This window comes from Tachypleus tridentatus, chromosome 11 (assembly GCF_004210375.1).
Source record: "Tachypleus tridentatus isolate NWPU-2018 chromosome 11, ASM421037v1, whole genome shotgun sequence".
Lineage (NCBI taxonomy): Eukaryota > Metazoa > Arthropoda > Merostomata > Xiphosura > Limulidae > Tachypleus > Tachypleus tridentatus.
Window position 1 is genome coordinate 17,907,690 of NC_134835.1, and position 274,651 is coordinate 18,182,340.

The 274,651-nt window shown below is 33.2% G+C and overlaps 2 protein-coding genes across 3 annotated transcripts; one reads left to right on the plus strand and one right to left on the minus strand.

Moving 5' to 3' along the window:
* The first annotated feature begins 64,892 nt into the window (after positions 1-64,892).
* LOC143231724 (uncharacterized) lies at positions 64,893-208,215 on the plus strand. 2 transcript variants are annotated; one of them, XM_076466340.1, is made up of 6 exons: positions 64,893-65,065; positions 67,872-67,970; positions 179,056-179,270; positions 182,340-182,693; positions 204,574-204,774; positions 205,314-208,215. In XM_076466340.1, exons 1-6 carry the CDS (start codon positions 65,026-65,028, stop codon positions 207,684-207,686), a joined length of 3,282 nt encoding a protein of 1,093 aa, XP_076322455.1. In that variant the 5' UTR covers positions 64,893-65,025; the 3' UTR covers positions 207,687-208,215. The 2 variants fall into 2 exon arrangements, with proteins under 2 accessions (XP_076322455.1, XP_076322456.1); XM_076466341.1 differs by lacking the exons at positions 64,893-65,065; positions 67,872-67,970 and adding an exon at positions 178,325-178,452.
* Positions 208,216-224,954: 16,739 nt separating this feature from the next.
* LOC143231298 (protein FAM200C-like) lies at positions 224,955-226,115 on the minus strand. The gene has a single exon (XM_076465848.1). It carries the CDS (start codon positions 226,113-226,115, stop codon positions 224,955-224,957), a length of 1,161 nt encoding a protein of 386 aa, XP_076321963.1.
* Between the last annotated feature and the right edge of the window lie 48,536 nt (positions 226,116-274,651).

A 274,651-nucleotide genomic window follows, 5' to 3' on the forward strand; every position in this document is an offset into this window, starting at 1 on the left:
TCACAAATGTTAATAAATTCAAGAAAACATATTGAAAGCAAGAATATTTTTAGAATAACGATAAAAAATGACTTAGCGATCTCTACTTCCTTTTTAAAATTCTTTGCTGAGGGGCTTGGCTTTGCAGTAACAACCGAACTCTGATACAAATTGTACTTGAATAAAATACCGCCCTTTAAAAAACTGTTTATTCTATTCAATAGAACAGTTTTTATGAAAACAAAGAAACAACTAAATGCCGTATTCACAATAGTATTATTAATTTAACCCTGTCTTTAAAGTCAACTTTGAAACCAACAATATGAAATTAGATAATAATTCCATTCCTGAACATTCTACACCTATTGGTGCGACAGATCATTCAGTCTTTGACATGAGGGTCTTTTTACAGTGCTATTGCAACTGAGTAATTGGATTAAAATTCGTATGTCTTGCCTAAGCATCTTCCAGTTGGGTGTTGGGCCATGTCAGTGTTCCATAACCACTGGTTTATGTCACATTTTGGATTATGCCTTGCTGCACTTAGTAGTTTTTTTTCTATTATTCACTTACCACTTTTCACAGTGTTTAAACTCCTTTTTATCATACACTTTTCTGGATAATATGTCAGCATTTCTATGGTTCCGTCCAGGGTAATGTACAGTATTAATGTTGTAATCCTAGAGGTTTTGGATCCATCTTACTATTTAAACTTCTAGATCATAAAAATTCATCAGCCACTTTAGTGTTGCATGGCCTGTTTAAAGTGCAAGCCTTCCTCCATACAGATAATAACGGAAGTGACGTGTTGTTCACATAAAACATATTGTTTTTTTGTCTAATACTTCTTTTTTGTGGCATTCGTTTCTTAGCTATAATAGAAAAACACGTGCTCTTTTCTGTGTTGTACTTTTTATAAGACTGTTCCCATTGTAAAATCACTGGTATCTATATCAAACAATTAATCTTCTAGAGTTAAATAAGAGTAGTGGTGAATTCATTTGTTATTTGTTCACTGCTTGTTCACAACCACCAGTCCACCAAATCTTTTTTACTTCTCGAGTAATTTGTGTAGAGAGTTAATTGCATCAAAAAAGATTTCACACAGTCCAACAGTCCAATAAATCCGCTTAGCTCACCATAGTTCTATGGTGTTATCTCAAAAAAGTCAATCTCCGAGGGATCTTTAGACTCTTTGTAAATTGTGTCCCTTAAAATTCACCTGTTGATGAAACAGTTCACACTTTTTAGGATTCAAATTAAGGTTCTCTTTCTTCAACCATTTCATCCCTTGGTAAACATTATTAAATGTTTTCCTATTTGCAGTTATACTATCTAAGTAGATGAGTATCGCATTCCAATGTGATTCAGACAGAGAACACTCTAGTAATTGAAATATAGCAAGAGAAATGCTTAATCCAAATGGCAACATATAAAGTTGTCGTAATTCATGTTCAGTGGTAGAGGCTATCCTCTCTGTACTTGCTTTGGCAGCTTAACATTGCTAATATTCAATCTTCAGATCCCTTATAAAAATATTTCGATTCAATACAGTAACCAAGAAAGAGTGTAGTTGGTAGGCATCTTTCTTTGTAACTTCACTCATCTTCAAGTAGTCGATGCAGAATTGTTTAAGTTCATTCTTTTATATCATGAGTTCATTAAATAATACCAAGAACTACTAATATTTTAAATACTGACTGTCTGTCACGAAGCGGACAAACACAGGTGGTTTCTAGGTTCATAAAACTAGCGATAGACAGTTATTTGTGATAATACATGATAAAATGTAAATCTTAGAGACAGTGCTGTCACAAAACACACACACTCAAATTATCAAAGCTACTATTTAAGACATCAGAACTTTCAGTTTTCTAAAGTTAATACACTAATAGTAAACCGCATGCATACAGTCTGGAAACAGAAGGTCAGACATAAGCATTGTGGATACTGACGTCAAGGCAAGATTGTTTGGAGGTGAAAAGTGGTCACACATACAGTGTAGAGCTGTGAGATATTTCACTCAATGATTTTGCTCATTATTAATATTGAAAAGAAGACTATATGTTCATTTACACATCTTTGAAAACGTTATGTACATTTCAACTTAGCTAGGCCAATACAATGTCAAGACTGTGTTGCAATCTAGAGGTATATCAGAGTTATAACATAGATAGGCCAATACAATGTCAAGACTGTGTTGCAATCTAGAAGTGTATCAGAGTTATAACTTAGATAGGCCAATACAATGTCAAGATTGTGTTGCAATCTAGAAGTATATCAGAGTTATAACTTAGATAGGCCAATACAATGTCAAGATTGTGTTGCAATCTAGAAGTATATCAGAGTTATAACTTAGATGGGCCAATACAATGTCAAGATTGTGTTGCAATCTAGAAGTATATCAGAGTTATAACTTAGATAGGCCAATACAATGTCAAGATTGTGTTGCAATCTAGAAGTATATCAGAATTATAACTTAGATAGGCCAATACAATGTCAACACTCATTTGTGAACCTGACGATGACCGAAGAAGGTCGAAACGTTGTTCGCTCTTCTATGTAAAATATTTTCTCAACCCAAACGAGCCGTTTTTGCATATAAATGTCAAGACTGTGTTGCAATCTAGAAGTATATCAGAGTTATAACTTAGATAGGTCAATACAATGTCAAGACTGTGTTGCAATCTAGAAGTATATCAGAATTATAACTTAGATAGGCCAATACAATGTCAAGACTGTGTTGTAATCTAGAAGTATATCAGAGTTATAACTTAGATAGGTCAATACAATGTCAAGACTGTGTTGCAATCTAGAAGTATATCAGAATTATAACTTAGATAGGCCAATACAATGTCAAGACTGTGTTGCAATCTAGAAATATATCAGAGTTATAACTTAGATAGGCCAATACAATGTCAAGACTCATTTGTGAACCTGACGATGACCGAAGAAGGTCGAAACGTTGTTCGCTCTTCTATGTAAAATATTTTCTCAGCCCAAACGAGCCGTTTTTGCATATAAATGTCAAGACTGTGTTGCAATCTAGAAGTATATCAGAGTTATAACTTAGCTAGGCCAATACAATGTCAAGACTGTGTTGCAATCTAGAAGTATATCAGAGTTATAACTTAGCTAGGCCAATACAATGTCAAGACTGTGTTGCAATCTAGAAGTATATCAGAGTTATAACTTAGATAGGCCAATACAATGTCAAGACTGTGTTGCAATCTAGAAGCATATCAGAATTATAACTTGGCTAGGTCAATACTATCTGAAGACTGTGTTGCAATCTAGAAGTATATCAGAGTTATAACTTAGATAGGCCAATACAATGTCAAGACTGTGTTGCAATCTAGAAGTATATCAGAGTTATAACTTAGCTAGGCCAATACAATGTCAAGACTGTGTTGCAATCTAGAAGTATATCAGAGTTATAACTTAGCTAGGCCAATAAAATGTCAAGACTGTGTTGCAATCTAGAAGTATATCAGAATTATAACTTAGCTAGGCCAATACAATGTCAAGACTGTGTTGCAATCTAGAAGTATATCAGAGTTATAACTTAGCTAGGCCAATACAATGTCAAGACTGTGTTGCAATCTAGAAGTATATCAGAGTTATAACTTAGATAGGCCAATACATTGTCAAGACTGTGTTGCAATCTAGAAGCATATCAGAATTATAACTTGGCTAGGTCAATACTATCTGAAGACTGTGTTGCAATCTAGAAGTATATCAGAGTTATAACTTAGATAGGCCAATACAATGTCAAGACTGTGTTGCAATCTAGAAGTATATCAGAGTTATAACTTAGCTAGGCCAATACAATGTCAAGACTGTGTTGCAATCTAGAAGTATATCAGAGTTATAACTTAGCTAGGCCAATACAATGTCAAGACTGTGTTGCAATCTAGAAGTATATCAGAGTTATAACTTAGATAGGCCAATACAATGTCAAGACTGTGTTGCAATCTAGAAGTATATCAGAGTTATAAGAAATAAAACATGACAGTATATTGATATTATATCTCACGACCGTCTTGGTTAAGGAAATATACAAAATAGATAACCATGGAATTAGGATTATCAAATCTATTTAACAATAACTGGCGAAGTAGTTCAAGGGCCAAGTGATTAAAATCATTGGTTACAGGAATTGTTCAGTTTACTGTTTGTCATACGCACGCTTAACATTAGTTAGTGTAACACTTTCATAGTAGCAATATTCACTTTTATAGATTGCTGAATGAATTAAATTAGGCTGTAATTATAATACACAAAATATTTAATAATGAACATTCTCTGTATATAGATACATGTATTATACTTTGATTACTGAAATATATTGAAAATTGATGGTTTATTCTGTAAATATGTAGTGACGTATATCAGTTAAATACAATTTTTGAGTTTAATTAAACTGTACGTTACTAAAATGCAATTATCAATGATCAAACATTGTCGCTATTTGTGTAACAAAACATTAACTGTGTATTCTCAACATATAAAACATTGTCAGACATATTGCTAATACTACCAGTCGGCTTCAAATAAAAGATCGATTCTTCTAAAATTTGTGAAATTTCGTGATTTTTAATTTTGTTTGTTTGTTTTGAATTTCGCGCAAAGCTACTCGAGGGCTATCTGCGCTAGCCGTCCTTAATTTAGCAGTATAAGACTAAAGGGAAGGCAGCTAGTCATCACCATCCACCGCCAACTTTTGGGCCACTCTTTTACCAACGAATAATGGGATTGACCTACGTTATAACGCCCCCACGGCTGAAAGGACGAGCATGTTTGGTGCGACGGGGATTCGAACCCGCGACCCTCGGATTACAAGTCGAATGTTTTAACGCACCTGGCCATGTCGGGCCCTTATTTTTAATTATCTCATGGTTGAAACATTATTGCTATATATTAGACAAAGATTTTAAATTATTGACAATAGCCAGTTTTTATTTATGTAATAGCATCGATAAGTTTATTTTTACGACACTGTTTTAAATCAAAGACAAAACGAAGGTTTTGTTTGCCTATACGAGTATAATTCCATCACTATTTGTTACAAACAGAATTAATTGTCTAAAATTATTTATTTCATTTTAGTGATATTTTACTGATCAGGAAATAATGAGTAAACAAAACGTGAAACTCACCTTAGCAGAATTGAAAACATTTGATTTTTAAAAAACTTCTAAACTTTGGAAGAAACACTCAGGTGTCACGTAAATGAAGAATAAGAGACATATACAGGAAAATTTAAGTTAGTGCAGAAAACAGAAAAGGAATCATACAGACCGATAGAGCTTTGTTCAAATAATAAGATTAGTACTTAGATTGGAAGAGAAGAAATGAAATACAAATCATATCCTCACGTACAAGAAAGATATGAAGAAATGTTAATACAGAAAGGTTAAGAAGAAGATATACAATAAGATGCTGGTTATAATCCTGAATAAGGTTACATACAACACAAAAGTGACAAATACGAATCGCAGTAGCTGATACTGAAGAGAAAAATAAGAGGTGAAGTACCTGTAGGAGATACGCATTCAGTTCACGAGAGAAACGTACTGCTGTTATAGAAACAACTAGAAAACATACTAGATAACACAGAAGAACAGGAAATATGCCAAATGGTTGCTTATAGTGGCAAATGTACAAGCTTGTTCAGGAGAGAGAACATTCAGTTGATATCGTAAAGACAAATATGAACAAACACGGAAAAGGTGTTAAAATTTTCAACCCCAACGACACTTTATGAGCAAATGAGATAAAGGGTCAGAAAACCCTAGAATTCAGTTGTTGTTATTCGTAATTTTGAACTACTGATTACGGTAAAATAACCAGCAGCAAAACACGTCATCAAAAGGACTTTGAGTAGTTCTTTGAACAAATTGATGGGATTCAATGTCAGTTTTATAACACGTCAAAATGTTCAACAAATTTAAGCTTCGAACATTGGACATTTCAAAATATGATTCACGCACATCCTTACACACGAGTTTCTTCTGTAAGAACAAGTAGGAGATGTGTAATGGAAACAAGACGTAAGCAATAGAGACAAGAAAACTGACATCAGGGACAACTAGGAAAAGCACAATCTTATGCACGTGGCGCACGAGACACTGGAAGAGGAGTATGTCACACATAATCCGAAAAAGCAGGAGGAAGTAGATGATGCACTAACTAATACAAAAATAATACTTTACGTACGGACAGGCAAGAGTTGCTACGGATGTAAGCTGATGTATAATGGACAAGCATGAGTTATAAGAGCTATTACACCAGAAGAGCACGCAGGAGATATAATAACTTATACGAAACGGTTTGGTTTGTTTTGAATTTCGCGCAAAGCTACACGAAGGCTATCTGCGCTAGCCGTCCCTAATTTAGCAGTGAAAGACGAGAGAGAAGGCAACTAGTCATCACCACCCACCGCCAACTCTTTAGCTACTATTTTACCAACCAATAGTGGGATTGACTGTAACATTATAACGCCCCCACGGCTGAAAGGGCGACATGTTTGGTGCGACGGGGATTCGAATCAATACTTGTATATATTTTTCAGCAGAACAATATTCCCTCTGGGTATCATCTTCAATCAATACTTGTATATATTTTTCAGTAGAACAATATTTCTTCTGGGTATCATCTTCAATCAATACTTGCAAAATATTTTTCAGTAGAACAATATTTCTTCTGGGTATCATCTTCAATCAATACTTGCAAAATATTTTTCAGTAGAACAATATTCCCTCTGGGTATCATCTTCAATCAATACTTGTATATATTTTTCAGTAGAACAATATTCCATCTGGGTATCATCTTCAATCAATACTTGTATATATTTTTCAGTAGAACAATATTCCATCTGGGTATCATCTTCAATCAATACTTGTATATATTTTTCAGTGGAACAATATTCCCTCTGGGTATCATCTTCAATCAATACTTGTATATATTTTTCAGTAGAACAATATTCCATCTGGGTATCATCTTCAATCAATACTTGTATATATTTTTCAGTAGAACAATATTCCATCTGGGTATCATCTTCAATCAATACTTGTATATATTTTTCAGTAGAACAATATTCCATCTGGGTATCATCTTCAATCAATACTTGTATATATTTTTCAGTAGAACAATATTCCCTCTGGGTATCACCTTCAATCAATACTTGTATATATTTTTCAGTAGAACAATATTCCATCTGGGTATCATCTTCAATCAATACTTGTATATATTTTTCAGTAGAACAATATTCCATCTGGGTATCATCTTCAATCAATACTTGTATATATTTTTCAGTAGAACAATATTCCATCTGGGTATCATCTTCAATCAATACTTGTATATATTTTTCAGTAGAACAATATTCCCTCTGGGTATCACCTTCAATCAATACTTGTATATATTTTTCAGTAGAACAATATTCCCTCTGGGTATCATCTTCAATCAATACTTGTATATATTTTTCAGTAGAACAATATTCCCTCTGGGTATCATCTTCAATCAATACTTGTACATATTTTTCAGTAGAACAATATTTCTTCTGGGTATCATCTTCAATCAATACTTGTATATATTTTTCAGTAGAACAATATTCCCTCTGGGTATCATCTTCAATCAATACTTGTATATATTTTTCAGTAGAACAATATTCCCTCTGGGTATCATCTTCAATCAATACTTGTACATATTTTTCAGTAGAACAATATTCCCTCCGGGTATCATCTTCAATCAATACTTGTATATATTTTTCAGTAGAACAATATTCCCTCTGGGTATCACCTTCAATCAATACTTGTATATATTTTTCAGTAGAACAATATTCCCTCTGGGTATCATCTTCAATCAATACTTGTTAACATTCTTTATCACGTTTTCGCACCTTTCACCGTTAGATGATACACACAGTAATTACAGGAAGTGTTCGTTTGAGAGTCGTGTTATTCTTGTAACAGTAGTGTACACTGAGATGATACCATTAAGGTAGCCACATGACTTATAATAGGTCAGTCGTGTGTTTATGCATCACATAAATCAGAGATTAATTTAAACATTACAAATGTTCTTCCAAGTGTTGTTTCTCACCAATCAGAATAACCAATATTTCTTTTTAATTTTCGCCCTAAGCTACACGAGGACTATATGTGCTAGTCGTCCCTAATTTATCAGTGTAAGACAAGATGGAAGGAAACTAGTATCACTACCCACTGCCAACTCTTGGGTTACTCTTTTACCAACGAATAGCGGGATTGACTGTCAAATTATAACGCTCTCACAGAGAAAGAGCGAGCATGTTTGGTGCGGCGGGAATTAGAACCCGCAACCCTCAGCTTATGAATAGAGCGCCTTAATCACCGGGTCATCCAGGGCAAAAAAGAAGCCTCCTGTTACTACAGCGGTGAGTATACGGATGTACAACGCTAAAATCAGAAGTTCGATTCCCCTCGGTGGGCCAGCGGATAGCCTGATGTTGAAAAACACACAAACACACACGCAAAAAAGAAAGTTCGATAGGCCTAGAAATATTATAGCTTATGAAACTTGAAACGATGGTGAATATTGTGTCTGGAATCTAATTGAAACGTTCAAAAAATTGAAACAAAATAAAAAATTAACGGCTTCGTACGATTCTTTTTTTTTTAGTTCTGTTCAGGCCCGGTAGGGCCAGGTGGGTTAAGACGTTCGACTCGTAATCTGAGGATCGCGGGTTCGAATCCCCGTGGCACTAAACATGCTCTCCATTTCAGCCGTGGGGGCTTTATAACATGACGGTGAATCCTACTATTGGTTGGTAAAAGAGTAGCCCAAGAGTTGGCGGTAGGTGGTGATGACTAGCTGCCTTTCCTAGTCTTACACTGCTAAATTAGGGACGGCTAGCGCAGATAGCCCTCGTGTAGCTTTGCGCGAAATCAAAAACCAAAAACAACAAGTTCTATTCTTCCATATTCATTTTAAAATCCATTTTTCTTTTCGTTCTCATCAGTTTCCTACACAGGCAACATGTACTTACAGTGGGTTGTTCACAACAAAGAACGCTGTATGATGTAGTTGTTCACATGACTAACTATTTGAACTTTGATTGGTGGGAAATTCTTATCAGGATTTTAGAAATATCCAGAACGTTTCTTCAGAATTAGTTGATCAATTTTATTTTATCTCAAGAAACTGTAAAAAAAAAAAGGCTTCTTTACACCCAGGTATTCCACAGTAATGCAGCGTAGGCCTTTATGGATTCCACTTTTTATTTATGCCTAAATTACAAATTTATCAACAGTGTGAAATAATTGGATACGACTAGCATCTTACATGTCAGGAACTGAAAGTCTAAGTCAAACACATATAGATCTCAGGTATAATTGTTTTTATTTACAACTACACTGACTAGAAGGAGGACAGTTAGTCAACATCAACCTTTGTCACAGCTTTTAATCGAATAACGGAATTGACTGTCACTCTTATAATATACCTACAATAAATCATGTTCAACATCGCGGCACGAGTTGTGGACTTTGAGATCTGCGTCTCGGTGCCCAGGTTTCTATACTACATTCATCCAAACTGAATGAATTAGTAAAAGAAAACATAGCTTTATTATGTTGTCTGTTTGTTTGCTTTCTGAATTTCGCGCAAAGCTACACGAGGGCTATCTGCGCTAGCCGTTCCTAATTTAGTAGTGTAAGGCTAGAGGGAAGACAGCTACTGATCACCACCCATCGCCAACACTTGGGCTACTCTTTAACCAACGAATAGTGGGATTGACCGTCACATTATAACATCTCCACGGCTGAAAGGGTGAGCATGTTTGGTGCAACCGGGATTCGAACCCGCGACCCTCAAATTACGAGTCGAACGCCTTAACACACTTGGCCATGCCGGGCTCTTATGTTCAGTCAAGACTCGGTTTGCCTGTTACTGAAGTTAAATAATTCATATTCTAAAGATTGATTCACAACAAAGTTTTTGTTCGTGACTTTACATTTCAGTGAATGTTTTCAACAAAATAATATTGTAGGTATATATATACATAAAATAAGGATATAATACATCCATGGAATTTTTTTATCGGTCGACTTGCCCAAACATAATAGATCCGGTTGGAAGCAAAGCTCAGTCATGTGCTAATCCACTCATTGCACACTCTTACCAAACATAATAGATCCGGTTGGAAGCAAAGCTGAGTCATGTGCTAATCCACTCATTGCACACTCTTACCAAACATAATAGATCCGGTTGGAAGCAAAGCTCAGTCATGTGCTAATCCACTCATTGCACACTCTTACCAAACATAATAGATCCGGTTGGAAGCAAAGCTCAGTCATGTGCTAATCCACTCATTGCACACTCTTACCAAACATAATAGATCCGGTTGGAAGCAAAGCTCAGTCATGTGCTAATCCAATCATTGCACACTCTTACCAAACATAATAGATCCGGTTGGAAGCAAAGCTCAGTCATGTGCTAATCCACTCATTGCACACTCTTACCAAACATAATAGATCCGGTTGGAAGCAAAGCTGAGTCATGTGCTAATCCACTCATTGCACACTCTTACCAAACATAATAGATCCGGTTGGAAGCAAAGCTGAGTCATGTGCTAATCCACTCATTGCACACTCTTACCAAACATAATAGATCCGGTTGGAAGCAAAGCTCAGTCATGTGCTAATCCACTCATTGCACACTCTTACCAAACATAATAGATCCGGTTGGAAGCAAAGCTGAGTCATGTGCTAATCCACTCATTGCACACTCTTACCAAACATAATAGATCCGGTTGTCAGTCATGTGCTAATCCACTCATTGCACACTCTTACCAGAATTTTCCTGTTCGTAATTGTCCTGCCAGAAGCGATAAAGCATTCGGTATAATTTATTGGGTCGTTTGTAATAAGAACGTCCTACGAGCATCTCTAAACATTTATAATTCATTATTATTTGTGATCTTTTTTTGAAGAAGATCGTTATTATTTTAATTTTTGATTTATTTAACAACTTTTTGTTTCATTAAAAAATTGTGAGTTTACTACTACTTTCTCCCTAGCTGCTTAAATTATTAGCGATTTTGAATTCGTGTCCGTCGTCTTGTCATGAACCGTTTGGAACGTTAATAACTTGGATATTTAGATCATTATTAGAACTTTTATTAACCCGGATCTCCTAATCGTGTGTATGAGGATTTCTTAGCGGAAACCTGGGCATAGTTTTAATTAAAAGTCACTTTTTATCCGAAGACAAGTTGTTCAGTTGTCAGTTCTTTTCAAGGTCGAACGTTGTCGTAATTTTTATTGTTGCACGTCCTTGAGTTAACGTCATCGATGTAACATCGCGTGTATTCAACCTGACTCAATGGTCGTATTGTTTTTCTTGGGAAGGTAAAACAAGTGATTAAAAGCACGCTTACTTTGGATACATCTTAAATACCGAACTTTTAACTTTAACCCATCCACCTTTTTTTGAGTTTTAAAGACATATTATTGGTCTCTAATATCTTCATTCAGTATTTATATAAGTGATTTTACGATTATTTTCTTTATACCTGTACCAAAACTTCATGAGTTACAATTACGTGAATTTAGTGCAAGGTTATGTCTTTTCCTACGTATACCTTAACTTCAGGACTTACAAACACGTGACTTTATTATACGATTTGTCTGTTTTGAATTTCGCGTAAAGCTACGGGGGGGCGGGGAGCATATATGCCATCCCTAATATAGAAGTAACAGACAGACATATATGCCATCCCTAATATAGAAATAGTTGACAGACAGACAAGAGGAAAAGAAATTAGTGAACAACATGTGCCGCCAACACTCAGGCTGCTCTCTCACCAAGAAATAGTTGGATTGACCTGTACTTTATAACACAGATTTCAAATTTCAAGTGATATGAAGTTCCACAACCTACAAACAATATGAACAGAACTGTAAGTAGTGTTCAAGATACAATACCACAAAGATTCACAAAAATAGGAAGCGACCAGTACACATTGATAAACAATATGTAGCAGCCAACAAATAGTGAATAAGATAAAAATAATATAAACTTTCACAAGCTATAAACAATATAGACAGGTGCATAGGCACTATTAAAGCTTCAGAAAACACTCATTACACAATGTTCACGACTCAAAGTGTACAATGTTCTACACGTCTCACACAATATGTAGAGGCAAGTAGTCAGTGTTCAGGTTTCAAAAGATAAAAGTCTGAACACACCAGAAGGAAGAGTTCATGCTTAAATTAACGTGAAACGGCAGATGAACAGTGTTAAGATTTCAGTGATGTCGAGAAACCCACTTGTTGAGAAATATACATGCAAAAACGGCTCGTTTGGGTTGAGAAAATATTTTACATAGAAGAGCGAACAACGTTTCGACCTTCTGCGGTCATCGTCAGGTGTTATTACACGTTTAAGATTTAAAAGATTTAAAATAATAAAAATCTTTATAAATCAATACAAACAAATGAGCAGTCAGACTTGGTCAAGCCAATAGCCAATGTTCAAGCTTCAAACAACATGAACACGCCATAAGAAGCGTTCAAGCATCAAATGATATGTACTGGCCAGTAGGCACTATTTAAACTTGAAGTAATACATCGTCTTACAAGTTCCAAACAATACAAACAAGCAAGTAAGAAACGTTCTAGCTTCAAATAATACAGTGTACGACGGGGTTCAAACAATATGAACGCGTCAATACGAAGAGTTCAAGCTTTAAAAGACATACAATATACAATATGATGAGGCCAATAGGCAATATTTAAACTTCAAATAACACATCGTTTCACAGTCTTGAAACAATAGGAACACGACAGAAAGAAGCGTTCAAGCTGAAAAATATATATCTCTTTCACAAGGTTTAAACAACATGAAGACCGCAATAAGAAACGTGTAAAATACTAAAGATAGAACTTGATTTGTTCTGTGAGGGATTTTTCTCCTTTAATATAACATAAACTAGAGGTTATTTAGATCTCAAGTTATATATAAACCCGCTTAATTTAGGACTGTGATTCAATATATATCATAGACCCTATTCGTTACAGGCGTTTTCACAGTACCCTATTTTCTAAGCCACTATCCAATAAAGTTTTTTGTGTGTGTGAAATTATCACCGAAAAAGCTGTCTCGTTATTAGTTTAGTTGAACTCTGATCGATTTGACCTCACTACCTGGCTCATTTTCATCGGAATTTCCCGCCACGAACACACAAGAAAAGCATGCTTATGTTATCTTTTTATGACTTATTAAATCCGTTCGATCTAAAACACGACTGCTACGTGTGCTTACACAATACTAATGACAAGTTTCACGGTAGAGGAACGTTGTCTGATACTTTGGCTGTGCTGTTTCCATAACGATTTAAAGGCAGTGTGCTCGTTTACTGAACATTGGACGTCAAGCGCCTAGTCTTTCGTTTGCTTGTTTTATTTTAATTTCGCGCAAAGCTACTCGAGGGCTATCTGCGCTAGCCGTCCCTAATTTAGCAGTGTAAGACTAGAGAGAAGGCAGCTAGTCATCATCACCTACCGCCAACTCTTGGGCTACTCTTTTACCAACGAATAGTGGGATTGACCGTCACATTATAACGCCCCCACGGCTGAAAGGGCGAACATGTTTGGTGCGACGGAAATTCGAACCCGCGACCTTCGGATTACAAGTCAAAGGCTTTAACACACCTGGCCATGCCAGGCCTCCTTGTCTTTCGTAGAACGCGCCTGTTCGTGATTTCAACGACGTATTCGTACAATTGCGTGTAAAAAAATAAAGAACACTTATGTACTTCTTGCAATATCTCATTTTCTGACTTATCCTTCAACAGTATTACCATAATACAAGAACTGAAGTGTCAACTGAATTGTGAAGCAAAAATGAAAAACTATGAACAATGCCCAATGTTAAGTTACAGCAGTCCAGACATAAGAGGTTCTGAAATAAAATATAATAATTTATTTTAATTCCAGTAAAAAAAGTATATTTTAATTCCAAATAAATTAAAAGATCTAAGAATTCTGACGTAGGACAGTGCCCCATAACTAAAGGGAGAAATGGCTTGTACGTGTATCTCCAATAATAATTTTAAAACTATTCACTTCTCCTGTGAAGCCCGACTAAGGGCGTTCACTCAAGATGTTGGTTTTATGTTTTGCGTTACTTGTATGCCACAGTGTTGTGTGGGGATGTCTAGTTAGTAATATTTGTATAAATATGATAGTAATCTATGTGGTATGATCATGTAATTACTTCGCAGGATATAGATGCCTCTTCATTATCATTTTCATGGAATCCCATTAGGTCCGGTGGCACAGCGGAATGTCTGAAGACTCAATCTGCAAGAAACAGGGTTTCGATATCCGTGGTGGGCAGAGTACAGATAGCCCATTGTGTAGCTTTGTGCTCAGTTTCAAGTAATTGATCAGTCATTAGGTCCATAAGGGGACACATTTTCAGTTTTGAAATTTTTACGGGCGTTTTTTACCGCCGTTTCGTCCATTTTTGATGCATGTTACCAAATTTGGCACAAAGATTTGTTAAGTGCAGTCGAAAACACATGGAAATTTTCAGTTCTTTCATATTTTATCAATGTTTTTGCATTTTTTTAGAATTACGTATAAGGGAAGCAACTTTTCGCGTCCTAAGATAACCTTTCATAAATCATGTACTTACATAACTTCCACCCAGAGGACTGGTACTCCGACTATTAAAAAACAATTTATATCATCACTAAGCTTGTCTTCTTTAAACACTGTAGCGGTAATTATTTCTGTTTTGTAAAAGTATGTTGTTTTGGTTTCTCCTAGCAACAAATATAGGCAAGCCTAAATTAAAAAACTGGTTTGGTAGAACATAAACACGGATTCAGTGTTTTGTTTTAAACATAAACTTGTTTTGTATGTGTTTTAGCAATCATGTGGCCATTTGTTACGAAGGAACGTGAAAAAATGGCGTAATTTATTTAAAAATACGCTATAAATAGCGTATAACACAACCTAACAGCATGCTTTTATATGGACATTTTATAATATTGGTAAGCAATAGTTTTAGGATGAAGATTTTGATCTATCTATCAAATAACAGATATTTCATTCTTAAAATATCTTTACATATACTAAGTAATACATTGTGTAGCTAAAAGCAATAACACCACCAGCAGCCACGGCTCACTTGTTAATGAATTATTTCTAGTTTCGAGGAATTCAGTTTCTCATCAGTAACCCTGGAAAATAGCCAAACTAAACATCGCGTGTTTATCTTAATGACAGTTAGGAAACTTTTATCATCACTACGTCAAACGAAATGTTATTTTTGTTCACTAATTATTATACAATATGAGGAATAAACCCATTTTTGTTCGTTTTAGAAATTCGCTCGGAGCTGTTTCAGACATCTCTAATTTTCAGCTGATAGACTAGCAGCTAGCCAATGGCACCAGCCGCCACCTCTCGGACTGCTGCAATCGTAAGTTGGGAGTTCAGCGTCACTGTTACAACACACTTACGGCCCCGGAGTTTAGCGTCACTGTTACAACACGCTTACGGCCCCGGAGTTCAACGTCACTGTTACAACTCACTTACGGCCCCGGAGTTTAGCGTCATTGTTACAACTCACTTACGGCATCGGAGTTTAGCGTCACTGTTACAACTCACTTACGGCCCCGGAGTTTAGCGTCACTGTTACAACTCACGGTCCCGGAGCTCAGCGTCACTGTTACAACACACTTACGGCCCCGGAGTTTAGCGTTACTGTTACAACTCACTTGCACCCGTTAGCGTCACTGTTACAACTCACTTACGGCCCCGTTTCAGCGTCACTGTTACAACACCTTACGGCCCCGGAATTTAGCGTCACTGTTACAACTCACTTACGGCCCCGGAGTTTAGCGTCACTGTTACAACTCACTTACGGCCCCGGAGTTTAGCGTCACTGTTACAACACACTTACGGCCCCGGAGTTTAGCGTCACTGTTACAACACACTTACGGCCCCGGAGTTTAGCGTCACTGTTACAACACACTTACGGCCCCGGAGTTTAGCGTCACTGTTACAACACACTTACGGCCCCGGAGTTTAGCGTCACTGTTACAACACACTTACGGCCCCGGAGTTTAGCGTCACTGTTACAACACACTTACGGCCCCGGAGTTTAGCGTCACTTTTACAACTCACTTACGGCCCCAAAGTTTGAATGTGATTTTTCAGAAACGTGACTCAAACCATGTATCCTCAAATTCACATTCCGGAACGGCAAGCACTTGAAACCGTGTTTGAAACTTAGTTCATTTCTTCCTTTTAGTTTCGTTGTTGATTTTCATTTTCTCGGACTAATCCAACAATTTTTATTGCATCAACTTCATCTTCCGTTAACAACGTTTAAAACAGATTTCTGAAGGAGGTCGAGTCTCAGTTCATGTCAAGATGGCAATCGTTTAGAACTATTCTTTCGTAAATAATTTGCTAACACCTCGCCAATATCATAACTATGTATTCTGTATTCTTTACTTCGCGTATCCCGATCAGATATTACTTTAATTCATGCACTCGATATTTTAAATAATACTATGTATCTGGGACTTATCATTACGTCGAGGGACATCAATAAGTCTACTAACTTATAATGCTTAAAATTCAAGGTTCTATTCACGGCTATTTTCTAGAAAAAAACAAACAAACATTTCATTACATGTTATTCCAGGGACTGTTTTTATAAAAGCCCTGTGTCTCTAACGGCTTCTTATTGTGAGAGACAGTTGGATTATGGGTATCAGGTGTTTATTTTAGTACTTTACTATGACAACTGCACCTTATTTCCAATAATCTGTAAATTAGTAGATAGTAATGGCTTTTATGAATAGATGTAAAATTAAAACTGATAAAACAATTTGTGTTAACACGTGGTAATCAAAATATAATGTTAACACGTGGTAATCAAAATAAAATGTTAACACGTGGTAATCAAAATATAATGTTACACGTGGTAATCTAATCAAAATATAATGTTAACACGTGGTTATCAAAATATAATGTTAACACGTGGTAATCAAAATAAAATGTTAACACGTCGTAATCAAAATATAATGTTAACACGTGGTAATCAAAATAAAATGTTAACACGTGGTAATCAAAATATAATGTTAACACGTGGTAATCAAAATAAAATGTTAACACGTGGTAATCAAAATATAATGTTAGCATGTGGTAATCAAAATATAATGTTAACACGTGGTAATCAAAATAAAATGTTAACACGTGGTAATCAAAATATAATGTTAACACGTGGTAATCAAAATATAATGTTACCATGTGGTAATCAAAATATAATGTTACCATGTGGTAATCAAAATAAAATATTAACACGTGGTAATCAAAATAAAATGTTAACACGTGGTAATCAAAATATAATGTTAACACGTGGTAATCAAAATATAATGTTACCATGTGGTAATCAAAATAAAATATTAACACGTGGTAATCAAAATATAGTGTTAACACGTGGTAATCAAAATAAAATGTTACCATGTGGTAATCAAAATAAAATATTAACACGTGGTAATCAAAATAAAATATTAACACGTGGAAATCAAAATATAATGTTAACACGTGGTAATCAAAATAAAATGTTAACACGTGGTAATCAAAATAAAATGTTAACACGTGGTAATCAAAATATAATGTTAACACGTGGTAATCAAAATATAATGTTAGCATGTGGTAATCAAAATATAATGTTAGCATGTGGTAATCAAAATAAAATGTTAACACGTGGTAATCAAAATATAAAGTTAACACAGGGTAATCAAAATAAAATGTTAACACGTGGTAATCAAAATATAAAGTTAACACAGGGTAATCAAAATAAAATGTTGACACGTCAAAGAATGTCTCAACCAGATGAGGCTGAACACTATTCATTATGCAGATGTTAGGACTAACTGTAATAACATATCACAACATAAGGCGTCGTATAATGTGACCGCGATTACATAGAGGTCAAAGTGATTGTTCTTGTTTGTGTGATGTCACTAATTTTAACACACGATTCACATGTCCGAATGAAAGTGGAATAATTAATATTTTAGATTCTCGTCGGAAAATTAGCCTATGAATTAAAGTGAGTCTTTGTTCAGGGAATATTCCTCTAAATGTCATTATGTCGTTGTCTCACTGCACCTGTTTTTAATGCAATTGCAAGAGAACCAACCGATCTATGTTTTGCTTTGAACTGAATACACCTTAGTGAGTATCTGACACACAGGCTATGCTTGTGAAAAAATGTTTTTACCGCAAAACTGCGGATAAGATCAACCTACTCATTTCGGAGCAGGTATACTGTTGTCGCTGGGAGAGGGGGGACATACTCAATAGATGTCATCTACCTGCTTGTGTTGAGAATTATGGTTTGCCATAAATGTGCCCTGACAATGTTTCGTTGGTGTGAAACTGATTCCAGGTTATACCAATTGCAAGTTGTACATTTCCAACCAAGCTATAACTGCTTGTTGTGACCGGCCAGATTTTGAGTGGTTTGATTCAATAATTTAATTATTTTTCGATGTGTTACAGTGATATTTGTTATGCAATAAACATTTCCAACGCAGATGTTTATCATTCTAACGCACGAGCATCTTTCAGAATAGCGCAAATTAGAAACTTTTGCAGATGACAAAAAGTGTTTTGTTACGGAGATTTAAAAGAGGGATCGAATCATGTTGAACACTCTGTAGTTATTTATGTAAAACAGTTTCCAAATAGTGTAACACTGAAACGTAATTACCTTTCACGATAGTAAAATTATCTCCCATTTGAACAAACAAGTAACATTTCCAGGAACTGTGAAAGTTTCATTAAATTATTTGAACAGTTTCCAACTATTCCTCAGGCGCCAAATGAAGATGTGAAAATGATTAGAGAGTACGTGTTTACTTCTAAAGAGTACAATATGAAGTGAAAGTTTAGGTACTTCTAAACAATACTCGTATGATACAATATGAAGTGAAAGTTTAGGTACTTCTAAACAATACCCATATGAAGTGAAAGTTTAGGTACTTCTTAACAATACCCATATGAAATAATGCTTTAGGTACTTCTAAACAATAGTCATATGAAATGAATGCCTTAGGTACTTCTAAACAATAGTCATATGAAATGAATGCTTTAGGTACTTCTAAACAATACTCATATGAAATGAATGCTTTAGGTACTTCTGAACAATACTCAATGAAATGAATGCTTTAGGTACTTCTAAACAATACTCATACGAAATGAATGCTTTAGGTACTTCTAAACAATACTCCTATGAAATGAATGCTTTAGGTACTTCTAAACAATACTCATATGAGATGAATGCTTTAGGTACTTCTAAACAATACTCGTATGAAATGAATGCCTTAGGTACTTCTAAACAATACTCGTATGAAATGAATGCCTTAGGTACTTCTAAACAATACTCCTATGAAATGAATGCTTTAGGTACTTCTAAACAATACTCATATGAAATGAATGCCTTAGGTACTTCTAAACAATACTCATATGAAATGAATGCTTTAGGTACTTCTAAACAATACTCATATAAGTATCACATCAAACATGCTCGCCCTTTCAGCCGTAGGGGCGTTAAAATGTTACGATCAATCCCAGTATGATGACTAGCTGCCTTCCCTCTAGTCTTACACTGCTAGATTAGGACGGCTAGCGCAGATAGCCCTCGAGTAGTTTTGCGCGAAATTCAAAACAAATAAATATACAACTTAAAAGCGACCTCTGCCGTTTTTGTTATCTAATTTCTACAAAACGATGGCTCCTCATGACCTCTTGGATTCTAAGTTAAATGTGATGAAATTCAATTTTGAAACTTTCTCGCAAAGTTGCGTTTTGTTTGTGAACGTTTATATATATTAAAAATGTTACATGGCCAGGTGGGCTCAGACGTTCGACTCGTTATCTGAGAGTCGCGTGTTCGAATCCCTGTCCATTTTGTGCCACTCTTTTACCGTCACATTATAACACCCCCACGGCTGAAAGGGCGAGCATGTTTATTGTGACAGGGATTTGAACCCGCGACCCTTAGATTACGAGTAGAGCGCCATGCAGGGGCACTTGGTTGTCAAATCTGCATAACAATGTATTATTTTATAACTTTTACCTAATCATTGCTATAATATTATAAATTCCGACTGTCCTTTAAATCCTATCTTTCTGTACGTTTGCAGTTTAAAGTCTGGGGTTTGATTCCCACGGTAGAGACGGCATAAGCAGCTCGTTCTGATGTTTCAACTGAAACTATATAAACAAGTGTGTAAAGTTATGAGCAGTTTATATCAAATGATGTTGAAATGTTGAAAATAAGTGGATATTATCTTGCCACATTGTTTTTACGTTGCGACAGTAATAAGTTATAAAAACCTGTGTGAGTAAAATATTGTCTTTGTGTTTTATTTTCGGCTATAGACTAGCAGATTGTTTATTATGATACTCTGTTACGACAAATCAACCACAAAGTCTTCATATTTTAAATATGCCCCTTCAGTGGTAAGTATGAAGATCCAAGGTGTACATGGCACAGATAGCCCATGGTAGCTTTATCAAAAAAAAAAAAAGAAACTGTTCAACATCACTTTATCAATAACGTTAATAGTTAATAATCATCCAAAACAAGTTCATCTTTAGCGTAGTTAAAAATACAGGTAACAAAATTACGTTCTTTAATATAAACATGAACTAGTGAATGATGTAACATTTGGTATTTTGGTGTTGAAGATTACTGTACAGTTGTTTTAGAACCGCATTGGACTATCTGCTGTGTCCATCGCTGGGAATCGAATCCCAGACTTTAGCGTTTTAAGTCCGTAAACTTACCGTTGTGGTCTGGTACTGTCTGGTGGCCACGGCCCTCGACTAGTAATATGCGGAACGCAAGTTCGAATCTCCGTACCACCAAAAACGCACGTCCATTCAATTTTGAGGACGTTATAATGTAACAGTTAATCCTTTATTCATTGGTAGAAGAGTAGCCCAAAAGTTGGCGATTGGTGAGGTTTATTATAACTGTTTTTTCTGTATTCTATCACTGCTAAATCAGTAACGACTAGTGCAGATAGTCTTCGAATAGCTTTGTCCTTTCACACCAGAGGACGATGGACAACTGATAGTTGGGTTCTTCATGATTTAAAGTTAGTGAACATGTTAGTATTTGGGTAGTTGTACTAACAATGACTTACTGAAAACCTTTAATACTTTAATGAAAACTTAACATTGAAGCATCTCATGTTGTTGTCAGTTTACTGGTATTTTTTTTACTCAAAAATCGTATATTTTTCTCTCCTACGTGAAGAATATGAGGAAAAATTTTCACAGAATCCAACGCAACTGATAAAACATTATTCATGACGGCTTCTTATGTTTGATGTCCAGTTTCTGGTAATTACGATCGTATTGGCTTCTAAGAAACAGGTCATCATCCTCTGTATATTACACTTCGTTTTCACAAATGATTTTTATGCAATAACTGATTTCACAAACTTCAGCTACTCAGATATAAAAAATATTATTTTTTTTCATCACGTAACGACGTTTAAAAATTGGGGAGAAAAGCTCTTGTTCAGATCAAATATACCACAAATATAACGGAATATGTCTGGGCTATTTACACAACCTTTTGTTTCCATAGCGACCAATAAATAACATTGAAAATAAAAAAATAATGTGAAAGTGCACGTATAAATAAAAACTATCCGTAAGTAACAGTCATGTGACCTTTTAACCCTTTATATACTAGGGGCGTGCTTCTCGTGGGTTTTAGAACGTTCGATAAGACAACTGCGTCACAGTTGGTTTATAATGATCAATAGCCACTAATTATCAACATTTTAAGTAAAACAAAATGTGACCAGATGTCAATGAAAATGATTTACTAATGTAAAACTACGTGTGACGTTTTTGAAAAGTCTGTACGCTATGGAGAAAAATGGATATCATTCGGATTTAGCGTACAGGAATTACTGTAAAACATGTAAAAATAAAGGCAATACAATCCTCGCAGGCTTGTGTAATGAATCATACCTATAATAAGACATTAGTATTAGGTCTGTATATTTTTAACACTACATTCGAATGTAGTACTATAGAGTACAATAGACCAGACATAACGTTTTATTACAATATTTGATTTCTTCACTTACTTTACAATGTCGATATTAGTAAGTCATCAAAAACCACCAGATGGACATTTTCGTCCAGTAAAGTGTTAATTAACTTTATCATATAAATTATAATAGTAATGGTTTCTTTGTTTTCACTACATTAGATTTGTGTGGGATTTTGCATTTGTTTTTAAATACTATAAATTATTTAGACTTTTATTTATTTGATACAACACTGAATGAGTTTGAAAGTAACATTATAACAACTACTAGAATCATCTCTGGAGTCGGGTTGCTTGAGAGTGCAGCCCTAAGTGGGTGGTAAACTGAACCTTCTAGAAGAAGACGAAGAGTTGAAGAAGAAATACATTGTATGTGTGAAGAATAAATTTGATATCCTTGAATACTGATGAAGAAAAATTACTCCAGAAATCCTTAATCTAATGGAGGAGAGAAGAAAAGCTAAACCTAATAAGGAAAAATACCAAAAAATAAATAGACTTGTGAAGAAAAAATGCAATGTTGCCAAGGAAGAATGGATTAACACCCAGTGTACAGAGATTGAAAATAAGAAGGTAAAAGACAGCAAATATATGGATAAGAAAATTAGTGAAGTGACAGGAAAGACTCCATCAGCAAAAACAGGATGCTTAAAATCTAAGAATGGAGAAATCTTGATGGATAAAAAAGATATACTTAACAGATGGTCAGAATCAGTGATGTCGAGAAACCCACTTGTTGAGAATTTATATGCAAAACAGCTCGTTTGGGTTGAGAAAATATTTTACATAGAATTTTCTCAACCCAAACGAGCCGTTTTTGCATATAAAAGATGGTCAGAATACATTGGGGAACTATACAACGACAACACAAACCCAACCCCACACATAGAAATAGACACAGAAGGCCTTTCAATTATGCCTGATGTAGTGGAACATGCATTGAAGAAGATACATAAAGGCAAAGCAGCTGGTCCAGACGACATACCCATTGAACTTTTATTAGCCCTTAAAGAAGTGGGAATCCAGGAAGTGACAAAACTACTGAACACTATTTATGACACGGGTGAAATACCGGAAGACTTTAAAAAATCAGTCTTTATTGCATTGCCGAAAAAGCCAGGAACAACTGACTGTGAACAGTACAGGATAATTAGTCTAATGAGTCATCTTACCAAGGTTCTTTTAAGAGTGCTCATGTCTAGAATGAGGAATAAGATAAGACCAGAAATTTCTGATACTCAGTTGATTTTATAGCCGATAAAGGCACTAGAAATGCAATTTTCCGCTCTAAACATGCTCATGGAAAGATCACTGGAAGTACAAAAGGATTTATACCTATGTTTTATCGATTATTCTAAAGCCTTTGACAAAGTGAGACATGGTGACCTATTCGACATGTTGTCAGACCTGAACATCGATGCTAAAGATCTAAGAATCCTTAGAAACCTTTACTGGCAGCAAATGGCAGCTATCAAAATTGAAAATGAATTGAGTGAATATTGAAAGAGGAGTGAGGCAGGGATGTGTATTTTCACCAGATCTTTTTAACTTATACAGCGAAATAATCCTACGAAACATCAATGAACATCAGGGAGTCAAAGTAGGCGGATGCAATATCAACAACTTGCGCTACGCTGATGACACAGTCCTCATTGTGGACTCCGAACGAAATCTACAGATTCTCCTCACAACAACAGTAGACGAGAGTGAAGAAAAAGGCTTGCAGTTAAACGTAAAGAAAACAGAGTGCATGGTTATCTCAAAACAATCAATTACACCCACATGTAGCATAACATAGCAAGAACCTGAGAATAAAACAAGTCGAAAGCTTTAAATATCTTGGATATACTATAACATCAAATGCAAAGAGTGACACAGAAATAAAGAAACGAATTGCAATGCCCAAGGATACTTTTTTATAAAATGAAGTCCATATTCACGAAAAGGAACATAACAAATGCCACTAAAATTAACACCTTGAAATCATATGTATGGTCTGTTCTCTTATATGGCTGTGAGAGCTGGACACTGAACAAAGATACAGAGAAGAGATTAGAAGCTGCTGAAATGTGGTTCTTTAGAAGGATGCTAGAAATATCATGGACTGAAAGAAAAACAAATGTGGAAGTCATGGAACTGGCAGGATACAAAAGGTCCCTCATGAAAACTATAAGAAAGAGACAAATGGAATTTCTAGGACACATCTTTAGGAAGAATGGAATAGAGAAACAGATGCTATGTGGTAAAATAGAAGTGAGGAAAAGCAGAGGGTGTCAAAGAACTAAATATATCGACAGCTTCAATAACTATGTCACCAAGAACACAATGAGCAATTAATAAGGAGGATTGACAACAGAGAAGTCTGGCATGCCATGGTCGTCGATGTCTGCCGCAGATTTGACACATGAAGAAGAAGAATCATCGTCAGTATACCTGACATGCTAGGGTGATTTTTCTAACATAGTAAGTTTCAACTGTTTGGTTACGTGAATAAACCAAGTTAACATTATTCAAGTTAACAACATTATTCTAAGCTCAAAATGTCGGCCTCGTGATCGCTCTCTCTGTTGCTTTGAGACAACAAATTCTCTTTCAGCTCAGAATTTGATCTGAACAGATCAGCTGTTAGAGAAACAGGAAGTCTTTTAGTTAATATTATTACATTTTGTTTGCCACACCTTATTGTGAATAATATTCAATATTATTACTACTTCTATTTATGGAGATATTAATTGTCTTTCATCTTCCGCATTCTTCGTGAATAATATTTAATAATTGAAGTTAATAACCTACTATGAATAACATTAGCACACATATTATCTCACTGCCACAACCTCAAGCAACAAAATTCGCATTCTTTGGAACTGGTTCTTACGTACTGACAGTATTATGGTTCCTGTTGGGCATGGTCAGGTTTTTAGGGTGCTCGACTTGTACTCTGAGGGTTGCAGGTTTGAATCCCCGTCATACTAAACATTCTCGTTCTTTCAGCCGTGGGGGCGCTATAATTTACGGTAAATCCCACTATTCGTTGGTAAAAGAGTAGCCCAAGAGTTGGCGATGGGCAGTGATGACTAGCTGCCTTCTCTCTATCTTACACTGGTAAATTAGGGACGGCTAGCGCAGATATCCCTCGTGTAGCTTGGTGCGAAAATAAAAAAAAACACACAAACAGTCCAGTTTATTCTGATTAACGAGAAACAACCCATGGAAGGACATTTGTAATGTTTAAATTAATCTCTGATTTATGTGATGTATAAACACAATAATCTAGAAGACAGCCCTTCACGACTGACCTATGTTTTTAAAGTCATGTGGCTATCTCAATGGTATCATCTCAGTGTTCACTACTGTTACAAGTAAACACGACTCTTAACTTTGGATATTTAACATTTGTTTTATCAAACGAACACTTCCTGTAATTACTGTGTGTATCATCTAACGGTGAAAGGTGCGAAAACGTGATAAAGAATGTTAACAAGTATTGATTGAAGGCGATACCCAGAAGAAATATTGTTCCACTGAAAAATATATTTTTCGTGAGACTGTTATTTCAAATAAAATTTTCTTCAAAAGTAGGAGTCACTACTATTGATACTCTGAGTGGCTCCAACAATGTCAGTGTGCCTGACTGGCAGCATAAGGAATGGTTTCTAAAGTAGCCACACTAAATAGTTTGTTTTCTCATAGCAAAGCTACATTGGGCTATCTGCTGAGTCCACCAAGGGGAATCGAATCCCTGATTTGTAAATCCGTTGACTTACAGCTGTAACCACACAAGATAAAAGGAATCTTATAACTGAAGTTACAGGTTTAATTTATAGTTACAGGTATAGCCATATGACATCAAAACAGGTAGAAACATGGAAACTGACAAGTTGATATCCGAGGGAATATATTGAGTTGGTATATGAAGAATATATGCCAAGTGTTATAACAATATTTTGAGAAGAATGTCTTAAAGGATATTAATAATATTTTGCCAACAAGTCAGACATAATCTATTACATTCTTGAAGATACTGTGTAGGCAAAAATAAACTTTCCAGATAAAGATAATTATGACAGCTAGAAGCTTGAATCAACTGCGAAAAACAGAAAACATCATTTGATAAGTGAACAAAAAAGTGACTAATAGTGATTTATTATTTAACTAATAGACAAAATAAGAAACCAAATAGTCACGAGTGACTGGCAAATTATCGACTAAAGCAGCAAAATGACTTTTAAGTTTGGCAAAGAGTCAAGAATAATTTGGCAGAGAGCTAAAACAAGTAATAAGAAGAATACAGTCCGTATTTTAGTAAATGATACATTAACAAGGCAACACTTGGGAATTCAATTGTAACACAGTATCACCAGCAATAATACTTCGATAAGACACTTCTGTGGTATTTTCAATAGTAACACAGTATCACCAGCAATAATACTTCGATAAGACACTTCTGTGGTATTTTCATTAGTAACACAGTATCACCGGTAATAATACTTCGATAAGATACTTCTGTGGTATTTTCAATAGTAACACAGCATCACCAGCAATAATACTTCGATAAGATACTTCTGTGGTATTTTGAATAGTAATACAGTATCACCAGCAATAATACTTCGATAAGATACTTCTGTGGTATTTTCAATAGTAACACAGTATCACCAGCAATAATAATTCGGTAAGACACTTCTGTGGTATTTTCAATAGTAACACAGTATTACCAGCAATAATACTTCGATAAGATACTTCTGTGGTATTTTCAATAGTTACACAGTATCACCAGCAATGATACTTCGATAAGACACTTCTTTGGTATTTTCAATAGTAATACAGTATCACCACCAATAATACTTCGGTAAGACACTTCTGTGGTATTTTCAATAGTAATACAGTATCACCACCAATAATACTTCGATAAGACACTTCTGTGGTATTTTCAATAGTAATACAGTATCACCACCAATAATACTTCGATAAGACACTTCTGTGGTATTTTCAATAGTAATACAGTATCACCACCAATAATACTTCGATAAGACACTTCTGTGGTATTTTCAATTGTAACACAGTATTACCAGCAATAATACTTCGATAAGATACTTCTGTGGTATTTTCAATAGTAACACAGTATCACCAGCAATAATAATTCGGTAAGACACTTCTGTGGTATTTTCAATAGTAACACAGTATTACCAGCAATAATACTTCGATAAGATACTTCTGTGGTATTTTCAATAGTTACACAGTATCACCAGCAATGATACTTCGATAAGACACTTCTTTGGTATTTTCAATAGTAATACAGTATCACCACCAATAATACTTCGATAAGACACTTCTGTGGTATTTTCAATAGTAATACAGTATCACCACCAATAATACTTCGATAAGACACTTCTGTGGTATTTTCAATAGTAATACAGTATCACCGGCAATAATACTTCGATAAGATACTTCTGTGGTATTTTCAGTAGTAATACAGTCTCATGAACAACGATACTTTAACGAGACTTATATTCAAAAGTAATACAATACTACAAACAATGATACTTTAGCAAAACACCACTGTAATATTTGATAATAACACAGTACCACAAGCAATGATACTTTGGCAAGACACTATTTGATACTTTATAGTAAGAGTATCACAGATAATGATACTTTGGCAAGACACCACTGTGATATTTGGTAGTAACATAGTACCACAAACAATGATACTTTGGCAAAACGCTATATGATACTTCATAGTAAAAAGGTATGTTGGTAAAATGATGTTTATTACAATTTTGTAAAGAAAACAATAACAATGAATTCGAACTCTTAAAATAGTAAAATCCTCAGTAAGTAAAGGTTTAGGAAAAGTATGAATTTAAACAACAAGTTCATACCCAATTCTTGTGGATCATAGTTAAGTTAAAATAACAGTAATAAAGATAAACAAATAAAATATTAAATAAACAACTAATTCTTTGTTTAAAAATTGATTTGAAAATAACTTAAAACTGATTTCCAATGACAGTTCATTTTGTCATTTACAACCAAATAACCGTCGTTCATGAAATTGATGATGTATATTTAGCGTTTAGACTACATTGCTTGTTATAAATAGAATCAAATCCCAAAATACGTATCATGTTTAAAGGAAAGGAAGTAATACAATATGATGTGTGAAGGAATTGTCAGAAAAGCCTAGCCGGTACTGGATAATGCACATGTGGTTGATATATTATATTTATTACTTTTCATTCCTGAGCTCTTGTTAGTAAAACGTGCAACTCATAATGAATTCTTCACTGAGACGTTAGACTGAGTTTGGAATTCTTGTATAGCAAGTGTCATAGTAAATTATTCGCATGTAAGAATTTTACGTGACTCCGTCATTAGAGCGCAAAAGAAACTGTAAAACATAACTTGAGAGGACACATAAGCGGTGTGTATGTGTGTGTTTTATTACAGCAAAGTCACATCGGGCTATCTGCTGAGCCCACAGAGGGCAATCGAACCCCTGATTTTAGCATTGTAAATCCGGAGACATACCGCTGTACTCGCGGGAGAACACAGAAGCGGTTCCACGTTGTGAGTTACATACAGGTTTATGAACAACAGCGTAACAAAAGTACTAAATCGACTGTTTATAGTTATAATATGCGTACATTCACGTTTAGTAAATGTAGCTGGAATGCAGATGTAAACTGCTGACCGTTCCCAGTAGGACAGCGGTATGTCTGCGGACTCAAACCACTAGAAACTGGGTTTCGATACCCGTGGTGGGCAGAGCAAACATTGCCTACTGTGTAACTTTAGGCTTAATTCAAAACAATCACACCCTTAACTATATATTTCAAATATTTACATTTCACGCGAATTCCGTCTTTACGAAAATCTCTGTAAAATTACCAAACTAAGTCTTAATCGCATAATGTGTTTAGGCTGAATATTATCCAATTGAATTATTTCATTCTAATTGTTCTCATGAAGTATACCAAATACTGACTCGATAACGAACAGCATTTTAAATCACTGACAGTTCAGCGTTAGGTCTCACAGCACACAAGATTAAATTTAATTTTAGACACCGACAGTAGAGGGAGCATAGATAACCTATTTTGTAACTAGGTGCTTCTAGATAATAACTGTTTGTTTTTTTCTTTTTGGTACATTGAAGTTTTACCCACTTCTACAGAGATTCTCGATTAATAATATTAAAAGTGAATTTTAGTTTTGTTGTCAGAGATCTAATTGTAAATGTAATTCCCAGCGATCTATTCGTAGAGTAAGCAATTGTTGTTTCGTCTGGTATTGTTCGTGGAAATGACTCCGTGAACAACAAATACAATAAAGTTTAATGTTCGGAACTATTCAGCTAAGAGCAAGGTGAGAGATTTGCGTGGGATTCATTGATGAATCTTATAAATGTTATTTGAGTGAATATATAAGGTGCGTAAATATATTAATCGGTTTGCAATTACTGGATTGAAAGTTTCAAAACTATATATATATGTTTATTCTTGTGTTTGGCATTAATACAAGTATCCGATTAAGTCTAAAGTGTTTATAACGTTAATTTGAGATTGAAGTTATCAGAGGACCACATTTAATGAAACGATAAGTTGATTCATGACGTATGAAGTTCCAGTTAATAAATATTTACTGCGTTACACACAAAGTAAACTATGTTTCACCACTGAGTTTGAAAAAAAAAACCCAGCAAACTCTACAAACCAGAACAGTGAGTACTTTTGAACTTACTAGCTTGGTGGCGCCAGTGTAATAAGACCTTATTGAGTAAAATTTTAATCACAAAGCTGCGTGATATGCAATCGGCTTTCTGACTACCGAGAAATGTTGAACTCCGTATTTTACCATTTCAAGTTCAGAAACTTACCACCACCCACCAGGTGGGGGGATTTCTGCGACAAATTTTGCCGTATTAATGTTCTCATGAAAGGCAGTTTCAATACGTGTTTATATGTTTTCTTTTAGCCAAGCCACATTGGGCTATCTGCTGACCCCTCCGAGGGGAATCGAATCCCTGATTTTAGCCTTGTAAATCCGTAGACTTACCGCTGTACTAGCGGGAGCATTTCAATATGAAGCACATCTGAGGACTTATAACTATAAAAACCGGGTTTAAATACCCTTCATGGCCATAAGGCATATTGCCCATTGAGTAGCTTTGCGCTTGCTTAACTACAAAAAACAATATGAAGTAAAGCTGTAAGTAAAGCTATTATATTTAATTTTGAGTTTCCTTGTTAATAAATAAGTAAATCTATGGACTTACAACACTAAGATCCGACGTTCGATTCTGCGAGGTTGATACAGCAAATAGCCCAATGTGGCTTTGCTCTGAAATAATAACAACAACAACGTTTTAACTTTAGGTAAAATATGTATCATTTATATGTAATAGATATTTGTTAAAATAATTAAGGGTTTATCTTTAAGAAAAATCAGTGACACAGCGATATGTTTACGGGTGGTAGACGCAGCACAGATAGCATTTTTACTTAAATATAAACAAACAACTGTACGAATATAGCTAGGTGGTTTGACTGACCTCGAAAACCTAAAAATATAGATATTTAGAAAACATTTATTAACCATTGTTATGGTTTGTATGCTTGTTACAATCCGGCAAAAAAATATTACAGCTTAATGTGCCTTAACGCATCAATATTAAACTATATTTAAGAATATGTGATGTTAAAAATATAATTGGCTTGATACTAATTTTGATAACATGTATTAGGCCTGGCATGTGGTTAAGGCACTCGACTCGTAACCTCAGGATCGCGGGTTCGAATCCCTGTCGTACCAAACATGCTCGCTCATTCAGCCGTGGGGGCGTCATAATGTGACGGTGAATCCCACTATTCTTTGGTAAAAGAGTAGCCCAAGAGTTAACGGGTGGATGGTGATGACTAGCTGTCTTCTGTTTAGTCTTACACTGCTAAATTAGGGAAGGCTAGCGCAGATAGCCCTCGAGTAGCTTTGCGCGAAATTCAAAAACCAACAAACAATGACAAGCATTGTTGCAATCATTTATTGCTACCTTGATTATTATTGTATCAAATGGTTTATATTATTATAAGTAGTGTTCCAACTAGCGCTGTGTTTATTGCATCCAAGCCAGCATGAAGAGTTGTGAAGTGGGCAAAACATGCCAGTAATGCTGTTTAGAATACCATTATTATAATACATGCTTCTAATTCTTGAATCTTCCTAAGAAACGAAATAATGTAATCCTTATAAATATGAGAGGCCCAATACTTATGTTTAGCATAATTTACTGAATATAACAATATGTAAAAATTTGAAACTTTATAACAGGAAAAACAATTGGAAAATAGAGTTATTCAATTGGTATCGAGACACTCCCAAAGAATGGATGATGGAAAACAGCCAAATTCCCCTTTACTTTTTATTATCAGAAATTCTTGGTAATATACGCCCAAACTTTGTATTAAGAACAAAACAAAAACACTGAAAATATTCGCAAAACATAGAACATGCGCATTGATTTACAAAACACTATCCTATCGTTTTCAATCACACGAAGTAGCGCCACCTTTTGGTAATGTATCAGTGAAAATATACACTAAAATAATCAATCAATTAGTTAAGATTTGCATTTCATTGTGATAAATTAATAAAAGCCGAAACCATTAGTTACGAGTGAAAGTTCAGAACATAATACTCAGGACATGGCTTTGACCTTCTGGTAAAAAATTAGAAAAACCTGAAGAATTTATTAACAGATTAACCATCCCCCTTTAACTTTTATTAACAGAGTAAACCTCCCCCTTTAGATTTTATTAACAGATTAAGCCTCCTCCTTTAGGTTTTATTAACAGATTTAGCCTCCCCTTTAGATTTTATTAACAGATTAATTCTCTCCCTTTAGATTTTATTAACAGATTAAGCCTCCCCCTTTAGATTTTATTAACAGATTAAGCCTCCCCTTTAGATTTTATTAACAGATTAAGTCTCCCCATTTAGATTTTATTAACAGATTAAGTCTCCCCCTTTAGATTTTATTAACAGATTAAGCCTCCCCTTTAGATTTTATTAACAGATTAAGCCTCCCCCTTTAGATTTTATTAACAGATTAAGCCTCCTCCTTTAGGTTTTATTAACAGATTAAGCCTCCCCTTTAGTTTTATTAACAGATTAAGCCTCCCCCTTTCCCAAATGAAGTTTTACGATGTTAAATTTCGGGTTTCGATGCCTGAGTTGGCCATAGCTTTGTGCCTAATAAAAACCAAATCAAATGTTAAAAGGCTAATTATGTATCATTTTTGGATTTCACAAGAACATTGTTTTTTCATATTCTATAACCTTGGCTATTTTAATTTCTACTTCTATATCTTCTGTTCAGTGTGCCGTTTTTTAAAACTTAGTATAATTGAGGTAATACAATAGTGCAAGTCGTGGTATTGAGTCAAGTGTAGGATGTGTCGTATTGGTTTTACGCACTCAAAGAAGTTGTTATACATTGTGATACTTAACTGTTTATTTATTTGAACAAAACAAGAAAACATTTTTCAATAAAAGTTTCATTGAAATATTTTCTTCAAAGTTAACATATCTAACATTATAAATTAATATAGTAAGAGTGGAGACAGATTATAACGGCACACACCGCTAACTCTTCATTTCTTGGACTATTTATTTCTGATCGAACAGTAAGGTTGGTTTGTCAGTTTCATAGGGCATCTTCCGATACACACACTTGATATCATTTTGTGGCGACTGACTGCAAACCATAAATCTTCGAGCACACAATCCCAGTGCTCTAACCACTTAACCATGTGAGGTGTTTCAGAAAAAGAAAAGACTTATTACACTTAGCGAACTACAAGTACAAATACGTTCTCTTGTTACACTTAGCGAGATACCAGTACAAATACGTTCTCTTGTTACACTTAGCGAGATACCAGTACAAATACGTTCTCTTGTTACACTTAGCGAGATACCAGTACAAATACGTTCTCTTGTTACACTTAGCGAGATACCAGTACAAATACGTTCTCTTATTACACTGAGCGAGATACCAGTACAAATACGTTCTCTTGTTACACTTAGCGAGATACCAGTACAAATACGTTCTCTATTTGTTACACTTAACGAATTACCAGCACAAATACGTTTTCTATTTGTTACACTTAGCAAACTACCAGTACAAATACGTTCTCTATTTGTTACACTTAGCGAACTACCAGTACAAATACGTTCTCTATTTGTTACACTTAGCGAACTACCAGTACAAATACGTTCTCTATTTGTTACACTTAGCGAACTACCAGTACAAATACGTTCTCTATTTGTTACACTTAGCGAGATATCAGTACAAATACGTTCTCTATTTGTTACACTTAGCGAGATACCAGTACAAATACGTTCTCTATTTGTTACACTTAGCGAGATACCAGTACAAATACGTTCTCTATTTGTTACACTTAGCGAGATACCAGTACAAATACGTTCTTTATTTGTTACACTTAGCGAACTACCAGTACAAATACGTTCTCTATTTGTTACACTTAGAGAGATATCAGTACAAATACGTTCTCTATTTGTTACACTTAGCGAACTACCACTAAAAATAGATTCTCTATTTGTTACACTTAGCGAGATACCAGTACAAATACGTTCTCTATTTGTTACACTTAGCGAGATATCAGTACAAATACGTTCTCTATTTGTTACACTTAGCGAGATACCAGTACAAATACGTTCTCTATTTGTTACACTTAGCGAGATACCAGTACAAATACGTTCTCTATTTGTTACACTTAGCGAGATACCAGTACAAATACGTTCTCTATTTGTTACACTTAGCGAGATACCAGTACAAATACGTTCTTTATTTGTTACACTTAGCGAACTACCAGTACAAATACGTTCTCTATAGTTAGATTTAGCGAGCTACCAATACAAAGATATTTTCATCTTGCTACACTTAGCCAGCTACCACTATAAATAGGTTCTCTATTTGCTACACTTAGCCAGCTACCACTATAAATAGGTTCTCTATTTGCTACACTTAGCCAGCTACCACTATAAATAAATTCTATGGTAGTTTGAAAATCGTTAACTTAAAATAATTTTTTCTTTTTTCAACTTCACAAGGAAGTTTTTTTTTCTTTTGGTTTAATTATCTGAATAGAAAGTAATTGTTATTTTACTTGTTTCTGAAATCCACCAATAAAATCTATTGCCATTTTTACGTTGAACGATTCATTTCTGAAGTAAAGTTTTACATTATCTTGCTGAAAAATCAATTGTTATAATAGAATGGTGACTTTATCACTGAAATAAAGTTCAATTGTTTTAATACGTTTAACAGTTCGGTCAGATTATTAAAACATAACAACCTTACTTAACTGAATATATCTGTCCACAAAGAGGAATTGTTAAGTCAAACAATCTACATGTCTCATCTGACACCAGATAGACAAACAATCTATGTGGTACATGCGAAATAAACAATTTACATTTTTCAACTGGCACCAGTCTGACACATTATTTACATGGTTTCACTGTCACCAGTCTGACACATAATTTACATGGTTTCACTGTCACCAGTCTGACAAATATTCTACGTGCTTCTATTGGCTCCAACCACAAATCGTCACAATTATAAAACGAATGAGATTTCAAGATTTATTATATATGTATCTATAAGAACAAACCTGTTTGTTCTGTTGTTAAATTTTAAAACCTATAAGAAACATTTGCTAAACCTGTCTTGTTTCTTTTTTCAAACCTGTTAGTGTTGAAAGACGGATTTGCTTCTAAACCAAAACATCTTCTTTTGCTAATACATTAGTACAGAATTGAAACCACAAAATATGAAATACATGAAAGTCAACAGTACCAGGGATCTTTCATCAACTTCCTTGTAATTTTGTGTTTCATGATTATAAGTTAACAACGATGAAACGTCCTTTTCATCTGATGATGACAATTTAACAACATCGAAACGTCAGTATCATATGATGACAAATTAACAACAGTGAACGTGTTCGTATCAGTAAATGACCACAGGTTAACAAATGCGAAACATTGTGTGCCATTTCTATTTTATCCGCACCACCTAGTACTGCCAAAATTAGTTTATTTAACATATTATAAGTTTTTATTTGTTACTAAGCAATATATTGAGCTGTCTTTAGTGTGCCTATCTCAAATGTCGAAACTCATTGTTACTAAGCAATATATTGAGCTGTCTTTAGTGTGCCTATCTCAAATGTCGAAACTCATATTTTAATGTTGTAAGCCTTCAAATTTATTATATCCCTAAATCACTTTAATTGTGTTTTACAAGTTATGTCATTGTCTCTCTTTAATAGTAATTTAATCACAGGTATTACTTGTAATGCTTAACATATATGATATACTTATTTTTATTATGATTATTTGTTTGCATTGTTAGCTTAGTATGTGGACTTAAGGCCAGCTTTGGAACATAAATGTACCCTAAGCTGGTTGAGCTCCGTGAGATATTCTTGGGATTACGGCCGAAAATTTCGCTAAAAGTATTTTACACTCAGTAAGTAAAACAGATCTATTAAATTAGCTATACCGGTTACTGGGATAATTCTTGTATATTGATATTTCTTGTTTTCGTCAGAAACTAATCGTAAGTGCTAAAATATGAAAAATTTCAAACAAATATTCTGATTGTTTTTAATATCTTAAGCTAATCTAATTCTCAGATATAATTACTTAGCCGGTAACTAGTTTGTTAAAAATTAGAGTAGAGCTTATTTATATACACGAAATAGCAAAAACAATTTCCAACATGGTAGTGAGATTCAGAAAATGAGCGTATTGCAATGACCATTATAACACCTTAGAAAATATCCGACAGCCAAAACAATGAGAAGTAGATGATAAAATGTAAAGGTAACCCTTGAATTGGAAGTGCGTCAATTCCTTGATATTTAATTATATATAATTAAATCAGATATATAATTACTTTTCATTCTTTTATTTCAACAAGTTGGAAAATTCTATAAAGTTATTTTCCAATTTCATGAACCTAAGACACACACACAAAAAAAAAACTTTACGTAGGTCAATCTTAAGATGAAAATAAAACATTACCTCAGAGGTGCTGAGGAAATGTGAAAGTTTGTTAATAACTGAATCACTAAGCATAAGACAATCTATAACTATATTCTTACCAAAAACATTTTATAAACTCTAACAACGACAATCAAATGTTTACAAGCATAATGTTTGTTGTTGTTTCAACGACTAAACAGCAAGTGATTTTAACACAAAACAACACGATCACGAGCTTCTTATCCATTAGAAAACTGTTTCAAATTAGGACAAAATAATATCCGTATTTAAAAAAAAACATACTAAATTTCTTATAAACAGAAATATCTGTTTGTAATACATTTGTAGACTTGTTCTGTTGAGAACGTAGCAAAAAAAGTGGAAAATCAATAATAGTGTTAAAGTGACATTCTATTGAACAATTAGAAGTAACAGTGCAGTATCACATCTAGTAATACCGTATTGTTATGTTTAATAACTAGAAGTAACAGTGCAGTATCACATCTAGTAATACCGTTTTGTTCTGTTGAACAATTAGAAGTAACAGTGCAGTATCACATCTAGTAATACCGTTTTGTTCTATTGAACAATTAGAAGTAACAGTGCAGTATCACATCTAGTAATACCGTTTTGTTCTGTTGAACAATTAGAAGTAACAGTGCAGTATCACAACTAGTAATACCGTTTTGTTCTGTAGAACAATTAGAAGTAACAGTGCAGTATCACATCTAGTAATACCGTTTTGTTCTATTGAACAATTAGAAGTAACAGTGCAGTATCACATCTAGTAATACCGTTTTGTTCTGTTGAACAATTAGAAGTAACAGTGCAGTATCACAACTAGTAATACCGTTTTGTTCTGTAGAACAATTAGAAGTAACAGTGCAGTATCACATCTAGTAATACCGTTTTGTTCTGTAGAACAATTAAAAGTAACAGTGCAGTATCACATCTAGTAATACCGTTTTGTTCTGTTGAACAATTAGAAGTAACAGTGCAGTATCACATCTAGTAATACCGTTTTGTTCTATTGAACAATTAGAAGTAACAGTGCAGTATCACATCTAGTAATACCGTATTGTTATGTTTAATAACTAGAAGTAACAGTGCAGTATCACATCTAGTAATACCGTTTTGTTCTGTAGAACAATTAGAAGTAACAGTGCAGTATCACATCTAGTAATACCGTTTTGTTCTGTTGAACAATTAGAAGTAACAGTGCAGTATCACAACTAGTAATACCGTTTTGTTCTGTAGAACAATTAGAAGTAACAGTGCAGTATCACATCTAGTAATACCGTTTTGTTCTATTGAACAATTAGAAGTAACAGTGCAGTATCACATCTAGTAATACCGTATTGTTATGTTTAATAACTAGAAGTAACAGTGCAGTATCACATCTAGTAATACCGTTTTGTTCTATTGAACAATTAGAAGTAACAGTGCAGTATCACATCTAGTAATACCGTATTGTTATGTTTAATAACTAGAAGTAACAGTGCAGTATCACATCTAGTAATACCGTTTTGTTCTATTGAACAATTAGAAGTAACAGTGCAGTATCACATCTAGTAATACCGTATTGTTATGTTTAATAACTAGAAGTAACAGTGCAGTATCACATCTAGTAATACCGTTTTGTTCTGTTGAACAATTAGAAGTAACAGTGCAGTATCACATCTAGTAATACCGTTTTGTTCTATTGAACAATTAGAAGTAACAGTGCAGTATCACATCTAGTAATACCGTTTTGTTCTGTTGAACAATTAGAAGTAACAGTGCAGTATCACAACTAGTAATACCGTTTTGTTCTGTAGAACAATTAGAAGTAACAGTGCAGTATCACATCTAGTAATACCGTTTTGTTCTGTAGAACAATTAGAAGTAACAGTGCAGTATCACATCTAGTAATACCGTTTTGTTCTATTGAACAATTAGAAGTAACAGTGCAGTATCACATCTAGTAATACCGTATTGTTATGTTTAATAACTAGAAGTAACAGTGCAGTATCACATCTAGTAATACCGTTTTGTTCTATTGAACAATTAGAAGTAACAGTGCAGTATCACATCTAGTAATACCGTATTGTTATGTTTAATAACTAGAAGTAACAGTGCAGTATCACATCTAGTAATACCGTTTTGTTCTATTGAACAATTAGAAATAACAGTGCAGTATCACATCTAGTAATACCGTATTGTTATGTTTAATAACTAGAAGTAACAGTGCAGTATCACATCTAGTAATACCGTTTTGTTCTGTTGAACAATTAGAAGTAACAGTGCAGTATCACATCTAGTAATACCGTTTTGTTCTGTAGAACAATTAGAAGTAACAGTGCAGTATCACATCTAGTAATACCGTTTTGTTCTGTTGAACAATTAGAAGTAACAGTGCAGTATCACATCTAGTAATACCGTTTTGTTCTGTAGAACAATTAGAAGTAACAGTGCAGTATCACATCTAGTAATACCGTTTTGTTCTGTTGAACAATTAGAAGTAACAGTACAGTATCACAACTAGTAATACCGTTTTGTTCTGTAGAACAATTAGAAGTAACAGTGCAGTATCACATCTAGTAATACCGTTTTGTTCTGTTGAACAATTAGAAGTAACAGTGCAGTATCACAACTAGTAATACCGTTTTGTTCTGTAGAACAATTAGAAGTAACAGTGCAGTATCACATCTAGTAATACCGTTTTGTTCTGTAGAACAATTAGAAGTAACAGTGCAGTATCACATCTAGTAATACCGTTTTGTTCTGTTGAACAATTAGAAGTAACAGTGCAGAATCACATCTAGTAATACCGTTTTGTTATGTTGAACAATTAGAAGTAACAGTGCAGTATCACATCTAGTAATACCGTTTTGTTCTGTAGAACAATTAGAAGTAACAGTGCAGTATCACATCTAGTAATACCGTTTTGTTCTGTTGAACAATTAGAAGTAACAGTGCAGTATCACATCTAGTAATACCGTTTTGTTCTGTAGAACAATTAGAAGTAACAGTGCAGTATCACGTCTAGTAATACCGTTTTATTTTTTAAACAACTTGAAGTAACAGTGCAGTATCACATCTAGTAATACCGTTTTGTTCTGTTGAACAATTAGAAGTAACAGTGCAGTATCACATCTAGTAATACCGTTTTGTTCTGTTGAACAATTAGAAGTAACAGTGCAGTATCACATCTAGTAATACCGTTTTGTTCTGTAGAACAATTAGAAGTAACAGTGCAGTATCACGTCTAGTAATACCGTTTTATTTTTTAAACAACTTGAAGTAACAATGCAGGGTCACATCTAGTAATACCGTTTTAGTTTCTTGAATAAATATAAGTAACAGTGCAGGTCCTCATCTATTAATACCGTGTTGCTCTGGTGAATTACTAGAAGTTCCAGTCAATTATTACACTAGTATGTTACGAGCTACTTTCTTATTATGTAGGGTCAATTATTACACTAGAATGGTAAGAGCTATTTTCTTATTCTGTAGGGTCAATTATTACACTAGTATGTTACGAGCTACTTTCTTATTATGTAGGGTGAACTATTACACTAGAATGGTAAGAGCTACTTTCTTATTATTCAGTGTTTATAATTATAATTGTATACTGTCGGTTTCTTTCTTATTATGAAGTGTCTATAATTATACTAGAATAGCAAAAAAATCTATTCTAAGTTGTTTGTAAATAAACATGTATGGTAACACTAATTTTCTTATTGTGTAGAGTCTATAGTTAAACTAGTACTGACAAAAATACTTTCTTATTCTGTGATTTATATATATATCAGAATAGTAACAGATACTTTCTTATTCTGTGATTTATTTATATATCAGAATAGTAACAGATACTTTCTTATTCTGTGATTTATATATATATCAGAATAGTAACAGATACTTTCTCATTCTATAGTGTATATAAATATACAAGTACAGTAACAGATACTTTCTCATTCGGTAGTGTATATAAATATACAAGTACAGTAACAGATACTTTCTCATTCTGTATTGTATATAAATATACAAGTACAGTAACAGATATTTTCTCATTCTGTAGTGTATATAAATATACAAGTACAGTAACAGATATTTTCTTATTCTGTAGTGTATATAAATATACAAGTACAGTAACAGATATTTTCTCATTCTGTAGTGTATATAAATATACAAGTACAGTAACAGATATTTTCTTATTCTGTAGTGTATATAAATATACAAGTACAGTAACAGATATTTTCTCATTCTGTAGTGTATATAAATATACAAGTACAGTAACATGTACTTTCTTATTCTGTAGTGTATATAAATATACAAGTACAGTAACATGTACTTTCTCATTCTGTAGTGTATATCAATATACAAGTACAGTAACATGTACTTTCTCATTCTGTAGTGTATATAAATATACAAGTACAGTAACATGTACTTTCTCATTCGGTAGTGTATATAAATATACAAGTACAGTAACAGATATTTTCTCATTCTGTAGTGTATATAAATATACAAGTACAGTAACAAATATTTTCTCATTCTGCAGTGTATATAAATATACAAGTAGAGTTACAGATATTTTCTCATTCTGTAGTGTATATAAATATACAAGTACAGTAACAGATATTTTCTCATATTGTATTGTATATAAATATACAAGTAGAGTTACAGATATTTTCTCATTCTGTAGTGTATATAAATATACAAGTAGAGTTACAGATATTTTCTCATTCTGTAGTGTATATAAATATACAAGTAGAGTTACAGATATTTTCTCATTCTGTAGTGTATATAAATATACAAGTACAGTAACAAATATTTTCTCATTCTGCAGTGTATATAAATATACAAGTAGAGTTACAGATATTTTCTCATTCTGTAGTGTATATAAATATAAAAGTACAGTAACAGATACTTTCTCATTCTGTAGTGTATATAAATATACAAGTACAGTAACATGTACTTTCTTATTCTGTAGTGTATATAAATATACAAGTACAGTAACATGTACTTTCTCATTCTGTAGTGTATATAAATATACAAGTACAGTAACAGATATTTTTTCATTCTGTATTGTATATAAATATACAAGTACAGTAACAGATATTTTTTCATTCTGAAGTGTCTCTAAATACACTGGTACTGTAACGCTTAGTTTTTTATTCTGTAGTGTTTATAAATATACCAGATAGTAAGGGTAATGTTCTTATTCTGTAGTGTTTCTACCTATACTGGTATTGTAACAGTTACAGTTTTATTACGTAGTGTCTGTAGATAATTTAGTATGGTAACAATTACTTTTTATTCTGTAGTGTTTAAGGCTGTACTAGTATAGTAACAATTACTTTTTATTCTGTAGTGTTTAAGGCTGTACTAGTATAGTAACAATTACTTTTTATTTTGTAGTGTCTAAGACTGTACTAGTATAGTAACAATTACTTTTTATTCTGTAGTGTTTAAGGCTACACTAGTATAGTAGCAATTAATTTTTATTCTGTAGTGTTCAAGGCTGTACTAGTATAGTAACAATTACTTTTTATTCTGTAGTGTCTAAGGCTGTACTAGTATAGCAACAATTACTTTTTATTCTGTAATGTCTAACGCTGTACTAGTATAGTAACAATTACTTTTTATTCTGTAGTGTTTAAGGCTGTACTAGTATAGTAACAATTACTTTTTATTCTGTAGTGTCTAACGCTGTACTAGTATAGTAACAATTACTTTTTATTCTGTAGTGTTTAAGGCTGTACTAGTATAGTAACAATTACTTTTTATTCTGTAGTGTCTAAACCTGTACTAGTATAGTAACAATTATTTTTTATTCTGTAGTGTTTAAGGCTATACTAGTATAGTAGCAATTACTTTTTATTCTGTAGTGTCTAAGGCTGTACTAGTATAGTAACAATTACTTTTTATTCTGTAGTGTCTAAGACTGTACTAGTATAGTAACAATTACTTTTTATTCTGTAGTGTTTAAGGCTACACTAGTATAGTAGCAATTAATTTTTATTCTGTAGTGTTCAAGGCAGTACTAGTATAGTAACAATTACTTTTCGTTCTGTAGTGTTTAAGGCTATACTAGTATAGAAGCAATTACATTTTATTCTGTAGTGTTTAAGGCTATACTAGTATAGTAGCAATTACTTTTTATTTTGTAGTGTCTAAGGCTGTACTAGAATAGTAACAATTACTTTTTATTCTGTAGTGTCTAAGGCTGTACTAGTATAGCAACAATTACTTTTTTTTCTGTGGAGTTTAAGGCTATACTAGTATAGTAGCAATTACTTTTTATTCTGTAGTGTCTAAGGCTGACTAGTATAGTAACAATTACGTTTTATTCTGTAGTGTTTAAGGCTATACTAGTATAGTAGCAATTACTTTTTATTCTGTAGTGTTTAAGGCTATACTAGTATAGTAACAATTACTTTTTATTCTGTAGTGTCTAAGGCTGTACTAGTATAGTAACAATTACTTTTTATTCTGTAGTGTCTAAGGCTGTACCAGTAGAGTAACAATTACTTTTATTCTGTAATGTCTAAGGCTGTACTAGTATAGTAACAATTTTTTTTTATTCTGTAGTGTCTAAACCTGTACTAGTATAGTAACAATTATTTTTTATTCTGTAGTATTTAAGGCTATACTAGTATAGTAGCAATTACTTTTTATTCTGTAGTGTCTAAGGCTGTACTAGTATAGTAACAATTACTTTTTATTCTGTAGTGTCTAAGACTGTACTAGTATAGTAACAATTACTTTTTATTCTGTAGTGTTTAAGGCTATACTAGTATAGTAGCAATTACATTTTATTCTGTAGTGTTTAAGGCTATACTAGTATAGTAACAATTACTTTTTATTCTGTAGTGTCTAAGGCTGTACTAGTATAGTAACAATTACTTTTTATTCTGTAGTGTCTAAGGCTGTACTAGTATAGTAACAATTACTTTTTATTCTGTGGTGTTTAAGGCTATACTAGTATAGTAGCAATTACCTTTTATTCTGTAGTGTCTAAAGCTGACTAGTATAGTAACAATTACGTTTTATTCTCTGGTGTTTAAGGCTACACTAGTATAGTAACAATTACTTTTTATTCTGTAGTGTTTAAGGCTATACTAGTATAGTAACAATTACTTTTTATTCTGTAGTGTTTAAGGCTGACTAGTATAGTAACAATTACTTTTTATTCTGTAGTGTTTAAGGCTATACTAGTATAGTAACAATTACTTTTTATTCTGTAGTGTTTAAGGCTATACTAGTATAGTAGCAATTACTTTTATTCTGTAGTGTTTAAGGCTGTACTAGTATAGTAACAATTACTTTTTATTCTGTAGTGTCTAAGGCTGTACTAGTATAGTAACAATTACTTTTTATTCTGTAGTGTTTAAGGCTATACTAGTATAGTAGCAATTACTTTTTATTCTGTAGTGTTTAAGGCTATACTAGTATAGTAACAATTACTTTTTTTTCTGTAGTGTTTAAGGCTATACTAGTATAGTAACAATTACTTTTTTATTCTGTAGTGTTTAAGGCTATACTAGTATAGTAACAATTACTTTTATTCTGTAGTGTTTAAGGCTGTACTAGTATAGTAACAATTACTTTTTTATTCTGTAGTGTTTAAACCTATACTAGTATAGTAACAATTACTTTTTTATTCTGTAGTGTTTAAGGCTATACTAGTATAGTAGCAATTACTTTTATTCTGTAGTGTTTAAGGCTGTACTAGTATAGTAACAATTACTTTTTATTCTGTAGTGTCTAAGGCTGTACTAGTATAGTAACAATTACTTTTTATTCTGTAGTGTTTAAGGCTATACTAGTATAGTAGCAATTACTTTTTATTCTGTAGTGTTTAAGGCTATACTAGTATAGTAACAATTACTTTTTATTCTGTAGTGTTTAAGGCTATACTAGTATAGTAACAATTACTTTTTATTCTGTAGTGTTTAAGGCTATACTAGTATAGTAACAATTACTTTTTTATTCTGTGGTGTTTAAGGCTATACTAGTATAGTAACAATTACTTTTTATTCTGTAGTGTTTAAGGCTATACTAGTATAGTAACAATTACTTTTTATTCTGTAGTGTTTAAGGCTATACTAGTATAGTAGCAATTACTTTTTATTCTGTAGTGTTTAAGGCTATACTAGTATAGTAGCAATTACTTTTTATTCTGTAGTGTTTAAGGCTATACTAGTATAGTAACAATTACTTTTATTCTGTAGTGTTTAAGGCTATACTAGTATAGTAACAATTACTTTTTATTCTGTAGTGTTTAAGGCTATACTAGTATAGTAGCAATTACTTTTTATTCTGTAGTGTTTAAGGCTGTACTAGTATAGTAACAATTACTTTTTATTCTGTAGTGTTTAAGGCTATACTAGTATAGTAACAATTACTTTTTATTCTGTAGTGTTTAAGGCTATACTAGTATAGTAACAATTACTTTTTATTCTGTAGTGTTTAAGGCTATACTAGTATAGTAACAATTACTTTTTTTTCTGTAGCGTTTAAGGCTATACTAGTATAGTAACAATTACTTTTTTATTCTGTAGTGTTTAAGGCTATACTAGTATAGTAACAATTACTTTTTTATTCTGTAGTGTTTAAGGCTATACTAGTATAGTAACAATTACTTTTTTATTCTGTAGTGTTTAAGGCTATACTAGTATAGTAACAATTACTTTTTTATTCTGTAGTGTTTAAGGCTATACTAGTATAGTAGCAATTACTTTTTATTCTGTAGTGTTTAAGGCTATACTAGTATAGTAACAATTACTTTTTTATTCTGTAGTGTTTAAGGCTATACTAGTATAGTAACAATTACTTTTTTATTCTGTAGTGTTTAAGGCTATACTAGTATAGTAGCAATTACTTTTTATTCTGTAGTGTTTAAGGCTATACTAGTATAGTAACAATTACTTTTTATTCTGTAGTGTTTAAGGCTATACTAGTATAGTAACAATTACTTTTTATTCTGTAGTGTTTAAGGCTGTACTAGTATAGTAGCAATTACTTTTTTATTCTGTAGTGTTTAAGGCTGTACTACTAAATTACTTTTTATTCTGTAGTGTTTAAGGCTATACTAGTATAGTAACAATTACTTTTTTATTCTGTAGTGTTTAAGGCTATACTAGTATAGTAACAATTACTTTTTATTCTGTAGTGTTTAAGGCTATACTAGTATAGTAGCAATTACTTTTTATTCTGTAGTGTTTAAGGCTATACTAGTATAGTAGCAATTACTTTTTATTCTGTAGTGTTTAAGGCTATACTAGTATAGTAACAATTACTTTTTATTCTGTAGTGTTTAAGGCTATACTAGTATAGTAACAATTACTTTTTTATTCTGTAGTGTTTAAGGCTATACTAGTATATAGTAGCAATTACTTTTTTTTATTCTGTAGTGTTTAAGGCTATACTAGTATAGTAGCAATTACTTTTTATTCTGTAGTGTTTAAGGCTATACTAGTATAGTAACAATTACTTTTTATTCTGTAGTGTTTAAGGCTATACTAGTATAGTAGCAATTACTTTTTTATTCTGTAGTGTTTAAGGCTATACTAGTATAGTAACAATTACTTTTTTATTCTGTAGTGTTTAAGGCTATACTAGTATAGTAACAAATTTTTTTTATTCTGTAGTGTTTAAGGCTATACTAGTATAGTAACAATTACTTTTTATTCTGTAGTGTTTAAGGCTATACTAGTATAGTAACAATTATTTTTTTATTCTGTAGTGTTTAAGGCTATACTAGTATAGTAACAATTACTTTTTTATTCTGTGGTGTTTAAGGCTATACTAGTATAGTAACAATTACTTTTTTATTCTGTAGTGTTTAAGGCTATACTAGTATAGTAACAATTACTTTTTTTTCTGTAGTGTTTAAGGCTATACTAGTATAGTAACAATTACTTTTTATTCTGTAGTGTTTAAGGCTATACTAGTATAGTAACAATTACTTTTTATTCTGTAGTGTTTAAGGCTATACTAGTATAGTAACAATTACTTTTTATTCTGTAGTGTTTAAGGCTATACTAGTATAGTAACAAATTTTTTTTAATTCTGTAGTGTTTAAGGCTATACTAGTATAGTAACAATTACTTTTTATTCTGTAGTGTTTAAGGCTATACTAGTATAGTAACAATTACTTTTTATTCTGTAGTGTTTAAGGCTATACTAGTATAGTAACAATTACTTTTTATTCTGTAGTGTTTAAGGCTATACTAGTTTTATTCTGTAGTGTTTAAGGCAATTACTTTTTTTATTCTGTAGTGTTTAAGGCTATACTAGTATAGTAACAATTACTTTTTTTATTCTGTAGTGTTTAAGGCTATACTAGTATAGTAACAATTACTTTTTTTTCTGTAGTGTTTAAGGCTATACTAGTATAGTAACAATTACTTTTTTATTCTGTAGTGTTTAAGGCTATACTAGTATAGTAACAATTACTTTTTTTTCTGTAGTGTTTAAGGCTATACTAGTATAGTAACAATTACTTTTTATTCTGTAGTGTTTAAGGCTATACTAGTATAGTAGCAATTACTTTTTATTCTGTAGTGTTTAAGGCTATACTAGTATAGTAACAATTACTTTTTATTCTGTAGTGTTTAAGGCTATACTAGTATAGTAGCAATTACTTTTTTATTCTGTAGTGTTTAAGGCTATACTAGTATAGTAACAATTACTTTTTTATTCTGTAGTGTTTAAGGCTATACTAGTATAGTAACAATTACTTTTTTATTCTGTAGTGTTTAAGGCTATACTAGTATAGTAACAATTACTTTTTATTCTGTAGTGTTTAAGGCTATACTAGTATAGTAACAATTACTTTTTTATTCTGTAGTGTTTAAGGCTATACTAGTATAGTAACAATTACTTTTTTATTCTGTAGTGTTTAAGGCTTATACTAGTATAGTAACAATTACTTTTTTATTCTGTAGTGTTTAAGGCTATACTAGTATAGTAACAATTACTTTTTATTCTGTAGTGTTTAAGGCTATACTAGTATAGTAACAATTACTTTTTATTCTGTAGTGTTTAAGGCTATACTAGTATAGTAACAATTACTTTTTTCTTTCTGTAGTGTTTAAGGCTATACTAGTATAGTAACAATTACTTTTTATTCTGTAGTGTTTAAGGCTATACTAGTATAGTAACAATTACTTTTTTATTCTGTAGTGTTTAAGGCTATACTAGTATAGTAACAATTACTTTTTATTCTGTAGTGTTTAAGGCTATACTAGTATAGTAACAATTACTTTTTTATTCTGTAGTGTTTAAGGCTATACTAGTATAGTAACAATTACTTTTTTATTCTGTAGTGTTTAAGGCTATACTAGTATAGTAACAATTACTTTTTTATTCTGTAGTGTTTAAGGCTATACTAGTATAGTAACAATTACTTTTTTATTCTGTAGTGTTTAAGGCTATACTAGTATAGTAACAATTACTTTTTATTCTGTAGTGTTTAAGGCTATACTAGTATAGTAACAATTTTTTTTTTATTCTGTAGTGTTTAAGGCTATACTAGTATAGTAACAATTACTTTTTATTCTGTAGTGTTTAAGGCTATACTAGTATAGTAACAATTACTTTTTTATTCTGTAGTGTTTAAGGCTATACTAGTATAGTAACAATTACTTTTTTTATTCTGTAGTGTTTAAGGCTACTAGTACTAGTATAGTAACAATTACTTTTATACTAGTTCTGTGTTTAAGTGTTTAATTCTGTAGTGGCTATACTAGTATAGTAACAATTACTTTTTATTCTGTAGTGTTTAAGGCTATACTAGTATAGTAACAATTACTTTTTATTCTATTACTGTATAGTAGTTACTTTTTATTCTGTAGTGTTTAAGGCTATACTAGTATAGTAACAATTACTTTTTATTCTGTAGTGTTTAAGGCTATACTAGTATAGTAACAATTACTTTTTATTCTGTAGTGTTTAAGGCTATACTAGTATAGTAACAATTACTTTTTATTCTGTAGTGTTTAAGGCTATACTAGTATAGTAACAATTACTTTTTTTATTCTGTAGTGTTTAAGGCTATACTAGTATAGTAACAATTACTTTTTTATTCTGTAGTGTTTAAGGCTATACTAGTATAGTAACAATTACTTTTTATTCTTTTATTCTAGTAGTGTTACTTTTATTCTGTAGTGTTTATGGCTATACTAGTATAGTAACAAATTTTTTTTAATTCTGTAGTGTTTAAGGCTATACTAGTATAGTAACAATTACTTTTTATTCTGTAGTGTTTAAGGCTATACTAGTATAGTAACAATTACTTTTTTATTCTGTAGTGTTTAAGGCTATACTAGTATAGTAACAATTACTTTTTTATTCTGTAGTGTTTAAGGCTATACTAGTATAGTAACAATTACTTTTTATTCTGTAGTGTTTAAGGCTATACTAGTATAGTAACAATTACTTTTTTATTCTGTAGTGTTTAAGGCTATACTAGTATAGTAACAATTACTTTTTTATTCTGTAGTGTTTAAGGCTATACTAGTATAGTAACAATTACTTTTTTATTCTGTAGTGTTTAAGGCTATACTAGTATAGTAACAATTACTTTTTTATTCTGTAGTGTTTAAGGCTATACTAGTATAGTAACAATTACTTTTTATTCTGTAGTGTTTAAGGCTATACTAGTATAGTAACAATTACTTTTTATTCTGTAGTGTTTAAGGCTATACTAGTATAGTAACAATTACTTTTTTATTCTGTAGTGTTTAAGGCTATACTAGTATAGTAACAATTACTTTTTATTCTGTAGTGTTTAAGGCTATACTAGTATAGTAACAATTACTTTTTTATTCTGTAGTGTTTAAGGCTATACTAGTATAGTAACAATTACTTTTTATTCTGTAGTGTTTAAGGCTATACTAGTATAGTAACAATTACTTTTTATTCTGTAGTGTTTAAGGCTATACTAGTATAGTAACAATTACTTTTTATTCTGTATGTTTAAGGCTGTATAGTAACAATTACTTTTTATTCTGTTGTTTAAGGCTATACTAGTATAGTAACAATTACTTTTTTATTCTGTAGTGTTTAAGGCTATACTAGTATAGTAACAATTACTTTTTTATTCTGTAGTGTTTAAGGCTATACTAGTATAGTAACAATTACTTTTTATTCTGTAGTGTTTAAGGCTATACTAGTATAGTAACAATTACTTTTTTTCTGTATGTTTAAGGCTATACTGTAGTGTTTAAGGCTATACTAGTATAGTAACAATTACTTTTTATTCTGTAGTGTTTAAGGCTATACTAGTAACAATTACTTTTTATTCTGTAGTGTTTAAGGCTATACTAGTATAGTAACAATTACTTTTATTCTGTAGTGTTTAAGGCTATACTAGTATAGTAACAATTACTTTTTTTATTCTGTAGTGTTTAAGGCTATACTAGTATAGTAACAATTACTTTTTTATTCTGTAGTGTTTAAGGCTATACTAGTATAGTAACAATTACTTTTTATTCTGTAGTGTTTAAGGCTATACTAGTATAGTAACAATTACTTTTTTATCTGTAGTGTTTAAGGCTATACTAGTATAGTAACAATTACTTTTTTATTCTGTAGTGTTTAAGGCTATACTAGTATAGTAACAATTACTTTTTATTCTGTAGTGTTTAAGGCTATACTAGTATAGTAACAATTACTTTTTTATTCTGTAGTGTTTAAGGCTATACTAGTATAGTAACAATTACTTTTTTATTCTGTAGTGTTTAAGGCTATACTAGTATAGTAACAATTACTTTTTTATTCTGTAGTGTTTAAGGCTATACTAGTATAGTAACAATTACTTTTTTTATTCTGTAGTGTTTAAGGCTATACTAGTATAGTAACAATTACTTTTTTATTCTGTAGTGTTTAAGGCTATACTAGTATAGTAACAATTACTTTTTTCTGTAGTGTTTAAGGCTATACTATTCTGTAGTGTTTAAGGCTATACTAGTATAGTAACAATTACTTTTTTATTCTGTAGTGTTTAAGGCTATACTAGTATAGTAACAATTACTTTTTTATTCTGTAGTGTTTAAGGCTATACTAGTATAGTAACAATTACTTTTATTCTGTAGTGTTTAAGGCTTCTGTAGTAGTGTTTAAGGCTATACTAGTATAGTAACAATTACTTTTTTATTCTGTAGTGTTTAAGGCTATACTAGTATAGTAACAATTACTTTTTTATTCTGTAGTGTTTAAGGCTATACTAGTATAGTAACAATTACTTTTTATTCTGTAGTGTTTAAGGCTATACTAGTATAGTAACAATTACTTTTTATTCTGTGGTGTTTAAGGCTATACTAGTATAGTAGCAATTACTTTTTATTCTGTAGTGTTTAAGGCTATACTAGTATAGTAACAATTACTTTTTATTCTGTAGTGTTTAAGGCTATACTAGTATAGTAACAATTTTTTTTTTATTCTGTAGTGTTTAAGGCTATACTAGTATAGTAACAATTACTTTTTATTCTGTAGTGTTTAAGGCTATACTAGTATAGTAACAATTACTTTTTATTCTGTAGTGTTTAAGGCTATACTAGTATAGTAACAATTACTTTTTTATTCTGTAGTGTTTAAGGCTATACTAGTATAGTAACAATTACTTTTTTATTCTGTAGTGTTTAAGGCTATACTAGTATAGTAACAATTACTTTTTTATTCTGTAGTGTTTAAGGCTATACTAGTATAGTAACAATTACTTTTTATTCTGTAGTGTTTAAGGCTATACTAGTATAGTAACAATTACTTTTTTATTCTGTAGTGTTTAAGGCTATACTAGTATAGTAACAATTACTTTTTATTCTTTTTTATTCTGTATACTAGTATAGTAACAATTACTTTTTTATTCTGTAGTGTTTAAGGCTATACTAGTATAGTAACAATTACTTTTTATTCTGTAGTGTTTAAGGCTATACTAGTATAGTAACAATTACTTTTTATTCTGTAGTGTTTAAGGCTATACTAGTATAGTAACAATTACTTTTTTATTCTGTAGTGTTTAAGGCTATACTAGTATAGTAACAATTACTTTTTTATTCTGTAGTGTTTAAGGCTATACTAGTATAGTAACAATTACTTTTTTTATTCTGTAGTGTTTAAGGCTATACTAGTATAGTAGCAATTACTTTTTTATTCTGTAGTGTTTAAGGCTATACTAGTATAGTAACAATTACTTTTTTATTCTGTAGTGTTTAAGGCTATACTAGTATAGTAACAATTACTTTTTTATTCTGTAGTGTTTAAGGCTATACTAGTATAGTAACAATTACTTTTTTATTCTGTAGTGTTTAAGGCTATACTAGTATAGTAACAATTACTTTTTTATTCTGTAGTGTTTAAGGCTATACTAGTATAGTAACAATTACTTTTTTATTCTGTAGTGTTTAAGGCTATACTAGTATAGTAACAATTACTTTTTATTCTGTAGTGTTTAAGGCTATACTAGTATAGTAACAATTACTTTTTATTCTGTAGTGTTTAAGGCTATACTAGTATAGTAACAATTACTTTTTATTCTGTTGTTTATTCTAGTATAGTAACAATTACTTTTTATTCTGTAGTGTTTAAGGCTATACTAGTATAGTAACAATTACTTTTTATTCTGTAGTGTTTAAGGCTATACTAGTATAGTAACAATTACTTTTTTATTCTGTAGTGTTTAAGGCTATACTAGTATAGTAACAATTACTTTTTTATTCTGTAGTGTTTAAGGCTATACTAGTATAGTAGTTATTTTTATTCTGTAGTGTTTAAGGCTATACTAGTAATTACTTTTATTCTGTAGTGTTTAAGGCTATACTAGTATAGTAACAATTACTTTTTTCTGTATTCTGTAGTGTTTAAGGCTATACTAGTATAGTAACAATTACTTTTTATTCTGTAGTGTTTAAGGCTATACTAGTATAGTAACAATTACTTTTTTATTCTGTAGTGTTTAAGGCTATACTAGTATAGTAACAATTACTTTTTTATTCTGTAGTGTTTAAGGCTATACTAGTATAGTAACAATTACTTTTTATTCTGTAGTGTTTAAGGCTATACTAGTATAGTAACAATTACTTTTTTATTCTGTAGTGTTTAAGGCTATACTAGTATAGTAACAATTACTTTTTTATTCTGTAGTGTTTAAGGCTATACTAGTATAGTAACAATTACTTTTTATTCTGTAGTGTTTAAGGCTATACTAGTATAGTAACAATTACTTTTTTATTCTGTAGTGTTTAAGGCTATACTAGTATAGTAACAATTACTTTTTATTCTGTAGTGTTTATAGTAACAATTACTTTTTTATTCTGTAGTGTTTAAGGCTATACTAGTATAGTAACAATTACTTTTTATTCTGTAGTGTTTAAGGCTATACTAGTATAGTAACAATTACTTTTTATTCTGTAGTGTTTAAGGCTATACTAGTATAGTAACAATTACTTTTTTACTTTTTTATTCTGTAGTGTTTAAGGCTATACTAGTATAGTAACAATTACTTTTATTCTGTAGTGTTTAAGGCTATACTAGTATAGTAACAATTACTTTTATTCTGTAGTGTTTAAGGCTATACTAGTATAGTAACAATTACTTTTTTATTCTGTAGTGTTTAAGGCTATACTAGTATAGTAACAATTACTTTTTTATTCTGTAGTGTTTAAGGCTTTTTATACTAGTATAGTAACAATTACTTTTATTCTGTAGTGTTTAAGGCTATACTAGTATAGTAACAATTACTTTTTTATTCTGTAGTGTTTAAGGCTATACTAGTATAGTAACAATTACTTTTTATTCTGTAGTGTTTAAGGCTATACTAGTATAGTAACAATTACTTTTTTTATTCTGTAGTGTTTAAGGCTATACTAGTATAGTAACAATTACTTTTTTCTGTAGTGTTTATTCTGTAGTGTTTAAGGCTATACTAGTATAGTAACAATTACTTTTTTATTCTGTAGTGTTTAAGGCTATACTAGTATAGTAACAATTACTTTTTTATTCTGTAGTGTTTAAGGCTATACTAGTATAGTAACAATTACTTTTTTATTCTGTGGTGTTTAAGGCTATACTAGTATAGTAACAATTACTTTTTTATTCTGTAGTGTTTAAGGCTATACTAGTATAGTAACAATTACTTTTTTATTCTGTAGTGTTTAAGGCTATACTAGTTCTGTATAGTAACAATTACTTTTTTATTCTGTAGTGTTTAAGGCTATACTAGTATAGTAACAATTACTTTTTTATTCTGTAGTGTTTAAGGCTATACTAGTATAGTAACAATTACTTTTATTCTGTAGTGTTTAAGGCTATACTAGTATAGTAGCAATTACTTTTTTATTCTGTAGTGTTTAAGGCTATACTAGTATAGTAACAATTACTTTTTTATTCTGTAGTGTTTAAGGCTATACTAGTATAGTAACAATTACTTTTTTATTCTGTAGTGTTTAAGGCTATACTAGTATAGTAACAATTACTTTTTTATTCTGTAGTGTTTAAGGCTATACTAGTATAGTAACAATTACTTTTTTTATTCTGTAGTGTTTAAGGCTATACTAGTATAGTAACAATTACTTTTTTATTCTGTAGTGTTTAAGGCTATACTAGTATAGTAACAATTACTTTTTTATTCTGTAGTGTTTAAGGCTATACTAGTATAGTAACAATTACTTTTATTCTGTAGTGTTTAAGGCTATACTAGTATAGTAACAATTACTTTTTTATTCTGTAGTGTTTAAGGCTATACTAGTATAGTAACAATTACTTTTTATTCTGTAGTGTTTAAGGCTATACTAGTATAGTAACAATTACTTTTTTATTCTGTAGTGTTTAAGGCTATACTAGTATAGTAACAATTACTTTTTTATTCTGTAGTGTTTAAGGCTATACTAGTATAGTAACAATTACTTTTTTATTCTGTAGTGTTTAAGGCTATACTAGTATAGTAACAATTACTTTTATTCTGTAGTGTTTAAGGCTATACTAGTATAGTAACAATTACTTTTTTATTCTGTAGTGTTTAAGGCTATACTAGTATAGTAACAATTACTTTTTTATTCTGTAGTGTTTAAGGCTATACTAATTACAATTACTTTTTTATTCTGTAGTGTTTAAGGCTATACTAGTATAGTAACAATTACTTTTTATTCTGTAGTGTTTAAGGCTATACTAGTATAGTAACAATTACTTTTTTTTCTGTAGTGTTTAAGGCTATACTAGTATAGTAACAATTACTTTTTTATTCTGTAGTGTTTAAGGCTATACTAGTATAGTAACAATTACTTTTTTATTCTGTAGTGTTTAAGGCTATACTAGTATAGTAACAATTACTTTTTTATTCTGTAGTGTTTAAGGCTATACTAGTATAGTAACAATTACTTTTTTATTCTGTAGTGTTTAAGGCTATACTAGTATAGTAACAATTACTTTTTTATTCTGTAGTGTTTAAGGCTATACTAGTATAGTAACAATTACTTTTTTATTCTGTAGTGTTTAAGGCTATACTAGTATAGTAACAATTACTTTTTATTCTGTAGTGTTTAAGGCTATACTAGTATAGTAACAATTACTTTTTTATTCTGTAGTGTTTAAGGCTATACTAGTATAGTAACAAATTCTTTTTTATTCTGTAGTGTTTAAGGCTATACTAGTATAGTAACAATTACTTTTTATTCTGTAGTGTTTAAGGCTATACTAGTATAGTAACAATTACTTTTTATTCTGTAGTGTTTAAGGCTATACTAGTATAGTAACAATTTCTTTTTATTCTGTAGTGTTTAAGGCTATACTAGTATAGTAACAATTACTTTTTATTCTGTAGTGTTTAAGGCTATACTAGTATAGTAACAATTACTTTTTTATTCTGTAGTGTTTAAGGCTATACTAGTATAGTAGCAATTACTTTTTTATTCTGTAGTGTTTAAGGCTGTACTAGTATAGTAACAATTACTTTTTATTCTGTAGTGTTTAAGGCTATACTAGTATAGTAACAATTTTTTTTTAATTCTGTAGTGTTTAAGGCTATACTAGTATAGTAACAATTACTTTTTTATTCTGTAGTGTTTAAGGCTATACTAGTATAGTAACAAATTTTTTTTTATTCTGTAGTGTTTAAGGCTATACTAGTATAGTAACAATTACTTTTTATTCTGTAGTGTTTAAGGCTATACTAGTATAGTAACAATTACTTTTTATTCTGTAGTGTTTAAGGCTATACTAGTATAGTAGCAATTACTTTTTATTCTGTATTCTGTAGTGTTTAAGGCTATACTAGTATAGTAACAATTACTTTTTTATTCTGTAGTGTTTAAGGCTATACTAGTATAGTAACAATTACTTTTTATTCTGTAGTGTTTAAGGCTATACTAGTATAGTAACAATTACTTTTTTATTCTGTAGTGTTTAAGGCTATACTAGTATAGTAACAATTACTTTTTTATTCTGTAGTGTTTAAGGCTATACTAGTATAGTAACAATTACTTTTTTATTCTGTAGTGTTTAAGGCTATACTAGTATAGTAACAATTACTTTTTTATTCTGTAGTGTTTAAGGCTATACTAGTATAGTAACAATTACTTTTTATTCTGTAGTGTTTAAGGCTATACTAGTATAGTAACAATTACTTTTTTATTCTGTAGTGTTTAAGGCTATACTAGTATAGTAACAATTACTTTTTTATTCTGTAGTGTTTAAGGCTATACTAGTATAGTAACAATTACTTTTTTATTCTGTAGTGTTTAAGGCTATACTAGTATAGTAACAATTACTTTTTTATTCTGTAGTGTTTAAGGCTATACTAGTATAGTAACAATTACTTTTTTATTCTGTAGTGTTTAAGGCTATACTAGTATAGTAACAATTACTTTTTTATTCTGTAGTGTTTAAGGCTATACTAGTATAGTAACAATTACTTTTTATTCTGTAGTGTTTAAGGCTATACTAGTATAGTAACAATTACTTTTTTATTCTGTAGTGTTTAAGGCTATACTAGTATAGTAACAATTACTTTTTTATTCTGTAGTGTTTAAGGCTATACTAGTATAGTAACAAATTTTTTTTAATTCTGTAGTGTTTAAGGCTATACTAGTATAGTAACAATTACTTTTTATTCTGTAGTGTTTAAGGCTATACTAGTATAGTAACAATTACTTTTTATTCTGTAGTGTTTAAGGCTATACTAGTATAGTAACAATTACTTTTTATTCTGTAGTGTTTAAGGCTATACTAGTATAGTAACAATTACTTTTTATTCTGTAGTGTTTAAGGCTATACTAGTATAGTAACAATTACTTTTTTATTCTGTAGTGTTTAAGGCTATACTAGTATAGTAACAATTACTTTTTTATTCTGTAGTGTTTAAGGCTATACTAGTATAGTAACAATACTATACTAGTATAGTAACAATTACTTTTTATTCTGTAGTGTTTAAGGCTTAGTAAGGCTTTTTATTCTGTACTATACTAGTATAGTAACAATTACTTTTTTTATTCTGTAGTGTTTAAGGCTATACTAGTATAGTAACAATTACTTTTTTATTCTGTAGTGTTTAAGGCTATACTAGTATAGTAACAATTACTTTTTTATTCTGTAGTGTTTAAGGCTACTACTAGTATAGTAACAATTACTTTTTTTTTTTATTCTGTAGTGTTTAAGGCTATACTAGTATAGTAACAATTACTTTTTATTCTGTAGTGTTTAAGGCTATACTAGTATAGTAACAATTACTTTTATTCTGTGGTGTTTAAGGCTATACTAGTATAGTAACAATTACTTTTTTATTCTGTAGTGTTTAAGGCTATACTAGTATAGTAACAATTACTTTTTTTTTATTCTGTAGTGTTTAAGGCTATACTAGTATAGTAACAATTACTTTTTTATTCTGTAGTGTTTAAGGCTATACTAGTATAGTAACAATTACTTTTTTATTCTGTAGTGTTTAAGGCTATACTAGTATAGTAACAATTACTTTTTTATTCTGTAGTGTTTAAGGCTATACTAGTATAGTATTACTTTTTATTCTGTAAGGCTATACTATATACTTACTTTTATTCTGTAGTGTTTAAGGCTATACTAGTATAGTAACAATTACTTTTTTCTGTATTCTGTAGTGTTTAAGGCTATACTAGTATAGTAACAATTACTTTTTTATTCTGTAGTGTTTAAGGCTATACTAGTATAGTAACAATTACTTTTTATTCTGTAGTGTTTAAGGCTATACTAGTATAGTAACAATTACTTTTTTATTCTGTAGTGTTTAAGGCTATACTAGTATAGTAACAATTACTTTTTTATTCTGTAGTGTTTAAGGCTATACTAGTATAGTAACAATTACTTTTTTATTCTGTAGTGTTTAAGGCTAACTAGTATAGGCTATACTAGTACAATTTTTTATTCTGTAGTAAGGCTATACTAGTATAGTAACAATTACTTTTTATTCTGTAGTGTTTAAGGCTATACTAGTATAGTGTTTAAGGCTATACTAGTATAGTAACAATTACTTTTTATTCTGTAGTGTTTAAGGCTATACTAGTATAGTAACAATTACTTTTTATTCTGTAGTGTTTAAGGCTATACTAGTATAGTAACAATTACTTTTTATTCTGTAGTGTTTAAGGCTATACTAGTATAGTAACAATTACTTTTTATTCTGTATGTCTGTAGTAACAATTACTTTTATTCTGTAGTTTTAAGGCTATACTAGTATAGTAACAATTACTTTTTTATTCTGTAGTGTTTAAGGCTATACTAGTATAGTAACAATTACTTTTTTATTCTGTAGTGTTTAAGGCTATACTAGTATAGTAACAATTACTTTTTAGTATTCTGTAGTGTTTAAGGCTATACTAGTATAGTAACAATTACTTTTTATTCTGTAGTGTTTAAGGCTATACTAGTATAGTAACAATTACTTTTTTATTCTGTAGTGTTTAAGGCTATACTAGTATAGTAACAATTACTTTTATTCTGTAGTGTTTAAGGCTATACTAGTATAGTAACAATTACTTTTTATTCTGTAGTGTTTAAGGCTATACTAGTATAGTAACAATTACTTTTTATTCTGTAGTGTTTAAGGCTATACTAGTATAGTAACAATTACTTTTTTATTCTGTAGTGTTTAAGGCTATACTAGTATAGTAACAATTACTTTTTTATTCTGTAGTGTTTAAGGCTATACTAGTATAGTAACAATTACTTTTTTATTCTGTAGTGTTTAAGGCTATACTAGTATAGTAACAATTACTTTTTTATTCTGTAGTGTTTAAGGCTATACTAGTATAGTAACAATTACTTTTTTATTCTGTAGTGTTTAAGGCTATACTAGTATAGTAACAATTACTTTTATTCTGTAGTGTATACTAGTATAGTAACAATTACTTTTTTATTCTGTAGTGTTTAAGGCTATACTAGTATAGTAACAATTACTTTTTTATTCTGTAGTGTTTAAGGCTATACTAGTATAGTAACAATTACTTTTTTATTCTGTAGTGTTTAAGGCTATACTAGTATAGTAACAATTACTTTTTTATTCTGTAGTGTTTAAGGCTATACTAGTATAGTAACAATTACTTTTTATTCTGTAGTGTTTAAGGCTATACTAGTATAGTAACAATTACTTTTTTATTCTGTAGTGTTTAAGGCTATACTAGTATTACTTTTATTCTGTAGTAAGGCAATTACTTTTTTTTTATTCTGTAGTGTTTAAGGCTATACTAGTATAGTAACAATTACTTTTTATTCTGTAGTGTTTAAGGCTATACTAGTATAGTAACAATACAATTTTTTATTCTGTAGTGTTTAAGGCTATACTAGTATAGTAACAATTACTTTTTATTCTGTAGTGTTTAAGGCTATACTAGTATAGTAACAATTACTTTTTATTCTGTAGTGTTTAAGGCTATACTAGTATAGTAACAATTACTTTTTATTCTGTAGTGTTTAAGGCTATACTAGTATAGTAACAATTACTTTTTTATTCTGTAGTGTTTAAGGCTATACTATATAGTAACAATTACTTTTTATTCTGTAGTGTTTAAGGCTATACTAGTATAGTAGTAATTATTTTTTATCTTTGTTTAAGGCTTCTGTACTAGTATAGTAACAATTACTTTTTATTCTGTAGTGTTTAAGGCTATACTAGTATAGTAACAATTACTTTTTATTCTGTAGTGTTTAAGGCTATACTAGTATAGTAACAATTACTTTTTATTCTGTAGTGTTTAAGGCTATACTAGTATAGTAACAATTATTTTTTATTCTGTGGAGTTTAAGGCTATACTAGTATAGTAACAATTACTTTTTTATTCTGTAGTGTTTAAGGCTATACTAGTATAGTAACAATTACTTTTTTATTCTGTAGTGTTTAAGGCTATACTAGTATAGTAACAATTACTTTTATTCTGTAGTGTTTAAGGCTATACTAGTATAGTAACAATTACTTTTTTTCTGTATTCTGTAGTGTTTAAGGCTATACTAGTATAGTAACAATTACTTTTTTATTCTGTAGTGTTTAAGGCTATACTAGTATAGTAACAATTACTTTTTTATTCTGTAGTGTTTAAGGCTATACTAGTATAGTAACAATTACTTTTTTCTGTAGTGTTTAAGGCTATACTAGTATAGTAACAATTACTTTTTTATTCTGTAGTGTTTAAGGCTACTACTAGTATAGTAACAATTACTTTTTTATTCTGTAGTGTTTAAGGCTATACTAGTATAGTAACAATTACTTTTTTTTATTCTGTAGTGTTTAAGGCTATACTAGTATAGTAGCAATTACTTTTTTTTATTCTGTAGTGTTTAAGGCTATACTAGTATAGTAACAATTACTTTTTTTATTCTGTAGTGTTTAAGGCTATACAATTACAATTTTTTTATTCTGTAGTGTTTAAGGCTATACTAGTATAGTAACAATTACTTTTTTATTCTGTAGTGTTTAAGGCTATACTAGTATAGTAACAATTACTTTTTTATTCTGTAGTGTTTAAGGCTATACTAGTATAGTAACAATTACTTTTTTATTCTGTAGTGTTTAAGGCTATACTAGTATAGTAACAATTACTTTTATTCTGTAGTGTTTAAGGCTATACTAGTATAGTAACAATTACTTTTTTTCTTCTGTAGTGTTTAAGTGTTAGTAAGTAACAATTACTTTTTATTCTGTAGTGTTTAAGGCTATACTAGTATAGTAACAATTACTTTTTTATTCTGTAGTGTTTAAGGCTATACTAGTATAGTAACAATTACTTTTTTATTCTGTAGTGTTTAAGGCTATACTAGTATAGTAACAATTACTTTTTATTCTGTAGTGTTTAAGGCTATACTAGTATAGTAACAATTACTTTTTATTCTGTATGTTTAAGGCTGTACTAGTATAGTAACAATTACTTTTTATTCTGTGTTTTTAAGGCTATACTAGTATAGTAACAATTACTTTTTTATTCTGTAGTGTTTAAGGCTATACTAGTATAGTAACAATTACTTTTTTATTCTGTAGTGTTTAAGGCTATACTAGTATAGTAACAATTACTTTTTTATTCTGTAGTGTTTAAGGCTATACTAGTATAGTAACAATTACTTTTTTATTCTGTAGTGTTTAAGGCTATACTAGTATAGTAACAATTACTTTTTATTCTGTAGTGTTTAAGGCTATACTAGTATAGTAACAATTACTTTTTATTCTGTAGTGTTTAAGGCTATACTAGTATAGTAACAATTACTTTTATTCTGTAGTGTTTAAGGCTATACTAGTATAGTAACAATTACTTTTTTATTCTGTAGTGTTTAAGGCTATACTAGTATAGTAACAATTACTTTTTTATTCTGTAGTGTTTAAGGCTATACTAGTATAGTAACAATTACTTTTTTATTCTGTAGTGTTTAAGGCTATACTAGTATAGTAACAATTACTTTTTTTTCTGTAGTGTTTAAGGCTATACTAGTATAGTAACAATTACTTTTTTTATTCTGTAGTGTTTAAGGCTATACTAGTATAGTAGCAATTACTTTTTTTATTCTGTAGTGTTTAAGGCTATACTAGTATAGTAACAATTACTTTTTTATTCTGTAGTGTTTAAGGCTATACTAGTATAGTAGCAATTACTTTTTTATTCTGTAGTGTTTAAGGCTATACTAGTATAGTAACAATTACTTTTTTATTCTGTAGTGTTTAAGGCTATACTAGTATAGTAACAATTACTTTTTTATTCTGTAGTGTTTAAGGCTATACTAGTATAGTAACAATTACTTTTTATTCTGTAGTGTTTAAGGCTATACTAGTATAGTAACAATTACTTTTTTATTCTGTAGTGTTTAAGGCTATACTAGTATAGTAACAATTACTTTTTATTCTGTAGTGTTTAAGGCTATACTAGTATAGTAACAATTACTTTTTATTCTGTAGTGTTTAAGGCTATACTAGTATAGTAACAATTACTTTTATATTCTGTAGTGTTTAAGGCTATACTAGTATAGTAACAATTACTTTTATTCTGTAGTGTTTAAGGCTATACTAGTATAGTAACAATTACTTTTATTCTGTAGTGTTTAAGGCTATACTAGTATAGTAACAATTACTTTTTTATTCTGTAGTGTTTAAGGCTATACTAGTATAGTAACAATTACTTTTTTATTCTGTAGTGTTTAAGGCTATACTAGTATAGTAACAATTACTTTTTTATTCTGTAGTGTTTAAGGCTATACTAGTATAGTAACAATTACTTTTTATTCTGTGGTGTTTAAGGCTATACTAGTATAGTAACAATTACTTTTTATTCTGTGGTGTTTAAGGCTATACTAGTATAGTAACAATTACTTTTTTATTCTGTAGTGTTTAAGGCTATACTAGTATAGTAACAATTACTTTTATTCTGTAGTGTTTAAGGCTATACTAGTATAGTAACAATTACTTTTTATTCTGTAGTGTTTAAGGCTATACTAGTATAGTAACAATTACTTTTTTATTCTGTAGTGTTTAAGGCTATACTAGTATAGTAACAATTACTTTTTTATTCTGTAGTGTTTAAGGCTATACTAGTATAGTAACAATTACTTTTTTATTCTGTAGTGTTTAAGGCTATACTAGTATAGTAACAATTACTTTTTTATTCTGTAGTGTTTAAGGCTAAGTATAGTAACAATTACTTTTTTATTCTGTAGTGTTTAAGGCTATACTAGTATAGTATAAGTATACTAATTATTTTTTATTCTGTAGTGTTTAAGGCTGTACAAGGTATATTCTGTAGTGTTTAACAATTACTTTTTTTTTATTCTGTAGTGTTTAAGGCTATACTAGTATAGTAACAATTACTTTTTTATTCTGTAGTGTTTAAGGCTATACTAGTATAGTAACAATTACTTTTTTATTCTGTAGTGTTTAAGGCTATACTAGTATAGTAACAATTACTTTTTAATTCTGTAGTGTTTAAGGCTATACTAGTATAGTAGCAATTACATTTTATTCTGTAGTGTTTAAGGCTGTACTAGTATAGTAACAATTACTTTTTATTCTGTAGTGTTTAAGGCTGTACTAGTATAGTAACAATTACTTTTTATTCTGTGGTGTTTACGTCTGTACTAGTATAGTAGCAATTAATTTTTATTCTGTAGTGTTTAAGGCTATACTAGTATAGTAACAATTACTTTTTATTCTGTAGTGTTTAAGGCTATACTAGTATAGTAGCAATTACTTTTTATTCTGTAGTGTTTAAGGCTATACTAGTATAGTAGCAATTACTTTTTATTCTGTAGTGTCTAAGGCTGTACTAGTATAGTAGCAATTACTTTTTATTCTGTAGTGTTTATAGTTACATTAGTATGGTAACAATTGTTTCTTATTGTGTAGTATAGTATATTAATAGTTACATTAGTATGGTAACAATTGTTTCTTATTGTGTAGTATAGTATATTTATAGTTACATTAGTATGGTAACAATTGTTTCTTATTGTGTAATATAAGGCTATTAATAGTTACACTAGTATGGTAACAATTGTTTCTTATTGTGTAGTATAGTATATTAATAAGTTACATTAGTATAAGTAACAATTGTTTCTTATTGTGTAGTATAGTATATTAATAGTTACATTAGTATGGTAACAATTGTTTCTTATTGTGTAGTATAGTATATTTATAGTTACATTAGTATGGTAACAATTGTTTCTTATTGTGTAATATAGTATATTAATAGTTACACTAGTATGGTAACAATTGTTTCTTATTGTGTAGTATAGTATATTAATAGTTACATTAGTATGGTAACAATTGTTTCTTATTGTGTAGTATAGTATATTAATAGTTACATTAGTATGGTAACAATTGTTTCTTATTGTGTAGTATAGTATATTAATAGTTACATTAGTATGGTAACAATTGTTTCTTATTGTGTAATGTAGTATATTAATAGTTACATTAGTATGGTAACAATTGTTTCTTATTGTGTAATATAGTATATTAATAGTTACACTAGTATGGTAACAATTGTTTCTTATTGTGTAGTATAGTATATTAATAGTTACATTAGTATGGTAACAATTGTTTCTTATTGTGTAGTATAGTATATTAATAGTTACATTAGTATGGTAACAATTGTTTCTTATTGTGTAGTATAGTATATTAATAGTTACACTAGTATGGTAACAATTGTTTCTTATTGTGTATAGTATAGTATATTAATAGTTACATTAGTATGGTAACAATTGTTTCTTATTATGTGGTATAGTATATTAATAGTTACATTAGTATGGTAACAATTGTTTCTTATTGTGTAGTATAGTATATTAATAGTTACATTAGTATGGTAACAATTGTTTCTTATTATTGTGTGGTATAGTATATTAATAGTTACATTAGTATGGTAACAATTGTTTCTTATTGTGTAGTATAGTATATTAATAGTTACATTAGTATGGTAACAATTGTTTCTTATTGTGTAGTATAGTATATTAATAGTTACACTAGTATGGTAACAATTGTTTCTTATTGTGTAGTATAGTATATTAATAGTTACATTAGTATGGTAACAATTGTTTCTTATTGTGTAGTATAGTATATTACTAGTTACTTTCGTATGGAGTTGAATCTGGAACATTATTAGTGTTGTACTAAGTAGTTTCTTAACTGCCCCGGCATGGCCAAGCGCGTTAAGGCGTTCGACTCCTACTCCGAGGGTCGAGGGTTCGCATCCCGCTCGCACCAAATATGCTCACCGTTTCAGCAGTGGAGGCGTATTATGATACCATACATGGCCCGACATGGCCTGGTGGGTTGAGGCGTTCGACTCGTAATCTGAGGGGCTCAGATTCGAATTCTAGTCGCACCAAACATGCTTGCCCTTTCAACCGTGTGGGCGTTATAATATGACGGTCAATCTCACTATTCGTTGGTAAAAGAGTAGCCCAAGAGTTGGCGGTGGGTGGTGATGACTAGTTGTTTTCCCTCTAGTCTTACACTGGTAAATTAGGGACGGCTATCACAGATAGCCCTCGAGTAGCTTTGTGCGAAATTCCAAAACAAACAAAACTGTTTCTTATTTTTCTGTGTTTATATCCGAGTTATTACTAGAAGTTTTCTTTTCTTGAGTAAATTCACAAAATAATTTGTACGGACCCTAAAAAGGCGGTTGTTTTACACGTCAACTGGTTCTTCTAGTGTCTTCACATTTCTTGTTCCTTGTCTTTGGTTAACAAGTGAAAAGGTTGCTGTGTATTTCGAGTCCGTGACGTAGCACCGCTTTCCGTCTCTCTTGTGTATATACCTGCTGTTCTTCAATGCTTGAATATAATCATTCAGTGTCTGTTAAGTGCTTTTAGCGGATGTATCATTAGCGGTGTTGATCCGAAACTGATATGGTTCGACAAAAACAGGCTAAACCACGACGTTCGATGAGTGAGTTTTGATCATATTGATTGACGTTTTTAATTATTTAAAGCTTATTATTCTGGAATCAATTTTACTTTAATGTAATATAATATATACCATAATAATCTGATTTAACAATTAACTCGTGGTTGTAACGGTTTTAGAATGTTATCTTTTTTCTTATTACATTTCTCGGCCAGTCGAGTTTTTATTTATAAATAAGGAGCTTTCTATAGACACGTATTGTGTAAGTAATAACTGGTGTTGTTAGATTACGTTGGGAAATTAAGCAAAATATGTAAATAAGATGAGATTTATCCGAACAACTTAAAGCATGAAATTAAAATGTTCTGACTGGTAGTATAGTACGTATCAGAGAACTTGGTAATGAGAGTTAAATATGAGATAATATCAGTCTTACGTACGGACTAAACAACGCATCGTCAGGAGAGAAATGAAACCAAGTGTAAGACTACTTCTGTCTGTTTTGCGAAAGTCGACAAATCGTTAAAGATGTTAATCGTTGTTGACATGTTCAACGAAACGTCCTTGTCCGAAGACATCTGTTGAAGTTGGAGGTCAGATATTTGTTTTAAATGTACAGGGTAAGACCACGGAAACTACTACCGTTTTGATGTGTTGAATATCCAGAAGTAACAGTGGAGGATCACAGATATTAATACCCGCAATATTTTGTTCAATACTTGTATGTAACAGTTATGTTAAGAAAGTTTAAAATCAGAAATTTTTATGGTAATTTATTATTGTACCCACCATACGTTTTCCTCCTCCGTCGGTTGAATACATGAAAGTAACAATATAGGAGTTACTACGTCACCAGAGGGTAATCAAACCCTGATATTAAGACTGGAGATTCCAAGACTCACTATCTCTGTCCCATCGAGGAACCTCATGACTTTTATTCAATTGATAAACTTAACTATACGTAAGTTATTCCTCAAGTTCAAGAAACCGAAAATTCATCACAAAATGATCGTTCCATTGGCCCAAGTCATCCTGTACAAATTGAACAAATTTAATGTAATTAATAACATTAGTGAACTTCATGTGATTTAATTATGAGTTCTAAATGTTATATGAAATACCAATAACTATACTATACAAATAGTAAAATTTTAAATGTTAAAATGTTAAAATTCAACATGAGACCTAATTAAGACAGTACCTAAAGTAGATAGATGGACGTGTTGCTACGATTCAACATAAGACTTAATAAAGACAGTATTTAAGGTAGATAGAGAGACGTGTTGTTAGAATTCAACACCAGACCTAATTAAGACAGTGCTTAAGGTAGATAGATAGACGTGTTGTTACAATACAACATCAGAACTAATTATGACAGTATTTAAGGTAGATAGATAGACGTATTGTTACAATACAACATCAGACCTAATTAAGACAGTACTTAAGGTAGATAGATAGATGTGTTGTTACAATACAACATCAGAATTAATTATGACAGTATTTAAGGTAGATAGATAGACGTGTTGTTACAATTCAACATCAGACCTAATCAAGACAGTTTTTAAGGTAGATAGATAGATGTGTTGTTACAATTCAACATCAGACCTAATTAAGACAGTATTTAAGGTAGATAGATAGACGTGTTGCTAGAATACAACATCAGACCTAATTATGACAGTATTTAAGGTAGATAGATAGACGTGTTGTCACAATACAATATCAGACCTAATTAAGACAGTACTTAAGGTAGATAGATAGACGTGTTGTTACAATACAACATCAGAACTAATTATGACAGTATTTAAGGTAGATAGATAGACGTGTTGTTAGAATACAACATCAGACCTAATAACCTCTGATTATGTTTTTTGACTCTCACTTCTTGTTATTGATTGTTAGCGTCCTTGATAATGAGGGCCAGTTGGTTAAGGCACCCCACTCGTAATCCTAGGGTCGTGTGTTCGAATTCCGGTCCACCGAACATGGTACCCTCCCAGTCGTGGATGTGTTATAATGTGACGGTAAATCTCACTCTTTGTTGGTTAAAGAGTAGCCCAAGAATTTGCGGTGAGTGGTGATGACTAGCTGCCTTCCCTCTAGTCTTACACTGCTAAATTGGGGACAGCTAGTGCAGATAGCCCTCGTGTAGCTTTACGCAAAATTTAAACAAAAAAACCAAATTCTGATAATAAAAACTTGAACTTATTTTCAAACACGGTTTGTATAATGTTTAATATATGAAGTATACCAGGATTTAATGCTGAAATGTTCATATAGTTGAATATTTTAAAGTTATGTGTAAGTTCTCCTTGGCAACTATGACGTATCTCTGTTCAATTTTATGCGAGTATAAGTATGTACATTTTCTGAGATTAATTTTGTGGTTTTATTTGTGAATGATGCGTCAAATGTTGCCGTATCTTTATGTTAGTTATACATTTTGTGTTGAATAAATATATTTCATGTTAACCGTTTGTTGCTAAAAGCGCCAAGAATCATAGAATTTAAATATATAAAATCATTGCAATGTACAGGGTGTTCGGAAAGTCACTGCGCAGTTTTGTATGTTAATAAATATATAAGTGCACAGTGACTTTCCGAACACCCTGCAGAATTAAAGATACTTTCAGTAGCTCAATACGTCTGCGTACTTACAACGCCAGAAACCGAGTTTCGACACTGGAGGTAGGCTTAACAAAGATGGCTAATTGAGTAGCTTTGTGTTAATTGAACAAAAAATGAAAGACAAACCAGGTTCAAGTATCATTTGGAGCTATATTCATAACAACAGACGATATGCATGATTAAATATTTTGTTAAAATTAATTCAAGAGATGTCTGTCGACAGGTGGCGAATTCCATGATACTTTCGAGAAATACGATTTCTTCCCAACGTTTCTACTACAGAACTATCAGAAGCTACAAGAAAAAGGACTCGATACGAATGGTAGGTTTTTGAAGCATTTTAAGAAACTGAAGTAATATTAATATGATTGTATATCAACCATCTATTATATATATAAAAACGGTTGGTATTAGTAGAGAACGCGCTATGTAAAGGAGCGAACAACCGTTTTCACACATATATTTTTCTCTACAAGTGGGTTTTCTAGTCATCATGGATTATTTTGTTTCTATTATTAAATAATTTCCCGTTTTTTAGGTTAAAATCATACCAAATCATACGCAATTTTCAAAACATCGAGACAAAAAAGAAATGACACTAGTCTTAATAACCCAGCAGAAATATAGCTGTACAAAGTATTCGTTAAAGTAGTTATGTGTGAAAACAATGTGTGTGACTTTGTTCCAATGTTCTTCTCACGAATATCCTTTTATGTAAGTCTCCAATAACTTTAAGTGTTATATGGCTAGAATTTGTGGTTCGATCACTACGGTTACCACTGTGTACACAACTTAGTGTACAGGTTTGTCTCTGGTGGCTGAAAGGTAAGCTTGAATGTTTATAGCGCTAATATCAGGGATTTGATTCCCATCGTGGAAACAGCATAAATAGTCCACCGTTTAGAGTTGCACTTGAGATGTTGTGAAAACAATGAGCCCCATAAGTGGCTCAGCGGTATGTCTGTGGACTTACAACGCTAAAACCGGGTTTCGATACCCGTGGTGGGCAGAGCACAGATAGCCCATTGTGTAGCTTTCTTATAAACCCTTATTTCCTAACTGATATTATTTCTTATAAACCCTTATTTCATAACTAATATAGTTGTTTCTTATAAACCCTTATTTCATAACTGATATTATTTCTTATAAACCCTTATTTCCTAACTGATATTATTTCTTATAAACCCTTATTTCATAACTAATATAGTTGTTTCTTATAAACCCTTATTTCATAACTGATATTATTTCTTATAAACCCTTATTTCATAACTGATATTGTTGTTTCTTATAACCCCTTATTTCATAACTGATATTATTTCTTATAAACCCTTATTTCATAACTAATATAGTTGTTTCTTATAAACCCTTATTTCATAACTGATATTATTTCTTATAAACCCTTATTTCATAACTGATATTGTTGTTTCTTATAACCCCTTATTTCATAACTGATATTGTTGTTTCTTATAACCCCTTATTTCATAACTGATATTGTTGTTTCTTATAACCCCTTATTTCGTAACTGATATTGTTGTTTCTTATAACCCCTTATTTCATAACTGATATTGTTGTTTCTTATAACCCCTTATTTCGTAACTGATATTGTTGTTTCTTATAACCCCTTATTTCGTAACTGATATTGTTGTTTCTTATAACCCCTTATTTCGTAACTGATATTGTTGTTTCTTATAACCCCTTATTTCGTAACTGATATTGTTGTTTCTTATAACCCTTTATTTCGTAACTGATATTGTTGTTTCTTATAAACCCTTATTTCGTAACTGATATTGTTGTTTCTTATAAACCCTTATTTCATAACTGATATCATTGTTGTTTTAGTTATTTATTTACATTACAACTAATATTGTTGTTTTTGGGTAACTAAGTATTAGCTTATATACTTAGACATAAAACGAATTAACTGTAATATATGTTACTGACACCAGATTTCTAGTAATTACCCTATCTGTTACTATTATTGTGAATATTTCAATATTATAAACACACAATAGTGTATGACCAACTAACAATGTAAGATATTGATAAACTAAGTTAGATGAACACAAATACTCATTTACATGAAAACTAAAGAGTTATTACGGGCAACATAAAACAAAGGGCTATTGGTGCTCTGCGAACCACGGATAACAAAACCTAGTTTCTAATGACAGAAGTTTGTAGACATATCGCTGTGCCACTCGGAGACAACTTAGAGAAAGGAACAATCGGACACTGTCCTTTAAAATCTGTCGTTATATGTACTAGACCCACTGTTTCCATTTACTACAAAGAATAGGGAAAAAATATTCTTAGCTCTGGAAACAAGAAGTACAAAACCATTTTTAGTTTCTTCTGTATTTACTTTGCACAAACTAAACACCAATACATATCATAAATATTTGTGTGTCCACAACAATGTATCATCAAACAGAGCCTCAGTCATACATTAAGTGTTCTCATTCTATGCAACTTTTTTTAAGGTTATAAATTTTCCTAACGGTTTTGAAAACCTTGTCTTTTACAAAATAATGTACAGTTATATAAATTTCCAGCACTCTGTAACAAAATGATTCAGCTCTGACAATGTGATTTCAATAGATTTTTAACAGAAGACCAAATAAAATAAATAATACTGTTATTCCTGACACATTTTGAACTAAATCCCAATAAAAGAATAAAAAATAGTTTTTTCCAGTAAACATGAATTAGATTTGAATGCTTAATACAATACATACTTGTCATAAACTGAATACATAATACGATAACTATTTGACATGCGCTGTTGAGCTGAAGTTTATTTACTTTTATTTAATTAGTGAGTATTGAACTAAACGTTTATATGTTTGTGTAAAATACCAGACCGGATAATTATGAAATAAGTTTGATTATTGTATCAGTATTTATAAAGTTATCAGAATGTATCTGCCAGATTAGGTGCTGGATTTAGACCGAAACGATTATAAGTGAGTTACTGTTCATTTGTTTAGAATTTCGCGCAAAGCTGCACGAGTGCTATCTGTGCTAGCCGTCCCTAGTTTAGTAGTTTAAGACAGCTTTTCGTAACCATTCATCGCCGACTCTTGGGTTACAGTTTTACTAAAGAATAGAGGAATTGAACGTTACATTATAACATCCCCACGACTGAAATGACGAGCACGTGTGATTCAACGGGGATTCCTACCCATGACCCTAACCACCTGGTCATGCCAGGCCTATAAGTGAGTTTTGTAATGATGGCGCTGAAGAAATCATGTAAGAAGCTAGTTAATCAGACATTTATTGTTTATAGGTGTGTAAACTGTCCCCGTTGGGTCAACGGTAAGTTAGCGGAGTTTCATGGTCAAAATCCGCCGTTCGATTCCCTACAGTAGGCACAACAGATATTCCTCTATGGCTTTGTTCCAAAATAAATAAATAGACAAGCAGTAAGAAAATAGTTTGTAAAGTTAGCAGATGAATGACAGGTGAACTATGTTTAATAAGAAAATAATTAGTAATAATTTTTACTTTGAAAAGATGACATTTAGCTGTTGTCTCTTTGAATCAATATATATATATTAGTGAAGTTAATAATCACATAAAAATGAAGTTAAATAGGTAAACCGAATCATGAAGAAGGACTGCGTTAAAAACAACAAATCCCAACCTCTGATTAATTACATTATAACCATAAATTTTTAAGCCAAAACAAAACACATTAAAATTAAACAAAATACGCTTCACTTTTTCTAAAGAAGATCCTTGAGTAAAATGTATCCTAGATTTTGGAGTATAATCCCGCATTATACCCTAGGATCTTTTTTTATAAAATGTAGAGTATTGTGTTTTGTTTTGGCTTAAGAATATGTTTATAATATATATATTTATATCAGTTAAAGGATTGACTTTTCCAAAAGACAGTTTCGATAACCGTACTATTGAATAAAAGTATTAAATGAATCATTTGAGCTAAATAACGCCCCCCGCTAGTACAGCGGTATGTTTCCAGATTTACAATGCTAAAATCAGGGGTTCGATTCCTCTCGGTGGGCTGAGTAGATAGCCCTTTGTAGCTTTGCTATACGAAAAACACACAAACACACTGAGCTAAATAATCCTAACTAATAACGTACAACAGGTCTTTTTTCATTTTTTTGCTATTAGAAATAGGAACTGGGTCCTTATATCATCTATATATATATGACTGTTAATATGACAAAGGACAAATAAGCTATGAAACTCTATCTTACTTCCCCAACCGTCTAACACCACGCTGCTAATCATGGAACATTTAGGTTTAATGTTAAGAAAAACATTTCGATCAGAATATCCAAAAATGTGCGTGATATAAATATTTAGAGAAAGCTAAAAAGAACACTTCGAATGTTCTTTATTTGTGTTGAAATATAACACCAATTTTTGGTGTGTGAGCACGTTCTCACCACAGTGTTTTTCGTTTTGAATAATTGTTTGGATTTTTTTTTCATTATTTATCATTACTTGAGAGTTTAATATCAATATTAAACTAAAATTAAAGATTGTCTTGATTAAGGTTTTGTTTTGGGATTGAGAAAATCGTACAAGAACGTAAAACATTTTATTTCGTATGTACTTGAAAATCAACAAAATCCGTTGGTGATTATATTCACATCAGCTTGCTTGTTTTAAAAGGGAGAGATTATCATTTACTTACTTGTTTTAAAAGGGAGAGATCACATCAGCTTACTTGTTTTAAAAGGGAGAGATAAAATCGTTTGGTTACTATTGATGGCGTTACTTATGTGTTTACGTTTGTGGTTTGAAAATTACAAGGCTAATGTTACTACTTTTTTATAGATTGTTACTAATCGAAGCTTTCTGTATACTATCCTGAGGCACACCAAACAGGAATTCAACATCCGCCATACGTATTATCTTTCAATTTCAAAGCGATTGAAGTATTAATAAAGATTACAAAACAAAACAGAACACAGTTCATACATTGTAACGTGACCATTTATAAAGGAGATGTATATTATTCTTAGTGTTTAGATATAGACAGATAAGTGAGCAAGCTACTTTTAAAGTCATAGAAAGTAGTTTAACTCTTTAATGCACGTTGTAACGTACACGCAACATTTCTACACGTACAAGTATCTCAATCGTGTTACTTCCAGGTAATAGTCTAAGTAAACCATGGAACTATTTCTGTTGGTTCCTTAACATTGTATTGTTTAAATAATGAGGATGATTAACACTTATTACAATTTACAGTTTCTACAGTAAATAATAATAGTTTTTTATTACTGGTGCAATCATTACTATTTACTTCACGCGGATTGATACTTATATAAATAAGTAAAAACAATAAATTCTAGAGCTGTACTTCATAACGATCGTACCAGTGATAGAAACGTAGTATGTGTTATGAAAACTACTTTTATTTACTGTAAAAACTGTAAACTGTAATAAACTAGACATTATTAGTAAGTAAAGCCGAAACGAAACTAGAGATGAATAATATTTAAAACCGTTTCACTGCCATTTCCACATAATAATTTGGCTAACGTACAAAACTATAGGCGGCTCCATCTAATAGTAGATGCTAAAACGTTTTTGTATCATATTTCAGCTATAATGTATCCCGATGAAATCATTTGATTTTACTTGTCATCAGTTTTGAATTTTGAATTTGAATATATCATTACGTTAGGTAAATTGTTTTTAAGCCTAATTCATTTTTATTGTAAATGAAAGGATCTGACCATAAGCTGTATCGTAAAGACGGTTTTCTCACCTGAACATATTATAAAAAAGTTAAAAATATAGTTCTATTCTAAGCATTTGCTCAATGATCATTTTATTTAATATTACAATAGACCTAGCGTAGTTAGTGTTGTTTATAAACTATCGTGGTTCATGTTCTGTCAACGGTAAAAAAAAATCGCTTTCCACAATTTGAGGCTGTAGAGAGTAACAGTCAGATCTCACTATTCCATTAGATTAGCCAAAGAGTTGACGGTGGCTAGTGTTGGGTAGATACCTTATTTGCAGCTTATCACTTTAATATTAGGGACATCTAACACAGTTAAATCTCAAGAAAAACAGTTCTAAACCTTATGTTCTAAAATTAACAAATTCATTAGATTATTTGATGGTTTTGTGTGAAAGACATGAAATGGGGAGCTAAAGAATACTTCACTTTGTTTATTGAATACCTTCTTCTGTTGTTCTCTATCCAATTACTTCTAGGCTTCTGTTGGTTTGTTTATTTTTACTTTGCATGAAAGACATGAAATGGAGAGTTAAAGAATACTTCACTTTGTTTATTGAATACCTTCTTCTGTTGTTCTCTATTCAATTACTTCTAGGCTTCTGTTGGTTTGTTTATTTTTACTTTGTATGAAAGACATGAAATGGGGAGTTAAAGAATACTTCACTTTGTTTATTGAATACCTTCTTCTGTTGTTCTCTATTCAATTACTTCTAGGCTTCTATTGGTTTGTTTATTTTTACTTTGTATGAAATACATGAAATGGGGAGTTAAAGAATACTTCACTTTGTTCATTGAATACCTTCTTCTGTTGTTCTCTATTCAATTACTTCTAGGCTTCTGTTGGTTTGTTTATTTTTACTTTTAATGAAATACATGAAATGGGGAGTTAAAGAATACTTCACTTTGTTTATTGAATACCTTCTTCTGTTGTTCTCTATCCAATTACTTCTAGGCTTCTATTGGTTTGTTTTTTTTACTTTGTATAAAAGACATGAAATGGGGAGTTAAAGAATACTTCACTTTGTTTATTGAATACCTTCTTCTGTTGTTCTCTATCCAATTACTTCTAGGCTTCTATTGGTTTGTTTATTTTTACTTTGTATAAAAGACATGAAATGGGGAGTTAAAGAATACTTCACTTTGTTTATTGAATACCTTCTTCTGTTGTTCTCTATCCAATTACTTCTAGGCTTCTATTGGTTTGTTTATTTTTACTTTGTATGAAATACGTGAAATGGGGAGTTAAAGAATACTTCACTTTGTTCATTGAATACCTTCTTCTGTTGTTCTCTATCCAATTACTTCTAGGCTTCTGTTGGTTTGTTTATTTTTACTTTGTATGAAAGACATGAAATGGGGAGTTAAAGAATACTTCACTTTATTTATTGAATACCTTCTTCTGTTATTCTCTATCCAATTACTTTTAGGCTTCTGTTGGTTTGTTTATTTTTACTTTGTATAAAAGACATGAAATGGGGAGTTAAAGAATACTTCACTTTGTTTATTGAATACCTTCTTCTGTTATTCTCTATCCAATTACTTTTAGGCTTCTGTTGGTTTGTTTATTTTTACTTTGTATAAAAGACATGAAATGGGGAGTTAAAGAATACTTCACTTTGTTTATTGAATACCTTCTTCTGTTATTCTCTATCCAATTACTTCTAGGCTTCTATTGGTTTATTTATTTTTACTTTTAATGAAATACATGAAATGGGGAGTTAAAGAATACTTCACTTTGTTCATTGAATACCTTCTTCTGTTGTTCTCTATCCAATTACTTCTAGGCTTCTGTTGGTTTGTTTATTTTTGTATGAAAGACATGAAATGGGGAGTTAAAGAATACTTCACTTTGTTTATTGAATACCTTCTTCTGTTGTTCTCTATCCAATTACTTCTAGGCTTCTATTGGTTTTTTTATTTTTACTTTAGTATGAAAGACATGAAATGGGGAGTTAAAGAATACTTCACTTTATTTATTGAATACCTTCTTCTGTTATTCTCTATCCAATTACTTCTAGGCTTCTATTGGTTTGTTTATTTTTACTTTAGTATGAAAGACATGAAATGGGGAGTTAAAGAATACTTCACTTTATTTATTGAATACCTTCTTCTGTTATTCTCTATCCAATTACTTCTAGGCTTCTATTGGTTTGTTTATTTTTACTTTGTATAAAAGACATGAAATGGGGAGTTAAAGAATACTTCACTTTATTTATTGAATACCTTCTTCTGTTGTTCTCTATCCAATTACTTCTAGGCTTCTGTTGGTTTGTTTATTTTTACTTTGCATGAAAGACATGAAATGGGGAGTTAAAGAATAATTCACTTTGTTTATTGAATACCTTCTTCTGTTATTCTCTATCCAATTACTTCTAGGCTTCTATTGGTTTGTTTATTTTTACTTTGTATAAAAGACATGAAATGGGGAGTTAAAGAATACTTCACTTTATTTATTGAATACCTTCTTCTGTTGTTCTCTATCCAATTACTTCTAGGCTTCTATTGGTTTGTTTATTTTTACTTTGTATAAAAGACATGAAATGGGGAGTTAAAGAATACTTCACTTTATTTATTGAATACCTTCTTCTGTTGTTCTCTATCCAATTACTTCTAGGCTTCTGTTGGTTTGTTTATTTTTACTTTACTAATAAGTAATTTCTTACATTCTTTACCTGTTTATTATTCTACCCCAAATGATACCATTATATAATGCATCAAAACTTATAATTTCAACAAACAACAAACATTAAATCATAGTTTTATAATATTTCGAACAAAATGACAGAAAATCTTTTCTAATATGAGAATGGTAAAATCTCTCCATCTGAGAGCAAGATGATAACTCTTTACAAAAATTAGTTTTATATAGAAAACCCAAAAAACGTTCACTACAAAGACATCATGATAAGACCATACAGGTAATAAGATAGAAAGAAATGACACGCAATCTAGATCTCGCGAATAGCATTAAGTTGTTAAACTCAGAGGCGCCGCCTATTATGGATTTACACTTCCAAAAATACGTTTATTCTATATGTTACTGTACTTCACCAAAAATAGAAACACATTTGAACATATTATTATTTTTCAGGAAAATCAGGTGTTCGGGAATTTTGAAACCTCGCGCGCTGAAATGAATTACAGACATGTCATTATTTTAGATTATCGAAGTATTCGTTACGAGTTCAAATTGTTTGATTATTTTTATTATTATTAGTCCACCGTGTTACGTTTGGGTTCCTTATTTAAGAACGCGGCTATAAAATAGATGTGAGAATATAATAGACTGCTTTATGAAAGAGGCATATTGAAAGTTATAATTACTTTTTAAGATGCATTTAGTTAGATAAATTGTTAAATAAGTGAAGTTGTAACTTTATGAAAAGTATAATAAGAGCTGAAACGAGAAGTCGAAATGATATTTATGAACCAATTCAATATTTTATTTGTAAATTCTGACCATATATTAAACAGAATATACACTGCTTCTACACAGAAACTGAAAGAAAAAAAATATTCAGTATTTTTTACCATGTGTATTACGTACTAGAATATGCAACAGAGACTTAAAGAGCATTTGCTCTTGCATATAATCCTCTTTAAATTCAAACACAACGACACTTTTCGTGGCGAACAACCCTCACTTTTAAATACAAATAAGATATCATTTTCATCCTCTTAAGTATTTTGGTGACTTACACGTTTATCAAGAAGATGACAGAACGAACACCTCTTTCATAACTTTAAAATTAAGTTTTCCATCCTCAAACTGAAATGCTAACAGCAGGTATCTTTGGACCAGTTAAAACACATCTAGGATCACTTTCACAAGCAATACAGGTCTCTGCATTCACAATACGACTGTCAAAATAAAATACAGATAGCAAGTCGATCTTCCTAGGTCATCCACAAATTAACAAAGCGAGATTGCAACTAACTGTTTTTAACTATGTTAACCTGAAGATGACCTAGGAAGGGCGACCTGAAGATGACCTAGGAAGGGCGAAACTTTGTTTTGTATGTTATTACAGTTAGAGTTCTAATATCAGACATCTTTAGCAACAGTTAAAGTTCTAATATCAGACATCTTTAGCAACAATTAAAGTTCTAATATCAGACATCTTTAGCAACAGTTAAAGTTCTAATATCAGACATCTTAAGCAACAGTTAAAGTTCTAATATCAGACATCTTTAGCAACAGTTAAAGTTCTAATATCAGACATCTTTAGCAACAGTTAAAGTTCTAATATCAGACATCTTTAGCAACAGTTAAAGTTCTAATATCAGACATCTTTAGCAACAGTTAAAGTTCTAATATCAGACATCTTTAACATACATTTTGACTTCAAGAGGGTATCTCGTTATCACCAACATACATCTGTTACGATAAACCACCAAGTACCATTGTTCTTCTGAGAGAGAAATTTCCAATGGTTATGAAAGATACCTGGAACCACTAACGAAACACAAATAGCAGAATAAAATCTCCTCTAAAGTGATTATTAACAAGTAGAATAAACAAATCTGTAGAGTGAGTGAGACAATAAAAATAAACACTTCTGTACAGTACATCAGAACAATAAAAATAAACACTTCGGTAAAGTGAATCTGAACAACAAGAATAAACACGTGTACAGAGTGAATCTGTACAAGAAGAATAAACACGTGTACAGAGTGAATCTGTAGAAGAAATATAAACACGTGTACACAGTGAATCTGTACAAGAATAATAAACACGTGTACAGAGTGAATCTGTACAAGTAGAATAAACACATGTACACAGTGAATCTGAACAAGAAGAATAAACACGTGTACACAGTGAATCTGTACAAGTAGAATAAACACGTGTACACAGAGAATCTGTACAGAAGAATAAACACATGTACACAGTGAATCTGTACAAAAAGAATAAACATGTTTACACAGTGAATCTGTACAAGTAGAATAAACACGTGTACACAGATAATCTGTACAAGAAGAATAAACACGTGTACACAGTGAATCTGTACAAGAAGAATAAACACATGGACACAGCGAATATGTACAAGTAGAATAAACACGTGTACACAGAGAATCTGTACAAGAAGAATAAACGCGTGTACACAGTGAATCTGTACAAGTAAAATAAACACGTGTACACAGTGAATCTGTACAAGTAGAATAAACACATGTACACAGTGAATCTGAACAAGAAGAATAAACACGTGTACACAGTGAATCTGTACAAGTAGAATAAACACGTGTACACAGAGAATCTGTACAGGAAGAATAAACACATGTACACAGTGAATCTGTACAAGAAGAATAAACACGTGTACACAGTGAATATGTACAAGTAGAATAAACACGTGTACACAGAGAATCTGTACAAGAAGAATAAACGCGTGTACACATTGAATCTGTACAAGAAGAATAAACGCGTGTACAAAGTGAATCTGTACAAGTAGAATAAACACGTGTACAAAGTGAATCTGAACAAGTAGAATAAACACGTGTACACAGTGAATCTATACAAGTAGAATAAACACGTGTACACAGTGAATCTGTAGAAGAAAAATAAACGCGTGTACACAGTGAATCTGTACAAGAAGAATAAACACGTGTACACAGTGAATCTGAACAAGAAGAATAAACACATGTACACAGTGAATCTGAACAAGTAGAATAAACACGTGTACACAGTGAATCTGTACAAGAAGAATAAACACGTGTACCCAGTGAATCTGTACAAGTAGAATAAACACGTGTACACAGAGAATCTGTACAAGTAGAATAAACCGTGTACACAGTGAATCTGTACAAGAAGAATAAACACGTGTACACAGTGAATCTGTACAAGTAGAATAAACACGTGTACACAGAGAATCTGTACAAGAAGAATAAACACGTGTACACAGTGAATCTGTACAAGAAGAATAAACACGTGTACACAGTGAATCTGAACAAGTAGAATAAACACGTGTACACAGTGAATCTGTACAAGAAGAATAAACACGTGTACACAGTGAATCTGTACAAGTAGAATAAACACGTGTACACAGAGAATCTGTACAAGAAGAATAAACACGTGTACACAGTGAATCTGTACAAGAAGAATAAACACGTGTACACAGTGAATCTGTACAAGTAGAATAAACACGTGTACACAGTGAATCTGAAGAACCAGAATAAACACTTTTGTACTGTGAATTCGAACAACCAAAATAAAAACATCTGTACATTGAATCTGAACAAACAGAATAAACACCTCTGTACAGTCAATCTGAACAACAAGAATAAACATTTCTTTACAGTGAATCTGAACAAACAAAGTAAACACTTTTGTACAATAAATCTAAACAACCAGAATAAACACTTCTGTACAGTGAATCTAAAAAAACAGAATAAACACTTCTGTACTATGAATCTGAACTAGAAAAATAAACACTTCTTAACAATTAATATAAACAACCAGAATAAACATTTTTTTACAGTGAATCCGAACAACCAAAAAAAAACTCCTGTACATTGAATCTGAACAACCTGAATAAACACTTCTGTACAGTGAATCTGAACAAACAGAATAAACACTTTTGTACAGTGAATCGAAACAAACAGAGTAAACACTTTTGTACAGTGAATCTGAACAACCAGAATAAACACTACTGTACAGTGATTCTGAACAAACAGAATAAACACTTTTGTACAGTGAATCTGAACAACCAGAATAAACACTTTTGTACAGTGAATCTGAACAACCAGAATAAACACTTCTGTACAGTGAATCTGAACAAACAGAATAAACACTTCTGTATAATGAATCTGAACAAACTGAATAAACACTTTTGTACAGTGTATCTGAACAAACTGAATAAACACTTTTGTACAGTGTATCTGGACAAACAGAATAAACAATTCTGTACAATGAGTCTGAACAACCAGAATAAACACATGTACACAGTGAATCTGAACAAGAAGAATAAACACGTGTACACAGTGAATCTGTACAAGTAGAATAAACACGTGTACACAGAGAATCTGTACAAGAAGAATAAACACATGTACACAGTGAATCTGTACAAGAAGAATAAACACATGTACACAGTGAATCTGTACAAGAAGAATAAACTCATGTACACAGAGAATCTGTATAAGTAGAATAAACCCGTGTACACAGTGAATCTGTACAAGAAGAATAAACACATGTACACAGTGAATCTGTACAAGAAGAATAAACACATGTACACAGTGAATCTGTACAAGTAGAATAAACACATGTACACAGTGAATCTGAACAAGAAGAATAAACGCGTGTACACAGTGAATCTGTACAAGTAGAATAAACACGTGTACAGAGAGAATCTGTACAAGAAGAATAAACACGTGTACACAGTGAATCTGTACAAGAAGAATAAACATATTTACACAGTGAATGTGTTCAAGAAGAATAAACACGTGTACACAGTGAATCTGTACAAGTAGAATAAACCCGTGTACACAGAGAATCTGTACAAGAAGAATAAACACGTGTACACAGTGAATCTGTACAAGAAGAATAAACACGTGTACACAGTGAATCTGAACAAGAAGAATAAACACGTGTATACAGTGAATCTGAACAAGTAGAATAAACACGTGTACACAGTGAATCTGTACAAGTAGAATAAACACGTGAACACAGAGAATCTGTACAAGAAGAATAAACACGTGTACACAGTGAATCTGAACAAGAAGAATAAACACGTGTATACAGTGAATCTGAACAAGTAGAATAAACACGTGTACACAGTGAATCTGTACAAGTAGAATAAACACGTGTACACAGAGAATCTGTACAAGAAGAATAAACACATGTACACACTGAATCTGTACAACTAGAATAAACACGTGTACACAGAGAATCTGTACAAGAAGAATAAACACATGTACACACTGAATCTGTACAAGAAGAATAAACACATGTACACAGTGAATCTGTACAAGTAGAATAAACACGTGTACACAGAGAATCTGTACAAGAAGAATAAACACATGTACACACTGAATCTGTACAAGAAGAATAAACACATGTACACAGTGAATTTGTACAAGAAGAATAAACGCGTGTACACAGTTGTCTGTACAAGAAGAAGAAACGCGTGTACACAGTGAATCTGTACAAGTAGAATAAACACGTTTCACAGTGAATCTGAACAAGAAGAATAAACACGTGTACACAGTGAATCTGAACAAGAAAAAATAAACACGTGTACACAGTGAATCTGAACAAGAAAAAATAAACACGTGTACACAGTGAATCTGAAGAACCAGAATAAACACTTTTGTACTGTGAATTCGAACAACCAAAATAAAAACATCTGTACATTGAATCTGAACAAACAGAATAAACACCTCTGTACAGTCAATCTGAACAACAAGAATAAACATTTCTTTACAGTGAATCTGAACAACCAAAGTAAACACTTTTGTACAATAAATCTAAACAACCAGAATAAACACTTCTGTACAGTGAATCTAAAAAAACAGAATAAACACTTCTGTACTATGAATCTGAACTAGAAAAATAAACACTTCTTAACAACTAATATAAACAACCAGAATAAACATTTTTTTTTACAGTGAATCCGAACAACCAAAATAAAAACTCCTGTACATTGAATCTGAACAACCAGAATAAACACTTTTATACAGTGAATCTGAACAACCAGAATAAACACTTCTGTACAGTGAATCTGAACAAACAGAATAAACACTTCTGTATAATGAATCTGAACAAACTGAATAAACACTTTTGTACAGTGTATCTGAACAAACTGAATAAACACTTTTGTACAGTGTATCTGAACAAACAGAATAAACAATTCTGTACAGTGAGTCTGAACAACCAGAATAAACACTTCTGTACAGTGAATCTGAACAACCAGAATAAACACTTTTGTACAGTTATTCCGAACAAGCAAAATAAAAACTTCTGTACATTGAATCTGAACAACCAGAATAAACACTTCTTTACAATGAATCTAAACAACAAGAATAAACACTTCTTTACAGTGAATAGGAACAAACAGAATAAACACTTCTGTGCAGAGAATCTTAACAACCAAATAAAACACTAATGTACAGTGAATCTGAACAATCTAAATAAACATTTCTGTACAGAGAGTATGAACAACGAAAATAAACACTTCTATACAATGAATCTGAACAACCAGAATAAACACTTCTGTATAAGAAATCACTCACTTATTGTAAAAAAGTTTTCATTCTGGTTGTTCAGATTCACTGTACAAAAGTGTTTATTTTTGTTGTTCAGATTTCTCGGTGAACTCAGCAAAATCGAACCACTTTTTTGCGTTGTAAATCGGAAGACATACCACTGTACAAGCGGGGTGCATTTTTTTTTTTACAATGAATCTCAACAACAATAATAAACACTTCTCAACATTGAATCTGAACAACCAGAGTAAACACTTCTGTGCAGTGAATCTGAACAACCAGAAAAAACACTTCGGTAGAGTGAATTTGAACAACCAGAATAAACACTTCTGTTCAGTGAATCTGAACAAACAGAATAAACACTTCTGTACAATGAATCTGAACAACCAGAATAAACACTTTTGTACAGTGAATGACAACAAACAGAAAAAACCACTTCTGTACAGTGAATGTGAACAACCAAATAAAACACTAATATACAGTGAATCTGAACAATCTAAATAAACACTTGTTTACAAAGAGTTTGAACAACCAAAATAAACACTTCTGTGCAGTGAATCTCAACAACAAGAATAAACACTTCTGTACAGTGAATCTGAACAACCAAAATAAACACTTCTGTACAGCTAATCTGAACAACCAGGACAAACATTTCCGTACAGTGTATCTAAACAAGCAGAATAAACACTTCTGTAGAGTGAATCTGAACAACCACAATAAACATTTTCGTACAGTGAATCTAAACAACCAGAATAAACACTTCTGTACAATGAATCTAAACAACCACAATAAACACTTTCGTACAGTGAATCTAAACAACCAGAATAAACACTTCTGTACAGTAAATCTGAACAACCAGAATAAACACTTCTGTTCAGTGAATCTGAACAAACAGAAAAAAACACTTTTTTACAATGAGTGAGTGATTTTTCACAGCAAAGCCACATCGGGCTATCTACTGAGAACAACGAGGGGAATCGAACCACTTTTTTGCGTTGTAAATTCGAAGACATACCACTGTAGTAGCGGGGTGCATTTCTTTTTTACAATGAAACTCAACAACAAGAATAAACACTTCTGTACAGTGAATCTGAACAACCAAAATAAACACTTCTGTACAGTTAATCTGAACAACCAAAACAAACATTTCCGTACAGTGTATCTAAACAACCAGAATAAACACTTCTGTAGAGTGAATCTGAACAACAAGAATAAACATTTCTCTACAATGAATCTTAACAAACAGAATAAATACTTCTTTGCAATGAATCTGAACAACCAAAATAAAAACTTCTGTACATTGAATCTGTACAACCAGAGTAAACACTTCGGAAGATTGAGTTTGAACAACCAGAATAAACACTTCTCTATAATGAATCTGAACCAACAGAATAAACATTTTTGTACAATGAATCTGAACAAACAGAATAAACACTCCTGAACATTTAATATGAACAAACAGACAAAACAATTCTGTACAGTGAGTCTGAACAAACAGAATAAACACTCCTGAACAGTGAATCTGAAGAACCAGAATAAACACTTTTGTACAGTGAATCTGAACAACCAGAATGAACACTTTTTTAAAATAAGTGAGTGATTTCTTACAGCAAAGACACAACGGGCTATCTGATGAGTTCACCGAGGGGAATCGAACCTCTTTTTTGCGTTGTAAATCCGAAGACATACCGCTGTACAAGCGGGGTGCATTTCTCTTTTTACAATGAATCTCAACAACAAGAATAAAAATTTCTGAACAGTGAATCTGAACAACAAGATTAAACACCTGTGTGCAGTGAATCTGAACCACCAGAATAAACACTTCGGTAAAGTGAATCTGAACCACCAGAATAAACACTTCTCTACAGTGAATCTGAACAAACAGAATAAACAATTCTTTGCAATGAATCTGAACAACCAAAATAAACACTTCTGTACAGTGAATCGAAACAACCAGAACAAACAATTCTGTACAGTGAATCTGAACAACCAAAATAAACACTTGTTTACAGTGAATCCGAACAATCAAAATAAAAACTTTTGTACATTGAATCTGAACAACCAGAATAAACACTTCTTTACAATGAATCTAAACAACCAGAATAAACAATCCTGTAGAGTAAATCGAAACAAAAAAAACAGTTTTGTACATTGAATCTGAACAATCTAAATAAACACTTGTTTACAGAAAGTTTGAACAACCAAAATAAACACTTCTGTGCAGTGAATCTGAACAACCGGAATAAACACTTTTGTACACTCAATCTGAACAACCAAAATAAACACTTCTGAACAGTGAATCTGAACAAACAGAATAAACACTTCTGTACAGTGAATCTGAACAAACAGAAAAAACAATTTTTTACAATGAGTGAGTGATTTCTTACAGCAAAGCCAAATCGAGCTATCTACTGAGCCCAACGAGGGGAATCGAACCTCTTTTTTGCGTTGTAAATCCGAAGACATACCGCTGTAGTAGCGGGGTGCATTTCTTTTTTACAATGAATCTCAACAACAAGAATAAACACTTCTGTACAATGAATCTGAACAACCAAAATAAACACTTCTATACAGTTAATCTGAACAACCAGAATAAACATTTCCGCACAGTATATCAAAACAACCAGAATAAACACTTCTGTACAGTGAATCTGAAGAACCAAAATAAACACTTCCGTTCATTGAATCTGAACAACAAGAATAAACATTTCTCTACAATGAATCTTAACAAATAGAATAAAAACTTCTTTGCAATGAATCTGAACAACCAAAATAAAAACTTCTGTACATTGAATCTGAACAGCCAGAGTAAACACTTCTTTACAATGAATCTAAACAACCAGAATAAACACCCCTGTACAGTGAATCTGTACAACCAGAGTAAACACTTCGGAAGATTGAGTTTGAACAACCAGAATAAACACTTCTCTATAATGAATCTGAGCCAACAGAATAAACATTTTTGTACAATGAATCTGAACAAACAGAATAAACACTTCTGTACAGTTAATATGAACAAACAGACAAAACAATTCTGTACAGTGAGTCTGAACAAACAGAATAAACATTTCTGTACAGTGAATCTGAAGAACCAGAATAAACACTTTTGTACTGTGAATCCAAACAACCAAAATAAAAACATCTGTACATGGAATCTGAACAACCAGAATAAACACTTCTTTACAATGAATCTGAACAACCAGAATAAACATTCCTTTACAATGAATCTGAACAAACAGAATAAACACTTCTGATCATTTAATATGAACAAAGAGACTTAAAAAATTCTGTACAGTGAGACTGAACAATCAGAATAAACATTTCTGTACAGTGAATATGAAGAACCAGAATAAACACTTTTGTACTGTGAATCCGAACAACCAAAATAAAAACATCTGTTCATTGAATCTCAACAACCAGAATAAACACTTCTTTACAATGAATCTAAACAGCCAGAATAAACACTTCTTTATAGTGAATCGGAACAAACAGAATAAACACTTTTGTACACTGAATTTGAACAACCAGAATAAACACTTCGGAAGAGTGAATCTGAACAAACAGAATAAACACTTCTGTACAGTGAATCTGAACAACCAGAATAAACACTTCTGTACAATGAATCTAAACAGCCAGAATAAACACTTCTTTATAGTGAATCGGAACAAACAGAATAAACACTTTTGTACACTGAATCTGAACAACCAGAATAAACACTTCGGAAGAGTGAATCTGAACAACCAGAATAAACATTTCTTTACAGTGAATATTAACAATCAGAATAAACACTTTTGTACAGTGAAACCGAACAACCGAAAAAAAAACTTCTCTACATTGAATCTGAACAACCAGAATAAACACTTCTTTACAATGAATCTAAACAACCAGAATAAACACTTCTTTATAGTGAATCGGAACAAACAGAAAAAACACTTTTGTACAGTGAATCAGAACAAACAGAAAAAAACACCTGTCTACAGTCAATCTGAACAACAAGAATAAACACTTTTGAACAGTGAATCAGAACAAACAGAAAAAAAATACCTGTCTACAGTCAATCTGAACAACAAGAATAAACACTTTTGAACAGTGAATCTTTACAAACATACTAAACAATTCTGTACAGTGAGAGTGAACAAACAGAATAAACACCTCTGAATAGTCAATCTGAACAAACAGAATAAACACTTCTGTACAGTGAATCTGAACAATAAGAATAAACACTTCTCTATAGTGAATCTGAACAAACAGAATAAACAATTCTTTGCAATGAATCTGAACAACCAGAATAAACACTTCTGAACAGTGAATCTTTAAAAACATACTAAACAATTATGTACAGTGAGTCTGAACAAACAGAATAAACACCTCTGTATAGTCAATCTGAACAAACAGAATAAACACATCTGTACAGTGAATCTGAACAATAAGAATAAACACTTCTCTATAGTGAATCTGAACAACCAGAATAAACTGTTTTTTATAGTGAATCAGAACAAACAGAAAAAAAAAACACCTCTGTACAGTCAATTTGAACAACAAGAATAAACATTTTTGTACAGTGAATCTGAACATCCAAAATAAACACTTCTGTAAATGAATCTGAACAAACAAAATAAACACTTCTCTACAGTAAATCTAAACAAACAGAATAAACTCTTCTTTGCAATGAATCTGAACAACCAGAATAAACACTTCTATACAGTGAATCTGAACAACAAGAATAAACATTTCTCTACAATGAATCTTAACAAACAGAATAAATACTTCTTTGCAATGAATCTGAACAACCAAAATAAAAACTTCTGTACATTGAATCTGTACAACCAGAGTAAACACTTCGGAAGATTGAGTTTGAACAACCAGAATAAACACTTCTCTATAATGAATCTGAACCAACAGAATAAACATTTTTGTACAATGAATCTGAACAAACAGAATAAACACTCCTGAACATTTAATATGAACAAACAGACAAAACAATTCTGTACAGTGAGTCTGAACAAACAGAATAAACACTCCTGAACAGTGAATCTGAAGAACCAGAATAAACACTTTTGTACAGTGAATCTGAACAACCAGAATGAACACTTTTTTAAAATAAGTGAGTGATTTCTTACAGCAAAGACACAACGGGCTATCTGATGAGTTCACCGAGGGGAATCGAACCTCTTTTTTGCGTTGTAAATCCGAAGACATACCGCTGTACAAGCGGGGTGCATTTCTCTTTTTACAATGAATCTCAACAACAAGAATAAAAATTTCTGAACAGTGAATCTGAACAACAAGATTAAACACCTGTGTGCAGTGAATCTGAACAACCAGAATAAACACTTCGGTAAAGTGAATCTGAACCACCAGAATAAACACTTCGGTAAAGTGAATCTGAACCACCAGAATAAACACTTCTCTACAGTGAATCTGAACAAACAGAATAAACAATTCTTTGCAATGAATCTGAACAACCAAAATAAACACTTCTGTACAGTGAATCGAAACAACCAGAACAAACAATTCTGTACAGTGAATCTGAACAACCAAAATAAACACTTGTTTACAGTGAATCCGAACAATCAAAATAAAAACTTTTGTACATTGAATCTGAACAACCAGAATAAACACTTCTTTACAATGAATCTAAACAACCAGAATAAACAATCCTGTAGAGTAAATCGAAACAAAAAAAACAGTTTTGTACATTGAATCTGAACAATCTAAATAAACACTTGTTTACAGAAAGTTTGAACAACCAAAATAAACACTTCTGTGCAGTGAATCTGAACAACCGGAATAAACACTTTTGTACACTCAATCTGAACAACCAAAATAAACACTTCTGAACAGTGAATCTGAACAAACAGAATAAACACTTCTGTACAGTGAATCTGAACAAACAGAAAAACAATTTTTTTACAATGAGTGAGTGATTTCTTACAGCAAAGCCAAATCGAGCTATCTACTGAGCCCAACGAGGGGAATCGAACCTCTTTTTTGCGTTGTAAATCCGAAGACATACCGCTGTAGTAGCGGGGTGCATTTCTTTTTTACAATGAATCTCAACAACAAGAATAAACACTTCTGTACAATGAATCTGAACAACCAAAATAAACACTTCTATACAGTTAATCTGAACAACCAGAATAAACATTTCCGCACAGTATATCAAAACAACCAGAATAAACACTTCTGTACAGTGAATCTGAAGAACCAAAATAAACACTTCCGTTCATTGAATCTGAACAACAAGAATAAACATTTCTCTACAATGAATCTTAACAAATAGAATAAAAACTTCTTTGCAATGAATCTGAACAACCAAAATAAAAACTTCTGTACATTGAATCTGAACAGCCAGAGTAAACACTTCTTTACAATGAATCTAAACAACCAGAATAAACACCCCTGTACAGTGAATCTGTACAACCAGAGTAAACACTTCGGAAGATTGAGTTTGAACAACCAGAATAAACACTTCTCTATAATGAATCTGAGCCAACAGAATAAACATTTTTGTACAATGAATCTGAACAAACAGAATAAACACTTCTGTACAGTTAATATGAACAAACAGACAAAACAATTCTGTACAGTGAGTCTGAACAAACAGAATAAACATTTCTGTACAGTGAATCTGAAGAACCAGAATAAACACTTTTGTACTGTGAATCCAAACAACCAAAATAAAAACATCTGTACATGGAATCTGAACAACCAGAATAAACACTTCTTTACAATGAATCTGAACAACCAGAATAAACATTCCTTTACAATGAATCTGAACAAACAGAATAAACACTTCTGATCATTTAATATGAACAAAGAGACTTAAAAATTCTGTACAGTGAGACTGAACAATCAGAATAAACATTTCTGTACAGTGAATATGAAGAACCAGAATAAACACTTTTGTACTGTGAATCCGAACAACCAAAATAAAAACATCTGTTCATTGAATCTCAACAACCAGAATAAACACTTCTTTACAATGAATCTAAACAGCCAGAATAAACACTTCTTTATAGTGAATCGGAACAAACAGAATAAACACTTTTGTACACTGAATTTGAACAACCAGAATAAACACTTCGGAAGAGTGAATCTGAACAAACAGAATAAACACTTCTGTACAGTGAATCTGAACAACCAGAATAAACACTTCTGTACAATGAATCTAAACAGCCAGAATAAACACTTCTTTATAGTGAATCGGAACAAACAGAATAAACACTTTTGTACACTGAATCTGAACAACCAGAATAAACACTTCGGAAGAGTGAATCTGAACAACCAGAATAAACATTTCTTTACAGTGAATATTAACAATCAGAATAAACACTTTTGTACAGTGAAACCGAACAACCGAAAAAAAACTTCTCTACATTGAATCTGAACAACCAGAATAAACACTTCTTTACAATGAATCTAAACAACCAGAATAAACACTTCTTTATAGTGAATCGGAACAAACAGAAAAAACACTTTTGTACAGTGAATCAGAACAAACAGAAAAAAACACCTGTCTACAGTCAATCTGAACAACAAGAATAAACACTTTTGAACAGTGAATCAGAACAAACAGAAAAAAATACCTGTCTACAGTCAATCTGAACAACAAGAATAAACACTTTTGAACAGTGAATCTTTACAAACATACTAAACAATTCTGTACAGTGAGAGTGAACAAACAGAATAAACACCTCTGAATAGTCAATCTGAACAAACAGAATAAACACTTCTGTACAGTGAATCTGAACAATAAGAATAAACACTTCTCTATAGTGAATCTGAACAAACAGAATAAACAATTCTTTGCAATGAATCTGAACAACCAGAATAAACACTTCTGAACAGTGAATCTTTAAAAACATACTAAACAATTATGTACAGTGAGTCTGAACAAACAGAATAAACACCTCTGTATAGTCAATCTGAACAAACAGAATAAACACATCTGTACAGTGAATCTGAACAATAAGAATAAACACTTCTCTATAGTGAATCTGAACAACCAGAATAAACTGTTTTTATAGTGAATCAGAACAAACAGAAAAAAAACACCTCTGTACAGTCAATTTTTAACAACAAGAATAAACATTTTTGTACAGTGAATCTGAACATCCAGAATAAACACTTCTGTAAATGAATCTGAACAAACAAAATAAACACTTCTCTACAGTAAATCTAAACAAACAGAATAAACTCTTCTTTGCAATGAATCTGAACAACCAGAATAAACACTTCTATACAGTGAATCTGAACAACAAGAATAAACATTTCTCTACAATGAATCTTAACAAACAGAATAAATACTTCTTTGCAATGAATCTGAACAACCAAAATAAAAACTTCTGTACATTGAATCTGTACAACCAGAGTAAACACTTCGGAAGATTGAGTTTGAACAACCAGAATAAACACTTCTCTATAATGAATCTGAACCAACAGAATAAACATTTTTGTACAATGAATCTGAACAAACAGAATAAACACTCCTGAACATTTAATATGAACAAACAGACAAAACAATTCTGTACAGTGAGTCTGAACAAACAGAATAAACACTCCTGAACAGTGAATCTGAAGAACCAGAATAAACACTTTTGTACAGTGAATCTGAACAACCAGAATGAACACTTTTTTAAAATAAGTGAGTGATTTCTTACAGCAAAGACACAACGGGCTATCTGATGAGTTCACCGAGGGGAATCGAACCTCTTTTTTGCGTTGTAAATCCGAAGACATACCGCTGTACAAGCGGGGTGCATTTCTTTTTACAATGAATCTCAACAACAAGAATAAAAATTTCTGAACAGTGAATCTGAACAACAAGATTAAACACCTGTGTGCAGTGAATCTGAACAACCAGAATAAACACTTCGGTAAAGTGAATCTGAACCACCAGAATAAACACTTCGGTAAAGTGAATCTGAACCACCAGAATAAACACTTCTCTACAGTGAATCTGAACAAACAGAATAAACAATTCTTTGCAATGAATCTGAACAACCAAAATAAACACTTCTGTACAGTGAATCGAAACAACCAGAACAAACAATTCTGTACAGTGAATCTGAACAACCAAAATAAACACTTGTTTACAGTGAATCCGAACAATCAAAATAAAAACTTTTGTACATTGAATCTGAACAACCAGAATAAACACTTCTTTACAATGAATCTAAACAACCAGAATAAACAATCCTGTAGAGTAAATCGAAACAAAAAAAACAGTTTTGTACATTGAATCTGAACAATCTAAATAAACACTTGTTTACAGAAAGTTTGAACAACCAAAATAAACACTTCTGTGCAGTGAATCTGAACAACCGGAATAAACACTTTTGTACACTCAATCTGAACAACCAAAATAAACACTTCTGAACAGTGAATCTGAACAAACAGAATAAACACTTCTGTACAGTGAATCTGAACAAACAGAAAAAACAATTTTTTACAATGAGTGAGTGATTTCTTACAGCAAAGCCAAATCGAGCTATCTACTGAGCCCAACGAGGGGAATCGAACCTCTTTTTTGCGTTGTAAATCCGAAGACATACCGCTGTAGTAGCGGGGTGCATTTCTTTTTTACAATGAATCTCAACAACAAGAATAAACACTTCTGTACAATGAATCTGAACAACCAAAATAAACACTTCTATACAGTTAATCTGAACAACCAGAATAAACATTTCCGCACAGTATATCAAAACAACCAGAATAAACACTTCTGTACAGTGAATCTGAAGAACCAAAATAAACACTTCCGTTCATTGAATCTGAACAACAAGAATAAACATTTCTCTACAATGAATCTTAACAAATAGAATAAAAACTTCTTTGCAATGAATCTGAACAACCAAAATAAAAACTTCTGTACATTGAATCTGAACAGCCAGAGTAAACACTTCTTTACAATGAATCTAAACAACCAGAATAAACACCCCTGTACAGTGAATCTGTACAACCAGAGTAAACACTTCGGAAGATTGAGTTTGAACAACCAGAATAAACACTTCTCTATAATGAATCTGAGCCAACAGAATAAACATTTTTTGTACAATGAATCTGAACAAACAGAATAAACACTTCTGTACAGTTAATATGAACAAACAGACAAAACAATTCTGTACAGTGAGTCTGAACAAACAGAATAAACATTTCTGTACAGTGAATCTGAAGAACCAGAATAAACACTTTTGTACTGTGAATCCAAACAACCAAAATAAAAACATCTGTACATGGAATCTGAACAACCAGAATAAACACTTCTTTACAATGAATCTGAACAACCAGAATAAACATTCCTTTACAATGAATCTGAACAAACAGAATAAACACTTCTGATCATTTAATATGAACAAAGAGACTTAAAAATTCTGTACAGTGAGACTGAACAATCAGAATAAACATTTCTGTACAGTGAATATGAAGAACCAGAATAAACACTTTTGTACTGTGAATCCGAACAACCAAAATAAAAACATCTGTTCATTGAATCTCAACAACCAGAATAAACACTTCTTTACAATGAATCTAAACAGCCAGAATAAACACTTCTTTATAGTGAATCGGAACAAACAGAATAAACACTTTTGTACACTGAATTTGAACAACCAGAATAAACACTTCGGAAGAGTGAATCTGAACAAACAGAATAAACACTTCTGTACAGTGAATCTGAACAACCAGAATAAACACTTCTGTACAATGAATCTAAACAGCCAGAATAAACACTTCTTTATAGTGAATCGGAACAAACAGAATAAACACTTTTGTACACTGAATCTGAACAACCAGAATAAACACTTCGGAAGAGTGAATCTGAACAACCAGAATAAACATTTCTTTACAGTGAATATTAACAATCAGAATAAACACTTTTGTACAGTGAAACCGAACAACCGAAAAAAACTTCTCTACATTGAATCTGAACAACCAGAATAAACACTTCTTTACAATGAATCTAAACAACCAGAATAAACACTTCTTTATAGTGAATCGGAACAAACAGAAAAAACACTTTTGTACAGTGAATCAGAACAAACAGAAAAAAACACCTGTCTACAGTCAATCTGAACAACAAGAATAAACACTTTTGAACAGTGAATCAGAACAAACAGAAAAAAATACCTGTCTACAGTCAATCTGAACAACAAGAATAAACACTTTTGAACAGTGAATCTTTACAAACATACTAAACAATTCTGTACAGTGAGAGTGAACAAACAGAATAAACACCTCTGAATAGTCAATCTGAACAAACAGAATAAACACTTCTGTACAGTGAATCTGAACAATAAGAATAAACACTTCTCTATAGTGAATCTGAACAAACAGAATAAACAATTCTTTGCAATGAATCTGAACAACCAGAATAAACACTTCTGAACAGTGAATCTTTAAAAACATACTAAACAATTATGTACAGTGAGTCTGAACAAACAGAATAAACACCTCTGTATAGTCAATCTGAACAAACAGAATAAACACATCTGTACAGTGAATCTGAACAATAAGAATAAACACTTCTCTATAGTGAATCTGAACAACCAGAATAAACTGTTTTTATAGTGAATCAGAACAAACAGAAAAAAAACACCTCTGTACAGTCAATTTTTAACAACAAGAATAAACATTTTTGTACAGTGAATCTGAACATCCAGAATAAACACTTCTGTAAATGAATCTGAACAAACAAAATAAACACTTCTCTACAGTAAATCTAAACAAACAGAATAAACTCTTCTTTGCAATGAATCTGAACAACCAGAATAAACACTTCTATACAGTGAATCTGAACAACCAGAATAAACATATCTGTACAGTGAATCTGAACAACCACAATAAACAATTCTGTACAGTCAATCTGAACAACAAGAATAAACACTTTTGAACAGTGAATCTTTACAAACATACTAAACAATTCTGTACAGTGAGAGTGAACAAACAGAAAAAACACCTCTGAATAGTCAATCTGAACAAACAGAATAAACACTTCTGTGCAGTGAATCTGAACAATAAGAATAAACACTTCTCTATAGTGAATCTGAACAAACAGAATAAACAATTCTTTGCAATGAATCTGAACAACCAGAATAAACTCTTCTGAACAGTTAATCTTTAAAAACATACTAAACAATTATGTACAGTGAGTCTGAACAAACAGAATAAACACCTCTGTATAGTCAATCTGAACAAACAGAATAAACACTTCTGTAAATGAATCTGAACAAACAAAATAAACACTTCTCTACAGTAAATCTAAACAAACAGAATAAACTATTCTTTGCAATGAATCTGAACAACCAGAATAAACACTTCTATACAGTGAATCTGAACAACCAGAATAAACATATCTGTACAGTGAATCTGAACAACCACAATAAACAATTCTGTACAGTGAATCTGAACAGCAAGGATAAACATTTCTCTATAATGAATTATAACAAACAGAATACACACTTTTTTACAATGAGTAAGTGATTTCTTACAGCAAAGCCACATCGGGCTATCCGCTGAGCCCACCGAGGGGAATCTAACCTCTTTCTTGCGTTGTAAATACGAAGACATACCGCTGTACAAGCGGGGTGCATTTCTTTTTTTACAATGAATCTCAACAACAAGAATAAAAACTTCTGTAAAGTGAATCTGAACAACCAAAATAAACACTTCCGTACAGTGTATCTAAACAACCAGAATAAATACTTCTTTGCAATAAATCTGAACAACCAAAATAAAAACTTCTGTACATTGAATCTGAGCAACCAGTATAAACACTTCTTTACAATGAATCTGAACAACCAGAATAAACACCCCTGTACTGAATCTGTACAACCAGAGTAAACACTTCGGAAGATTGAGTCTGAACAACCAGAATAAACACTTTTTTATAATGAATCTGAACAAACAGAATAAACACTTTTGTACAATGAATCTGAAAAAACAGAATAAATATTTCTGAACAGTTAATATGAACAAAGAGATTAAACAATTCTGTACAGTGAGTCTGAACAATTAGAATAAACATTTCTGTACGGTGAATATGAAGAACCAGAATAAACACTTTTGTACTGTGAATCCGAACAACCAAAATAAAAACATCTGTACATTGAATCTGAACAACCAGAATAAACACTTCTTTACAATGAATCTAAACAACCAGAATAAACACTTCTGTACAGTGAATCTAAACAACCAGAATAAACACTTCTGAACAGTGAATCTGAACAACAAGAATAAACATTTCTTTACAGTGAATCTGAACAACCAGAATAAACACTTCTGTACTATGAATCTGAACTAGAAAAATAAACATTTCTGTACAGTGAATCGGAACAAACAGAATAAACACTTTTGTACACTGAATCTGAACAACCAGAATAAACGCTTCGGAAGAGTGAATCTGAACAACCAGAATAAACACTTCTCTACAGTGAATATAAACAAACAGAATAAACTCTTATTTGCAATGAATCTCAAGAACCAGAATAAACACTTCTATACGTGAATCTGAACAACAAGAATAAAGATATCTGTTCAGTGAATCTGAACAAACAGAATAAACATTACCGTACAGTGAATCTAAATAACCAGAATAAACACTTCTCTACAGTGAATCTGAACATACAGAATAAACAATTTTTTGCAATGAATCTCAACAACCAGAATAAACACTTCTGAACAGAGAATATTTACAAACATACTAAACATTTCTCTATAGTGAATCTGAACAACCAGAAAAAACAATTCTGTATAGTAAATCTGAAAAACCAGAATAAACACTTTTGTACAGTGAATCCGAACAACCAAAATAAAAACGTTTGTACATTGAATCTGAACAACCAGAATAATCACTTCTTTACAATGAATCTAAAGAACCAGAATAAACACTTACTTACAATGAATCTAAACAACCAGAATAAACACTTCTTTACAATAAATCTAAACAACCAGAATAAACTCTTCTTTATAGTGAATCGGAACAAAGAGAATAAACACTTTTGTACAGTGAATCTGAACAACCCGAATAAACACTTCGGTAGAGTGAATCTGAACAGCCAGAATAAACACTTCTGTACAGTGAATCTGAACAAACAGGATAAACACTTTTGTATAATGAATCTGAACAAACAGAATAAACACTTCCGTACAGTGAATCTGAACAACCAGAATTAACACTTCTGTATAGTGAATCTAAATAACCAGAATAAACATTTCTTTACAGTGAATATGAAGAACCAGTATAAACACTTTTGCACTATGAATCAGAACAACCAAAATAAAAACATCTGTACATTGTATCTGAACAACCAGAATAAACACTTCTTTACAATGAATCTAAACAACCAGAATAAACACTTCTGTACAGTATTTCTAAACAACCAGAATGAACACTTCTGAACAGTGAATCTGAACAAACAGACTAAACAATTGTGTACAGTTAGTCTGAACAAACAGAATAAACACCTCTGTACAGTCAATCTGAACAACAAGAATAAACATTTTTTTACAGTGAATCTGAACAACCAGAAGAAACACTTCTGTACAATGAATCTGAACAACCAAAGGAAACACTTTTGTACAGTAAATCTGAACAACCAGAATAAACACTTCTTTACAATGAATCTAAACAACCAGAATAAACGCTTTTTTACAGTAAATCTGAACAACCAGAATAAACACTTCTTTACAATAAATCTAAACAACCAGAATAAACTCTTCTTGATAGTGAATCGGAACGAAGAGAATAAACACTTTTGTACAGTGAATCTGAACAACCCGAATAAACACTTCGGTAGAGTGAATCTGAACAACCAGAATAAACACTTCTGTACAGTGAATCTGAACAAACAGGATAAACACTTTTGTATAATGAATCTGAACAACCAGAATTAACACTTCTGTATAGTGAATCTAAATAACCAGAATAAACATTTCTTTACAGTGAATCTGAACAACCAGAATAAACACTTTTGTACAGTGAATTCGAACAACCAGAATAAACACTTCTTTACAATGAATCTAAACAACCAGAATAAACACTTCTTTATAGTGAATCGGAACAAACAGAATAAAAACTTCTGTACAGTGAATCAGAACAAACAGAAAAAAAAACACCTCTCTACAGTCAATCTGAACGACAAGAATAAACATTTCTGTACAGAGAATCTGAACAACCAGAATAAACATTTCTGTAAATGTATCTGAACAACCAAAGTAAACACTTTTGTACAGTAAATCTAAACAACCAGAATAAACACTTCTGTACAGTGAATCTGAACTAGAAAAATAAACACTAATGTTCAGTGAATCTGAACAACCAAAATAAACACTTTTGTACAGTGAATCTGAACAAAGAAAATAAACACTTCTATACAGTGAATCTGAACAACAAGAATAAACATATCTGTTCAGTGAATGTGAACAAACTGAATAAACACTACCGTACAGTGAATCTAAACAACCAGAATAAACACTTCTCTACAGTGAATCTGAACAAACAGAATAAACAATTCTTTGCAATGAATCTGAACAACCAGAATAAACACTTCTGTACAGTGAATGTGATCAAATAGAATAAACACTTCTGAACAGTGAATATTTACAAACATACTAAACAATTCTGTACAGTGAGTCTGAACAAACAGAATAAACACCTCTGTATAGTCAATCTGAACAAACAGAATAAACACTTCTGTACAGTGAATCTGAACAACCAGAATAAACACTACTCTATAGTGAATCTGAACAACCAGAATAAACACTTTTGAACAGTGAATCTGAACAACCAAAATAAGAACATCTGTACATTGAATCTGAACAACCAGAATAAACACTTTGGTAGAGTGAATCTGAACAAGCAGAATAAACACTTCTGTATAATGAATCTCAACAAACAGAATAAACACTTCTGAACAGTTCATCTGAACAAACAGACTAAACAATTCTGTACGGTGAGTCTGAACAAACAGAATAAACATTTCTGTACAGTGAATCTGAAGAACCAGAATAAACACTTTTGTACTGTGAATCCGAACAACTAAAATAAAAACATCTGTACATTGAATCTGAACAACCAGAATAATCACTTCTTTACAATGAATCTAAACAAACTGAATAAACACTCCTGTAGAGTGAATCTGAATAACCAGCGTAAACACTTCGGTAGATTAAATCTGAACAACCAGAATAAACACTTCAGTAGAGTGAATCTGAATAACCAGAATAAACACTTTTGTACAGTGAATCTAAATAACCAGAATAAACACTTCTGTGCAGTGAATCTAAACAACCAGAATAAACACTTCTCTACAATGAATCTGAACAAACAGAATAAACACTTTTGTACAGTGAATCTGAACAACAAGAATAAACATTTCTGTACAGTGAATCTGAACAAACAGAATAAACACGGTACAGCCTGTTTTAAAATCAGTGAGCAGATCATTTAGCTCATTGATTGCTCCCATGTCTCCTGTGTTTAAATCAGTGACCAGATCATTCATCTTAGTTCTTGCCTTCATTTCTCCTGTGTTTAAATCAGTGACCAGATCCTTCAGTTCAGTGCTTTTTTCATTTCTCCTGTGTTTAAATCAGTGACCAGATCCTTCAGTTCAGTGCTTGCCTTCATTTCTCCTGTGTTTAAATCGGTGACCAGAGCATTCAGCTTAGTGCTTGCCTTCATTTCTCCTGTGTTTAAATCAGTAACCAGATCCATCAGTTCAGTGCTTGCCTTCATTTCTCCTGTGTTTAAATCAGTGACCAGAGCATTCAGCTTAGTGCTTGCCTTCATTTCTCCTGTGTTTATATCAGTGACCAAATCATTCAGCTCAGTGCTTGCCTTCATTTCTCCTGTGTTTAAATCAGTGACCAGATCATTCAGCTCAGTGCTTGTCTCCATTTCTCCTGTTTTTAAATCAGTGACCAGATCATTCAGCTCAGTGCTTGCCTTCAATTCTCCTGTGTTTAAATCAGTGACCAGATCATTCAGGTCAGTGTTTATCTTCATTTTTCTTGTTTTTAAATCAGTGACCAGATCTTTCAGTTCAGCGATTTCCTTCATTTCTCCTGTGTTTAAATCAGTGACCAGATAATTCAGCTCAGTGCTTGCTTTCATTTCTCCTGTGTTTAAATCAGTGACCAGATCATTCTGCTTGACATTTTTTTTATTTTACGTCAGTTTCTATGTTGGATTTTTTTTTACATATACGCTTAATCTGGGGAGAAATTTCATATAATGTTTGTTGATCACGAAGGTGAGAATGTCATATTTGCTTTAAAAGTTGTGCGTGACGCTGTAAATCATATGTAGTTTAGAATAACCAGTAGGATCTCTATCTGTAAGTCTAGGCTTAAGTTAAATTCTCTAAGAGACAGTTAATGTTCGAAATAAATATTCAACTCCCACAAAAGCAACTTGTAGAATAGTTCTACCTCAACTTGTAGAATAGTCCTACCTTAACCTGTAGAATAGTCCTACCTTAACTTGTAGAATAGTCCTACCTTAACCTGTAGAATAGTCCTACCTTAACTTGTAGAATAGTCCTACCTTAACTTGTAGAATAGTTTTACCTTAACCTGTAGAATAGTCCTACCTTAACTTGTAGAATAGTCCTACCTTAACCTGTAGAATAGTACTACCTTAACTTGTAGAATAGTCCTACCTTAACCTGTAGAATAGTTCTACCTTAACCTGTAGAATAGTCCTACCTTAACTTGTAGAATAGTACTACCTTAACTTGTAGAATAGTCCTACCTTAACTTGTAGAATAGTCCTACCTTAACTTGTAGAATAGTCCTACCTTAACTTGTAGAATAGTTTTACCTTAACCTGTAGAATAGTCCTACCTTAACTTGTAGAATAGTCCTACCTTAACCTGTAGAATAGTCCTACCTTAACTTGTAGAATAGTCCTACCTTAACCTGTAGAATAGTCCTACCTTAACCTGTAGAATAGTCCTACCTTAACTTGTAGAATAGTACTACCTTAACTTGTAGAATAGTCCTACCTTAACCTGTAGAATAGTACTACCTTAACTTGTAGAATAGTCCTACCTTCCGCGTTTTATATAACGTCTGAAATTTCCTCTTGCTTGAACTTAATCACAAACTGAAATATAGAGATCAATGGTTGATACAGAACTGGTTTACAATATCTTTTATTTGAATGTATGATTAGAGAGACTTTGTTTAAATATCTATACATTCTGTAAAATATCGTACATTTCGGGTGTTGATACACACTTGAGTACCTAAGGAATCTATAGGTATAGTGCTTACGAAACTATTTGTATTTGACCTCGGCTATAAGACAGAAAACATTATTTTCTGTTCCCCTTCCTTCCGAAGTAATATTGACACCCACCGTAAGATCTTCATCTTTACCGTAGTTTTCAGCGTCCAAGACGCTATTTTTCCCCCAGAATAAGTCTCAAAAGTTTAGGCTGCATGGCCATGTGGGTTTAGACGTTCCACTCGTAATTTGAGGGTCGCGAGTTCGAATTCCCGTCACACCAAACATTCTCTCCCTTTCAACAAGGGGAATTATAAGTGACGGTCAATCCCACTATTCGTTGATAAAAGTGTAGCCCAAGAGTTGGCGGTGGGCGGTGATGACTAGCTGCCTTCCCGTTAGTCTTACACTGCTAAATTAGGGACGGCTAGCGCAGATAGCCCTCGAGTAGCTTTGCGCAAAATTAAAAAACAAGCAAACAAACAAATAAACCCTCTAGTCTTACACTGCTAAATTAAGGACGGCTAGCGCAGATAGCCCTCAGTAACTTTGCGCAAAATTAAAAACAAGCAAACAAACAAATAAACCCTCTAGTCTTACACTGCTAAATTAAGGACGGCTAGCGCAGATAGCCCTCGAGTAGCTTTGCGCAAAATTAAAAACAAGCAAACAAACAAATAAACCCTCTAGTCTTACACTGCTAAATTAAGGACGGCTAGCGCAGATAGCCCTCAGTAACTTTGCGCAAAATTAAAAAAACAAGCAAACAAACAAATAAACCCTCTAGTCTTACACTGCTAAATTAAGGACGGCTAGCGCAGATAGCCCTCGAGTAGCTTTGCGCAAAATTAAAAAACAAGCAAACAAACAAATAAACCCTCTAGTCTTACACTGCTAAATTAAGGACGGCTAGCGCAGATAGCCCTCGAGTAGCTTTGCGCAAAATTAAAAAACAAGCAAACAAACAAATAAACCCTCTAGTCTTACACTGCTAAATTAAGGACGGCTGGCGCAGATAGCCCTCAGTAACTTTGCGCAAAATTAAAAAACAAGCAAACAAACAAATAAACCCTCTAGTCTTACACTGCTAAATTAAGGACGGCTAGCGCAGATAGCCCTCGAGTAGCTTTGCGCAAAATTAAAAAACAAGCAAACAAACAAATAAACCCTCTAGTCTTACACTGCTAAATTAAGGACGGCTAGCGCAGATAGCCCTCGAGTAGCTTTGCGCAAAATTAAAAAAACAAGCAAACAAACAAATAAACCCTCTAGTCTTACACTGCTAAATTAAGGACGGCTAGCGCAGATAGCCCTCAGTAACTTTGCGCAAAATTAAAAAACAAACAAACAAACAAATAAACCCTCTAGTCTTACACTGCTAAATTAGGGACGGCTAGCGCAGATAGCCCTCAGTAGCTTTGCGCAAAATTAAAAAACAAGCAAACAAACAAATAAACCCTCTAGTCTTACACTGCTAAATTAAGGACGGCTAGCGCAGATAGCCCTCGAGTAGCTTTGCGCAAAATTAAAAAACAAGCAAACAAACAAATAAACCCTCTAGTCTTACACTGCTAAATTAAGGACGGCTAGCGCAGATAGCCCTCGAGTAGCTTTGCGCAAAATTAAAAAACAAGCAAACAAACAAATAAACCCTCTAGTCTTACACTGCTAAATTAAGGACGGCTAGCGCAGATAGCCCTCAGTAACTTTGCGCAAAATTAAAAACAAGCAAACAAACAAATAAACCCTCTAGTCTTACACTGCTAAATTAAGGACGGCTAGCGCAGATAGCCCTCGAGTAGCTTTGCGCAAAATTAAAAAACAAGCAAACAAACAAATAAACCCTCTAGTCTTACACTGCTAAATTAAGGACGGCTAGTGCAGACAGACATCGTTTAGTTTCAGACTAAAATTCAAAAACAAACAAGTAGAAACAATTTCAGTACTAATTGTAATTATCTCTCTCTTTACATTAGGAAAATAAACAACTACTGTATCACTTGTATTTAGCTGGATTTAATGAAGTTTCACCAGATTACCAGCTAGGTGAGAGATCTGGGCACTGTTTGGTTCCAACAGGATCCAGGGTACAGATCCCTGGTGAGAGGTATTGAGAGGGTTTATTGTAAAAGGTCAGTAAGTATTTTGCTTGATGTGAAATGTGTTGATGTGACCTAGTGGTTAGTGTCTTGTCTCTGGCACTATGGGGCCGTAGGTTTGTTTTCAAGATGACATCCAAATGACACAATTCAATTAGACTAGCCCAGGAGTTGGAGATTGGTGTTATTGGCTAACTGCCTTCAACCTAGTATGCGAGTTCAAAATTATGGTCAACTATCGTATATAGTCCTCGAATTTTAAAAGAGATTCGAAACTCAAGCACTTTCGGAAGGAGAATAACCTAATATGCGAAAGCACTTGAGTTTTTGGTCTTTTGAAGCGCATTGAATAGTTTGTGTTAAATTCTGTTAAAATGTTAATACAATTATATATAATAATCTTGTGCAAATATCCGAAGAAAATAAACAGTGTAAACCGAGGACAAACGGCTGAGCACAAAGTTGTCGTCATAAAATTAACATCTTTGCATATGTAGCTGTGTAAAAGCTCGCGACTGAAATACAAACAAACTGACAAACAACAAAATGTAGATCTCGCTAATCGTCTGCACAAAGGACGCCTTAGGGCCAGACGGCCTGCAAGAGGTGTTATTCTGACAGCGCAACACCGTGCAGCCAGGTTGGAGTTTGCTCCTCAAAACCTGGACTGGGAACTTCGTTAATGCTGTGGACAGACGAGAACAGGTCCACTGTGGTGACGGACGTGAGAGACTGTGGAAACACCGAGGAGAGCGATTTTCCGCCTGTAACATTATGCAAGTCGATGCTTATGGAGAAGGTTCTGTAATGGTCTGGGCAGGCATATGCTTCGGTAACCGCACGGACTTATTCATACCCGACAGGGTTACTCTGAACGCACGATGATATAGAAACGAAATTCTGGAACTTATTGTGAAGCCTTTTGACGGTGCTGTCGGTATCAAGAGTGTGTTACAGCCCGTGGAGGTCACACTAGATATTGCATGTTTCAAACGTTTATTCAATAAACGCATGTAAACTGTTTAAAGTATTGTTTCATATGTGATATCAGTTTTGGTGATATTGGTCATTTTAAAAAACATTATTTCTCCATGTTTTACCGTTCATCACACATTAAAAAATGTGGAACTGAAATGAGACAAATTATCTAAAAATATAAAAATATTATCACATTGAAACACTGAGATAAATTATATAATAAAACGTATTTGTTCCTTTAATTTATTTGAGCAGTTTACATAAGTTGGTGACTAACTCAAATTATAGCCAGTGATTTGCGATGGATAAATCAGAAACTCAACAAAGCATAGAACGTTTAAAAGACTTGTTAGAAATGCTTCTGATTATTTTAATATCATATAAAACTTTCAGTTTTAAAAGCGAAAAGTTTAATGTTAACCTTTATCATATAAAACTATTAAAAACATTTCACTTGAATCTATCAGTTTTAGTTGTAAAAAAATTAAAGATTCATGGGGTTTTTTCCCTCATTGACGTTATTAATTTACGAGTTTTACAACACAGATGTTTCAAGTCAACTAAAGAGATTACAAACATTAGGTCAAGGGTAATCAAACTCAATTTCCTTGTGAAGCGAGTCCTTTAAAAACACTTATCGACTGACAGCAGGACAACAGACAATGAGTGCCAAGTAGAAAAAATAGCTTTGGCACAAACTGAAACTAATAAGAAAACTCATGAAGAAATGAGTTTCAGAATTTATTCAAACAGTTTGTAGAAGGAAATACGTTTTTTGAAGATTGCTGGTGTCTTTGTCAAAGCATAATTCTCATTTCAGGTTAAGGTTTGTCTGTACAGATCACAAGTAAATGTTATTGAGAGGTTATAATAAATAAATGGACACTTGATTTTTGTTTAGCACTTAGAAGACATTTCTTTTTTACTTTTCCTGTAAATATGTAAATCTATATAAATATATTAGAACTGTCTGTTATCTCTATGTAACTATTTCGCTGAATTTAGTTTGTTTTTTTGAATTTCGCTCAAAGCTACTCGAGGGCTATCTGCGCTAGTCGTACCTAATTTACCAGTGTAAGACTAGAGGGAAGGCAGCTAGTCATCACCACCCACCGCCAACTCTTGGGCTACTCTTTTACCAACGAATAGTAAGATTGACCGTCACATTATAACGCCCCTACGACTGAAAGGGCGAGCATATTTGGTGTAACGAGGATTCAAACCCGCGACCCTCAGATTACGAGTCGAGTGCCCTAACCACCTGGCTATACCGGATTTGGATGTATCTTAAACATTTCTGTGGAGGTTCCTTAGGTCCGTGGGGAGATAAATACAAATCTTTTTAGCTTCACATTTTGCGTTTTGTACTTTATGTACGTTTGTTAACACTACTTTATGTACGTTTGTTACCACTACTTTATGTACGTTTGTTACAACTATTTTATGTACGTTTGTTACCATTACTTTATGTACGTTTGTTACCACTACTCTATGTACGTTTGTTAACACTACTTTATGTACTTTTGTTATCACTACTTTATGTACGTTTGTTACCACTACTTTATGTACGTTTGTTACAACTATTTTATGTACGTTTGTTACCACTACTTTATGTACGTTTGTTAACACTACTTTATGTACGTTTGTTACAACTATTTTATGTACGTTTGTTACCACTACTTTATGTACGTTTGTTAACACTACTTTATGTACGTTTGTTACCACTACTCTATGTACGTTTGTTAACACTACTTTATGTACTTTTGTTATCACTACTTTATGCGCATTTGTTACCACTACTTTATGTACGTTTGTTATCACTACTTTATGTATGATGTTTACCACTACTTTATGTACGATGTTTATCACTACTTTATGTATGATGTTTACCACTACTTTATGTATGATGTTTACCACTACTTTATGTACGATGTTTATCACTACTTTATGTATGATGTTTATCACTACTTTATGTACGATGTTTACCACTACTTTATGTATGATGTTTATCACTACTTTATGTATGATGTTTATCACCACTTTATGTATGATGTTTATCACCACTTTATGTATGATGTTTATCACTACTTTATGTATGATGTTTACCACTACTTTATGTATGATGTTTATCACCACTTTATGTATGATGTTTATCACCACTTTATGTACGATGTTTATCACTACTTTATGTATGATGTTTATCACCACTTTATGTATGATGTTTATCACCACTTTATGTACGATGTTTATCACTACTTTATGTACGATGTTTACCACTACTTTATGTACGATGTTTACCACTACTTTATGTACGATGTTTATCACTACTTTATGTACGATGTTTATCACTACTTTATGTACGATGTTTACCACTACTTTATGTACGATGTTTACCACTACTTTATGTACGATGTTTAACACTACTTTATGTATGATGTTTACCACTACTTTATGTATGATGTTTACCACTACTTTATGTATGATGTTTATCACCACTTTATGTACGATGTTTAACACTACTTTATGTACGATGTTTACCACTACTTTATGTATGATGTTTACCACTACTTTATGTATGATGTTTATCACCACTTTATGTACGATGTTTATCACTATATTATGTACGATGTTTACCACTACTTTATGTATGATGTTTATCACCACTTTATGTATGATGTTTACCACTACTTTATGTATGATGTTTACCACTACTTTATGTACGATGTTTACCACTACTTTATGTATGATGTTTATCACTACTTTATGTACGATGTTTACCATTACTTTATGTACGATGTTTATCACTACTTTATGTACGATGTTTATCACTACTTTATGTACGATGTTTATCACTACTTTATGTACGATGTTTACCACTACTTTATGTGATGTTTACCACTTTCTTTATGTACGATGTTTACCACTACTTTATGTACGATGTTTACCACTGCTTTATGTGCGATGTTTACCACTTCTTTATGTGCGATGTTTACCACTACTTTATGTGCGATGTTTATCACTACTTTATGTGCGATGTTTACCACTACTTTATGTACGATGTTTACCACTACTTTATGTACGATGTTTATCACTACTTTATGTACGATGTTTACCATTACTTTATGTACGATGTTTATCACTACTTTATGTACGATGTTTATCACTACTTTATGTATGATGTTTATCACCACTTTATGTATGATGTTTATCACTACTTTATGTACGATGTTTACCACTACTTTATGTACGATGTTTATCACCACTTTATGTACGATGTTTATCACTACTTTATGTACGATGTTTATCACTACTTTATGTACGATGTTTATCACTACTTTATGTACGATGTTTACCACTACTTTATGTACGATGTTTAACACTACTTTATGTATGATGTTTACCACTACTTTATGTATGATGTTTACCACTACTTTATGTATGATGTTTATCACCACTTTATGTACGTTTGTTATCACTACTTTATGTACGATGTTTACCACTACTTTATGTACGATGTTTACCACTACTTTATGTACGATGTTTATCACTACTTTATGTACGATGTTTAACACTACTTTATGTATGATGTTTACCACTACTTTATGTATGATGTTTAACACTACTTTATGTACGATGTTTACCACTACTTTATGTACGATGTTTACCACTACTTTATGTACGATGTTTACCACTACTTTATGTATGATGTTTACCACTACTTTATGTATGATGTTTATCACTACTTTATGTACGATGTTTATCACTACTTTATGTACGATGTTTATCACTACTTTATGTATGATGTTTATCACCACTTTATGTACGATGTTTACCACTACATTATGTACGATGTTTATCACTACTTTATGTATGATGTTTATCACCACTTTATGTACGATGTTTACCACTACATTATGTACGATGTTTACCACTACTTTATGTATGATGTTTATCACTACTTTATGTATGATGTTTACCACTACTTTATGTATGATGTTTACCACTACTTTATGTACGATGTTTACCACTACATTATGTACGATGTTTAACACTACTTTATGTATGATGTTTACCACTACTTTATGTATGATGTTTACCACTACTTTATGTATGATGTTTACCACTACTTTATGTATGATGTTTATCACCACTTTATGTATGATGTTTATCACTACTTTATGTACGATGTTTACCACTACATTATGTACGATGTTTACCACTACTTTATGTATGATGTTTACCACTACATTATGTACGATGTTTAACACTACTTTATGTATGATGTTTACCACTACTTTATGTATGATGTTTACCACCACTTTATGTATGATGTTTATCACTACTTTATGTATGATGTTTACCACTACTTTATGTACGATGTTTACCACTACATTATGTATGATGTTTATCACCACTTTATGTACGATGTTTACCACTACTTTATGTATGATGTTTACCACTACTTTATGTACGATGTTTATCACTACTTTATGTACGATGTTTACCACTACTTTATGTATGATGTTTACCACTACTTTATGTACGATGTTTAACACTACATTATGTATGATGTTTATCACCACTTTATGTACGATGTTTACCACTACTTTATGTATGATGTTTACCACTACTTTATGTACGATGTTTACCACTACTTTATGTACGATGTTTAACACTACTTTATGTATGATGTTTACCACCACTTTATGTATGATGTTTATCACCACTTTATGTATGATGTTTACCACTACTTCACTCCTTGCTCATGGATCTTCACCAAATTTGTTATGAAGAGTTATTAAGTCTATGTAGAGATACAGTCAAATTTGTAATTTTGTATTTTATGTTGAACTATATCTATTTCTATGAGCGTTTTTAACAGTTACATATGAGGGAAGCAACTTTTCATGTCCTAAGATAACCTTTCATTAATCACAAATTTACATAACTGGTCAGTAAAAAATAATTTTAAAGAGTTAGCAGAAAACATTCCTTCTCATGTTCCGGGCCTGGTATGGCCAAGGGTGTTAAGGCGTTCGACTCGTAATCCGAGGGTCGCGGGTTCGAATCCCGGTCGCACTAAACATGCTTGTCCTTTCAGGCGTGAGGGCGTTATAATGTGACGGTCAATCTCACTAGTAGTTGGTAAAACAGTAGCCCAAGAGTTGGCGGTGGGTGGTGATGACTAGCTGCCTTCTCTCTAGTCTTACACTGCTAAATTAGGGACGGCTAGCGCAGATAGCCCTCGAGTAGCTTTGTGGGAAATTCAAAAACAAATTCTCATGTTCCCGTTACTTGTTCAGTTAGAATGAAAATATAATTATATTAAAATTAGTGATTTTCTCCTCCTGCCTTAGGTATTAAATGTGATTCTGTTATTTTACAGTTCAAATCAAATATTTACGAAAAATGTTATTTAAACAACACTTTTGAAATGATTAAACTGTTTGAATCGGACCTTATTTTGTTTCTTCTGAAGCAAAACTTAACATGTTTAGGTGGTTAAGACGTTTGAATATCACAGGTTCGAATCTTCTCACCGAATATGCTCACTCTCTCAACCTTTGGGAATTTATAATGTAATTCCTAATCTGACTATTTTTGTATTCCAAGAGCTGTCGCTAGGTGGTGTTAACAAGCCTACTTCCCTTACGTCCGCAACTTCTAAAATGCAGGAAACTAGCACAGATAATCTTCATGTGAATTTCAACAATGAATTACATTTTAGTTCTTCTAAACTTGCACTTTCTTTCTGTGGTTTCTTTCACTCTTGAGGGCGTTATAAGTGACGGTCAATCCTACAATTCATTGGTAAAAGAGTAGCCTAAGACGGTAGGTGGTAATAACTAGACGTCTTCCCTCTAGTCTTACACTGTAAATTAGGGGCGGCTAGCGTAGCTAGCCCTTATATAAGCTTTGTGGGAAATTCAAAGAAGAAACAAAACAAAAACTTTCCGGGTTTTTAATTTCTCCTGTAAGTTTCTAATTGTGTTTGAAATGAGCAAAATCTAGAACAGGAAAGAGTTGATCGTCTAGGTTATGGGTTGATATCAAGAGTTAAGTAATCAGGAACGTGTATAACATTTCACTTTCGAAATTTTACTTTGAGTAAAGAATATACATAATAAAGGACTAATAAAGAGACTATCACAGATTTATCTCGTATTTCCACGTAATGAGATACAAGATTTAGTTGTTTGTTTGTTTTTTAATTTCGCGCAAATCTACACGAGGGCTATCTGTGCTAGCCGTCCGTAATTTAGTAGTGTAAGACTACAGGGAAGGCAGCTAGTTATTACCACCCACCGCCAACTCTTGGGCTAATCTTTTACAAACAAATAGTGGGATTGACAGTCACATTATAATGCCCCCATGGCTGAAAGGGCTAGCATGTTTGGTGCGACGAAGATTCGAACCCGCGACCCTCGGATTACGAGTCGAACGCATAAACCCACCTGGCTTTATGTGATTTAGTTTATCTCTGTAAAACCTGTTGAATATTATTATGGAGTGATAAGCTTTGAAGTTTGGCGTAGTGTTTCCAAGTTGATATATTATGGCAAATAGCCAATAATCGAGTGGTTAGAGGCTTCATACCTTGAGGTATAGAACGACATGTTGCTGTTTTTTACATTTAAAATTAGCTTGTACAAACACCAAGCAAATATTTATAACTATTAAAAAACTTTGTTTTTCTAAGAACCATTTCAACTCATATACTAAAGTGATATCCAATAACACTATAATTACTGACCAGAACCAAATACAACTTTTTTTAAATGGTACCTAGAAGCTATCAACACAGCCGTCTAAATTCATTGTTTTCAACCGAAGCCAACCATACAACTGTAGGTGTTCGAATCGTGTTACGCTGTTTCGCTTTATAAATACCACAGCCAATAAAATCCACAAGACAAACGGTGCGTTTCTTCGTGTCTTATGACTCTTCGTCATGTAATGGGCTCGAAACCAGTTTTTCAGAGTAGCGTGGAGATCTAGAAAAAAGATCAGTCTACGTTTCGTAAAGTACTGACACAATCGAACGTTCTTCTTACCTGTTTTAGCTTTAATTCAATTATTTTTAGTAGATACAAATAAAATATTCTTCGTGGCGAAAATAATGTTTTCGATTAATTTGTATAGTTTTTAAAGAGACAATTTGATAAAAACGAGTGTCATTCAGCACGTGATAATAAGATATTTTGTTCGATATTTATAGAAATCAAATAAACAAAGCGATGTGTTCAAGTATACAGCAGAATTAGCATGCGCTGTTTCACCATTCGCTTTTGCCTCCAGCAACTAAGTGGAATTTCTGCGGACTTATGATGCTAAAAAACAGTGTTTTCATATCCCTAGTGTGCAGAACACTGATATCCCATTGTGTGTAGCTTTGTGTTTAATTACAAACCTATCAAGAACCACTCGTTTTTCTATTATTTTAACTCCCTGAGGCTCCCTTTAAGTGGTATAAACAAGAATGTTAATGTTCCTTTCACTTACGTATTTCTGTTATTAAAATCTTCAAAACCCCACTAGATGCTAGTTGAGTACCCTAATTCAAAGTTTAAAGTGTATAAAAAGGGAAAATGCGCCCAATTACAAGATTGTTGTCTTTAACCCTCTTCACGGGCTTAGACCCTAAAACACAATTTTCCATTTTTAGTTACCGTATAAATCTTTACTGTAATCGAGACAGTCAAATAAAAGATCTCACACACAGATAAGCTAAACTATAGGTTAACGTACAGGCCATAAGTACTCTGTTTGTTTGTTAATAACTTGTTACATTATAAACAAATCAACTTATTATTTGAGAAACAAGAGAGAATCCTCAATGTCCGCGTCTGTGACAACATCTCAAATCTGTCTAGAGATGGAGCTATGAACAAAAAGTTTCTATTTGAAAAAGGAAGCATAGTTGTGTCCTAGTGGTTAGTGTGCCAATAATTAAATCAGAGGTACATGGATCACATAATGTTTAATGCTATATAAAGTATACGCTATAGGAGAGATGCTACGTTACAAGAATGACAGTCATATCCCATTATTTAATTTTTCCAGATGCTCCCAATCGATGATTATATAATTATTGAACTAGATTCGTTAAAGAACTCATTATAAACCCAAAACCTAAGACTTTAATTGTCAGCAATTTAAACAAACAGAATTTGTATGTAACTTTGTTTTACAAGTAGTCCCCCACTGGTACAGCGGTAAATTTACGGATTTACAACGCTAAAATCAAGGGTTCGACTCCCTTCGGTGGAGATAACCCATGAAGCATTTCTATAAGAAAAACACACACACTCCAAGTAGAATATTTTAATTGGAAAATATCTAAACTTTTAAGCTACAGTCATGTGAAAAAGTTAGGACACCCTGTGAAAGCCTGTGTATTTGTGAAACATCTTTGGATATATAGATATTGAATCTGATTTCAACAATACTGAGATATTATAGGAATATAACTAAACAATTAAAACTGAAGAAAAGACTTTTCAAAATCTTCTGTAAATGTAATTCTACAAAAATGCATATTGTAACTGAGGAAAAAGTTAGGACACCCCCCACATGTATTCCCATTAAAATGGCTCAACTCACACACAGGTGTATCACACCAGGTGCACATGATTAGAAGATTGTTACTCGGCATTTTGAATGAGGCTTGTTCTATTTAAACCTCAGACATTTAGGTTGGTGTGCTCCTGACTGTTGAAGTCAGAGTGAGCACCATGGTAAGAGCAAAAAAGCTGTCTGAGGCCTTCAGAAAGAAAATTGTAGCAGCTTATGCGTCTGGTAAGGGATTTAAAAAGACCCCAAAAGATATTGAAATCAGCCATTCTACTGTCCGGAAAATAGTCAACAAGTAGAGGGCTTTCAAAACAACAGCCAACATGCCCAGGTCTGGTCGTCCAAGCAAGTTCACCCCGAGAGCAGACCGCAAGATGCTAAAAGAGGTCTCCAAACACCCTAACATGTCATCACGGGACCTACAGCAGGCTCTGGCTACTGTTGATGTGAAAGTGCATGTCTCTACAATCAGAAAGAGACTGCACAAGTTTAACTTCCATGGGAGGTGTGCAAGGAGGAAACATTTGCTCTCTAAGAGAAACATCAAGGCCAGACTGAAGTTTGCCAGAGAGAATGTAGACAAAGACCAGAACTTCTGGAATAATGTTCTTTTGGATAGATGAGTCCAAAATTGAATTATTTGGACACCAGAACAGAGGACATGTTTGGCGTAAACCAAATACAGCATTCCAGGAAAAGAACCTCATACCAACTGTGAAGCATGAAGATGAAAGTGTCATGGTTTGGGACTGCTTTGCTGCAGCAGGACCTGGACAGCTCAGAATCATAGAATCCACCATGAATTCTACTGTATATCAGAGGGTGCTTAAGGATCATGTGAGACCATCTGTACGAAAATTAAAGCTGAAGCGAAACTGGACCCTGCAACACGACAATGATCCAAAACATACCAGTAAATCCACCAAGGACTGGCTGAAAACTAAGAAATGGAGAGTCCTGGAATGGCCGAGTCAAAGCCCAGATCTTAATCCCATTGAGATGCTGTGGGTGACTTGAAACGGTCTGTACATGCAAGAAACCCCTCTAACATCTCACAGCTGACAGAATTCTGCATTGAGGAGTGGGACAAACTTTCTTCAGACCAATGTCAGAGACTGGTAGATGGCTACAAGAAGCGTCTCATTGCAGTTACTTCAGCCAAAGGGGGTAACACTAGCTATTAGTGGGTAGGGTGTCTTAACTTTTTCCTCACTTAGAATATACATTTTTGCAGAATGTACAGAAGATCTTGAAAAGTCTTTTCTTTAGTTTTAATTGTTTAGTTATATTCCTATAATTTCTCAGTATTGTTAAAATTAAGATTAAATATCTATATATCCAAAAATGTTACAAAAATACACAGGCTTTCATAGGGTGTCCTAACCTTTTTACATGACTGCATTTTATAAGGATAACATATAGAATAGAAAAGAAGTTCGAATCAGATTATTAGAGTTACCCCCCAAAACTTCCACCCTCAGCTGACTACACATACCTTGGAGTTGCAGGTAATCCTCTTGATGAAACGAACAAACACAATGGTGGTATAGATCACTTAAAGCTCTACCATTGGTCGTTCTAACTTTAAAAAAAAAGTGTTCAGTATATTTAGTACTTGTTTTACATTACGGCTTTGAAAGTCGGTAAAGAATATAAGAAACAAGTTCCTCGAAAACAAACTGTCAAACTAAAACAATCAATCTTAAACAATAGAAAATGGAGGACGAATATTCCAATTGTTTTCTTAAGTCTATCAAAACCTGAACCTGTCCTTCCACTATTTGGTCAACTGCAAAATCATCAAATAAGCTTTATAACCAGTTGATATTATCTTAAACCATGAAGAAGGAAGGGACTGATGAAGAATAAGACGTCTATCATACACATATATACTTCAAATTGTTTAGAGTTGACTCACGTAAAAAAGTTGAATATCATGATATACCTGTCATACGTTTCAAAGTCACGTGAAGAATTATCTCAGTAATATTGAAATGTACTTTATATAAAACATTAATCAATCTGGTGTCTTACATTCAGAAGATTGTTATGTTACTAAAGTCTGAAATATCTGTATTATATATAGAACTGATTCGAATGTTTAACACTGCTGTAACTCTAATGTTCGTTACTTCTGTTAACGTTATTTTCATAATAATTATATTCAGAATTGTTATTGTTGTTAATATTATTGTCAGTGTAATTCAGAAGTGAGATTATATAATTGTTAAAACTGTTGTAATTTTCATATTTTGAACTAATTACGACCGCTAAGATTGGTATAGTGTTAACGGCACTTATTACGCCTATTACAACTTTTTTATTACTGCAGTAGTCATAGCTTTTAGAATTCTGATTACAACCGAGAAGATTAAAGTTACTGTAAACGTATTTACAGCGATAATTACACTTGGTAATATTGAAGTTATTGTAATATATTCAGATATATCTCACAACGGTTAATACTGAAGCTATTGTAATATATTCAGATCTATCCTGCAACGGTTAATACTGAAGTTATTGTAATATATTCAGATATATCTTACAATGGTTAATACTGAAGTTATTGTAATATATTCAGATGTATCTTACAACGGTTAATACTGAAGTTATTGTAATATATTCAGATGTATCTTACAACGGTTAATACTGAAGTTATTGTAATATATTCAGATATATCTTACAACGGTTAATACTGAAGTTATTGTAATATATTCAGATCTATCCTGCAACGGTTAATACTGAATCTATTGTAATATATTCAGATCTATCCTGCAACGGTTAATACTGAATCTATTGTAATATATTCAGATATATCCTACCATGGTTAATATTGAAGTTCTTGTAGTATATTCAGATATATCCTACAACAGTTAATATTAAAGTTGTTGTTAATATAATCAGTCAGATCTATCCTACAGCTGTTAATGCTGAAGTTATTGTTAATATATTCAGTCAGATCTATCCTACAGCTGTTAATGCTGAAGTTATTGTTAATGTATTCCAAACTCTACTACAAGATTGCTGTATTTTAACTGTATTTATAAAGCTGTTTACAGTTAACATTGCTGAGATCGGAGTTAAATTTAATATGCTGGTTGCATATGTCAGTATTCTTTAAATGGTATTGATAGCTCTCATTATAAGTTATACTTAGGATGCTGGTTATGTGTTAAACTCTCATTATAAGTTATACTTAGGATGCTGGTTATGTGTTAAACTCTCATTATAAGTTATACTTAGGATGCTGGTTATGAGTTAAAATTGTAAATTTATCAGAAACTTTATTAAACCGGTGATGTAAGTTTAGTAATATTTAGAACACTGATTACATTTGTGAGTTTTCTTGTAATCATAATGTTACTTCAACTTATCACATCTGTTAATAAATGTTTACTTGTAGGGTTATTACTGCTGCAACATGTACATCAAATACAGCTGTTATTATTGCTGCAACATGTACATCAAATACAGCTGTTATTATTGTTGCAACATGTATATCAAATACAGCTGTTATTATTGCTGCAACATGTGTATCAAATACAGCTGTTATTATTATCTGCAACATGTATATCAAATACAGCTGTTATTACTGCTGCAACATGTATATCAAATACAGCTGTTATTACTGCTGCAACATGTATATCAAATACAGCTGTTATTACTGCTGCAACATGTACATCAAATACAGCTGTTATTATTGCTGCAACATGTATATCAAATACAGCTGTTATTATTACTGCAACATGTATATCAAATACAGCTGTTGTTACTGCTGCAACGTGTATCAAATGCAGCTGTTATTACTGCGCAACGTGTAATCAAATACAGCGGCTGTTGTTACTGCTGCAACGCGTGCATCAAATACAGCTGTTATTATTGCGCGCAACATGTATATCAAATGCAGCTGTTGTTATTACTGCGGCATGTTGTATCAGATGCAGCTGTTGTTACTGCTGCGTAACATGTTATCAAATACAGCTGTTATTATTGCGCGGCATGTATATCAAATGCGGCTGTTATTACCAACGCAACATGTATATCAAATGCAGCTGTTATTACTCCTGCAACATGTGTATCAAATGCAGCTGTTGTTACTGCGCGCAACGTGTATATCAGATGCAGCTGTTGTTACGCCAACGCAACATGTATATCAGATACAGCTGTTATTACAACGCAACATGTATACTTCAAATGCAGCCGTTATTATTGCGCGGCATGTATATCAAATGCAGCCGTTATTATTGCGCAACATGTTGTATCAGATACGGCTGTTGTTATTATCTGCAACATGTATATCAAATGCAGCTGTTATTACTGCAACAACATGTATATCAAATACAGCTGTTATTATTGCTGCGTATGTATATCAGATGCGGCTGTTATTACGCTGCAACGTGTGCATCAGATGCAGCTGTTATTGTTGCCGCAACATGTATATCAGATGCGGCTGTTATTATTGCTGCGACGTGTATATCAAATGCGGCTGTTGTTACTGCAACGCGGCGTGGTATCAAATGCAGCTGTTGTTACTGCGCGGCATGTAATCAAATGCAGCTGTTATTACGCGCCGCAACATGCATCAGATGCGGCTGTTGTTATTGCTGCAACATGTATATCAAATGCAGCTGTTATTATTACTGCAACATGTATATCAAATACAGCTGTTATTACTGCTGCAACGTGTAATCAAATGCAGCTGTTATTATTGCGCGCAACATGTACATCAAATGCAGCTGTTATTACTGCTGCAACGTGTGTATCAAATACAGCTGTTATTACTGCCGCAACATGTATACCAAATACAGCTGTTGTTATTGCTGCAACGCGTATTATCAAATACATGCGGTTATTATTACTGCAACATGTATATCAAATACAGCTGTTATTACTGCTGCAACATGTATACCAAATACAGCTGTTATTATTGCTGCAACATGTATATCAAATACAGCTGTTATTACTGCTGCAACATGTATACCAAATACAGCTGTTATTATTGCTGCAACATGTACATCAAATACAGCTGTTATTATTACTGCAACATGTATATCAAATACAGCTGTTATTACTGCTGCAACATGTATCAAATACAGCTGTTATTACTGCTGCAACATGTATCAAATACAGCTGTTATTACTGCTGCAACATGTATCAAATACAGCTGTTATTACTGCTGCAACATGTGTATCAAATACAGCTGTTATTACTGCTGCAACATGTATATCAACATAAAACAACTGAATGGTAACTAGAATAATCAAGAACTACCACTGACATCACTCATTCCCTCTTATTTGGTTTTCATGCAAATCGTGTGTCTGATGAACCATAATCTGACCGAAGTTCGTATAGTTGGTTATTATTATTTTTAATGAATGTTTGTTAGTTGCAACTTGACACCTTCACAGCTAATGACATTTCTGTTGGAACGTAGTAATATATGAAAAGTGCCCAAAGGAGCGGTATGGATTAGAACCAGAAGTATAGTTGAGGTTTATAAGTTGTCTCAATCACTCCTCTGAAATACCTCTTTCTTAGGACCAGTTTTAATCTGGACTCATGTGATGGACTGTGATGTATCCTTAAAGAACATCCCATCCAAGTGTGGACTAGCACATGGTACACGTACAGATCCCTATTCATCTTTTCGATTGGACTGTTATGGTGGACAGTAGTTATCATCTATTAATGTTACATCATAGCAAACTGCACCCACATGCAACACCACAAAAGATTGTAGGATGCAGACCCTGTAGAATACGACAAGAATCTTTAGATCAGTACGCTCACCAATTATTATTCCTACCCGAGTACACTACACCTCCATCACCTCTATACGATTAGTTTTCTATAAATTACACATTCACTCCAGTTGAATTTTTATTGGTATTCAGTGCCACAGGATGAGTTGTTATTATTTCTGTAACTCAGGTCGCAAAACCTGTTTCGGTGCCTAACAGAATGTCAAAATGCGGTTTTGAACAATTCATACAGATTTTGTGCGACATTATTCATCTAGTTCTATTGTGAGTAATGAATTGTCTTGTCCAAGAATACTAGTAAATACACCAATAGTTTAATGAAATTGCATGTTCAAACATCCAAGCAACGTCACCATGAGTTTAGTGAACTGTCTTGTTTTGACACCCCAGTAACGTCACCATGAGTTTAGTGAACTGTCTTGTTTAGGCACCACAGCAACGTCACCATGAGTTTAGTGAAGTGCCTTGTTTAGACACCACAGTAACGTCACCATGAGTTTAGTGAAGTGCCTTGTTTAGGCACCACAGTAACGTCACCATGAGTTTAGTGAACTGTCTTGTTTAGGCACCACAGTAACGTCACCATGAGTTTACTGAACTGTCTTGTTTAGGCACCACAGCAACGTCACCATGAGTTTAGTGAACTGCCTTGTTTAGACACCACAGTAACGTCACCATGAGTTTAGTGAAGTGCCTTGTTTAGGCACCACAGTAACGTCACCATGAGTTTAGTGAACTGCCTTGTTTTGACACCCCAGTAACGTCACCATGAGTTTAGTGAACTGTCTTGTTTAGGCACCACAGCAACGTCACCATGAGTTTAGTGAAGTGCCTTGTTTAGGCACTACAGTAACGTCACCATGAGTTTAGTGAACTGCCTTGTTTAGGAACCACAGTAACGTCCCCATGAGTTTAGTGAACTGTCTTGTTTAGGCACCACAGTAACGTCACCATGAGTTTAGTGAAGTGCCTTGTTTAGGCACCACAGTAACGTCACCATGAGTTTAGTGAACTGTCTTGTTTAGGCACCACAGCAACGTCACCATGAGTTTACTGAACTGTCTTGTTTAGGCACCACACCAACGTCACCATGAGTTTAGTGAACTGCCTTGTTTAGACACCACAGTAACGTCACTATGAGTTTAGTGAAGTGCCTTGTTTAGGCACAACAGTAACGTCACCATGAGTTTAGTGAAGTGCCTTGTTTAGACACCGCAGTAACGTCACCATGAGTTTAGTGAACTGTCTTGTTTAGGCACCACAGTAACGTCACCATGAGTTTAGTGAACTGTCTTGTTTAGACACCACAGTAACGTCACCATGAGTTTACTGAACTGTCTTGTTTAGGCACCACAGTAACGTCACCATGAGTTTAGTGAACTGCCTTGTTTAGACACCACAGTAACGTCACCATGAGTTTAGTGAAGTGCCTTGTTTAGGCACAACAGTAACGTCACCATGAGTTTAGTGAACTGACTTGTTTAGACACCGCAGTAACGTCACCATGAGTTTAGTGAACTGTCTTGTTTAGGCACCACAGTAACGTCACCATGAGTTTAGTGAACTGCCTTGTTTAGACACCACAGTAACGTCACCATGAATTTAGTGAACTACCTTGTTTAGGCACCACAGTAACGTCACCATGAGTTTAGTGAACTGCCTTGTTTAGACACCACAGTAACGTCACCATGAGTTTAGTGAACTGTCTTGTTTAGGCACCACAGCAACGTCACCATGAGTTTAGTGAACTGCCTTGTTTAGACACCACAGTAACGTCACCATGAGTTTACTGAACTGCCTTGTTTAGGCACCACAGTAACGTCACCATGAGTTTAGTGAACTGCCTTGTTTAGGCACCACAGTAACGTCACCATGAGTTTGGTGAACTGTCTTGTTTAGGAACCACAGTAACGTCACCATGAGTTTAGTGAACTGTCTTGTTTAGGCACCACAGTAACGTCACCATGAGTTTAGTGAACTGTCTTGTTTAGGCACCACAGTAACGTCACCATGAGTTTAGTGAACTGTCTTGTTTAGGCACCACAGTAACGTCACCATGAGTTTAGTGAAGTGCCTTGTTTAGGCACCACAGTAACGTCACCATGAGTTTAGTGAACTGCCTTGTTTAGGAACCACAGTAATGTCACCATGAGTTTAGTGAACTGTCTTGTTTAGGCACCACAGCAACGTCACCATGAGTTTAGTGAACTGCCTTGTTTAGACACCACAGTAACGTCACCATGAGTTTACTGAACTGTCTTGTTTAGGCACCACAGCAACGTCACCATGAGTTTAGTGAACTGTCTTGTTTAGGCACCACAGTAACGTCACCATGAATTTACTGAACTGTCTTGTTTAGGCACCACAGCAACGTCACCATGAGTTTAGTGGACTGCCTTGTTTAGACACCACAGTAACGTCACCATGAGTTTGGTGAACTGTCTTGTTTAGACACCACAGTAACGTCACCATGAGTTTATTGAACTGTCTTGTTTAGGCACCACAGTAACGTCACCATGAGTTTAGTGAACTGCCTTGTTTAGGCACCACAGCAACGTCACCATGAGTTTAGTGAACTGTCTTGTTTAGGCACCACAGTAACGTCACCATGAGTTTAGTGAACTGTCTTGTTTAGGCACCAGAGCAACGTCACCATGAGATTAGTGAACTGCCTTGTTTAGACACCACAGTAACGTCACCATGAGTTTACTGAACTGTCTTCTTTAGACACCACAGTAACGTCACCATGAGTTTAGTGAACGGCCTTGTTTAGGAACCACAGTAACGTCACCATGGGTTTAGTGAACTGTCTTGTTTAGGCACCACAGCAACGTCACCATGAGTTTAGTGAACTGCCTTGTTTAGACACCACAGTAACGTCACCATGAGTTTACTGAACTGTCTTGTTTAGGCACCACAGCAACGTCACCATGAGTTTAGTGAACTGCCTTGTTTAGACACCACAGTAACGTCACCATGAGTTTAGTGAAGTGCCTTGTTTAGGCACCACAGTAACGTCACCATGAGTTTAGTGAACTGTCTTGTTTAGGCACCACAGTAACGTCACCATGAGTTTAGTGAACTGCCTTGTTTAGGCACCACAGTAACGTCACCATGAGTTTGGTGAACTGTCTTGTTTGGACACCACAGTAACGTCACCATGAGTTTAGTGAACTGTCTTGTTTAGGCACCACAGTAACGTCACCATGAGTTTAGTGAAGTGCCTTGTTTAGGCACCACAGTAACGTCACCATGAGTTTAGTGAACTGTCTTGTTTAGGCACCACAGTAACGTCACCATGAGTTTAGTGAACTGCCTTGTTTAGGCACCACAGTAACGTCACCATGAGTTTAGTGAACTGCCTTGTTTAGACACCACAGTAACGTCACCATGAGTTTAGTGAACTGTCTTGTTTAGGCACCACAGTAACGTCACCATGAGTTTAGTGAACTGCCTTGTTTAGACACCACAGTAACGTCACCATGAGTTTAGTGAACTGTCTTGTTTAGACACCACAGTAACGTCACCATGAGTTTAGTGAATTGTCTTGTCTAGGCACCACAGTAACGTCACTATGAGTTTAGTGAAGTGCCTTGTTTAGGCACCACAGTAACGTCACCATGAGTTTAGTGAACTGTCTTGTTTAGGCACCACAGTAACGTCACCATGAGTTTAGTGAACTGTCTTGTTTAGGCACCACAGCAACGTCACCATGAGTTTAGTGAACTGCCTTGTTTAGACACCACAGTAACGTCACCATGAGTTTACTGAACTGTCTTGTTTAGGCACCACAGCAACGTCACCATGAGTTTAGTGAACTGCCTTGTTTAGACACCACAGTAACGTCACCATGAGTTTAGTGAAGTGCCTTGTTTAGGCACCACAGTAACGTCACCATGAGTTTAGTGAACTGTCTTGTTTAGGCACCACAGTAACGTCACCATGAGTTTAGTGAACTGCCTTGTTTAGGCACCACAGTAACGTCACCATGAGTTTGGTGAACTGTCTTGTTTGGACACCACAGTAACGTCACCATGAGTTTAGTGAACTGTCTTGTTTAGGCACCACAGTAACGTCACCATGAGTTTAGTGAAGTGCCTTGTTTAGGCACCACAGTAACGTCACCATGAGTTTAGTGAACTGTCTTGTTTAGGCACCACAGTAACGTCACCATGAGTTTAGTGAACTGCCTTGTTTAGGCACCACAGTAACGTCACCATGAGTTTAGTGAACTGCCTTGTTTAGACACCACAGTAACGTCACCATGAGTTTAGTGAACTGTCTTGTTTAGGCACCACAGTAACGTCACCATGAGTTTAGTGAACTGCCTTGTTTAGACACCACAGTAACGTCACCATGAGTTTAGTGAACTGTCTTGTTTAGGCACCACAGTAACGTCACCATGAGTTTAGTGAACTGCCTTGTTTAGACACCACAGTAACGTCACCATGAGTTTAGTGAACTGTCTTGTTTAGGCACCACAGTAACGTCACCATGAGTTTAGTGTACTGCCTTGTTTAGGCACCACAGTAACGTCACCATGAGTTTAGTGAAGTGCCTTGTTTAGGCACCACAGTAGCGTCACCATGAGTTTAGTGAACTGCCTTGTTTAGACACCACAGTAACGTCACCATGAGTTTACTGAACTGCCTTGTTTATACACCACAGTAACGTCACCATGAGTTTAGTGAACGGCCTTGTCCAGAAATACTAGCAACTGCGCTACAGGTGTAATGAAATGCCTTTCCTAAGAGTCCTATCAACTTCACTATTGGTACTGATTGTATTTTCCATTAGGGGCCTCATACGCGGAAAATAATCAAGAAGAGCTCTAAAAAATCAGAGCAGGGGCACTTAAACACTGCAAGTTTTCACTAAAACTGGAGTTATTTGTTACAATTAGCCTGGATGGCATTTAAACACTTAAACACTGCAAGTTGTCACTAAAACTGGAGTTATTTGTGATCTGTATTTGTTACAATTAGCCTGGATGGTATTTAAACACTTAAACACTGCACGTTGTCACTGAAACTGGAGTTATTTGTGATCTGTATTTGTTACAATTAGCCTAGATGGTATTTAAACACTTAAACACTGCAAGTTGTCACTAAAACTGGAGTTATTTGTGATCTGTATTTGTTACAATTAGCCTGGATGGCATTTAAACACTTAAACACTGCACGTTGTCACTGAAACTGGAGTTATTTGTGATCTGTATTTGTGACAATTAGCCTGGATGGTATTTAAACACTTAAACACTGCACGTTGTCACTGAAACTGGAGTTATTTGTGATCTGTATTTGTTACAATTAGCCTGGATGGTATTTAAACACTTAAACACTGCAAGTTGTCACTAAAACTGGAGTTATTTGTGATCTGTATTTGTTACAATTAGCCTGGATGGCATTTAAACACTTAAACACTGCACGTTGTCACTGAAACTGGAGTTATTTGTGATCTGTATTTGTGACAATTAGCCTGGATGATATTTAAACACTTAAACACTGCAAGTTGTCACTAAAACTGTAGTTATTTGTTACAATTAGCCTGGATGGTATTTTCTTTGCTATTTTAAGAAAGGTGGTGCTGAGTTGTTAACACAATTTTGAAAAATATACAAAATTCACCACAGATCTATCAATTGTAGAGATAGTTTGTTTAGTGTGTAGGGTACCTCACTTCATCTACATAGTTCGTTTTGTGTGTAGGGTACCTTAATTCATCTACATAGTTCCTTTTTTTTGTGTAGGGTATTTTGCTTCATCTAAATAGTTCGTTTTGTGTTTAGGGTACCTCACTTCATTTACATAGTTCGTTTTGTGTGTAGGGTACCTTACTTCATCTAAATAGTTCCTTTTTTTGTGTGTAAGGTACCTCACTTCATCCACATAGATCGTTTTGTGTGTAGGGTACCTCACTTCACTACATAGTTCGTTTTGTGTGTAGGGTACCTTACTTCATCTACATAGATCGTTTTGTGTGTAGGGTACCTCACTTCACTACATAGTTCGTTTTGTGTGTAGGGTACCTTACTTCATCTAAATAGTTCGTTTTGTGTGTAAGGTACCTCACTTCATTTACATAGTTCGTTTTGTGTGTAGGGTACCTCACTTCACTACATAGTTCGTTTTGTGTGTAGGGTACCTTACTTCATCTAAATAGTTCGTTTTGTGTGTAAGGTACCTCACTTCATCTACATAGATCGTTTTGTGTGTAGGGTACCTCACTTCATCTACATAGTTCGTTTTGTGTGTAGGGTACCTTACTTCATCTAAATAGTTCGTTTTGTGTGTAAGGTACCTCACTTCATCTACATAGTTCGTTTTGTGTGTAGGGTACCTTACTTCATCTAAATAGTTCGTTTTGTGTGTAGGGTACCTCACTTCATCTAAATAGTTCGTTTTGTGTGTAAGGTACCTCACTTCATTTACATATGTTTATATGTATCTTTAAAACAACGGAATCGTCACCTATTTGTTGTATAGATTCCTTCGCTAAATACATTGAATTTCTAATCACTGCTTATTCGTTAGTAAACTGCTCACTGCAACTAAAAAATACGACTCAATGCCGTGTATTTTGTCCTGATGACGGTAGGTTCACACATTAAAACCTCTCTGCTTTTCCGTGTACAGGCTTTAATTTCTGAACTTAAATTGACGTTTCAAATGAATTCTTGTAACAGTTTTAAACTAAACACGAACAGCAAATATCAAAACTCTCTAACTTTCATGTTTTGCGATCACTCTCATGACTCCTTCAAAAAATATTTTCGTAAGTAAACATATTTTAGATTTAACCAAGACTTACGGAACAAACTCTTCTTAAGGAGAAGCTGGATTAGCGCGAAGAGTACAGAATAAAAGTTAAGTTGATAAAATTGTTTTTTTAATTATTTATAAAAATTTATCAACACAAACTTTTGGCATTAAATAAAAACTATTTACACAAAAATAGTGAACAATAGAGAACTGATGTAATAAAAAAGTGATAGCTAACAATAGAAATCTGATCAAGCATTAGTGTTAAAGTTAACAATACATTTTCCCGTACAAACAATGCTAAAATAAATTATTAATTTCAGTAAAAATAATTGCGTGTACTTCTGCAAACTTCAAGCGTAAATGAAACCAAAACTGAGAGCAACAAATGGTTTTATTTCTTAGTTTTGAAGTTCATGCTTTGTAGTAGCCTTGAGAGTGAATAATTCTTTTTGGAATCCATGGCATGCGCACGTTGCAACGTTAAGCGTCCCTTATGTTACGTCATTTTAACGTCTACTGACTGACTGACAATACTATGATAGTAGTGAGAATGATTAAAACAAATTATTTACCTCTCCAGGCAGCCAAAATAAATGTATATGTGTGTGTGTTTTCCTGACATGTACAAATTAACAAAGAAATGTCTTGTTCTGAAGAAAAGAAAATGATTTAATTGTTGTTAAGCACATAGCTATACCACGGGTATCGAAACCCGAATTTTAACGTGGTAAGTCCGTAGAATTTCAATTGAGCCACTAGTGGGCGAAATTGTAACAATGTCAGGATCTTTCAAAACGTATTTGCTACAATATAAACTGGAAAACCTTGAGACTTTTTGTATTAGAAAACCTGCTTTGAATTCCAGAGTATCTTATAAAGTATAACCTTTGACCTCTTATTTCCGTTGTGTCGGTGTCACATTTCACTGAGTAAATCTGATATCAATGGTGTATGTTTTTAAGTATGAACTGATGTTCTAGAGACGGAAATTGTCTACATGAATACACAGATCACATTACAATAGAAAACGATCTACAGAGGTTTAAAACCATCCACACACACATACAAATATATATATGGAAAAAAAAAACCTGACAAAACAAGCTGTGTTTTCTATTTACAACAAACTGAAACAGGAAATGCAAAAACAAAATGTGAGGGAAACATAGTTTTTAATGTGACCTTAGAATCGACGAGCTGTACAGTTAATCACAAAGATTTATATAAATGACTTCATCCTCTTCTCAAGTGCACCGATCGGTCTCCACACATGTCAGACATGTTGCATGAAATACGTCATATATCTGAATACGAATACCACTTCATTATAACATAAGTACAAGTTCTTGCAATACAATATGTGGCAGTATTATTTGATTAGAACGTTAAAAGAAAGCAACTGGTAATTGAAAAAACAACAACAAAAGAAACAGAAGGTAATTATAGATATAGCAAAATAACAGATATATTTGAAAATAATATTGGTTTCTTATAATTTGTAACAATTTTCTAATTATAACATATTTAATCGTGTTGAATAACGTCTAAGCTAAAGCCTAGTTTCGTAATAAATCCTCAATAACTGGTGTAATATTACAACACAAGAAGACCAGCTATTGTTGTTATGGTTACAAGTTCATAATCACCGAAGTATAAATGTTCATTAGACAGGTTTTTATTACTAAAAAAACGTAATTAACAATTATTCTGAGGTAATCTGCACAGCCTCATTGTAGATACTTGAAGACCCTGGATTTTTGTAAGGACTTTAGTGACTTGGAATGAATTAATTGTAAATTAGCTAAAACGAATAGACTTGTCACCTTCATCCATTTGTGTAATTAAAATAATTTAATACCTGGTACACCACCTACCAACAACCCATAATGTCGAAGACTAATTTGGATCGGAAACTTGGATCATGTTCGAAGATAGGATCAAATATCCTTATATAAATTAACAAACCTCACAGAACAGCATTAGATGATAGTTATTACAACACATAATCTATCGAGATATATTCCGCTATTTAAAGTCACGTATTAAAGAAATTCACAACAACTGAACAGACTCACGGACTTTCAAAACAAGGAGTCACTTAACCCAAGAGACACACATGTAAGCATACAGTAATAACCGTTAATCAGCGACCAGTATCTGAACCATAGTAAACTTTACTTCAGTATGTAAAGTGTGGTATAGCTACAACTAAAGACTGTATAAATGACAGCCTATCAGAAGAAAAAATGGAGTAAAAATAAAATTAGCAGTCCAGCAAATAACGAAACGTAAACCTATTTACAGTACCATGCGAAATAAAAGTTCCCTGAAACAAAGGTAGCCAACGTTATCGTAAACAAAACATAATACACTATGAAGCTCAAACTCTAGTTGAATAAGTCTACCACAGAGAGATAAACAGTTCTAACAACAATAATTCTTACCCATTGACGAACTCCTCTTACTAAGTTTCAACATTTAGAATATAATTCCCTCACACAGGCTTTTTTAAGTCCAGAATTTAGCTGAGATGTGTTAAAAGATACATTCATAATATATAAATATGTTACAAATAATTAATTTATAAGTAGCGTAATGACATGGTTATTTCTTGGGAGAGCGTCTGTATGTTTTTCACAGATCATTGGTCTGTCTTTTTCAAAATTTCATGAATAGATAACATCTAACTCTACAATTCACAATTCCTTCAATTAATGTTTTCAAGACACTAAACTCGTATACCACGATACTGACATCAAATCCATAAATACCGGTAAAGACATCGACTATAAACCAAACCTTCCCCATATTGTGGAGAGAAGTCTAGTTTGTAGACTGAGCAACGTTTGAAATCCCCAAAGTAGTGTGAAAAAAATAAAGAATGACATATCCATACAACCCCTTTAACAATAGATACCCAGAATACTGGGTAATCTGTTCAAGTATCAAGTATGGGAGACCATACAGAGTATAGCTAAATATCATATACTTATAACAACATTCATAAGCCACAACAAAATACTGTTGTAGTTAATACACACCAAATCACTTGAAAACCTAACAGAGAGGAAATCTATCAGGGGCATAACCTGACCATCCTTTACGTCTATGTTGGTTGGCTCGATTATCCAAACTGGAAATTGTCCTGTGGGTTAACGTAGGTTATTTGGTTTTAGAATTTTGCCAAAGAAGAAGAATAAAAAACTTAAATAGGACACGTTTCATCATTTTTAGGAACGTTTGGTTTGAAAATAAGTTTAAAAGTACTTAGCACACAACATGTTCTTTATACAATATTGAAATGAACATTATATATCATGTTCTTTATACAATATTCAAGTGAACATTACATAACATGTTCTTTATACAATATTGAAGTGAACATTACATAACATGTTCTTTATACAATATTGAAGTGAACATTACATAACATGTTCTTTATGCAATATTGAAGTGAACATTATATAACATGTTCTTTATGCAATATTGAAGTGAACATTATATAACATGTTCTTTATACAATATTGAAGTGAACATTACATAACATGTTCTTTATACAATGTTGAAGTGAACATTACATAACATGTTCTTTATACAATATTGAAGTGAACATTACATAACATGTTCTTTATACAATGTTGAAGTGAACATTACATAACATGTTCTTTATACAATATTGAAGTGAACATTACATAACATGTTCTTTATACAATATTGAAGTGAACATTATATATCATGTTCTTTATACAATATTCAAGTGAACATTACATAACATGTTCTTTATACAATATTGAAGTGAACATTATATATCATGTTCTTTATGCAATATTGAAGTGAACATTATATAACATGTTCTTTATACAATATTGAAGTGAACATTATATATCATGTTCTTTATGCAATATTGAAGTGAACATTACATAACATGTTCTTTATACAATATTGAAGTGAACATTATATATCATGTTCTTTATGCAATATTGAAGTGAACATTACATAACATGTTCATTATACAATATTGAAGTGAACATTACATAACATGTTCTTTATACAATATTGAAGTGAACATTACATATCATGTTCTTTATGCAATATTGAAGTGAACATTATATATCATGTTCTTTATACAATATTGAAGTGAACATTATATATCATGTTCTTTATACAATATTGAAGTGAACATTACATAACATGTTCTTTATACAATATTGAAGTGAACATTATATATCATGTTCTTTATACAATATTGAAGTGAACATTACATATCATGTTCTTTATACAATATTGAAGTGAACATTATATATCATGTTCTTTATGCAATATTGAAGTGAACATTACATAACATGTTTTTTATACAATATTGAAGTGAACATTATATATCATGTTCTTTATGCAATATTGAAGTGAACATTACATAACATGTTCTTCATACAATATTGAAGTGAACATTATATATCATGTTCTTTATGCAATATTGAAGTGAACATTATATATCATGTTCTTTATGCAATATTGAAGTGAACATTACATAACATGTTCTTTATACAATATTGAAGTGAACATTATATATCATGTTCTTTATACAATATTGTTACTTCGTTAATTTTTTCAGCTAATAATTATGAGATACTCTGTAATATCGGGCTATTTACACGTGTAGTATCTCAAATAACAAAAATGTTCTATATCCGCTACTGCGGGCTTGAAGCGCAAATAAAACCAAAACTGGAAGTAACAAATGTTTTTATTTCTTGGATTTGAAGCTCCTGCTGTATAGTAGTCTACAGAGTGCATAATTCTTCTATGTCAAGTAATACAAACATACCATATGTAAACATATGTTTATCCCAAGTAATACGTATGTACCAGTATTCAGAGATACTGTATGTAACCACGTCTTTTATTCCAAATAATACAGACGTAACGTACTATGTGTTAACACGTCTTTTATATCAACTAATACGGACGTAACGTACTATGTGTTAACACGTCTTTTATCTCAACTAATACAGAGGTACTCTATGTAAACATATGTTTTGTCCTAAGCAATACATAGATACTATGTAACCACACCTTTTGTCCTAAGCAACACAGACATACTATGTGTAAACACATGTTTTATCCAAACTACTACAGATGTAAAATATGTAGCCACGTTTTGTTCCAAACAATACTTACGTACTATGTGTAAATACGTCTTTTGTCCCAAGCTATATAAACTTATTATACGTAACGTTTTTCTCGGATGTTAATATATATTTTGAAACGAATAGTGAACAAATAGTTAACGACGCTACAGTACATTGTTTGTAAATTCTGCATACCACGAATTACAGATGGGGGCGATTACATTTCTTTCATTATAGTCTACTTAAATTTGAAATAATCCCTGGGACGTGGACAGTGAATTAATAATTTTATGTATACAGTTATAGAAATTGACAGTTACACACGTATGGTCTTTACCTTCTTTTAACCGTCGTTAAAGATTCTCAAGATAACATGCTTTATTGAAATATTTAAAACTGTCAACGTGCTCAAAGTAAAGCAGACAGTTCTCACGATCGTTGTTCGCGATAAGGTTGGGGTTAGTTGTTTTTATCGGTTTTTTTTCATATTTTCTCCTGAGCATGTCGGTAAACTTCTACTTTTTAACGCTAGGAAAATTAGAAATAAGTAAAACCAGATACGTTTTCGTATAAACGTTTCGCACAATAGAATAAAGATGAAACGAACGAGATCTTCTGATCAAAGTTTGTACATTTCTACACTCAGTTTACACTAGACTGATGGTGTAGTTCCATTATTTAACACCAGGAAATTGCATACTTGAACATGATATAACTTATGCATCTCTTGACGCGGAATTCAAGTTTAATTCTGATCGGTAGATAACTTAATATTTTTACTAGGTTCAATAACGAAAATGCGATTACACTCTTAGAATTCCATGAAATTATTACAACCCAATAACATGCGTTGATCAAACTGCGGGTTAAATATATTGAGACTTTGAGATTCAACTATTTTTCTGTATACTAAGATAATTAACTGTTAGACTTATATCTATATTGATTCAGATATAACTCATGTCCCTTACGGTTCATTGTATAAAACGTCTGTTTTGCTCATGACAAAAGAAATGCTAGTTCATAGAATGTCGTATTACTCCAAACAGATGATGTGCTAACTATAGAATGATTGTATTACAAGAGGCAAAAGACGTAATAAATCTAGAATGCTGTATCACTCCGTACAAATTACTTGATAGATATAGAGTGAGTTTAGTCCTCCAAACAAAGCAAGTGCTAGATACAGAATAATACATTACTTCTGAAAGAGTGTTAAATATAGAATGATTGAATACGAAACGTGCTATATATAGAATCATTGCATTCCTTCATATAAAAGACGTGCTAGATTATCGAATATTGTATTAGTCCATATAAAATGCATCCTATATTATGATATATCGTATTAAAAACGTCTAATGTTATAGATGATTTGTGTACTAGATTATGAAACGTTGTATTACTCCTGAAAACAAAGACATGCCACATTTTTATTGTAGTATTTTTACACAAAAATACGTGTTTGATTTTGAGTGTTGTATTATTAACAAGAAAAAGAAATCATGATTATACAATGTTTCATTACTCCATATAAAACACATGTTTCTATAGAATGCTGTTTTTCTCAGGATAAAATGCTTTCGGGATATAGAATGATTGTGTTATATAGGTCAGAAGAACTGGAAGATATACAATGCTGTATTACTCCAAGTAATAGACTTAGAATGATATCATTTATTCACGCAAGAGACGTGTTAGATATAGACTGTTATAACCTTCACGTAAAGGTAGACAAACTGCATTCCATCTAACCAGACAAACCGAATTCATCCATAAGGCATTTATTAACAACCAAGGTACTATCGCCATATTCCTTGATGTCAAGAAAGCCTTCCACTCTATGTGTCTCAGCTATCGGTTACACAAAATTAAAGTAACGAACGCAGTCCTTACGTGGCCATCCCACTTCCTTACTGATCGAACAGCATCTATTAAAGTCAATAACGTCATCTTTGAATCTTTCAACATTACAGTAGGAGTCCCAAAAGGATCCATCCTGTCACCAACCTTAGTTAGTAAGCCCGGCATAGCCAAGTGGTTAAGCACTCGACTCGTTATCCGAGGGTCGCGGATTTGAATCCCCGTTACACCAAACATGCTCACCCTTTCAGCCTTATGGACGTTATAAAGTTACATTCAATCCTATTATTCGTTGGTAAAAGACTAGCTCAAGAGTTTGCCGTGTGTGGTGATGACTAGTTGCCTTCCCTCGAGTCTTACACTGCGAAATTATGGACGGCTAAAGCAAATCACCCTCGTGTATCTTTGCGCGAAATTCAAAAACAAACAACCAATCTTTGTTAGTAACATCTCCTTACCGAACATAACATTTACGTTTTTCTAACAATATGATGGTTGGAGCACCTCGTGAAACCCCCTTAGAGTTGCATTAGAATTCAAAAATCCCTAGACGCCATAATATAATTATTGGAGAGTAACTCTTAACCCACTCAAAACAAGAGGAATCATGTTTCGGTGTAGCCTAAACAAACATTTGAAAAATATCAAAACAAGATAAAATAAAATATTAAATAAAACTATACTCCACAGATTAGTTTCAGAGTATAAAAATAAAACTATACTCCACAGCCAAGTTTCAGAGTATAAAAGTAAAACTATACTCCACAGACTAGTTTCAGAGTATAAAAGTAAAACTATACTCCACAGACTAGTTTCAGAGTACAAAAATAAAACTATACTCCACAGACTAGTTTCAGAGTACAAAAATAAAACTATACTCCACAGACTAGTTTCAGAGTATAAAAATAAAACTATACTCCACAGACTAGTGTCAGAGTATAAGAATAAAACTATACTCTACAGCCAAGTTTCAGAGTATAAAAATAAAACTATACTCCACAGACTAGTTTCAGAGTATAAGAATAAAACTATACTCCACAGACTAATTTCAGGGTATATAAATAAAACTATACTCCACAGACTAGTTTCAGGGTATAACCTGCGACAGCCATCTTACGTGAGCTAAGCGCTTCAATCACGCACACAAATCCGTCAGTTAACATATTTCGCACTTAAGAATAATTTCAATAAGAAATAAAGGTTGCAAACCGAAAACCAATAAAAATCTATTTGGAATATATTCGTCCCTTAATAGAATACTGGTGTCAAATTACCTTTACCAAATCAAGTAGAATCAAATACAAATTACACTTACAACATAACATAGCTCTTAAGTTAGGGTTAACACTTCTGAAATTCGCTCCAACAATAATTTACACAAAACATGTAACATTAAAACAATAAATGGAAGACTAATCTACCTAGTACTTAGATACTAAAATATAGCAGAAAAAGAAACACCCTAACTTCGCCCTCTACACGATGACAAGTGCATCTTACAAAACAAAGGCCTCGTACAATGAATGCCTAGTGATTAAAGAACCTAGAAACACCCGATAAGTTTTAATAATTTGTTTACGTTGATGTGTTTGCAGGATTTGGCACAGGACAGGTGGATTATTCAACACCTGTCCCGTGAAAGTGAGTGTTACTGGGGATCTCCCGTTCCACATAAAATATATGCTATACATCAAATGATTGTATTAAAACAGAGAAATACCAGATATGCAATTCTGTATTGCTCCGTATAGAAGACGAGCTAGATTATGGAATATTGTGTATCTCAGCAGGTATTGGTTTTAACACTTACTACAGTGAACAACGTTTTAACCTTTGTAATAAGTGATAATATCCATACCAGCAGTCCTGAGATGCATTTTTACTTCAAATGAGTTTATCACGAATATGGAATATTGTATTACTCCAGATAAAATACGTGCTGGATTTAGTATGTTGTATTATTCCAGATAAAAGACGTGCCAGATACAGATATACTGCAGATAAAATTCATGATAATATTCTTTTATAGTGAAACAAATGAAAATCCTAAATAACATACTTGTTTCCCAGTGCACTAATACAAAATAACTACAAAAAGATGTGCTAAATCAGTCAGAAATTATTCTGTTTATCCAGCGTACGTTGATACTAATTATCAGCGATTGTTTTCACCCTTTACATAATGGATGCTGTTGCCACGGCAATGGATAACCGTTTGTACCCACGTGTTGATATTTCACATGTGTTTCTCATTCATTAATTATCTCTGCTTGGATACACATAAACAGATCACGTAGAGCAGACTACAGTAAAACAGTGGAAGAGACAAACACATAAAGTTTTGTATCCTAATTGAGATACGTTTCTTGGTTCACTAGAACTTGTGATCTTCAAACGCGTTCGGAATATTTTTGTCTGAAACCTTTAAAATTATAGTCATAAAAAAAATTTAAGAAAGTTTCTCTTCTCTCTTTGTCTGAATCAACTACAGGAAATTGTTGATTACTTGTAAATCTGGTGAGAAAAGTTCTGTAGTTGATTTTAATCAAAGTATTTATAACTCTCTATCTACAGTTACTATAGAACACCATTACCTCTCTGTCTAAAGTTACTATAGAACACTATTAACTCTCTGTCTGCAGTTACTATAGAACACTATTAACTCTCTGTCTAAAGTTACTATAGAACACCATTAACTCTCTATCTAAAGTTACTATAGAACACCATTACCTCTCTGTCTAAAGTTACAATAGAACACCATTACCTCTCTGTCTACAGTTACTATAGAACACTATTAACTCTCTATCTAAAGTTACTATAGAGCACCATTAACTCTCTGTCTACAGTTACTATAGAACACCATTAACTCTCTGTCTAAAGTTACAATAGAGCACCATTAACTCTCTGTCTAATGTTACTATAGAACACCACTAACTCTCTGTCTACAGTTACTATAGAACACCATTAACTCTCTGTCTAAAGTTACTATAGAGCACCATTAACTCTCTGTCTAAAGGTGCTATAGAGCACCATTAACTCTCTGTCTAAAGGTACTATAGAGCACCATTAACTCTCTGTCTAAAGTTACTATAGAGAACCATTAACTCTCTGTCTAAAGTTACTATAGAACACCATTAACTCTCTATCTACAGTTACTATAGAACACCATTAACTCTCTATCTAAAGTTACTATAGAACACCATTAACTCTCTGTCTAAAGTTACTATAGAGCACCATTAACTCTCTGTCTAAAGGTACTATAGAACACCATTAACCCTTTGTCTAAAGGTACTGTATAACACCATTAACTCTCTGTCTAAAGTTACTATAGAGCACCATTAACTCTCTGTCTACAGTTACTATAGAACACCACTAACTCTCTGTCTACAGTTACTATAGAACACCATTAACTCTCTGTCTAAAGTTACTATAGAGCACCATTAACTCTCTGTCTAAAGGTGCTATAGAACACCATTAACTCTCTGTCTAAAGTTACTATAGAGCACCATTAACTCTCTGTCTAAAGGTACTATAGAACACCATTAACTCTCTGTCTAAAGTTACTATAGAACACCATTAACTCTCTGTCTAAAGTTACTATAGAACACCATTAACTCTCTGTCTAAAGTTACTATAGAACACTATTACCTCTCTGTCTAAAGTTACTATAGAACACCATTAACTCTCTGTCTAATGTTACTATAGAACACCACTAACTCTCTGTCTACAGTTACTATAGAACACCATTAACTCTCTGTCTAATGTTACTATAGAACACCACTAACTCTCTGTCTACAGTTACTATAGAACACCATTAACTCTCTGTCTAAAGTTACAATAGAGCACCATTAACTCTCTGTCTAATGTTACTATAGAACACCACTAACTCTCTGTCTACAGTTACTATAGAACACCATTAACTCTCTGTCTAAAGTTACTATAGAGCACCATTAACTCTCTGTCTAAAGTTACTATAGAACACCATTAACTCTCTGTCTAAAGTTACTATAGAACACCATTAACTCTCTGTCTACAGTTACTATAGAACACCATTAACTCTCTGTCTAAAGTTACTATAGAACACCATTAACTCTCTGTCTAAAGTTACTATAGAGCACCATTAACTCTCTGTCTACAGTTACTATAGAACACCATTAACTCTCTGTCTAAAGTTACAATAGAGCACCATTAACTCTCTGTCTAATGTTACTATAGAACACCATTAACTCTCTGTCTAAAGTTACTATAGAGCACCATTAACTCTCTGTCTAAAGTTACTATAGAACACCATTAACTCTCTGTCTAAAGTTACTATAGAACACCATTAACTCTCTGTCTAAAGTTACTATAGAACACCATTAACTCTCTGTCTAATGTTACTATAGAACACTATTACCTCTCTGTCTAAAGGTACTATAGAGCACCATTAACTCTCTGTCTACAGTTACTATAGAACACCATTAACTCTCTGTCTAAAGTTACTATAGAACACCACTAACTCTCTCTCTACAGTTACTATAGAACACCATTAACTCTCTGTCTAAAGTTACTATAGAGCACCTTAACTCTCTGTCTACAGTTACTATAGAACACTATTAACTCTCTGTCTAAAGTTACTATAGAACACCATTAACTCTCTGTCTACAGTTACTATAGAACACCATTAACTCTCTGTCTAAAGTTACTATAGAACACCATTAACTCTCTGTCTAAAGTTACTATAGAACACCATTAACTCTCTGTCTAATGTTACTATAGAACACCATTAACTCTCTGTCTACAGTTACTATAGAACACTATTAACTCTCTGTCTAAAGTTACTATAGAACACCATTAACTCTCTGTCTACAGTTACTATAGAACACCATTAACTCTCTGTCTAAAGTTACTATAGAACACCATTAACTCTCTGTCTAAAGTTACTATAGAACACCATTAACTCTCTGTCTAATGTTACTATAGAACACCATTAACTCTCTGTCTACAGTTACTATAGAACACCACTAACTCTCTGTCTACAGTTACTATAGAACACCATTAACTCTCTGTCTAAAGTTACTATCGAGCACCATTAACTCTCTGTCTAAAGGTGCTATAGAGCACCATTAACTCTCTGTCTAAAGGTACTATAGAGCACCATTAACTCTCTGTCTAAAGTTACTATAGAGCACCATTAACTCTCTGTCTAAAGTTACTATAGAACACCATTAACTCTCTGTCTACAGTTACTATAGAACACCATTAACTCTCTATCTAAAGTTACTATAGAACACCATTAACTCTCTGTCTAAAGGTACTATAGAACACCATTAACCCTTTGTCTAAAGGTACTGTATAACACCATTAACTCTCTGTCTAAAGTTACTATAGAGCACCATTAACTCTCTGTCTACAGTTACTATAGAACACCATTAACTCTCTGTCTAAAGTTACAATAGAGCACCATTAACTCTCTGTCTACAGTTACTATAGAACACCATTAACTCTCTGTCTAAAGTTACTATAGAGCACCATTAACTCTCTGTCTAAAGGTTACTATAGAACACATTTAACTCTCTGTCTAAAGTTACTATAGAGCACCATTAACTCTCTGTCTAAAGGTACTATAGAACACCATTAACTCTCTGTCTAAAGTTACTATAGAACACCATTAACTCTCTGTCTAAAGTTACTATAGAACACCATTAACTCTCAGTCTAAAGTTACTATAGAACACCATTAACTCTCTGTCTAATGTTACTATAGAACACCACTAACTCTCTGTCTACAGTTACTATAGAACACCATTAACTCTCTGTCTAATGTTACTATAGAACACCACTAACTCTCTGTCTACAGTTACTATAGAACACCATTAACTCTCTGTCTAAAGTTACTATAGAGCACCATTAACTCTCTGTCTAATGTTACTATAGAACACCACTAACTCTCTGTCTACAGTTACTATAGAACACCATTAACTCTCTGTCTAAAGTTACTATAGAGCACCATTAACTCTCTGTCTAAAGGTGCTATAGAACACCATTAACTCTCTGTCTAAAGTTACTATAGAACACCATTAACTCTCTATCTACAGTTACTATAGAACACCATTAAATCTCTGTCTAAAGTATCAATAGAGCACCATTAACTCTCTGTCTAATGTTACTATAGAACACCATTATCTCTCTGTCTAAAGTTACTATAGAGCACCATTAACTCTCTGTCTACAGTTACTATAGAACACCATTAACTCTCTGTCTAAAGTTACTATAGAACACCATTAACTCTCTATCTACAGTTACTATAGAACACCATTAACTCTCTGTCTAATGTTACTATAGAACACTATTACCTCTCTGTCTAAAGGTACTATAGAGCACCATTAACTCTCTGTCTACAGTTACTATAGAACACTATTAACTCTCTGTCTAAAGTTACTATAGAACACCACTAACTCTCTGTCTACAGTTACTATAGAACACCATTAACTCTCTGTCTAAAGTTACTATAGAGCACCATTAACTCTCTGTCTACAGTTACTATAGAACACTATTAACTCTCTGTCTAAAGTTAATATAGAACACCATTAACTCTCTATCTACAGTTACTATAGAACACCATTAACTCTCTGTCTAAAGTTACTATAGAACACCATTAACTCTCTGTCTAAAGTTACTATAGAACACCAATAACTCTCTGTCTAATGTTACTATAGAACACCACTAACTCTCTGTCTACAGTTACTATAGAACGCCATTAACTCTCTGTCTAAAGTTACTATAGAACACCATTAACTCTCTATCTACAGTTACTATAGAACACCATTAACTCTCTGTCTAATGTTACTATAGAACACTATTACCTCTCTGTCTAAAGGTACTATAGAGCACCATTAACTCTCTGTCTACAGTTACTATAGAACACTATTAACTCTCTGTCTAAAGTTACTATAGAACACCACTAACTCTCTCTCTACAGTTACTATAGAACACCATTAACTCTCTGTCTAAAGTTACTATAGAGCACCATTAACTCTCTGTCTACAGTTACTATAGAACACTATTAACTCTCTGTCTAAAGTTAATATAGAACACCATTAACTCTCTATCTACAGTTACTATAGAACACCATTAACTCTCTGTCTAAAGTTACTATAGAACACCATTAACTCTCTGTCTAAAGTTACTATAGAACACCATTAACTCTCTGTCTAATGTTACTATAGAACACCACTAACTCTCTGTCTACAGTTACTATAGAACACTATTAACTCTCTGTCTAAAGTTAATATAGAACACCATTAACTCTCTATCTACAGTTACTATAGAACACCATTAACTCTCTGTCTAAAGTTACTATAGAACACCATTAACTCTCTGTCTAAAGTTACTATAGAACACCATTAACTCTCTGTCTAATGTTACTATAGAACACCACTAACTCTCTGTCTACAGTTACTATAGAACACCACTAACTCTCTGTCTACAGTTACTATAGAACACCATTAACTCTCTGTCTAAAGTTACTATCGAGCACCATTAACTCTCTGTCTAAAGGTGCTATAGAGCACCATTAACTCTCTGTCTAAAGGTACTATAGAGCACCATTAACTCTCTGTCTAAAGTTACTATAGAGCACCATTAACTCTCTGTCTAAAGTTACTATAGAACACCATTAACTCTCTATCTACAGTTACTATAGAACACCATTAACTCTCTATCTAAAGTTACTATAGAACACCATTAACTCTCTGTCTAAAGGTACTATAGAACACAATTAACCCTTTGTCTAAAGGTACTGTATAACACCATTAACTCTCTGTCTAAAGTTACTATAGAGCACCATTAACTCTCTGTCTACAGTTACTATAGAACACCATTAACTCTCTGTCTAAAGTTACAATAGAGCACCATTAACTCTCTGTCTAATGTTACTATAGAACACCACTAACTCTCTGTCTACAGTTACTATAGAACACCATTAACTCTCTGTCTAAAGTTACTATAGAGCACCATTAACTCTCTGTCTAAAGGTGCTATAGAACACATTTAACTCTCTGTCTAAAGTTACTATAGAGCACCATTAACTCTCTGTCTAAAGGTACTATAGAACACCATTAACTCTCTGTCTAAAGTTACTATAGAACACCATTAACTCTCTGTCTAAAGTTACTATAGAACACTATTACCTCTCAGTCTAAAGTTACTATAGAACACCATTAACTCTCTGTCTAATGTTACTATAGAACACCACTAACTCTCTGTCTACAGTTACTATAGAACACCATTAACTCTCTGTCTAATGTTACTATAGAACACCACTAACTCTCTGTCTACAGTTACTATAGAACACCATTAACTCTCTGTCTAAAGTTACAATAGAGCACCATTAACTCTCTGTCTAATGTTACTATAGAACACCACTAACTCTCCGTCTACAGTTACTATAGAACACCATTAACTCTCTGTCTAAAGTTATTATAGAGCACCATTAACTCTCTGTCTAAAGGTGCTATAGAACACCATTAACTCTCTGTCTAAAGTTACTATAGAACACCATTAACTCTCTATCTACAGTTACTATAGAACACCATTAACTCTCTATCTAAAGTTACTATAGAACACCATTAACTCTCTGTCTAAAGTTACTATAGAGCACCATTAACTCTCTGTCTACAGTTACTATAGAACACCATTAACTCTCTGTCTAAAGTATCAATAGAGCACCATTAACTCTCTGTCTAATGTTACTATAGAACACCATTATCTCTCTGTCTAAAGTTACTATAGAGCACCATTAACTCTCTGTCTACAGTTACTATAGAACACCATTAACTCTCTGTCTAAAGTTACTATAGAACACCATTAACTCTCTATCTACAGTTACTATAGAACACCATTAACTCTCTGTCTAATGTTACTATAGAACACTATTACCTCTCTGTCTAAAGGTACTATAGAGCACCATTAACTCTCTGTCTACAGTTACTATAGAACACTATTAACTCTCTGTCTAAAGTTACTATAGAACACCACTAACTCTCTGTCTACAGTTACTATAGAACACCATTAACTCTCTGTCTAAAGTTACTATAGAGCACCATTAACTCTCTGTCTACAGTTACTATAGAACACTATTAACTCTCTGTCTAAAGTTAATATAGAACACCATTAACTCTCTATCTACAGTTACTATAGAACACCATTAACTCTCTGTCTAAAGTTACTATAGAACACCATTAACTCTCTGTCTAAAGTTACTATAGAACACCATTAACTCTCTGTCTAATGTTACTATAGAACACCACTAACTCTCTGTCTACAGTTACTATAGAACACCATTAACTCTCTGTCTAAAGTTACTATAGAGCACCATTAACTCTCTGTCTAAAGGTGCTATAGAACACCATTAACTCTCTGTCTAAAGTTATTATAGAACACTATTAACCCTCTGTCTAAAGGTACTATAAAACACCATTAACCCTCTGTCTAAAGGTACTGTAGAACACCATTAACTCTCTGTCTAAAGTTACTATAGAGCACCATTAACTCTCTGTCTACAGTTACTATAGAACACCATTAACTCTCTGTCTAAAGTTACTATAGAGCACCATTAACTCTCTGTCTAATGTTACTATAGAACACCACTAACTCTCTGTCTAAAGTTACTATAGAGCACCATTAACTCTCTGTCTGAAGTTACTATAGAATACCATTAACTCTCTATCTAAAGTTACTATAGAGCACCATTAACTCTCTGTCTAAACGTACTATAGAGCACCATTAACTCTCTGTCTAAAGATACTATAGAACACCATTAACTCTCTGTCTAAAGTTACTATAGAGCACCATTAACTCTCTGTCTACAGTTACTATAGAACACCATTAACTCTCTGTCTAAAGTTACAATAGAGCACCATTAACTCTCTGTCTAATGTTACTATAGAACACCACTAACTCTCTGTCTACAGTTACTATAGAACACCATTAACTCTCTGTCTAAAGTTACTATAGAGCACCATTAACTCTCTGTCTAAAGGTGCTATAGAACACCATTAACTCTCTGTCTAAAGTTACTATAGAGCACCATTAACTCTCTGTCTAAAGGTACTATAGAACACCATTAACTCTCTGTCTAAAGTTACTATAGAACACCATTAACTCTCTGTCTAAAGTTACTATAGAACACCATTAACTCTCTGTCTAAAGTTACTATAGAACACTATTACCTCTCAGTCTAAAGTTACTATAGAACACCATTAACTCTCTGTCTAATGTTACTATAGAACACCACTAACTCTCTGTCTACAGTTACTATAGAACACAATTAACTCTCTGTCTAATGTTACTATAGAACACCACTAACTCTCTGTCTACAGTTACTATAGAGCACCATTAACTCTCTGTCTAAAGTTACTATAGAACACCATTAACTCTCTGTCTAAAGTTACTATAGAACACTATTACCTCTCAGTCTAAAGTTACTATAGAACACCATTAACTCTCTGTCTAATGTTACTATAGAACACCACTAACTCTCTGTCTAATGTTACTATAGAACACCACTAACTCTCTGTCTACAGTTACTATAGAACACCATTAACTCTCTGTCTAAAGTTACTATAGAGCACCATTAACTCTCTGTCTAAAGGTGCTATAGAACACCATTAACTCTCTGTCTAAAGTTACTATAGAGCACCATTAACTCTCTGTCTAAAGGTACTATAGAACACCATTAACTCTCTGTCTAAAGTTACTATAGAACACCATTAACTCTCTGTCTACAGTTACTATACAGCACCATTAACTCTCTGTCTAAAGTTACTATAGAACACCATTAACTCTCTATCTACAGTTACTATAGAGCACCATTACCTCTCAGTCTAAAGTTACTATAGAACACTATTAACTCTCTGTCTACAGTTACTATAGAGCACCATTAACTCTCTGTCTAAAGTTACTATAGAACACCAATAACTCTCTATCTACAGTTACTGTAGAGCACCATTAACTCTCTGTCTAAAGTTACTATAGAACACAATTAACTCTCTGTCTAAAGTTACTATAGAACACCATTAACTCTCTGTCTACAGTTATTATAGAGCACCATTAACTCTCTGTCTAAAGTTACTATAGAGCACCATTAACTCTCAGTCTAAAATTACTATAGAGCACTATTAACTCTCTGTCTACAGTTACTATAGAGCACCATTAACTCTCTGTCTAAAGTTACTATAGAACACCAATAACTCTCTATCTACAGTTACTATAGAGCACCATTAACTCTCTGTCTAAAGTTACTATAGAACACAATTAACTCTCTGTCTAAAGTTACTATAAAACACCATTAACTCTCTGTCTACAGTTATTATAGAGCACCATTAACTCTCTGTCTAAAGTTACTATAGAGCACCATTAACTCTATGTCTAAAGTTACTATAGAGCACCATTAACTCTCTGTCTACAGTTACTATAGAACACCATTAACTCTCTGTCTAAAGTTACTATAGAGCACCATTAACTCTCTGTCTAAACGTACTATAGAGCACCATTAACTCTCTGTCTAAAGTTCCTATAGAACACCATTAACTCTCTGTCTAAAGTTACTATAGAGCACCATTATCTCTCTGTCTACAGTTACTATAGAACACCATTAACTCTCTGTCTAAAGTTACAATAGAGCACCATTAACTCTCTGTCTAATGTTACTATAGAACACCACTAACTCTCTGTCTACAGTTACTATAGAACACCATTAACTCTCTGTCAAAAGTTACTATAGAGCACCATTAACTCTCTGTCTAAAGGTGCTATAGAACACCATTAACTCTCTGTCTAAAGTTACTATAGAGCACCATTAACTCTCTGTCTAAAGTTACTATAGAACACCATTAACTCTCTGTCTAAAGTTATTATAGAACACCATTAACTCTCTGTCTAAAGTTACTATAGAGCACCATTAACTCTCTGTCTACAGTTACTATAGAACACCATTAACTCTCTGTCTAAAGTTACAATAGAGCACCATTAACTCTCTGTCTAATGTTACTATAGAACACCACTAACTCTCTGTCTACAGTTACTATAGAACACCATTAACTCTCTGTCTAAAGTTACTATAGAGCACCATTAACTCTCTCTCTAAAGGTGCTATAGAGCACCATTAACTCTCTGTCTAAAGGTACTATTGAGCACCATTAACTCTCTGTCTAAAGTTACTATAAAGCACCATTAACTCTCTGTCTAAAGTTACTATAGAACACCATTAACTCTCTATCTACAGTTACTATAGAACACCATTAACTCTCTATCTAAAGTTACTATGGAACACCATTAACTCTCTGTCTAAAGTTACTATAGAGCACCATTAACTCTCTGTCTAAAGGTACTATAGAACACCATTAACCCTTTGTCTAAAGGTACTGTATAACACCATTAACTCTCTGTCTAAAGTTACTATAAACCACCATTAACTCTCTGTCTACAGTTACTATAGAACACCATTAACTCTCTGTCTAAAGTTACAATAGAGCACCATTAACTCTCTGTCTAATGTTACTATAGAACACCACTAACTCTCTGTCTACAGTTACTATAGAACACCATTAACTCTCTGTCTAAATTTACTATAGAGCACCATTAACTCTCTGTCTAAAGGTGCTATAGAACACCATTAACTCTCTGTCTAAAGTTACTATAGAGCACCATTAACTCTCTGTCTAAAGGTACTATAGAACACCATTAACTCTCTGTCTAAAGTTACTATAGAACACCATTAACTCTCTGTCTAAAGTTACTATAGAACACCATTAACTCTCTGTCTAAAGTTACTATAGAACACTATTACCTCTCAGTCTAAAGTTACTATAGAACACCATTAACTCTCTGTCTAAAGTTACTATAGAACACCATTAACTCTCTGTCTAAAGTTACTATAGAACACTATTACCTCTCAGTCTAAAGTTACTATAGAACACCATTAACTCTCTGTCTAATGTTACTATAGAACACCACTAACTCTCTGTATAATGTTACTATAGAACACCACTAACTCTCTGTCTACAGTTACTATAGAACACCATTAACTCTCTGTCTAAAGTTACTATAGAGCACCATTAACTCTCTGTCTAAAGGTGCTATAGAACACCATTAACTCTCTGTCTAAAGTTACTATAGAGCACCATTAACTCTCTGTCTAAAGGTACTATAGAACACCATTAACTCTCTGTCTAAAGTTACTATAGAACACCATTAACTCTCTGTCTAAAGTTACTATAGAGCACCATTAACTCTCTGTCTAAAGGTACTATAGAACACCATTAACTCTCTGTCTAAAGTTACTATAGAACACCATTAACTCTCTGTCTACAGTTACTATAGAGCACCATTAACTCTCTGTCTAAAGTTACTATAGAACACCATTAACTCTCTATCTACAGTTACTATAGAGCACTATTACCTCTCAGTCTAAAGTTACTATAGAACACTATTAACTCTCTGTCTACAGTTACTATAGAGCACCATTAACTCTCTGTCTAAAGTTACTATAGAACACCAATAACTCTCTATCTACAGTTACTATAGAGCACCATTAACTCTCTGTCTAAAGTTACTATAGAACACAATTAACTCTCTGTCTAAAGTTACTATAGAACACCATTAACTCTCTGTCTACAGTTATTATAGAGCACCATTAACTCTCTGTCTAAAGTTACTATAGAGCACCATTAACTCTCAGTCTAAAGTTACTATAGAACACTATTAACTCTCTGTCTACAGTTACTATAGAGCACCATTAACTCTCTGTCTAAGTTACTATAGAACACCAATAACTCTCTATCTACAGTTACTATAGAGCACCATTAACTCTCTGTCTACAGTTATTATAGAGCACCATTAACTCTCTGTCTAAAGTTACTATAGATCACCATTAACTCTCAGTCTAAAGTTACTATAGAACACTATTAACTCTCTGTCTACAGTTACTATAGAGCACCATTAACTCTCTGTCTAAAGTTACTATAGAACACCAATAACTCTCTATCTACAGTTACTATAGAGCACCATTAACTCTCTGTCTAAAGTTACTATAGAACACAATTAACTCTCTTTCTAAAGTTACTATAGAACACCATTAACTCTCTGTCTATAGTTATTATAGAGCACCATTAACTCTCTGTCTAATGTTACTATAGAACACCACTAACTCTCTGTCTACAGTTACTATAGAACACCATTAACTCTCTGTCTAAAGTTACTATAGAGCACCATTAACTCTCTGTCTAAAGGTGCTATAGAACACCATTAACTCTCTGTCTGAAGTTACTATAGAGCACCATTAACTCTCTGTCTAAAGGTACTATAGAACACCATTAACTCTCTGTCTAAAGTTACTATAGAACACCATTAACTCTCTGTCTAAAGTTACTATAGAACACCATTAACTCTCTGTCTAATGTTACTATAGAACACCACTAACTCTCTGTCTACAGTTACTATAGAACACCATTAACTCTCTGTCTAATGTTACTATAGAACACCACTAACTCTCTCTACAGTTACTATAGAACACCGTTAACTCTCTGTCTAAAGTTACTATAGAACACCATTAACTCTCTGTCTAAAGTTACTATAGAACACTATTACCTCTCAGTCTAAAGTTACTATAGAACACCATTAACTCTCTGTCTAATGTTACTATAGAACACCACTAACTCTCTGTCTAAAGTTACAATAGAGCACCATTAACTTTCTGTCTAATGTTACTATAGAACACCACTAACTCTCTGTCTACAGTTACTATAGAACACCATTAACTCTCTGTCTAAAGTTACTATAGAGCACCATTAACTCTCTGTCTAAAGGTGCTATAGAACACCATTAACTCTCTGTCTAAAGTTACTATAGAGCACCATTAACTCTCTGTCTAAAGGTACTATAGAACACCATTAACTCTCTGTATAAAGTTACTATAGAACACCATTAACTCTCTGTCTACAGTTACTATAGAGCACCATTAACTCTCTGTCTAAAGTTACTATAGAACACCATTAACTCTCTATCTACAGTTACTATAGAGCACCATTACCTCTCAGTCTAAAGTTACTATAGAACACTATTAACTCTCTGTCTACAGTTACTATAGAGCACCATTAACTCTCTGTCTAAAGTTACTATAGAACACCAATAACTCTCTATCTACAGTTACTATAGAGCACCATTAACTCTCTGTCTAAAGTTACTATAGAACACAATTAACTCTCTGTCTAAAGTTACTATAGAACACCATTAACTCTCTGTCTACAGTTATTATAGAGCACCATTAACTCTCTGTCTAAAGTTACTATAGAGCACCATTAACTCTATGTCTAAAGTTACTATAGAGCACCATTAACTCTTTGTCTACAGTTACTATAGAACACCATTAACTCTCTGTCTAAAGTTACTATAGAGCACCATTAACTCTCTGTCTAATGTTACTATAGAACACCATTAACTCTCTGTCTACAGTTACTGTAGAACACCATTAACTCTCTGTCTAAAGTTACTATAGAGCACCATTAACTCTCTGTCTAAAGGTACTATAGAACACCATTAACTCTCTGTCTAAAGTTACTATAGAACACCATTAACTCTCTGTCTAAAGTTACTATAGAGCACCATTAACTCTATGTCTAAAGGTACTATAGAACACCATTAACTCTCTGTCTAAAGTTACTATAGAGCACCATTAACTTTCTGTCTAAAGGTACTATAGAACACCTTTAACTCTCTGTCTAAAGTTACTATAGAACACAATTAACTCTCTGTCTAAAGTTACTATAGAACACCATTAACTCTCTGTCTACAGTTACTATAGAGCACCATTAACTCTCTGTCTAAAGTTACTATAGAGCACCATTAACTCTATGTCTAAAGTTACTATAGAGCACCATTAACTCTCTGTCTACAGTTACTATAGAACACCATTAACTCTCTGTCTAAAGTTACTATAGAGGACCATTAACTCTCTGTCTAATGTTACTATAGAACACCACTAACTCTCTGTCTACAGTTACTATAGAACACCATTAACTCTCTGTCTAAAGTTACTATAGAGAACCATTAACTCTCTGTCTAAAGGTACTATAGAACACCATTAACTCTCTGTCTAAAGGTACTATAGAACACCATTAACTCTCTGTCTAAAGTTACTATAAAACACCATTATCTCTCAGTCTAAAGTTACTATAGAACACTATTAACTCTCTGTCTACAGTTACTATAGAGCACCATTAACTCTCTGTCTAAAGTTACTATAGAACACCTTTAACTCTCCATCTACAGTTACTATAGAGCACCATTAACTCTCTGTCTAAATTTACTATAGAGCACCATTAACTCTCTGTCTAAAGGTGCTATAGAACACCATTAACTCTCTGTCTAAAGTTACTATAGAGCACCATTAACTCTCTGTCTAAAGGTACTATAGAACACCATTAACTCTCTGTCTAAAGTTACTATAGAACACCATTAACTCTCTGTCTAAAGTTACTATAGAACACTATTACCTCTCAGTCTAAAGTTACTATAGAACACCATTAACTCTCTGTCTAAAGTTACTATAGAACACCATTAACTCTCTGTCTAAAGTTACTATAGAACACTATTACCTCTCAGTCTAAAGTTACTATAGAACACCATTAACTCTCTGTCTAATGTTACTATAGAACACCACTAACTCTCTGTCTAATGTTACTATAGAACACCACTAACTCTCTGTCTACAGTTACTATAGAACACCATTAACTCTCTGTCTAAAGTTACTATAGAGCACCATTAACTCTCTGTCTAAAGGTGCTATAGAACACCATTAACTCTCTGTCTAAAGTTACTATAGAGCACCATTAACTCTCTGTCTAAAGGTACTATAGAACACCATTAACTCTCTGTCTAAAGTTACTATAGAACACCATTAACTCTCTGTCTAAAGTTACTATAGAGCACCATTAACTCTCTGTCTAAAGGTACTATAGAACACCATTAACTCTCTGTCTAAAGTTACTATAGAACACCATTAACTCTCTGTCTACAGTTACTATAGAGCACCATTAACTCTCTGTCTAAAGTTACTATAGAACACCATTAACTCTCTGTCTACAGTTACTATAGAGCACCATTAACTCTCTGTCTAAAGTTACTATAGAACACCATTAACTCTCTATCTACAGTTACTATAGAGTACCATTACCTCTCAGTCTAAAGTTACTATAGAACACTATTAACTCTCTGTCTACAGTTACTATAGAGCACCATTAACTCTCTGTCTAAAGTTACTATAGAACACCAATAACTCTCTATCTACAGTTACTATAGAGCACCATTAACTCTCTGTCTAAAGTTACTATAGAACACAATTAACTCTCTGTCTAAAGTTACTATAGAACACCATTAACTCTCTGTCTACAGTTATTATAGAGCACCATTAACTCTCTGTCTAAAGTTACTATAGAGCACCATTAACTCTCAGTCTAAAGTTACTATAGAACACTATTAACTCTCTGTCTACAGTTACTATAGAGCACCATTAACTCTCTGTCTAAAGTTACTATAGAACACCAATAACTCTCTATCTACAGTTACTATAGAGCACCATTAACTCTCTGTCTACAGTTATTATAGAGCACCATTAACTCTCTGTCTAAAGTTACTATAGATCACCATTAACTCTCAGTCTAAAGTTACTATAGAACACTATTAACTCTCTGTCTACAGTTACTATAGAGCACCATTAACTCTCTGTCTAAAGTTACTATAGAACACCAATAACTCTCTATCTACAGTTACTATAGAGCACCATTAACTCTCTGTCTAAAGTTACTATAGAACACAATTAACTCTCTTTCTAAAGTTACTATAGAACACCATTAACTCTCTGTCTATAGTTATTATAGAGCACCATTAACTCTCTGTCTAATGTTACTATAGAACACCACTAACTCTCTGTCTACAGTTACTATAGAACACCATTAACTCTCTGTCTAAAGTTACTATAGAGCACCATTAACTCTCTGTCTAAAGGTGCTATAGAACACCATTAACTCTCTGTCTGAAGTTACTATAGAGCACCATTAACTCTCTGTCTAAAGGTACTATAGAACACCATTAACTCTCTGTCTAAAGTTACTATAGAACACCATTAACTCTCTGTCTAAAGTTACTATAGAACACCATTAACTCTCTGTCTAATGTTACTATAGAACACCACTAACTCTCTGTCTACAGTTACTATAGAACACCATTAACTCTCTGTCTAATGTTACTATAGAACACCACTAACTCTCTCTCTACAGTTACTATAGAACACCGTTAACTCTCTGTCTAAAGTTACTATAGAACACCATTAACTCTCTGTCTAAAGTTACTATAGAACACTATTACCTCTCAGTCTAAAGTTACTATAGAACACCATTAACTCTCTGTCTAATGTTACTATAGAACACCACTAACTCTCTGTCTAAAGTTACAATAGAGCACCATTAACTTTCTGTCTAATGTTACTATAGAACACCACTAACTCTCTGTCTACAGTTACTATAGAACACCATTAACTCTCTGTCTAAAGTTACTATAGAGCACCATTAACTCTCTGTCTAAAGGTGCTATAGAACACCATTAACTCTCTGTCTAAAGTTACTATAGAGCACCATTAACTCTCTGTCTAAAGGTACTATAGAACACCATTAACTCTCTGTATAAAGTTACTATAGAACACCATTAACTCTCTGTCTACAGTTACTATAGAGCACCATTAACTCTCTGTCTAAAGTTACTATAGAACACCATTAACTCTCTATCTACAGTTACTATAGAGCACCATTACCTCTCAGTCTAAAGTTACTATAGAACACTATTAACTCTCTGTCTACAGTTACTATAGAGCACCATTAACTCTCTGTCTAAAGTTACTATAGAACACCAATAACTCTCTATCTACAGTTACTATAGAGCACCATTAACTCTCTGTCTAAAGTTACTATAGAACACAATTAACTCTCTGTCTAAAGTTACTATAGAACACCATTAACTCTCTGTCTACAGTTATTATAGAGCACCATTAACTCTCTGTCTAAAGTTACTATAGAGCACCATTAACTCTATGTCTAAAGTTACTATAGAGCACCATTAACTCTTTGTCTACAGTTACTATAGAACACCATTAACTCTCTGTCTAAAGTTACTATAGAGCACCATTAACTCTCTGTCTAATGTTACTATAGAACACCATTAACTCTCTGTCTACAGTTACTGTAGAACACCATTAACTCTCTGTCTAAAGTTACTATAGAGCACCATTAACTCTCTGTCTAAAGGTACTATAGAACACCATTAACTCTCTGTCTAAAGTTACTATAGAACACCATTAACTCTCTGTCTAAAGTTACTATAGAGCACCATTAACTCTATGTCTAAAGGTACTATAGAACACCATTAACTCTCTGTCTAAAGTTACTATAGAGCACCATTAACTTTCTGTCTAAAGGTACTATAGAACACCTTTAACTCTCTGTCTAAAGTTACTATAGAACACAATTAACTCTCTGTCTAAAGTTACTATAGAACACCATTAACTCTCTGTCTACAGTTACTATAGAGCACCATTAACTCTCTGTCTAAAGTTACTATAGAGCACCATTAACTCTATGTCTAAAGTTACTATAGAGCACCATTAACTCTCTGTCTACAGTTACTATAGAACACCATTAACTCTCTGTCTAAAGTTACTATAGAGGACCATTAACTCTCTGTCTAATGTTACTATAGAACACCACTAACTCTCTGTCTACAGTTACTATAGAACACCATTAACTCTCTGTCTAAAGTTACTATAGAGAACCATTAACTCTCTGTCTAAAGGTACTATAGAACACCATTAACTCTCTGTCTAAAGGTACTATAGAACACCATTAACTCTCTGTCTAAAGTTACTATAAAACACCATTATCTCTCAGTCTAAAGTTACTATAGAACACTATTAACTCTCTGTCTACAGTTACTATAGAGCACCATTAACTCTCTGTCTAAAGTTACTATAGAACACCTTTAACTCTCCATCTACAGTTACTATAGAGCACCATTAACTCTCTGTCTAAAGTTACTATAGAACACAATTAACTCTCTGTCTAACGTTACTATAGAACACCATTAACTCTCTGTCTACAGTTACTATAGAGCACCATTAACTCTCTGTCTAAAGTTACTATAGAACACCATTAACTCTCTGTCTAAAGTTACTATAGAGCACCATTAACTCTCTGTCTACAGTTACTATAGAACACCATTAACTCTCTGTCTAAAGTTACTATAGAGCACCATTAACTCTCTGTCTAATGTTACTATAGAACACCACTAACTCTCTGTCTACAGTTACTGTAGAACACCATTAACTCTCTGTCTAAAGTTACTATAGAGCACCATTAACTCTCTGTCTAAAGGTACTATAGAACACCATTAACTCTCTGTCTAAAGTTACTATAGAACACCATTAACTCTCTGTCTAAAGTTACTATAGAGCACCATTAACTCTCTGTCTAAAGGTACTATAGAACACCATTAACTCTCTGTCTAAAGTTACTATAGAGCACCATTAACTTTCTGTCTAAAGGTACTATAGAACACCATTAACTCTCTGTCTAAAGTTACTATAGAACATCATTAACTCTCTGTCTAAAGTTACTATAGAGCACCATTAACTTTCTGTCTAAAGGTACTATAGAACACCATTAACTCTCTGTCTAAAGTTACTATAGAACACAATTAACTCTCTGTCTAAAGTTACTATAGAACACCATTAACTATCTGTCTACAGTTACTATAGAGCGCCATTAACTCTCTGTCTAAAGTTACTATAGAGCACCATTAACTCTATGTCTAAAGTTACTATAGAACACCACTAACTCTCTGTCTACAGTTACTATACAACACCATTAACTCTCTGTCTACAGTTACTATAGAGCACCATTAACTCTCTGTCTAAAGTTACTATAGAACACCATTAACTCTCTGTCTACAGTTACTATAGAGCACCATTAACTCTCTGTCTAAAGTTACTATAGAGCACCATTAACTCTCTGTCTAAAGTTACTATAGAGCACCATTAACTCTCTGTCTAAAGGTACTATAGAACACCATTAACTCTCTATCTAAAGTTACTATAGAACACCATTAACTCTCTGTCTAAAGTTACTATAGAACACTATTAACTCTCTGTCTAAAGTTACTATAGAGCACCATTAACTCTCTGTCTAAAGTTACTATAGAGCACCATTAACTCTCTGTCTACAGTTACTATAGAACACCATTAACTCTCTGTCTAAAGTTACTATAGAGCACCATTAATTCTCTGTCTACAGTTACTATAGAACACCATTAACTCTCTGTCTAAAGTTACTATAGAGCACCATTAACTCTCTGTCTAAAGGTACTATAGAACACCATTAACTCTCTGTCTAAAGTTACAATAGAGCACCATTAGCTCTCTGTCTAAAGGTACTATAGAGCACCATTAACTCTCTGTCTAAAGTTACTATAGAACACCATTAACTCTCTGTCTAAAGTTACTATAGAACACTATTACCTCTCTGTCTAAAGTTACTATAGAACACTATTACCTCTCTGTCTAAAGTTACTATAGAACACTATTACCTCTCTGTCTAAAGTTACTATAGAACACCATTACCTCTCTGTCTACAGTTACTATAGAACACCATTAACTCTCTGTCTAAAGTTACTATAGAGCACCATTAACTCTCTGTCTAATGTTACTATAGAACACCACTAACTCTCTGTCTTCAGTTACTGTAGAACACCATTAACTCTCTGTCTAAAGTTACTATAGAGCACCATTAACTCTCTGTCTAAAGGTACTATAGAACACCATTAACTCTCTGTCTAAAGTTACTATAGAACACCATTAACTCTGTCTAAAGTTACTATAGAGCACCATTAACTCTCTGTCTAAAGGTACTATAGAACACCATTAACTCTCTGTCTAAAGTTACTATAGAGCACCATTAACTTTCTGTCTAAAGGTACTATAGAACACCATTAACTCTCTGTCTAAAGTTACTATAGAACACCATTAACTCTCTGTCTAAAGTTACTATAGAGCACCATTAACTTTCTGTCTAAAGGTACTATAGAACACCATTAACTCTCTGTCTAAAGTTACTATAGAACACAATTAACTCTCTGTCTAAAGTTACTATAGAACACCATTAACTCTCTGTCTAAAGTTACTATAGAGCACCATTAACTCTATGTCTAAAGTTACTATAGAACACCACTAACTCTCTGTCTACAGTTACTATAGAACACCATTAACTCTCTGTCTACAGTTACTATAGAGCACCATTAACTCTCTGTCTAAAGTTACTATAGAACACCATTAACTCTCTGTCTACAGTTACTATAGAGCACCATTAACTCTCTGTCTAAAGTTACTATAGAGCACCATTAACTTTCTGTCTAAAGGTACTATAGAACACCATTAACTCTCTGTCTAAAGTTACTATAGAACACCATTAACTCTCTGTCTAAAGTTACTATAGAGCACCATTAACTTTCTGTCTAAAGGTACTATAGAACACCATTAACTCTCTGTCTAAAGTTACTATAGAACACAATTAACTCTCTGTCTACAGTTACTATAGAGCGCCATTAACTCTCTGTCTAAAGTTACTATAGAGCACCATTAACTCTATGTCTAAAGTTACTATAGAACACCACTAACTCTCTGTCTACAGTTACTATAGAACACCATTAACTCTCTGTCTACAGTTACTATAGAGCACCATTAACTCTCTGTCTAAAGTTACTATAGAACACCATTAACTCTCTGTCTACAGTTACTATAGAGCACCATTAACTCTCTGTCTAAAGTTACTATAGAGCACCATTAACTCTCTGTCTAAAGTTACTATAGAACACCATTAACTCTCTGTCTAAAGTTACTATAGAACACTATTAACTCTCTGTCTAAAGTTACTATAGAGCACCATTAACTCTCTGTCTAAAGTTACTATAGAGCACCATTAACTCTCTGTCTACAGTTACTATAGAACACCATTAACTCTCTGTCTAAAGTTACTATAGAGCACCATTAATTCTCTGTCTACAGTTACTATAGAACACCATTAACTCTCTGTCTAAAGTTACTATAGAGCACCATTAACTCTCTGTCTAAAGGTACTATAGAACACCATTAACTCTCTGTCTAAAGTTACAATAGAGCACCATTAGCTCTCTGTCTAAAGGTACTATAGAGCACCATTAACTCTCTGTCTAAAGTTACTATAGAACACCATTAACTCTCTGTCTAAAGTTACTATAGAACACTATTACCTCTCTGTCTAAAGTTACTATAGAACACCATTACCTCTCTGTCTACAGTTACTATAGAACACCATTTACTCTCTGTCTAAAGTTACTATAGAACATCATTAACTCTATGTCATACTAGTAAAAAGAATGTCAAATTTCTCCTCTGTTTCAACCTTTTTTTTTTTAGTTTGTGTTGTTTTAAAGAGAACTTTTGAGTAGAAGAAACGTATGACTAAGTGGGAACCATTCTGTGAAACAAAAGTATGATACTGTTGAGCCACAGGTGTTTTGGCAGGAGTGTCTACAATACGGAGCATTTTGTGTAAATTATATCTGGAAAAGTTTTCAAAGTACAAACAAAACACCTCATCACGATCGTTTGCGTCACGCAAATTCTAATTGTTTAAACGGAGATGGGCAACTTACCAAATCGGTTGGTATTCCCCTAAAACCGGATCTCTGTGTCCGAAAAATATATCAGAAAAGAAAATATATAGAAAGGAAATGTTCGTGCTTTCACACTCTCAGTCAGAGAGTTTTTTAACGCCACCAGTTTGCAATTTGCAATTCTCCATCATAAAGGAAAGACACCAGAACAATCAGCCTAGAAATTATTCTAATATTGATCTGTTACCCCAACGTATAATAGAAGGCACTGACTGTAAACCATGTTATCGATACAATATCAGGTGTAGAGTTTAACTTGTGACTGAAGAACGTTTTTCGTTTTTTTAAATAAATGTACCTTTACCGATGAGTCACTGCCTTTGTTCACAGTTCACAAACCTTGGTGACAAACACTTTAGTCGCAGCTACTTTCTGTCTCGACGTCAGCACTACCTTAGGTCTATCTCAGTGTTGCTAAAAACATACACAGGGTGAACAATTTGACACATCTCACCTAGAAAGAGAAGCCCCATTTCGGTGGATAAGATTTACACACGACTTGTTATTAATATTTTACTATATTGTAATTAACGTTTCTATCAACAACGTTTTATTTAGTGTGAACAGTACTTCCCATGATATAACATTTCAAAACAGGGCTAATTGTTCTGGCCAACAAATAAAGCATAAAATTGTTCTTTAACACGTTAAAATAACGATTCCAAATTAAAAGGACAATCAATGCTTTATGAATTACATGTACAAAGCTTTGTTAAATAATTACACTTTAAGCATTCTTCTGTGATATGAAACATATGTGAACCAAAGCTCAACTGATGTCACGTGAAATAAAACGTGAGCATTCCTATTATAATAATGTTGTTTTCCTTGACGTAATTTTAGTAACAATAAAAATAATTACAACACAGTAAACATGATATAAAAGTGATACCAGTTATGGTTTTTGTACTATAACTGTAATGACAACTAGATACAGATCTTATCTGGTCTCCCTCATGTTTATGATGACGTTTATCACCATGTGATTCCATACAGACCCTAACAAGTCTCAACTTAACGGAACTGTTTACTGTGTTGCAATCACATATTGACACTAACTGTTTTCACCTTGACGTTACTGTTTATTGTGTTGTAATCACATATTGACACTAAATGTTTTCACCTTGATGTTACTGTTTACTGTGTTGTAATCACATATTGACACTAACTGTTTTCGCCTTGATGTTACTGTTTATTGTGTTGTAATCACATATTGAAACTAACTGTTTTCACCTTGATGTTACTGTTTACTGTGTTGTAATCACATATTGACACTAACTGTTTTCAATGTTACTGTTTATTGTGTTGTAATCACACATTGACACTAACTGTTTTCACCTTGATGTTACTGTTTATTGTATTGTAATCACATATTGACACTAACTGTTTTCACCTTGATGTTACTGTTTATTGTGTTGTAATCACATATTCACACTAACTATTTTCAATGTTACTGTTTATTGTGTTGTAATCACATATTGACACTAACTGTTTTCACCTTGATGTTACTGTTTATTGTGTTGTAATCACATATTGACACTAACTGTTTTCATCTTGATGTTACTGTTTATTGTGTTGTAATCACATATTCACACTAACTTTTTTCACCTTGATGTTACTGTTTATTGTGTTGTAATCACATATTGACACTAACTGTTTTCAATGTTACTGTTTATTGTGTTGTAATCACACATTGACACTAACTGTTTTCTCCTTGATGTTACTGTTTATTGTGTTGTAATCACATATTGACACTAACTGTTTTCACCTTGATGTTACTGTTTATTGTGTTGTAATCACATATTGACACTAACTGTTTTCACCTTGATGTTACTGTTTATTGCATTGTAATCACATATTCACACTAACTGTTTTCACCTTGATGTTACTGTTTATTGTGTTGTAATCACATATTGACACTAACTATTTTCAATGTTACTGTTTATTGTATTGTAATCACATATTGACACTAACTGTTTTCACCTTGATGTTACTGTTTACTGTGTTGTAATCACATATTGACACTAACGGTTTTCACCTTGATGTTACTGTTTATTGTGTTGTAATCACATATTCACACTAACTGTTTTCACCTTGACGTTACTGTTTATTGTGTTGTAATCACATATTGACACTAACTATTTTCAATGTTACTGTTTATTGTGTTGTAATCACATATTGACACTAACTGTTTTCAATATTACTGTTTATTGTGTTGTAATCACATATTGACACTTACTGTTTTCACCTTGATGTTACTGTTTATTGTGTTGTAATCACATATTGACACTAACTGTTTTCACCTTGATGTTACTGTTTATTGTGTTGTAATCACATATTGACACTTACTGTTTTCACCTTGATGTTACTGTTTACTGTGTTGTAATCACATATTCACACTAACTGTTTTCACCTTGATGTTACTGTTTATTGTGTTGTAATCACATATTGACACTTACTGTTTTCACCTTGATGTTACTGTTTATTGTGTTGTAATCACATATTGACACTAACTGTTTTCACCTTGATGTTACTGTTTACTGTGTTGTAATCACATATTGACACTTACTGTTTTCACCTTGATGTTACTGTTTATGGTGTTGTAATCACATATTGACACTTACTGTTTTCACCTTGATGTTATTGTTTACTGTGTTGTAATAACATATTGACACTAACTGTTTTCACCTTGATATTACTGTTTACTGTGTTGTAATCACATATTGACACTAACTGTTTTCACCTTGATGTTACTGTTTATTGTGTTGTAATCATATATTGACACTTACTGTTTTCACCTTGATGTTACTGTTTATTGTATTGTAATCACATATTGACACTAACTGTTTTCACCTTGATGTTACTGTTTACTGTGTTGTAATCACATATTGACACTAACTATTTTCAATGTTACTGTTTATTGTGTTGTAATCACATATTGACACTAACTATTTTCAATGTTACTGTTTATTGTGTTGTAATCACATATTGACACTAACTGTTTTCACCTTGATGTTACTGTTTATTGTGTTGTAATCACATATTGACACTAACTGTTTTCACCTTGATGTTACTGTTTATTGTGTTGTAATCACATATTGACACTTACTGTTTTCACCTTGATGTTACTGTTTACTGTGTTGTAATCACATATTGACACTAACTATTTTCAATGTTACTGTTTATTGTGTTGTAATCACATATTGACACTAACTATTTTCAATGTTACTGTTTATTGTGTTGTAATCACATATTGACACTAACTGTTTTCATCACGATGTTACTATGTACTTTGTTGTAATTTTATACAGACATTAGTTGGTCTTCCCTTCATGTTTCTGTTTACTGTGTTGCAATACCATAAAAACTCTATTAGCCTCATTTTCATGTTACTGTTTACTGTGTTGTAAGTTCATGATGTCTTAAACATGACTTTTTTTCATCTATAATACGAAGAAATTACTGCGGTATTGTGATATAAGTTGCTGTTCCCCATATTATATTCCCTAAAATTTCGTACCAGATTACCCAAATGTTTCAGTGAAATGAATATTTTTTTTATTATTCCAAACACGAGTTTAATTTTGAGGTGACACCATATGTTAACGAGTGGGATATGAGCCCATATTACAAGCGCTGCATCCATATTTTATTTTGCCTTGGGTAGCAGAAAACCATGTCACAATTAAAACAAGAATTATCAGAGACGTACTGTTTACTGTTAATCGAAACTAAAACCACAGAACGTTAATACACTCTCTGAGTACCATCTGTTATCAGTGTATGCAAATTATTATATTGTTAAACTTCTCCACGCTATTGCACTCATTGTTCGGCTCGGGCCTCTGGTCTTTAGGAGAAGTCCGCATCACATATGTATAGATCACCAGTGAACCGAGTCAACTGTCAAAATCCTAATGCTAAATAAAGATATGTCAGAAACTTCTCGTGAGGTAGTTAGCCATATAACAGTGAAAACCACATAAACAAACCAGAAACATGTGTAACCACATCTTATTAATTATGATCGTGAATACAACGTGACTATAACGTGTATGAACCTGCATAAAGCTAAAATTGTCTTTTTCTACGTCTGTTATATCCGAACTCGTCAATGAGATTCGAAAAGTTTAACTGTCGAAGTATATTTCGTTTTAGATTTATTAATTACAGACTCTTTATTGGTTTTGTCACATTCTATATTTCTTATACAAAAACTGTTTATACAGCTTTGTCACATTTTATATTTATTATATAAAAACTGTTTATACAGCTTTGTCACATTCTATATTTATTATATAAAAACTGTTTATTCAGCTTTGTCACATTCTATATTTATTATACAAAAACTGTTTATACAGCTTTGTCACATTCTATATTTATTATACAAAAACTGTTTATACAGCTTTGTCACATTCTATATTTATTATATAAAACTGTTTATACAGCTTTGTCACATTCTATATTTATTATACAAAAACTATTTATACAGCTTTGTCACATTCTATATTTATTATATAAAAACTGTTTATACAGCTTTGTCACATTCTATATTTATTATACAAAAACTGTTTATACAGCTTTGTCACATTCTATATTTATTATACAAAAACTGTTTATTCAGCTTTGTCACATTCTATATTTATTATACAAAAACTGTTTATACAACTTTGTCACATTCTATATTTATTATACAAAAACTGTTTATTCAGCTTTGTCACATTCTATATTTATTATACAAAAACTGTTTATACAGCTTTGTCACATTCTATATTTATTATACAAAAGCTGTTTATACAGCTTTGTCACATTCTATATTTATTATACAAAAACTGTTTATACAGCTTTGTCACATTCTATATTTATTATATAAAAACTGTTTATACAGCTTTGTCACATTTTATATTTATTATACAAAAACTGTTTATTCAGCTTTGTCACATTTTATATTTATTATATAAAAACTGTTTATTGAGCTTTGTAACATTTTATATTCATTGTTCAACGAGTGTTTAGACGGCTTTGCCACATTCTATATATATTATATACAGATTGTTTATTGGGCTTTGTCATATTCTATATTCATTGTACAACGAGCGTTCAGTCGGCTTTGTCACATTCTATATTATATACAGATTGTTTATTCGGCTTTGTTACGTTTTGTTACTTTTTATTTGTTTCAGTTTCAAAAACGATCACTAGAATTTGGTTCCATCATGTACAAGTATATTACCAACATTACAGTTTGACAACATCATGTACAAGTGTATTCTCAACATTACAGTTTGACAACTTCATTTACAAGTGTATTCTCAACATTACAGTCTGACAACATCATGTACAAGTATATTACCAACATTACAGTTTGACAACATTATGTACAAGTGTATTACCAACATTACAGTTTGACAACTTCATGTACAAGTATATTCTCAACATTACAGTTTGACATCATCATGTACAAGTATATTACCAACATTACAGTTTGACAACATCATGTACAAGTATATTACCAACTTTACAGTTTGACAACATCATGTACAAGTATATTCTCAACATTACAGTTTGACAACATCATGTACAAGTATATTCTCAACATTACAGTTTGACAACATCATGTACAAGTCTATTATCAACATTACAGTTTGATAACATCATGTACAAGCCTATTGTCAACATTACAGTTTGATAACATCATGTACAAGCCTATTGTCAACATTACAGTTTGATAACATCATGTACAAGCCTATTGTCAACATTACAGTTTGATAACATCATGTACAAGTATATTACCAACACTATCTCAACATTAGAAAGCGTCTATAAAAAAAGAGAAACACACTTGACTTAGCTCTTTCTGTTGGTTTAGATTGTGGAAATGAGCCTCAAATTTCTGTAATTACCAGTGTGGAAAACTTTATCGATCCGTTTACTGTCACGGTTCCAACATCAGTCAAAAAAGAACGACTGATTTCTTTTTGACGAAATTATAAGTTTGGAATTTTGTGATAACACTGTTATATACATCAAAACGGTGTTACAAAACAGTGGTAGTTTGGCCAATTATAACGAAAATACATCAGTTCTGAATTTACTATTGGATGACAGTATGGAATCTTCTACATCTCCATCATTGTCGTAGCTTGTTACTCCTCTGAACTGAGTTATACTCAATATGAAGATATAATTCAGCATCTCAGTCTTAAACATAAGAAAAGCAGGTATTTCGCTAGTGATTTATGACTTATAATCGCCCAAATAATGGTTAGATATGCTTAAAAAGGCAGTAAAACAAAAACTTAAGCATACGTAGATGTATACTGCTACGAGTTTATAACTTTTTACAATAAATAAATGTAGTTTAGTATTAAAATTTGAAGTGATTCTTGAAAGAAAAGTAATTTAAATTTGTTTGTGTGTGGTAACGAGGTCGGTCAAATTGACTAGCTTTGTTTAGATTTAAGGTAGTTACTTAATCAGTAAAATATGAAACTTAACACATAAAAAATGAATATTACTTTCCATAAGGACAAGTAGAAAGAGAGTATTATGAAAATCATGCTCCTATCAGTAGCAAAAGCAACGATTCACGTGTAGGATTTGAAAAAGCTTTAACATTTCATCTTTGTATCAGTCAAACAGCTCGTTCTAGGACGGGTGCGACTCGTAATCTGAGGGTCGCGGGTTCGCATCCCCGTCGCACCAAAGATGCCTGCCGTGGGGCGTTATAATGTTACGGTCAATCCCACTATTCATTGGTAAAAGAGTAGCCCAAGAGTTGGCGGTGGGTGGTGATGACTAGCTGCCTTCCCTCTAGTCTTACACTGCTAAATTAGGGACGGCTAGCACAGATAGCCCTCGAGTAGCTTTGTGCGAAAATCAACCAACAACCAACGTTCTAGGACAGCTGAAAGTAAGCACTCTACCATAAAAAATCACACTTTCTAATCAGAAAGAAAATATTTGTTTGTTTTTATGCTTCACTGATTTATTTCTGTAAAACTGAAAATGTTTGTTAAGTTTGTTTGTTTACTTTGGAAGTTCACCCAAAACTGTGCAAAGGTCATTTGCGTTATCCGTTCTAATTTTGAGCTAAAACACCAAGGGGAAGGCAGCCAGACATCAATGTCTTTACCAACTTTGAGACTCCTCTATTCAAATAGCAGGATTTGATTGCCACTCTTATAACACAAGGTGCAAAATGTAGCTTAACAGATAGAGAGTGGAAATCATGGAAACCTAGTGAGGCACATTAACTACCAGGCTACACTCGATCCTCCAGATTATTTAAATGGAATATTATCAGAACCATTAACAACAAGGTATTTTGCATTTAGGTATTAAAAATCTATCCTAGAGTTTAGTTGTGTTTAGTGAAAACGACAGGGATTTTTGAAAACTAAGAGGAACCAGTACATCTAGGTAGAGTAAGTGAACTGTACAGATTCACAATTTCAGTACCTGTGTCGATACAGGAACCAGTACATCTAGGTAGAGTAAGTGAACTGTACAGATGAAAACTAACAGGAACCAGTACATCTAGGTAGAGTAAGTGAACTGCACAGATGAACACTAAAAGGTAGAGTAAGGAACCAGTACATCTAGGTAGAGTAAGTGAACTGTACAGATACACAATTTTAGTGCCTGTGTCGATACAGGAACCAGTACATCTAGGTAGAGTAAGTGAACTGTACAGATGAAAACTAACAGGAACCAGTACATCTAGGTAGAGTAAGTGAACTGTACAGATGAACACTAAAAGGAACCAGTACATCTAGGTAGAGTAAGTGAACTGTACAGATACACAATTTTAGTGCCTGTGTCGATACAGGAACCAGTACATCTAGGTAGAGTAAGTGAACTGTACAGATGAAAACTGACAGGAACCAGTACATCTAGGTAGAGTAAGTGAACTGTACAGATGAACACTAAAAGGAACCAGTACATCTAGGTAAAGTAAGTGAACTGTACAGATGAAAACTAACAGAAATCAGTACATCTAGGTAGAGTAAGTGAACTGTACAGATGAAAACTAACAAGAACCAGTACATCTAGGTAGAGTAAGTGAACTGTACAGATACATAATTTCAGTTCCTGTGTATCTTCAATTGACCACACGTGACAATCTTAGTAGGTAGCAGGCTGTATAATGGTTTTTAATTATTAATTAGGTAGTTTTATTCACCCACTAATGGCCATCAGTCCGTTTTTACAAATATCTACAAAAATCAGTGACGGATTTAAGGTTGTGTGGGCCCAGGAACTACTAATTTTTGTGGGCCCTACATCCCATATAATTTAACACAGAATAAAACTATCAATGGACCTCCATTAAGACTATGGGCCCTGGGGATGAGCCCCACTAGCCCCAATCTAAATACGCCACTGAAGAAAATGTTCAGAGTTTAACATAATTTAAGAAACTAATAAATTGTATATAATTACCAAATTGAGAATTGTGCGTCTTATCAGCCGTAGTATTGTTTTAGTTTCCTTTAACCCAAGTATTGATGACAATAACTTGATAAATTATCATCATTACACTGACGTGAGTATATCTTAAGACACCGGTTTCGTAATCTGAACGTACCTATAACTACACTGAGAAAAGTGCTTTCATAATCACTATTATTTACAGGTCTGGAATGCTATTTCTTTCAACGTAACTTAAAATGATAGCAGTCTATATTATAACTTAAGTAAAGAGTTTCTTTTCTGTCTTCGAGGTTCGGCATGGTCAGATGGTTAGGGCGCTAAACTCGCAATCTGAGGGTTGCGGATCCGAATCCACATCATACCAAAAATGCTCGTTCTTTTAGCCGTGGGAGCGTTATAATGGTACTGTCATTACCACTATTTGTTGGTAAAAGAGTAGCCCAAGAGTTGGCGGTGGGTAGTCTTATACTGATAAATTAGAGACGACTAGCGCAGATGACCCTTGTGTAGCTTTGCGTGACACTCAAAATAAACCAAACACATGTCTTCGGTGAAGGGCTGCGTTTATGTGATACAGTCATTCTTTGTTTTGATACCCGTGGTGAGCAGAGCACAGCTAGCCCTTTGTGTAATTTTGTGCTTAACTTCAATACAAACAAATCTCCGTGTTGAACGTCGTTACTTCACAATAATATTGTTTCTTTGTTAAGCTTCCTCCACTATTTATAGAGTCGCACTATCTGTATCTTTTTCCAGTAGCCATCTTTGTTACTTCAGTTCGTCATATAATTTCTTCACAAGTTTCGTATTTCTTATGGTTGTACGATTTCCTGTTATAAATGAGATCAAAAATGAAATTAATAACTCTTATTGTACAAGAAAGACAATGGAACATCGTTTACTCATATAGTGACCTCAAAAAAATATATAATTTATCATATCCAACAATAACTCTGTACCGCTTTGTTTATAACTTGTATGTTGGATTGCCCCAAGCAAAACTGTACTGCATTTCATTTTGTGTAGTAGAACTGAATGACAATCAAGCCGCTTGCCCCTTGAGAACTTTAGGATATTTTATGAATTTTTAAACTACAGAAATACGTGATGTATTCGTTTGGTTTTAAGGACCGCCTCTGGCCGAGACAGTCAGGTAACACGCAGGTGTGCACCACTTGATGTAGATTGTGTTAACCAATTTACAAGCACGAAAGTCAAAGACGAATAGCAATAGGTGTATACCCTTGAGTAACATTTTCAACTAGTTTGCTAACAACAGTATTCATTAAAACAAATACCCAACCTCAACTATAGTTTAGTAGACTCGGACACAACTAGTTCTCTATCAGTGATCTGAAAACAAAAATAATCAGCTCGTGTTCTGGATATTTATTTTAAATCGCTGCACGTGATCCTCGTCTATAAAAAAACGATTTCCATCGTAAAAAAACTGCATATAATAAAAACCTACAACCAAGTCAACTTGAAAGTTTGTTTTCTATTGTAAATAAAGCATTGCTATTGATTAGGCCTATCGTCTTAAAAGAAAATATGTATTAAAATGTGTTCTGAAGTACCTACAGCTCAAGGTTTCATTCTTTGTGTAATTTAGAAAAGAGAAAACATGTTTTCAAAGTTAAAGTGATCACTGCTATCATTTGGAAAAGAGAAAATATGTTTTAAAAACTAAGTGAGCAGAGTTGTCATTTTGAAGATGGAAGATATTGTTTTAAAAGACAAACCAATTAATATTGTCATTTTGAAAAGAGAAAATATTATTTAAAAAGCGAACTGATCAGTTGTGTCATTTTGAAAAGAGATCTATTTTAAAAGGCGTAGGGAGCAGTGCTGCCACATCTCGTCTTATTTTAGGAAGGTAAGATGCATTTGAGAGACGAACAGAGAAGATGTGATGTCACTTTTACGTTCTAGGTGAAGAAGACAGGTTGATAGAGAAATATGCTTTATTGTCGTATAAACTATTTTACAACAACCAATGAAATGCTACTGCTATCTTATTAAGTTTTTACATTCCTAAAACAAACACTGGTATATTGCACGATATCACATTACAAATTGGTTTTTCCTCTTCTGATACTTATTCATTTCAGCTTGGCTGCCCATCCGTGAAGCAGCCTGACACCAAACTGTAATAATTGGTTTGTTAAAGTTTCTAACTGTTCGTTTTCTGAATATTTATCTTCTATTTTCAGTATTTAAGCGACCTCTGTCTGTCGACTGGTTGCTCACAAGTGTAAAATCTTGAGAACGAATATACGCAAGACACTGTGAACGTAAATTACTGAATCTGTGATGAATATGAGGTCTTTATACAATTTATTGTTTATGGCCACATGTTTGTTTATTGTTTCATTTAGTTTCTTAGACACTATAGTGTTATTTTCTTATGATATCGACTATCATATGAAGTAAATACAACCTAATTATTTTTTTGATATAATCAAGGGGCTTTATAAGAAATGCCAAGCTTAAAATAACACGTGTTACTGTAACAATGATTAGAATAACATGTGTTACTGTAACAATAATTGTAATAGCTTGTGTTACTGCAACCATTGTTAGAATAGCTTGTGTTATTATAACAATGATTAACGTATATTGTGTTACTACAACAATGCTATGAATAACTTGTATTACTACAGACTAAAATATTTCATGTTTCTTATCGTAAATAGGATTTACGTTTTTTTTATACAGCTTCAAACTTACTTACACTGTAAGATGCAAAGTAATTAAACACTGTTGACCAGAAATTAATATTCATATTATTGCTTCTGAGAGACATCTAACGGTTTTTAAGAAAAGCTAGAATTTACTAATTTTAATTACTTCTGATAGTGTTCTCTAGAAATTATAGTTTGATTTATGTTAGGAAATCAACAAACTAATAGCCTTAATAATCACGATAAAAATCGATCTACTTCGCTGATGCCTTGGGTGTTACCCATTGGTTGAAGTGTCCGGACCATAAATCCTAGACTAGCTTATGTCCCATTGATATCCGCATATTTGGGTCGTGAATGCAATATAAAAGTAACTTTCAAATTCCACTGTTAAATCAGACAAAAACACTCAAAGAGTTAGTTGTGGATGGAACTAACTTGATGTATTTCCTTTTTTACCACGAGTTCAAAAGTAGGAACTAGGGATGGCTATAAAAAGACTGTCGCTTTAGAGTTTGTTTGTTTTTTTAAAAAGCTGTTTTTACATAAAGAGTTGATTACCTTATATTAAAATGATTTTAAATGTGCAAATCAAACAGATGAACAAGTCACAAGATAACAACAGTTTATTCAAATTTTTAGCGAAACGGAACATATTAGAACTACATTTTGGCGTTTTGGAGGTAACTTGATACCATCGAAAATTGATTCGGTTTTGGGAGGACATGTAAAAGCCTTTCCCGATGCAAAATATTTATACACTCAACCCATAAAGATGTGTTTAGTTCGAGATTTAGAGTTTAAATACCCGTTGTACTTACGTGACCATTATAAACCCTAGAGGGACGGGTGTGGGTGTACTTTAAACGTGACCATTATAAACCCTATATGGAAGGGTGTGGGTGTGATTTAGACATGACCATTATAAACCCTATAGGGAAGGGTGTGGGTGTGATTTAGACATGACCATCTTATAACAGAGCCTTTTGTGATGGACATTATGCTGCATAGCTATTTTCTGGATGCACGGTCATTAGATATAATAAGACTAGACGTCACGACATGGACTGTGACGAGTTGGTGAGGCTCCAAAACTGTTTAAATATAGTTTACTCAATCTCTGTTATTATACAACATACTTATATGCTCCAGGGAACTTTCGTTCAGCGCAACACTTTATTGACTGAACAGGAGTATTAATAACATTAAGAAATCTAAAACGGTATAAATGTACAGCACAATGTCTTTAAAATTACATCGTGTGTGTTTCCTTATATGGCTATCTACTGAGCCCAGCGAGAGGAATCGAACCGCTGTTTTCAGCGTTGTAAATCCGGAGACATGCCGCTGTACTCGCTAAAAGTACATCGACAACTGGCGAAACATTCATGTGTAAACCGTTAAGCCTAATACTCGTGATAAAACAAATCAGTCCGGTATTACTTTATCACAATTATTAGGAGTATAAGATCCGATACGATTAACACATTCTAATGAAAATCGACAAGTAGTGTTAACAATATTGAAGATGAAATAAGACCATGAAGGGTCAACTAATTCTAGTCTTTAAAACTACGTTGATTTGTTAATTTTGTTGTTCAGTTAAGTTACACAAAAATCCAAATATTCTGTGCCCACCCCAGGAATAGCAACCTGATATTTTAGCTAAACAAATCCTTAAACTTACTTCAGAGGTACCACGAAGGAGAACTAAAAAAGGGCTCTTTGTGCCACTAACTTTCTCTAATTTTAAAGTGAAAGAAGAAGGTACTAGGAAGGAGAACTAAACGAGGGCTCTCTGTGCTACTAACCTTCTCTTATTTTGAAGTGATAGAAGAAGGAACCAAGAAGGAGAACTAAATGAGGGCTTTCTTTGTCAGTAACCTTCTCTAATTTTGAAGTGATAGAAGAAGGAACCAGGAAGGAGAACTAAACGAGGGCTCTCTGTGCCACTAACCTTCTCTAATTTTGAAGTGATAGAAGAAGGTACCAAGAAGGAGAACTAAACGAGGGCTCTCTGTACCACTAACCTTCTCTAATTTTGAAGTGATAGAAGAAGGTACCAAGAAGGAGAACTAAACGAGGGCTCTCTGTGCCACTATCCTTCTCAAATTTTGAAGTGATAGAAGAAGGTACCAAGAAGGAGAACTAAACGAGGGCTCTCTGTGCAACTAACCTTCTCTAATTTTAAAATGATGGAAGAAGGTACAAGGAAGGAGAACTAAACGAGGGCTCTCTGTGCCACTAACCTTCTCTAATTTTGAAGTGATAGAAGAAGGTACCAAGAAGGAGAACTAAACGAGGGCTCTCTGTGCCACTAACTGTCTCTAATCTTGAAGTGATAGAAGAAGGTACCAGGAAGGAGAACTAAACGAGGGCTCTTTGTTCCACTAACCTTCTCTAATTTTGAAGTGATAGAAGAAGGTACCAGGGAGGAGAACTAAACGAGGGCTTTTTGTACCACTAACCTTCTCTAATTTTGAAGTGATAGAAAAAGGTACCAGGGAGGAGAACTAAACAAGGGCTTTTTGTACCACTAACCTTCTCTAATTTTGAAGTGATAGAAGAAGGTACCAGGAAGGAGAACTAAACGAGGGCTCTCTGTGCCACTATCCTTCTCAAATTTTGAAGTGATAGAAGAAGGTACCAAGAAGGAGAACTAAACGAGGGCTCTCTGTGCAACTAACCTTCTCTAATTTTAAAATGATGGAAGAAGGTACAAGGAAGGAGAACTAAACGAGGGCTCTCTGTGCCACTATCCTTCTCAAATTTTGAAGTGATAGAAGAAGATACCAAGAAGGAGAACTAAACGAGGGCTCTCTGTGCCATTAACCTTCTCTAATTTTGAATTAATAGAAGGTACCAGGAAGGAGAACTAAACGAGGGCTTTCTGTGTCACTATCCTTCTCAAATTTTGAAGTGATAGAAGAAGGTACCAAGAAGGAGAACTAAACGAGGGCTCTCTGTGCCACTAACCTTCTATAATTTTGAAGTGATTGAAGAGTTACAGCTGGTGACAAAATTTCTCACCACCAACTTTTGGATAGCAAAAAGTGGGATTCACTGTTACATAATAATGCCTTCACAGCTGAAAAAACAAGCATGTCGGAGGATACGAGTCGAATACCCTAACTATCAACTCATTTTCCAGTTGATACTTAGATTCGATAAGGTATGAAATTTTTCAATGATATAAATTAAAGTGTGGTTGTGCTGAGTATAAAAGTGTTCTTAAAAACTAAGATTCGAAATAAACTGTTAAGTTTTCAAACGTTTATCAGGGACGACATGTGCAAGATGATAAGAGGAACCTCCCTCTTCACCCCAGGGACGACATGTACAAGATGATAAGAGGAACCTCCCTCTTCACCCCAGGGACGACATGTACAAGATGATAAGAGGAACCTCCCTCTTCACCCCAGGGACGACATGTACAAGATGATAAGAGGAACCTCCCTCTTCACCCCAGGGACGACATGTACAAGATGATAAGAGGAACCTCCATCTTCACCCCAGGGACGACATGTACAAGATGATAAGAAGAACCTCCCTGTTCATATCAGGGACGACATGTGCAAGAAGATTAGAGGAATCTCCCTCTTCACAGCAGGTATGACAGGTGTAAGATATTAGAGGAACCTCGCTCTTCACAGCAGGGACGACATGTGCAAGGAACCTCCCTCTTCACAGAAGAGACGACATGTGCAAGGAACCTCCCTCTTCCCTCCAGAACTCAAACGATCTTGTTGCCCTTTGATTTAAACGTTAAAAAATAAAGTATTCGTTTTAAAACATTTAGGGCTAAGAACCATATTATATTTCAATTACATATCTTATAGTAGTGAACTTAAAGCACAAGTTCTTCTATCACATTTAGCAACACTCTATTCGAGAAATCAATGTCTAATCATTTATCAACCTAGCTTCGTGTAGTTTTTTGTGAGCCGCCGGCGACATGATTTAACTAATGGTTTCAGACTTTAGAATTTCAATTTCAAGGACGTGTGTATTCTTCTACGGTTCCACAAAAGTCGATTCAACTTTTCTTTTATGTATTAGACTAACCGGCCTGACGATGTCTGACAGTGAGTGAAAGGCCAAGTCAACTGATTCTAAAAAGTGAAGATAGGATAACTGAAACGTTTATTGTACACTTTACTTGGAAGAAAATTGCTTAAATATTGGGCTTTAACTTATCTACGTCATATTGTAGTGTATTTTTACACCAATGGATATGCATAAATTGTTGTTCAACTTTTAAAAAAAAAAAGTTTGCTAAAAAAATGTTTTGATTATAACCGTCAGAAGAAGGGCGTCTTTTGTCTAGTTCTTGATCTATTTCCAATGTGCGTGAGAAACGTACGTGATTCGTGTGTATGGTTAATGCAGATAAATTATTATTATTTCGAACAATTAAGCTGACCGAGTTACATAAACGCAATACTAAAGAAGAGGCTTTCAACTCTCGCTTCACCACAGGGATCGAATCCCAGAACTTAGAGTAGTGAGTCGGTACAATAATCGCTCACAAACATTGAACTTAACAATGGCAGAGCTTTTCTTGGATAATCCAATGATTTAATGACCCGAACATGACAGTAGAAAAGCTAAATAAAACATGTATCTACTTTTGTTTTCGGGTTTCTCAGTACAAACGTACATGCAGTATCTCCATAAGTTTGTTTTGTTTGTTCATTTTTGAATTTCGTCCGAAGCTATACGAGGGCTACCTGAGCTAGCCGTCCCAAAATTTGAAGTGTAAGACAAGATGAAAAGCAGCTAGTCATCACCACCCTCCGCCAACTCTTGGGCTACTCTTTTATCAACAAATAGTGGGGCTGACTTCACATTATTACGCCTTCACTGCTGAAAGGGCGAAAATGTTTGGTGCGACGGGGATTCGAGCTTGCAACCCTCAGGTTACGAGTCGGGTGCCTTAACAACCTGGCTTTGCCCTCTCTATTTAGAGAGATTTGTAAAATTATACACGCACATTCATACATGTATATAGTATTGACATATTATCTACAACATACGGTTTTTCAGTAAGAATTAGTGAATACTATTTTCATTCAGAACCTATAACATGGAACATTTTTTTAAAATCAAAAATGCATAGCGTTTTAAAGAAAAGTGTTTGCAGAGCCGTCTCCTGTGTGAACCTTGTATTCAGCGTCCCCTGTAAAATTTGACAGAAACTTCTAATTGCAAAGTCGATTTTGGCACCCTTTGAGGTAGGCGTCCTATACGTCATTCATCCTGAGATTCTGCCTTATATCTAAGCTGTATCGTTTTTTGTTTTTGTTTTTTAGACGTGGTAATTGCGTAAATAACTTCCTTTGATTACTTCGACGTTGTAGAGTTCATATAGCAGCCATCTTGAGAGACAGAAAACAATATTGTTATACGAAGAAAGTAGATCGACAAGCGTTGGCATGAAAGGGTTAAAAATAAAACGAAGAAAACTATTTATTAAAATAGGAAACAGAATGCGAGACTTAAAAATAAAAAGGAAACAAATCATTACAACTATCTGATAAAAATATCTAACGCTGTTAATAAATACTCTTTGGTAAACTGAGAGTGGAGTGAAAATGTACTTTTAAAATATTGTATTCTTATTGTTAAGTTGTTAAACACAAATGTTTTAGGAAATTATGTAATCAGAATACTGATTATCTACTCTTTCTTTCTCACGGTAAATAAAACAATAGATATAACCTTTTTCAGTAAGAGTCAAAATATAAAAACAAAGCCCAAACTCTCTCTTTCTTTCTCACGGTAAATAAAACAATAAACATAACCTTCTTCAGTAAGAGTCAAGATATAAAAACAAAGCCCAAACTCTCTCTTTCTTTCTCACGGTAAATAAAACAATAGATATAACCTTCTTCAGTAGGAGTCAAGATATAAAAACAAAGCCCAAACTCTCTCTTTCTTTCTCACGGTAAATAAAACAATAGATATAACCTTCTTCAGTAGGAGACAAAATATAAAAACAAAACCCAAACTCTCTCTTTCTTTCTCACTGTAAATAAAACAATAGATATAACCTTCTTCAGTAAGAGTCAAAATATAAAAACAAAACCCAAACTCTCTCTTTCTTTCTCACGGTAAATAAAACAATAGATATAACCTTCTTCAGTAGGAGACAAAATATAAAACAAACCCAAACTCTCTCTTTCTTTCTCACGGTAAATAAAACAATAGATATAACCTTCTTCAGTAAGAGTCAAAATATAAAAACAAAGCCCAAACTCTCTCTTTCTTTCTCACGGTAAATAAAACAATAGATATAACCTTCTTCAGTAGGAGTCAAAATATAAAAACAAAACCCAAACTCTCTCTTTCTTTCTCACGGTAAATAAAACAATAGATATAACCTTCTTCAGTAAGAGTCAAAATATAAAAACAAAGCCCAAACTCTCTCTTTCTTTCTCACGGCGCGTAAAACAATAGATATAACATTTTTCATTAGGAGACAAAATACAAAAGAAAACAAAGCCCAAACTCTCTCTCTTCATTAGTACATAAGACTATAGACATGATCTTTCTCAGTAGGTCAAAGTGTCTTCTGCCAAGAATGAATAAAGTAATGTCACATGTTAGGTTTCAAAACGTTCGTGATCTCTGTTATAAGAAATAATTGTTAGATTTTAGAAGGTCCATGATCTCTATTAGAAGGAACAAATGTTATATCTCACGTGCAATGAAAAAGAGAGTTTGGGTTTTGTTTTTATATGTTGACTCCGACTGAAAAAGGCTATGACTATTGTTTCAGGTACATTCTGAAACCTAACATGTTTTTTTATAATAGAGATAATGATTATTTAAACTAAAAATTTGCCACTACGTAATAAAGACAGGTCATATGACCTTTCTCATTAAAGGTCAATGGTGAATAACGTAAACTACATTTCTTACTAAAGAAGTCAACAATCAAGAATGGAAACTTTTTGTCCCTATGACGATATTTTAACTTCTGTTAATAGGTTTCAAACATAAACAGTTTAAGTGATTTTCCCATACGATCAAACACAAACTACATAATCTCCTTAGCCAGTAGAATCGAATAAAAGTAACATGGCCACTTCTATCATCATAATCAAATGAAAGTGACGTAACAACTTCTTTCAGTAGGATCAAATAGAAATATTGTGATAACTCTCTCTCAAGTTCAAATGTATTAATGATTTGTTCGTTTGTTTTCGATATTCGACAACCTATAAACTACTCTTATCGTATAAAGGGAGTCGACCGTCTAATGCATAAAACATTCACGTCCCTATAGCGCTGAGTGCAATTTTACGGCAAAGGGACTGGAGCCATGAATCCTCAAATTCACAGTCCAACCCATTATCAAGTAAAACATGCACACTCCTGATAAAATAGTAGGATCAAAAATCAAAGACACAACATCATTTTTTAATCTAAGACAGAAAAACAACATAATCAAAGGTGCAACATCCCTTGTTAGGTCGAGACTATCAACAGAAATCTGTTGCTAAGGGTTCAGTTTTTAATTAGTTGTTAGTATGCACTATAAGGACACTGAATCACTTTTTGTGCAAAGTCAAATAGTGTTTAGTACATTTAAACAATATATATAGAATTATCTAGTAGTGCTAATGACATATTTTGTAAGTTCGTATTTCTGTGTAATTATCGCATGTTGCATTTTGTATTCGATTCTGTGTAATTATCGTATGTTGCATTTTGTATTCACTTCTGTGTAATTATCGCATGTTGCATTTTGTATTCACTTCTGTGTAATTATCGCATGTTGCATTTTGTATTCGATTCTGTGTAATTATCGCATGTTGCATTTTGTATTCGATTCTGTGTGTTTTAAAGTGTAAACAGAGAGGCTGCTCGATTATTAAAGCATCCGAGACTCAATAAACATAGAGCAGAAACATATACAGATCAGATAAAAAATAGACTGAAGTCATAAATCAACAGGTCTTCCAATGTTTATCAGTGGCTAATGTGTCCAAATTCACAGCTTTCGTGACTCGTTTTATTGGCATGCAACGAGCCATGAGATTCGGCACTTTCTATAACAAATGTCTCCCTAGAAATCTTTTCTCGTTATCAGCGATTCCGATGATTGAAATGTTGTGAACCATAAGAAGGTCATTTTAAAATTTTGCTTTCTTTCGTTCTCAAGTCTTGATAGATACGGACATCTGCTATAACTTCCAAATTCTGGATGTACAGTTTTCTCATAATTACAGTTTTCTCATGAATAATACGTCAACAACATTTATGTATTTTCGAAACCACACGTCCACGTTTTTGTGTTTTAAGTTTGGGATAAATTATCTGCATGTTGTTTGCAATGGGAAATCCGACAACAACAACAAAAAGACAAAAACGTAATCACATCTTTCTCTCCAAACACGATTACTTTGGATCATGTACTGGATTAACACCTCTACTATAAACACCTTGAAAATATGCTGTAGTTTCACAACTACAGTTTAAATGTAAACATCATAAAAAGTTTCATTGAACTAACATGTATTTCTGAAATCTAAACATGCACCTGTTTTAACCTAAATTGAAACATCTTGAAAGCGTGTACTGCTTTATTCTCTACAGTAACTGTAAGCGTCTAGAGAATGTGCTTAAAGTGCCTTGAAAAAGATTCGCATGTGGGTACTGTTGTTGGTATTGTTGTAGGTACTGTTGTTGGTATTGTTGTTGGTACTGTGGTAGGTATTGTTGTAGGTACTGTTGTTGGTATTGTTGTAGGTACTGTTGTTGGTATTGTTGTTGGTACTGTGGTAGGTATTGTTGTAGGTACTGTGGTAGGTATTGTTGTAGGTACTGTTGTTGGTATTGTTGTAGGTACTGTTATAGATATTGTTGTAGGTACTGTTGTAGATATTGTTGTAGGTATTGTTGTAGGTACTGTTGTAGATATTGTTGTAGGTATTGTTGTAGGTACTGTTGTAGATATTGTTGTAGGTATTGTTTCACATTATAAATTTAAACATGAATCCTATATTGATATGATCTCCACATTAACCTAAACATCTTTAATCACGCTGTGGTTTGACCTTCACATTAATCTATACATCTTGAATCGCCTCTGGTTTTAACTTTCATATTAATGTAAACATCCTGAACCATCACTTCTCTTGATCTCTATATTAATGTAAACATAATGAACCTTGTCCTAACTGGACCTCTAAATTCATTTAAACATGTTGAACGTTTTCCTGATGCTAACTTCCACATTAACCTAAACCTCTTGAACCTTATCCTGGTGTTAACCTGTATATTAACCTAAACATTTTTATTTATTAAGTAACTTAGTTTCTACGTTATAAATCTAAATGTATTTAACTCTACTATGGTTAAAGCACTATATTATGAACCTAAAATATTCTATTCTAATCTTAATAAATAGTTTGTTTGAGAATTTTCCTGAAAATAACATAAAAAATACAGCATAGCCCTTCGTAGATGGAAAGGCAGTTAGGCGACAGCACCCACCTCCAACACTTGGACTATTCTTTCAGGATTGAATGTTAGGCCCAAGACTGGTGGTATACTTACAAGTTTAGGTGTCCGCGATTAGAATTCCCTTGCATTATTCTAGAAATCCTGTATTTAAAGAATTATAATAAAGATATTTACTCAACCACAAACACTTTGCTGGTCGTTATTTATTTTTCAAATATCTTTGCAAAAACATGCCAAGATAGGAATTATGAAATATAAATATTCTTATAAAGCCGGTAAACAACAATAATAATTTGGTGACTGCATAAGCTGTCTTGTCTTCTGCACCTTAATTAATGCACAAATATATACATATATATATATTGTTATATAACACATTAACAGATGCTCTAAGTTCGATCACTTCACGGGCCCGGCATGGCCAAGCGTGTTAAGGCGTGCGACCCGTAATCTGAGGGTCGCGGGTTCGCATCCCCGTCGCACCAAACATGCTCGACCTTTCAGCCTTGGGGGTGTTATAATGTGTCGAGCATTCCCACTACTCGTTGATAAAAGAGTGGCTCAAGAGTTGGCGGTGGGTGGTGATGTCTAGCTGCCTTCCCTCTAGTCTTACACTGCTAAATTAGGGACGGCTAGCGCAGATAGCCCTCGAGTAGCTTTGTGCGGAATTCTAAAACAAACAAACAGACGATCACTTCACAATCTTTCCCTCTACCCCTATTCACATAATTCCACCATCCTGCTTGCTCAAGTGCATCACTGCGTTTCGTGATTCAAGGTTGACTCGACTTACCAAAGGAAGGTAAGCAACTTACGTTCCACCACATTGTAATCAGCTCTGTGCCAGACAAGTGTTTTGTTACGATCACTTTAACAGAAATCAAGTCCTTAAGGTAAAACAAAACTGGTTTCATTTTTAACAGTACTTTCTGGTGAAACGTTTGAAATTTGTAACATTCGATAATTGTAAAGTGGGTCTAAGGGTTGGTTTTTCTCTGTACAGTTGTCTGATTTGCTGTTAAGCGCATAGCTGTGCAGTAGAGTGTTTTATTGTTTTACACATGCAGACTTGCCGCTAAACCAATGAGGGTTTTTGATACCATATTTTCAAATCCTCAAAGTTTCTAGAATCGATAACAAAATAATTATCAAACCTTATTCATCTCTATCAAGTATAACAAAAATATAATGCAATGTATTATATCAAAAATGACCCACACAGCTACTGCGTTTATAATATTTTTACTATTTAAGATGCCTCGAACACAGAGGTCTATTATCTTGGAATGCTCGTGTGAAGCTACAAAAGGATATCTGTCCCTAATTTGAATAAAGGACGATGTGGAGCAGACAGATAGTAAACAAAACCCACCATCTTCGGCTATCTAATATAATACGGAATTTGACAGTCAGTCTTATAGCGCACCTTAGAGTACAAAGTGCGAAGCTCTTCCTTGCAGCATAAACGGAACGCGAACCGTGAACCCTCGGATTCACACTTCGTACACAACTCAAGTAACTGTAGCGTAGAATACTGGAATTAAAAAATGTTTTTCTTTCAAGCACTTTCGAATAACCACAAACCCACGTATCAGGTAATAACTAATATCTATAATACGAATCTTTGGAACCGAGGGTGTAATTGGCCATGTCTGGTGTTTAGTTGACATTAACACTTTCCACTGTGGCCAGCACGTGTTTCTTTCGTGCGCGTGGCTGTAATTTTACGTGTTTCGCTTCCCCTACGAACTTCACTAGTAAAGGAGTTGGGTGTCACTGATGCATATAAACTGGTAGAATGATTAATGGTTTCCACGACCGTGCACCACTATGGTGCAACCTGTTGTCATTTCCTCTAATTTGTGAACGAGCACGCACAAACAGAGTTCAAGTGTTTGATAAAAGCAGCCAATCAGCTACTGCTGTCTCATTTCTTGCTCCGCCCAGTTAACTCTCAAGTACGTATGAAATCCGCTTGCTCCTTACAACTTATCGTGGAAATAGGATATTTAGACATAAAAGGTACTTCAAACGAAAGTCACACATGTAGTTTGTATTCCCACTGCGAACTTAATGGAGACTGTTGCAGTAAGTGTTCTTTACATTGTTTTAGGCGTAGTGATCATTTTTAGACGCATGTACACCTAAACATTTTCTGTACGTCTGTCTGAGGTGAAATAAGAGAATAATAACAGCCTGTCTTAGTGAGGTTGTTATAAGATATCCAGGTGTCTTAACTTTATTATTGTACGTTTAACAATTAAGAACAAATGAATCACCGAGAAACTAATAATATATTTCATGTGGTGGCTTGACATATCAACTAGAGTTATATTTCAAGTGGTGGCTTGACATATCAACTAGAGTTATATTTTAAGTGGTGGCTTTTACACCATGTAGGTAAACTTTTCAAGTTTCGCTTAAAACATTTGTAATCTCGAAACTGGAAGTAAACCGTAAATATTAGCAAGTGCCTTGAAATAACTTGGAGCAAAGCAGCGAATGGTCCTCAAATACTGGAAAATGTTATCTGTAATGGAACTGAAACTGATCCGTTAACATGACTGAGTGTTTTCATCTTCTTTTAAGCAACACTGCACCTAATCCATGAATAATACCAGGTATTTCATAGCTGTTTAATGTATTGTGTAATAACGATAAATATAATATAAACCTGGTGTTTTTGCACAGAACTATCTAACAGAACTCGAACCACTTCTTCTTGGAGATCGTCCAGTACACCAGAAGACAAACCTCTTACCCTTTCTCCTTGGAGTTGCTTCGCATCTTCTGACCCAGATGGTAATACCAACTACACTATCGGCACGACAGAGAGCACGCTCTACGGGAGTCAGTTCTGTAATGAAGCTTTTGAACGTCTTGGCTTCCTGAAACAACCTGAACAGGTTTAAGTGTAAATTACTGTTTATTAACGGAAATGTAATATGTTCATTTTCCTTCCACCGTGTGGTGAATAATGGGTTAATATTCTTATGTTTACGATACAATATATTCATCGAGAATATAATAATTGGGAGGAACTTTTCAAATTAATGTAAAATTAAAAATTCCTCTATGAAATGTAAAAAACGTAAATTTGATCACAATATCGATCGTAGAATGTAGATAGATGTTTAAAGGTCAAGACACAATCATTGAACTTTGACACATGAAAGGGATAGAACTTTTTTTACATGATTTTTGACAGATAAAAGTACCTTCTAAAGATCAATATGTGTAGTTAACTTGTTTCGATCACATAATATTATTTATAATCATAGTTTAATAAACTTTTACTTCAATAAACTACAATATTGCAAGAAGAACCCTGTTATTTTCTATTGCTAGGCTATAAATCATCTGTTCTTATCTTTCTTTTCTGCCTGATTATGAATATAAGTTGTACATTATCTGAGAGAATATTCTGTAGATGATTTATCTTATACTTCAGTTAATAACACTTCACTAGAAACAGTACATTATCTGGGACACTATTCTATAGATTAATTTAATTTATATTTCAGTTAGAAACAGTACATTATCTGGGACACTATTGTATAGATTCTTTAATTTATATTTCAGTTAGAAACAGTACATTATCTGAGACACTATTCTATAGATTTTTTAATTTATATTTCAGTTAGAAACAGTACATTATCTGGGACACTATTCTATATATTCTTTAATTTATATTTCAGTTAGAAACAGTACATTATCTGGGACACTATTCTATAGATTCTTTAATTTATATTTCAGTTAGAAACAGTACATTATTTGGGACACTATTCTATAGATTCTTTAATTTATATTTCAGTTAGAAACGGTACATTATCTGGGACACTATTCTATAGATTCTTTAACTTATATTTCAGTTAGAAACAGTACATTATCTGGGACACTATTCTATAGATTCTTTAATTTATATTTCAGTTAGAAACAGTACATTATCTGGGACACTATTCTATAGATTCTTTAATTTATATTTCAGTTAGAAACAGTACATTATCTGGGACACTATTCTATAGATTCTTTAACTTATAATTCACTTAGAAATAGTACATTATCTAGGATAATATTCTATAACTAATTTTAATTCATATTTATGCACTATAATAAGTAATACTATTCTACTGCACGTATAACATAATACCTTACTTCTAACCAAAGCTATGTTTGGCCTTAGAAACATACATAGTCTGGGATTTAGCGTTTAATACCTAATCAATATACTCAGTTCTCTCTCTTCATGTTTTCCCATTTCCAGAAGTTTTGTAACTGCTATAAATTTTTTCTTTCGTTTACTTACCCACAAGAATTGAATGTATTTATTATATATAACCCTGTATTATATCATAAAACTTGTATATGCAATGAACTATAAATGTGATTAGTAAAAGCTTACAACACCAAATCATTGGTTGAAAACATGTTTTACAATTCTTATGTGTTTGTGTGTGTTTGTGTTTTATCTATATTATTACATGTTTACAAATAATCTCTGTAACGTAGTTTCACCACAGAGAACTTAGCTACAGTACTTGTTCTTTTAACACATGTAACTCATTTAAGCTTAGACTTTGTTTACAATAAATAAAATCCATAAGCCAGATAAGTTTTTATGTTGTTTATTATAAATGAAAGCTATAAGTTATATAAGTTTGTACATTGTTTACAATCGATGAAAGTTTTAACTCACCTAAGTTTACTTTTGTCTTTGTTGTTTACACCGCTCTCAAAATATTATTATTTTACGACAAAGTTTTCAAGAGAGTGAAACAGTGATAGTGAATAAAGGGACCTATAGTTTTCTATGTTATTCTGGTAAATTATATTTGTCAGCTGTTAAAGGTACAGTATAAATATATTGGGTTATTTTTGTTGATGTGTTTAGGATTTTTCTACAGTAGGTGCCTGTAACTTGTAGGTGATAAATTCAAAAATAAACGAACAACACGTTCTTTACTTGCTGCCAAAATAATATATATCTATTCGAACTAGTTAAGCAGCTGTACAATAAATTATTTACGCTATAGACATCATTGACATATCATAAAAACTATATATAGTTTTCTTCTTCTTGCAGAATAATCCACTTAGGCCTAATCAGTTGCTTTAGAATTTCTGTTTACGAGCCAAACTATCTTTTTCTATTTCTATCGCACTAGTATTTTGTGTATAATTTCCTTACAACGTAGCGTGAGCTATCGCAGCCGTATTCTGCTCTTCCAGTAATCGTTTGGTCTTATTTTTTAAAATATCTTCTGTTTCTTTTTCCAAAGTGCACTCAGGCTGATTCAGTTATGTTAGAATCGTATTTTAACAGAATAAGTTCTTCTTATTATATCATTTTCTAGTGTTACTCTCACTTTAATATTTTAAACGTTAGGCCTATGTTAATCATTAGGCCTGTCATTTCTACCATCTTCAAATTTTCCTTGGCCTTGGCTTTACACTGTTGTGCTATTGTATTTTTCTGAGTGCTATTTCTATGTTTATTACTAAATTATATGCTTGCTATATTCTTTAAATCAATGAGTTACAAACACAACTTCCAATAATTTTCTGTTTTAACTTTCTTATAATAAATAACTAGAAAATAATACAATATTCATTCACAAAATAAACTAAGTAATAAGATCTACAATAAACAGTCTTTTATATTATGACAATATTCTACATTCATAGTTCGTAGTGTATATTTAATAAGGAGGAATATTTTCACTATTAGCTTGTTTAAAATCAAATTTAGTATCGTAAGATGGCCGAACCTTGTTGTATATTATAATTATTGGGATTATGACCGAAAATATCGCCCATAACATAAAAAACAGATATCCAACCGATGAAAAATGGATTCTAATCTTCATAAATACTATCGACATTTTAAATGAGATATAATAATTACTGAGTTGAGTTCCAGTTCTCTTCTATGGAAGTAGCCTGTTTTGATCAGAATTTAACATTAACTGCTCCAGGCACACAGCGACCAAATGCCTTTCAAGTGTGACTACTGTCAAAGACTGTTCAAACACAAGAGAAGCCGCGACCGGCACATTAAACTACACACCGGCGACAAGCGATACCGTTGTCAGCACTGCGAGTCTGCCTTCTCTCGGAGTGACCACCTGAAGATTCACATGAAGACCCACGATCATGCTAAGCCTTTCCAGTGCACTCTCTGCAACCGTGGCTATAACACTGCCGCTGCTCTCACGTCACACATGCAGAACCACAAGAAAACTCGGGAGTCAACGTCAGCTTCTACTGTGTTGCCGATTTTCCACTGTTTTCTCTGTTCTGGTTCGTTCTCTACATCGAAGAAGCTTCAGGTAGGAATATAATTATACTGTGATGAATGACCTTACCTTTGTATGAAATTTTAAAAGGATTACTACTTCAGGTACGATTTAGAATTTTCAACATTTCCTGCCATCCTATTTCGTATATACATTTAGGATTTTCAACATTTCCTGACAATCCTATTTCATTTATTAATATATTTAAGATTTTCAACATTTTCTGATAATCCTATTTCATATATTAATATATTTAAGATTTTCAACATTTCCTGATAATCCTATTTCATACATATATATATATATTTAAAATTTTCAATGTTTCCTGACAGTCCTATTTCATATATTAATATATTTAAGATTTTCAACATTTACTGATAATCCTATTTCATATATTAATATATTTAAGATTTTTAACATTTCCTGACAATCATATTTCATACATATATATATATATTTAAAATTTTCAATGTTTCCTGACAGTCCTATTTCATATATTAATATATTTAAGATTTTCAACATTTTCTGATAATCCTATTTCATATATATATATATATTTAAACTTTTCAATGTTTCCTCACAATCCTATTTCATATATATATATATATTTAAACTTTTCAATGTTTCCTGACAGTCCTATTTCATATATATATTTAAAATTTTCAATGTTTCCTGACAATCCTATTTCATATATAGTTATATATTTAAAATTTTCAATGTTTCCTGACAATCCTATTTCATATATATATATATTTAAGATTTTCAACATTTCCTGATAATCCTATTTCATATATATATATATATTTAAAATTTTCAATGTTTCCTGACAATCCTATTTCATATATATATTTAAAATTTTCAATGTTTCCTGACAATCCTATTTCATATATATATATATATTTAAAATTTTCAATGTTTCCTGACAATCCTATTTCATATATATATTTAAAATTTTCAATGTTTCCTGACAATCCTATTTCATATATATATTTAAAATTTTCAATGTTTCCTGACAATCCTATTTCATATATATATATATTTAAGATTTTCAACATTTCCTGATAATCCTATTTCATATATATATATATATTTAAAATTTTCAATGTTTTCTGACAATCCTATTTCATATATATATTTAAAATTTTAAATGTTTCCTGACAATCCTATTTCATATATATATTTAAAATTTTCAATGTTTCCTGACAATCCTATTTCATATATATATATATATATATTTAAACTTTTCAATGTTTCCTGAAAGTCCTATTTCATATATATATATATATATTTATTTATTTAAAATTTTCAATGTTTCCTGACAATCCTATTTCATATATATATATATATTTAAAATTTTCAATGTTTCCTGACAATCCTATTTCATATATATATATATATTTAAAATTTTCAATGTTTCTTGACAATCCTATTTCATATATATATATATATATTTAAAATTTTCAATGTTTCCTGACAATCCTATTTCATATATATATATATATTTAAAATTTTCAATGTTTCCTGACAATCCTATTTCATATATATATATATATTTAAAATTTTCAATGTTTCCTGACAATCCTATTTCATATATATATATATATTTAAAATTTTCAATGTTTCCTGACAATCCTATTTCATATATATATATATATTTAAAATTTTCAATGTTTCCTGACAATCCTATTTCATATATATATATATATTTAAAATTTTCAATGTTTCCTGACAATCCTATTTCATATATATATTTCAACTTTTCAATGTTTCCTGACAATCCTATTTCATATATATATATATATATTTAAAATTTTCAACATTTCCTGACAATCCTATTTCATATATATATATATATATTTAAAATTTTCAATGGTTCCTGACAATCCTATTTCACATATATATATATATATTTAAAATTTTCAATGTTTCCTGACAATCCTATTTCATATATATATATATATTTAAAATTTTCAATGTTTCCTGACAATCCTATTTCATATATATATATATATATTTAAAATTTTCAACATTTCTTGACAATCCTATTTCATATATATATATATATTTAAAATTTTCAAACTTTCCTGACAATCCTATTTCACATATATATATATATATTTAAACTTTTCAATGTTTCCTGACAGTCCTATTTCAAATATATATTTAAACTTTTCAATGTTTCCTGACAATCCTATTTCATATATATATATATATATATATATATATATATTTAAAATTTTCAACATTTCCTGACAATCCTATTTCATATATATATATATATTTAAAATTTTCAATGTTTCCTGACAATCCTATTTCATATATATATTTAAACTTTTCAATGTTTCCTGACAATCCTATTTCATATATATATATATATATATTTAAAATTTTCAACATTTCCTGACAATCCTATTTCATATATATATATATATATATTTAAAATTTTCAATGTTTCCTGACAATCCTATTTCATACAATGTATATATTTAAGTATTTTAACATTTCTTCCAATGCTATTTCATATATATATATAATTGATATTTTTAATTCTTTTATTTTTCTTATTTTTTTCTTCTTTTTTTACGTTTTTGTCTCATTCTCAAACATTGCTTTTGAAAACCAGTTATCTTTTACACCCGGATAGCTATCTCAGTCAGGAACCATATAAGACGAGTATGTTCATGAGGGGGTTTAGAGCTTCACATTGCAAGCTGAGAATTTTATCCGTCATGGGCATGCCTTTCAATTCATTCAATATCAGAAAATAACAAAATGTGTTTACTTACAACACTAAGCTATAAACTTACTTTTCCTCCCACAACTTTAAATCTATATTTCTACTGAAAAACCACTATCATAATCTCATCATTCAAAACAATGTACTGTACTGAAAGTAACAATATACTGTACTGATAGTAACAATATACTGTACTGATAGTAACCATGTACTGTACTGAAAGTAACAATATACTGTACTGATAGTAACAATATACTGTACTGATAGTAACAATATACTGTACTAATAGTAACAATGTACTGTACTGATAGTAACAATATACTGTACTGATAGTAACAATATACTGTACTAATAGTAACAATGTACTGTACTGATAGTAACTGATGATAGTAACAATATGTACTGATAGTAACAATGATGATAGTAACAATAATATAGTAACTGTACTGATAGTAACAATATGCTGTACTGATAGTAACAATATAACTGTGTACTGATAGTAACAATATACTGTACTGATGGTAACAATATACTGTACTGATAGTAACAATATACTGTACTGATAGTAACAATGCGCTGTACTGATAGTAACAATATACTGTACTGATAGTAACAATGTACTGTACTGATAGTAACAATGCTGTAACTAATGTACTGATAGTAACAATATACTGTACTGATAGTAACAATATACTGTACTGATACTGTACTGATAGTAACAATATACTGTACTGATAGTAACAATATACTGTACTGATAGTAACAATATACTGTACTGATAGTAACTGTACTGTACTGATAGTAACAATAGTAACAATGTACTGTACTGATAGTAACAATGTACTGTACTGATGTACTAAGTAACAATGTACTGTAGTAACAATATACTGCTGATAGTAACAATGTACTGTACTGTAGTAACAATGTATGATAGTAACAATATACTGTACTGATGATGAGTAACAATATACTGTACTGATAGTAACAATATACTGTACTGATAGTAACAATATACTGTACTGATGTAGTAACAATATACTGTACTGATGGTAACAATATACTGTACTGATAGTAACAATATACTGTACTGATAGTAACAATATACTGTACTGTAACTGATAGTAACAATATACTGTACTGATAGTAACAATATACTGTACTGATAGTAACAATATACTGTAGTGTACTGATAGTAACAATATACTGTACTGATAGTAACAATGTACTGTACTGATGATAGTAACAATGTACTGTACTGATAGTAACAATATACTGTACTGATAGTAACAATATACTGTACTGATAGTAACAATATACTGTACTGATAGTAACAATATACTGTACTGTATGTACTGTAAACAATGTACTGTACTGATAGTAACAATATACTGTACTGATAGTAACAATGTACTGTACTGATAGTAACAATATACTGTACTGATAGTAACAATGTACTGTAGTAACTGATGATAGTAACAATATACTGTACTGTGCTGATGATGATAGTAACAATATACTGTACTGATAGTAACAATGTACTGTACTGATAGTAACAATATGTACTGTACTGATAGTAACAATGTACTGTACTGATGGTAACAATGTACTGTACTGATAGTGACAATATACTGTACTGATAGTGCAATGTACTGTACTGATAGTAACAATGTACTGTACTGATAGTAACAATATACTGTACTGATAGTAACAATGTACTGTACTGATGTAACAATGTACTGTACTGATAGTAACAATATACTGTACTGATAGTAACAATATACTGTACTAATAGTAACCATGTACTGTACTGATAGTAACAATATACTGTACTGATAGTAACAATATACTGTACTGATAGTAACAATATACTGTACTGATAGTAACAATATACTGTACTGATAGTAACAATATACTGTACTGATAGTAACAATATACTGATAGTAACTGATGTAGTGATAGTAACAATAGTAACAATGTACTGTACTGATAGTAACAATATACTGTACTGATAGTAACAATATACTGTACTGATAGTAACAATATGCTGTACTGATAGTAACAATATACTGTGATAGTAACTGATGGTAACAATGTACTGTACTGATAGTAACAATATACTGTACTGATAGTAACAATATACTGTACTGATAGTAACAATATACTGTACTGATAGTAACAATATACTGTACTGATAGTAACAATGTACTGTACTGATAGTAACAATATACTGTACTGATAGTAACAATATACTGTACTGATGTACTGTAACAATATACTGTAGTGATAGTAACATAGTATACTGTACTGATAATAGTAACAATATACTGTACTGATAGTAACAATGTACTGTACTGATAGTAACAATATACTGTACTGATAGTAACAATAACAATATAACTGTGTACTGATAGTAACAATATACTGTACTGATAGTAACAATATACTGTACTGATAGTAACAATATACTGTACTGATAGTAACAATATACTGTACTGATAGTAACAATATACTGTACTGATAGTAACAATGTACTGTACTGATAGTAACAATGCTGTACTGATAGTAACTGTACTGATGATAGTAACAATATACTGTACTGATAGTAACAATGCTACTGTACTGATAGTAACAATATACTGTACTGATAGTAACAATATACTGTACTGATAGTAACAATATGCTGTACTGATAGTAAACAATGTACTGTACTGATAGTAACAATATACTGTACTGATAGTAACAATATACTGTACTGATAGTAACAATATACTGTACTGATAGTAACAATATACTGTACTGATAGTAACAATATACTGTACTGATAGTAACAATATACTGTACTGATAGTAACAATATACTGTACTGATAGTAACAATATACTGTACTGATAGTAACAATATACTGTACTGATAGTAACAATGTACTGTACTGATAGTAACAATATACTGTACTGATAGTAACAATATACTGTACTGATAGTAACAATGTACTGATGAGTAACAATATACTGTACTGATAGTAACAATATACTGTACTGATAGTAACAATATACTGTACTGATGGTAGTAACAATATACTGTACTGATAGTAACAATATACTGTACTGATAGTAACAACTGTACTGATAGTAACAATATACTGTACTGATAGTAACAATATAACTGATAGTAACAATATACTGTACTGATAGTAACAATATACTGTACTGTGCTGTACTGATAGTAACAATATACTGTACTGATAGTAACAATATACTGTACTAGTATGTAACAATGTACTGATAGTAACCATGCTGTACTGATAGTAACAATGTACTGTACTGATAGTAACAATATACTGTATAGTAACTGTGCTGATGGTAACAACAATGTACTGTACTGATAGTAACAATATACTGTACTGATAGTAACAATATACTGTACTGATAGTAACATATGTACTGTAGTAACAATGTACTGATAGTAACAATATACTGTACTGATAGTAACAATGTACTGTACTGATAGTAACAATATACTGTACTGATAGTAACAATATACTGTACTGATAGTAACAATGTACTGTACTGATAGTAACAATGTACTGTACTGATAGTAACAATATACTGTACTGATAGTAACAATGTACTGTACTGATAGTAACAATATACTGTACTGATAGTAACAATATACTGTACTGATAGTAACAATATACTGTACTGATAGTAACAATATACTGTACTGATAGTAACAATATACTGTACTGATAGTAACAATATACTGTACTGATAGTAACAATATACTGTGATAGTAACAATGATGATAACAATATACTGTACTGATAGTAAACAATATACTGTACTGATAGTAACAATATACTGTACTGATAGTAACAATGTACTGTACTGATAGTAACAATATACTGTACTGATAGTAACAATATACTGTACTGTAGTAACTGATGTACTGATAGTAACAATATACTGTACTGATAGTAACAATATACTGTACTGATAGTAACAATATACTGTACTGATAGTAACAATATACTGTACTGATAGTAACAATATACTGTACTGATAGTAACAATATACTGTACTGATAGTAACAATATACTGTACTGATAGTAACAATGTACTGTACTAGTATGGTAGTAACAATATATGTACTGTATACTGTACTAATAGTAACAATATGATGTACTGATAGTAAACAATGTGTACTGATAGTAACAATATACTGTACTGATAGTAACAATATACTGTACTGATAGTAACAATGTACTGTACTGATAGTAACAATATACTGTACTGATAGTAACAATATACTGTACTGATAGTAACAATATACTGTACTGATAGTAACAATATACTGTACTGATAGTAACAATATACTGTACTGATAGTAACAATGTACTGTACTGATAGTAACAATATACTGTACTGATAGTAACAATATACTGTACTGATAGTAACAATGTACTGTACTGATAGTAACAATATACTGTACTGATAGTAACAATATACTGTACTAATAGTAACCATGTGCTGTACTAATACTAACAATGTACTGTACTGATAGTAACAATATACTGTACTGATAGTAACAATATACTGTACTGATAGTAACCATGTACTGTACTGATAGTAACAATATACTGTACTGATAGTAACAATATACTGTACTGATAGTAACAATGTACTGTACTGATAGTAACAATATACTGTACTGTAGTAACAATGTACTGTACTGATAGTAACAATGTACTATGCTAGTAACAATATACTGTACTGATAGTAACAATATACTGTACTGATAGTAACAATATACTGTACTGATAGTAACAATATACTGTACTGTAGTAACAATATACTGTACTGATAGTAACAATATACTGTACTGATAGTAACAATATACTGTACTGATAGTAACAATATACTGTACTAATAGTAACAATATACTGTACTGATAGTAACAATATACTGTACTGATAGTAACAATATACTGTACTGATAGTAACAATATACTGTACTGATAGTAACAATATACTGTACTGATAGTAACAATGTACTGATAGTAACAATATACTGTACTGATAGTAACAATATACTGTACTGATAGTAACAATATACTGTACTGATAGTAACAATAGTAACAATGTACTGTACTGATAGTAACAATATACTGTACTGATAGTAACAATATACTGTACTGATAGTAACAATATACTGTACTGATAGTAACAATATACTGTACTGATAGTAACAATATACTGTACTGATAGTAACAATATACTGTACTGATAGTAACAATATACTGTACTGATAGTAACAATATACTGTACTGATGAGTAACAATGTACTGTACTGATAGTAACTGTATGATAGTAACAATATACTGTAGTAACAATATACTGTACTGTACTGTACTGATAGTAACAATATACTGTACTGATAGTAACAATATACTGTACTGATAGTAACAATATACTGTACTAATAGTAACCATGTACTGTACTGATAGTAACAATATACTGTACTGATAGTAACAATATACTGTACTGATAGTAACAATATACTGTACTGATAGTAACAATATACTGTACTGATAGTAACAATATACTGTACTGATAGTAACAATGTACTATACAATGTACTGTACTGTAGTAACTGATGAGTAACAATATACTGTACTGATAGTAACAATATACTGTACTGATAGTAACATGTACTGTACTGACTGTACTGATAGTAACAATATACTATGCTGTACTGTACTGATAGTAACAATATACTGTACTGATAGTAACAATATACTGTACTGATAGTAACAATATACTGTACTGATAGTAAATATACAATATACTGTACTGTACTGATAGTAACAATATACTGTACTGATAGTAACAATATACTGTACTGATAGTAACAATATACTGTACTGATAGTAACAATGTACTGTACTGATAGTAACTGTACTGTATGATAGTAACAATATACTGTACTGATAGTAACAATATACTGTACTGATAGTAACAATACTGTACTATAGTAACAATGTGTAACAATATACTGTACTGATAGTAACAATATACTGTACTGATAGTAACAATGTACTGTACTGATAGTAACAATATACTGTACTGATAGTAACAATATACTGTGATAGTAACAATGTACTGTATGAGTAACAATATACTGTACTGATAGTAACAATGTACTGTACTGATAGTAACAATATACTGTACTGATAGTAACCACTGTACTACTGTACTGATAGTAACAATATACTGTACTGATATACTGTAGATAGTAACAATATACTGTACTGATAGTAACAATATACTGTACTGATAGTAACAATATACTGTACTGATAGTAACAATGTACTGTACTGATAGTAACAATGACTGATAGTAACAATAACAATATACTGTACTGATAGTAACAATATACTGTACTGATAGTAACAATATACTGTACAATAGTAACTGTACTGTACTGATAGTAACAATATACTGTACTGATAGTAACAATATACTGTACTGATAGTAACAATGTACTGTACTGATAGTAACAATATACTGTACTGATGATAGTAACAATATACTGTACTGATAGTAACAATATACTGTACTGATAGTAACAATATACTGTACTGATAGTAACAATATACTGTACTGATAGTAACAATATACTGTACTGTACTGATAGTAACAATGTACTGTACTGATAGTAACAATATACTGTACTGATAGTAACAATATACTGTACTGATAGTAACAATGTACTGTACTGATAGTAACAATATACTGTACTGATAGTAACAATATACTGTACTGATAGTAACAATATGTACTGATAGTAACAATGTACTGTACTGATAGTAACAATATACTGTACTGATAGTAACAATGTACTGTACTGATAGTAACAATATACTGTACTGATAGTAACAATATACTGTACTGATAGTAACAATATACTGTACTGTAACAATGTACTGATGAGTAACAATATGCTGTACTGATAGTAACAATATACTGTACTGATGATAGTAACAATATACTGTACTGATAGTAACAATATACTGTACTGATGAGTAACCATGTACTGTACTGATAGTAACAATGTACTGATAGTAACAATATACTGTACTGATAGTAACAATATATACTGTACTGATAGTAACAATATACTGTACTGATAGTAACAATATACTGTACTGATAGTAACAATGTGTACTGATAGTAACAATATACTGTACTGATAGTAACAATATACTGTACTGATAGTAACAATATACTGTAACAATGTACTGATAGTAACAATATACTGTACTGATAGTAACAATGTGTACTGTACTGATAGTAACAATATACTGTGATACTGATGTAGTAACAATATACTGTACTGATAGTAACAATGTACTGTACTGATGTACTGTAAACAATATACTGTACTGATAGTAACAATATACTGTACTGATAGTAACAATATACTGTACTAATAGTAACCATGTACTGTACTGATAGTAACAATGTACTGTACTGATAGTAACAATATACTGTACTGATAGTAACAATATACTGTATAGATATACTGTACATATAACAATGCTGTACTGATAGTAACAATATACTGTACTGATAGTAACAATATACTGTACTGATAGTAACAATGTACTGTACTGATAGTAACAATGTACTGTACTGATAGTAACAATATACTGTACTGATAGTAACAATATACTGTACTGATAGTAACAATGTACTGTACTGATAGTAACAATGTACTGTACTGATAGTAACAATATACTGTACTGATAGTAACAATATACTGTACTGATAGTAACAATATACTGTACTGATAGTAACAATATACTGTACTGATAGTAACAATATACTGTACTGATAGTAACAATATACTGTACTGATACAATGTACTGTACTGATAGTAACAATGTACTGTACTGATAGTAACAATATACTGTACTGATAGTAACAATATACTGTACTGATAGTAACAATGTACTGTACTGATAGTAACAATATACTGTACTGATAGTAACAATATACTGTACTGATAGTAACCATGTACTGTACTAACAGTAACAATATACTGTACTGATAGTAACAATATACTACTGTAGTAACTGATAGTAACAATATACTGTACTGATAGTAACAATATATACTGTACTGATAGTAACAATGTACTGTACTGATAGTAACAATACTGTACTGATAGTAACAATGATGTACTGTAACTGTACTGTACTAATAGTAACAATATACTGTACTGATAGTAACAATATACTGTACTGATAGTAACAATATACTGTACTGATAGTAACAATATACTGTACTGATAGTAACAATGTACTGTACTGATAGTAACAATATACTGTACTGATAGTAACAATATACTGTACTGATAGTAACAATATGCAATATACTGTACTGATAGTAACAATGTACTGTACTAATGTAGTAACAATATACTGTACTGATAGTAACAATGTACTGTACTGATAGTAACAATATACTGTACTGATAGTAACAATATACTGTACTGATAGTAACAATATACTGTACTGATAGTAACAATATACTGTACTGATACTAATAGTAACAATGTACTGTACTGATAGTAACAATATACTGTACTGATAGTAACAATATACTGTACTGATAGTAACAATGTACTGTACTGATAGTAACAATATACTGTACTGATAGTAACAATATACTGTACTGATAGTAACAATATACTGTACTGATAGTAACAATGTACTGTGATACTGATGATGGTAACAATATACTGTACTGATAGTAACAATGCTGATAGTAACAATATACTGTACTGATAGTAACAATATACTGTACTGATAGTAACAATGTACTGTACTGATAGTAACAATGTACTGTACTGATAGTAACAATATACTGTACTGATAGTAACAATATACTGTACTGATAGTAACAATATACTGTACTGATAGTAACAATATACTGTACTGATAGTAACAATATACTGTACTGATAGTAACAATATACTGTACTGATAGTAACAATATACTGTACTGATAGTAACAATATACTGTACTGATAGTAACAATATACTGTACTGATAGTAACAATATACTGTACTGATAGTAACAATGTACTGTACTGATAGTAACAATATACACTAATAGTAACTGTACTGTATAGTAACAATATACTGTACTGATAGTAACAATATGCTGTACTGTACTGATAGTAACAATATACTGTACTGATAGTAACAATGTGTACTGATAGTAACAATGTACTGATAGCTGTACTGTATATAGTAACAATATACTGTACTGATAGTAACAATATACTGTACTGACTGTACTGATAGTAACAATGTACTGTACTGATAGTAACAATATACTGTACTGATAGTAACAATATACTGTACTGATAGTAACAATGTACTGTACTGATAGTAACAATATACTGTACTGATAGTAACAATATACTGTACTGATAGTAACCATGTACTGTATGAGTAACAATATACTGTACTGATAGTAACAATATACTGTACTGATAGTAACACAATGTACTGATAGTGTACTGTACTGATAGTAACAATATACTGTACTGATAGTAACAATATACTGTACTGTAACAATATACTGTACAATATAACTGTACTGATGATAGTAACAATATACTGTACTGATAGTAACAATATACTGTACTGATAGTAACAATATACTGTACTGATGACAATATGCTGTACTGATAGTAACAATGTACTGTACTGATAGTAACAATATACTGTACTGATAGTAACTGTACTGATAGTAACAATATACTGTACTGATAGTAACAATGTACTGTACTGATAGTAACAATATACTGTACTGATAGTAACAATATACTGTACTGATAGTAACAATGTACTGTACTGATAGTAACAATATACTGTACTGATAGTAACAATATACTGTACTGATAGTAACCTGATGTAACTGTACTGATAGTAACAATATACTGTACTGATAGTAACAATATACTGTACTGATAGTAACAATATACTGTACTGATAGTAACAATATACTGTACTGATAGTAACAATATACTGTACTGATAGTAACAATGTACTGTACTGATAGTAACATATATACTGTAGTAACTGATGTACTGTAAACAATATACTGTACTGATAGTAACAATATACTGTACTGATAGTAACAATGTACTGTACTGATAGTAACAATATACTGTACTGATAGTAACAATATACTGTACTGATAGTAACAATGTACTGTACTGATAGTAACAATATACTGTACTGATAGTAACAATATGTACTGTGTACTGATAGTAACAATGTACTGTACTGATAGTAACAATATACTGTACTGATAGTAACAATATACTGTACTGATAGTAACAATATACTGTACTGATAGTAACAATATACTGTACTGATAGTAACAATGTACTGTACTGATAGTAACAATATACTGTACTGATAGTAACAATATACTGTACTGATGGTAACAATGTGCTGTACTGTAACAATGTAGTGATAGTAACAATATACTGTACTGATAGTAACAATATACTGTACTGATAGTAACAATGTACTGTACTGATAGTAACAATGTACTGTACTGATAGTAACAATATACTGTACTGATAGTAACAATGTATGATAGTAACAATATATACTGATAGTAACAATGTACTGATAGTAACAATGTACTGTACTGATAGTAACAATGTACTGTACTGATAGTAACAATATACTGTACTGATAGTAACAATATACTGTACTGATAGTAACAATGTACTGTATATATGTACTGATGTAACAATATACTGTACTGATAGTAACAATGTGTACTGATAGTAACTGTACTGTACTGATAGTAACCATATACTGTACTGATAGTAACAATATACTGTACTGATAGTAACAATGTACTGTACTGATAGTAACAATGTACTGTACTGATAGTAACAATATACTGTACTGATAGTAACAATATACTGTACTGATAGTAACCATGTACTGTACTGATAGTAACAATATACTGTACTGATAGTAACCATATACTGTACTGATAGTAAATGTACTGTACTGTAGTAACAATGTACTGATAGTAACAATATACTGTACTAATAGTAACCATGTACTGTACTAATAGTAACAATGTACTGTACTGATAGTAACAATATACTGTACTGATAGTAACAATATACTGTACTAATAGTAACAATGTACTGTACTGATAGTAACAATGTACTGTACTGATAGTAACAATATACTGTACTGATAGTAACAATATACTGTACTGTACTGTATGATAGTAACAATATACTGTACTGATAGTAACAATATACTGTACTGATAGTAACAATGTAACAATGTATAGTAACTGTACTGAATGGTAACAATATACTGTACTGTGCTGATAGTAACAATGTGCTGTACTGATAGTAACAATATACTGTACTGATAGTAACAATGTACTGTACTGATAGTAACAATATGCTGTGCTGATAGTGTAACAATGTGCTGATAGTAACAATATATGCTGTGCTAGTAACAATAGTGCTGTACTGATGAGTAACAATATACTGTACTGATAGTAACAATATACTGTACTGATAGTAACAATGTACTGATAGTATACTGTACTGATATAATATGCTGTACTGATAGTAACAATATACTGTACTGATAGTAACTGTACTGCTGATAGTAACAATATACTGTACTGATAGTAACCATGTACTGTACTGATAGTAACAATATACTGTACTGATAGTAACAATATACTGTACTGATAGTAACAATGTACTGTACTGATAGTAACAATGTACTGTACTGATAGTAACCATGTACTGTACTGATAGTAACAATATACTGTACTGATAGTAACAATATACTGTACTGATAGTAACAATATACTGTACTGATAGTAACAATGTACTGTACTGATAGTAACACATATGCTGTACTGATGGTAACAGTATGCTGTGCTAATAGTAACAATATACTGTATGTAGTAACTGTACTAATAGTAACAATATACTGTAATGGTAACAATATACTGTACTGATAGTAACAATGTACTGATAATAGTAACAATATACTGTACTGATGAGTAACAATATACTGTACTGCTAGTAACAATATACTGTACTGATAGTAACAATATACTGTACTGATAGTAACAATATGCTGTACTGATAGTAACAATATGCTGTACTGATAGTAACAATATGCTGTACTGATAGTAACAATATGCTGTACTGATAGTAACAATATACTGTACTGATAGTAACAATATACTGCTGTACTGATGGTAACAATATACTGTACTGATAGTAACAATATACTGTACTGATGAGTAACAATACTACTGTACTGATAGTAACAATGTACTGTACTGATAGTAACAATATACTGTACTGATAGTAACAATATACTGTACTAATAGTAACCATGTACTGTACTATTAGTAACAATATACTGTACTGATAGTAACAATGTACTGTACTGATAGTAACAATATACTGTACTGATAGTAACAATATACTGTACTAATAGTAACAATGTACTGTACTGATAGTAACAATGTACTGTACTGATAGTAACAATATACTGTACTGATAGTAACAATATACTTTACTGATAGTAACAATATACTGTACTGATAGTAACAATGTACTGTACTGATAGTAACAATATACTCTACTGATAGTAACCATGTACTGTACTAATAGTTACAATGTACTGTACTGATAGTAACAATATACTGTACTGATAGTAACAATGTACTGCACTGATAGTAACCATGTACTGTACTGATAGTAACAATGTACTGCACTGATAGTAACAATTTACTGCACTGATAGTAACAATATACTTCACTGATAGTAACAATATACTGCACTGATAGTAACCATGTACTGTACTGAGAGTAACAATATACTGCACTGATAGTAACAATAAAATGTACTGATAGTAACAATCTACTGCACTGACAGTAACAATGTACTGTAGTGATAGTAACAATGTACTGTGCTGATAGTTTGTATGCGAAATATAAATGAATCAAGTAACGATAGCCAGACTACTATAAAATTATTACCTGGGTTTATTTTTATTATTATGGGTTTATCAGTCTCAACTAAATGTTCAACATTCTGTACACAATTTGTTAAATAGTGCGGACGATTGGTTTTAATAGCCAGAAGGATGTGCTGCCACCTAGGGTAATAGTCTAGAACCAAATATTCTTGTTGTCACCAAATTCACTGTGTTATTTACATGGGACTAATATCCAGAACCAAGAGTTTTAATAGCCAAAAATTTATCATGTTACACAAGATTAGCGACATAAAATAGAGGTTTAATAGCCACAACTTATCACCTGATACTAAACTAGCTACTTAAACTAGAGGTTTTAATAGTCAATAGTTTATCATGTTATAGCGGATCAGCAGCATATATTAAACACGTTAAGTTTTATGTGGGATTTGACGACACGAATAAACGTTTGAATATGTTGCAAATTGTAATATTAGTTGTTAAGTACCATAAACGTTCAGAAGTAAACTTTGTAAAACTCAGTAAACCTTCTTGACAATTATAACTAATGATCCAACTGACAATTTTAATTAGTCAATTAGCTTTGTTATCATAGAAAATTGTTAGTTGGACATAAACACTTTAATGCTCAGCCACTATACTATTATAGATAATTACTAGACCGAAAGAAAACATAATACCCAGCTAATGTACTATTATAGATAATAACTAGATGGAAAGAAAACATAATACACAGCTATATGTACTATTATAGATGATTATTAGATAAAAAGAAAACATAATACCCGGCTATATGTACTATTATAGATGATTATTAGATGGACAGAAAACATAATACCCAGCGATATGTACTATTATAGATGATTATTAGATGAAAAGAAAACAAAATACACAGCTATATGTACTATAATAGATGATTATTAGTTGGAAAGAAAACATAATACCCAGCTATATGTACTATTACATATGATTATTAGATGAAAACAAAACATAAAACACAGCTATATGTACTATTATAGATGATTATTAGATGAAAATAAAACATAATACCCAGCTATATGTACTATTATAGATGATTATTAGATGGAAAGAAAACATAATACACAGTTATATTTACTATTATAGATGATTATTAGATGGAAAGAAAACACAATGCTTAGCTATATGTACCATTATAGATGATTATTAGATGAAAAGAAAACATAATACACAGTTATATGTACTATTATAGATGATTATTAGATAGAAAGAAAACATAATGCCCAGCTATATGTACTATTATAGATGATTATTAGATGAAAAGAAAACATAATACACAGTTATATGTACTATTATAGATGATTATTAGATGGAAAGAAAACATAATACCCAGTTATATGTACTATTATAGATGATTAATAGATGGAAAGAAAACATAATACACAGCTCTATGTACTATTTTATATGATTATTAGATGAAAAGAAAACATAATACCCAGCAATATGTACTATTATAGATGATTATTAGATGAAAAGAAAGCATAACACCCAGCTATATGTACTATTATAGATGATTATTAGATGAAAAGAAAACATAATAAACAGCTATATGTACTATTATAGATGATTATTAGATGAAAATAAAACATAATACCCAGCTATATGTACTATTATATATGATTATTAGATGAAAAGAAAGCATAATACCCAGCTATATGTACTAATGTAGATGATTATTAGATGGAAAGAAAACATAATACACAGCTCTATGTACTATTTTAGATGATTATTAGATGAAAAGAAAACATAATACACAGCTATATGTACTATTATAAATGATTATTAGGTGAAAAGAAAACATAATACACAGCTATATATACTATTATAGATAATTATTATATGAAAAGAAAACATAATACACAGCAATATGTATTATTATAGATGATTATTAGATGAAAAGAAAACATAATACACAGCTGTATGTACTATTATAGATGATTATTAGATGAAAAGAAAACATAATACACAGCGATATGTACTGTTATAGATGATTATTAGATGAAAAGAAAGCATAATACCCAGTTATATGTACTATTATAGATGATTATTAGATGGAAAGAAAACACAATGCTTAGCTATATGTACTATTATAGATGATTATTAGATGAAAAGAAAACATAATACATAGTTATATGTACTATTATAGATGATTATTAGATAGAAAGAAAACATAATGCCCAGCTATATGTACTATTATAGATGATTATTAGATGAAAAAAAAAATACACAGTTATATGTACTATTATAGATGATTATTAGATGGAAAGAAAACATTATACCCAGCTATATGTACTATTATACATGATTATTAGGTGAAAAGAAAACATAATACACAGCTATATGTACTATTATAGATGATTATTAGATGGAAAAAAAACATAATACTCAGATATATGTACTGTTATAGATGATTATTAGATGGAAAGAAAACATAATACACAGCTATATGTACTATTATAGATGATTATTAGATTAAAAGAAATCATAATACACAGCTATATGTACTATTATTGATCATTATTAGATGAAAAGAAAACATAATACACAGCTATATGTACTATTATAGATGATTATTAGATGGAAAGAAAACATAATACACAGTTATATGTACTATTATAGATGATTATTAGATGGAAAGAAAACACAATGCTTAGCTATATGTACTATTATAGATGATTATTAGATGAAAAGAAAACATAATACACAGTTATATGTACTATTATAGATGATTATTAGATAGAAAGAAAACATAATGCCCAGCTATATGTACTATTATAGATGATTATTAGATGAAAAGAAAACATAATACACAGTTATATGTACTATTATAGATGATTATTAGATGGAAAGAAAACATAATACCCAGTTATATGTACTATTATAGATGATTAATAGATGGAAAGAAAACATAATACACAGCTCTATGTACTATTTTAGATGATTATTAGATGAAAAGAAAACATAATACACAGCTATATGTACTATTATAAATGATTATTAGGTGAAAAGAAAACATAATACACAGCTATATGTACTATTATAGATGATTATTAGATGAAAAGAAAGCATAATACCCAGTTATATGCACTATTATAGAAGATTATTAGGTGAAAAAAAAACATAATACACAGCTAAATGTACTATTATAGATGATTATTAGATGGAAAGAAAGCATAATACACAGTTATATGTACTATTATAGACGATTATTAGATGGAAAGAAAACATAATGCCCAGCTATATGTACTATTATAGATGATTATTAAATGGAAAGAAAGCATAATACACAGTTATATGTACTATTATAGACGATTATTAGATGGAAAGAAAACATAATGCCCAGCTATATGTACTATTATAGATGATAATTAGATGGAAAGAAAACATAATACCCAGTTATATATACTATTATAGATGATTATTAGATGGAAAGAAAACATTATGCCCAGCTATATGTACTTTTATACATGATTATTAGGTGAAAAGAAAACATAATACACAGCTATATGTACTATTATAGATGATTATTAGATGGAAAGAAAACATAATACTCAGCTATATGTACTGTTATAGATGATTATTAGATGGAAAGAAAACATAATACACAGCTATATGTACTATTATAGATGATTATTAGATTAAAAGAAATCATAATACACAGCTATATGTACTATTATTGATCATTATTAGATGAAAAGAAAACATAATACACAGCTATATGTACTATAATAGATGATTATTAGATGGAAAGAAAACATAATACACATCTATATGTACTATTATAGATGATTATTAGATGGAAAGAAAACATAATACACAGCTATATGTACTATTATAGATAGTTATTAGATGGAAAGAAAACATAATACACAGCTATATGTACTATTATAGATGATTATTAGGTGAAAATAAAACATAATACACAATTATATGTACTATTATATATGATTATTAGATGGAAAGAAAACATAATAAACAGCTATATGTACTATTGTAGATAATTTATAGATGGAAAGAGAACATAATACACAGCTATATGTACTATTATAGATAATTTATAGATGGAAAGAGAACATAATACACAACTATATGCACTATTATAGATGATTATTAGATGGAAAGAAAACATAATAACCTGTTATATGTACTATTATAGATGATTATTAGTTTCAACTAAGCATTTGAATATTCAGCTATATGTATTATTATAAACAATTATTACTTTGAACTGTATATTGTAATATTCTACTATATATACTATTATAGATAATTATTAGATGAAGCTAAACATTTTATTTGTCAAGTAGCTGTATTAGTATTGATAACTATTGCAATAGAAATCTGTTGATCATATCATATAGATTTAATTACGAGTACTGGAGGTATTGTTACTTAAATATATGACTGGAGTTACACGTGCTGAGGTTCAGACCACTAGACTGATTGTGATATCAAATTGGGCTTATGTGATAATATTCAACTAACACTCGTCATTCAGATCAAACAATCATACAGAATCTAAGTGGTTGGTAGAGATTTGGAGTTAGGAGCTGCCGTCAGGAAATGTTTCTTGGACCTTAAGATATTGGAGCGCTATAAGAATGTTTGTTTTTTGGAATCTTTGCGCAAAATTACAAGAGGGTATTTGCGCTAGCTAAATTACAAGAGGGTATTTGTGCTAGCTAAATTACAAGAGGGTATTTGTGCTAGCTAAATTACAAGAGGGTATTTGTGCTAGCTGTCCCTAATTTAGCAGCGTAATTCTAAAACGAAGGCGGTTCGTCATCTCCACCCATTGCTCATTCTTTTATCAACGAATAGTGAGATTGACCGTGATACTATAACGTCCCCACGGCTAAAATGGCGAGCACGTTTGTTGTGACCAGAATTTGAACCCGCGCCACTCGAGTTAACAGTCGATCTATTTAACTACGTGGCCATGCCGCGCTCTTTATAAGAGTGATAAAAATTCCCTTAATGCGAATGGAGTGCGATAGAGTACTGACTGAATGTGTGCTTTCCGTTTGGTAAGTGGATCATAAATACAAGATTCAGGTGTTAGTGATCTACAGATTCAACCATGTCCTTAATTCGTCCTGGTTTGTTGTATTTATTCAGCAACCATTTAATCAACTAGTTGTTCACCAGAAGACTTAGAACCGTACTTCATATGCATTTTTTACTCTTAAAGTTACATTTCACACAAATATGTATATATCACCGAACACGAATATTATTTAAGTGTCGAACTTGGTGCTTTAGTAATAATTATGTGTGTGTTTTGCTTATAGCAAAGCCACGTCGAGCTATCTGCGGTGTCTTTGGAAAGGAATCGAACCCATAATGTTAGCATTGGAAATCCGTAGACTTAACGCTGTTCCATTGGGATGCAGTAATAATTGTATATTTGAGCTGCTGTATGCATTTTGTATATTGAGTCTTCCGAACCTGAAGCTACAGTGTGCTTTATTTCTATATATACACGACCAGTTAAATAATATGCATTCATGTTTATTATAGTATATTACATTTCCCTAGAAACCTTGAGCACCTAATGTTATGTTTTTATATAACAATGTTACCTCGATGAGCGAATATTTTCATTTAATGTGTTATATTTCTCTACGAAAGCCGCTTACGTTGATCTACTGATGTTTACAGTTAGATTTATCAGACGCTGTGTTTATTAACCATGTTACGTGAAGGATTTCTACGTGATATAGTTGTCTCGTCAAGTTTTGTCTTAATGATATTTGTTTTTACATCTTATTATCGTCATCAGCTGATACGACGTTGTTGGTATAAATAATATATCTGTCAATCACCGGTAGGCGTCCTGTTGACTGAGTTTGAGATTACCGAAAGACATCATTAAGTGACTGAGAAATGTTTCCTGCCATAGCATTATCATGTTGAAAATAAAGAAACAGGGTTTATTAAAGCGTTTAAAGAAAGCACCTAAGAAGGTGATTATGTTAGACGTTCATGTTATTTTTATCACCCTAGAAAGTTTATCATGTTAAAAGTCCACATTATTTTAATATTTATTACAGAAACACGTTGAAACTTGTCACAAAATCAGTTCCAGTCCGAACGAAACCTCTCACCGTTGTGTTTTGTGCGGGTCGGTGAGTTTCTCAGCCAGTGCCTTACATGAACATATGAAACAGCGCCACCGTTTGGACGTTCAGTCAAACTGTTCCATTTGCAGGAAGACATTTATCAGTCCCGACGAGTTGGCTTCACACAGAAAGGTAACTTTGTAAGCTCATGACACTAAGGGGCAGAACTGAACATAGATAGTGCTTCTAGTGGCACAACACAGTTTGTTTCTCTGCATCTTTGTTTTTTGTTTGTTTGTTACTAATCTAATTGGTTAACAAACGGTTTGTAGAACATTTCACGAGATTCAGTGACGCTAAAAACAATACAAAGAGGATAGTAAATCATTTAATATTCTACTTGGTTAGTTTCATTATCCATGACAGAGGGCGTAGTTAGCGCCATCTATTATTACTGTTTTATTTTGAATAACATCACAGTAAATCGTTTGTTTTATGTTGTCACACTTTCCAATTCGATACTACAATAAGAAATATACCTCTTCCCACATCCAAGCTGAATAATGGAATTTGGAAGATTACTGTTTACATTAGTAAAACATAAATCGATTGTCTGTTGCTCATTGTTTCTATTTCCCCTAATGACAATGCAGTAATATGTTTTTCTCACATTGTTGCTGTAAATGTAAAGACATTGTGATGTATTTAAGAATATATTATCTTTCTCGAAGATTCACGAGGATGAAGACAGTAGCCATCTGGAGAGAAGATCTGGAATTAATCTCAAAGTTCCTAAGCTTGAGTGTGGATTCTGCTCCAAAACCAATTTTTCCTGTTTTGAAGCCCTACAGCTTCATGTTCAAGCTATCCACGTGCCCTCTAGTAGTAATTTCGCTCCATTCCTAAATATATCTCCAGTGTCTTACATCGGACGCTATGAACCACAAGACTATAAAGAGAAATTTGGCTGTGAATATTGTAATACAAAATTTAGCAGTATGTACAAGCTCATAGGACATCGAATGACAGCCCACGGTATCAATGGATTTGGTTTCTTTGCGCAAGAAAAGGTCTTTTGCACTCAGTGTACAATGGGGTTCTCCAGTGTTTCGCAGCTCACAGATCACGTCAATACCAAACACAAGGTTCTCACTTTCCAGCAAAATATATATCCAGGAGATCCAGATAATAATGCTAGTGGTGAATCTAAAAGCTCCAACCACAGTTTAGAACCTACTGATGAACCGTTATACAATAGGGATTCTCACCAAAACTCTTCTGCAATGTACAAAAAACATAAAGCGAACACCAGTCACAACTCAAGACCTACCGATGACCTCTTACATAAGGACATTTCACACCTAAACTCTTCCACTTCTATACTATATAACACTGCTTTCTTAGATTTCGAGACCCTTAAAACTCGTCTTAAATATCAGTTAAACATTGCTGCTCGAACATATAAGTGTTCTAAATGTGAAGTCCAATTTAATGCAGAATACCAATTGACTAATCACATGATTGGTCATTTTTTGACGGCATCTATCAAGCATGGTTGTCAATACTGTTTGAAGCTATTCTCTAAACCAGACGAATTACAAAAGCACCTGCTCGACATTCACGCTGTCCATTTTTATTGGTGTTCACTGTGTGAGGAAGTATTTGATTCCAAAGTGAACATCCAAGTGCACTTCGCTATGAAGCACAGTCGTGAAAACACTGTGCTGAAGTGCACTTCTTGTAACGCGGTCTTTTGCTCAGAGCTAGACTTTCAGGTCCACGTAAAAGTTGCGCATTTGCTCCGGTTTCGACCATTTTGTTGTCTTCTTTGTAACCAGAGCTTTCCAACTGAGGAGTCACTGAGACACCATCTCAGTACGCACAAGAAACAGTACCCGTGTAAAGTGTGTACTGAGACATTCCACGAAGAGTACCTCTTAGATAAACACGTTCAGTCGCACCATTCTATTGATTCTTTAACTTCGAGCAAAATCGCTAGAGATCAGATGTCGAGTTCCCGTTCATCCGACCTCATAGCCAACGACAGAACGACAATTTCTGGTAGTGACCATAACCAACTTATGGATGAAATTTCTAGCTTCGCGCCCTCCCGAAGTAGCAATGAAACAACAAGCAACACAGAGGACCAAAGAAGGTTTTGCTGTGATATTTGTAACGAAATTTTCTGTTTTAAGTCTCAGCTTAGTGGTCGTCATTTCCAAAACTTCGCAGCTGGTTCCAAAAAAGTGAAACCAGTGACGGTAAGTTTGCTTTGTACTCGTTGTAGAAAACGTTTCAAGTCCCACTCAGAGCTCGAAACCCGCGTGAGAATCCACGCTGCTACTCCACCTATCCGATCGTGTGACGAGAAGTTTGCGTCGGTAGATAAACTATCGAAACATAAACTCACTCACTGTAAAGCGATTAAAGGACACGCATGCACCACGTGCAACATAAATGTTCACAACGAAGAGGAGTTTATGAAACACCTGAAATTTCACAACGACCACAGTTTACCCGTTTCTTGTATAGTGTGTCAACAGACGTTGGAATCTGAAGAGGAGATCAAACTGCACATTGACTTTCACCTGAGTCCAGCTGACCTCCGACACAGCTGCTGTGTCTGTTCAAGGGAGTACGTCGTGCACGAGCTCATTATTACAGCCAGGCGGGGGAACGGTCATATCTACATGTGTAAACAGTGTTTTCACGCTAAGGGTGAGAACCTGCGACCTAGCGAGTGTCAAGTGACCTGCGAAACTACCGCCACATTAGAGAAACACACGAGGAGGTTTCGGTGTGTGAAGTGTCAAAGTGAAACGGAGGCGGAAGTCCAGGTTGACGTCAGTACTCACCTGGTACAAGAAAGGACACAGCACGAGTGTAAATTGTGCTATCAAGTGTTGGACTCTACTTCCAAGCTACAGTGTCACTTGATTAAACACAGCTTCGATGGAAGTGCCCAATACACTTGTTACACATGCAAGACAGTTTTTACTTCTGCTAATGACATTCAGCAACACGTGCTGCAGCACGGACCCGGCTCACGGATCCACCACTGTTCCAACTGCCACCAGAAACTGATAATCATGTTTCCATTCTGAAACCACAACAAAAAGCACGAGGATACAACAACAACACAGAAGTGCTCTTTATGCCTGCAAGTGTTTAACACATCTGCAGACTTGGAGCAACACTACTTTGATTCTCATAATGACAAAGAACTAGAGAAAAAAAAGTAGACTTTTTCCTGACGAAGTGTTTCCGTGTTTGGGTAACTTGCAAGGCCATATACGAAATCTTGCTAAAGGCGTCCAGTGCACTTGCGCCAAGTGTAACAAGGAATTTGGCATTTCTGAAAATCTCAGTATTTATATTCGATCTCGTAGTGGGGAGAGGCGTTACGAATGCTCTATTTGTAAAAGACGTTTAAATCGCAAATCAAATCGTAGGACTCATATAAAGTCTCAGAGTGTCTTGAAACCTTACATGTGGCAAAATGTTCCCACTTAATTAAGAAACACATACACACACACACACAGAGCCTCTACGACCACCACCCCTGTAAACTGTGTTTGTTTTTGAATTTCGTGTAAAGCTGCACGAAGTCTGCGCTAGTCGTTCCTAATTTAGCAGTGTAAGACCAGAAGGAAAGCAACTAGTCATCACCACCCACAGCCTGTTTTTGAGCTACTCTTTTACCAACAAATAATGGGATTGACCGTCACATTATAACACCCCAGCTGCTGAAAGGAGGAGAATATTTGGTGTGACAGGGATTCGAACCCGCGGAAAACTATATAATAGCTTGTAAACACACATCAGTAAATCTATGACCATGTATTTTAGGGGAGATTTATTCCAGCAGACAAACAAACTGGAACGTTAGGAAAGAAACTTCCATTATATCTCGGGCGTGGCATGGCCAGGTGGTTAAAGGTACTTGACTCGTACTCTGAGGGTCGCGGGTTCGAATCCCCATTTCACCAAATATGCTCATCCTTTAAGCCGTGGGGGGGGGGCGTTATAATGTAACGGTCAATCCAACTATTCGTTGGTAAACGAGTAGCCCAAGAGCTGGCTGTGGGTGGTGACGACTATCTGCCTTCCCTCTAGTCTTACACTTTTAAATTAAGAACGGCTAGCGCAGATAGCTTTCGTGGAGCTTTGCGCGAAATTCAAAGCAAACCGTTGTGTCACAACAAAAGTAGGTGAAGTCTTATTGGGGGGGAGGGCAACTCTTCCTCAGCAGAAACAAAAGATAATAAAAATATCTTATAGGTCTGTGCTTTATTAATGAATAAGAATAAGAAACGAATTCGGGTGTTGTCTTCTGGCCTAGGTTAGGACATTTTCTCGTAAGTAAAGCGAATAATAAGACTAGGCAAAAAAAGAAAAATAATGCTTGAATGTGTGTTTGAAAAACGAGAAGTTATTACAGGAATATTAGACTGTTATCGTAAGTTTTTCCACACGAAACGATTCGCTAGGAAAAGTAAAGCCAAGACTAGAATTGTCTAGAATTACGACAATAGAGAACAGCTACACTCAGAACAATAACTCCGGTTAACAAATCTTCAAAGTATTTTATAATCATCATTTTTCACATCAAAACAAAATGTTTTGTTTCTAATTTTAGAAATTAAATCTAACAATTTACTGAAATATATTTCGGTCAAATATTAAGAAAAATGTCTTGCTAAGTTTGACAATAAAGTCAGGGAATGGAAGTCTACACCTGAAAGGTGGATGTTGCATCCATTTACCGTCGTTACCTTACACGTTCAGCCAATCTCGTCCACGTCCAGTGGCTCAGCGGCAAGTCTGCAGGCTTACAAATAAAAGCCGGACTTCGGCGCTCGTGTTGGGTCGACAGAAGATAGTTCTTTGTGTAACTTTGCTCTTAACAACTACCAAACAAACACAGTAAGTTGTGTCTTGTATGGTTTACAATAACACGCCAATCCGCGAAGTCCACTTGTGAAGAACTTTGTATTTTCAGAAAGAGTTTTGGACATGAGCGGTCAGATGTTTAACATTCTGCTCAGCGTAGAGCAACTTTGAAAGCGTTATATAGTTGTATAGTGAACAATTACACATATTAACTATGATGTGCCTTAAACTTTACTGGAAAAAAACATTTTAATAAATTTTGTGTGTCTGTGTGTTAGAAACAGAATACAAATACTCGATCAATAACGCTGGAGTATTCTTTACAAACAAGAAGGCCCATTTAACTTCACGAGTCTACTGGTCGGAAAACCTCAATATAAAGAATGTACCACAGTCAGTCCATTGTGGTTCTGGTATGCACAAAAATGTTTATAATCTTAGCAGTGAATAACATTACAGCAAACACATGGTACTAGTATGTATTTCGCTTTTTGTTTTCTTTACGTTACAGCAATCCTTGCAAATATATTGTGCTAGTATGTATGTCTCTTTTTTATATGCAAAAACGGCTCGTTTGGGTTTAGAAAATATTTTACATAGAAGAGCGAACAACGTTTCGACCTTCTTCGGTCATCGTCAGGTTCACAAAGAAAGAGGTAACTGACCGGAAGCTGACCACATGTTTGAAAGGGGTTGTGTAACTGTGTGTCGAAATGTAGAGGGCGGTATTAGATGTTTGAATATATAATTTTATTTATTTTATTATATTAATATAGGTATAAAGGCGTTCCTTTATATTGGTTTATTTTGGGTTTAAGTTATTGTATAAGTAAGGCTTCTTTAATTTTGCGTTTGTTTATGTTTGTTTCTTTATTTAGTATTTGAGTGTTTTCTATGGTTATGTTGTGTTTATTTGACTTGCAGTGTTCAAAAACGTGTGAAGGTGACTTTTTATGTTCTTTGAATCTGGTTTCCATTTTTCTACTTGTTTCTCCAATATAGAAAAAAATTCTAAAAGCAGATAAAGGTAACGCTATAGTCATAATGAACATGAATGAATACGTCCAAAAAATGAATAACATCTTATCAGACACGAACAAATTTAAACCAATACACACAAATCCAACAAAGACACGCGAGACGCAACTGAACAAATTACTACTACAAATGAAAAAAGCCAACACAATTTCACAAACACTTTATTCCTACCTACGTAAAACCGACTCACGCACACCGCAAATATACGGCATCCCCAAACCTCATAAACCAGATTGTCCATTACGACCAATAATGTCCACATATGAATCGTTTAATTACAATCTTGGTAAATACATAGCATGGGCATTCTCAAAATATGTAACATCAGCCAGCTCATTCATCAAAGACTTTTAATTTCAAGTCTAATCTAAATCAACTTAATCATAAAGCCTTAATGGCCAGTTTAGATGTTATATCCCTCTTTACAGAAGTTTCAACCACTGAAGCCTGCAAGATAGCCTTAGAATTCTATATCCGAGACCCTAACCCAACTATAGAAATTCCCAGTAACCAGTTAGCAACCCTCATAGAATTCACCACGATAAAGACAAACTTCATGTTCAACAACCAAAACTATATACAAACAAATGGCCTAAGCATGGGCAACCCAGTATCACCAGTTCTAGCCAATATTTTTATGACACAAGTTGAAACACAAGCAATTAACACAGCATTACATCCACCACTATACTGGTACAGATATGTAGATGACACGGTTGCGGGATTCAAATCTACAGAACACATACTTAATTTTTTCAATCACATTAACTCTATACATCCCAACATTAACTTCACATGTGAACAGGAAGAAAGCAATCAAATATCATTTCTTAACCTCAAAATTACAAGAACCGACACACAATTCAAAACAGTTTGGGTCCTTGCAAATATACTGTACCAGTATGTATGTCTCTTTTTGTTTTCTTTACGTTACAGCAATCATTACAAATATAGTGTACTAGTATGTATGTCCCTTTTGGTTATCTTTACGTTACAGCAATCCTTACAAATATATTGTACTAGTATGTATGTCTCTTTTGGTTTTCTTTACGTTACAGCAATCATTACAAATATATTGTACCAGTATGTATGTCTCTTTTTGTTTACTTTACGTTACAGCAATCCTTACAAACATATTGTACTAGTATGTATGTCTCTTTTTGTTTACTTTACGTTACAGCAGTCCTTACAAATATATTGTACTAGTATGTATGTCTCTTTTTGTTTTCTTTACGTTACAGCAATCCTTATAAACATATTGTACTAGTATGTATGTCTCTTTTGGTTTTCTTTACGTTATAACTCATGTGTTTTGCCATCCGAAATAAGCTTTTCTTATTTACAAAATTGCTTCAAAATGAAAAATATACTAAAGTAGTGGCTGAATAAATGTAACTGTCACATTGAGAGACAAAACAGTGATTTCACTGTCATATTGAGAGATAAAACAGTGATATCCGTGTTACAAATGCTGAAATTTGACTGTCATATTGAGAGATAAAAAGTGATATCCGTGTTACAAACGCTGGAATTTGACTGTCATATTGAGAGATAAAACAGTGATATCCGTGTTACAAATTCTGGAATTTGACTGTCATATTGAGAGATAAAACAGTGATATCCGTGTTACAAATGCTGGAATTTGACTGTCATATTGAGAGATAAAACAGTGATATCCGTGTTACAAACGCTGGAATTTGACTGTCACATTGAGAGACAAAACAGTGATTCCCGCATTACAAACGCTGGAATTTGACTGTCATATTGTGAGATAAAACAGTGATATCCGTGTTACAAACGCTGGAATTTGACTGTCATATTGAGAGATAAAACAGTGATATCCGTGTTATAAATGCTGAGATTTCTCTCCACAAACAAAACTTGTTGTTTAATTAATGCTAAGATAAAGTGATGTGATTCTGTTAGTTTATATCGCTTACTTCTCTGAGTTTTATCTATGTGCTAAACTGTTTTTTGTTATTATTATCTTTCGAGCACAATTTGTGTACGATTATACAGATCTTGTGATACAGGTGAAGTCACAGGGTAATATAATGTGTTCACGATGTTGTTACCATTGATGTAAACATACAATACGTAATTTGAGTGGAATTGATGAACCATGACAATACATATGAACATACAAGCTGTTTTCACATGGATAACAATGACTTATTTAAAAAGCAAATCACATAAAATGAACCTGTTCAATGATCTCAATCAACAAACTTATTAAATATTCAACGTTTCGTTCCTTACTTGCTCGTTTTCAGTGCATTCGTAAATTTCAAACAGATTCGTTTGAATTTAGAAAAATGTGAAACTTTTCAAAGTCTTAAGTTTTTAACTGGTTTGTTTAAGCTCTTGTGTTTTTTAATACGGAAGCTGTTTAGATTTTAGTAATTCTTAATGCAGATATTTTACTCTTAGGAAATGGCTATTTTAGTTTTTGAAGATATATGGAAAAAAATATTTAGTTTCGAAAATTTTCCGTTTCGGTTTTATTTAAACTCATGTTTTTTATTCATTTTTTTTTGGAATTTTTGTATAGGATTTGGTTAAGACAATATTTACTTTAGGGTCTAAATGAAATCGGTTTTGTATAGAGTTTAATATGAACTTACGTTTCGTTTCTGTGCAATTTCGTTTCGTGTACACTTATATAAGACTATGCTTCGTTTAACATCCTTAAGAAATAATGTTTTGTTTTTAATTTTTATAAAATAGCATTTTGTTTCTGATTTGTATGAAATAATGTTTTGTTTTTAATTTTTATAAAATAGCATTTTGTTTCTGATTTGTATGAAATAATGTTTTATTTTTTATTGAACGAAATAATGTTTTTCACCGGATTTATATGAAATAATGTTTTGTTTCTAACTTGTGTGGAATGAACTTTTATTGTGAATGTTCTAAGATATATTTTTGATATAAGATTATCTTTTGTTTAAGGTTTCCATGACTAACTTTAAAAGTGTTGTTGTTGCTGTCAGTTGTTGTAGTGCAAAAACACTTAGGCAGTATTTCCTTACATTAAAAAGTGTTAACTAAAACTCCAAGACAGAATTATAACTTATCTATATAATTAACGCAACATTTGTTTACGTTAAATGAGTTAACTTAATTTTTTAAGACTTTCAACCCTGGAATTGTGGAAGTTTAAATTTTTATGTTAACGAGACATACATGATTTTTACCATTAGTACCCAAGGTGTGTTGTGTAAAAGTATCTTTACTTATATTTTAAAAAAACAATTTTTTAAAAGTCATGTGATCAAGTAAGCCTAATCTAAGTGTTATAACTATTTTCCAGTTTATTTTCATATATTTTACACCTCTTTTTATTCTACTGTTTTAACATTTCATCTAATTTCTACTTATCTTATAAACTCCGCCTTTTTAATGCAGCGTTACTATCAACTACAGGTTTATTACACATTCATACCGAGATTCTTTGTGCGTATATATCTGTGGGTTTATATATTCACTATTTCCGAGAAAAAATAAATTTATTTTCTGTTATAACATTAATTTTCTGAATTTGTCCTTATTTTTGCAAAGTTCGCTGTGTTAAATACAAATTTGCATTAAATTAACTCTCAAAAGTTAAAATATTAGTTCGTCATATAAAGCAGCTGTTCTCAAATTTTAGCCACCTAGCGATATGTCTACAAACTTACAACGCTGGAAACCAGGTTTCAATACCCGTGGTGGGCAGAGCACAGACGTCCCTCGCTGGTACAGCGGCAAGTCTACGAATTTGCAACGCTAACATAGGGGGGTTCGATTCCCCTCGGTGAACTCAGCAGATAGCCCGATGTGGCTTTACTAAAAAAACAAACACACACACAGAGCACAGATAGCCCATTGTGTAGGTTTGTACTCCACTTCGAACAAACATACTGGGAAAAAACTCAAACGTTAGTCACCCGAAACCCCCTTACATTTAAAATATTTCGTGGAGCCCAACAACAGTCGATGCTTTTTGTGTTTTTTCCTGTTGTTGTTTAAACGAGATTCTGTGTAAATGTAAAACTGTATCCCAGAAGTACATGTAAAACTGTATCTCAGAAGTACATGTAAAACTGTATCTCAGAAGTACATGTAAAGCTGTATCCCAGAAGTACATGTAAAACTGTATCTCAGAAGTATATGTAAAACAGTATCTCAGAAGTACATGAAAAGCTGTATCTCAGAAGTACATGTAAAACTGTATCTCAGAAGTACATGTAAAACTGTATCTCAGAAGTACATGAAAAGCTGTATCTCAGAAGTACATGTAAAACTGTATCTCAGAAGTACATGTAAAACTGTATCTCAGAAGTACATGAAAAGCTGTATCTCAGAAGTACATGTAAAGCTGTATCTCAGAAGTACATGTAAAACTGTATCCCAGAAGTACATGTAAAACTGTATCTCAGAAGTACATGTAAAACTGTATCCCAGAAGTACATGTAAAACTGTATCCCAGAAGTACATGTAAAACTGTATCCCAGAAGTACATGTAAAACTGTATTTCAGAAGTACATGTAAAGCTGTATCTCAGAAGTACATGTAAAACTGTATCTCAGAAGTACATGTAAAACTGTATCTCAGAAGTACATGTAAAACTGTATCCCAGAAGTACATGTAAAGCTGTATCCCAGAAGTACATGTAAAACTGTATCCCAGAAGTACATGTAAAACTGTATCCCAGAAGTACATGTAAAACTGTATCTCAGAAGTACATGTAAAACTGTATCTCAGAAGTACATGTAAAACTGTATCTCAGAAGTACATGTAAAACTGTATCTCAGAAGCACATGTAAAACTGTATCCCAGAAGTACATGTAAAACTGTATCTCAGAAGTACATGTAAAACTGTATCTCAGAAGTACATGTAAAGCTGTATCCCAGAAGTACATGTAAAGCTGTATCCCAGAAGTACATGTAAAACTGTATCCCAGAAGTACATGTAAAACTGTATCCCAGAAGTACATGTAAAACTGTATCTCAGAAGTACATGAAAAACTGTATCTCAGAAGTACATGTAAAACTGTATCTCAGAAGTACATGAAAAGCTGTATTTCAGAAGTACATGTAAAACTGTATCTCAGAAGTACATGTAAAACTGTATCTCAGAAGTACATGTAAAACTGTATCCCAGAAGTACATGTAAAACTGTATATCAGAAGTACATGTAAAACTGTATCCCAGAAGTACATGTAAAGCTGTATCCCAGAAGTACATGTAAAACTGTATCCCAGAAGTACATGTAAAACTGTATCCCAGAAGTACATGTAAAACTGTATCTCAGAAGTACATGAAAAACTGTATCTCAGAAGTACATGTAAAACTGTATCTCAGAAGTACATGAAAAGCTGTATCTCAGAAGTACATGTAAAACTGTATCCCACAAATGTGTGTTTTATTTCCTATATATTTCATTTAGTGGAAGTTATATTTTACTCTCTAAATCGTATTTTGTTTAAATATTTTTATGAAATTTTGGACATTACTTGAGAACTCTTGATCCCATATTTGAGATATTCGAATTTAGAGAATTTGTTAAACAGTTGTGTTGTGTTTTTCATTAAAGCAAACGTCACTGGACTACTAGGAAGTCTGTATCTTTTTTCTAAACAGACTGATCCAAAGGAAACAAACTTGTTTTTATTGTTATGTCTCCCGGTGGGCTAACAGTAATCCTATGGATTTACGATACTAGAATCAGGTGTTTGAGTTCTCGCGGTGGACACAACTTATAGCCTGGTGTCGCTTTGCTATGAAAAACGTCCATATTTTAAACTTAGTTTTAGGAAGATGATGTACTCTTCTACATCCCAGACTTTAAAATAAAAATCTAATCAACATTTACTTTCTTTGATGTGATTAGGACTGTTTATCACACTGATCATTTCTTATTTAACTTTAATTAATAACCGTTAGATATTATTATAATACGACGTTCTCTGTGGCAAAACCATTAATATCTTACGGTTTAAAATGTGAACGTGATAATTGAGACAAAATCAAATAAGTTTTTATATATAAACTATATATAAGTTTTATATTGAAGTCATGTAATCTTATGAATATTGAGATGTTTTCTGAAAATACTATGATACAAATACAGAGAAAAGTGTGTTAACTCCTATACAAAACTTTGTCAAATACAAAGTTAAGTAAAATATATACTTGATAGATAAGTATCTTATGTAACTATATAAATAAGTTAAACATAATCATATCAATAAGTATATTGTATACTATATAAATATGCTTTCAAAGCACAATCTAATTAATAACTAGTTACCTAATTTAACGCGTATTAACTACATAGTAAAGGTCTTCTTTCTTATCGACCTACATGACAAGTGACCACGTTTCATAACTACTAAAAGAAATCTGTTCTTTCTAAATACAGCGTGACATAAACAAACAATCTGTGGTTTACAAAATATACACAACAATGATTCGTTAAATACAGACTTACGAATTAAAAGAACAATATTATATTTACATATAGAGCGTGAGTAATACAAACAACGTGTGACTTTTTCAACACAGCTTCACAAAGACACAGACCATTTTGTGTTTACAAAATACAAAGAACATTGTGTTTCTTTCGAAATACAGCATGAGAGATACAAAGAAGAATCTTTTGTTTAGGAAAAACAACGTGACAAATAGAACTAACATTTTTTCTTTACTAAATAAAGTGTGGCGAATTAAACAAATAACGTATTGTTTACTAAATACGACATGACTAATTACCAGACCAATGTTTTCTGTAACAGGTTTGTTGTTGTACATTTATGTTAGTGCATACGTTTGTTTCTGTGTACTTTTCTTTTTTTTTTGCATGTGATGGATATTTTTGACTGTGTATTACAAAAGTCTCACCTGTTCTCAAAATTTGTAGAAGATTCTTGAGAGTGAGAATCAGCAATATTTGTTTTACGAAACGACTGACGTGTTTTCGAACATTGTTGAAAATTCCGGAAACTCGCGTGATTCATATAACAGCAAGCTAGCCGGGAGACAGTAATAGAAGATTATATATAGGCCTAGGAGGCTATATATAGACAGTAATAGAAGATTATATATAGGCCTAGGAAGCTATAATTGTACTAACGCCTATTAATCAGAAAATTACACAAGTGGACCAGGAACGTTTATAGATTTCGCCGGAAAAAGTCAGCTTGTAAGGTTATGAAGCCAATCAAGCTAGCTAGCTTATGCAAGTTGTGTGTGACAATGTCAACTCAAAATTAACTTGATTGTCGTAGACCTGGATCGTCGATAAAATATTCAATTCTATACTGGATATAAGAAATAGTTTTGTCTTTAAGTTTGTAAACTTTTGTATCCTTTATGATAACAATAAATTGTACTGTTTTTGTTTGTATATTAAAATACATTTGTGTAAAGAAAGAAAATTGTATCATTCTTGTTGGCAAATAACATAAATGTAATATATATTAGCATTTAATTAACTGCTAAATTAAAATTTCAAGTTTTTCGAGATAGTAACACGTAATATTCAGTTAATAAATACAGCGTCGTGAATACAAAGATCAATGCTTTATTTAATAAATACACTTTAACGAATACCAAGAACAATCGTTCATCTACTAAATACAGCGTAGCAAACACAATAAATAATATTTGTTTACTAAATGCATCGTGACGAATACAAACAACAATACATCGTTTACTAAATAAAACCTGACGAATACAAGTGACAGCGACTTCTTTACCAATACACGGTAATAAATAATAACAAAGATGTATTTACCAAAAAACAATGTCTTCTTTACTGAATACAGCGTGAAAAATACACATGACTATAATATGTTTATTAAATATTGGATGAAGAATACAAACAATATTTTGTTTACTAAATACAGCATAACGAATACAAACAACAATAATTTGTTTGAAAAATACATCTTGACGAAGATAAAGAAATACATGTTGTTTAGAAAATATAGCCTGACTAATGCAAAGAAAAATGTTTTGTTTAATAAATACAGCGTAACGAATACAAGGAACACTGTTTTGTTTAATAAATACAGCGTAACGAATACAAAGAAAAATGTTTTGTTTAATAAATACAACGTAACGAATACAAAGAAAAATGTTTTGTTTAATAAATACAGCGTAACGAATACAAAGAAAAATGTTTTGTTTAATAAATACAACGTAACGAATACAAGGAACACTGTTTTCTTTAATAAATACAGCGTAACGAATACAAAGAAAAATGTTTTGTTTAATAAATACAGCGTAACGAATACAAGGAACACTGTTTTGTTTACTAACTATAGTTTGTCAAATACAAAGAGCATTCTTTTATTAATAAATACAACGTAACGAATACAAGAAACACTGTTTTGTTTACTAACTATAGTTTGTCAAATACAAAGAGCATTCTTTTATTAATAAATACAACGTAGCGAATACAAGGAACACTGTTTTGTTTACTAACTATAGTTTGTCAAATACAAAGAGCATTCTTTTATTAATAAATACAACGTAACGAATACGAAAAACAATCTTTTGTTTAATAAACATATCTTGAAGAATCCAAAGATCAATGTTCTTAACTAATTATTACAAAGCTGTTGTGGCCCAAATTACTGAGACTACATGACACCATCCCCTAGTTTTGACAAAGCCAGTGTGGCCCAAATTACTGAGACTATATGACACCATTCCCTAGTTTTGACAAAGCCATTGTGGCCCAAATTACTGAGACTATATGACTCCATCCCCTAGTTTTGACAAAGCTATTGTGTCTTAAATTACTGAGACTTTATGACACCATCCTCAAGTTTTGACAAAGCTATTGTTGCCCAAATTACTGAGACTATATGACACCATCCCCTATGTTTGACAAAGCTATTGTGGCCCAAATTACTGAGACTATATGACACCATCCCCAAGTTTTGACAAAGCTATTGTGGCCCAAATTACTGAGACTATATGTCACCATCCCCAAGTTTTGACAAAGCTATTGTGGCCCAAATTACTGAGACTATATGACACCATCCCCAAGTTTTGACAAAGCTATTGTGGCTTAAATTACTGAGACTATATGACACCATCCCCAAGTTTTGACAAAGCTATTGTGGCCCAAATTACTGAGACTATATGACTCCATCCCCTAGTTTTGACAAAGCTATTGTGTCTTAAATTACTGAGACTTTATGACACCATCCTCAAGTTTTGACAAAGCTATTGTTGCCCAAATTACTGAGACTATATGACACCATCCCCTATGTTTGACAAAGCTATTGTGGCCCAAATTACTGAGACTATATGACACCATCCCCTAGTTATGACAAAGTTAATGAGGCTGTATGTCCACAGTCCCTAATTTTGGTAAAGCCACTGAGAATTTATAACACTTAGTTATATCTTTAATTTGATCGACGTAATTCTGTATTATTGGAACTGGAGAGATTCTATACTACCAAGATTAAATGAGTGACTCAAGCTATACTAGGCCTTGCTTGACATGTCTCGAATCTGTCTTACGACACTAGCTCTTCCTTAACTAAACCGTTCATCTAAAGACAATCTTTGTAATTACACATGTTGCTCTGATTCTTTATGGTGCAACAAAATTCATAAATGCTTCCCAGTTTTCTTGGTTGTCATCTACTACACGGAGACATGTTGGTTCTGAAGAATCCAGTATTTTTCACTTCATCAACAGTTTCAACTCGAATTACTTCATATCTCAAGAAATTTATGATGTTATTTTGTGAGTGGAAATGTAAAACATTAAACATTTATTACCTTTTACCTTATGTATCGGTAGCCTACATAGATTCACGATAATAAGCAAGTTTAAAATGATTACTTAAAGTATTACGAATTTAAACTCAGTTGTTAAATTATTTATTTATTATATCACGTTAACTATGATCTGAAAGAAAGCACAAGGACAAGAAATATAGTCATCCAATTGTGGGCTGAGTGTATAGTCATCCAATTGTGGGCTGTGTGTATAGTATAACCACGAGTAGTTTTCAGATAATTTAAACTTGTGGTTACAACCACGAGAAAGAGTAGTAGAAACAGACTTATGTTGGTACCGCATGCTTATAAAAATAAGAATATGTTTCAGCATTTGACAGATTACTAATAAATTGTCATTTGACAGATTACTAATAAATTGTCATTTTTGTCCACAAATTTTACTGATGTCAGTAAACTTCCAATTTCTCAGTGACAAGAGACATACCACAAGACATATTGCTGATGAATCCATGATTTCTGTGGTGTAGTGTGATGATGCTGGTCCAAGAAGAACAGAGCTGTCAGTTACTCACGTAAACCAGTTTTTACATCATCACCACAAGAAAGTAACTCATCAGTATCGACATTACGAGGTTTACATTCATCGCCAACACCAGAGAAAGATTATTAGAGTTATGGAGTCAGCAGTATCCGAAATATATAGCAGTTTTAAAGAGGCAAACAGTATATAACTTTTACACAATCCTGTAGTCTATATGATACGGTAAAATATGTTACTGTGCTTATCTACATATAGAATGATTACAATATTATGTATAGCTATTCATGGTTAACCATGGTTTATAATTTAAAATACCAAACACATTCATTGCACTATTCAACTTGCATGTCAAATGCTATATCAGCTACCAAAGCAACAAATTTGCATTGTACTGTATATTGGTCATCATGCACCAATCATTTTATATTGCTAGCAAAAAACAACAGAAGATTCCTATAAAACAACAGAACATTCGTATGACACTGCATTCAGTTTCACATATAAACTTCATTCTGTTTATTAAGAAGTATCAAAGGTCTAGGTTGTATATTATGTACTGTGTAATCTCGTGAGCCAAGGTATTATTAGTACATATAAATACTAAAACCTACAAATAAACAATGTTTCATAACACACAATTAAAATCTTTGTTTAAGCCGGTCGTTGGTTGCAAAAATCACTCTACTTGTTTCAGTCTGGTTTCACGTCATCTTCAGGAATGTGAAAACAGTTCTTGTATGTTGTGCAAATACAAAAGTCATTTAGAAACTTCCTGATTTCTAGTCATTCATCCTGATTTGGCCCAGCATGTGCAGGTGGTTAAGGCGCTTAACTCGTGATCTAAGGGTTGCGGGTTCGAATCCCTATCGCACCGAAAATGCTCGCCTTTTCAGCCGTGGGAGCGTTATAATGTGACTGTCAATCCCATTATTCGTTTGCAAAAGAGTAGTTCAAGAATTTGCAGTGGGTGATGATGACTAGCTGCCTTCCTTTAAGTCTTACACTGCTAAATTAGGGACAGATAGCCCTCGTGTAGCTTTGTGCTAAAATCAAAAACAAATAAAAATTCATCCTTATTTAAAATCAAGTTGTTTTTGCTTTGTTTATATTATTCGATTGATCTAAAATAACTGATTCCCACTGGATGATTTGTGCAACTGAAGTTTTCACTATTGTTTCCAACATTTCTCTTTTGTTAGTTTAACTTTTACAATCGTTGATCGATTTACAAAAATATATACACACACATTCCTTGAATTTTAACCATTTAATATTAAGTTGTCCAAAGTTATATGTCGTTTTTGAACTGCGAAGTTTGGAAAATGAAACACCATTTGCTACAACACACTTTTGCCAACGTGTAACGAAGCTGTTTGTGCTCCTGTTGTAGAAATCTATGTAGTTTCTGTGGTCAATCAACTCACTGAAAGCTTCTTCTGCAGTTACCTGGTTTTGAAAGCGTCTATTGTTCAAAATGTTATCAAAATGCATGAAAAAAATTAAAATCTGTAGGGGAAAAGTCTGGGGAATAAGGTGGATGAGGCAGAACCTCAATTCCCAATTCTTTCAATTTTTGGAGCATCATCCATGACAGGTCTCATAAGGCCAACTTTGTTGATCTTCAGTCAGCTCATACAGAACCCACTTATTCAACTTTTTCGTCTTTTCTAATCACACTCAGGTGGTTGGTAATGCTTGATTTGCTTGTGCCCAGCTTTTCTGCAAGCTCACAACCATTTGTGCGAGGGTCTGTTTCAACTGCTTCCCTTAATGTTTTTACATCTAAAGATGGCTTCCTACCACAACATTCATGGTCTTCATAACTTTCATCTTCATGTTGAAACCTTTAAAACCAACACTCTTCTGTATGTTCAGAGATCCACGACCGAACGCCTGGTTGATGTTCCATGTAGATTCAATAACTTTTTGTCCAAGTTTGAAATTGTATAAGAAAATCAGATGAAAGTTATTCTTGTCCATGCTGCCTTGGTGGTTGCAAAACTTACTCTGAGTACAGTTGAAATAACAGACAATTAAGACACGTTTTAAGCAACAAACGTTGGATTAAACCAACCAACTAATGATAATTTACTCAATATTCAGCTTCTATATGTCATCGTGACAACTCTGATATATATTTCTGACAACGTAATATCTTACTAGTTTAAGTTTAACACTGTTATCAGCTTATTTCTTATACGAAAATAAAAACCTACGAAAATGTTTAAATCTCAAGCTCACAACCTCTTTATACTTCTATCTCTGTCATACCACAAAACTTGCTTCTGCTCAAAGTCAGTGTAACAGTTAGATATACACTATTGTTTGAGCTTAAATTTAATGCGAGCTTTATGGTTTAGACAGATAACATAGCGCGAGTATCATATCTAGTTATTTTTAAAAGCGATAGTTAATGGCAAGTTTGTTTACGTAATTCTTAACAAATCACAGGTTATGTAGCGTATACGTTCAACTGTTATAAGTTAACGATTACTACGTCATGTCATTAGAGCATTCTGAATTTTTGTTGTTGTGTATTATTGCATCAGAATATCTAGAATGATCTAGACTTCGGTCAAAGTCTAAGTACACTTTAAACGATTGTTATTCAGATCTAGACTATGGCATTGTTAGTTTGGCTATAAAAACATATATTGGCGATTTTTAAAGTGAACTTATCACAGATAGTATTGTAGTAATAGAACAGAGAAGAATAATTCATTTTCTCAGTTGTGTTCTAATGTAATTGAATCAGCCTCTGTGAACTTTGGCGGAAAAAGGAGACAATTAATTAAAGCTCTGGATACAAGCTTGGCAATCAACTGTGTAATGAATGTTTGTGTGTACATATGACTCGTTTTAATATATTACTGTAAAACAAGTGAACTGTGTTCCCATTTGTTTATTGTTGAAATTTATCGCCAAGAAGTCACAGACAATTACTGTAAAGAGTCCGGCCTACAAAATCTGACAAAACAGCTTCCAATTAAAAATATCAACAGAAACCATTACATGAGATTATTTCAAGCTAATGTTTCGTCAATAAAATGTAGGTTGTGTAGGAAGCGTTAAACAGCACAGTCGGCTGCGCTACAACTATATGAACATGTTTTTTTACATCACTAAAGAAGTGGGTTTTGCCAAACAACTGCGTACATTCGTGATTATGTTACGATGAAACAATGAGTTACCATGGTACGGTATATAATTAAATATTTGCTTCATTATGTCATGAAAATATATGTCGTCCCCCAACAATATGACGAACGTATTGAAAATAGTGTTTGATTTTTAAAACACAAATACTTTACCAAAAAGTATAATTACACAAAGAAGAGACCAAAGTTAGACTCGTTTTTAAAAAAATATAAAAGTAGATAAAATGTTGTATTAAAAACAAAGTTAACAATTTTCCTAATACTTAAGTACACAACTTCTGTAATGTTATCATAACTCATTGTTGTAAAATTATATATAAACTACGAATATGATACTCATGTAATTATTATTATTAGATAGTTAGTTAGTTAACACCATTAGATTCCATCTAGGAACATAGGGCCGCAATCGCTTGCGGTTTCTTCAACAGGTATTTAAGTGAGTAGGTTGTTAGCCCACTGCATCGAGACGTCCCTAATTTAGCAGTGTAAGACTAGAGCAGTGGTTCTTACCCTTTTTCAGTGTTTGCACCCCTTTCAAATCAGTAATCATTTCTCGCACCCCCTGGAAACTTAAATATAAAAAAGCTAAAAATACAAAGTTGATGTAATCAAAAATTTCTTTTTTAATCTTCATACATACAGCATACCTTTTTTCAAGACAAAAATTCAGGGTACATAATGAAAAATTAATTTCAATTTTGTTAATGATGTTTTTATTTAGCCTGTAATGCACAGTAAACTTAGTGACTTCGTTGCTGCTGTTTTTTCTCTATGATGGCATCAAATCTTGGCGTCTTTGTACTGAGTGCCACTCGCATGTCATGTTCAGAATTCAGCCGATTTCTGCATTTTGTTTGGATGTGAAGTAGACAAGAAAATCCTTGTTCACACAAGTAAGTAGTGCAAATGGTACCAGCACTTCAAGAGCTTTCTTCGCTAATGCAGGGTATGCTTCCAGCTGAGAAGCCCAGAAGTGTTCCAGCTGACTATTGGTGAACTCCATTTGGGATTTTACGATTGTGTCTAAGGTCGATGAGATCTTCCTTGATGCCGCTGACATCTTCCAAATTCTGCATGAAAGGATTCAGGATCCAGTTGTCATAGGTTTGCAGCTCTCCACACGAGAAGTAACCCTCAAATGAAGTACGCAGCATCTGCATATGTTCAACAACTTTTGCAACAAAGTCTGGATGCAGGGTAGAATTTTCTGTGATTGTCTCTTCCAGGCAGGGGAAATTTGCCAAATTCCCCATCTTCACACGCTTTATCCACAAGACAAGTTTTTCTTTGAATGCAGCCAATTTCGCGCTTGCAGTCACAATGTTGAGTCCCCTTCCTTGCAGAGAGAGATTGAGTTCATTGAGAGCTAAAAACACATCAGCCAAATAGGCAAGCATCTGAACAAAACTAGGTTCTTTGAAATATATAGACAGTTCTTGTACCCTTTCACGGAGAAACTGATGAATTTCTCCTCTCAGTTCAAACACACGAAACAGCACACGACCACGTGACAACCACCTCACTTCAGTGTGGTACAAAAGAACAGTGTGTTCCTGACCCATTTCCTCACAAAGTGACTGAAACAATCGATGATTCAAAGCTCGGCTGCGAATAAAGTTTACAACCTTGACACAAATATCCAGAGTTTTCTTGAGATCTGGGGGCAATGTCTTTGCTGCAAGAGAGTGACGATGAAGAAAGCAGTGAGTGATTTTCAGATTAGGAACTTCTTTCCTCATTAATGCAGCAAACCCAGAACGATTGCCCAGCATTGCTGGTGCACCATCTGTACATATTGAACCAATTTTGTCAAGGTGAAGTTCGTTTCTTGATAAAAATTCTTGTATTTTGTTAAGCACATCTATAGCTTGTGCAGTTGTCTTTAAGGACTGACAGAAAAGGAAACTTTCTTCCACTTTTTTCTCATTCACGTAACGAACTACTGCCAATAGCTGACAACAGTTGGATACATCTGTTGATTCATCCACTTGTAGGCTAATCTTAACTGGACTAGCCTTGATGTCAGCTACAACATGTTCCAGGATGTCAACACTCATGTCGATGATTCGGTTATGGATTACATCATTTGACAAAGACACTTGTTGGAGTTTCTTCTCAGCTTCCTTGCTGAGAACAATCTTTGCCATTTCAAGGGCACATGGCTTGATCAGTTCCTCACCAATTGTATGGGGTTTCTTTGATTTAGCAATCTGGTATGCAACTTCATAAGAAGCACGCAGTAAAGGTTTCTCTGTTGGCGAAAATCCATAAGTCGGCAATGTGCCAACCTGATCAAACCTAGCTCTTTTGACCCTTCATGTCACAATGTCATTTCCTGCATCCCTGCCACCATGTTTGTTCTTGAAATGTTCATCAAGCTTTGATGGCTTCAAGTTCGCATTGGAGAAGAGTGTGCTGCACAGGATACACTGTGGACGTTGTGTCCCATCCTTCTCTGTAGTACAGGTGAAACCAAACTTGACATATTCGTCATTCCACTTTCGTTTCTTCGACATACTGCAGACAAATCTGGAAAAGAAACACATTCATGTGTAGGTGTTTTCTTTTTTTTATGAATTATCTCTAAAATATGTGATGGAGAGACTGAAATACCTGGTTTAATCAGTAGATTTGTAGGCATGACAATACATTCTATGAAAATATTGTAACGGCTACACTGCTACAGTGATGATGTATGTTATGTAAACAACCCATCGCTCATTTAAATAAATGTGTAGAAAGCAAAATCTGAAATAATACATAACCAATCTTCCACCCTACTGTTATGCATCAGAAAAAAAATAACATTGAAACAGGGAGACCATAACTCACGTGTTGATGGCACGGATGGGTGGTGTGGACTGAGACGTGATGATAACCTCCCTCTCTCTCCGTGTTGCGCACGTGTCCTGTACGCGTCCCTTCCTCGTCTATCCAAATGACATACCCGTTTGTTTATCCTGTATTGGAATCTGATGCAACTTTACCACTTCATTAGGAAATCAGGTTTAGGTTTAACTTTATCTCGGAACACTGCTGAAGCAAAAAATGTTTCTTCTTAGGAGAAATATAAAGCATGCTCTTATGTAAAAATATAGATTTGCTTTAATTATTCATAGGCATCCTCGCACCCCTTGGGAATCATCTTCGCACCCCCTAGGGGTGCGGGCACCCCTGGTTAAGAACCCCTGGACTAGAGGGAAGGCAGCTAGTCATCACCACCCACCGCCAACTCTTGGGCTACTCTTTTACCAACTAATAGTGGGATTGACCGTGACATACAACGCCCCCACGGCTGGGAGGGCGAGCATGTTTGGCGCGACGCGGATACGAACCCGCGACCCTCAGATTACGAGGCGCATGCCTTACGCGCTAGGCCATGCCGGGCCCAATTATTATTATTACCTGGGTAAATAGCGTCTAATATAGTTTAAACATAAACACCTGTATGTGCGATAAAGAAATACATGTTGCGCATGTATAGAGATATCGATAGTTCTTTATCTTGATATGAAAACTATATCCTTTTTACAACGTATAATCTTAGTTATACAGATACTGACAGTTACATTAGGTTGTTATGGAGACTGAATGATATTGTTTTTTACAACGTATGAACTATGTATAGAAATATTAATAATTGTATTAGGTTACTATGGAGACTACTCTACTTATGAGTGAGACCGTTTTCACAGGAAATCTTTTAACGTCGTTATGGTAAATTTCGTTTGTATTTGTATTTCAATATATCGACACTTGTGAAGTGCTTTCGGGCAATTCGAAAATGGAAACACTTAGCGACTGCTGAAACGACATTGTAATTGATTAAGGATGATCCGAAATCGGGTTTATAAAAACAGACGAATAGTGATGGATCAGTGCTAGTTTGACGTGACAGTTAAGTTACCTGGAAGTCCAATGTTTAAGACAAATTAATGTATGGCAGTCTGTGAACTGGATCTAGATGATATGCCGTCTGCAAGGTTTGCTGTACCACGGATTACGGAAAATTATTAGAAATTTTGTTCGTATTTTGTTAAGTAAGGAAAAACTGACTAATCTCCAGCGTCATATTAATCCAATTCAACATAATAAAAATATCATTATAAAATTTGTAGCTTAAGTTAGTGGAAAAAATATTATAACTTCATATATTATCACGTGAAATCAACAGTCGTCCTGTTGCCCTCGTAAGTTAATAATTGTGACCAGTGGAAATAGTAACTTTGTTCCATGTTTTTTATTTTTGTTTTTAACAACAATATAGTGAAACAAGCTTCAGAACTTATTAAAAGTTCATTCAAACGATCTTATTGAAACGCCAGGTTTATCAGTAAATAACCACATTTTTTATATTATGAACGAACTTCACGATTTTGTTAAATATTTAAACTAAGCCCATGGTAACAACAGATCATGCTACAAATTACCACGTGACGTGTAATTAACGTGCAAAAGGTGGGTTGGAATGACGATAACATCTGTTATTTCCCTAACCCTTCCTTCTATTTGAGGTATGAAGGTTACTTAAGACTACAGCTAGGCCTCTGCGGTTAACATAAATACAGGCTTCCACGTAGCTGTGTGTCACTAAATAGTGGGAAAGGTGACTTACACACTCGACCTAAAAGCATTTTTATGTTCACCCTTAGGCCTCAAGATAACTTCAAATAACAAAGATTTGTTGCAATCAAAACCTAATATCCTGAAGAATCTTTGATATTCAGCACAAACCTCATTCTATTCAGCAAGAACACCGAATCAACTATTGTGGTCTCTACTATATTTCGTATAAATTATAGTCAAATTTACGAGGCTACTTAATGAAAGCACTTTTTTTATTTTGGTGTCTGAGGTTAAAGTTTATATTTCAAAGCACGTATTAAAGCGATAACAATGAAGTTTATACTATTATTGTTAGGGAAATATATTTATCTGATCTACAGAAAACGAATAGATTTTTCTAAAGTTTTATTTATAACAATTAAAACTGCTTCATTTGTTAGTAATTTTGTTACAAGAACTTGAAAGCATGCATATAAATCACTCATAACAAAAACTATAAAAAATGCAAGTAGCAGCGCTTGTACAAAAAGCTATTTGTATTTATGAAGAAGTTTTTTATATTTGCTTCTCTGATGGTCTTTCGAATTAAATAATGGAATCTGAAGAAATACACGAGTAAACTTAATACAAAACAAAGGCAAATATATAGAGAATTGTTTACGACGTTGGTCATAATATGCATATCTAGTCAACTTGTCTCTGGTCATCTCTGTGGCCTCGTATCAAAATTCATTTGGAACAGTGAATTTTACAAGTAGAGATGGTGCCTAAAACTTTACCTTTACCAAATTCCTTTTTTCAGTAGTTATAAAAACAAGCGAGGTAAGCAAGGGTTTAGAAGAAAATAATATTTCTAATGTTGGATGTATTGGTAAAATAAAGGAATACTGATTCTAACAGGGCAGGTGGCTTGATTCGTAACTGAGATAGTGAAAATAGTTTGACCAATTGTAACAAAGAAAGTGTATATCAATCCACTGCAGCTAAAATAGCAACCTACCTTGGAACTATAAATAAACTATTTTTATTTTGAATTTACTTACTGAAGAAGTATATTTTATTACAATTTACAATAAATAAGATTAGTTTTTAAACAGGTACGACGTTTCTATCACTGGTACAATTATTATCAAGTTCACAAGTTTTTACTGTTAAAAATGTTTTAGCATTTAAATCAACATTCAAAATCCAACAATGTATTTAAATTCTAGAATTTATTAATTTTACTTATTTATATAAGTATCAGTCCGCGTGAAGTGAATAGAATGTTCTAGTATTTAAATCAACAATCAAAATACATCTACTCAGCAAATGGTCCGATGTAGCTTTGCTATAACAAGACACACACACAAACAAAATTCAACAATATATTTAAATTTTAGAATTTATTAATTTTACTTATTTATATAAATATCAATCCGCGTGAAGTAAATAGTAAAACATTCTTTACAGTAAAAACTTCTGTAATTGAAAATAATCGCACCCGCGATCCAAACGTTGTGCCTGTTTAAAAACTGATTTTACTTTCTGTAAAAGGTGTAAATTGTAATAAAATATAAACAAGATAATTTACACAAGTTTTATTACAGTAGAATATCAAGTGGCTAAAGCAGTAACTGTGGTAAAATATCAAATGTCTAAAGCAGTAACTGTGGTAGAATATCAAGTGTCTAAAGCAGTAACTGTGGTAGAATATCAAGTGGCTAAAGCAGTAACTGTGGTAAAATATCAAGTGTCTAAAGCAGTAACTGTGGTAGAATATCAAATGTCTAAAGCAGTAACTGTGGTAGAATATCAAGTGTCTAAAGCAGTAACTGTGGTAGAATATCAAATGTCTAAAGCAGTAACTGTGGTAGATAAGAATGTCTTTACATTGAGAGATTTCCGTATCGCATGGCCACGTGGTTAAGGCGCTCCACTCGTAATCTGAGGGTCGCAGGTTGGAATCCCCATCAAATCAAAAATGCTCGCCCTTTCAGCCATGGAGGCGTTAAATTGTGACCGTTAATCCCACTATTCGTGGTAATAAAAGTAGACCAAGAGTTGGTGGTGGGTGGTGATGATTGGTTACCTTCCCTCTCTTGTCTTACACTTCTAAATTAGGGACGGCTAGCGCAGATAGCCCTCGTGTAGGCTTGCGCGAAATTCGAAAAAGAAGCATACAAACGTAAGTATTTCAAATTGTCTCAGCAATTTATTGTAGTCTTGTCCGTGATGCAGAATTTAAAAAGTGATAAACAGTATGTCACAATAAATCTTCCAAGGAATTTATTATGATTTCAGGCTATAGCTAAAACAGTAAATTAAACGAGAGAACATTAAGATGAAGTGTGCCTACATTGTGAAGACTCCATTATATGGCAAGGAAATACTATACATGTGAGTACAGAATATCATTAAGAAATAGTTCTGTTTAGATAAGTCCCCTGTAGTAAGTCTGTAGGCTTATAATGTTCAGATTCCAGGTGTGAGCCACACAGAAGACATATTACCGACAGCTCATTGTGTAGCTTTGTGCTGAAACAAACAAACCATTAGTACAAAGTAGCAATCTGCAGGTCCACGTCTGATCACCGGTTCCTCCACAAGATACGAACACAAAGAATAAATCTTACTATACACTCAGCAGGTATCTACGACGGAGTTCTGTGCTTTGGGGCTATTCAAGTGAACGCCCCAAGGTCGTCGTCCTCACATGATTGACAGACTTTATAAATAGAAGGGAACAACCTAGGCCTCAGTGTCCTCTCTACATAGCAACATTAATGACTATTAATGGAGGAATAATATTAAGTCCTTGACATGGGACTCATTTCGAGACTTGCACTTGAAACCAGTTAGTAAGTGTTGGTGATGTTAATATGTAATAATGTTTCTGAATATTCTAGTAACAACTTGGAAACAACGTTTTGTTATGGTTATACATACACTTCCTTTCAAGATGACTTTCGTTATTATATTACTTGTAGTTTTGAAAAATGAAAAAGGACAACTGTGTGAAAACACGCATTAGAAGGTTGGCAGAGATTCTAATGAGTCATATCGAAGGAAGAATAGTGGGAGGTTAGCTGATGTGCCTGACGACATTAGAGATGCAGTTCAGTTCGCCTTTATCAGGAATTAGGTCTAAAACCTGAAAGAGTCATTAAAAACGCATTGAAGATGGTTCGATTTGACTTGGTTTGGATTTCGCGCAGAACTGCGCTCACTGTCCTCAATTTAATAATGAAAGACAGAAGGCCATTTCTCAACCCACCCACCGCCAACTTTTGGACTAGTCTTTTACCAATAAATAACGAAATTTACCATCATTTTATGACGCTCCAACAATTGAAAGGGAAAGCATGTTCGGTATATAGATCCGAACCCGCGACCCTCAGCTTACGAGTTGATCACCCTAACCACCAGGTCATATTTGACCAGAATACCGATAACGATATGTTTGGAAACATTTGTTGCCAGTAACTATGTTTCTCTACACAGCTGCACTGCTCAAAGCTATCAGTTCCATTGTACGCATTTTCCCACTAAATTATTTGCAATACAATCCTGTAGGTGGCAGTAGTCACATACAAAGTGATTGCGACCGGCAAAGTTATTGTTATTGCTCTTTAGAATTGAGCACAAAGCTATACAATGGACTATCTCTGCTTTGCCCGCCACGGGTGCCAAAGGCCAGTTTCAAGCATTGTAAGACTATAGACATACCACTGTTCCTCTGAGAGGCAATCAGCAAGGTTTCTTCCTAAACAGAAAGTATCATTTATCCTAAGCAACTGTAAGTAGGTTAAACGCTGGTCTTCATTTGTTATAAACTCACATTTGTGATTTGCATAATTGGTTTTATACTCTGACAAATGAGGTCAAGAATGTAACATAAGGCTATGGGTCCTCCAAGAGTTGTTTAACTCATGATTGGACATACCTGTCTTTCCTTTGTTAGTTGGACATTTGACAAATGAGGTCAAGAATATAACATAAGGCTTTGGGTCCTCCAACAGTTGTTCAGCTCATGATTAGACATACCTGTCCTTTCTCTGTTAGTTTGACATCTAACAAATGAGGTCAAGAATGTAACATACGACTTTGGGTCCTCTAAGAGTTTTTGAATGTAGCATACGGCTTTGGGTCGTCTAAAAGTTTTTAAATGTAACATACGGCTTTGGGTCCTCTAAGAGTTTTTAAATGTAACATATGGATTTGGGTCCTCCAAGAGTTTTTAAATGTAACATACAGCTTGGGGTTCTCTAAGAGTTTTTAAATGTAACATACGGCTTTGGGTCTTCCAAGAGTTTTTAAATGTAGCATACGGCTTTGGGTCCAGCAAAAATTTTTAAATGTAACGTACGGCTTTTGGTCCTCTAAGAGTTTTTAAATGTAACATACGGCTTTGGGTCCTCCAAGAGTTTTTAAATGTAACATACAGCTTGGGGTTCTCTAAGAGTTTTTAAATGTAACATACGGTTTTGGTCTTCCAAGAGTTTTTAAATGTAGCATACGGCTTTGGGTCCACCAAAAATTTTTAAATGTAACATACGGCTTTGGTCCTCTAAGAGTTTTTAAATGTAACATACGGCTTTGGGTCCTCCAAGAGTTTTTAAATGTAGCATACGGCTTTGGGTTCACCAAAAATTTTTAAATGTAACATACGGCTTTGGGTCCTCCAAGAGTTTTTAAATGTAACATACGGCTTGGGGTCCTCTAAGAGTTTTTAAATGTAGCATACGGCTTTGAGTCCTCTAAGAGTTTTTAAATGAAACATACGGCTTTGGGTCCTCTAAGATTTTTTAAATGTAACATACGGCTTTGGGTCCTCTAAGATTTTTTAAATGTAACATACGGCTTTGGGTCTTCCAAAAGTTTTTAAATGTAGCATACGGCTTTGGGTCCACCAAAAATTTTTAAATGTAACATACGGCTTTTGGTCCTCTAAGAATTTTTAAATGTAACATACAGCTTTGGGTCTTCCAAGAAATTTTAAATGTAGCATACGGCTTTGGGTCCTCCAAGAGTTTTTAAATGTAACATACAGCTTTGGGTCCTCTAAGAGTTTTTAAATGTAACATACGGCTTTGGGTCTTCTAAGATTTTTTAAATGTAACATACGGCTTTGGGTCTTCCAAGAAATTTTAAATGTAGCATACGGCTTTGGGTCCTCCAAGAGTTTTTAAAGGTAGCATACGGCTTTGGGTCCAGCAAAATTTTGTAAATGTAACGTACGGCTTTGGGTCCTCTAAGAGTTTTTAAATGTAACATACAGATTTGAGGTTCTCCAAGACCATTTAAACTAATGATTGGGTTTGTCTTATTTTTCTTTAAGAATTACTCTTTTTAACGTACAAAAAAGGTTTAAACAACACATTTTATTGTAACTTATTTTACATGAAAGATATTATTAAAAATGACACTTATTTGAAACACTAATCCAAGCTATTTTATGCTGCAGTAAATACAAAGGATAATATGATGTGCTATATGTGTTTGAACGAGACATATCAGATGTGTATGTTGTTAAATGTGCACAGTTAAGATGCAACACTATCGATGCTCAATGATTAGTACGGCGACGGTGGCGCTACCAAGTAGTTGAAATTTGCATAACCTGTGTTTTTTACATTTAGCATGTTCATAGTATTGCAGCTTTGAAAAAGCTCTCTGCACATATCAGTAGTTGTTTGCAGTTCAGTAATTCAATGGTTGTGGTAAGATTAAGTCCACTGTCCTTCCTACGTTTGACTTCAAAAAGCCAAATTAATTATTGTTGTAATCCACTGTTATGAACTCGAAGAAATGGCTTAGCGTGGCCAAGTGGTTAACGTACTCGACTCGTAATCCGAGAGTCGCGGGGTCGAATTCCTGTCACACCAAACATGCTCGCCCTTTCCGCCGTGAGGGTGTTATTATGTACGTTCAATCTCAATATTCGTTGTAAAAGAGTAGCCCAAGGGTTGGCGGTGAGTGGTGATGACTAGCTGCCTTTCCACTCGTCTTACACTGCTAAATTAGGGTCGGTTAGCGCTGATAGCCCTCGTGTAGCTTTGTGCGAAATTTAAAAAAACACAATAACTCAGAGAAATTATGAATTGTCGCAATGTATGTGTAAATATATCAGTAGGCATTGTTCTGCCTACATTTTGTTGTAAGTTCCTGCTGGCATCAGCAGCTATAATAAATATTACATTAACTGGTGTTATTGTTTTGTTGTAGTTTCCCTTCTTTTTTTATTAAGTAAATCAAATATACTTTTATTTAAGTGAGTTCTTTCACAGTAATCAGAAGAAGATAAACCCCACTAGAGCTACACCGAAGACCCTGAGAACTTGGTAATTTAGTTTTCAATAATTGCAGTTGTTGCTAGTATCCATACATATAGTTAACCTCTAATGGCTTAAGTCATTACTTTTACATAAGTCCGTGTTAAAAGTATAAGGTGGTCCAATATTTTCTTTCCTACTCTTCAAATTTATTCATTAAATCTTCTAGTCAACTTAAACTGTTTTTTACTTTTTATTTTGTTTTATTTTCAAACCAATGGGTATTGTTACTGTGTAAACTGACAACTGTGCAAGAAAACCCTCAATGCTTCGTTAGACTTGCAGAGACCACATCAGTGACTGTGGTGCAGCGTAATTAGAGACGCCAATATAAGAATGAAATATGGGGGTGTGTTAAGGATATCGTGAAACGCTAAATATCATGAAAACTGATGCATCGCCAGTGTAACTATTGCTGCAAACATGGAGAGAAATCAAATAACTATTAAACGTATTGAGAGCCATTAATGGTGTACACAGAGAAGTTTATTGAAATGTCAATAAAAACTGTTTGAGTTTGGCTGTAAGATGTTGGAAACTGTGGGGTTTTATTTTCTTAGCTTTTTAATTCGCAAATTTTAAAATAAAAAATATAATTCCACACTGCATTATTTGCAGTATTTTCTGTAGTTATTACATTGCTGCAAGTGCTGTGATTTTACGAAGGTGTTTTACGTATAATTTTTACCTCGGAAACCTTATGCAAATTATAACCTCTTGGCGTACTGCTATCAAGCCAGTAAAGGACTAATATCAAACCAGTAAAGGAGGACTCATACACGCTGACGTAACATGACTATTCTTAGCATTTCTGCATTCTTTGGTAAATGTGTAAACAAAAGAAAAATTCTTGGTTTCATTAGCAGAAAGTTTATTTAACTCATCCAAATCTAGATAGAATAAAGGACAGCTTTAAATTTCTCATATCTGTGTTTTGTTTATTTGCATGTTTTAGAGCAAAGCCACATTGAGCTGTGAAACATGACAATGTAGATTCTGTACTTTTTTCTAGTACAAGAATTAAGTTGCTTTTTTACATAATGTTGAAAAAAAACACACTTCATTTCTGAGCTTATTATTATGTTTCATAGAATTCTGTTTAACCAGAAGTTTGGGTCACAAACAACGTTAGTTCGAGTGGCCCATCCTGAATACAGATGATTAACCCATTGGTGGGTTGGTCGGCATGGAATGTGTAAGGTGAGGCTCTCTACGCTCCAGAAGATACCTTCGGGTTTTTATTTGAAACTAATTAACTCGTAATAGTTTAAGATGTCAGTAAAACTGACATTTTCAACAAGTAAGTTTGGCACGGAAGGTGTTACAGTAAAACAGCTGAGCAAGTTTCTCTATCACGAGACTACAAAGTCCACTACTCAATGACTGCTTTTACAAAGTTCCGTGTTGGCAACGAAAAACCTCAAGAACTTTAGTTGCTGGTGAAAAAATATATCAATCTAGATAGAACTGTAAATTAGCTAGTCGTAATTTCGCCTGTCTAGTGTAGCTATCTACAGCATGAAGTTGACAGGCTCAGCAGCATAAACTATGAACAGGAATTATAAATAATTATAAGAAGTAACTATTGTTTGTTTGTCTATTTTTAAATTTCGCACAAAGCTACTCGAGGGCTATCTGCTCAAGCCGTCCCTAATTTAGCAGTATAAGACTAGAAAGAAAGCAGCTAGTTATCACCACCCACCGCCAACACTTGGGCTACTCTTTTACCAACGAATAGTGGGATTCACCGTCACATTATAATGCCCTCACGGCTAAAAGGGCGAGCATGTTTGATGCTACAGGGGTTCGAGCTCGTGACCTTTAGATTACCTGTCGAACGTCTTAACCCACCTCGCCATGCGGGACCAGAGAAGTAACTATCAGCTTTATAAATTACTATAAGCAATTATCAAATATCATAAGTTACTATAAGCAACTGTAAGTAATTACAAATAACTATAAGTAATTATCAGTTGTTATAAGTTAAAATAAAAAATGTAAATAACTATAAGTAATTATCAGTTGTTATAAGTTAAAATAAAAAAATGTAAATAACTATAAGTAATTATCAGTTGTTATAAGTTAAAATAAAAAATGGTAAATAACTATAAGTAATTATCAGTTGTTATAAGTTAAAATAAAAAAATGTAAATAACTATAAGTAATTATCAGTTGTTATAAGTTAAAATAAAAAAAATACAAATAACTATAAGTAATTATCAGTTGTTATAAGTTAAAATAGAAAAATGTAAATAACTATAAGTAATTATCAGTTGTTATAAGTTAAAATAAAAAATGTAAATAACTATAAGTAATTATCAGTTGTTATAAGTTAAAATAAAAAATGTAAATAACTATAAGTAATTATCAGTTGTTATAAGTTAAAATAAAAAAATGTAAATAACTATAAGTAATTATCAGTTGTTATAAGTTAAAATAAAAAAAAATGTAAATAACTATAAGTAATTATCAGTTGTTATAAGTTAAAATAAAAAAAATGTAAATAACTATAAGTAATTATCAGTTGTTATAAGTTAAAATAAAAAAAATGTAAATAACTATAAGTAATTATCAGTTGTTATAAGTTAAAATAAAAAAAATGTAAATAACTATAAGTAATTATCAGTTGTTATAAGTTAAAATAAAAAAAATGTAAATAACTATAAGTAATTATCAGTTGTTATAAGTTAAAATAAAAAAAATGTAAATAACTATAAGTAATTATCAGTTGTTATAAGTTAAAATAAAAAAAATGTAAATAACTATAAGTAATTATCAGTTGTTATAAGTTAAAATAAAAAAAATGTAAATAACTATAAGTAATTGCTTAAAATTTATGTCTCGGATTATCTTCTACATTTTTGTAGGACTTAATCGAAAATATTATAAATCACAATTTAACCTACTATTTCTACCTGGAGAGAAAGTTATGCGACTTTCGATATGGTCATCAATAAGAAAAGGTCAACATAACAAGAATACAAGGACATTCGTTTAGTGTGGTATGGGTCAGCTAGAATATCGGATATAATAACAGAACATTACTTTTCATGAGCCTGGCTCTGCACTATGGGTCAGCTAGAATATCGGATATAATAACAGAACATTACTTTTCATGAGCCTGGCTCTGCACTACGGGTCAGCTAGAATATCGGATATAATAACAGAGCATTACTTTTCATGAGCCTGGCTCTGCACTACGGGTCAGCTAGAATATCGGATATAATACCAGAACATTACTTTTCATGAGTCTGGCTCTGCACTATGGGTCAGCTGGAATATCGGATATAATAACAGAACATTAATTTTCATGAGTCTGGCTCTGCACTACGGGTCAGCTAGAATATCGGATATAATAACAGAACATTACTTTTCATGAGCCTGGCTCTGCACTATGGGTCAGCTAGAATATCGGATATAATACCAGAACATTACTTTTCATGAGTCTGGCTCTGCACTATGGGTCAGCTGGAATATCGGATATAATAACAGAACATTAATTTTCATGAGTCTGGCTCTGCACTACGGGTCAGCTAGAATATCGGATATAATAACAGAACATTACTTTTCATGAGCCTGGCTCTGCACTACGGGTCAGCTAGAATATCGGATATAATACCAGAACATTACTTTTCATGAGTCTGGCTCTGCACTATGGGTCAGCTGGAATATCGGATATAATAACAGAACATTACTTTTCATGAACCTGACGTTGCACGCTCTTTAATGTGCCCAGTTTGTAAGTCCCATGGTCCCAAGTTAGCGTCCTGTTGCCGTAAAGACTTGTTCCGTCCTACAGAGCTGTGACTAATGGTGAATGTGATGACCAAATTCCACTGGTCAATTAGAAAAGACCAGCCCAATTGCTGACGATAAGTATTGTTAAGTATCAGCTTTCGTTTTAATCCATTAGCTCAAAATTAAAGATGGCTAAGAGAAAGAAAGCCCTTGAGTACAAAACTTCTGAATACAACAGAACTTGTTCCCCACATTCGTGTTATTCTTACTATAGTTTGGAACACAGAAAGGGTTTATAGTCACAGCTGATGATTGGAAAATCACCGAAAACATCTTCACGGTTTCAAATGTCAGCATAAGAAAGATGAATTGTATCAAAATCATTTTACTGCCAGTCTTCACACCGTGTTGAAGCTTCGGTTTCTTCCTTTGTTTTTATATTTCTTTTAAAATAAATTGGAAAATTATTGAATTAATATGAGGTTCTGATTATGAACTACATCTACAAGTCTGCTCTAAATTAGAGAATTATTGAATTAATACTGAGGTTCTGATTATGAACTGCATCTACAAGTCTGCTATAAATTAGAGAATTATTGAATTAATACTGAAGTTCTGATTATGAACTACATCTACAAGTATGCTATAAATTAGAGAATTATTGAATTAATACTGAAGTTCTGATTATGAACTTCATCTACAAGTCTGCTATAAATTAGAGAATTATTGAATTAATACTGAAGTTCTGATTATGAACTACATCTACAAGTCTGCTATAATTCTAAGATAATGCTGTTTAATTATTGTTGCTGACATTACAGAAATAAAATTTCTTTAACGAAGTTACGAACGGTAATTAGTAGGTCTAGTTATTTATGTGCTCAAATGTAAATCGCTGCTAGATGTGGGGTAAACTTTCGAAGAATTCACTTAAAGGTATTTTTGTATATCCGGTTTCCTTATGGAGTTTAGGTGAAAAGTTTTACCTTTGTGCAAATCTCAGAGCTGAGACAATTCGCTTGGCACTGTTTAGTTGTTAATGAGTCCAGCAGTTTAGAATAAAAGTGTTTTCAGGAAATACCTGGTCACCCAGGAGGTGCTATAAAAAATATTATCGTTTTGAATTTTGAAGATCTCGAAACCGAAAAAAAAATATTGTTTGGCATTGCTTAGAAGTCGGTGTAGCCAGCAGTTTAGGAGGAGTTTCGTGACACATACACATAGAGAGACAGTAGCCAGCAGTTTAGGAGGAGTTTCGTGACACATACACACAGAGAGACAGTAGCCAGCAGTTTAGGAGGAGTTCTCGTGACACACACACACAGAGAGAGACAGTAGCCAGCAGTGTAGGGGAGTTTCGTGACACACACACAGAGAGACAGTAGCCAGCAGTGTAGGGGAGTTTCGTGACACACACACACAAAGAGACAGTAGCCAGCAGTTTAGGAGGAGCTCCTCGTGACACATACACAGAGAGACAGTAGCCAGCAGTTTAGGAGGAGTTTCGTGACACACACACACAGAGAGACAGTAGCCAGCAGTTTAGGAGGAGTTCGTGACACATACACACAGAGAGACAGTAGCAGCAGTTTAGGAGGAGCTTCGTGACACATACACACAGAGAGACAGTAGCCAGCAGTTTAAGAGGAGAGCTCGTGACACACACACAGAGAGACAGCAGCCAGCAGTGTAGGGGAAGCTCTGTGACACATACACAGAGAGAGACAGTAGCCAGCAGTGTAGGGGAGTTCGTGACATACACACAACAGAGACAGCAGCCAGCAGTGCAGGGGGAGCTCGTGACACATACACACAGAGAGACAGTAGCCAGCAGTTTAGGAGGAGCTCGTGACACACACACACAGAGAAGCAGTAGCCAGCAGTGTAGGAGAATTTCGTGACACATACACACAGAGAAGCAGTAGCCAGCAGTGTAGGGGAATTTCGTGACACATACACACAGAGAGGCAGTAGCCAGCAGTTTAGGAGGAGTTTCGTGACACATACACACAGAGAGATAGTAGCCAGCAGTGTAGGGGGAGTTTCGTGACACATACACACAGAGAGGCAGTAGCCAGCAGTTTAGGAGGAGTTTCGTGACACATACACACAGAGAGACAGTAGCCAGCAGTTTAGGAGGAGTTTCGTGACACATACACACAGAGAGATAGTAGCCAGCAGTTTAGGAGGAGTTTCGTGACACATACACACAGAGAGATAGTAGCCAGCAGTGTAGGGGGAGTTTCGTGACACATACACACAGAGAGACACTGAATCTTCTCATATAGATTATTTGTTATTGTGACTGCATCCTTCGTTTTCTCTCTGGTAATAAGTTTATTTGTTCGTTTAGTGAAAGTTAAGCACAAAGGTACACGATGGGCTATCTTTGCTCCAAAACCCGCTTTAAAGAGTTATAAGTCAGCAGACATAGCGCTATGTTAAATATTAATCCTCTTTCTATGTCAAAAATCTGAAAATACGCTACATTGAAATAGATGTATTTCCAGTGCTTTTTGGATGTGTATGAAGGAGTCTGTGTCATTGCTACTAGCAGACCTCACACGGACTTCTCCTATGCATACTACCCTGTTGAACACAGATAACAGTCCGTCTTGAGTAGGGGCCTCACAAAGTTCTAAAAGTGAAGAATGAAAGGAGGCTAGAAGGAACACGTAGATTATTTTTTATGGACAGTGAGTCCGACCTACACGTCTAAAAGAGCAAGGTTATTCGACACGATGTGTGTAATTAGTGTTATTTCTGATTTGTAGCCATGTAATTGAAATGGACATAGATTATAATCTTAACTTATATTAAGTCATCGCTCGGGTTCAGAGATGTTTCTTCGCGTGGTTTTATATTAATAACTATGAACAATTTATGACTGAAATGTTTTTGTTAATTTGAATATATAATAAACTAATATGTTTTAAAGACGCAGGAATAATCTAAAATTAGCGAAATAAATTCTCCACCTGTTTAAATTTCGTTTTTAAATACACTAACACGTGCTATTATTTAAGGATATTGTTTTTTTATTTTAATGTGACAAGTTCTAGTACATATCAGGCTATATCAATTGAAATTTATGGTTTAATAAGTAGTTAAAATTGTATATTAGGCCAAATGTTTTGATTTATATTTTGAACTGTCGTATACGCATTATAGATCAACTAGGCCTAAAGTCTAGACCTTTCAAACAGGTGGCCTCGCTTTGGCAGGTGGTTAGAGCGCTTCGATTTGCAACGCGAAGGTCGAGGATTTTATGAATTATAAAAGTTGCAGAAACTAACTCTTTCAAGTCACATGCGTCACTGAACATTGTTGTGTATCAAGTGTAAAAGTTTTGTTGTATATTATAAAACATACAATGTTAAGAATGCGAAAACTTTCAAGCTGAAACTTTTGTTTCATAAGACAAACAAATTAAAGTAAGCACAGAAATGGATAGAAAGGAAAAAATGAAGTTACGCTGTTTTTGACCACAGTGATCATCAGTGAATATAGCATGAGAAAATATATACACTTACATTATTTATACTCCGTATGTGGGCGTGTTAGAAAGTCACAAGCCGTTTATGCACTATATATATATATATATATATATGCGTGTGTGTGTTTTTCTTATAGCAAAGCCACGTGGAGCTATTTACTAAGTCCACTAAGATATATATATGTATTATTTAGTCTTAGTGTGATTGAAAACTTTGAATTTTACTTTTTAAAGTCATACTTTGTCAATCATTTTAATCGCATTCTACCCAGCATTCTGTTCATCGACTTCTTTATTCTATCCGTCTCTTATACTTATCTCACTAATTTCGTTTTGTTTTTCGTACACGCTTCAGACGCACCTCTTTTCTGGTTAAAACCTAAACTTTAACTGATGCTACACGTATAAATTTGTGTGTATGTCACAAGAGAAAACTCGGTGTGGTGACACACTTGTAGCACGCGAAATATATTAGTTTTCTAACATTTAGAAACCAGAATTAACAGCTTAAGTGAAGCTGCCTTTCGGGGGTGCCTTTAAAAAATATTGATATATGCATTCCTTTGTAGGTTAAAATGTATGCTGCAAGATTAGAAGTGATTTGGTTGTAACGCATGTTCGTCCTCTGGACATAATTAATTATTCTCCTTGTCAGACTTCGGTTACCTTCGGTTAGTACGCCCCGCAAACATTGTATAAATCTTTCTGAACCTATCCTGGACGATTGAGATGTCAAAAAGAAATGACTGGGCCGTAGATGGAAGAGGAGATAGAAGCAGACGCTGGCAAACAAAATTTATAGTTAATTAACAGGAAATATTTTCTTAACTACTACAAATAGAAATACATTTTTCTTGTTGTTGTTGTTTTTTGTTATAAATTGATTATCATACTGCCACCTATCGACTTAGAGTGCTATCACAAAGAAAAAAAATAAAAATAAGTGAATTTCTTGGCAGGCTCGACGAGAAAAAAGAAAAGAATAATAAATAATATTATTTACTCAAACACTGATCGTTTATAGTCTAGTTTCGTTGCGCTGGACATTAATTTTGAGGTAAATCTTGCTAAGCCTACTTGTGGCATCGAAAAGCTAACAAAATATGCAAACATCGCGAATTAATGTTATATTTGTACTTTACTGAAGCTTCTCGTTTGTATTTAGTCTCTTTAGTGGGTTAGTGGTGAAATCACAGATTTACAGTTCTAAACTTTGGGTTTCCTTTCCCCGTAGTGTAGCTTTGCGTTAAAATGAACAAACTACCGTTGCTATTTGTTAGTAACAAAAATGGCAGATTCCTTTGCAGAATCTTTGAAAGGAGGGTTCTATTTTTTTAAGAAATCAAAAACCAAGACATACTGTTAAACTTACGGGAGTTTGAAAGTATGCTTGTCCAACAAACTTTATTGGTTGGTTGTTTGGAGCGATTGTTGCGTCATGTCACTATAATTTTCTAATTGTTTACAAATAATACGTTGTGTAGCGTGTACGTTTGTTATTATGAGTTAGCGATTGTTGCGTCATGTCACTAGAATTTTCTAATTGTTTACAAATAATACGTTGTGTAGCGTGTACGTTTGGTTATTATGAGTTAGCGATTGTTGCGTCGTGTCACTAGAATTTTCTGATTTTTACTCATTATTTTAATTACGTATTATTTCATCAGAATATACAGTATTGCATGGAATTTTATAGAATTCTTTCGAGGTAAAAATGTTAAATTATCACAGACTGTATTGTAATACCAGAATAGAGATGAAGAATTCGTCTTGTTAATTGTGTTCTCAAGTAATTCAATCAGGTATTTCGAACTTTGACGAAAAATAAACTGTTATAGCCCTGGATAACAACAATTACCAACTGTGCAACGAACATTTGTGTACAAATTTTACTAGTTTCAATATATTACTTTAAAACAACTGTACTATGTTGTCATTTGTTTATTGCTCAAATTTATAACCAACAAGTCACAGACACCTACTGTAAAGAATCCGGCCTACTAAACCTGACAGTAGCAATACAGCTTCCGATTACAAAGTGTCAATAGAAGCCATTATATGAAACAAGTTCAAGCTACAAAGTGTTAATGCTTCATCAAAAGAACGTAGAATTTGTAGAAAATGTTAAATATCATAAAAAGCTGTGCTTAACCATAAACACATATTTTTTTTAACATTACAAAATAAAGGGCTAGATGAATCTTCTAGCCACCTCTTCCCGTGTAAGTGGTGAATGAACTTTTAATTAATAACGTAACTAATATATTATTTTAAAGTTTGGAGTTTCATCTAATCAGTAAAACAAATCCTCTAGAGGACACCTGGCCACCTTCTACAGAGGATTCCACCACTGCTAACAAATTACTAAGCCTATAATAAGGTGTTTTTTTTCCAAAATTCCAAAACCAATATCCCAAAACAACAACCTAGTTTATCACAGCAGCCAAAGCCACAGTGGAACCAATTATTTTAGGCTAAATTAAAGATTAAACACCCATCTCAAGAGAAGAATCACCATGGATGTCACCTGCCAGACTCGTCCAAAAAAAAGATGACACGATTGTCTTTATCATTGACGTTTCAATGTGTCCCCGACATCATGAAGTTCCAATTATACTTCTTCTTGTAACTTTTTGCAGCAGTACCATACTGCCTGAACCTAACGCAGTTAAGGCCCAACGCTTCTTCAAGTTATAAACATTTCAATTAATTGAACTCTGTTAACAAACTAATGCAAATGTTAGAACTGTTAATAAAAGACTTAAATTCTTCCTTAATTTATTCTGACCCAGCCCAACCCCCAGTGTCTCAAGCTTACGACAGTAAAACGTATGTTTTGATAACCAGGCAGACAGTACTAACCAAGTCTAAATTGCCAAGCAAATGGCATTCCACAAACCTAATTCACCAAGCAGACGAGACACCATTCTCCTCTGCAGAAAACGAAATATTAAAATTCTAACTCCAAACTACTCAAGTTCTGTTTCAAAAGAATTTCCTTTTCTGCAGCTTGCATTCTCCAGTTATTAGCGCACTGTATTTCACCTCAAACAAACCATAATAGTAAATTCATCCAGTTTGTCTTAAACATGCATCCTTACTTAATTATTTTAGGTTGTTTCAACTCTAAACATCAACATTTAAACTGTAAAACAAATAGCATTATTGAAATCAGCCTTCCCTATTCTATATATATTAATAACATCCTTATCTTCAATAACAATGTCCTCTTTAGATCTACCAATTGTATCCATCTGCTCTCACTCAATCCACCTGAACATTATCTCTTCATGAAAATATTGTGTGCGATCATAAACCCATTTCGTTTCAATTGTCTATAAACAGCATCTATAATATGTTTCTTCTAAGGGCCCGGCATGGCAATGTGGTTATAGCACTCGACTCGTAATCCGAGGGTCGTGAGTTAGAATCCCCGTCACATCAAACATGCTCGCCCTTTCAGCCTTAGGGACGTTATAAAGTTACGTTCAATCCCACGATTCGTTGGTAAAAGAATAACTGAAGAATTGGCGGTGGATGATGATGACTAGCTGCCTTCCCTTTAGTCTTACACTGCTAAATTAGGGACGGCTAGCACAGATAGCCCTCGTGTAGCTTTGTGCGAAATTTAAAACAGACAATATTTCTTCTGTTCTTCATACTCCCAGTGTACAGCAGTATGTCTGCAGAAGTACAACGCTAGAACTTAAGTTTCGACACCCACAGTGGGCAGTGCACAGATAGCCAATTGTGTAGTTTTGTGTTTAATTACAAACAAACAATCAATCCTTTATAATACATGATCTTTTTAGAGTAAATTTGAAATTATTTCAGAAAAACTAACTAGCATTTTACATATAACATTTTCCGCACTCACCTAAAACTTAGATAATTACTTTGACCACTGTGGCGAACTTACTAATATCTATCTATTTTAATATCAGTGTTTGTCTAAGTTACATTTACAAGAGGAGGATGAAAAATGTCCCCTTGAAAATGTTATTAATTTTCTGAACACACTCGATGGGATCTGTTCAAATATGAGGTCAAGTTTTAATTTTAACACTGGTTTTCGTAAATGCCTGAACTTTTAATTATTTTACTTACATTTTCTCATAAATGATGTTGTGGGGCTGCTGCAGTTTTCTGTCTTCTTCTTGCAATTAGCTACAAAATGATCAAACAAGTTTCTCTGCAATTGTGAAGTTGTTAAAAACGTCTCAGTAACAAGAGAAGTTATGATATCGAATAGCTAGGTCAAAAACCTGATATCCGTTACATTGAAAATTTATGGGCTGAGTTAAATTTATTAACAAAAATCTGAAACCAAACACGGAAGAGAAACTTTTTGAAATACTCAAAGAAGGATGGTAATCAGTCACTCAGTAATAAAGTCACTGAAAGAGTGACACCTGGATGTGAAGCAGTACTGAAGTCCAAGGGAATGCTGACTAAACCCTGACACGTGGATGTGAAGCAGTACTGTAGTCCAAGGGAATTCTGACTAAACTACTAAACCATGACACGTGGATGTGAAGCAGTACTGAAGTCCAAGGGAATGCTGACTAAACCATGACACGTGGATGTGAAGCAGTACTGAAGTCCAAGGGAATGCTGACTAAACCACTAAACCATGACACGTGGATGTGAAGCAGTACTGAAGTTCAAGGGAATGCTGACTGAACCATGTAACGTGGATGTGAAGCAGTACTGAAGTCCAAGGGAATTCTGACTAAACCATGACACGTGGTTGTGAAGCATTACTGAAGTCCAAGGGAATTCTGACTAAACCACTAAACCATGACACGTGGTTGTGAAGCATTACTGAAGTCCAAGGGAATTCTGACTAAACCATGTCACGTGGATGTAAAGCAGTAATGAAGTCCAAGAGAATGCTGATTAAATATTAACTTGTGAAACTGGTTTGTGTTATTTTGAGTTTTACTTTTACGTTCGATTATTATATTGACGAAACATATAATTCAGTATACTTGTCATAAGAAATCAGTATTAGCTTGTTTATAATTCATTATACTTTTCATAAAACATCAGTATTAGCTTGTTTATAATTTATTATACTTGTCATAAAACATCAGTATTAGCTTGTTTATAATTCATTATACTTGTCATAAAACATCAGTATTAGCTTGTTTATAATTCATTATACTTGTCATAAAACATCAGTATTAGCTTGTTTATAATTCATTATACTTGTCATAAAACATCAGTATTAGCTTGTTTATAATTCATTATACTTGTCATAAAATATCAGTATTAGCTTGTTTATAATTCATTATACTTGTCATAAAACATCAGTATTAGCTTGTTTATAATTCATTATACTTGTCATAAAACATCAGTATTAGCTTGTTTATAATTCATTATACTTGTCATAAAATATCAGTATTAGCTTGTTTATAATTCATTATACTTGTCATAAAACATCAGTATTAGCTTGTTTATAATTCATTATACTTGTCATAAAACATCAGTATCAGCTTGTTTATAATTCATTATACTTGTCATAAAACATCAGTATTAGCTTGTTTATAATTCATTATACTTGTGATAAAACATCAGTATTAGCTTGTTTATAATTCATTATACTTGTCATAAAACATCAGTATTAGCTTGTTTATAATTCATTATACTTGTCATAAAACATCAGTATTAGCTTGTTTATAATTCATTATACTTGTGATAAAACATCAGTATTAGCTTGTTTATAATTCATTATACTTGTCATAAAACATCAGTATTAGCTTGTTTATAATTCATTACACTTGTCATAAAACATTAGTATTAGCTTGTTTATAATTCATTACACTTGTTCTATGACATCAGTATTAGCTTGTTTATAATTCATTACACTTGTTCTATGACATCAGTATTAGCTTGTTTATAATTCATTATACTTGTCCTGTGACATTACTATTAGCTTGTTTATAATTCATTACACTTGTCCTATGACATCAGTATTAGCTTGTTTATAATTCATTATACTTGTCATAAAATATCAGTATTAGCTTGTTTATAATTCATTACACTTGTTCTATGACATCAGTATTAGCTTGTTTATAATTCATTACACTTGTTCTATGACATCAGTATTAGCTTGTTTATAATTCATTACACTTGTCCTATGACATCAGTATTAGCTTGTTTATAATTCATTATACTTGTCCTGTGACATTACTATTAGCTTGTTTATAATTCATTACACTTGTCATAAAACATCAGTATTAGCTTGTTTATAATTCATTATACTTGTCATAAAACATCAGTATTAGCTTGTTTATAATTCATTATACTTGTCATAAAATATCAGTATTAGCTTGTTTATAATTCATTACACTTGTCATAAAACATTAGTATTAGCTTGTTTATAATTCATTACACTTGTTCTATGACATCAGTATTAGCTTGTTTATAATTCATTACACTTGTCCTATGACATCAGTATTAGCTTGTTTATAATTCATTATACTTGTTCTATGACATCAGTATTAGTTGTTTATAATTCATTACACTTGTCCTATGACATCAGTATTAGCTTGTTTATAATTCATTATACTTGTCCTGTGACATTACTATTAGCTTGTTTATAATTCATTACACTTGTCCTATGACATCAGTATTAGCTTGTTTATAATTCATTACACTTGTCTTATGACATCAGTATTAGCTTGTTTATAATTCATTATACTTGTCATAAAATATCAGTATTAGCTTGTTTATAATTCATTACACTTGTCATAAAACATTAGTATTAGCTTGTTTATAATTCATTACACTTGTTCTATGACATCAGTATTAGCTTGTTTATAATTCATTACACTTGTCCTATGACATCAGTATTAGCTTGTTTATAATTCATTATACTTGTCCTGTGACATTACTATTAGCTTGTTTATAATTCATTACACTTGTCCTATGACATCAGTATTAGCTTGTTTATAATTCATTATACTTGTCATAAAATATCAGTATTAGCTTGTTTATAATTCATTACACTTGTTCTATGACATCAGTATTAGCTTGTTTATAATTCATTACACTTGTCATAAAACATCAGTATTAGCTTGTTTATAATTCATTATACTTGTTCTATGACATCAGTATTAGTTGTTTATAATTCATTACACTTGTCCTATGACATCAGTATTAGCTTGTTTATAATTCATTATACTTGTCCTGTGACATTACTATTAGCTTGTTTATAATTCATTACACTTGTCCTATGACATCAGTATTAGCTTGTTTATAATTCATTACACTTGTCTTATGACATCAGTATTAGCTTGTTTATAATTCATTATACTTGTCATAAAATATCAGTATTAGCTTGTTTATAATTCATTACACTTGTCCTATGACATCAGTATTAGCTTGTTTATAATTCATTATACTTGTTCTATGACATCAGTATTAGCTTGTTTATAATTCATTACACTTGTCCTATGACATCAGTATTAGCTTGTTTATAATTCATTATACTTGTCCTGTGACATTACTATTAGCTTGTTTATAATTCATTACACTTGTCCTATGACATCAGTATTAGCTTGTTTATAATTCATTACACTTGTCTTATGACATCAGTATTAGCTTGTTTATAATTCATTATACTTGTCCTATGACATCAGTATTAGCTTGTTTATAATTCATTATACTTGTCATAAAATATCAGTATTAGCTTGTTTATAATTCATTACACTTGTCATAAAACATTAGTATTAGCTTGTTTATAATTCATTATACTTGTCCTATGACATCAGTATTAGCTTGTTTATAATTCATTATACTTGTCCTATGACATTACTATTAGTTCTATCATACTTCTCGTGTTTCAGCACACCTTATGGAATCTAGATTTAGCGAAATGCGTCGTTATCAATCAATATTCTTAAATTGGCGTGATTAAAATACAATTATTATGTACTGTTTTAATTTTCGAAAATCCTCTAGAGACTAGATAAAAAATACAGTATTAAAGATACAATAAATGTAATACCCATATGTCAAGATATTTCAAACAAATACTATAACATATATTCATCAATCATTCAGGATATAATTCAAAATTTCGAACAATAATTTCCGCCCAAACCTCTGATCTCCCTCAATACAACCTAACTAGGTCCATTAAAATTTACCTCTGATCTCCCTCAATACAACTTAACTAGATCCATTAAAATATACCTTTGATCGCCCTCAATACAACTTAACTAGGTCCATTAAAATACACCTCTTATCTTCCTCAATACAACTTAACTAGGTCCATTAAAATATACCTTTGATCTCCCTCAATACAACTTAACTAGATCCATTAAAATATACTTTTGATCTCCCTCAATACAACTTAACTAGATCCATTAAAATATACTTTTGATCTCCCTCAATACAACTTAACTAGATCCATTAAAGTATACTTTTGATCTCCCTCAATACAACTTAACTAGATCCATTAAAATATACCTTTGATCTCCCTCAATACAACATAACTAGGTACATTAAAATTTACCTCTGATCTCCCTCAATACAACATAACTAGATCCATTAAAATATACTTTTCATCTCCCTCAATACAACTTAACTAGATCCATTAAAATACACCTCTTATCTTCCTCAATACAACATAACTAGGTCCATTAAAATATACCTTTGATCTCCCTCAATACAACTTAACTAGATCCATTAAAATATACTTTTGATCTCCCTCAATACAACTTAACTAGATCCATTAAAATATACTTTTGATCTCCCTCAATACAACTTAACTAGATCCATTAAAATATACTTTTGATCTCCCTCAATACAACTTAACTAGATCCATTAAAATATACTTTTGATCTCCCTCAATACAACTTAACTAGATCCATTAAAATATACTTTTGATCTCCCTCAATACAACTTAAGTAGATCCATTAAAATATACCTTTGATCTCCCTCAATACAACATAACTAGGTCCATTAAAATATACTTCTGATCTCCCTCAATACAACTTAACTAGATCCATTAAAATATACCTTTGATCTCCCTCAATACAACTTAACTAGGTCCATTAAAATTTACCTTTGATCTCCCTCAATACAACTTAACTAGATCCATTAAAATGTACCTTTGATCTCCCTCAATACAACTTAACTAGATCCATTAAAATGTACCTTTGATCTCCCTCAATACAACTTAACTAGATCCATTAAAATGTACCTTTGATCTCCCTCAATACAACTTAACTAGATCCATTAAAATGTACCTTTGATCTCCCTCAATACCACTTAACTAGGTCCATTAAAATTTACCTCCGATCTCCCTCAATACAACTTGGCTAGGTCCATTAAACTTTATCTCTGATATCCCTCAATACAACTTAACTAGGTCCATTAAAATTTACCTCTGATCTCCCTCAATACAACTTAACTACGTCCATTACAATTTACCTTTGATCTCCCTCAATACAACTTAACTACGTCCATTAAAATATACCTCTGATCTCCCTCAATACAATCTAACTAGGTCCATTAAAATGTACCTCTGATCTCCCTCAATACAACTTAACTCGGTCCATTAAAATTTACCTTTGATCTCCCTCAATACAACTTAACTAGGTCCATTAAAATTTACCTCTGATATCCCTCAATACATCTTAACTAGGTCCATTAAAATTTACCTCTGTTCTCCTCAATACAATCTAACTAGGTCCATTAGAATTTACCTTTGATCTCCGTCAATACAACTTAACTAGGTCCATTAAAATTTACCTCTGATATCCCTCGATACAACTTAACTAGGTCCATTAAAATTTACCTCTGATCTCCCTCAATACAACTTAACTAGGTCCATTAAAATTTACCTCTGATCTCCCTCAATACAACTTAACTAGGTCCATTAAAACATATTTCTGATATCCCTCAATACAACTTAACTACGTCCATTAAAATATACCTCTGATCTCCCTCAATACAACTTAACTCGGTCCATTAAAATTTACCTTTGATCTCCCTCAATACAACTTAACTAGGTTCATTAAAATATACCTCTGATCTCCTAAATACAATCTAACTAGGTCCATTAGAATTTACCTCTGATCTCCTTAAATACAACTTAACTAGGTCCATTAAAATTACCTCTGATCTCCCTCAATACAACTTAACTAGGTCCATTAAAATTTACCTTTGATCTCCCTCAATACAACTTAACTAGGTCCATTAAAATTTACCTCTGATATACCTTAATACAACTTAACTAAGTCCATTAAAATTTACCTCTGATCTCCCTAAATACAACTTAACTAGGTCCTTTAAAATGCAGTTCAGAAATCAAGAAAAGCTTTTAAGAAAGTCAAACCCTGGTGAATACAACTCCAAACCTTGCCCTTCAAATCGCGTATAGTTATTTTGTTTTTCACTCGGGTCAACCATTTAACCTTTCACTTTATCAATTTATTGCCCATTCTATTGTAAATCCACTATTATAACCGTCATTCCACGTTTATTTAACTGTTGTACAAATAATCTCCACCGGGCTGTAATATCATCTGAAATACAAATATCATATTCTACTGTGACTGTGGGTGAGGGTAAAAGCGCAATTAAACATGGTGTCATAAATGTGACGTCAAGAGTGAAGAACTATACATTTCACCATACGTTGCTGATTTAGTGACAGATCATAGTAAACATGTCTTATTCGCTGTTTTCTTAAATGTTCAAAAATCTTTTGTCTCAGCCTGTGTTAAGCCGTTATTTCTGTTAACGTTTTTACTAAACTTCCAATCTTGCCTACACGTAACTCGCACATCTCTGTATGCTGATAACATAGTGGTACGAACAGCACCTGGAAGCTCACAGAGAAGTGCGCGCTCATTCTCCCAGCCAATAGAATTTCAGTTTCTCACAACGAAACTACAGTATGGTGTTACAGGCAATGGATTGTTCAACCAAACCCCAATGTGGTGTACAACATGATGGAACCAAATTACAGTACCGGGTAACAAGAAATTCTTTAGACTAAAGAAAGTCGAACTAAAACAACGCGACGCACCTATACCCTTCCAAATCGCAACTGACTTTCTATTTATGACATTCAATAGTAATTTCATCTGGACATAAGGTATTAACTTCCTCCTATGTGGTATTCAAGGCTGTAAAACGATCAGTCTTCTAATTCTTTGGTAACTCACTAAATGCTACCGTATCATGACTTGTAACACGTTTGATAAGAGTTTCCATAAATTACAAACAAGTAAAATACACGTAATACGTTAGTACATCAATTTCTATACTTGTACCCCTACGTACTTTGTTGATAAAGTTTGACTACTTAAACGGTTACAAACAGGTTTTTCAAAGTAGCATCTATATCTTGTAAAAGAAAAAAATGTTAAAACAGAAACTCTCTCTCAGCCCAGGTTAATAGTATAGTAGCCACTTTTACTTGTTAAAACAGAAACTCTCTCTCAGCCCAGATTAACAGTATAGTAGCCACTTTTACTTGTTAAAACAGAAACTCTCTCTCAGCCCAGATTAACAGTATAGTAGCCACTTTTATTTGTTAAAACAGAAACTCTCTCTCAGCCCAGGTTAATAGTATAGTAGCCACTTTTACTTGTTAAAACAAAAACTCTCTCTCAGCCCGAATTATAGTATAGTAGCCACTTTTACTTGTTAAAACAGAAACTCTCTCTCAGCCCAGATTAACAGTATAGTAGCCACTTTTACTTGTTAAAACAGAAACTCTCTCTCAGCCCAGGTTAATAGTATAGTAGCCACTTTTACTTGTTAAAACAGAATCTCTCTCTCAGCCCAGGTTAATAGTATAGTAGCCACTTTTACTTGTTAAAACAAAAACTCTCTCTCAGCCCGAATTATAATATAGTAGCCACTTTTACTTGTTAAACATAAACTCTCTCTGAGTCCAGGTTAATAGCATAGTAACTACTTTTACTTGTTAAAACAGAAACTCTCTCTCAGCCCAGATTAACAGTATAGTAGCCACTTTTACTTGTTAAAACAGAAACTCTCTCTCGGCCCAGGTTAATAGCATAGTAACTACTTTTACTTGTTAAAACAGAAACTCTCTCTCAGCCCAGGTTAATAGCATAGTAGCCACTTTTACTTGTTAAAACAGAAACTCTCTCTCAGCCCAGATTAATAGCATAGTAGCCACTTTTACTTGTTAAAAAAGAAACTCTCTCTTAGCCCAGGTTAATAGCATAGTAGCCACTTTTACTCGTTAAAACAGAAACTCTCTCTCGGCCCAGGTTAATAGCATAGTAGCCCTTTTACTTGTTAAAACAGAAACCTCTCTCGGCCCAGGTTAATAGCATAGTAGCCACTTTTACTCGTTAAAACAGAAACTCTCTCTCAGCCCAGGTTAATAGTATAGTAGCCCCTTTTACTTGTTAAAACAGAAACTCTCTCTCAGCCCAGGTTAATAGTATAGTAGCCACTTTTACTTGTTAAAACAGAAAATCTCTCTCAGCCCAGGTTAATAGCATAGTAGCCACTTTTACTCGTTAAAACAAAACTCTCTCTCAGCCCAGGTTAATAGTATAGTAGCCACTTTTACTTGTTAAAACAGAAACTCTCTCTCAGCTCAGGTTAATAGTATAGTAGCCACTTTTACTTATTAAAACAGAAATTCTCTCTCAGCCCAGATTAATAGCATAGTAGCCACTTTTACTTGTTAATACAGAAACTCTCTCTTAGCCCAGGTTAATAGCATAGTAGCCACTTTTACTTGTTAAAACAGAAACTCTCTCTCAGTCCAGGTTAATAGCATTGGAGCAACTTTTACTTTTTAAAACAGAAACTCTCTCTCAGCCCAGGTTAATAGTATAGTAGCCACTTTTACTTGTTAAAACAGAAACTCTCTCTCAGCCCAGGTTAATAGCATAGTAACCACTTTTACTTGTTAAAACAGAAACTCTCTCTCAGCCCAGGTTAATAGCATAGTAGCCACTTTTACTTGTTAAAACAGAAACTCTCTCTCAGCCCAGATTAATAGCATAGTAGCCACTTTTACTTGTTAAAACAGAAACTCTCTCTTAGCCCAGGTTAATAGCATAGTAGCCACTTTTACTCGTTAAAACAGAAACTCTCTCTCGGCCCAGGTTAATAGCATAGTAGCCCCTTTTACTTGTTAAAACAGAAACTCTCTCTCGGCCCAGGTTAATAGCATAGTAGCCACTTTTACTCGTTAAAACAGAAACTCTCTCTCAGCCCAGGTTAATAGTATAGTAGCCCCTTTTACTTGTTAAAACAGAAACTCTCTCTCAGCCCAGGTTAATAGTATAGTAGCCACTTTTACTTGTTAAAACAGAAACTCTCTCTCAGCCCAGGTGAATAGCATAGTAGCCACTTTTCCTTGTTAAAACAGAAAATCTCTCTCAGCCCAGGTTAATAGCATAGTAGCCACTTTTACTCGTTAAAACAAAAACTCTCTCTCAGCCCAGGTTAATAGTATAGTAGCCACTTTTACTTGTTAAAACAGAAACTCTCTCTCAGCTCAGGTTAATAGTATAGTAGCCACTTTTACTTATTAAAACAGAAATTCTCTCTCAGCCCAGGTTAATAGCATAGTAGCCACTTTTACTTGTTAATACAGAAACTCTCTCTTAGCCCAGGTTAATAGCATAGTAGCCACTTTTACTTGTTAAAACAGAAACTCTCTCTCAGTCCAGGTTAATAGCATTGGAGCAACTTTTACTTTTTAAAACAGAAACTCTCTCTCAGCCCAGGTTAATAGTATAGTAGCCACTTTTACTTGTTAAAACAGAAACTCTCTCTCAGCCCAGGTTAATAGCATAGTAACCACTTTTACTTGTTAAAACAGAAACTCTCTCTCAGCCCAGGTTAATAGTATAGTAGCCACTTTTACTTGTTAAAACAGAAACTCTCTCTTAGCCCAGGTTAATAGCATAGTAGCCACTTTTACTTGTTAAAACAGAATCTCTCTCTCAGCCCAGGTTAATAGTATAGTAGCCACTTTTACTTGTTAAAACAAAAACTCTCTCTCAGCCCGAATTATAGTATAGTAGCCACTTTTACTTGTTAAACAGAAACTCTCTCTGAGTCCAGGTTAATGGCATAGTAGCCACTTTTACTTGTTGAAACAGGAACTCTCTCTCAGCCCATGTTAATAGCATAGTAACTACTTTTACTTGTTAAAACAGAAACTCTCTCTGAGTCCAGGTTAATAGCATAGTAACATCTTTTACTTGTTAAAACAGAATCTCAATCTCAGCCCAGGTTAATAGCATAGTAACAACTTTTACTTGTTAAAACAGAAACTCTCTCTCAGCCCAGGTTAATAGTATAGTAGCCACTTTTACTTGTTAAAACAAAAACTCTCTCTCAGCCCGAATTATAATATAGTAGCCACTTTTACTTGTTAAACAGAAACTCTCTCTGAGTCCAGGTTAATAGCATAGTAACTACTTTTACTTGTTAAAACAGAAACTCTCTCTGAGTCCAGGTTAATAGCATAGTAACTACTTTTACTTGTTAAAACAGAAACTCTCTCTGAGTCCAGGTTAATGGCATAGTAGCCACTTTTACTTGTTGAAACAGGAACTCTCTCTCAGCCCATGTTAATAGCATAGTAGCCACATTTACTTGTTAAAACAGAAACTCTCTCTCAGCCCAGGTTAATAGCATAGTAGCCACTTTTACTTGTTTAAACAGAAACTCTCTCTCAGCCCAGGTTAATAGCATAGTAGGCACTTTAACTTGTTAAAACAGAAAACTCTCTCTCAGCCCAGGTTAATAGCATAGTAGCCACTTTTACTTGTTAAAACAGAAACTCTCTCTGAGTCCAGGTTAATAGCATAGTAGCCACTTTTACTTGTTAAAACAGAAACTCTCTCTGAGTCCAGGTTAATGGCATAGTAGCCACTTTTACTTGTTGAAACAGGAACTCTCTCTCAGCCCATGTTAATAGCATAGTAGCCACATTTACTTGTTAAAACAGAAACTCTCTCTCAGCCCAGGTTAATAGTATAGTAGCCACTTTTACTTGTTAATACAGAAACTCTCTCTTAGCCCAGGTTAATAGCATAGTAGCCACTTTTACTTGTTAAAACAGAATCTCTCTCTCAGCCCAGGTTAATAGTATAGTAGCCACTTTTACTTGTTAAAACAAAAACTCTCTCTCAGCCCGAATTATAGTATAGTAGCCACTTTTACTTGTTAAACAGAAACTCTCTCTGAGTCCAGGTTAATGGCATAGTAGCCACTTTTACTTGTTGAAACAGGAACTCTCTCTCAGCCCATGTTAATAGCATAGTAACTACTTTTACTTGTTAAAACAGAAACTCTCTCTGAGTCCAGGTTAATAGCATAGTAACCACTTTTACTTGTTAAAACAGAATCTCTCTCTCAGCCCAGGTTAATAGTATAGTAGCCACTTTTACTTGTTAAAACAAAAACTCTCTCTCAGCCCGAATTATAATATAGTAGCCACTTTTACTTGTTGAAACAGGAACTCTCTCTCAGCCCATGTTAATAGCATAGTAACTACTTTTACTTGTTAAAACAGAAACTCTCTCTCGGCCCAGGTTAATAGCATAGTAGCCACTTTTACTTGTTAAAACAGAAACTCTCTCTCAGCCCAGGTTAATAGCATAGTAGCCACTTTTACTTGTTAAAACAGAAACTCTCTCTCAGCCCAGGTTAATAGCATAGTAGCCACTTTTACTTGTTAAAACAGAAACTCTCTCTCAGCCCAGGTTAATAGCATAGTAGCCACTTTTACTTGTTAAAACAGAAACTCTCTCTCAGCCCAGGTTAATAGCATAGTAGCCACTTTTACTTGTTAAAACAGAAACTCTCTCTCAGCCCAGGTTAATAGCATAGTAGCCACTTTTACTTGTTAAAACAGAAACTCTCTCTCAGCCCAGGTTAATAGTATAGTAGCCACTTTTACTTGTTAAAACAGAAACTCTCTCTCAGCCCAGGTTAATAGCATAGTAGCCACTTTTACTTGTTAAAACAGAAACTCTCTCTCAGCCCAGGTTAATAGCATAGTAGCCACTTTTACTTGTTAAAACAGAAACTCTCTCTCAGCCCAGGTTAATAGCATAGTAGCCACTTTTACTTGTTAAAACAGAAACTCTCTCTCAGCCCAGGTTAATAGCATAGTAGCCACTTTTACTTGTTAAAACAGAAACTCTCTCTCAGCCCAGGTTAATAGCATAGTAGCCACTTTTACTTGTTAAAACAGAAACTCTCTCTCAGTCCAGGTTAATAGTATAGTAGCCACTTTTACTTGTTAAAACAGAAACTCTCTCTCAGCCCAGGTTAATAGCATAGTAGCCACTTTTACTTGTTAAAACAGAAACTCTCTCTCAGCCCAGGTTAATAGTATAGTAGCCACTTTTACTTGTTAAAACAGAAACTCTCTCTCAGCCCGAATAATAGTATAGTAGCCACTTTTACTTGTTAAACAGAAACTCTCTCTGAGTCCAGGTTAATGGCATAGTAGCCACTTTTACTTGTTGAAACAGGAACTCTCTCTCAGCCCATGTTAATAGCATAGTAACTACTTTTACTTGTTAAAACAGAAACTCTCTCTGAGTCCAGGTTAATAGCATAGTAACCACTTTTACTTGTTAAAACAGAATCTCTCTCAGCCCAGGTTAATAGCATAGTAGCCACTTTTACTTGTTAAAACAGAAACTCTCTCTCAGCCCAGGTTAATAGTATAGTAGCCACTTTTACTTGTTAAAACAAAACTCTCTCTCAGCCCGAATTATAATATAGTAGCCACTTTTACTTGTTAAACAGAAACTCTCTCTTGGTCCAGGTTAATAGCATAGTAACTACTTTTACTTGTTAAAACAGAAACTCTCTCTGAGTCCAGGTTAATAGCATAGTAACTACTTTTACTTGTTAAAACAGAAACTCTCTCTGAGTCCAGGTTAATAGCATAGTAGCCACTTTTACTTGTTGAAACAGGAACTCTCTCTCAGCCCATGTTAATAGCATAGTAGCCACATTTACTTGTTAAAACAGAAACTCTCTCTCAGCCCAGGTTAATAGCATAGTAGCCACTTTTACTTGTTAAAACAGAAACTCTCTCTCAGCCCAGGTTAATAGCATAGTAGCCACTTTTACTTGTTAAAACAGAAACTCTCTCTCAGCCCAGGTTAATAGCATAGTAGCCACTTTTACTTGTTAAAACAGAAACTCTCTCTCAGCCCAGGTTAATAGCATAGTAGCCACTTTTACTTGTTAAAACAGAAACTCTCTCTCAGTCCAGGTTAATAGCATAGTAGCCACTTTTACTTGTTAAAACAGAAACTCTCTCTCAGCCCAGGTTAATAGTATAGTAGCCACTTTTACTTGTTAAAACAGAAACTCTCTCTCAGCCCAGGTTAATAGCATAGTAGCCACTTTTACTTGTTAAAACAGAAACTCTCTCTCAGCCCAGGTTAATAGCATAGTAGCCACTTTTACTTGTTAAAACAGAAACTCTCTCTCAGTCCAGGTTAATAGCATAGTAGCCACTTTTACTTGTTAAAACAGAAACTCTCTCTCAGCCCAGGTTAATAGTATAGTAGCCACTTTTACTTGTTAAAACAGAAACTCTCTCTCAGCCCAGGTTAATAGCATAGTAGCCACTTTTACTTGTTAAAACAGAAACTCTCTCTCAGCCCAGGTTAATAGCATAGTAGCCACTTTTACTTGTTAAAACAGAAACTCTCTCTCAGCCCAGGTTAATAGCATAGTAGCCACTTTTACTTGTTAAAACAGAAACTCTCTCTCAGCCCAGGTTAATAGCATAGTAGCCACTTTTACTTGTTAAAACAGAAACTCTCTCTCAGCCCAGGTTAATAGCATAGTAGCCACTTTACTTGTTAAAACAGAAACTCTCTCAGCCCAGGTTAATAGCATAGTAGCCACTTTTACTTGTTAAAACAGAAACTCTCTCTCAGCCCAGGTTAATAGCATAGTAGCCACTTTTACTTGTTAAAACAGAAACTCTCTCTCAGCCCAGGTTAATAGCATAGTAGCCACTTTTACTTGTTAAAACAGAAACTCTCTCTCAGCCCAGGTTAATAGCATAGTAGCCACTTTTACTTGTTAAAACAGAAACTCTCTCTCAGCCCAGGTTAATAGCATAGTAGCCACTTTTACTTGTTAAAACAAAACTCTCTCTCAGCCCAGGTTAATAGTATAGTAGCCACTTTTACTTGTTAAAACAGAAACTCTCTCTCAGCCCAGGTTAATAGCATAGTAGCCACTTTTACTTGTTAAAACAGAAACTCTCTCTCAGCCCAGGTTAATAGCATAGTAGCCACTTTTACTTGTTAAAACAGAAACTCTCTCTCAGCCCAGGTTAATAGCATAGTAGCCACTTTTACTTGTTAAAACAGAAACTCTCTCTCAGTCCAGGTTAATGGCATAGTAGCCACTTTTACTTGTTAAAACAGAAACTCTCTCTCAGCCCAGGTTAATAGTATAGTAGCCACTTTTACTTGTTAAAACAGAAACTCTCTCTCAGCCCAGGTTAATAGCATAGTAGCCACTTTTACTTGTTAAAACAGAAACTCTCTCTCAGCCCAGGTTAATAGTATAGTAGCCACTTTTACTTGTTAAAACAGAAACTCTCTCTCAGCCCAGGTTAATAGCATAGTAGCCACTTTTACTTGTTAAAACAGAACTCTCTCTCTCAGCCCAGGTTAATAGTATAGTAGCCACTTTTACTTGTTAAAACAAAAACTCTCTCTCAGCCCGAATTATAGTATAGTAGCCACTTTTACTTGTTAAACAGAAACTCTCTCTGAGTCCAGGTTAATGGCATAGTAGCCACTTTTACTTGTTGAAACAGGAACTCTCTCTCAGCCCATGTTAATAGCATAGTAACTACTTTTACTTGTTAAAACAGAAACTCTCTCTCAGTCCAGGTTAATAGCATAGTAACACTTTTACTTGTTAAAACAGAATCTCTCTCAGCCCAGGTTAATAGCATAGTAGCCACTTTTACTTGTTAAAACAGAAACTCTCTCTCAGCCCAGGTTAATAGTATAGTAGCCACTTTTACTTGTTAAAACAAAACTCTCTCTCTCAGCCCAGAATTATAATATAGTAGCCACTTTTACTTGTTAAACAGAAACTCTCTCTGAGTCCAGGTTAATAGCATAGTAACTACTTTTACTTGTTAAAACAGAAACTCTCTCTGAGTCCAGGTTAATAGCATAGTAGCTACTTTTACTTGTTAAAACAGAAACTCTCTCTCAGCCCAGGTTAATAGCATAGTAGCCACTTTACTTGTTGAAACAGGAACTCTCTCTCAGCCCAGGTTAATAGCATAGTAGCCACATTTACTTGTTAAAACAGAAACTCTCTCTCAGCCCAGGTTAATAGCATAGTAGCCACTTTTACTTGTTAAAACAGAAACTCTCTCTCAGCCCAGGTTAATAGCATTGTAGGCACTTTAACTTGTTAAAACAGAAACTCTCTCTCAGCCCAGGTTAATAGCATAGTAACCACTTTACTTGTTAAAACAGAAACTCTCTCTCAGTCCAGGTTAATAGCATAGTAACTACTTTTACTTGTTAAAACAGAAACTCTCTCTGAGTCCAGGTTAATGGCATAGTAGCCACTTTTACTTGTTGAAACAGGAACTCTCTCTCAGCCCATGTTAATAGCATAGTAGCCACATTTACTTGTTAAAACAGAAACTCTCTCTCAGCCCAGGTTAATAGCATAGTAGCCACTTTTACTTGTTAAAACAGAAACTCTCTCTCAGCCCAGGTTAATAGCATAGTAGCCACTTTTACTTGTTAAAACAGAATCTCTCTCAGCCCAGGTTAATAGTATAGTAGCCACTTTTACTTGTTAAAACAAAACTCTCTCTCAGCCCGAATTATAGTATAGTAGCCACTTTTACTTGTTAAACAGAAACTCTCTCTGAGTCCAGGTTAATGGCATAGTAGCCACTTTTACTTGTTGAAACAGGAACTCTCTCTCAGCCCATGTTAATAGCATAGTAGCCACTTTTACTTGTTAAAACAGAAACTCTCTCTGAGTCCAGGTTAATAGCATAGTAACCACTTTTACTTGTTAAAACAGAATCTCTCTCTCAGCCCAGGTTAATAGCATAGTAGCCACTTTTACTTGTTAAAACAAAACTCTCTCTCAGCCCAATTATAATATAGTAGCCACTTTTACTTGTTGAAACAGAAACTCTCTCTCAGCCCATGTTAATAGCATAGTAGCCACTTTTACTTGTTAAAACAGAAACTCTCTCTCAGCCCAGGTTAATAGCATAGTAGCCACTTTTACTTGTTAAAACAGAAACTCTCTCAGCCCAGGTTAATAGCATAGTAGCCACTTTTACTTGTTAAAACAGAAACTCTCTCTCAGCCCAGGTTAATAGCATAGTAGCCACTTTACTTGTTAAAACAGAAACTCTCTCTCAGCCCAGGTTAATAGCATAGTAGCCACTTTTACTTGTTAAAACAGAAACTCTCTCTCAGCCCAGGTTAATAGCATAGTAGCCACTTTTACTTGTTAAAACAGAAACTCTCTCTCAGCCCAGGTTAATAGCATAGTAGCCACTTTTACTTGTTAAAACAGAAACTCTCTCTCAGCCCAGGTTAATAGCATAGTAGCCACTTTTACTTGTTAAAACAGAAACTCTCTCTCAGCCCAGGTTAATAGCATAGTAGCCACTTTTACTTGTTAAAACAGAAACTCTCTCTCAGCCCAGGTTAATAGCATAGTAGCCACTTTTACTTGTTAAAACAGAAACTCTCTCTCAGCCCAGGTTAATAGCATAGTAGCCACTTTTACTTGTTAAAACAGAAACTCTCTCTCAGCCCAGGTTAATAGCATAGTAGCCACTTTTACTTGTTAAAACAGAAACTCTCTCTCAGCCCAGGTTAATAGCATAGTAGCCACTTTTACTTGTTAAAACAGAAACTCTCTCTCAGCCCAGGTTAATAGCATAGTAGCCACTTTTACTTGTTAAAACAGAAACTCTCTCTCAGCCCAGGTTAATAGCATAGTAGCCACTTTTACTTGTTAAAACAGAAACTCTCTCAGCCCAGGTTAATAGCATAGTAGCCACTTTTACTTGTTAAAACAGAAACTCTCTCTCAGCCCAGGTTAATAGCATAGTAGCCACTTTTACTTGTTAAAACAGAAACTCTCTCTCAGCCCAGGTTAATAGCATAGTAGCCACTTTTACTTGTTAAAACAGAAACTCTCTCTCAGCCCAGGTTAATAGCATAGTAGCCACTTTTACTTGTTAAAACAGAAACTCTCTCTCAGCCCAGGTTAATAGCATAGTAGCCACTTTTACTTGTTAAAACAGAAACTCTCTCTCGGCCCAGGTTAATAGCATAGTAGCCACTTTTACTTGTTAAAACAGAAACTCTCTCTCAGCCCAGGTTAATAGCATAGTAGCCACTTTTACTTGTTAAAACAGAAACTCTCTCTCAGCCCAGGTTAATAGTATAGTAGCCACTTTTACTTGTTAAAACAGAAACTCTCTCTTAGCCCAGGTTAATAGCATAGTAGCCACTTTTACTTGTTAAAACAGAAACTCTCTCTCAGCCCAGGTTAATAGTATAGTAGCCACTTTTACTTGTTAATACAGAAACTCTCTCTTAGCCCAGGTTAATAGCATAGTAGCCACTTTTACTTGTTAAAACAGAATCTCTCTCTCAGCCCAGGTTAATAGTATAGTAGCCACTTTTACTTGTTAAAACAAAAACTCTCTCTCAGCCCGAATTATAGTATAGTAGCCACTTTTACTTGTTAAACAGAAACTCTCTCTCAGCCCAGGTTAATAGCATAGTAGCCACTTTTACTTGTTGAAACAGAAACTCTCTCTCAGCCCAGGTTAATAGCATAGTAACCACTTTTACTTGTTAAAACAGAAACTCTCTCTGAGTCCAGGTTAATAGCATAGTAACATCTTTTACTTGTTAAAACAGAATCTCAATCTCAGCCCAGGTTAATAGCATAGTAACAACTTTTACTTGTTAAAACAGAAACTCTCTCTCAGCCCAGGTTAATAGTATAGTAGCCACTTTTACTTGTTAAAACAAAAACTCTCTCTCAGCCCGAATTATAATATAGTAGCCACTTTTACTTGTTAAACAGAAACTCTCTCTGAGTCCAGGTTAATAGCATAGTAACTACTTTTACTTGTTAAAACAGAAACTCTCTCTGAGTCCAGGTTAATAGCATAGTAACTACTTTTACTTGTTAAAACAGAAACTCTCTCTGAGTCCAGGTTAATGGCATAGTAGCCACTTTTACTTGTTGAAACAGGAACTCTCTCTCAGCCCATGTTAATAGCATAGTAGCCACATTTACTTGTTAAAACAGAAACTCTCTCTCAGCACAGGTTAATAGCATAGTAGCCACTTTTACTTGTTTAAACAGAAACTCTCTCTCAGCCCAGGTTAATAGCATAGTAGCCACTTTTACTTGTTAAAACAGAAACTCTCTCTCAGCCCAGGTTAATAGCATTGTAGGCACTTTAACTTGTTAAAACAGAAACTCTCTCTCAGCCCAGGTTAATAGCATAGTAACTACTTTTACTTGTTAAAACAGAAACTCTCTCTGAGTCCAGGTTAATAGCATAGTAACTACTTTTACTTGTTAAAACAGAAACTCTCTCTGAGTCCAGGTTAATGGCATAGTAGCCACTTTTACTTGTTGAAACAGGAACTCTCTCTCAGCCCATGTTAATAGCATAGTAGCCACATTTACTTGTTAAAACAGAAACTCTCTCTCAGCCCAGGTTAATAGTATAGTAGCCACTTTTACTTGTTAAAACAGAAACTCTCTCTCAGCCCAGGTTAATAGCATAGTAGCCACTTTTACTTGTTAAAACAGAAACTCTCTCTCAGCCCAGGTTAATAGTATAGTAGCCACTTTTACTTGTTAAAACAAAAACTCTCTCTCAGCCCGAATTATAGTATAGTAGCCACTTTTACTTGTTAAACAGAAACTCTCTCTGAGTCCAGGTTAATGGCATAGTAGCCACTTTTACTTGTTGAAACAGGAACTCTCTCTCAGCCCATGTTAATAGCATAGTAACTACTTTTACTTGTTAAAACAGAAACTCTCTCTGAGTCCAGGTTAATAGCATAGTAACCACTTTTACTTGTTAAAACAGAATCTCTCTCAGCCCAGGTTAATAGTATAGTAGCCACTTTTACTTGTTAAAACAAAACTCTCTCTCAGCCCAATTATAATATAGTAGCCACTTTTACTTGTTAAACAGAAACTCTCTCTGAGTCCAGGTTAATAGCATAGTAACTACTTTTACTTGTTAAAACAGAAACTCTCTCTGAGTCCAGGTTAATAGCATAGTAACTACTTTTACTTGTTAAAACAGAAACTCTCTCTGAGTCCAGGTTAATGGCATAGTAGCCACTTTTACTTGTTGAAACAGGAACTCTCTCTCAGCCCATGTTAATAGCATAGTAGCCACATTTACTTGTTAAAACAGAAACTCTCTCTGAGCACAGGTTAATAGCATAGTAGCCACTTTTACTTGTTAAAACAGAAACTCTCTCTCAGCCCAGGTTAATAGCATAGTAGCCACTTTTACTTGTTTAAACAGAAACTCTCTCTCAGCCCAGGTTAATAGCATAGTAGCCACTTTTACTTGTTAAAACAGAAACTCTCTCTCAGCCCAGGTTAATAGCATTGTAGCCACTTTTACTTGTTGAAACAGGAACTCTCTCTCAGCCCATGTTAATAGCATAGTAACTACTTTTACTTGTTAAAACAGAAACTCTCTCTCAGTCCAGGTTAATAGCATAGTAGCCACTTTTACTTGTTAAAACAGAAACTCTCTCTCAGTCCAGGTTAATAGTATAGTAGCCACTTTTACTTGTTAAAACAGAAACTCTCTCTCAGCCCAGGTTAATAGCATAGTAGCCACTTTTACTTGTTAAAACAGAAACTCTCTCTCAGCCCAGGTTAATAGCATAGTAGCCACTTTTACTTGTTAAAACAGAAACCTCTCTCAGCCCAGGTTAATAGCATAGTAGCCACTTTTACTTGTTAAAACAGAAACTCTCTCTCAGCCCAGGTTAATAGCATAGTAGCCACTTTTACTTGTTAAAACAGAAACTCTCTCTCAGCCCAGGTTAATAGCATAGTAGCCACTTTTACTTGTTAAAACAGAAACTCTCTCTCAGCCCAGGTTAATAGCATAGTAGCCACTTTTACTTGTTAAAACAGAAACTCTCTCTCAGCCCAGGTTAATAGCATAGTAGCCACTTTTACTTGTTAAAACAGAAACTCTCTCTCAGCCCAGGTTAATAGCATAGTAGCCACTTTTACTTGTTAAAACAGAAACTCTCTCTCAGCCCAGGTTAATAGCATAGTAGCCACTTTTACTTGTTAAAACAGAAACTCTCTCTCAGCCCAGGTTAATAGCATAGTAGCCACTTTTACTTGTTAAAACAGAAACTCTCTCTCAGCCCAGGTTAATAGCATAGTAGCCACTTTTACTTGTTAAAACAGAAACTCTCTCTCAGCCCAGGTTAATAGCATAGTAGCCACTTTTACTTGTTAAAACAGAAACTCTCTCTCAGCCCAGGTTAATAGCATAGTAGCCACTTTTACTTGTTAAAACAGAAACTCTCTCTCAGCCCAGGTTAATAGCATAGTAGCCACTTTTACTTGTTAAAACAGAAACCTCTCTCAGCCCAGGTTAATAGCATAGTAGCCACTTTTACTTGTTAAAACAGAAACTCTCTCTCAGCCCAGGTTAATAGCATAGTAGCCACTTTTACTCGTTAAAACAAAAACTCTCTCTCAGCCCAGGTTAATAGTATAGTAGCCACTTTTACTTGTTAAACAGAAACTCTCTCTCAGTCCAGGTTAATGGCATAGTAGCCACTTTTACTTGTTGAAACAGGAACTCTCTCTCAGCCCAGGTTAATAGCATAGTAGCCACTTTTACTTGTTAAAACAGAAACTCTCTCTCAGTCCAGGTTAATAGCATAGTAGCCACTTTTACTTGTTAAAACAGAATCTCTCTCTCAGCCCAGGTTAATAGCATAGTAGCCACTTTTACTTGTTAAAACAGAAACTCTCTCTCAGCCCAGGTTAATAGTATAGTAGCCACTTTTACTTGTTAAAACAAAAACTCTCTCTCAGCCCAGGTTATAATATAGTAGCCACTTTTACTTGTTAAACAGAAACTCTCTCTGAGCCCAGGTTAATAGCATAGTAGCCACTTTTACTTGTTAAAACAGAAACTCTCTCTGAGTCCAGGTTAATGGCATAGTAGCCACTTTTACTTGTTAAAACAGAAACTCTCTCTGAGTCCAGGTTAATGGCATAGTAGCCACTTTTACTTGTTGAAACAGGAACTCTCTCTCAGCCCATGTTAATAGCATAGTAGCCACTTTTACTTGTTAAAACAGAAACTCTCTCTCAGCCCAGGTTAATAGCATAGTAGCCACTTTTACTTGTTAAAACAGAAACTCTCTCTCAGCCCAGGTTAATAGCATAGTAGCCACTTTTACTTGTTAAAACAGATACTCTCTCTCAGCCCAGGTTAATAGCATTGTAGGCACTTTAACTTGTTAAAACAGAAACTCTCTCTCAGCCCAGGTTAATAGCATAGTAACTACTTTTACTTGTTAAAACAGAAACTCTCTCTGAGTCCAGGTTAATAGCATAGTAACTACTTTTACTTGTTAAAACAGAAACTCTCTCTGAGTCCAGGTTAATGGCATAGTAGCCACTTTTACTTGTTGAAACAGGAACTCTCTCTCAGCCCATGTTAATAGCATAGTAGCCACTTTTACTTGTTAAAACAGAATCTCTCTCTCAGCCCAGGTTAATAGTATAGTAGCCACTTTTACTTGTTAAAACAGAAACTCTCTCTAGCCCAGGTTAATAGCATAGTAGCCACTTTTACTTGTTAAAACAGAACTCTCTCTCAGCCCAGGTTAATAGTATAGTAGCCACTTTTACTTGTTAAAACAAAACTCTCTCTCAGCCCGAATTATAGTATAGTAGCCACTTTTACTTGTTAAACAGAAACTCTCTCTCAGTCCAGGTTAATGGCATAGTAGCCACTTTTACTTGTTGAAACAGGAACTCTCTCTCAGCCCATGTTAATAGCATAGTAGCCACTTTTACTTGTTAAAACAGAAACTCTCTCTCAGTCCAGGTTAATAGCATAGTAGCCACTTTTACTTGTTAAAACAGAATCTCTCTCAGCCCAGGTTAATAGCATAGTAGCCACTTTTACTTGTTAAAACAAAAACTCTCTCTCAGCCCAATTATAATATAGTAGCCACTTTTACTTGTTAAACAGAAACTCTTTCTGAGTCCAGGTTAATAGCATAGTAACTACTTTTACTTGTTAAAACAGAAACTCTCTCTGAGTCCAGGTTAATAGCATAGTAACTACTTTTACTTGTTAAAACAGAAACTCTCTCTGAGTCCAGGTTAATAGCATAGTAGCCACTTTTACTTGTTAAAACAGGAACTCTCTCAGCCCATGTTAATAGCATAGTAGCCACATTTACTTGTTAAAACAGAAACTCTCTCTGAGCACAGGTTAATAGCATAGTAGCCACTTTTACTTGTTAAAACAGAAACTCTCTCTCAGCACAGGTTAATAGCATAGTAGCCACTTTTACTTGTTTAAACAGAAACTCTCTCTCAGCCCAGGTTAATAGCATAGTAGCCACTTTTACTTGTTAAAACAGAAACTCTCTCTCAGCCCAGGTTAATAGCATAGTAGCCACTTTTACTTGTTAAAACAGGAACTCTCTCAGCCCATGTTAATAGCATAGTAACTACTTTTACTTGTTAAAACAGAAACTCTCTCTGAGTCCAGGTTAATAGCATAGTAACTACTTTTACTTGTTAAAACAGAAACTCTCTCTGAGTCCAGGTTAATAGTATAGTAGCCACTTTTACTTGTTAAAACAGAAACTCTCTCTCAGCCCAGATTAATAGCATAGTAGCCACTTTTACTTGTTAAAACAGAAACTCTCTCTCAGCCCAGGTTAATAGCATAGTAGCCACTTTTACTTGTTAAAACAGAAACTCTCTCTCAGCCCAGGTTAATAGCATAGTAGCCACTTTTACTTGTTAAAACAGAAACTCTCTCTCAGCCCAGGTTAATAGCATAGTAGCCACTTTTACTTGTTAAAACAGAAACTCTCTCTCAGCCCAGGTTAATAGCATAGTAGCCACTTTTACTTGTTAAAACAGAACTCTCTCTCAGCCCAGGTTAATAGCATAGTAGCCACTTTTACTTGTTAAAACAGAAACTCTCTCTCAGCCCAGGTTAATAGCATAGTAGCCACTTTTACTTGTTAAAACAGAAACTCTCTCAGCCCAGGTTAATAGCATAGTAGCCACTTTTACTTGTTAAAACAGAAACTCTCTCTCAGCCCAGGTTAATAGCATAGTAGCCACTTTTTTGCTTGTTAAAACAGAAACTCTCTCTCAGCCCAGGTTAATAGCATAGTAGCCACTTTTACTTGTTAAAACAAAACTCTCTCTCAGCCCAGGTTAATAGTATAGTAGCCACTTTTACTTGTTAAAACAGAAACTCTCTCTCAGCCCAGGTTAATAGCATAGTAGCCACTTTTACTTGTTAAAACAGAAATCTCTCTCAGCCCAGGTTAATAGCATAGTAGCCACTTTTACTTGTTAAAACAGAAACTCTCTCTCAGCCCAGGTTAATAGCATAGTAGCCACTTTTACTTGTTAAAACAGAAACTCTCTCTCAGTCCAGGTTAATAGCATAGTAGCCACTTTTACTTGTTAAAACAGAAACTCTCTCTCAGCCCAGGTTAATAGTATAGTAGCCACTTTTACTTGTTAATACAGAAACTCTCTCTCAGCCCAGGTTAATAGCATAGTAGCCACTTTTACTTGTTAAAACAGAAACTCTCTCTCAGCCCAGGTTAATAGCATAGTAGCCACTTTTACTTGTTAAACAGAAACTCTCTCTCAGCCCAGGTTAATAGCATAGTAGCCACTTTTACTTGTTAAAACAGAATCTCTCTCTCAGCCCAGGTTAATAGTATAGTAGCCACTTTTACTTGTTAAAACAAAACTCTCTCTCAGCCCAGGTTATAGTATAGTAGCCACTTTTACTTGTTAAACAGAAACTCTCTCTCAGTCCAGGTTAATAGCATAGTAGCCACTTTTACTTGTTGAAACAGGAACTCTCTCTCAGCCCAGGTTAATAGCATAGTACACTTTTACTTGTTAAAACAGAATCTCTCTCTCAGCCCAGGTTAATAGCATAGTAGCCACTTTTACTTGTTAAAACAGAAACTCTCTCTCAGCCCAGGTTAATAGTATAGTAGCCACTTTTACTTGTTAAAACAAAAACTCTCTCTCAGCCCGAATTATAATATAGTAGCCACTTTTACTTGTTAAACAGAAACTCTCTCTCAGTCCAGGTTAATAGCATAGTAGCCACTTTTACTTGTTAAAACAGAAACTCTCTCTGAGTCCAGGTTAATAGCATAGTAGCCACTTTTACTTGTTAAAACAGAAACTCTCTCTGAGTCCAGGTTAATAGCATAGTAGCCACTTTTACTTGTTGAAACAGGAACTCTCTCTCAGCCCATGTTAATAGCATAGTAGCCACTTTTACTTGTTAAAACAGAAACTCTCTCTCAGCCCAGGTTAATAGCATAGTAGCCACTTTTACTTGTTAAAACAGAAACTCTCTCTCAGCCCAGGTTAATAGCATAGTAGCCACTTTTACTTGTTAAAACAGAAACTCTCTCTCAGCCCAGGTTAATAGCATAGTAGCCACTTTTACTTGTTAAAACAGAAACTCTCTCTCAGCCCAGGTTAATAGCATAGTAGCCACTTTTACTTGTTGAAACAGAAACCTCTCTCAGTCCAGGTTAATAGCATAGTAGCCACTTTTACTTGTTAAAACAGAAACTCTCTCTCAGTCCAGGTTAATAGCATAGTAGCCACTTTTACTTGTTAAAACAGAAACTCTCTCTCAGCCCATGTTAATAGCATATTAGCCACTTTTACTTGTTAATACAGAAACTCTCTCTCAGCCCAGGTTAATAGCATAGTAGCCAATTTCACTTGTTAAAACAGAAACTCTCTCTCAGCCCAGGTTAATAGCATAGTAGCCACTTTTACTTGTTAAAACAGAAACTCTCTCTCAGCCCAGGTTAATAGCATAGTAGCCACTTTTACTTGTTAAAACAGAAACTCTCTCTCAGCCCAGGTTAATAGCATAGTAGCCACTTTTACTTGTTAAAACAGAAACTCTCTCTCAGCCCAGGTTAATAGCATAGTAGCCACTTTACTTGTTAAAACAGAAACTCTCTCAGCCCAATTAATAGCATAGTAGCCACTTTTACTTGTTAAACAGAAACTCTCTCTCAGTCCAGGTTAATAGCATAGTAGCCACTTTTACTTGTTAAAACAGAAACTCTCTCTCAGCCCAGGTTAATAGCATAGTAGCCACTTTTACTTGTTAAAACAGAAACTCTCTCTCAGTCCAGGTTAATAGCATAGTAGCCACTTTTACTTGTTAAAACAGAAACTCTCTCTCAGCCCAGGTTAATAGCATAGTAGCCACATTTACTTGTTAAAACAGAAACTCTCTCTCAGCCCAGGTTAATAGCATAGTAGCCACTTTTACTTGTTAAAACAGAAACTCTCTCTCAGCCCAGGTTAATAGCATAGTAGCCACTTTTACTTGTTTAAACAGAAACTCTCTCAGCCCAGGTTAATAGCATAGTAGCCACTTTTACTTGTTAAAACAGAAACTCTCTCTCAGCCCAGGTTAATAGCATAGTAGCCACTTTTACTTGTTAAAACAGAAACTCTCTCAGCCCAGGTTAATAGCATAGTAGCCACTTTTACTTGTTAAAACAGAAACTCTCTCTCAGTCCAGGTTAATAGCATAGTAGCCACTTTTACTTGTTAAAACAGAAACTCTCTCTCAGTCCAGGTTAATAGCATAGTAGCCACTTTTACTTGTTAAAACAGAAACTCTCTCTCAGCCCAGGTTAATAGCATAGTAGCCACTTTTACTTGTTAAAACAGAAACTCTCTCTCAGCCCAGGTTAATAGCATAGTAGCCACTTTTACTTGTTAAAACAGAAACTCTCTCTCAGCCCAGGTTAATAGCATAGTAGCCACTTTTACTTGTTAAAACAGAAACTCTCTCAGCCCAGGTTAATAGCATAGTAGCCACTTTTACTTGTTAAAACAGAAACTCTCTCTCAGCCCAGGTTAATAGCATAGTAGCCACTTTTACTTGTTAAAACAGAAACTCTCTCTCAGCCCAGGTTAATAGCATAGTAGCCACTTTTACTTGTTAAACAGAAACTCTCTCTCAGCCCAGGTTAATAGCATAGTAGCCACTTTTACTTGTTAAAACAAAACTCTCTCAGCCCAGGTTAATAGCATAGTAGCCACTTTTACTTGTTAAAACAGAAACTCTCTCTCAGCCCAGGTTAATAGCATAGTAGCCACTTTTACTTGTTAAAACAGAAACTCTCTCTCAGCCCAGGTTAATAGCATAGTAGCCACTTTTACTTGTTAAAACAAAACTCTCTCTCAGCCCAGGTTAATAGGTATAGTAGCCACTTTACTTGTTAAAACAGAAACTCTCTCTCAGCCCAGGTTAATAGCATAGTAGCCACTTTTACTTGTTAAAACAGAAACTCTCTCTCAGCCCAGGTTAATAGCATAGTAGCCACTTTTACTTGTTAAAACAGAAACTCTCTCTCAGCCCAGGTTAATAGCATAGTAGCCACTTTTACTTGTTAAAACAGAAACTCTCTCTCAGCCCAGGTTAATAGCATAGTAGCCACTTTTACTTGTTAAAACAGAAACTCTCTCTCAGCCCAGGTTAATAGCATAGTAGCCACTTTTACTTGTTAAAACAGAAACTCTCTCTCAGCCCAGGTTAATAGCATAGTAGCCACTTTTACTTGTTAAACAGAAACTCTCTCTCAGCCCAGGTTAATAGCATAGTAGCCACTTTACTTGTTAAAACAGAAACTCTCTCTCAGCCCAGGTTAATAGCATAGTAGCCACTTTTACTTGTTAAAACAAAATCTCTCTCAGCCCAGGTTAATAGCATAGTAGCCACTTTTACTTGTTAAAACAGAAACTCTCTCTCAGCCCAGGTTAATAGCATAGTAGCCACTTTTACTTGTTAAAACAGAAACTCTCTCTCAGCCCAGGTTAATAGCATAGTAGCCACTTTTACTTGTTAAAACAGAAACTCTCTCTCAGCCCAGGTTAATAGCATAGTAGCCACTTTTACTTGTTAAAACAGAAACTCTCTCAGCCCAGGTTAATAGTATAGTAGCCACTTTTACTTGTTAAAACAGAAACTCTCTCTCAGCCCAGGTTAATAGCATAGTAGCCACTTTACTTGTTAAAACAGAAACTCTCTCAGCCCAGGTTAATAGCATAGTAGCCACTTTTACTTGTTAAAACAGAAACTCTCTCTCAGCCCAGGTTAATAGCATAGTAGCCACTTTTACTTGTTAAAACAGAAACTCTCTCTCAGCCCAGGTTAATAGCATAGTAGCCACTTTTACTTGTTAAAACAGAAACTCTCTCCTCAGCCCAGGTTAATAGCATAGTAGCCACTTTTACTTGTTAAAACAGAAACTCTCTCTCAGCCCAGGTTAATAGCATAGTAGCCACTTGTTAAAACTTGTTGGTTAAAAATTGTAGCCAGAAACTCTCTCTCAGCCCAGGTTAATAGCATAGTAGCCACTTTTACTTGTTAAAACAGAAACTCTCTCTCAGCCCAGGTTAATAGCATAGTAGCCACTTTTACTTGTTAAAACAGAAACTCTCTCTCAGTCCAGGTTAATGGCATAGTAGCCACTTTTACTTGTTAAAACAAGAACTCTCTCTCAGCCCAGGTTAATAGCATAGTAGCCACTTTTACTTGTTAAAACAGAAACTCTCTCTCAGCCCAGGTTAATAGTTTATAGTAGCCACTTTTACTTGTTAAAACAGAAACTCTCTCATAGCCCAGGTTAATAGCATAGTAGCCACTTTTACTTGTTAAAACAGAAACTCTCTCTCAGCCCAGGTTAATAGCATAGTAGCCACTTTTACTTGTTAAAACAAAAACTCTCTCTCAGCCAGGTTAATAGCATAGTAGCCACTTTTACTTGTTAAACAGAAACTCTCTGAGTCCAGGTTAATAGCATAGTAGCCACTTTTACTTGTTGAAACAGAAACTCTCTCTCAGCCCAGGTTAATAGCATAGTAGCCACTTTTACTTGTTAAAACAGAAACTCTCTCTCAGCCCAGGTTAATAGCATAGTAGCCACTTTTACTTGTTAAAACAGAAACTCTCTCTCAGCCCAGGTTAATAGCATAGTAGCCACTTTTACTTGTTAAAACAGAAACTCTCTCTCAGCCCAGGTTAATAATATAGTAGCCACTTTTACTTGTTAAAACAGAAACTCTTTCTGAGTTCAGGTTAATAGCATAGTAGCCACTTTTACTTGTTAAAACAGAAACTCTCTCTCAGCCCAGGTTAATAGCATAGTAGCCACATTTACTTGTTAAAACAGAAAACTCT

Excerpts from the sequence above, each read along its gene's own strand:
- LOC143231724 (XM_076466340.1), top strand. The coding sequence starts at position 65,026 with ATGGTTCGACAAAAACAGGCTAAACCACGACGTTCGATGA. Across the intron at positions 67,971-179,055 it reads AAAAGGACTCGATACGAATG|AACTATCTAACAGAACTCGA; the intron begins GTAGGTTTTTGA and ends GTTTTTGCACAG. Across the intron at positions 179,271-182,339 it reads TCCTGAAACAACCTGAACAG|GCACACAGCGACCAAATGCC; the intron begins GTTTAAGTGTAA and ends TAACTGCTCCAG.
- LOC143231298 (XM_076465848.1), bottom strand. The coding sequence starts at position 226,115 with ATGGCAAAGATTGTTCTCAGCAAGGAAGCTGAGAAGAAACTCCAACAA.